The sequence below is a fragment of the Gymnoscopelus microlampas genome (genome assembly GCF_963454915.1).
Source record: "Gymnoscopelus microlampas genome assembly, chromosome: 10".
Classification (NCBI taxonomy): domain Eukaryota; kingdom Metazoa; phylum Chordata; class Actinopteri; order Myctophiformes; family Myctophidae; genus Gymnoscopelus; species Gymnoscopelus microlampas.
In genome coordinates this window covers 18,946,434-19,234,791 of record NC_139947.1, presented here as the reverse complement: position 1 = coordinate 19,234,791, position 288,358 = coordinate 18,946,434, and the positions used below count along the sequence as shown (strand labels likewise).

The window sequence follows — 288,358 nt, the reverse complement described above, 5'->3', positions numbered from 1 at the left end:
ATATCCAGAAACTGCCCACTGGAGGCTTTTAACCCATTCAATGCGGGAACGCATCAACACATACAGTATCTTCTCAATCCTAACAGGTTTCTGAAAAACCTATGTTGCTATATCAGTGGTTCTCAAACTTTTTCATATCAAAATTATATGTATTTGGCCGCTGACCCCCATCTCAAAATATTTTGTTCCAGGGACCCCCAGAAGCAAAGATTTGGGTTACAAATGTTCGCTTTAAAAAATATATATTCAAAGATTTGCACAATGTTCACAAAAAAAAAAAAAAAGCAGATCTAGTACAAGCTCATGCGCTTGTAGATCTGCTATTTTTGAATAGCCAAAGTATAAAAAAATGGTTATAGCTAAAATCTAAAATGACACAGATGCGTTGCCGGATTGAATGGGTTAAAACATTGAGTAAAATAAAATAAAAGACATTTCTGGCAGTGCACTTCATGGTTAAAATGACCGTAACCCTGTGATCATCTGTGGCTACATTTGGAACAAATAGCCTAGTATCTGTGAATAATGACATGTTGAGACCAGAAGTATTATCTTATATTAATCTTTCCAACGTCAGAACACTGAGGTCACAAATGGAATCAAAACAAACTTAATCCATGTAGTGTGTAAAAAAAAAAAAATCTAACAAGAACAAACACATTGATATCTTATGGGGAAATAGTGTCAGATGTTTCACACATGCGTTTTCACCCCCATATCCAAGAGGGATGGGCCCGGCTGGCTGTTTATATCCTATGCGCTGGAGTGATTGTGCTTGGAATTGCTAGTCGGCTGTCTAGTGTCTACAATATTATATAAATGGAGCAGAATATTTACAATATATAGCTAAACAGATACAGGGGGAATATTTGTTGTGGTGTCAGGTGCTGGAGTAAGTTTGGGCATCAAGGAAGTGGGTTGATGTTGATGACAAGTGCCATTGCCAAGGAAACACTAAACAGTCCCTGCTGAGTACCTTGATGTGAACTGTCCATTTTTAGAATGTTGCAAACCACAGTTTTTTGCAAGTGGTTTCAAGTTTCATTTTGTCAAGTCGTAAATATTTGATCTGAACGGTGCTTTAGCCCACGTCACTTTTTTGTCACCCTTTTGTTTGTTTGTTTGTTGTTGTTTTTCTGAAATGACACCTCTGGATAAATGATTCATACAGTATAAGAATAAGAGAGGAAAACCAAAACGAGCTACAGTAGGAAATTGCATTCTTCAGTCTCTTACAAATAGTCACAGTTTTTTGTCCTAAAACCAAAAAGTGAGTCAGCAATGGGTTCCCTCATCCGATTTCCAATGTTTTTTCTACCACAGGGTTGAAGAAAATATGGTCTGTGGTTAACATCAGCTTAAGATAGTCTCATGTTGTGTTCTGCGACATAAGTGACACCCAGGCCGTTAACTATGAATGTTGCAGCTGTTATGCGTGTTTCATTACCTACATGAATTGCTTGCTTGTGTCGTTCAATCGTTAAAAATGTGTTTATTTGTGGAGATTGTGTCCACAGTCTGTTTTCTTAATTTATCCCAAACTTAATGCGCAGATTGCGCACGCACAGTACAATCCTGAGTGTTATTTGATCCATTTCAGAGTGTACAAATATGTGAGAGTGAACAAACGACTGTAACCAAATGAACCCATACATTTGTACATTATCAGCTAAAGTTAATTCAATTAGCTAAATTAACCACTTAAACCGTCTATTCTTAGTGAAACCGACCCAAGTTGAAAAATTCCCCGCCCCCCCCAGAATATGGATGCTGGGGTTCAATTGGTTAATGATCTGTTCGTAGGATCCCATGGTGGAGTGGAGGCAACTTCTGGCTGTCGTCCCTGTAGTAGCCTGTAGGGGGAAGATGGGAGCAGACAGGTGATCCTACTGTGTGAGGGACTGGCAGGGGAGGTGAAAATGACTGCATCCAGTCAGTCACCCTGCCTTGTACAGGAGCTCCCATCCCCGGCTAGATTCACACCCAAATAGTCCAAATGTGCTGCACAGATGTGGCAGTAAGGGGGTGGCTGGAGGGAGTGGAACAACAAAGAGGTCCTTTCAATCCAACGGGGCTATTCTATTTCAGAGTTGTGTTGGCTGCATGAAGTGTTCCATTACAAAGCCAACAAGTTTATTTGGACAGAAACGGGAAGCTCTCTCTCTCTGTCCTTGGTGACAAGGAACTTTGTTGCCACTGGTTTTGAGAGAAGAGCATGAGTTTATACCATATAGCCAATCTGACGTCAAGTAAAATGCAGGGAGCAGACTGCCACACGCAAACATGTGAGATGAAGCTGTACTTTTGGCCAGGGGAATTAACACAATTCAGGATTTTGCTGTGTATTTGTAAGCACACTGGTCCTTCTTGCTGTCCATTGGATACAGTTCTTGAATGACTCAGTTCAACAGGCGGTGAAGTGGTGTTATTGCTTAAATCATAACTGCACCTCTGTTTAAATCATAACTGCACCTCTGTTTAACTTTGTGGCTGCGTTCCTCAACACACCTTTCTGCTTGATGGTGACTCATCCTGATAAGGTTCAGTGAGGACATGCAGTAGCCACTGTCAGAGACTCAGAGTGATGCAGGAATGGGTGGAGGCCAGTGTTTTGATTAACCTATTCAATCCGGGAACGCACCTACAAATGTCTTCTAAATCCTAAATATCAGTGCTGCTCAAAATATTTCATGTCATGCCAAAATGATATGCATTTGGCCGCGGACCCCCCCCCCCCCCCCCCCATCTCAAAATATTTTGTTCCAGGGACCCCCCAGTAGCAATGATTTGAGTTACACATGTTCATTTAAATATAATATTCAAAGATTTGCAAAACATTTCACGATTTTTCAAAAAATAGCAGATATACAAGCTCATAGCACGGCACTCGGTGCCGCTCTATGAGCTTATATATCAGCTATTTTTTAATAGTCAAAGTACAAAATAATGGTTATAGCTAAAATCTAAATTGACACAGATGTGTTCCCGGTCTTAGCGCGGCACTCAGTGCCGCTCTATGAGCTTGTATATCTGCTATTTTTTTATTTCATGACTTAAACAATATATTTGATCAAAGAGAACAACCAGGTCTATACTGTATGTCTTTGTGAAAGCTTTCTGGCATATACAATTACGTGATTGTATTATATTCATATTGATAAAACAAGGCTATACATTGTAACAGGCAAGGAAGGCACACGTTGTTTATGCACTTTTCTGCATAAACGACCCATCTGCAAGCAGATTTACTCAAAGTAGCAAAGAGCTCATTTCAGTGTTGAGATGAACACATTAAGTGTTAATAAGATGATCCGAGTCAAATGAATGATTCATTGTGACTCCACCAAGAGTCACATCTGCTGAATGGAGCCGAATACATGAGGGGTTTGTTCTGTTAGCACAGCGGAGAAGGACTGTTTATACTGCAATCCCACAGTAGCAATACATTTGCTGAATATTTAAACCCCTGAAAAGCTGTTTATGATAATGCTAATGTACAGCTATGCCACTGAGCTATCAGTGCTAGTACAGCGTTGAAAGCATTGTCTCTGCAATGAAAGTTGTCCAAGCAGTGGAATGTATTTTGCAATCAGTATACAAAATGCATGCTCATGTGTTCTAAAGTGCCCTGTTCATTCATGACTGGTATTCGCATTTACCAACCGCACCTAAAATATAAAATGTTTTTGTAATAGGATATATAGCCTGCAATTCAAACAATTACAATTTAAGCAAATAGCACAAACGTGGTCTCATCGCAAGTTCTCATGCAATGTTGTGAGCTTGTAGATCCGCTATTTTTGCTACTTTTGTGTCACACTGTCATAAGTCCAAGTATAAAATAAAATATCTATGGGGAAAAATATGCAAAGATCAAATATGGACATACTGTATAGGACATTATAAAAAAAAAATTTGACAAATACCCCCCCCAAAAAAACAAAATAAAAATAGACTGATTGAATGGGCATGACACTCCTGGGTAGATGGCGAGGATCTTTGGTTTCATCTGTTTGCTGTTCAGTGTTTGTGTCTGGATTTCTCAGGGCCTGTAAGGCGTCATAAAATGTCATTTCTCTTTGTTTTTGCATGTTAAAGAGCAGATGGTATTGGCTGAGTTCTTCTCTGCATGCAAACCGTAACAAAGGAAGAGTGCATCGCCCTATTTGCTGGTGTGTGGCACGCAAACAGGAAGTAGAAACAGAGCAACCAGACGGCACAAAGGCTTCCACTTTTCAGACACCTAAAATCTTTTGAAAAGAATTTACTCCAAGCAGATATGCAGTTGCTGAACTCGGCAGAGGAGAATTCAAGCATGCCGAATGAAGCCCCGTCTCCTAAAGAACACAGCAGACATCTTTCCTGAACAGGACGCATGGCCTTTGTGAAAAAGGACAGTTATTAAACTGAACTTTGCAAAGCTGCCATTCATGAATATCGCAAGAGATTTTGTAAAACATTGGCCACTATAGCATTACCAAAATGTCATAATTTCACTGACAATGCTCTTTAAATTTAAAAGTGTTTGTATAAATGATAATTCTAATATTAATACCACTGTCTTTTATAATTATATCACAGCACATCGACATGGCCAGCAACTGAGCTGAGAGCAGGTTTTGCACTGGCCTGCTTTACTACCACATTCAGAGAGATAGTTTTTCAGTATGACAAACAGCCAGTGCCCCCAAAGATTAAGGCAAGGTCCCAAATGACCGATAGCCAAGATGGGTCAGATGCGGGCGTGGTCCACACTGATTGTTGAGATCTAGTGGAGCGAAGAGGGGCCAGACAGCGAGGTGTGAGGGTGCAGACGACCCATATGTTGGTTGTGGTCTCGGTATTCGCTCCACTGGAGAATTCATAAAAGGCCCGCAAACGTGACATCTGCCTTGTCTGCTTGAAACCAACCTGACTTCAGCTGGTCACCAAGATTAACTCCTTGATAATTCAATTAAGATATTTAGTCTAACACAGCAAAAATAACAACTTCATATCCAGTAAATAAATAGTATCAAATAGCAAAAATAGGTGATTCACAATGCAACATGATGCAAAGCGTTCAAGCGTTTTTTTTAGGGGAGAGGGGTGGGGGGGCGGGGGGGGGGGGGGGGTATCAAAAGCAGATATGGATTTCCTCTCCACTGTTCAACAGAACGTCTCATTTCACACAGTTGTCACATTCGTGGTTGTTGTAAGCTTGTAGGTCAGAACGGCAAAGTATAAAATAGGGCTTAAGTATTTACCGGTAAGTTGAACGTCCTCAGATAATAGCAGCAGCGGTTGCAGAGGTACATTTAAATGTAAAGCTGAATGTATACTCCATCACACAACAGTGTCCCTTGCCTAAACGCACTGACCTTCAAGCTAACAACACGCCGCCATCGTTGTTCAACAGATTATACATTAGTCTTAGCTCCTGTGCTCCATGAGCGAGGAATAGCATACTAGTGGTCTCTTCTATTTTCTGGTGAATTAGAAATATCACACTTTTAGCACTTGATGATCAAATCTGCTCACATCTCCCCTCTCTCTGTCCTCTGTTTCCTATGTGTGTCTACACTCTCCCATCTAAATAAAGCAAAAATAAATAAATACAAATCCCACAGAAATCAATCACCAATATCAGTGTAATCTTAGTAACAATCATTACTGATGATTAGTTTACCAGAAAAAAGAGCTTAAAAAAAAAAAAAGTGAAATGATCCCCGCCCCACCCGCAGATATTGACAGAATGTGCTTTGATCACATTTCAGACCACAAACACTATGGCCATTTCTCAGATAAGCAATATCTACTTCTGTTATGGCCTACCTGTACAACCAAAGGGTCTTCCAAAGTTAAACATCACTTTAATGTATCGTATGTGTATGTATATATGTATATACTGTGCACCAACATTCATCACCTTTCAGTCATCAGTTCTTCACCTGAAAACCCTGCTCTTATCATTATCACAACTTTAACATGTTCAAGAACCTCTAATTCTGCTGCCTGGGCATGAAGCGGCAATGCACTTGAAGCTGCATGTGTTACAAAAAAAGGGGCAAATGCAAGCATTTGAGGCAATGTAATGGCTCGCTTTTGCACAGTGTTTCTGGACTGCTGACAGATCCTCAAGCAGTATTAGGTCTCCTTTTTATGGGGTCACGAAAACGAACAAACGGTCACGAACGCATCTGTGTCAGTCTAAGATTTCTTTGGCTATTCAAAAATAGCAGAGATACAAGCTCGTAGCGCGGCACCCGCTACGAGCTTTTAGAAAAATTGTGAAAATGTGTGCAAATCTTTACAAATGTCTTCTAAATCCTAACAGTTTTCTGAAAAACGTATGTTACTAATGCAATATCAGTGGTTCTCAAACTTTTTCATGTCAAGGACCACCCAAAATTATATATAATTTGGCCGCCGACCCCATCAAAATATGTTGTTCCAGGGACCCCCCAGGAGCAAAGATTTGAGTTAAAAATGTTGTTATAATAAAAATATATGTATTCAAAGATTTGCACAAATGTTCAAGATTTTTCATATAAGCAGATCTACAAGCTACAAGCTCGTAGCGCGGCACTCGCTATGAGCTTGTAGATCTGCTATTTTTGAAAAGCCAAAAGTATAAAATAATGGTAGTAGCTCAAATCTAAAATGACACAGATGTGTTCCCCGGATTGAATGAGCTAAAGCTCAGAGCCAAGGGGAAAAAGCAGAAGTCACACTAGAGGATGCACAGAGTGGTGACAGCCTCAGATGACAGCGTGACAGGATGGAGTGAATGGGGGGATGGTACGGCTGTTTCTGTTCTTCTGACTGTACTTAGGGAAGCTGCTAGTGTTGATAGTTTGAACTTGAAGCTCTAACCCAGTGATTCTCAATCTTTTCTGGATCGGGGCCCACTTGAAAATCTCGCAAGTGTCCGCGGCCGAATCCATCTGACCACTTAACACGGCAGCCAAACAGTTGGCTGCTGTGTTAAGTGGTCAGATGGGTGTGCCACCTGCATTTTCAGGTCATGTTTATTTTAATGATCAATCAATCGATTATGTTCCGGCTGTGTTATGGAACTAACTTGAGTTCCTATTTATCGGTATCACAATGAAAACATTTTTTTCAAAATTGTGAAGAAAAATAAAATACCATGACATCTTAACATATATATTTTTTAAATGTATTTTATATTATCATTCAAATGTTTGTGTTTAGACAATTAGTTGGGGGCCCATGTTGAGCATCACTGCTCTAACCTACTTCTATTCTATTGTACTTGTTATCATTCATCAGTGTGACTGTCAGCAAAATAAATCCATGTTGGGACTCTTGGGAGTGGTCACCAGGATGTTAAAAACATAGGACTTTTGGATCAAAAGGTCAAGGGCACAATCTTGGTCAAGGTAAAAATGTCAATCTGTTGTATCACAGGAACAGAATGATGGGATCTGATGCGTTGGGAGTTCTCATAGGAAATCTGTTGCCATCCATGAGTGGGTCAATGCATGGTAGTACATGGTAATGCATGTTAGTGCATGTTGGTGCATCTTAATGCATGTTAATGTTAATGCATGTTAGTACATGGTAGTGCATCGTATAAAGCATGACTGTAACTGTTAAGCCCTTCAATCCGGGAACGCATCTCTGTCGTTCTAGATTTTAGATTTTGGCTATTCAAAAATAGCAGATATACAAGCTCATATGTAGATCTGCTATTTCTGAAAAATTGTGAAAATGTGTGCAAATCTTTGAATATATATATTTTTAAAGCGAACATTTGTAAATCAAATCTTTGCTTCTGGAGGTCCCTGGAACAAAATATTTTACAAATGTTCACTTCAAAGATTTGCACACATTTTCCACCATTTAAAATAAATTGCAGATCTACAGTACAAGCTCTTAGCACGCCAAAGAAATCTTAAAACGACACAGATGCGTTCCCGGTCTTAAAATGAGTTTAAACACAAAGTCAAGCCACAGCAACTCTTCCAGGTAGAACCAGAAGAAAGGAGAATGGAGCATTAGCAAGAACATGAGCAAGACCATGGAGGTGTGTTGTTGGGGGGCAGGTACCTGACACCCCCCCACACAGAGCCGGAAATTTACGGCATGGACTGGAGTCTATGACTGTTTGTAACTATTTCAAGTTTACATGAACCACGTGACCGGGGCTGTTTCTGCGCCCTCATTGGTGGAACTCTCTAATACGAGGCTCTGCCCCCACACCCTCTCTCTGGACCGCTCAGGCTGAAGGGGCAGGACCGAGACCACTGGACCTGGGCACTGAGATTGACCACCTGTCCTTCATACTACATGCATACCGGGATTCTGCAATTTAGAAATACTTTAATCATCTCTTATTTGAACATTTCAATTGTGTAAGTTGCCAACTGAGCTAAAACTGTGGAGCGCCCACGGTCTCCCAGCAGTTCGTGTGTAACGTGTGTGTGTGTGTGTGTGGGGGTGTGTGTGTGTCTGTGTGTGTGGTGTTATAGAGAGTGCAGCTACATCAGCATTCAGCAGCTTGCTAGCACCACCTCACACAAGAGACCCCTGCGTATCAATAACACCACGGACAATTGCAAAGGTTCTTCCACCAGTCCCTTAGAGAGTCCCCTTTTCAATTCGCTTGAAATTCCCACACTTACTGAGTGGGGGGGTGGGGGGGGAGAATCACAGATTCAAGACTTTTTATGCAGGGTTCTCACCCCCTCAAGAGAAAACAACAAGCCAGCTAAAAGCAGAGTGTCCATTAAAAGGCCTTTTTCCTTTTTAAGAGTGGGAGGGGGGGGCAGTAAGAGTAGGAGGGGGGGGGCAGTGAGCCACTAAGGGGGACAGGGCAGTTAAGAGCAGACGTAGGCCATTTTGGGCTCGGCATGCCATGAAACTTGATGAATAAATGAAGATCTCCCCTCTCTTTGTGGCTGTGGTCCAGTAGAGTGGGGAGAAAAAAAGGCTTGTGGCGTCGCTCCAGTGAACAGGAACCCAGCATCCCTAATTCAATGAGGCTCTGGAGGTGACCTCATGAGAAATAAATCCAGTGCAGCAACAACTACTTGATATGACATAAATGTCGTAATAATAACGTGCGCAGATGCAACACCAGAAAGTGATCCCCAAGTTAAAAAAAAAGAAAGAAGACAGACGGACAATTGTGTACGTTTGTAAAAATAACTCGGCAGGTATGCAATTCAATTTCCAAACTGATTCACAAAGGCTGTACCTCTCCTTTCAGAGGATGCTGTATAATTGGGTTTCTCCCGAAAACTGACAGTGAATATGGGCAGTCCCATTGAGCTGTGACATGTGGTGCGCTGGAGATAGCACCATGGTCCAGATTGGTCAGACCATCTGGAGTCTTGGACTTCAGCGGCTGTTGAGTGGCCTTGAGTGATGCATCACAGACTATGGAAACTTGCAGAATACTTGTAGAATACAGGTCAGTTGACTGCAGGCCAAGGCTTTGGGTTTGCTCTGTCACTACGAATAAAGATATAACAGGTGTGGTCACTGGACAGATTAGCTGTTGCAAAAGCTACAATGAAATTAAAGTAGTCACCCCCAGCAAGTTGTAGTTCCTATTTTTTTACCCCTGATTTCCTCAACAAACCGTGTATGGGATTACAGTCGAAACCATGCAGCCCATAAACTATTTTGTAAAACAGAATAGATTGTATAATTCAAGAGCAAAACTCTAGAATTCAGTTAGTCAAAAGACACTTTTTCGTCATGGGTCTTTTCTGTTTAGGGAACCAGAGACAAGATAAAACAAGCATGTCATCTGCCATAAGCTACGACCAGCTCTGAATTTTGGCTTGAACATTTTGGACAGACAGACAGACCAACCAACCAACAAAGTGGAGTACTGTATATACTGCTATATAAATCCGAAAAATCACCTATGGCAATTAATCATGTCAAGAAAGACAACACAGAAATAGGTTCCACAAGTTACAATTGCATGTAGTGGCCACCACATTATTGAAACAAGAGAGTATGCCGTATGAATAGACCTCTTGTCCTAGCTGTTTTCATGTTGTAATGATGTTGACAGAGGGCTCGTCAGTGAACGGCAGCTTATGACCAGAGATTGTTATGTTAATAGTAAGTATGTATGACCAGAGATTGAGGTTGATTAATAAGAAATATCTAATAATAAGAAAAGGTCAGTTATAAGGATAAACTGCATAGACTGAGAAACGACATCCCATAGCTTGGAGGGATGGGCGGCCAGTAATCATTTTGTAACCAGTTGTCTTTTTGGGAGCGCAAATCTTCGTTATATCATAAGGTTTTTCCAGAACTGTTAATTTCACAATGTAACATATTGCTTTTTTCAAACGACACATGGAATTCTTCACCCGTTCCATCTGGCCATTTTCTATGTTACTAAGGAGGTATCTACACACACACACAACATGTTCTATTAATATTCTTAAAGCAGAAATGTTGCCAATTTCCAACCTAAATCTCATTGTTCTGTTGTGAGAAGATCAATAATATATAGTGTGGCAAAACATTTCTCAATGAAAAGTTGACGTCACTAATATAAATGATGACATCAAACCTGCTGGTTCAAAATCGGCAATGTAACTTAACACAAATGATACATCATTAGATGTATCCCTTTCCATCACTTCTGTCACAACATGCACCCCCCCCCCCCCCACCCACCCACCCACCCACCCCCCATGTCTTCTATGGCCAGCTGGTGAAGGTTACAATTAAGACTCAAGGGAGCTGGGTACTTTGAACCCAGGACTTTCTGGCTATGAGGCAACAGCTCTAACCACTGAGACACGGTGCCAACCTGGCGTGTTGACATTCTGCTCTGGCAGAGTTGGCGTTGTGTTGTGTTGTGTGTTGTGTTGTGTTGTTAATTTAGCTCATCGTGGTCACTGTCCAAGGTCCTGAATTGTCAAAACAGCTTTTCGGTTTTGTTTCTTTCTCTGGCTGCAGATATTATTTGTGGATAATCGCTAGGGCCGTCAAATAAATAAGCCTCTAATAATCGTCAACCTTGGGGCAGGAAATGTACAATCGGCTGCAAAAATATATATATTCCATTAGTAGGCATGGCTACCACTCAATGTTTTAGAACGTCGATTTCATTCAGATCAGTGCGTGCTGATGGTCTTTGATACACCACTGCGTAGTCTACATTGACTCTGAAACACTTCTACCTGACAAATCCTTGTATATTTATCCTAGCCTTTTCAACCAGCCTCGAGTGTTCAGTACATCCATGCTCAAGCGTGCTGTCACTACAGGCTGGATTTATGACGCTCAAGGCCTCACGCTCATTTGGGGACCCCCCCAGGGGGTAATTGGGGGGGGTCCCCAGATGATTAGCTTAATGTGCAACATTGTTTTCTCACTCAACAGCAAACAAACCAACATACAGCACAAGTGTACAGTATATCTGCACATTTCTAAAGTTACAATTTAATGACTTTTAAGAAATTTGTAATACCAAATTGGCCAAATATTATGCAAGAAAGCAAACATTGTGAAAAGAGAGAGAGAGAGAGAGAGACAGAGAGAGACAGAGAGAGAGAGAGATTCTTGATTTTAGTGTCATCTGAGCACTGAGGGAGAGAGAAATGTTTACTGAGAATTCAGTAAACATCTCGACATGCTCGTGTGCATTTCCCTCCTGGTTTACCTGCACATTAATATTCTGCTAATGTTCAGGAGAGAGCAGAGCTACGGTTCCATCTACGAGTTGGTGTATGTAAAAGCCATATCCCATTAATAATAGACTATGAGACACCAAACAGCCTGTAAGGCTCGTACTATAATAATAATCTCTATAGAAAACATAACATGATAGCTGAGATCTAGTTTACCATCAGGGTTTGCGGTCTGGGTGAGTTCCGTAATGCTCGCAACAGTCCATTAGTCACAGGGCATATTGGATGTAATATGAAAAAATGCACCGTATGAGACTGAGACTTTGAACATGATTGGCTGGTGTCCAGAATGTTAATGTTCATGTAAATTACCCCTTCAATGTATACATTCCATTTCCCCAGGATTCTTTTTGGAAACCAAACAGCCAGTTCACAACTGTGCCTATGGATACTGAAACACAAAGTAAAAACGGTCTGCCTCTCCTCTCCTGTATGCAACACCTGTCCCCATTTGCAGTGTACCTGCTTATATTGCAGTAGTTCAAACTGGAACACCCCACTTCTAACTCAAAAACTAAATAAATAGTAACTGAATACAAATATTTAAGTAAAATAAAGAACTACAAGGCTGGCACAAAATGTAAGGCTGTAAAGGGCCGTCCACAGCGAGCACTAGAACTATCAACTAGAACGATGATTATATGAGCATCCACACTGATGATCTTATTATGGTTGTGGTGTGGACTCTGACATCCACTGAGTTAGGACTTAAATATATTGTTTTGGGATTAAAACTATATGTATACTATAGTTATAGTTATAAAAGGTACATTCTGAATGGCAAACTACCTTAGTTTACATAATATATTTGCAAGAATAATTTGCAATGAGCTTACTCTGATCAAGGAGAATTAGCTCCAAAGCGGATCAGTTTCCTGCCATTATATTAGATCCATTAAGGGAATTAGCCATCCAGAAGCTGTCTATTTTTAACAATTTAAGTAAGTCAAGAACATGAACAGTAAATCGACTTAAATTCACAATTGCTCCAACAGTGTGTACAGGACAAAAGCCAAGATTGTCTCATCATAAGTCGATCCACACACAAATGGAATTCCACAACAAATTCAGGTTTGCATTGACTTAAACCTTCCACATACCATACTACATACTTCTAAATATACTATATCATTTAATGCTCCCTATTCTTATTTAGTGCTGTAGTGCTGTAGGCCACCAGCGTGTCTTTGAACTGTTGGCATTTGAAAACTCAGCTGATGGGATCGGGTGGGGGGGTGGGGGGGTTGGGGGGTGCCTCTGGGTGTTACATTGGTTTAGGCCTGTTCTCTGGAATTCCTAAAATTCCTGGTACTGTCTGAAAATGGCTTATAAATGCACATGACTCCCAAACTTGCATAGATTATATTTGTACACGTGACATTTATATCAGTTTTTATGTGCCCTGGCAGTGAAACTGCTACGCTAGCTCATACAGTAGTTTCACTATAAGACCATAGTTTCACAGTAAGGTCCTAGTTTCACAATAAGGTCCTTCAACTCAAAGCATTCAACTTCTCAAGAAATATCAACAATGTACTTCATAGTTCCCATTGATGTGTACAATCGGTCCTGGCCAACTGCCAAGTTGATATTGAGGATCAATTATTGGGAAGAGAGAAGATGGAATGATTGTTTGAATCCCAACAACCAAGCCAGCAAAACAAAATCCTGAAATATTTAAACTGCATGAATATTATGCATACAATTATAATACCGTACATTATTGGACTTTTTTGACAACATGGGTATCACCAATTATGCAGCCGATTTGTATCGATTTTTAAAAGAAATAAAAATAATAGCACATCTACAAGCTTGTAGGCTATTTTTCTAAATGTGTGAATAGGGGGCTTAAAAGCATATTTCAACATGTTCAGGGTCATTTTATCATCTACTCAGGCTTTTGTGTGCTCCCCAGACAAGTTTGTATGTTGCTTGATTCAGTATTTAGATATTTGATATAAATGTTATCAGACACGCCCCCTTCCTATACAAACCCATTGTAACTTCAAACTCCATTTTAACCTTGTTAGATTCATTGAAATGAAAAAAGTTATTGAAAAAACACGGCCCCTCACGTATAAGGACAATAGCAGTCACCAGAACCAAGGACTTGTGTTTTCAATTAATCTAACAAGGTTGAAATGGAGTTTGAAGTTCCAGTGGGAATAGGAGGGGGGCGTCACCGTTTCTGATAAAATTAATGTTAAATGTCTAAATACTGAATGATCAACTTCAAAACTGTCTGGGGTGCTAACAAAAGCCCAAGTAGATGATAAAATGACCCAAACATGTTTGAAAGTGAAATATCCCTTTAAGTGAATAAATACAATGAAGTTCTGTTTTTATTAGGGCTGGGACTCGATTAAAACAATGAATCTAATTAATTAGAGGCTTTGTAATGAATTAATCTAAATTAATCGCATGTTTAATCACACATCAATATTTGACCTGAGAAGCATTTTGGTATATGAGTGAATCAATGAGTGAATACATAAGTTTAAGCAACAAAAAATAGTTCTGCACACAACCGTGTTTTTATCCACGCTTCCATCAGAGAGTTTTTTAAATCTAAATTTCCCATCCACTGGGCCAAGCAAAGCAGTCTGATCGGCTTCTTGTCCCATTGCGTGCACTGGGGTGTGTTGGCTATTGGTTGGTGCACTGGTATGATCGGTACACCTGAAACTCGTCCAGTGAGAAGGTTCTGTGGTGCATAAACTAAGCGCGATTAAAATGCGATTAATTTTTTTAATCGTGTTGATTTTCTGTAATTAATTAATCTAAATTAATCAGTTGAAGTCCCAGCCCTAGTTTTTATATTACATATTATTATATTACTTTGTGTTTCATTATATGATTAAAGTTAAATTAATGAAACAATGAAATAAAGAAGTGAATACATGATCAATCTTGTTGGGCTCTAGTTAGAAGTCATCTTGCACTGACACATCAGCTGTAGTGGGAAGTAAGGGAATGGGGGGGAAGGTTTTACAGGTGACATGTTGTTGCAATAAATCTGACATTCATGACGTTCATGGAGGGGAGCTCACAGTCCGTTCCGACTCTGAACACAATTTAGAAAGCTATTGGCCAGTGTGTAGCATAATGTCAATGTCTCTCAATTCAACCTTCATGGAGCACAATGTTCTTTTCAGGCCTTGTGACTATCAAAATATTTCACAATGCAACTTTAAAGTAGATGATGAGGGGTTTCTGTCAGCTTGCCATAGTAACTAACTGCTCCACCCAGTTGAAAGTGTGTGTTAGTGTGTGTGTGTGTGTGTGTGTGTGTGTGTGTGTGTGTGTGTGTGTGTGTGTGTGTGTGTGTGTGTGTGTGTGTGTGTGTGTGTGTGTGTGTGTGTGTGTGTGTGTGTGTGTGGTCACTTGAATCCTACAGTGTTGTGGTTAGGATGAGAGTCAGAAACTGGAGCTATTTATACCCTAAGCCCAAGGAAATCTGATGCTTGGTCTTTCCCACTGACTAAGGGAGAGCTAGAGAGATGGGAGAGAGTGTGAGAGAGGGAGAGAGTGTGTGTGAGAGAGAGGGAGAGAGAGTAAAGTGCAGACAGAGAGGGCACTTTAGAAAGGAAGCTTGCGGATGGCTTCCTGCATATCAATCCTCCAGTGTGTGTTCCTGATTGCTTAAAGCTACGATCCAATGGATCCATAGGCTTTATGTCTCTGCCGTTCCGACAGAGAGATAAATGCAACAGTCTGCTTCAAATATTGACATAGTCGACCAGTAGGTGTCCTACCTAACCCCAGGGACCCCCAGAAGCAAAGTTTTCAGTTACAAATGTTCTCTCTAAAATATATATAATATATATTCAAAGATGATATATCGTTTTTTTATCACCGGTCTTAATGGGTTAACAAGATAGGCTATGTTACATGTTATGACATTTTCAAAAATAGTGCAAACAGCAGATCTACAAGCTCACCATGCATCATGATGTAACGCATTGTTTGCTTTTTTTGCATGAGACTATTGTACAATGATAAAATAAGGCTTAAGTGGTTAGTGTGCTTTCTTCATTGGCGTTGCCACCCTGAGCCCACATAAAAGTAAACACCACATGGCCTGAAGAGGAGTTGTGAGGATAGCATAAATATCTTCAATCTTCAATAGTCTTTATGTACAGTATTTACACTTACAAACACTGACATCACAGAGAAGCCCATTTTCTTATTTTCCTATTAGCCCAGAATAAAGATACAAGTATTTCCATGTTTTTATCACGATAAACACACACACACACACACACACACACACACACACACACACACACACACACACACACACACACACACACACACACACACACACACACACACACACACACACACACACACACACACACACACACACACACACACACACACACACACACGTCATAGCCTGACATTTCCAGGTAGAGTATTGCTGCCAAATTTGAGAGACAGAAATAACAATGAATTTCCATTCCCCACTCTTAAAGGTATGACAAGTAGGAATTGTTGCCATTTGTAAACACAACATTCTAAGTTAGCCCTTCCATCCCGGTTCAACAACACCAAGAATCGCACACCCAAACTCCCCAAAGGTTGACGCCCACAAACGTCCTGAAAAAAGTAAAACAAAAATATACAGGCGGAGGGAAGGGTCAGATACTGACATGGTCACACAATTCTCGTGCCGTAGTTCTCAAACTTGTACATGTAAAGGAGGACCCCCATAACTCTGAGTCTGAGAGAGAACCAAATGGACCTGTAAGGCTATTTGGTTCCTTTTGTACACTCTCAGAGTCGCAGACCTGTAAGGCTCCATTTGGAACCCCCTCAAGGAACCTTTGAGGGTCCATGGACCTCACTTTGAAAACCACTGTAACTGTTACTGTGTGAGTCTATACATTGTTTTCGTTACATCTTCAACATCTGGACTTCTGTTTGAGCCGCCAAGACCTTCCTTTCTCAGAACCACAAGGCTCAGTAAACGTTTATCCTGTTATTAAACCAAGCCAAAGCAGGACTTCACTTCACCCCCTGCCTGAAAATAAGTTCCATCTCCAGGGGCACCCTGGGAGGTCTGTGATGCCTAGACTAGAGAGTTGGTATGGTTCCCACCAAGCCCCTTCCCAACATGATGTCACCTTCGATCTCTTGATGCAAGCCACCCTGACCAGTGTGAGAGGAATGATACAGAACACCAGCAATTCCCAACCAGTGAGCCGTGAGGATATTGCAAGTGGGCCCCCACAGAATTGGCAAAACTTTAAGGTTTTATTGATAATATAAGAGTAATATTAAAAAATGTATGTAAACAAATGTATTGGTAAAATTAGTTTTTTATTGTGATACTGAAATAGGAACTCAAAGTATACCATGTTAGTTCCAGTGATCCAAGCCGGACCACAATCATTTGATTGTTCATTAAAATAAACAATCATGCTCTGTAAGTGCACAAGGCCCATTCATCTGACCACTTAAACACGACAACCTATAGGCCGTGTTAAGCAGTCAGATGGATGGGCCACGAACGCTTTCAACATTTTCAAGCGGGCCCCGATCCAGAAAGGGTTGGGAACCACTGCTGTACACAGTCATATTGTGCAGAAATCCTGTGGTCGACCCATTGGCTGGTGCTATTTTGATGGTGATTTGTAATGTCAAAGTTTCAGTCCGGTGGCCTGGGCCGCAGCGTGGCGGTCCAGGCACCCTAGGCTGCAATGCCAGCCTGACAGCGTGTCGCAGGTTCGACTCCCGATCCCGACGACCTTTGCTGCGTGTCACCCCCCCATCTCTCTCCCCATTTCCTGTCAGTCTACTGTCATCTATCAATAAAGGCAAAAAGCCCCAAAAATATCTTAAAAAAAAAAAAAAAAAGTTTCAGTCCGGTTTCTGTCTTTTTGCCTTTTCTCTTTACTACCGCTGCTATTCTTTACTATTCTTTGTCATTGTTTATTATTACTGCTACACTTTATTATATGATTTATTTGTTGTTGTTGTTTTATCATTCTTATGTAATTGTACACAAGATGTAACAATGACACAATCTTGAATTTTGAGTATGAATGAGTCGATTGCTGTAGCTCTTTAACTCTGTACTTTTGTTCTCATGGTTGAGTGCATCCACAGTACATACTGTATACGTCACACAGGGTATTCAACTCCAACAACATGGCATCAGACAGTTTGGCATGCTCACAGTTTAGGACAGTGGTTATCAAAGTGGGGTCCAGGGACCTCCAGGAGTCCTCGGGGGGTTCCAGGGGGTTCTCAGCTAAATGATTGATAGTTGGGAAGCCTTGCATGATTGTAACTCAAATGGACTATTGCGTGTCTGTCAAGAGTTAAATCAGCACTGAGATAGATTAGCTTGGGGTCCCAGAGATTCGTGGCCTGATGTGTATCAAATTGAGGGTCCTTGAAATGAAAGCGTGTGAGAAACACTGGTTTAGGAGTCTACAAACACTTCTACAAACCCCCCCACCCCCAGTCCATGCATCTGCCATAATACTAATCCTCCCCTTCCAGCCCAGCTAACCCTTTCCCCTGTAGGGAGCCATGGTTTTGTCATCCCACACAGCTGGGGTTGATAAGGAAAGCCTGGCTTTAGAGCATTCAGTGCTGGGGGAATAACTAGACCCTCAGTCATTCATGGGGAAAGATGGAGTGATGAATTAATGGGGAATCAAGTGTGTGATTGATTGCATATGATGTTTACATTCACATTGAGTGTTTAAGAGAAAATAACAAAGTGGTGCGTGGGGTCTCAAGTAGTGGATTTATAAAGTTGTTTACCCCCAGCATCACTGAGTGTATTCACAAAGAAACCACTAATATTTGGTGTCTTAATGGCCCGGCTGAAGACCAAACTACCTGCATACAGAGCGCCAGAAGATGATAAGGTACGGAGGAGAGGAACAGAGACAGCTAGGGGTGACGAATTGAATTAACACCTGCAGGTCTCCAGCAGCGTAAAAGCCTCCATGTTCATTTAACTCAGTGAGTGTACAAACAGTATTTGGCTCTATTAGTACACAATCTGGATTGAATTAACACTGATGATTTCACTGTGTGCTGTTCTTGTGACTGAAAGACCCTGAGGGATGAGCCAGCCTGCCTTGGTGGCAGTGCGAAATGTCACAATGAAGAGATATGAGTCCTCACCGCCAGCTCTTTAAGCCGATGATCAATGTCTGTTCAACTGCAATATGACTGCAAAACGGATTGTTCTGTAAAGCTTACAACTTGAAAGGGTGTATCAGAGCTTGAACATAAATTGAGAGAGAAGCTTATAAACAGCTAAAAGACATGCACATCCCAGACCTACTAGGCAGGGTGCTGGATCAAAACAAGTTAAAACAGTGTATAAGAAATTAAGAATGAACCTCTGCCCTTGAACATAAGTTCCACATGATCACAATCTACCTATAAGCAGGCTGCAATGACCACTTAAACCCTACTTCCTTGTACATCAAACTTTGACACTTTTCTACAAGCTCACGACGTGAGTCAGTGTGACCTTGTAGATCTGTTTTTTTCCTCCAAATGTTCATCCACTGTTGCCAAATGTTCGCCTATATACTATGACATGCCCGGAATAGGGATGCTAGAGTTCAAGTCCTGTGGAAAGGCACACATGTAGTAGGCTTTACACACAGCCAGTGTCTTAATGTATTCCTTTGTAACTCTGAGAGTGAGTGTACACATATGTACAGTAACAGTATCCAAATGTACCAGAGTTGGATTTCACGGTGTAGTAAGTTAGATTGTCATTTCCTTTCTGCACAGTGATGACTCATAGATAGATAGATAGATAGATAGATAGATCAGTGGTTCTCAACCGTTTACATTTCATGGACCCCCCTTAACTCTGACAGTGTACATATGGAACCAAATGGACCTGTTAGTATACTGTCAGAGTTATAGACTTGTAAGGGTCTTTTTAGAACCCCCTCAAGGCACCCTGAGAGTCCCTGGACCCCACTTTGAGAACCATTGAGAGAGAGAGAGAGAGAGAGAGAGAGAGAGAGAGAGAGAGAGAGAGAGAGAGAGAGAGAGAGAGAGAGAGACTCTGATAGAGATAGATAAATAAAGAGAGATAGAGAGATAGAGAGAGATAGAGATCAAGAGATAGATCGATAGCATCATTTCTGCAGAGTATTAAAGCATGGACTCTGCAGCCAGCTTTGGGGAGACACCACCAGGAAGACGCTGACACAACATAGTGAGTCACTGTATCATTTAAATGGACCGAAGGTGAGACTCACCTCCTGCAGGAACAGCAGGGTTCTACTTCTGACATAAGAGAGATAGAGAGATATATGTACAGAGATAGATATATAACTCACCTCCTGCAGGAACAGTAAGGTTCTGACATAATCCCTCTCCGTGTTCAGAACCTCGTTCAGAACACAGAGCCGGAGTCTCTGCTGTCGGTCCGAGTCTTTGCTGCCGTGATGGACGCCGTTCTCATGAGGTCTGTCCTCTTGATCCATTCTGATTAATAATATTAAACAATAAATCACAAAAAAAAGATAAGACTCGTGCAGTAAATGATGATCAAGCCCGATCGCCTTGCACTTCTGTCCGCTTTTCAAACAGGGGATCCAGGCTTTAGGGGTCGCTTTTAATTCAGTCCATTTCTGCACATTAAGGAGCGAGTTTTCGAACCCCGGGCCAGCGTTGATCCGTTCTGCCTCATCCACGCCAAATCAACCCGACGAAAAAAACAAATGTATCCAAAACGTATTCAAAACAATGTATCCAAAATAGCGGAAAACTACGCGCGTGAATCGCGTCGCAACTCGCAACAGATCCTATCAGTTTGAAGTCAAAATGATCGAGCGCTTCGCTGCTGATCTAGGATCCGTTCCTCTTCAGAAAGGAGAAGTGTGATCTGCACACTCTGACCAGACGAGGCATTATCATTGTCAAACAAACACAACAAAACACAGAGTGTTAAGACATGTTGTCTGCATGCACAGTGGAAGCAAACCCGCTGCCACACAGACAGACGACCTCAGAGTAGCAGTAGGACACCCAACGTGCGCAAAGACTTCTGACTCTACACTGTAAAACACAGAGTGTGGATTGAACTCTGAGCGTGTAATGGTACCAAATGGCACCCCTCTGTCAGAATTACATACACAGACAGTGGTGGGGGGGAAAAGTGTCAATACTGCAATGTAGAAATACTCTCTCTGTTACAAGTAAAAGTCCGGAATTCAAAATTGACTTGAGTAAAAGTACAAAAGTATTAGTATCGAAATGTACTTAAAGTACTAAAAGTAGAAAGCACTCATTATGCAAAATGCCCCATTTTCAAATGTATAACAATCTTTAGAAAATAGTAGATCTGCAATTAAGCTCACAATTCTTCCTGATGCTAAGCATGAGCTTTTATTTTCAAATGGCCGATATGTATACAGAGTGGTTAATGTGTAATGTTTTGTAATACAAATCAAAATCTACAAAGTAACTAGTAGCTAAAGTTTTCAAATAATTGTAGTGGAGTAAAAGTACTGAAAACTGGAAATACACCAGTAAAGTAAAAATAACTCAAACTTGTACTTAAGTAAATGTACTTAGATACTTTACACCACTGCCTGTAATGGTCCACTTAACAATAATTTAGCCGACGACCCCCCTCAGAGTTAAATGAACACTCAGGATTTCATTTTACAGTGACAGTGTACATTTTCAGACCTCAGAAGTCAGTGGGTGACGGTGGTGGGTGTGTTTGGTTATTGGACCTAATCCACTATTCAATTAAAACAAACCTACTTAAACTCCCTCCATCCCACATCTAATGAGCATGTTATGGTACACGACATTAAACTCAACGGCATATCATGGCTAAATGCGATCAAAATGGCAAATTCCGTGCAAAAATGAAGGCTCCCCGACCTCGTCACCGTGTGCGAAGATTTATTTGAGTCAATAAAAGTGTCAGTGAATGAAGTCACAGGAAGCATAAAAACCCGTTGCTTTGATAGCAAGGGTAAAGGCGCACTCTGGTGGTCAAAATGAGTACTGAAGCACAGATAGATTAGAATCTAATCATTAGACAGATTTATAGATAGAATAATCCTGACACTGCAATAGTCATTAAAAGTGGAATATTTTGTGTTGAATTTGGAGAAACTCATAGTATTAGTTGTATTGAGCTGTTCAAATAGATCTTGTATGATTTGTTTATTTCATACAGATGACAGTTTGTGAATTTTGCCAATAAACCAGCTTTGCAGTGGGGTTTGAACAAGAGTCTTGCTCCCGTGCACTAACATCCTCAACACATCGCTGGGGCTGGGAATCAAATGCTCTGACCTGAGCTAACATGTACTCCTTTACTCCGTAGTATGACAGTGTCCCTTGTCAAATAGTCTTTTCGGCAAGCGACACCATCGTACATAGCTTTACATGTGAAGACTCCCAAGTTGTCAGCCTTGCCAGAGGTTTCTGCACAAGAAGGCTGCTGTAAACAATGGTGTCAACTGTGAGACCCATTTTATTTGGAGATTAATGTATAGATTGAAAATGTGATAATTTGGTCAATTGCACTCTCTCAATAAAAGTCACTGCACCTTGTCATTTGCTCCTTGGATATTCTGTCAACAATAAGGAAAAATTAAATAAAAATGGTCATATGAAGATTTAAAGGTCATTAAGAGTTTAATGCATGTTACATTCAATACCCACTGTGATTCTCCCACACATTAACTGCATACATACAGATTCTCTGCCCTTTAAAATGAGGAAGGAAGCAGACCATTTTTTTAATGTCTGATCACTATCATATATTTACATATCATCCTCCCTTTCTGTACATTGCAAATCCTTAAATATGACCATACATCAAATGAGTAATTTTAGGATAAGAAGTATGATTGATTATATGCAATTTCTTTGAAGCATGTCTACTTTTCCTTCAAAAAAGGCATGTGCACAAAGCACAATCCAAGTGTGAGACACACGACAGGTTAAAAACTCACTAAGCATTCTCTTCAATGTTTCAGAAGAAAAAAACTCCTTCAGCAAAAATACATACAAGTATAAAAAGACATGTTAGATAACCAACAGAAGCAGAAAATAAAGGGCGGGCCCAGTGCATTAAGACTTTTCAATTGTTCTATTCTGTTGCTGTGATACATAAATTCACATTAATACAGGCAGAGAGCTTCCAAACCAAACAAACTGCTATGCATCAAGTAAAAAAGAGGGAAAAAAAGTGTTGCAGAAATGATACACATTTCCGTTCAAAATTAATCATAGGCTATTGACAGATTAATATCGTTTGGGACTCGAAATCAAGGGTTTTATTAGCAAAATGTGAGATGTGTGTAGCATTAATACAGGTGCATGAAAGTACAGGTGTATCATGTATTATTACGTACTCCTGTACTTTTGAGAGCGTTGCTCTTTAGTTCGATCACTGTAGATTTGTTTGAAGGCGAACCGGTCAACTTTTTATTGGGAATTCGTAATGGTTCCAAGTACTATACGTATTACTGTAGTGCGTTTTATAATGTATTTTCTGAGGAGTGTCTGAAGCTGTGTGATGGCATAAAGAACAGAATCCTGGTGTCAAATTCCCATTCACATATCGTCCCTGTTGTGCAGAAACCTTGCAACTCCAAATTCCATCTTTTGTTTTTCCATAAATTGACAGTGTCACATACAAGTAATAATACCTGAAATACCTGAAATTATTATATAGTGCTTAGAACTCAAAGTCGCTTAGCCAATCTTCAAGCTCACATCCTGTTGTGTTGTGAGCTTGTAGATCTGCTAATTTCACGATGACGACATGCCCAAAATAGCGAGGCCAGTGTGGAAGAGATTTTATAAATCTTTAACCAATGAAAACTACTAACAAGAGATGTGGCTGCTTGTGAGTAAATAATAACTACATAGATCATTGGAACTTAAGTTATTTGTCCCATTTCCTGAAAAGTAACGTTTTTAGACATTTTTTAGACAGGTTTCCACTCTTCAGCGATGATTTGCACTGTGCACAATAGGCTAGGAGTCTGACAAATTAACTGGAAAAATAAGAGAACAGTTTGAGTTTACAGTATCGTGTGCTCAGTTGGTTGTCACAATGGTCCAGTCTTTTTGTCCTCACAACCGAGACCTCGGGGACTGCTGTCCTGGGTGCCAGCCTGTTGAAAAAATGTTGTAATTTCTTCACCCTGTGGAATTGATGCGATCTCAAGCGATAGCCAGAACAGTGCATCATGTAAAATTGTAGCATTTAACATACAGAGCTCCCCCCCTGCGCGTGGTTCATATCAACTGAAAACAAATGTTTCCAACTATGCTGGATGTTTTTTTTTCTAGGATGAGCCCGGCTGCATTACCATAGCGTCATTATTACAGTTTGTTGAGTGTTTTTTTAAAGGCCAACAGGTCAACTTTGAAGAAAAGCAGAATGTCTTTGACACAGAAAGTCTCTGTTGAAGTTCACCTTCCCAAAGCTTATAGAACCCAGTGACTCAGATGTATACAAATCATAACGTTTCCCACGCTTTGCTCTACTAGTCAACGGCAGACAGTGTTACTATAATGTGTTGATATAAATAACAAAATAGTGCAGTATAAATATAGAGATTCTGTGTGCACACACCCATGCTTGTGCACTTGTATATGCCCGCCCCCCCTAGTGAGAGAGTGTGTGTGTGTGTGTGTGTGTGTGTGTGTGTGTGTGTGTGTGTTTGAGTGTGCGCAGTGCTTCTCAGGGTTTCTACAGGGTCTGTAACTCTGAGAGTGTACGAATGGAACCATTTGTACACTTTCAGAGTTATGAGTCCTTGAAATTTAAAAAGTTTGAGAACCACTGGGTGTGTGTGTGTGTGTGTGTGTGTGTGTGTGTGTTCCCGTGTGCGCTTGTGAGTCAGTGTTGAGGACACAGTAGAACCCTTACGGGTCCTTTCTTCACACTTTCAGAGTTGAATGAACACTCTGTGTTTTTTTGACTGTGCAGGGTCAGAGGTGAGGCCGTCCCTCGCCCACCTCGTGGAAGAGCGAGGTGTAGAACTCGGGTTCCAGCTGCTTGTTGCGGTAACGCTGCACGATCTCCGTGATCTTCTGCTTCCTGCGCACGTGGGGCGGGTTGTACAAGTCACTCTCCAGACGCTTGCGGCGACAGACGTTGATGACGGTCTGACGGACAAGGAAACCTAGAAAGAATGTTTAAAATATTACACTTGTTTGCATACAGGTATTTCCTTGCTCTTATTCTTGTCTTTCTTTTATTATTGTTGCCACAATGTTGAGGAACCGGAACCAAAGAATTTTAAAGAGAGATAAAGATGGCCGTTACCTAGCGCCCTGCGGCTAACCACCATGCCATCCACCAGTGGGATGACCATGCTGAACTTGCCCACGGCTCCATGAAGTCTCACTCTGAACAGGCCCGTCTTCAGGGGGTGGATGAAGATCAGAGGAATATCCTTCTCCAGTAACCCTGACCTGGAACAACCAGACCAATCCAATTCATTTTGATCAACTATTTGCCTTGATCAATGAGTACAACGGTACTCTTCACCCAGAGCTAATCTCGCAAATCACTGTATTGATCATCGCCATATTATCTCTTGTGCACGTTGCTAGTAGGCCAACTCATTACCGCCATACTTTGTTTTATATATTTTTGATGCATTTCATTTTTATAATGGAAGTCAATGGGTCTCGGCACAGCCTGAAAAAAAAGACGTCATTGGCACTCTGGGCTTATGGAAAACGTGACGTCGGCGACGTCAATGGCACTGAATGAGTTAAGTTTAGATTAGAGTCACATTAGAGCCACACCATTCCCATGTGGATCCTGAGATCCACATCATTCCATATAAACAAAACTCTTTTATCTGATTACCAAAGCGAAGTTTAAATGCCCATAAAAGAGCTTTTAAGAAGGCTTGTGAATGCCATTTTCTAGTCTGACACTATGGTTGGCCTTTGGTTGCCTCCTGTTAGTCTGTCTGTCACTGTACCTGTAGGTGGAGCTGTTGCTCATGCTGGCCTCCAAGCCCGTGTTGGTTTCCGCCAACAGGTCAGAGAGTGGGAAGTTTTCTGGAAACACAAATAAAATCAATATTATTAGAAAGCAATTAAGCGTATGAGTTAATTGTTAAAAAGTTAAAGCTCTATATTCCAATCAATGCATCAATGAGTAATCAAATAGTGTTTGGTCTCCGTCTCTCCAGCTCGAACTTCATTTATCAGCTTGTGTTCCAGTTCAGTCTAAAAACTAAAACTAAACTTAACTGTCTGCTCATTTATTAGTTTCATCACATCCATTGTTTATCCTGTATCCTGTATGAGGTCTCTCTCCCAAGTGTATAAAATTAATTGAAAATACATTTTCTGTTTACTTAAGAGCTGAAGAGACTCATTACTGAACAAACATTCTATAGCAATGATTGCTATTGGAATATGTAGTAATTTAACACAAATTTGAACATGAAATAAATCACTTACACCGCCTTTAATCAAACTAAGTCATCATAGTCTGATTGTTATCCAAATTACAGTAGTTGTTAGTTGCAGTACTGACACACACACACACACACACACACACACAGTCTATTTACCGATGTCATCAAATCGTTCCACCCAGACCACAAACACCTTGGTCTCAGGACCCAATGGGGGGAAGGACTTTCCTGTGGAAGACCTCTTGGCCTTCACCAGAGGACTCAACTAAAACATCAAGGCAGAGTAGATGGAAAAGTTTAAAGAAATATGCAATCACGTTATGAAATCCATAAGTGTTTCTAGACTTTTTACTGTAGAACAGGGGTCTTAAACAGGGGGTTACTTTGTTTTTTACATTAACCACTTTAACCCTAGCATCCCTATTCTGAGGGGAACATTAGCCGAGAATAGCAGATCTACAAGCTCACAACGCCTCGCGCTACCAACGGTCAACTTTACCAAATATTGAGGGTTTAAGTGGTTAAATGTCTGAAAATATGCATTGATGTGAATCCAACATATTAATAGAAAACAATGTGTAAACAAACATTACTTTACTCAACACTGATGGTGACAGTGCTGTCAAACAAGTCTATGAAGCAATCTATGAAAATCTGCAACAATTTTATATAATATGTAGTGCCTGCTTCATCTCTCTCTCAGCTAAGGGGTCCTTGGCCTGAAAAACGTTGATGACCCCTGCTGTATAACAATACCTTTTTGGAAGACTCCAGGTTGTCCGAGTGGTTGGGGAACAGCTCCAGTGTGAGATTGGGTTGTTTCAACAAACTGGGCATGAGATCCGTGTTCATATTATCCACCTCCACCGTCGAATCGCTGTGTACCGAAGACTCTTCTAGAAAAAAGCACCAGAAGGCGGTGAACTCTAGTCCAGTGGTTCTAAAACTGTGGTCCCAAATGATTTTGGGGGAGGGGGGGGGACGGGGACGGGTCCCCAGATGATTTGCTTAAGTGCAACATTGTTTTCTCACTCAATAGTAAACAACCCAACTTACAGTATAAGTGTATGCAGGGTATCTACACATTTCTAAAGTGACAATTTAAGGACGTTTAAGACCTTTTATTACCTCTAAAATAAGACAATTACTGCGTCAAAAGTAATCAACAAACTATGCTATAAAAATGTACAAATATTGGCCAAATTGTCAATTACCCAGAGGCAAACATTTTGAAAATAGGCTAATTTACAAGCTCACAACGCCTCGCATAGCGAGGCGTTGTGAGCTTGTAGATGACCTATTTTCATAATTATCTGTGCAAACGAAATTTAATGCCTCAAGTCCTACAATTCAAACTGCTTATCAGGGTGGGGTCCCCAGTTCATATGATTATTTTTGGGGGGTCGCAGCCTGAAAAGTTCGATAAGCCCTGCTCTGGTACACCATGTTTTCACAATACTTCAATAAATTGTACTTGACATATGCAACTCAAACACTGACCAGAATTTTCAGTCAACGATGGAACGACAAAGGCGATCTCAGTCAGAGCGTCAGCGTAGTAGAGAACCTTCTTTTCTCCATTAAACACTGAACCTCCGGTGTCCTCTGGAGTTGTTGCTTCCTCTGTGGAAGTCAAGTTCATTCAAACAAAGTCAACGTTTATTTGAGATTTCAGAGCTAATGCTTGATGTCACGCACTGAAAATGGCAGATCTACAAGATTGGCAATTATTTGTCAAGTATAACTCAACCAATAATGTGCTGCCATTTGCTTCAAGGCTTACCTTTTTGTTGTACATCATTGTCCGAGCACGAGTTGAGGGACCAACTGGTGTCCAGATGTCCAGTCCAGCCAGGGTGGCGTCCCACATCAACAGGCCAGCCCAGGGACAGCAGGAACTCCAGGAAGTGCGGCTGAACACTGGATGACGACTCCACATTCCTCAGAATCTGACCAGAACCAAGACAGATGTGATACTCATCTTAAACTCGTTCAAACATTCTGTAGTAACAGTGGCAAGAGGAGGACCATGTACTGTAACTTAACCCGGTGGATTTCAAACCTTTTGTGTTTAGAAACGATTGGACTTGCAATCATAATGAAACAAGAAATGACATAAAGTCATAATATCCCCGCTTGCGGCAGGCTTTTTTTGCCCCAATCTGCAGCACAAAATGTAAAAGTGGTCTTTAAAATGAAATCTCAGCCATTCCAATGCAACCAAAACTCCACAGAGAGGTTCATCGGTTGGCTACCAATACAAAGTAAGTCTGTGTGTGTGTGTTAACTAAAAGTGCAGTAGAACCTTTACCAGACCATAGTGAAGTCTGTGGGTTTCAGATACCACATAGCCTTTATAAAAGTGAAGCTCACAACTTGTCTTTTAATTTCATGCAAGTTTGCCCTTTTCACTACTGGCTTACATGAACAAAATACCCAAATGGGTCCATTTGGTTTCATTAATGTCTTTTCTAATTCAAATATTCAATAAAAAATGAAAAATCACACCCTGTGTGAAGGTAGCGGCGCCTTTGATACATTATGTCATCGATATGTGTTTATAATGTGTTTATAGCCATGTGTCACGTGAAGCTTGACCAATCACTTTGTTGACGGGTCTGACCAATCAGAACGTTGACGGGTCTGATCAATCAGAACGTTGACGGGTCTGATCAATCAGAACGTTGACGGGTCTGACCAATCAGAACGTTGACGGGTCTGACCAATCAGAACGTTGACGGGTCTGACCAATCAGAACGTTGACGGGTCTGACCAATCAGAACGTTGACGGTGAACACGGACAAAGTCAGGTATAGAGCAGGATCCAGGTATAGAGCAGGTATAGAGCGGCTAGCGCCGCTAAAAATAGCTGATATACAAGCACACAAGGAGCTTGTAGATCTGCTATTTTAACACATCCACTGCCAGGCCCGTAGTCCTACGGGCCGTTAAATCCAACCGTTAACTGCCGTTCCCGTAGTCCTACAGGGCGGGTGTTTTCCCATGTTAAATCGTGCAGGTGCAGATTCCGGATTTTTTTTGCACTTCCGGTTTCGAAGGGGGCGGACCGGAAACGAAATAATACTGTTTCCGGTTTTTGTCCCGCCTCCGTTTCCTGTCTAGCGATCAACTTTGGACGCCATTATCTCGGCTTGTTTGTTTTTCTCTCCGCATCCCCCATTGTAGCGTTTTGCTCTCGTTCTCCAAAACGGAGTGTTTTCAGCGTTTTGTTCGGTCGGGTCCCGTGTTTGTGTCGAACCAAATGAACGCGGATTTTAAACGGATTTAGCGGGGCCTATGACGGAATCAAAAAAACAAAAAAGGTAAGAAATAGCTTGGCACTACGATGGACGTTCTGAGATTAGCCGTTGGCAGTGGATGTGTTAATGAAACATGAAACACACTGATTTTAGCGTCAGTTTTGATGCTAAAAGCATCATCAATCTTGGAATGGTTTGCATCATTTTAATCACAAGGCCCGTACCTTTAAAATGCACACACACACACACAGACGCACACACACACACAGTGTTGCCATGTATACTAATTTTAAGCGACCTCGTTTTCTGTAAAGTTGCTTGTAAATATTGGTAGTTGCTTTTTATTTGTTATTATTTTGTTGTGAGCTTGTAGATCGGCTATTTCCAAATAGTCTATTTTCAAATAGCCGATGCATATAGGTTTAAAGTGCTCATGTAGCCTAATAGTCACTTCAATATTTGGGCTTGTTTTCATTGACCTGGTTGCTTATTTCTCTCTCAAAAATCTGGCAACCGTGTCTTTGTTTGAACAACGAAGAAGAAAATGCGGAAGTGATGCTCTTTTCCATGCCCCGTGTAAAAGACAGTATTATGTTGCGAAAATATAAAGACATTACAGCACCATAACATGGTTAATACATTTTATTTTGGGATGTACAATACATGAAAATTACGGGTGTAATAACGCGACTTGTGTCCAGAACTAATGGAGAGCGGACATGACCGCGTTTGGCTAAAAACTGTTAGTTAGTAACAGCAAACAAGCTAACTATTAGCCAAAATCGTCTAGCGCTGGAAGGAATCCACTTCACATTAACTCATTTATATCATATTTACATGCCGAGTTAAGCTCTGACATTTAAGTGATATGTAGCCTGATATTACCAGATTGCTATAGTGGGTTTAGAATATTTTAGACGATTTGTTTCATTTGCTCATTGCTCATTTCAGCTCTTCTGGAAAATCAGCCAGCCCGAGAAGACTGTCTTCATGGGCAGTCAGAGGCGTGTCTAGTCCCATAGCTTGGGAGGACGAGGCCGCCCGTTCAGAGTATGGGAAAAGTATCCCCATTGGCTTAAACGACAGCCAATCACGCAAATCTGTCGAAAACGACAGCCAATCACGCAAATCTGTCGAATCTGTCGAATGCAAATCTGTAATCTGTCGAATGATGATTAGTAGGTCTGCCTCTTCATAGACCCGCAGCTCTGCAAGCGGGTAAAAAAAGTAATTTGTGTGTTATAAAAAACACTAAATCGCTGGCAGTGGGCAAACACAGCCAGAAATAAGTCTGGCAGGGAATGAGTTAACAGACGACGTCACACTGATAAGAACCAGTATGCGTGCAACCAGTATGCGCACAATGAAACCCATTCTATCAGGTCTCGCTAGGACGCGCCTAACCAGCCAACACAGAAGAGGGGGTTGGCGTGTGCTGAAACGCGCACCCAAAAACAACAGGTTGGGAATTGATTGCGTGAAACAATCACCTGTGCATCCAGTCTCAATGTTAGTAAACAAATAATTGGTCTATAGGCTTTCCAAGTCTAAATGGGTTAACCACATCAATTGCTTCATGTGGTTGAGTGAAAACGATAGCATTGAAATGATCATATTTTTTCTAATCAACCCATAGTGGCGCGTTAAGTTAACCATGTCATTCAAACCTCGTGACTGCTCTTCTGCCCAGCCCTGACGTAGAAGATGAAGACGGTGTCAAACGGCCGGCACGGCAGCAGGTCCAGGTAGCTGACATCATCAAAGAAACCTGACATCGATGAGTCCAGGCCAATCAGATGAGGAGGTAGACGACTGTTGTTGGGCTCCTGTGGACGCCATATACAACACAGTTAAAAAAAACAGCAATTTCTACATCAATTCAAATCACCATATTGTCGCTGTCGGGCAGAAACCATATATTTCCATAATACATTTTTGTATGTCTTTTCACCAGTGTCGCATCGCAACATGTTGTGAGCTTCTATTTTTACTTCTTTTGAAAAATGTTGAACGTTTCGACCCATATTGACATGCCCAGACTAGGAATGACAAGTTGAAAGTATCTTGATTTTAATGATCAAGTCCAATGATTTTAAACATGAAATTCACTTTCAAATTGACCTAAATAATATTGGCAACGGTCAAAATGGCTTGTAAATGCGCTCTATGGATCAGATTCTGGCTATAAGAAATACTAGAGGTTCGGTCTGCAACGTGACCCTCACATCTAGAGTAAAAAATACAATGGCAAACCTTCAGTGCTTCTAGAGAGAGGAAGCCAAAATGGGAGAGGAAGAGGCGTGCAGTCTGAAACTCCTGGGAGGGCGCTGGGGGTTTGCAGTCAGTCTGTGGGTCCGGGAAAGGCTTGGACCTCCACAGGTCTTCACTGTGACGCTCCAGGGAGTTCTCATATTCGATCTGCTTTGCCATCATGCTGCAGAGCCGCTCATGCTGCAACTCCAGCTGCAGAGCACAAGTAACACTGAATGGTGAAACCCATACAAACTACAGTATGTCTGCAGCATGCACAAGAAATCTGGCGCTGGTTGGTCCAGCGGTTTGTGAGGTTAGCTCCGAGCACAGACACAGAGAGATAGCCAAGACTCTCTTTCTGGACAGCTTGCTTATGCTATTGCTATAAAAGAACGTGCTAAAAAATGCTGAAGTTATGCTGCTACCAAGGGGCAAGTCTTAGATATTTACGATGAGGCCGACAAAATGGCCAGAGTGGCGCTGTTTTACCCTGCGCGGACCTGCGGTGTCAGAAAGAATTTATTTTAACGCAAGTGAATGGGTTTTTTGACAAACTTTAGACTAGATTTTCTTACTGTAATAAAAATTGTCATAAATTCTATATGCTTCCAGTCGCTAGTTTAAAGTCTCCTTTCAATCATCAGGGTATGCGTTTTGCTAAATTATGGTCCTATTTATTATAAAATTGACGATAAAGTAGGCTATTCTCTTGGAGGGGCGGGATGATTTGATTGACGAGCTACACGACCAATAGCATTCATTCCCCGCCCCCCGCTCTTGATTGACAAGCTACCCAACCAATAATGGTCTGGTCTCATTCTGACACGTATTGAAAGATGGCGGACCTACAGTCTTGCAACAATCGGCTTCATTTTCGGTCTGTAGAAAGCAGCGGAGTGGGTTTGTCCATCTCATTTATACAGTCTATGGCTGCTACATGTATGCTGACGCTGTCTGGAAACAATCTAATTCAGCTGTACTGTACAACCAAAAAACATTTGGTCAATATTTTAGGCAAAAAACAGGCCATGCAGTTGATCAGTATTGATTCATTTCAGATTTACGAAGTCTAGTTAAACATTGTGTTAACAGTATTCAGGAGCTCACATGCCTCATACGATTCTCAGCAGTCTGCAGTGTTTTCACATCAACTTTTGGTATCGCCTTAGCTCGCCAACAGTAACCTCTGTTTTTGCCCAGTGTAAAACTCCAAGAAGCAGTACCCAAAGCGCCATAAAGCCTGATTTATACTTTGTTGTGTACAAGTATAGCACACCAAAAATAGCAGATATATAAGCTCACAACGCATCGCAGGATGACACATTGTGAGTTTGTAAATCGGCTATTTTCAGTGCACGACAGCAACCAATTATAACTCTTAAGAAGTCAGAATGGGAATTAGTGTGCGAGAGGTCCTCTCACCTCCTTATTGACGATGTCGTCCAGGTCTGGGATGCTGACGTCAGCTTTGACCAGGGGGATCTTGTCCACCTCCTCGGGGAAAGGCCTCTGTTTAATGTTGTACTTGATTCCCACCAAGTTATTGGGTGTCGGTCGGCCCTCGGGAACAAACACCTGCTGTGGTGTAAAAGGAAATGTCACACTTTCAAACAACTTGTGTTATTTCCTCTTACAACCATCCATGATGCATTAGTCCATGCTAACGCCAAATCTATATTCCTTCGCATGACTGCGTTGCTTGCCGAGAAGAACAGATCTTCAAGCTAACAAGGCGTCGCAACCTGAGGATCTGTTCTTTTCAGCAAGTGACACTGTCGTGGGAGACGATGTCTTCAGCTATTCAAAAACAGATGTAGACCTGCCATTTTCTACATTTGTGGGGAAAAAAACAATGTCAAAAACATTTGTATTTGTTTTATTTAGGAGACAAAATGAAAACATTTGGGACACCAGTGTTAAAGTGGTCGAGTGAGCTCACCCTCTGGGTGGCCCGAGCCCCTCTGGGTTGATGGAAGAGTTGCATGGTCCAAGCATGTCTCCCTGCCGTCCCTCGGATCAGGACGGTCACCGATGGACTGGGATCTGTGAGGACGGAAAACAGCATGAGGGTCAGGTTCTTAAGAAAGCCAATTAATCCATTGAGCATGCATCTGTGTCATTTTAGATTTCTTTGGCTATTTAAAAATAGCAGATCTACAAGCTAGCTACGAGCTTGTAGATCTGCTATTCTTTTTTAAAATCGTGAAAATTTGTGGAAATCTTTGAATAAATATATCTTTTTAAGCAAACAATTGTAACTCAAAGTTTTGCTTCTGGGGGTCCCTGGAACGAAATATTTTGAGATGGAGGTCCACGGCCAAATACAAATAATTTTAGGGGTCCTTGACATGAAGGAGTTTGAGCACCACTGATATAATAGCATCATCATTTTTTTCAAAAAACTGTTAGGATATAAGATAGCAGATCTACAAGCTCTACAAGCAGATCTAGAGTGCCGCGCTATGAGCTTGTAGATCTGCTATTTTTTGAATAGCCAAAGAAATCATAAAATGACACAGGCGCGTTCCCGGTCTTAAATGGTTAAACAGCGTTTAAAATGCCAAACGGTTGCACCCACTCTGCTCATTGCCCAGCGGCTGCTCCAGCATGGCCAGGATGACCGAGTTGTCCAGGACAAAGTAGCGGAAGTTACTGGCCCCAGTGGCACTGAGCCTGGCGTAGCCGATGAGGGTGTCCTCGTTCAGCAGGCTGCAGGTAGATGATGTCCCGCTGGGGGAAGGGAACGCACCCAGCACCTGCATGATGCTATTAGGGGTGCAACAGTTAAATCAAGCTGATCGATTTATCAATTTAAAAAAAAATAGCAGATGTAAATAGCATCTTTATCCAAAGAGCTTTATGATATGAATTACATTTAACCATTCAGTTATAGTGCATGTATGTGTTTGTCATTATGTCTACATGTATGAGCCTTCTGTCATTTTGTTGTATAAATAGTTTGTTTGTAAATGTTTTGATTGATTTAATACATTATTAGTCCAAAATGTAAACAGCACTACTGTAGGTACAGTCAGGCATTAAGGCTAAATTAGGCTGCACTAGCCTTCCTGATTTCGTGTAAAGAGGGGCGGGTTTAAAATCAGCTTTATTTGGTTACAATTGTACACCGTTTGTCAATGACAGATCCGGGGGCCCACCAGGGGTCTAAATGAACACCTCTGGTTCTGTAACTCAAGAGTATGCAAATGGCACCAAATGGACCCATAATCCATTGACATACTCTCCCAGTTAAGTAAACACGGATGATTTTACAGTGTAGATAAATTATATCAAACTAGAGTCTCGGGGGGCTACGCCCCCCTCGACCCCAGCCGCGCACGGGGCCCAGCGTGGGCGCGTGTATATTGGGGTACCCAAATTGTCGGATTAAAATGTGCAAAAGTTGGCATGCCAGGTTTTAGAAAACCTGGCATGCCAACCTGGCATCCCAATGGCGGCGGCGTGTTGTTTTGCCTCGGTGGTGCGCACGGTAAACGGCACGAAGCTGTTTCCCCTTCCGTTTTGTCCGAAATGTGGTGAGTAGAATTAATTATGTTGCGACGTGGAAACTGTGTCGTGAGCAATGAGAGGTGCCCTACGCCACCCGTAAATTCAGCGCGTCCGCCGTGGCTACTGTGTTGGCGAGATGTGGTGTGTGGGCGTTGTGTTTACTCGATTACAGAGCTGTGGCTATAGCGTCAGCGGCGCGCGGAAGTGACTTACCGATTATATAAGTAGATGGGGTTTGTGGCCTAAAGTATATCAAATTGGGGGTCCTTGAAATTAAAAAGGTAGACAATCACTGCAACTGTGCACTCAGTTAAATGAACCCTCTTGGCCAGGTAAGGATGTGTGGATGGCATCTCACCAGGAGAGCGTAGCCTCAGCGGCGTCCTTCACCCTCATGGAGGCGGGGTTGTGCTCCTTCTCCCCTTTATGACGCACCTCCTGGTCCTGTCGAGATTTGCTACCCGAGATCCCCAGCTCCACGATCTCCAGCACCTCCACCAGACAATCCTGATGACAACACACAAAACAATCACTCCTCATATCCAGGCCCTTATACAACAGCAGTGGTTCACTAAAGTTTTTTCATTTCAAGGACCCCCATAACTCTGAGAGTGTACAAATGGAACCAAATTGGTTCCAAATTGGTACGCTCTCAGACAGAGTTACAGACCAACAAGGGTCCATTTGTAACCCCCACAGGAACCCAGAGGGTCCCTGGACCCCAATTTATAGAGCTACTACAGGTACATCTCCTCTTTTAGTTTAGTTTTTGCCCAGCATTCACACTAATCACTACACATTATCTCTGGAGTCATATGATAAACTTGTATCACATTTATTTTTTATATTCTATTGGCTATAATTGGTTACCAAAGATTGTGGGAGGAGCCTATTTGACAAAAAATGATTATAAAGATAGTGCCAATAATGTTAAAAGTTTAACAGTATATCATAAATATATGATTTCCCCCACAGCATCCTCAGGTCCTGATGGCTAAGCCTACACCAACGACTTAAACAGACCTCGGTAGGCCAAGTACAATTAAAAATCATAAATTCACTGGATAAAATATGTATTACTATTTGTGTATGTATCCACCAGATCATTACCTTCTCGTCCAGCATGTCAGGATGTTCTGTGAGCCAGACACACAGGAACTGGAAGGCAGCTACAATCATTGAGTGGAGGTCTCTAGATTGAAGAGGGGCGGGTCGGTTACACTGGTAAACAATGTAGCCACATATGGAGCTGACTGCACGCTTACGGTCTGCAGAGTCTACCCCTGCCTTCACCTGGGGGACACAGACAGAATCATCATGGGTATCATTTAGCCCTATTAATAGGTGGTGAACATTCTAAAACCTGATTTATACTTTGTCATACGACGGCACTACACAACAAAAATAGTTCTCAAAGTTCACCACATGTCGACGCGTTATGAACTTGAAGATTGCCTATTTTAGTATTTTTGCTATTAAACTTATATGCTATTAAACAATATGTAAAAACAACATTAACCCTGGACGGTTACACACATTTCAAGCAATAAAGTAAATATGAAATACACACAAACTGAACGGAGAAGACAAATTAAAGCTTAGAGCGAGCTCGTAGATCTGCTATATTTGAAAACTTATGAAAATGTTCACCTGTAATGACATGCCCAAAATAGGGAAACCGGGTTGTAAGAGGTAAAAAATCTGGACAAAAAAGACCAAGTAAAGGCCAAACTGATATAATACACAGTAGGTCGGGCTATAATCAACATTGTACTTAGGTAGGCTAGATTAAAGATCAATTCTGACAAGAATTGTTCGTCAAGCTACAGTAACAACATGTAGGCCTTACCTTGGCCAGTCCAGCCAAAAGTTCAAGGGCAGCCAGTGAGATGCTCATGTCCTGCCTCCACTGGGAATTGAGCCTCTGGGTGACAAGGTGGATGCTACGAACCAGCAGGCCTGCCGCTGTGTCTGCAAGAGCTAGAGCATATGACACCCCGAAATACCAACCACCGCAGAGAAGAGTAGAGAGAAAGGCTGGGGGATTAGGACTAGACCCCCTAAACATCGTTTCCATGCTAATAAAGAACATGCATGAGACAAATATTTAAAAGTGGTGTAAGTGATATATAAAGTAAGTGTTAAATAGCTTTATATTCCGACAGTAATCGTTGCTATAGTGTTTGTTCATTAAGCGGCCCCGACTCTCTCAAGCGGTTTAGTGAACAGAACATACATTTTCAGCTCAGGATATCATTTTTATCCAATTAGGAGTGAGAGCTCATAAAAGTGAAATTAGAGGTGATGATGAAAAAGAATGTTCAGACAAAATTGTGACTGGAACACTACAAAATTAAAATTATGTTAAGTCAAGTTAAAGATACATTATCTTTGTGGGGTTCTCTTACCTGATTGGATAAAATTGGTATCCCGACCTGAAAATGCATTTCCTGTTTACTAAGAGCTGGAGAGACAGGGGTCCAGGGGTGCCAAAAATCGCACATCTACACGCGTTGTGAGCTTGTAGATCGGATATTTTTGGTTAAAGTTCCCCCAGAATAGTGATGTTGGGATTCAAGTGGTAGCATAAAGTTATTTTCAATCTGTCCTAATGGAAACTGATATTCTCTCAAGTTCTTTGTGATAGTGTATCTTAGGGGGAAAGATTACGGTATTTACGTACCGCAATATGACATCAATGCAAGGTTTTAAGTAACAATGACATTCAGGGGTGCCGTGGATGAAAAAGGTTATTTACAGGGATGACCTGAAACAAAAAAGTTTGAGAACCACTGCTTTCTAGCAATGATTACTATCGGAAGATAGAAGTTTAAAAAATATTTTAATTCTTCTTTTTACACAAAAACATATCAAAACCTATCACTTGCACCACATTTAACCCATTCAGACCTGGAACCCCATAACATAACTATACCTTTCAAGCCGGGAACCCCTTTTGGGGTTCTTGTTGCTATGTACGGTATATAGCAACATCATTTTTTTAATAAATTGTTTCAGAAAACTTAAGTCAGGATTTAGAAGGCGTTTTTAGAATCGGCCTCAGGTCTAAATGGGTTAAAGACACACACATATGAACCAAAGACTTAAGGCCACTACCACACTAATACATTTTCATTTTAAAAGGAAAACTATCTCTGTCTATACCGTACCAGTGTTTTAACACAGTTTCAGAAATAATGTCCATACTAACACGCCTGTTAAACAAAAATTAGGGTTGTCCGATATTGGCTTTTTTACCGATAACCGATATACCGATATTGTCCAACTCTTAATTACCGATACCGATATCAACCGATACCGATATATGCGGGGATTATTGTGATTAGGGTAAGCTCAAATTTCATATCACACACACCATATACAGTAAGAACTCCTGTAACTTATTTATAAAGCAAAAAAAAAAAAAAAAAAAAAAAAATTCAAAAACCGATACCGATATTTTCCCGATATCAATTTTTATGCTAATATCGGCCGATAATATCGGGAGGCCGATAATATCGGGAGGCCGATAATATCGGACATCCCTAACAAAAATATATTAGTGTGGATATAGTCTTAAAGATTGAAGAATAATAGTAAAGGCATCCAGAAGAGTTGATGTTGTCCTTAATCAGCTACACAAATCAAAGTACAGGAGCAGTTTATCCTAGTTTAATTGACACAGCAACACAGCAAAAAAAAGCACACTGTTATAACCTACAAAGATTTTTTATCCAGCGCTTCTTAACTCTGTACACCACTTTAACCACGTTGGCTATAACAAAACACAGGCGTTCATTTGATTAGTTTTATTTCATACATTTTCTTCACTTACGAAGACATGGTGCAGCTGGCATGATATCATTACATAAAATGTTATCATTTTGTCACGTGTTCATCTGTTTGAGAGATACCTTTTTGAAGATATCAGAAAAGTGAGAAAAGGCAGAAAGGTGCTCAAAGGTTATTGATGGTTACATGAACCATTTGAATGCAGTCACTAACAATTTAGCATTGATAGTGGAATGAAGGGTACCGAGCAGGGGTGTAACTTTTTTACACATTTTGTGTCATCTTTTGAAGAGTAGCAAGCATCAAATTTATGATCGTATTCTGTTGCAGTCCTGTTGCAGAGACTCTGCTCAAGACAGATGAGCATCACAATTACATGTTTTGCTTACTACACCCATGACACTGTTCATTTTCAGGCTTTTATTACATAAGGCATGAGCACCATTCCCACAAACTCCTCGGTGACGGTAAAAGATGCATCAGCGCAAATATAAATACTCCCAGTCCCGATGTAGCTCCATCAGTCATGTTGGTGCTCTCATCAATTGCAATAGAAAAGGCAATAAAGTAGCCCCTAGGTGCTTAGTGAGTAACATTCTGCCACGTTGTTTTACATGTGTTGCCATTGTTTTACACAATGGCAGCGTTGCCTGTGCAGTAGTGGCAACAGATAGATATTTAGCATATTTGTATTTGAATATATAAGTTCTTTATAATATAGTTTTGTCTCAAATCATCCCAAGGGCCAGGAGTCTGACGCCACTGGTAGAAAACATGCAGAAGGGTGCCAATCATGTTGCTTTTCAGTGAAAAGGGTGAGTGTAAAATTAATGCCAATGTTTTAGTTCCATAACGGTGAAAATCAAGCATATAAGTAAGTACGGTATGCGTTATAAGCAGATGTTAATTCCAATCACCAATTAATTAGGAAGATATTGAACATTAGATACATAAACCTCATGCTCCAGGACTTGAACTGTTTAAGGTCACAGGAAGTGCCCTTTGTTTCCTTACCGTAGTCTCGAAGCAGCGCCTGACCAGGTCGCTCCGATTCTGGGCTGGTGGCTTCAGTGCTGCCCCCGCTGGTAAAACTGATGCCACTACTAGTGCGGCTGTGGCTTTGGCTTTTTAAGGTTGTTTGGCCCCCATCTATACTGCCCTGAAACCACAAACAGGCCAAAATATTGACATCAATTTCATTCCAATTTAGGCATTCAGCAGGTGCTGTTATGCTGAGCAACTTGAGCTCAATTTATACTCCATCTCATGACAGTGTCGCTTGCTGTCAAAAACAGATTTTAAAAGGTTTTCAGCTAGTGATAAGAGTATAAATTAGGCATTACAAAGTACCACGCATCGCGCTGCGACACGCTGTGAGCTTGTAGATCGGCTATTTTGGGTGCAGGACACCAGCACGCATCTAACAATAAATCACCCCAAGTATGTTATATGAAGTGACTCCGACAGTAGAAGTAGAAAACAATCATGGTATTTATCTAAATAACATAGTCAGCATCTGCCTACAAGTGGAAAACATACCTGGAAACTAACTAACATGGTACTCATCTAAATAGTCAACAAGCAAGAAGTGCCGAATCTGGTGAATCTGACTCAAATCTGATTTCTAAAGATGTGTCTCAGTCTCGACACTAAAGCCTGAAAATTGCCGAAAATAGACAATCTCCAAGCTCAAAACGTGTCGCATGCGTTGAGAGATTGTAGTAGGTCTTCTATTAACAACACTACGAACAACACTGTAATATCATATATGTATATGAGTATAAGTTATACATGACTTGCGCCTATGTCATTACGTGAGCAACCAATGCAGAAAGGGTGACAATGACTGAATCTGATCACGTGCAAATACAAAAGTGGACAGTCATATTTAAGAAACAAATTGGATTTACAGTCTGAACAAAACCTTAGATGCAGACTATCTATCAATAACACCAGACTTACTGTTTCAGTTTGGGCACCTATGGACTCCAGCAGTGCCGAGTCTTGCACAATATTGAGCATTGCACCTGGCGTGGTAAGAACAAGAAATTAAAAACACAACTAATGGACAGAGGTACAACGAATGAGAGAAAGAATGAGTAAGTAAGCAGATGGCTACCAAGGATGAGCTGGGTGTTGTTGGGGTCTGTTTCAGTTTGCAGAGCTCCGATCAGGACATTGACTAAACGTAGTCTCAGTGACAGAAAGGACACAGGCTGGTCAGGACACCCGTCCTCCTCACTGTACTTGCCCTCCAGCAGAACCTAAAACAAACATCAGAGATACAGTGAATGGCCCTGCAGTTTAGTTAAGGTAAGGATAAGAGCCCAGCCGTATGTTAACACATTGCCTGCCAAGGACTTATGCTTACGTCCTTTTAAATAAAACACTTGCCTGCCAAGGACGTAAACATATTTTTAAAATTCCACAAGAGGGCGCTCTAACACAACTTAGGAATGATCCCTTGACGCTGAGAGAAGGAATGGACGGATGTGACGTCATCCCAAAAAATGTCACCTCCATCCACTCCTATATTAGGATTTGTAGAAAAACGGATCTAAACAGATTTCTATTTTTTTGGGTGAAAACGAGCCTTATTCAACGAGCATAGCAACAGAATGGCCGATCACGGTATTTCAGGTAAAAATGTGCAGTCAATGTGTTTAGAAGTCAAGTCCTACCTCGGATTTGATGTTGCCAAAGTGGTGCGGCAGGGGCAGCATGGCCAGCAGAATGTTGATGGAGGCTCTCCGTAGATCCGTGGGGTTCAAATACATCTTGAACTTCGACAGCTCCCTGGAAAACATTTACAAACCGTAAATAGCACCATCCTCAAACTGTACTTGAGCCCTTGGGAACCACTAAAGCTGAAGCACATGAGCACTAGCGTCACTATTCTGTACATGTCATAATAGGCAAACATATGGAAAAATAGGCAAGCTCATTGCGATGCGGTGTTAGCTTGTATATCGTCTATTTTCACAATTGACGTACAATAAAGTATATAGGGCTTAAGTAGTTTATTTCAATCCATCGCACAACGCTTGCGGACTAGAACTGATCTTGAAGATCGGTTCTTGTCAGCAAGCAACATATTGTAATACAAAGTATAACCACTCCAACTTCGTTGACTGGAGTACCCCAGGGCTCTATACTAGGCCCCCTGCCTAGTTTTTACTACTCTAAATATCTTTGCAGAAAACAGCTGATCTACAGGGTAGCAACTTGACGCGTTGTGAGATTGTAGATCTGCTATTTTCGGATAGCTTATGCTTAATAAAATCTTAATAAAAGTGTTGGGTAAGTTTTGAATTGTACCTGTCTGGTAGAATGGTCTCCAGGGCAGCAATGAAATATGGCACCACTACGTTGATGCCCTTTAAGTCCGAGCAGAATAGGGAAGAAGAGTTGAGGATAATGGACGCCAGCACTGGTCTGCAGATGAAGTCAGAAATCTGGAGACCCTGAATCAGGACCATGTAGAACCTGCACCAAGACACAACCACCTCTTTAGTCGGAACGCAAAAAGTGCACCATTGGGGCCTTGAGTAAAAAGGTACATTGAAAACCTAATGTATACAAATATATCACGTTTTTCAGTTGATGGATCAATTAAAATCAGTTTGATTAATTCAAACAGCCGCCGTATCTACTGTCACACCTATGACCTCCACATGCATAGAAGTTCACGTGCAGTCATGTGCAAGGAGGTTTATTTACAAAACTAGATTTGGCAATGTTTCAAACAACCATGCTCTATAAATAAAGTATTGTTATTATATTAAAGTTACTTTAAGTTATAATTAATTTATTTATCATTTATTTTTATAGACAAACATAAAAGGCTTGACCGCGTTACCTGGACAGGTAGACGGGCAGAATTTCTTCCCCCGTTTTCTTGCTGCAGAAGATGCGGCAGAGCGTCCCGCAGGCTTCTGCTCTTCCTGCCTCATAGCTCTCTGGGAACTCGTTGGCGTCAAATAAGGGGTTGGACGCCATGGAGTCTGTGGACATCTGGGAGCCCTTCCTCCGCAGCTCCAGACCCACCTGAGTAGCTATGGCTGTGGAAAATAGCACCCAAGAGTATAAAACGAGATAACAAGGAACTGAACTGAAATCTGGTCATCCTAAACATGCATGAGTAAAAAATAATAAAATAGGCAAACATCTTAACTCTTATTTTATGCGCACTGCAACCAAAAACACACATTAAAAAACTGAAAGTGAAGTAAATTATAAATAGACCATGAAGCAGACTTAAAAAGTCACACTCAAAACCAGGACGATAAAAAAAAAGAAATTTGATGTCCGAGCACACACACCAATGGCAGGCATACAAAGAAGGGACCTCTGACACAAAGACTTTGTCACAAAAGTGCTAGAGCCATCTCTGACATAATGTGTGAGAAAGTGTTGGTGGAGGAGCTTAACATGGCAACTGTCATTCCAAGCTGTAAAGGACCACAATGCAAACTCCCTGTGTCAGCACCCTTACTGTAGCGATAACGTCACTGTCACTCCAGCTAACGACCATTCACTTCATGCATCGAGGCACCAAACCAATTAAATCCAAACATAAAAAATACGGATTGACAATGCATTATGGAACAACAAAAACAATTCATGTAATCCTCCCACCCCGCACAAACAGAAGACAAAAAAGGAAAACGCTGACATATGGTGATGAAGGTGATATATGGTGGGCGAAGTCAGACTTGGTGACGATCAAAACGGGTGATGAGTCGGTGATATTAAGACTCCATTCCATCACCATTTAAGTGCATTGAGAGAATGCTGGTGAATGCTTGGGTTGCGTACAGGTTAGAAATAATAATTAGAGCCCGACCGATTTTATAGAGTTCTAGATCACCCCTTACTGATATTCTGGCCGATATCAAAAAGTGACAAAACACTGTAATCAATTTGAAAATCTCAGATTTAAGTTTCTATTTGAGAACATTTAACTTATAAGCAAACAAATAAAAGATAAACAAAACTTTGATAGATACATTTTTAATAAAGTATATTATATTAAACTTCCATATATATACAAACTTTTTCTTTTTAGCTATATAAGTAAATAAAATAAACACAAAACTGAACTACTTTATTTACTTTTATTTTACCACTTAAGTCCTATTTGCTTTTATTTATTTTTTAAGTTTCACTTATAATGACATGCCCAAAATAAGGATGCCAGGATGGAAATGGTTAAACATCGGGACACATCGGCAAATAATGGCCGATATATCGACCAGACAGATATAGCGGGTGGGCTCTAATAATAATCATAATAAATTAATAAATAAATAAAATAATGACTGCAATGGTTATGGAGAAAGAAACAAAAAAGCAAGGATTTTGTCAAGAACCGACTGTGAATCAAGTGAGAGTAAAAGCCGCAGTTCCTACTTACAAGATTTATAAGAAAGGAGAATTTGGATAAAAGAGGCTGCAAGATAACAAAAATAGTGGAGAGACACAAAATCAAAGCAGATCAATATTTTGGGGGGCAATTCCTATCAGACATGAATTGTTTTTTTCTTTTATTCTCCTCAATGGATGACCGTTAAAACCACTACAACTGTTGAAAATAATTCAGACATGGTGGACGCATGCAAGACACTACACCAAAAGAGAAACAAAATGAACAGTGATGCCTGATTTATACTTGGTTGCATGCCATGTAGAGCACCAAAAATAGCTGATCTACAAGCTCACAATGCTGTGACTGTGAGCTTGTAGATCATCTATTTTGTGGTGTGCAACACCGGTGTGCAACTAAGTGTGACTCATCCTTGAGACCGTGCTAACTCCAGCAGTGGCATTATTGTCACTTAAAATGTTCAATAAAAATACTCCACTGTAAGGTTATGACATAATCAAAAGCATTCACTTCAGAATCTGGGGATTTTTCTCCCATAGAGAACGTAAACCACACAGTTATAGCCTATTCTATGTATATGCATTATGCAATATACAATCAATTTAAATATTGGACATATGTAAATGAGATTTCTTTACTTAAAAGACTAAAATCTTATATACCAGTCCACTTCTAGCCATGCCCTCCACTCTCACAAATGTCAAAGTGCCAAGCTTCCAGCCAAAAAGGAAGGCATATCCCACGTAACATACAGTTTAAAATAATAATAAATAACACACATACACACACAAACACAAAACAGAAGGTACATAATTCCACAAAAAACACATAATAATGACCAATAACGACAAAAACACCCATCCATGCATGCAACAACAATATCTGTCTAAAAATGCTGTTGCACCGTAGCTATGAAATGCTGACAGAAGCTGACGTGCTTACCAGTCATACTTGGGTCTCGGCTGAGCCCGCTGTGGAGCTTACAGTGCACCAGGGCGGCGTCAAAGAGCCACTGGCCAAACAGGTTGAGGATGCTGTTGACCTTGGGCCTGGACGGAGCTGGGAGCGGTCTGGTCTCCCAGCTGCTCTGGCTGGGGCTAGACAACAGGGTCGGGGAGGACGACGCCTGCTGCTGCTGGTGGGACACTTTGCCCGGCTGTCCACCACTGCCCTGTAGGGGAGGGGGCAGAGATGGTGATCATTACCAGTGTTGGGTAACTTTACTATTACAGACCTGTCAACATTTAGATTTTCTGTTGCGTACCGCTGCAACGTTAAGGGGGATTTTTTTGGGTTGTCCCGAACGCCTTTTTTTGGGGAGGCTTTTAAAAGTAACTTGTTACGTTACAGGTCAGGATTACTGCCATTCAAAAGTTCCCCGTTATGTTACAGGATTACCCTCTGAGAAAAGTAACTTGTTAAGATTACTTTCGCATTACCGGCGATTAAAACCCCTTTGCGCGGAATGATCTCCTTTACACGTTTAGATTAGGTTTGGTTAATCCTGCCGGAGTGACCACCAGTGTTGTGGAGCTGGGCTGGGCTTCACCAAGTCCTACTGGCGCCTACTAGTGGTTGCACAAGGGAGCCGCGGCACCCCCACGTGGGGAGCCAGGCCCCCTATCCCTTGTCACCGTCTTAATGAGTTTGCAGTATTGCTTGTTTCTCTCGCACAAGTGCAAAATTTCGCACGCGCGCAAAGCGCATGCATGGGTCTCTCTTTCGGCCCCGCCACGAATATACAAACCTAGGCGCGCGTGTGGCATTAGACTTATTTGCATTGATGTTCTTACTCATTTCACAAACAAATCCAAAAAGAATGTGAACGTTTCCACGACCGTACTAAAGGATAAACTCTCTGTCTTCTCTCAATCTCTGCCATGTCACACAGGTGCGACAAATTAATGTAAAAACCAAACCAGTAGTACCATCAGCCGTGTGACAACTGTCAGACCGAAAGTGGTGATCTATTGAGTAGAATGATCACGCAATCAACACAGATTGCTGTGCAGTTGGCAAGGCATCGGTCACCATTTGTGTAACATCCGTGCAACTCTCTGTTGACAGACAGATTCATCAGGAAACAGCACAAATGTGTTGGATGGATTTTACATTTCCTTTGTGTCAACAGAAGGATCAGGGAAATATTGGTCTTGAAAGTAACGCCACTGTTTTGGAAAAAGTAACTAAATAATTGAGTTCTCCAATTGCAAAAGTAACGCATTGAGTTACTCCGTTGCTCGAAAAAGCATTCTGATTACAGTAACGGCATCACCTGTAACACGTTACCCCCAACACTGATCATTACACACCTGACATTACAAACATAGCTGCCACAGGTCATTACTTGAACCAACTGTCACCGTGTCGAGCAGAAACTTTTATCTCCATATTTCATCTTTCTATGTTTTTTCGTAAATTAATGGCCTAATTTCATAGTTTGTCGTATGACAGTATCACGCAAAAATAGTGAAAATAGCAGATATGATCTGCTATTTTTGCAGGATATACGCATTTGCAGGCCAATAATTGCATGTCCAAAATAAGGACGCCAGGTTGAAAATGGTTAAGTCTGGCGGAGGGTTTTCCAAATATTTAACCCATGAAAAGTATTGAACTTTGGTGCCCGTCAGACTTACAGTTGAACTCTTGCTGGCTGTTTTGGTGACCACGGTATGTCGCTGCTTCCGGCTGTGAGGAGGCGTGGTGTTGTTGACGGAGGGGGGCGGAGACATGCTCAGTCTGTTGACTGGGGTGGGCGGGGCACTGTCCGCTCTGGGACGTGATATACCTATTCAGAAGAGGAAGAATTAGAGACAGCTACACACTTTCACTTGAAGTAGGGACACTTGGGAATCTGGATGCAACACGAATTGGCCGAGTTGTGACAATCTTGGCAGTTTGTTAACCCATTAACTGCCAGAGGTATTTCTGAATATTTCTAGTGCTGGCCAGTGCCAGAGATTTTTCATTGAAAAAAAAAAAAGTACTCAGGAGCCGAGATAACTATTTTTTAAGTTTTAAGTTAACAAGGAAGTGGATAGGAGTCTATATCTTCGATAAATCATATCTCCTTGGTCTATGGGTCAAATTTTTTTAAATATTTTTTTTTGTTCACGTAGATCTACGCGATTGGCACGTGGCGGCTATAAATAGGTTCGCGTAGATCTACGTGATTGGCATGCAATGTGTATGAAATATTAGAGTTGACACTTTTTAGGTAACTTTTTTAAAACTAATGAAAACACACAGGGACATGACATAAGTTATTACAAATATCTAATCTTCGATGCAAAATAAAGATTTCCTCATCAATTAATATTCACATTTAGATGTTATATTCAAAGGATTTTGTTTTTATTGACATTTGACAAAAAAGCATACATACACATGACCATATATTTGTACATATCTGTCAAAAGTATCTGTGATGACAGATTATCTGTCTGGCTATCCAGCAATTCCAGCCGGCAGATTTGGTGCACTGGGAAGCAAACTGCAGCCGAGAGTTTGGTGGAATACATTGAAGTCAAAGAGAGTCAGGTGGACTAGAACAAACTAACTATTTGTGAATGACTGCAGTATGACCTTAGTATCGTGATCGACCGGTTGGTTACCACTGCTTTAGAAAACGTTTATAATGACGTGCCCAAAATAGTGACACCAGGTTGAAATGGTTTAAAAATCCGTAAACAAAATTGTATTTACTTACTTTATTGAGCATACCGGTATTTAATTGAGACTGATACCATCTGTGTTTTTCAAATGTGGATTACGCATGCAAATACTTACCAAGGAAGGCGTCGACCAAGCAGCTGATGCCCCTCATGGCCCTGAAGAAGATCTGGGGCAGTTGCTTCAGGCAGGGATGAAGCACCACTTCTTGAGGTATGCCACTAGAATTTAGAAACTGCTCCTGGAACTTTGGCGTGGTGCTCACTATCGCTGGGTTGCTCAGGTCCACCGGGTTGCTATGGGAACCACAGAGGGTCAATATGATCGAAGCACATAAGAGCCAATCATAATAATTCATTCATACTCTATGCAGCGGTTCCCAAACTTGTACACTATTTTACTCTGGCTGCGGCCCCCCTACTGTGAAATATCCAACCTACAAGATCACAAAGTGTCATTTTTCAAATTTTTGACATTTTGAAAAGGGTTTGATCCCTAAAATATGAACATCAGTGGTTAAACTGGCACATACATGTTTTTATGTTCTCTTATCCAATTGGCCCCGCTGACGCAACATGGCCATCCTCACTCAAACGGCGATCTAATAGTACAACAGCGTGCCACAAGAACCCGACTTTCAAGCTTGAAAATCAGCCAAAACAGCAGGTGGCGGTCCGTGTTACCTGAGCATGTGGAGGAAGCGGTACCAGGTCTGTGAAACACAGTCGTTGTCCATCTCCACGGGGATCAGACTTGCATCCTCATCCGGGACTTTGAAAGGAGGGAAGGAGGGGCCGTGGGTGAAGCGTAACAGTCTGGATTGACAAACATATGACATTTAGTACATATCGCATTACTTACTGTAGGAAATGTGCTGCTTATCGGTCAGACAGTTTGCTCAATTAGCTCAAGACACACAGACCAACCCTCTAATAGAAGGTTAGCCTCCTGCAGAGCCAGGCTGTAAAAATGCTGTTTTATGTAATAACGACTGCAGGCTATTTATTTACATACTTTGTGTTCAAAAATAATACTTTTTAATTGTTTTAACTGACTCACATGGATCACCTGGAACTACTAGTATCCAACCGTTACACTTTTTACAACAACATCAGATGCATGTCAGCCGATGCTCAAATTAAATGACTCATATTGGTACCTGAGAGTGAATATTCAAGTACTTTTGGTGATGAATTTACCTGGAGGTGAGGGCACATGCCACCCTGCTCCACTGCTCCACCACTGGTGGGTGGTGTCTCCAGTTAGCCAGCATCTCCCGTGCCGTCTTCCAGTAGGGTGGTGTGGGGAAGCAGCGAGCACATGCCAGCAGCCACACCTCAAACAGCACCGCCATCAGTTTTTCTGCCAGTTTCTCAGCCACCCCAACTGAACACACGGGGGGGGGGGGGGGGGAGAATATTACACACTTATTGACATAGCACTGAATAAACCTGAGCGTGGACATACTTTGCATTCACTTGTGCTGCGATACAAATCTTAAAATCTGATTTGAAGAGTGACCCACCCTTCATATCTGATTTTAAGAGGCTTTTTTCATGTACAAAACTGACACACCACCTAGAGCTTTTTTCCTACCAGTTGATGTCGTATTTTCCGCACTATAAGGCGCACCGTCAGTGCGCCTTATAGTGCGGATGCGCCTTATAATCCGATGCGCCTTATATATGTATCAATATTGGTTCCCTTGGTTTCCGCACTATAAGGCGCACCGTCAGTGCGCCTTATAGTGCGGATGCGGCTTATAATGCGGTGCGCCCTATATATGAAAAAAATACATTTATTGAAGGTGCGCCTTATACTCAGATGCGCCTTATAGTGCGGAAAATACGGTACCTTTCTCTGCTTTCAGATGAAAGGTTTTAATTGCGTTTAGCATTATAATAGAGAGACATTTGGGTCCAATGCCAATCCAGATGTTGGAGAGTCGAAGACCACTGAACACCAATGTTTAGACTGATATTTCGTAAAGAAAATACTTGAAATCTTGAAATCAATTTGAAAAACTTGATTCAAGATTTGATTCAAGTTAATATTTGAGGACATAACTTAAATAATCACACGTTATGAGCTTTTAGATCAGCTTTTTTTGCAACAGGCAAGAATCGGGACACATCAGCTACATTAATTGCCGATACCTTTGTCGTCAAAAAAAGTCAAATAAACGTATCATTCTGTGAACTGAAAATAAAAATGTTTTAAAAATTCAAGAGGCACTGGGCTACAGATCAATAAGTAGGGTCGTGGCGAGCTTACCACCAATAGTGGGTGGGGCCAGCAGCGTGTCATTCACACGGAGCAGGAAGAGAAGCAGCACCTCCCAGGTCTCTCTCTCCATGTTGATAGACTCCCGGGCCAGCTTCTGGACCGCAGTCAGAACCTGCTGGCACAGTCTGATGTGGTTTAGACCGTGCTGTTCGGGCCTTGGAGAGTAGAAGATAAGACATTATGAGTTGTAGATCTACGGTGTATAAAAGCTCATTTATATTCATCTTCAACTGAAAAGTATTGACATGAAATGCCTCTGGACTTTTTTCCCACCATTGATGAGAATGTCCAAAAATACAAGAAAAGAAAAACAAAAGACAGAGCGACGAGGTGAGTCTGATCATCATCAGATTAAAACCACTGGCGTCCCTATTTTTGGCATGTGATTATACACAACGATTTTCAAAAACAGCAGATCTACAAGCTTGTAGATTGGCTATTTTCACCACGCAACACCATCATACGATGAAGTAAATAAGGCTTAAGTGGTTAAGACCCTGTTATTAGCAATTAGGATGTTCAAAGAGAATAAGAGAGGACACACCGGTCCTTTGAGATGCCGACCAACGGTAAAGGATTCTGAAAAGATCAAAGTAACCGCACACTTATAGCTTATGTGCCAATATCTTTATTAAGTATGAGAGAGAAAGCAGGGTCCAAAACCAGGGTCTGGAACACCCTGTCGAAACATTGGTTTTGTTTTTTCTTTCCCTCTCATCCTTATTAACGTTTTTTTGGCACGTAAGCTATAATTGCGTGGCTACTTTGATGTTTTCACTAGCAGTTAGGATAACATGTAAGAACAATTTCACATCATCAGTAAAGTTTAAGAGTAAAACAACAACAGATGTATCCAAATATGAGGCACTGGGCTGGGGCTGTGTTTTTCTGGTCAGAAACAATTCAGAACAATAACTTTAGTTAAAAGTTAAAATACAAACTTTTACTGTATTGAGTTGTTCAGGCCTTGAATAGGGACACTAAGGCTAATGTGGTTAATGAAGAATATAGGCAAACCCTTGCAAATGTGTGCCATTATACCTGGGTAGGAAGACATTGTAGAGATGTTTAAGGATGGTCTGGATATACAGATTGGGCTCCCTGACTACAGGCTGAGGCATGGAGTCCCTGGGTGACACCAGGGCCATCATCCAGTCCGTGTAAACATCCACGCACAGTTTGACAGTATCCCCATCTAGGGGAAGGCTTAGACCATAACTCAGCACTTCCATGGTCCACTTTACCTGGGTGGGGGGAGAAAGAAATCACAATGAAGTCGTTTTGAGTAGAGAGGGTATTGTGTTGTTATTTTAGTTGCCCATGTGGCCAAGTTATAGAAGAGTCTGCTGCTTGGATTCCACAACAGAGAGGTCACAAGATTAAATTCCAAACGGAACGGCATTTCAATAGTATCTAACTTGGCTGGCTTATTAGGGTGAAATATGAAGTCACGCAGGACATAGGCTGGACAAGAACTGCTCCTGAAAGTATCTAAGTGGAAGTACAGGAAGTACCGCCCTAAAGCCTGAAAGGAAGCTATGTTAATCCTGTGCAGATCTGTTTACATTCCTAGGTCATGAAAGCCATGTCATGATTGGCCAAAAAAAAAAGACAGCTTCAAGGGGAAGTATATACAAGGGAAGTCCCGCCCCATAGACGCTTTTGGCTGTAGTTCTTTTCCAGGCTCTTTCTCCTGGTGAGATGAGATAAGGGATAAGGCTGAGAACGATGATAGGCAGGACATAATATGGAACGGAATTTCATTTGAATGTTCAAAAGTGGGCATATCATAAACATGGAGAATCACAGATGAGGATTGATTGAATATTATTGGTTGAAATTGGTTGGTTCAAGCCTACACGACCACTGTTGTTTTTAAAGGAAGAATACATGATTATTTTTTATATTTTTTCTTTTTGGGGGGGGGGGGGGGGGGGCATTTTAATAGGTGCACAATATGACCGGGAATGTGATCTAAATATTGAAAGGGCATTTTTCGTTGCACAATAGCCACTTTATAGCAGTTGTCTTACTGAAGTCCATCCATACAGCATCCGTTATTCTGTGTGATGATAATAACATCTGCGGCCTCTCGTTTTAGCCTTAAGTCACAGTACATCAACCAACACCAGTACATACATACATACAGAAACAAACAAACCAGTTTCTCCAATATTTAGCATACTTTGCCAAATAAAAAGGGTGTCACTTGCCTTGTGTTTGAATACAACCCCTTGTATAATGATTTTTTAAATGTTTTTTTGTGTTTAATGATAGGCCAAAATATAATATCACCATAAATCCACCAATTTCTTTCATTTAACTTAAGTAAAAAGCATTACAGTTCTGTTAAGAATTTATTGTTGTCTAGTATCCAAATAACAGAAAAGTATTGCTGGTGGTATTGATAAGGACACAGATCGATAAGGGTATCATTTTCAATGAACATTAACTCAAATTAATCCCCATCTCTAGTGTGCATGTGTCCTCTCTCTTACCTCCTTGTCCGTCTTGAGGATGTTCTCCGTGGCCACTGGACTGACGGCTGTTCCCAGGGGTTTGACCACGGCGTTGGCCACCTCCATGCCCACACCGTCCGGATACGTGTGCAGGACACTGAGGTGGCCCTGGTCACTCTGCACCACCAGGTGCAGTGAGCGCCACTCAGAGTACATGATGATGGTGTGATGATGATGGTCTACTCACACCACCTGCCTCCACCTGCACACACAGATCAATGATGAAGAGCTACTCACACCACCTGCACACAGAGATCAATCTATTCAAGCCCCATCTGTGAGCTCAGCCATCGCTAGGGCTGGGCCATTTCATTATGCACAAAAGTTAAAACCAAACACCTTGATATATCAATATTATTGATATATTATGACGATAAATATCAAATATCTTTTTAATTTTTCAAAAAACAGCCGATCTTCAAGGGTTGTTAGCTTTCCGCGTCATCAGCGCCCATACCCTAGGTGGGGTTGGCGAAAGGGCCCACTCTGTGTGGAGTTTGCATGTTCTCCCCGTGTCTCTCAGGGTAGTTGATACCCTCACAAAAACATGTAGTAATCCTGGTCACTAAACTCCTCCCCCATGACAGCCGGGGCGCCTGATGGAGGGGAAGGGAACTGGTTGGAATAACGTGTTCCTTCCACGCGCCACGTCCAACCAGGGAAACTCCCCCCTGTCAGGTGACAAGAAGGTCAGTTGGCTCTCATGCATTGAAGGAGGCATGAGCTCGGCCCTGGCCTCCCTAGGCTGGTGAGGGGAGTGTAGTGCCCAGGATCACTTAGAAAATTGGCACCGGGTGAAAAATAAGGGTTACAAAATCGTGGGATAAAAATTAAATTAAAGAAAAAAAAGAAAAAAAAGGGTTGTTAGCTTGTAGATCTGCTATTTTCATTAGGTATTTGGACAATTTTGTAAAGTATAAAATATGGCTTCAGTGATTAAAAACAGTAAAAAACAATTATGCCATTTCATATCCAAAATTCCAGATGAATAGTGTCGTATCACGATATTGATATAATATCCATTGCCCAAACCTATCACTTGTCATGATGAGCAACCACTAGCCTTGGATCAAGACTATCATAGATGTAGTCCGACTTTTACTTTCGTAGATACAAAAGTAAGTCAGACTTGATAAAATACATCTATGATAGCATGAAAGCAACAACGATGGGTGAGGTCACAGATGGAGCAAAGATCACAAGAGAGTGCACAATAGACTACACATACAGTGTTTCTATAGCTGCTGCTATTTTAATCTGATTTTATTGCCATTCTTATTTAGCATTTTTAAGTATGTTTAACCATGGACCTACATTTGACATTGCTTTAATTATAATGGAAATATCCAACTTGTTTTCTTTGTTGTTTGTTGGCTTTAACCCTTTTATTCGTTAACTTGTGAGCTGAGAAATTCACCCACTTTTTTTTTTACATCTGTAAACAAACCTGTGATGCAACAATAAAGTTGAATGCTAAGTCAATGCATTATGTCACTTCAGTCAGTGCACTCAATGTCACTTCATGCAGTCATTGCATGCATTATACTATGCAGTGGTGTAAAATAAATAAGTACATTTACCGTATTTAAGTACAATTTGAGCTATTTTTACTTAACATTTCCAATTTTCAGTACTTTTACAGTTTACTTCTACTCCACTAATCTCAGAGGAGAATATTGTACTTTTACTCCACTACAATTATATGAAAACTTGAATTACTAGTTACTTTGTAGATTGTGTATGTATATTATTACAAAACACACTATACCACTTCAGCCCTATATATATATATTTCGGCCATTTCAAAATAGCAGATCTACAAGTTCACAATGCATGGCGATATTTCAAAAGATTTGTTATACATTTTGAACTTGTGAAATGGGACATTCTGCACGAGTACTTTTACTTTTTGTACTTTATTAAAGTAGATTTAGATTTTATTATTTTACTCAAGTATAATTTAAATTCCGGACTTTTACTTGTAACCGAGTATTTCTATATTGCAGTATTGATACTTTCAGCACCACTGATAATATGATCTGGTAAGTTGTTTATGCTCTCCTCTTTAATGTGGTGCAGGAAGCATCCTGCAGCAGCTGATCAACCAGGAAACGTTCATAAAAGTAGCAAAGTAGAACATTAACATTGATCCCATGCACCGTCCGAATGTAGCTTGCGAACGTATAGATAGGCTAAGTTTGATACAGACTGGATGAACCACACAATGAAATAAGTATAATAATAACAATGAGAATTTAACACAAAAAAACCGTCTCATTCCTTCCAGCTGCGTCGCATTTCAGTGTTGCTGCTAGAGGTTAGCTAGCGTTAGCCTCCACTGGTTGTCATTCGTGTTAGCTACGTTAGCAACCAGGCTAGCTGTGTGCGTGATGGTGTAGACAGAGATGTGCTGTTTTCTTTTTACCTGGACGGACTGGAGCTGTTGACATAACAGGTGTGTGATATTCGTTGTGAATGGCTCGCTTGTTGCGCCAGCGTACAAGTTTACATCCAGACTGTGGCCTCCATCTTCTCCAACAAGGAGCAGGACGACTGGCTGACAAGCACCAGTGTTGCCAGGTTTTGTGAGAGAAATAATCAGCCAGGTCTATGAAAACAAGCCCGAAAGAAGCGACATGAGCACTTTAAACCTATATCTATATGAATGCATCAGCTATTTGAAAACACTTTCCCCCCACTTTTCATAGCATTAACCTGTAAGCTGCTTGTATGACGTTCTGTATAGTAGTGTATATATGTCTTTCTCTTATGTCATCATGATTTGTGTGCATGGGGATCTCATCTTAAACAAGCTCTTCCAGTTTAGTAGACCTTGTATTGTGAATTTGTACTTCATGTACTGTTCTCATGTCTTACTAAATAAAGTACATCAATCAATCAAAGCCGATCTACAATGCGACGCGTTGTGAGCTTGTAGATCTGCTATTATAAAAATAGAATTTGAAACATTTTAACAACACAAGTCTTGTATGGGAGAGGGGGGTCCCTGGCATAACATATTTATTAATTTGGGGGTTCTTGACTTGAAAACGTTTGAGAACCACTGGATTGAACAACATTAGGAAACAAGCCCAAATAAGCAACTACAGTTTAGAAACCAGCCCAAAAAACGCAACCCACAACTACCAATATTTACAAGCAACTTCACAGGAAAAACAAGGCCAATGTCGCTTATAATAAGCGGACATGGCAACACTGGCTGTCAAGCACTTCACACATCAGCTACTGATGAAAACACCTCCTCCGGCAGAGCGCTTCAGAGTAAAAGTTTGGTCGCAAAAATGTCAACAAAAAAACAATGACATTAACGACAGTGGTGGGAAAAGTACTCACATTTTTTACTTAAGTAAAAGTATCAATGCTGCAAGTTTCATTCAAGTCTTGAATGAAATCAGGCACACGAATCCCTTCAGGTGTGCAGCAGCCTCTACACCAGAGGTTCTCAAACTTTTGCGTGCCAAGGACCCCCAAATAGACACTTATTAGCCCGCGGACCCCCATTTGAAAAGTTAAGCCAGGGACCCCCATAATAGAAGATTTTTGTGGCTCTCTAGCAGTGATTTTCAACCATTTTAATTTCAAGGACCCTCAGTTTGACATGCATTAGGCTACGGACAGGGTTGAGCTGTAGGGGGTACGGGGGGGTACGGCGTACCCTTAGTTCTGACACTGTGGGAGCTGGGGGCGCGCGTGCACGCACCGTCAGCGGCGGTCTTTAACGCCTTAAAGTTTAAAAACAATAGCCTCTCAAGGTTCGCGCCGTCAGTGGCGAGCCGTTCTCAATAGCGTCTACCTGGCTGCTTTGCATAACATTAGGCTACTCGAGAAAAGACACGGACTTGAATTGAATGTGTTACATTCCTCTCACAATGACAGACAACATCTCTGCACTGCAAGGTGTGAAAGGGATCGCTTAGCAGAGGACCCAGTTCTCTGAGACAAGACAAAGACAAGTTGTCTGATTATTTTAAGTAGGCCTACTTATGTGTGGGTGAGTCTATGTAAAGGGATTTTATATAAAATTAAAAGGAAAATACAATAATTAATTTGAAACAAAAATAAAAACAACAAATTAACAATGCAACAATACAACAAAATAATAATACATATGATTAAATTAATAATCACATGTTGAATACAGTATTTCAACTAGCACTGAGCTGAGTGGCTATGTGCGCGCGCGTGACGTCATAAAATACAGTACCCTTAGTTCAAAAATCCACAGCTCACCACTGGCTACGGACCCCCATTTAATGGCATGTATGTATAGCCCTAGAATGTCTGTATGTCTCTGTAAGTATGTAAGATCACAGACATTCTAGGGCTAGTATGTCTCTGGGACCCCAATTCATATTGTAAAATCAATGTTAATTTGATTGATTGATTGATGTACTTTATTTAGTAAGACATGAGAACAGTACATGACAGTACATAACAGTACATGGAAGTACAAATTCGCAATACAAGGTCTACTAAACTGGATAGCTCAGTTAAGCACGTAGCTTGTTTAAGATGAGATCCCCACGCACACAAATCATGATGACATATAAGAGACAGACAGATATACACACTACTATACAGAATGTCATACAATCAGTTTACAGGTTACTGGTATGAAGAGTGAAAAATATGTACAAAAAAAAAAAAGAAAGAGAGAGGGGGGGGGGGTAGGTTAGGTTAGGACATGGGGTAGGTTAGGACTTGGACAGGGGCCATTTTTGAATTGCAGCCTCCTGAAGGTGTATCTTTAGGGCATTTTTGAAAGTGAGTAGGGTTTTACACTCATTTACTCCTTTTGGTAGGGCATTCCACATTTTAGATGAATAGCATGAGAAAGAGTTCATTCCCTTTGTTGTGCCAAATCTGGGTTGAACATGGTTTGTGGAGCTGCCTCTGGTGTTATGATCATGGACTTGATTAACATTTTGGAAGTATTTTGACAAATACAGGGGGATCCCAATGTTGTGGTGTATCTTGAAGACCAGGCCCATAGCAAGTTGCTGTACTCTGTCCTCAACCCTAAGCCATCCAATCCTAGCAAAATGATCAGGGGTTAGATGGGTTTAACTCTGAGAGTGTACAAATGGAACCAAATGGACCCGTTAGGTTAATAATAATAATAGTAATAATAATTGTTGTTATTATTATTATGTGTAGTAGCATACTTCCCACAAAAATCCATCATGTTTTTGTTGCGGACATTTCTATAGCATCAACAACACTGCTTATTTATTTATAGGCCTATTTTGAAATCCACGGATTGGAAGTCAACTCTTTATTCCCGTCTGACTTGACGCTTCGGTACATTCCATAGACTCCAGGCAGTGACGAAAACGAAACTTTAGTCAAGAGTCAAGTGTTGTTTACAGGGAAGTAACCGCGTTCCGTGAGCAGAAATAGGACATCCGGTTTTCGCGTCCTCGCGTCTGTGAAGTGGTCCAAACACAGCCCGGACCCACCACCACCATCAACTCCTGAAATCACATATTAAACACAGAGTAGCCTAAAAGCCTATCTCTGCTCGGTCCAGTCAGTTCGGTACCCGGGGGTAGAACTGATCACCATGGCACCGTTCTGCCCTCCCGATCCGTTCCTGGACAAAGCTGGCTCTCCTCCCCCGGTACCATGGGAACAGTGGTTCAGTGATTTCAGGTAGGGATGTCACGATTACAAATTTAAGTTACAAGTTTAAGTTGTCTTTTTGGCATTGGACATTGGAACATTAAAGTTAGGGTAGGTGAGATTTTTGGGTATTTTTTTAGTTTGTGTTAAAAAGGTTAAAGTACTATATCTGATAGTAATCATTGCTACAGAGCTAGCCCTGAAACATGACTGTTATGACGAGCGTCATGTGAACCATGGCCACTACAGAGCTTTTGTTCAGTCACAGGGTCTCTCCAGCTGTTAAGTAAACAGAATATAGTACATTTTCAGCTGCTGTAGGTGACAACATTTAAGCCAATCAGGAGAGAGCACTGAAAATGCATGTTATACAAGAGCTGGAGTGGAGAGACATGGGAGACTCCTTTTACAGAACAAACACTCTATAGCATGGGTTTTCAACTGATTATGAACCAGGGACCACCACCGTGACTGAGAACCAACCTGGGGACCACTGTTTTGTTGGGAGGGGGGATATGGGCGTGGTGTGGGGGGAAAAGCTTGAAATTAAATAATGACTGTTAAGGCCTTAATTTAATTTGTTAATTCGAGGTGAATTAAATCAAGCCCTTAACAGTCATTATTTAACTGAGATATGCTAGTGGTCCAGAGCTCAGAAAAGATTGAGAACCACTGATCCATTCCTTTCCCATGGTTGCCCTTATTCTGTTCTCTTAACCTTCCACATTAAACTCATGTTAACTGATTAATTGCAACATATGTATGAGCAAGCACATGCGATTGATATGGGCACATTTCCTGCTAATGATGACTCAACCAGGTAAACCTGTACAGTTTCCCTTGAAATTCTAACTCCCATTTCCCAAGTTCTTGACATCCGACTTCCAAGTAACTGACAACATTGATGCGTCATCATACATCATACTGTTTCTCAACAAGTGGTCGATAAAATAAAATATACAAATCTTCACTTTCCTACATTACTAAATGCATGGTCAGGGACCACATGCAATACCTTCACGGACCACCAGTTGAAAACCCATGCTCTATAGCAATGAGTACTATCAGAATATAGAGCTATTTAACACTTAATTTAACCAAAGTAAATCACTTACCCTACCTTTAAATGTACAAAGTTAATTTCTGTTTGGCCTTTTAGGCTTCGTAATCAAAAATTGCACAGGGCAGATATGACAAATAACTTAAATATACAAATTATTGAATCATTTTATACATGTAAAACATTCAGAAATAGGTTAAAATTAAAAAAAGCTAAATTTCCTTTTTTTAATATTTTAAAATGTGTGAAAATCTTCCAACATGGAAACGATTATGACAATTATGCAAAAATGACTGCGATTATCTCAAATAATTGCGATTAGGTGATATGTAATAATTGTGACAGGCCTATAATTTCAGGCTGTATGTGGACATAGAGCCCTGTCCAGGGGAGGACAAGGCAGCCACACTGCTGCGATACCTGGGCGAGGAGGGACGCAGAATTGTGCGGAGGCTCCTCCAGATCCACAACCGTGGTGGGAGTCGGACTCGAACCAGGACCTGGACGTATGAGGACATGGTGTCCGTTCTCACCGCGCACTACCTTGATGAGATCGATGACACAGAGAAACAGGCAGACGAACAGAGAGACAAACTGAAGAGTGAGAAAGAGAGACAGAAGAAGATAAAAAGTAAGACACATCAGTGGTCACTGGTGGTAAAAGTACTACGTAAAAGTATCAATACTGCTTTGTAGAAATACTCTGAAGTATAAGTCCGGAATTCAAAATATAATATATATGTCTAAGTACAAAGCAGTGGCGTTCCCAGAAATTACATTTAGGGCAGGCGAGGGGGGGGGGGGTAGGTAAAGAAAAAAATCTCGCCTGCCCTAAATGTAATTTCTGTCGGGGGGGAAATCTCGGGGGAGACAAGTTAACAACAACACTACACTGACTACAAAAGTGAAAAACGTTAATAAAAACAATATGCAAGTATAATCAATCAATCAATTATTCAGCGGTGGTCTCTTCATGTTGTAGTTTAATGGCTCAAGCTGCTCTCAGACTCAGAGCCCCTTTTATGCCAGGTGAGTACAGGTGATGGCCCAGACCCCCACACCTGGCACTCCTGGCACCCCATGAAGATAAAGGCATATATTTGCATCACTATAGGCGACGTCGCTCTGCTGAATGGATACGGTAGTGATTGGCTGCCTGCCCGCGTGAATGGACGAGGAGGTCCGACGGCCACTATTCTCTTTGGATTGTTTTCACTGCCTGTTTTTCAGTCTTTTACTTTATTTTCTAGGGGAGGCTAGATTTTAGTTGGGCAGGCGGCCGCCTGCCCTGCCTCTATGTTGGGTACGCCACTGGTACAAAGGTGTTGGTATCAAAATGTACTTAAAGTACCAAAAGTACCAAAGTACTCATTGTGTAGAATGTCCCATTTAAGAAGTTCAACATGTATAACAAATATTTTGCTAATGGCCGATCTACAAGCTCACAATGCATTGTGAGCTTGTAGGTCTGCTATTTTCAAATGGTGGAACTCAAAATATATATAGTTTATACAAAACATTTCAGTGCAGAACTGCAGATGAATTAAAATGCCACCTATATCATTCCATATTTTCATATCAACATTTGCATGTCAATTCTTGTTATCAAAATGTAAATGTTATAATATAAAAAAATCTAGCAAATCTTTGATTTGATATCAAGATTTTGAATTAAAAGTACCGTAGACTATTAGGACTTGAAATGTACATTTAAGACATCCACAGATTTGAGTTCATCGATTCTAATTATATTTTTTCCTTTTACAGGGAATATTCTCATTTCTACAGCAGCAGTGGGGGGAGCTCTCGTCTGTGGAAGTAAGATAAGATATCTTCTATTGTTGATTTTACAGAAAGAGATGTGGTTCTATTCAAGTATGAGCACCTATTGCCTAACTACTGTTCCATACGTGAACACGTATGGAACAGTCAACTATAAGAAACTTGTTGTGTGAAAAGACTGAAACACACGTTTCTTTTTTTTTTCCACTTACATTTTATTGATTTTTCATGAACAAAACACATAAAACAAAAGGCAAACAATAGACATCACATATGCTGCCAAACATCATCTGAAACACACATTTCAACGTCAGAACATGCACTGCCTTTACTTCAGTCTCATGTCTCAGATAATACTTCCTTGTCTCAGCGCGCGCTCTGCGCGTAACATCAGCATCCCATAATAAACACACAGTCACACATAATAAACACACAGTTAAAGGTAACACATAGCAAACCCCATGTATCACAGTGTGACCCATTTTATTAGTACATAACATTTCTCCGACCCCTCAAAAAGAACCAACAACATACTGTGAGTAGGAAACGCACATAATAAGCGGTCATTCCCTGGAGCAAGGCGAACTGTGTGGTGGAGGTCGGTTCTGGGATGCACTATATTGCCTCGACATTTGACGAGAGAGGTGCAATGCCATCGGCTGAGAGGTGGAATCCGATTAAGTCCACAGTCGGCACTGAGAAGAGACATTTGTCGTTGTTCGGATCAGGTGATGTTTGGTGAGAGCCTCAAACACTCTGTGTAAACGGGCATCGTGGGTTGCTTGAAGCAGCTGGAGGCTGAGCTAAGACCAAACGGCATGCGTGTGCACCTGAAGACCCCAGCATGTGTCACAAACGCTGTCAGGTCCCATCTGGCTGGGTGAAGGGGAACTTGCAGGTAGCCCTGGTGCAAATCCAACTCTGAGAACACTGTTGAGCAATGGAAGAGAGTGGTGAGTTCTTCAGCTGTAGGTAGAGGGTATTTGTCTGAGATGACAGCTTTGTTGACCTGTCGCAGATCCACACAGACCCGGAGACCCCCTGACTTTTTCTGTGCGACCACCAGGTTTGAGATCCAAGGTGCTGCATTTATTGGCTCGATGATGCCCTCTTTTAGCAGGGAGGTGAGCTCAGCAGTGACGCCCTTCCGGAAGGTGAGTGGCAGGCGCCTGAGGGGCTGAATAACTGGTGTCACGGCAGGGTCAACCAGGGGTCGATGAGTGAATGCTGTCAAGCAGCCCAGGCCGTTGAACAGCGCCAGCCACTGCTGGTGCATCGTCGGGAGACCTGCATTATAGCCCTTCCACAGTTGTTCATTAGAGAGAAGCCCAGCTCGATGAAGAGATCGAGGCCAAGGAGGTTGGTTCCCCGCTGTGCCACATGAAAGGGTAAGGAGGGAAGGTGCGTCGTACCATAGCGGACAGGCAGGTCAAGGGTGCCACTATCTCAATGGCAGAGTTTGCATACCCCCGCAAGCTTGTGGATGGGGGTCCTAGTGGTATGTGGGAAAATAATTTCCTGTATGTGGCCAGATTGAGGAGATTGAAGAGCAGCCGCGGTATCCAGGATGAGTGGCACGCTAACCTCCCCCAGCTTCACTGTGCACATTTTTAATGATACTCGTGTAGAACGGATATTACAAATATTTGCGTTTCCTGCCCAACTGCTCACACACACAGCAAAGTAACCCATGTATCACAGTGTGACCCATGTTATTAGAACATCACAAAACTGTCACAATTATTACATAATCACGTAATCGCAATTATTTGAGATGATCATAATTATTTTGCATAATCGTCAGAATCGTCTCCATTCTTGTCAGGCCTGGAATTTCATCATTTTATGGCCAAGGCTACTTCGCCTGGTGGTAACCGGAAAGTTCGCCCCCAAAACATGCTACAGTACTTCTGATTTTTTTTAAATGCTCTCTCTGGTCTCTGTAACAGTAGGTGCTGTGGTTGATCTCTCTCTGGTCTCTCTGTTACAGTCGGTGCTGTGCTTGCAGCTCCCGTCGTCTTGGCAGGAGTCGGGTTCACTTCCGCCGGAATTGCCGCCGGCTCATTTGCCGCCGGTATGATGTCATCAGCTGCCGTAGCCGGTGGGGGAGGTGTGGCGGCAGGAAGTCTGGTGGCCGTTCTTCAATCAGCAGGTAGCTGAGGGGATTGAACCTATGACTCAAAGGTTGCATTGTCATCACAAAGTCATTGTTTCACACTAGGGATGGGACAATCTTCAAATTTCATGTCACGATTATTGTGGCCATAATCAAAATACGTTAATCAATTAAGCACCCCGGCATCCATAATCTGGGGGGCACATTGGCCAAACATAGCCGATCTACAAGCTCACAACGTGTCGTAATGCGACTCGTTGTGAGCTTGTAGATCGGCTATTTTTGCTACTTTTGTGTGAGTATGACGAAGTAGGTCTTTAATTTACGAAAAAACATAAAAAGTTGAAACACAGAGATTCAAGGATTCTGTCCGACAGAAACAATATAATGGTATGATATCCACAGTCGTGTTTAATGGAAACACTGGGCCTAATTCACTAACCATGTCGGACATTCCCGCCTTTATTTGGGCGTTCAGGCTTGTGTATATTGCATACGTCAATTCTGAAGTGTGATTCATGAAAGTGCAGTGCCGTGATTTGTGCGGATCACAGGTGTTTTTAATCTTTGTTAGTAAGTCAGAGGCGTGCTCCCGTGGAGATCATTTGCATTGCTCCACGCCCCATTTAAGACCATAAAAGGCAACCGGAACGGTTATCACTCGTCAAAATGACAGATCTACAATCTTACAACGTGTCCCGACACACCCATTTCACAACTTGTAGATCAGCATAATCGAGTCCCTCACGCGATGGATCCGCTGAATGTTAATAAAGTAAATAGCCTACTCTCACGTGTAATGACAATAAGTTAGTTTACCTCACGACCAAAGGCTAATAAAACTAGGAAAGTATATTCTTGTATTTATTCTGAACACTTGGTTACTCACCTTTTCCGAGGTAACAAGTTAATGCTGGAATCCGCCAATATCTGTACATTTTTTATCAGAGCTTATTGATTACTGAGGGGAATCTGTCCTTTGGACGAACATATCCTCCCTTGTCCTACATCGGAATTGGAAATGGAGTTATGGACACAGCTAGATTTCATCCATACTGTATCCTCATCAGATGGTAAGACTGCGTTCATGTGATGTGGTCATTGTTATAAATTAATAGGAGTTGGACATTGGAATTGGCATGAAAGTCCAATAGGCGAAACTGTGGCCACACTTGCAGAAACGGGATCTAATAATTCAGCTCTAAACATGTCAACTGAAAATAAATAAAAATCGGTTGAATTTGCATCATGTCTAGGGAAGGCTATAATATGCATCCAAGCAATAGATCGTTTTTGTTTTCTTTTTTATATGTGTTGACAACAATTGGGCACATACATATTTTATTTGAGGTTTGGCACCATTGTAATTGATTTTTGCATGACTGACAGTATGTTTTAACAGCAGGCGACTCTCGGGCGATCGCCGGGCCACATCGTCCAAAAGATAAAGAAAATCCATCTTTCATCGCCCACTTCGCCCTATCGCCAGTAGTTGCCGGCTCTCATAGACATATAATGCACTTCCGGAAAATACTATCCTGATCGCCCGCTGTTAAAACGCACCGTAAGGCATTCTAATGACATACGCAAGCTTTGGTCCCATTGTAAGTCTGCCTCCGAGCAGACGTGAGAAAGAGTGTACGTCCGTCACAGTCCACGGTCACAGACACTTCTTTTTCTTAACGTGGAAAGGTGTGTAAATGCCGATAAGTACAAAATATGTGCGGAAACGAGCTTAGTACCCACTGTCTCTCTCTCATCTGTCCCACTGTCTGTCTCTCTTCAGGTGCAGTGGGTCTGACTGCGGGGGCGTCGGCCATGGTCGCCGGGGTTGGAGCAGCGGCGGGCGGTGCAGCAGTCGCCGGTGCAGTAGCAGGCGGAGCTGCATTGGCGGACAGAGCTGAGGCGGGCGGAGCCGAGGGGGGCGGGGCAGAAACAAAAAAACAAGTCTAGAAAGGGGGTTATTATTTAACCCACTCGTTCTCGATATCTGTTCCAGGGACCACCAGGGGTCTAAAATGGACGTGTGGGTATTATTTAACCACATGAACCCTAGTGTTCATATACTTGGGTGAACATTCGCCGATGTGAGCTTGTAGATTGGCTATATTTTGCGAGGAGATTTGGTTTAGAGGGAATAAAGGGAAGTGACCAAGTATAGACCCCTGCGGGACACTGGTCAATGAAGTATGTTTCAAGTGAATAAGTAAATAAGTTGTTGATTAATTTAAACTGCTGACTGTTAAACTTCTCAATTAAAACATTGTTGATTGTGAGTAAGTTTCAGTTTGAGTTTCTCAAATGATCCCACATTGTTTCAGGAACTCTTTTCTTTGTAAATAATGACATTTAATTATTGACTTTGCCTTTTAGAGTGAGAGCTCTATAATGTCAGTTTCCAGACATGTGTCTTGTACTTCCAAGCAGCCTCTACTGTACTAATTATGTCAAAATAAATACTTTTGCTTATCAAGAAGGGTTTATTTGTCACTCATTCATACAAGTACAAGCAGTGAAATGTTGGTGGGACATGTTCCACAAGATAGTTAAACAGTTATACACAAGATGATAATAGAACTAATACACTAGGATTTTATTGAAATAACACAGAACCTGTGTTAGTATTATTCATTTATACTTATTATGTAGTCTACTTATTTTTGTCCAAGAATCTACTTGAAAAGCCACACGTGTAGCAGAAACTATAGCAGATGTGTCACCATAGAGTTATATAATAAAGGTAACTTTTAATTTCACAAACGAAAATGAGGAACCATTCGGTAGCGGATACGTTCCTTCCGGATGCTTTTCACCGACACACCACCTCTCCTCAGTGTGTAAAAGATCAGAGCAGAGCATCGCTAACGACGTTTCTTTCATGTTGTTGATAGTACGTTTCATATCGGTATTACATTTCATATAATTGACAGTGGCGCAGTGCTGTGTGAGTGGATGCAGAGAGTTTAATAGCATATTGTCAATTTCATCTAGTTGACGGTGAATCTGTTTAATTTCATATTGTGTTGTAGTTAATAAGCTAGTGCAGCAGTCATGTGTGTGTGGATGCACATGACGCCGTTAGAATGGGCAGAGTATTTACATAAAGAGGTGAAGGTTCGGGCGACGGACAGACAGGACCACCTGGGCTGGATGTTCACTGTGGACCCCGTATCAGCCAGGTAAAACATATCATGTTATTGTTATGGGACATAGAGCCAGTGGTGGAAAAAGTACTCACATTTTTTGCTTAAGTAAAAGTATCAATACTGCAATGTAGAAATACACTGTTACAAGTAATAGTCTGGAATTCAAGTTTTACTTTCACAAGGTAGATATTCTTGTACATTCTAGTTTCTCTATTTGTAAATGTACAAATGGTGAAGATGACGATCAATCATTTAGCAGGGGACTGGAACCCCCTCAAGGACCCCCGGGGACCCCTTTAAACTACCAACAATACTTTTGGTGGAACAATTCCACTTGTCAAAGTTTCTCTGTGAAAGAAGAAAACTAACTACTGGTATGTCTCCTCTCTACAGTGTTGTGCTGGTCAACTTTCAGGAAGGTATGCATGATGGATTTATACTATTATTGTGTGTGTGTGTGTGTGTGTGTGTGTGTGTGTGTGTGTGTCCTGGGCTAATCTTGCAAACACATCAGAGACAAATGTATGTGCATGCTGACATGCTGAAGTGGGACAACTTAAGAAAGTAACTCACATATTCACACATGTTTTGTTGAATATTTAAACTATTATTTTACAAAGAAAGTCAAAGGCGGACGGATCGGGCTGAAACCTGGCCCCAATATAACATCAGAGTGATGTCATCAATGTGAGATATTATCCAGAGTAGCTCAGATGACCCATGGTATTTGGATCTGGCTGAAACATTGCCTAAAAACGGTGATGATAACCCCCCTTCATCAACATGAAATTTGAGATCCACAAGGGTGACCCTTGCCCAAATATGGAGGGGACGTACAGTCGTCATCACCATATTCGGTCAATGTTTCAGTGGATCAGACAGCCATGGGTCAGCCACAGATCATCTCAACGTGGGGTCCAGGGACCACCAGAGGTCCAAATGGACTCTTGCAGGTCTGTAACTCTGAGGGTGTACCAATGGAATCAAATGGACCCTTATGGATCCATTTGCATGGATCTAATGCATATCAAATTGGATGTCCTTGAAGTTATAAAGGTTAAGAAGCACTATTAGATCATATCTGACATTTGACGGACCGTTGCATCACCACGTGTTGTCAGCTTTTAGATCAGTTCTGTTGGGCGAGCAGCACCGTAGTACTACGGAGTAGTAGTTTTAGGCTGTTTTATCAACACATCCCTACATCTGCTTGATTGAATGTTTCCAACAGGAGGAGGCGCTTCGGTTTCAGTGGTGATGGGCCATGCTGTGGAGCAGGTGGAGGTCATTGGCGAGGGAGATGAGGAGGTGCGCGAGCGCCTCCGCTCCGTCTTCCTTGGAGAGGCGACGGGGGAGACGTTGAGCGGCGAGGAGCTCCGCAAGAGGAAGCAGAGCGTACGGGCGTGGCTGGAGAAGAACCGGATCCCTGTGGAGGAGGTGACAGGGGAGCAGGAGGTGCTCAAGGTTGCCAACGTGCTGACGGTGGCGCCGCCCTACAGACCGGAGGACTGCAGCAGCAGCAACGAGATCATCCTGGCCCGAATCCAAAACCTGATGGACAACAACCCTGACAGGACGGGATAGAGCAGTGGTTCTCGAACATTTTAATTTCAAGGACCCCCATAGGACGGGTCCATTTGGTTTCATTTGTATACTCTCAGAGTTACAGACCTGTAAGGGTCCATTTTGAACCCTGAGGGTCCCTGGACTTCACTTTGAGAACCACTGGGATAGAGTGCAGAGACAATTAAATAGATGGTCACACAGCGCCACCTATTGACCAGTGATGGCTTTACAGCTGTTGTTTGCTGGCTTATCAGCAAACTGGGATCTTTACTGCCCAGCAAACCAGATCAGTGACACATTATTACATGTTTCAGTTTGGGGTTGACTGGGTTGTGTTTCCGCCCCAACAGAGACAAACAGCAGGAGCTACCTTGTGTTTTAAATTTACCAGATCATGAATAACAGATTAGTTATTGGAGGGATTACTTTGATTAAATTCTGATTGTTTTTTTGTCTGTATTTTCCCAATAAATGAATGTGTTAATGTATGTGTTTGTGGAGATGCAACTTAACCTGTTTGTACATGGAGCAGGCCTAGAGATAATCCTACCTGGTTTGCATAGAGCAGACCTACATATCTGCTTGTTCTTCATAGAGCAGTCTACAGATAATCCTCGCTGTGACAAAGGACTGTACGATATTAGGAAAACATGCAATAAGCGATAACATTGTTGAATATTGTGATGGTGATATGACTCTCGATAAGAAAACAATTACCGAAGTATACCGTAATGTCTTCCTACCTTAGGTTTGAAGTTAACAGAGCCCAATCCCAGACAATGTATAGCCTACTGCATGGGTTCCCAATACACTGGAAAAAAAAGAATGAATTGGATTATATTTCCATTCCAATAACATGGTTTTACTGAAAACATTGCACCTGACTGCAGCTGCTATTGACAATGAATATATACCACCAACTTAATAATAGTTTCTCACTGCTCTCCTTAAAACATTTTCTTCTAATCTAAACATATTTTATTCCTGGATTGTGGAAATGAATAAAAACGTGAAAACAAGGTAAATCATCTCTTGCAGCCCAGCATAGATTAGCCTACAGATAACCCTATCTGGTCGTACCCTCACCTATTAGGCTAGGGGTGTACCATGTGTCACTGTGTTCACATCCTTCATTTTAGTAGACAATTGGCTAAACTCAGCTACCATGGGCAGCGAGTCCAGCGACTTAGATTCCAGGTGTATTCTTGTTATGTAGCTTCAAATTGATCAGCTTCTCTGTCCATTTTGGTATATAAGTGGAACTGTCATGTCAGGAGGAAAATGAGGCAAACAAGGTCTGATCCAAATTCATGTGTCTGAACTAGTGGGTGATAAACGGATTGCCTGTGTTCAGCTGGTCACTAAGCGTGATAGAAATGAATGTTGATTGGTCGACCAAATAGCTGTGTGAATACTGGGTCAGTAGTACTGTTGTGTTGATAACAGCGTGAAGACAGTTATTCCCTTGTTTCTTTTTGTCACTTTTTTACATAAGCATTGTCAAGCCAGAGAGACATACAATGAGATGCTCAGAGAGACACTAGCACACGCGCGCACACGCACACCCACACCCACACAAAAGTCCCTTTAAATCACTGGCTTTGTACAACATTCAGTATACTGGGCAGTGGGCACACTGCAACACTATCCTCCCTCATTGGTTGAAAAGTGTCATCCAACTCCATCCATCTGACAGGTTTATATCCGGTGTCCAGTGAGAGTTGGTCTACAGTCCAGTGCAATTACAATTTAAATAAATTGGACAATCATGAAGTATGTCCAAGGCACACCAAAGGGCAAGTCAAAGGCTTTGTTCCGGAGGGCCACTACCGCCTTAAGGGCACTACAAGAGTATAGGTAGTAGGGTGAAGGGAGAGTATTGGGAATGGCCCTTAATACATTGGTAAGCAGTATTCAACATGTGCAGTGAAGTGGAACAGGCATTCATACTGTATATCGTTGCTGCCGTGCAGAAACCTTGTCCAAAACCGTTCCTTTTTTATTTTATTTTTTAAATAGTTAAAATAGCTGATCTACAAGCTTGTACATTGGCTATTTTCACCACTTTTGTGCAACGCTTGTATGATGAAGTAGGCCATTAATTTACGGGGAAAAAACATGTAGTTGGAATATGGAAATATGATTGTTCTGCCTGACAGCAATGACATAAAACATCACCATAATAACTGAAGGGATAAATGTGGCAGCCTCTAACTCCTTTGCAAAGAAAAAAACATGAATTATCTCTAAAATGGAAACCCAGCCTCTCCTTTAGCTCCTTAACAACACTTTCAATGTGTGGTTTAAAAGACAAGTTGTCATCAATTAAAACACTAAAGTATTTAAAAGTTCATACAGTCTGAGTTGGGATAGCCTGTGATGTGTGTATGGGGGCACGACTGAGCTTGTTTTTATAATTTATCTGCCCACAAGGGGGTGCCACAAGGTTATCATCTCTAGGACTTTGTCTTTGTTAATTACTCTGTGTATCAATTTAGGCAAAAGTGTTCTTAAACGGATAGTTCACCCACAAAATGACTTTTTTCTATCGATTAATCACCCCACGGAGCCTTGACTTCATGGAGATTTCTTTTGTCTCTGTCCCATTCCTAAGCCAATAAATTGATGACTGGCGGAGACTCGAAGAGTCTCCATTGAGTCTCCTACTGGACTCCACCGGTCATCAAATTATTGGCTTAAAAATGTTGAGGTTTGTTGAGGTTTGAGGGTTCACCACCTTTTGACAGGTAAAGAACATGAGCCTTTTTCCAAATCTACTCCACTACATCTCAGAGACAAATATTTTACTTTTTACTCGACTACGATTATTTTAAAACTTTACTTACTAGTTAGGCTTACTTTGTAGATTTGAATTATTATTACAAAACATACATTAACCACTTCAGTCCTAATTAAACTTTGGCTATTTGAAAATAGCCGATCTACAAGCTCACGATGCAATGCGTGAGCTTGAAGATCAGCTATTTTCAAAAGATTGTAATACATTTTATACGATACCTCGTGAAACGGGACATTCTGCATAATAAGTACCAGGCCTGGAATTTCATCTTTTTAGGGACAAGGCTACTTGGCCTTTGGCCTTGTAAATGTTTTGATGGCATAAGGGCCAAATACAAGGACAGCAAGGCCATCAAATAAAACACTGATATTAACTCACTGCCAATGACTTCTTTTGACGGCTGTAATTGAGTGGCCACACTGCCAGTGCCAATGACGTCTTTTAACGTCTTTTTTAAACGTCTCATCAGGGGATCGATCATGCTGTAGATTAATATTCTGTGACTACTTGAAAAGGTAAGAAAATCAAAAAAACGCTGTCAGTCTGGGCTTTTTGGGCTGAAATAATACATTTAATTTAAGGGGGGTTAAGAAAGAATTTGTATGAATTAAATATGAAGTATAACTATCAGTGAAATAAATAAACGTTTGTGCAAACTGCTGAAAAGGAGTTCAGAAGTTCATACTCAGAGTCACTGGACTGGTTTGAAGATGAGGAAGTGTTAAGAATTCAGAATCTTGACAGTGAAATAGAAACGGTAATTCTGTACTCTGTCTGATGACCTTATGTCCTATAACTGTTGGCCCAAACAGCGTGTGAATTATTAGTGCATGTGAGTTTATGTTCTGTTTGTCACATACTCTGTGTCTCAGAAGTCACGTAGACTGTCTGAGTTTTCTTTGCAGCTGGCAGGGGATCATCCTTTTAGTTACTAGTTAGGCTTACTTTGTAGATTTGAATTATTATTACAAAACATACATTAACCACTTCAGTCCTATTTAAACTTTGGCTATTTGAAAATAGCCGATCTACAAGCTCACGTGTCACGATGCAATGCGTGAGCTTGTAGATCAGCTATTTTCAAAAGATTGTAATACATTTTATACGATACCTCGTGAAACGGGACATTCTGCATAATAAGTACCAGGCCTGGAATTTCATCTTTTCAGGGACAAGGCTACTTGGCCTTTGGTCTTGTAAATGTTTTGATGGCATAAGGGCCAAATACAAGGACAGCAAGGCCATCAAATAAAACACTGATATTAACTCACTGCCAATGACTTCTTTTGACGGCTGTAATTGAGTGGCCACACTGCCAGTGCCAATGACGTCTTTTAACGTCTTTTTTAAACGTCTCATCAGGGGATCGATCATGCTGTAGATTAATATTCTGTGACTACTTGAAAAGGTAAGAAAATCAAAAAAACGCTGTCAGTCTGGGCTTTTTGGGCTGAAATAATACATTTAATTTAAGGGGGGTTAAGAAAGAATTTGTATGAATTAAATATGAAGTATAACTATCAGTGAAATAAATAAACGTTTGTGCAAACTGCTGAAAAGGAGTTCAGAAGTTCATACTCAGAGTCACTGGACTGGTTTGAAGATGAGGAAGTGTTAAGAATTCAGAATCTTGACAGTGAAATAGAAACGGTAATTCTGTACTCTGTCTGATGACCTTATGTCCTATAACTGTTGGCCCAAACAGCGTGTGAATTATTAGTGCATGTGAGTTTATGTTCTGTTTGTCACATACTCTGTGTCTCAGAAGTCACGTAGACTGTCTGAGTTTTCTTTGCAGCTGGCAGGGGATCATCCTTTTTTCTCACCCTTTTGGCAATCTAGGCTCTTGCAAGGGCCTAGTTCAGTTGCATATGTCCTTCTCTGACCACAAACGGTTCATCTCCTGAACGGTTCATGTCTGTGAAGACTTCAGAAAAGAGACAGAGGAGAAAACTGTTAAATCAGCTGGGGGGCAGGCAGTGTGGATGGGCCATCAAGGCCACTGTGGCCTCAGGGCAGATGTGTTTTTGAAGGGCAGAAGGCCAAAATGTGGGGCAACGGCGGCCATGGCCCTCATGGCCTCCCTGAAATTCCTGCCCTGATAAGTACCTTTACTTTTGGTACTTAAAGTATATTTTGATGCCAATACTTTTGTACTTTTACTCAAATAAAGTTAACAGACTTTTAACAGAGTGTTAAAAGTCTCTGTCTGTCTGTCTGTCTGTCTGTCTGTCTGTCTGTCTGTCTGTCTGTCTGCATGTCTGTCTGCCTGGGGCTAAACTCGTAAATTATGGGCGTATCAGCATCAAATGTCTTGTGTTTGCTGCCAGTATATAAACAGTACCTCAGCATATCCCTTTTTTAATGTATGTGTTATATATATTTTTTTACATTGACTGGCTGATCGGTCTGAAACCATGCCCAAATATGCCAGACCTCATAGACTTGCCCAAATATGGAGCTCACTCCCACAAAGTTTCATGAAAATTTGTCAGTCTGCTATTTTGTATACTTAATTACTTAGATAATAATATTTTCCAACAGCCATCAGCTGAATTTGTTGTGTTCCCTGGAGATTCCATGCTGTCAAGTTTATAACGCCAGTTTTTTGTTTTGCTGCTTAAATATCTGAAGATATTTGCTGCAGCATGGTAACATTTACAAATTCCGATAACAGCCTCTCCAATCTTTAAAGAACATTGTTAAAATAAACCCACATCAATACAACACACAATAAAGAATTAATCTGGAAAGCTCATGTGGTGCTCGATTTAGGAAAAGCCTAGACTCTAGGCTTTTGACAGACAATCACTTTTGGGCACAACACCTGTTTCTCTAGGCCCTAGAGGAACAGGTGTTGTGCCCAAAAGTGATTGTCTGTCAAAAACTGATGCTGTTTCATCTCACCCAGTTTAGCTGGTCTACAACTGCTTTTATCTGGGTAAAACAATTATTTATGTGATTATAATTATATAGTAACATGTTGTTTCTTTATGTTTGGTTTGTCTAATAACCAATTGTTTAAAACAAAGTTGTGTACAGTATATAAAGAAACAATCTATTTTGCAATTATCCACAGGACTATGTATTGTTTTACCTGCTCTGCCATATATTATAACCAGTCCTTTTAACCAGCTTAAATATCTTTAAAGTGGCAGTAGGCCTACATCCCATAAAATGCAGTTTTAAGCCGCCACCTGCCAAAGAAATCATGCCAGTTTTTTTTTCCTGTCTCAAAATGACAGAAAGTTATATTTAAAATGTTGCAAGGAGGCAACAATCCAATGCAAAGGCAATAGAGGAGGGAGACCACTGTATACTGTAATGCAAAAAAAAGTTTTAATGCCTTCAAACAGCTATTTTACAATCTTTTGTTAAGGCAAATGAACAAACGACTGGCTCAAAACCTTACAGACTACTCTGCAACACGTTTCAAGTATGATAACTGTTCCTTAGGCAGCAATGGTTAAGCGTGTGAAAAAATTACACATATATAGATAAAGCATCATGATCACTTGAGTTCAGGCAGGTTTATGAAGGGCGTGGTACATTAATCAAGATGACATTTCGTCTCATTGCGTGACAGTTGAGCTCATTGCGTGACAGTTGCAGGGGGGGGGGGGGCAAAGGGGGGGCAAAGGCCGGAAAGGAGATCAAGAAAAAACAAATAACAACTTATCTACATATTTGCACATGGTACCTGAAATAAGATATAAGGAAGTTGATGTTCAGAGATCTGCCTTCACCTCAAATTGTGGTTTGTTTATCAGTGCCAGTTTCCTTCTCGTTTTACAGCTTTTGTGCATTCATAGAGATAGAATAGATAGATGATGAGTGAGCCCATCATTGATAACTATGTCCTGCTGAGTTCTTCCTGGTTTCTAGAGAACCATTTCTTAACCAGTGTCTCAGCACCCAAAAGCAACCAAAGAACTATGTAACTTTTTTTTAATGAATAAAATGTAATTTTAGTATGTAGAGTATGTTAATACAATATAACTTATACAATTGTGGTGGTTGTATTTTGTCTCCCTGCTCTTCTATTGAGACATTTAGATTGTGTCAAAGGTCATTAAAAGGTCAAAGGCATCTGACGCAATTTTTGACCGGATGGTCAAGATTCTATTTATCCCTTGAGCAAGCAGGCTGGCTCTATTAGCTCCATGGTAAAAATCTCAGCACTTGCGCAGGAAACTGGGTTCAAATCCGGGATGGAAGAGGAAAGTTACATAGTGCAGCTTTAATAATATTTGGCCCTGATGTTTGGATCAACACCAAATTTGGGTTTGGTTGAAACCTGTTTAGAATCACTGGTCACAACTAAAAGAAAAACTGACAAATGTATTCCTGCAAATCAATGTTCATCTTCTTACAGTGCCTGTGTGCATGTGTAAGTTGTAGCCTGTCCAACCCAGGAAGGCAAGTAGAGTTTATACATCGTGATTGCTTCCTACTATTGCTTCCGATTGATCAACCTACAAAGACAGCACATTGCACATGCTCATGGAAAAGCAACGAGTGTTTACATTTTCATGGATAAAAAAAATGTATAAAACATTTTCAAAATAATGTCATCAATTATAGCCAAAACCTAAACTAAAGTAGTTAAAATAGCTACAAGCTCACAACGCATTACATCGCATGATTCTTCTCACCATGTGGCATGAATATCCACACATCTGTTTTACATTTTGAATTTGACCTTGACTGTGACCTTTGATGACATAAAAGTAGGTTAAATCATCTCTTCATGGCAGCGTATTGATCACTCTCACAAAGTTTCATGAAAATCTATCAATCTGTTATTTTGTTCACAGGCAAACATGTCCAACACATGGTACAATGCATATTTATTAATTCTTCTTTTTCATCATTATTATTCAATCAGTGATCAGTCATAGCTTTACACATCTGTCATTTACTGTATGGTCACACAATGGACCATTGATATGCATTCAGGCTCATTCCTATGTTAATTCACGCTGGTGTGACACTTTGTTGAGGTGTGAACTCAAGGGTTGTTTTTAATCAATGCATGTGTGTGTGCGTGCGCCTGAAAAAAAACACAATCCTATTTTTAAAGTGGGGGAGTCCGTCTCCTGCACTCCTCCTATAGTACAGCATTCCATTTTATCTTCTTCCTCATTCTTAAACAAATTAAGACATTAGTTGAGACATATAAGAAGATCAGCAAGCACTGCATGCTGTAGTCCTGCCTGTAATTTAACAAGGTAAGTTCATGATTTACCTGCTGTCTGTCAACAATCAAATGGTTGTTGATTATCCTCTCTAACAGCTTGTTTGTTGAGCAAGGTGATTTTTAAGGCTACATTAGATGTACTATATGTTCAAATAGATGAATTAAACTTTTATAGACAGAACGTTTCTATTTAATCTAAGGTTGGAAGCAAAGTGGTATGAGCTATTGTCATTCTTTCCTCCTCCTCAGTCACCATGATCTTTTGGAGTTTCCTGTTCCTCGCCTGCATGGCCGTGCACCATGTGTCAGGTACTGTCAGCAACTCCTGTAACCAAAAGCAAGGCAAGTTTATTTAGCACAGTTCAACAACAAGGCAATTCAAAGTGCTTTACACAAAACATTAAGCATTGAGACATTGATAGAGAGAATTAAGACGATATTCATATATCCCTCATTAAGAATAGGACCTTTGAGTACAATGCTATTCATTTTGTTTGATTGATTGATTGAATATTTTATTAATATTTAGAGAGAGACAGAGAGAGAGAGAGAGAGAGAGAGAGAGAGAGAGAGAGAGAGAGAGAGAGAGAGAGAGAGAGAGAGAGAGAGAGAGAGAGAGAGAGAGGCAGTGTGTGTCTGGGGGACCATGGCACTAGTCACAATTTGATTTTCCCTGTTCAGGAGTGATCCCTGGGGCCCGAAGCTGTAAACAACTGAAAGAGGGACTGAATGTGAATGAAGGTGAGGTGATTCTTTCATTCAGGACACAGCAGCTTCCCTGCTGCCTTTCTATTTGGTGTTTTTTTTCCCACTTTGTGTTGACTTTTATTTGCCTCATGTTTGTTCCTCTTCTACCCTTCAGATGGCATTTACCGCCTTACTACTGCTGATGGTGGGGAATATCAGACTTTCTGTGACATGACAACTGCAGGTGGTGGCTGGACGTTGGTAGCGAGTGTTCATGAGAACAACATGAATGGTAAATGTACAGTGGGTGACCGATGGACCTCAGAGCAGGGCAGCAATGCCAACCTGCCAGGCGGTGATGGCAACTGGGCCAACAGAAACGCATTCGGAACAGCGGAGGGAGCTACCTCTGATGATTTCAAGGTACAGTATGTCGCCTTTTGACTGATGCTCTCAGTATTAATGCCTGATGTGCAGTTGAAAGAAGTGGGAGCATTGCTTTAATTTGACTTCTGTGTCTAGTATAACCCCCAAGGTCCCATGTTACTCATGAAGACACACACAGTACACATAGGCCTATGCAAGCCAGTCTCTAAATGTTTCGCTCAACTAGAGACATTCAAACAGCTTTCTTTGCTAAAACTGGGTGAATGAAAACAATTATAGTAAAATAAAAAAGAAGCTATCCAATATCCTTAAGGCGGTCCTTCATATTAGGATTGTGATAATGATTTGTTGAAGCAGTGGGCGTAGGTTTGTTAGCGGCCGTTCTAACCATTGTAGCAACTACATTGAATTTAGATGTTACAGTATCTTCTGTGTTCTAACATTATAGCCTACATACGTATAATATTTCATTCATTTAATGTATTTGTTCACCCAATTATATTTCTTTGACAGAATCCTGGCTACTATGAAATTGAGGCAGGGGATGTAGCAGTGTGGCACGTTCCCAACATCACTCCAGTGAGCAACTGGAAGACCGCCGCTATCCTACGACACCACACCACCAATCAGTTCTTGAAAGGGTATGGTGGGAACCTCTTCAACCTTTACCAAGTAAGATCAACTGAATGTCACATTGTAATTACATCAGCATGTACAGTAGGCCTACTGTAGCGGAAGTGCTCCTATCAGAATGACGCTTCAAAACCTTTTTTTATAACTATTGATTGTATGATTAAGATAAGAAATGTTATCCTTTGTTGGCAAGGTCAGTATTTATGTTATACATACATAACTAATTATGCTAAAACAGTGTATGACTATTTATCTGATTCTTATTCTACCCCCTTTTCTTCCCATTCTTAAGAAGTACCCAGTAAAATATGCTGCAGGGAATTGCAAAACTGACAATGGACCATCCATCCCTATTACATACGACTTTGGGAATGATGACACCGTAAAAAACTTCTATGGGCCCAATGCAAGACGTAAGTTTTATAGTATGTTAGGACGCAGTATGCGTGTGCGATTGACTGCTGACATGTCTAAGAAAAGACAAGAGCCTGCACATTGGCGCACACTACAAACTTTTCAGTTTCATTATAATTAGAACAACATTTCACTCCTATTTAAATCTTTATCAGACAAAGATCCACATATAAAAACATCCAAGGAGAGACAGAGGGAGATACAAGTAGTAGCCACAAATGATGAAAAAATGACTGGCCAATAATCCCAAATTAGCTACCTATAGAATCAGTGCTGTTATATCAAGTTATTCAAGTAAGTGTGCCACCTGGTTATATCTCACATATCAGAATCAAGAACAATCTTCTACTACTACTAACTACTACTACTACTACTACTACTACTACTAATAATAATAATAATAATAATAATACAAACACATCATGTGTGTAATATATTATTCTATGCAATATATGTATAATACTGTACTATAATATTAATACAAAGTTTTATGTATTTATTGTGTTCTCCTTCAGGTGAGTTAAAACCAGGCTACATCTCCTTCAGAGGTATCAATACAGAACGTGCTGCCTTGGCCTTGTGCTCTGGATCCAAGCCTATTGGCTGCAATATTGAACATGTGAGTATACTCTCTAGCTAAAGGAGGGACAGGAGGTGCTCAGGCACCCTCTTGTTTTTGTACCATTTATTCCTCTTCTTTTACTGAACTCAGTGGTGTGTGTGTGTGTGTGTGTGTGTGTGTGTGTGTGTGTGTGTGTGTGTGTGTGTGCGCGCGCGCGCGCGTGTGCGCGTGCGTGCGTGTGCATTGCATTGCATGCATTTCTACATGTTTATAGTTTTGCATTGGTGGAGGAGGATACTTTCCAGAGGCAGCTCCTAAACAGTGCGGTGACTTCAGTTCCTTCGACTGGGATGGCTATGGGACCAACAGGGGTTGGAGTGCATCCAAGCAAATTACAGAGGCTGCCGTGCTGATCTTCTATCGCTGAGGTTCCTTCATGGTCCTCCGTCCACTGACCTTTGGCTTTAAACTAGTCACAAGATATGTTACTTGCTGGTTACTGGTCTCCTTGCTTTCTGCGACTGATTACTGTGTTCTCTCTCTCTAAAAAAAAAAGAAGTAGAAAGATTTTATGAATTATGACATAGATTTTTCAATTTGATTTCATTTCATTTGATTATTGTAATCATATTGAATTCATAATATCTTCTATGTTATTTACGATCTTTTATCTGATTAATTGCTAAATGCTGTATCGCAAATTAACTTTAATAAATTCTATTCCTGCATTTGAAGTAAAAGTCTAATTTGTATTTAATCCCAGAATGGAGTATGTCCATTATTATTATTATGCAATACAATGCGTTGTGAGCTTGTCGATCTGCTATCCCCCCCACAATAACAGAAAACAGAAAACTCCGGGCAACCATATGAGGTTTAAGTGGTTAAATGGTGGCGGAGAAGAAAAAGAATGAATATTAAAGGACGACTTCACCCATTTTCAACCCATCTTCATATAATTGGTCCTCACTAATGCTCATGATAAAATGGTACATTTTTTGTCAACTCGGTCTGTGTCTCAGAAGAGGGCTGTGAACACTTCAGAAACCCGCCTACCAGTGACATCATCGATGGGCAATCCAAGCTAATAGAAACTGCAGGCTTTCTATTCCTGGAAAGTTAGCTATAATGGAAGCCATTGTTCTCGCATTAATACAAAAATAAAAAAAATGAAATGACTAACGATGATGTCACTGGTAGGCGGGGTTTTGAACTGTCCACAGCCCTCCTCTGAGACACAAACCAAGTAGATTTTTTTCTTTACCATATCATCAGCATGAGTGGGGACCAATTATATGATGGATAGGTTGAAAATGGGTGAAGTCATTCTTTAAGTACTTGATGTTGTCTTTAGGGTTGGCATCATTAACTCCTTAATTAATGAATTACAATTATTCAATGAGATGTATTTGATTTTCCATTTCACATCGCTTTTATTCACCCATGTATGAAAAAGGGCACATAACTATGATTCTAGAGCCTGACTGATACTTCACTGTATGAAAAGAGCACAGAAAATAGTTTATCTACACATTCTTGTAGATCATCTATTTTCAGTGTGTAACATTGTTGTACGATGGAGTATAAATTAAGCATAAGACTTGAATCCACGCAGCTAGAGGTCTTTACACACCAGGGCATGACGAATAAATCGTGGGGGCGAGTAGCATCAAAACTCTTCATAAAATGTATGCCTCATTCATACAGATTGATGCCTTTTATTCGTGTTGAAAATTGGGTGAATTAATCACAAAAGAAAACGTACATGCCTTTGGTGAGTAAGAACCTTATACTTAACTTTAATTCTGGTTTTGCAATTTTGGGCATGTCATTTTAAATAAAATAAAATAAAAGTTTTAACATAGCAGACCTACATGAGCTTGAAGATCAGCTATTTTCTAAGGGAATCAAAACGTATTTTTTTGTGTGGTCAAATGGTTAAATAGCACACACTACATGGGAACGTATTATACTTATGAATCCAACCTTGGGTCAACATCACTGTGAAGCTTGTAAACACAATGGAAACAACCCCACCGAGATCCAAAGAGACCCCTTCGCCCCACCTCGATAAGGCACTGCATTTGTCCTGCATGGAATAAAAAGCTGATCGTTTTCAAGGAAATATCAAAATAAACATCTCACGTGAAGCAAAGCAGACAATGTTGATTAGCTGAGCTGCCATTGAAAAGTAAATTAAACCAGAGGCCAAAATAAACAGTACAAATATTATGTGAACATTTTCAACGGGTTACACATACTGTATGTATACATTTCAAAATAAACCCATGTGCCTATTAAAACCTCTCCAGAAAGCCACCATTTTAAGAAAAAACTATTCTAGGGCTGAATTTGAAGTGGGTGTTCTGAGAAAGGACTATATACAAACTTTCAGGTCAAGCAAGTCATAGACGAGAGACTGGAATAGCCAGATGTACTCCGCTTAATTTATACTTTGTTGCGTGCCAAAAATAGCAAATCAAGAGGCTCACCGCTTGATCTATTTTTAGCACACCTGAAGATTTATACTTTATCAAGTATAAATCTTCAGGGCTTCAAGGATAATGGAAATACTTGATTCTAAGATGAAAATCTATTTCGGTAGGTATGAAATAGGCACAAGGCAAGTTTTTTTTATATAAGTAAGCTAACAAATTATTTTGATATTTTTCAATAACAATTTCATCAAGAAATAAGAGTCATGGCAAAGATTTTCATTTCAAAGACTGCACATACATGATAACTGATACATTTTACACAATTAAAATAATATGAATACCTACAGTAAATGCAGAACAAATCATGAAAAAACAAAACAAAAAACAATAAAACTTTACACCCTTAACCCTTCCATTACTTCTTTATTCCTCCCTAATCTGGTGGGATCTACTGTACGAGGGTCCATATTTATATTCCTTGGTGTGAAATTCCCAACACCCTATTAAATAAATATTAAGTTTAACAATACATTATCTTTCACACACACCAGCAACCCTGGGAATAAAACAAAAAGCTTGAATTTAACAATGAGAGAATTCAGATGGAGACGTTTCAAACTACTTGAAGTTGACATGACAGTAAACTGATGACGTATACATTGTATAATTAATACATGATGCAAAACTACATGTTATTGCTTAAGATGTAAAACTAGAAGCGGGCATTGTTTTCCTAAGAGAAAACAACCACAAACAAGTTGATGTTCTAACATGGAACTTAAACATGAACTGTAAAAACATGATTTATTGTAACTGGCAGGTGGAATAATGTAAGATATTTTAGACACTCAAACTAGTCATGATCATTGATTTAAGGTTATTTAAGGCATTAAGAATTTAACATTAATTTCCACATGAAGGGACATGGATCTGACTCTTTCCCTGTTAAGCCTCATTTATACTTTGTCGTATGAAAATATCCGATCTACAAGCTCATGTAGCATTCACTGAAGTCCTCTCTGCCCTGAATACAAACAAGAAATTCTGTTGTGCTTCTACTGAACCAACACAATACAGTCAAATACTAAGGTTAGCAATGACAGGGTTGTTGTGCCGTCATGGATTCCTCAGCCACATTCCTTAAAACTATGGATAGGAATACAAACAGACATACAAACTAGGGCAGGGGGTTTTCACCTGGGTCAACACATGTAAAAGAGTATTAATATTGTTTCTAGAGCCTGACCCTCTCATTACATTTGTTATCGACTTCCCTGCCTGAAACCCTTACCCACACAAACTCTATATACTGTACTTAGTACGGCCAAATAGCCCATCTGTTATTTTTGCTGAATGTTCGCCTATGAACATGCCCAGAATAGGGACGCTATAGGGTTCATGTGGTCAAGAAACCCAGTGTGGTTGTTTTCTGAGCTAGTACATTCATAATGTATCTACATACCTTCACAATTTCACTTGTGAAAGTTTGTTTGCATCAAAATCAATGATTGAGGACTGTACTCCGACTCCCCTGAGACTATGGCTAAATGCCCAACTAAGAGTTCTTCACCATTAGTTTCACCTGCAGAACAATCCCAGATGTGTAGTATTCCCTGCTTCACTAGACACACTCAAGGGAAACCTGGACACTTTGATTTAATGTCACACCGTTAGTGAACATAAAGTCTACACCTGTACTGAATGCTTTCTTAGCTTTGTCAACATTATGTATTGGGTGTCTGGTGAAAAAGCAAATGTCTTTACCTTGAGCTTAACCTTGAGGTTATTTGAAGAGACCTCAAACAAGTCAGGGTTCTCTTTCCCAAATGCATCTTAGGCCCAACTTGTGTTCATTAGCCAAGTTGTCAAATCACGTGCCCATGTGAGGTGACGTCACATACTGTAGCTGTGATGTAGCTCAACCAACCAGCCACTTAACTGAAAACACAGTGAAGCTTGACAATTACTGCCTGGTTGCTAGCCCAGTTGGGTCTAGGTTTATTTCTAGGTGTTTTATAGGTTGGAGGATTCCAAACGTTTCCATGTCAAGGACCCTAAAACAGTCATAGCCTCTGGCTACAGCCCAAATAAATTGGTGATCTGCAAGCTGACAACGAATCGCAACTTTACACGCTGTCAGCCAATTCAGTGCAAATAAAGTTAGTGGAAAAGTCGATTTTCTCTGTTGTGAGTTCTATGTGAATAGATCATAGACTGCTACTGGTTCATACACCAGCATTGGGACCTATAGGATTTCACATTGTTTGAACATTACATTTTTATCACTTTGTCTATGTAGGAGGGGTCTAGAAGAGGGTGTGTGTGTGTGTTTGTCCGTTAATCTCCCATACTGCTGGACCAAAATTGTGCACAACACATTTTTACATGTTTTATCAGAGAATCAGATAAAACAGAGAATTCTCCTCTATCCAAATAACAGACTAGAATCTGATACAACCAGACCATGCTTGCATACAGTGGAGGGCAGACATGCAAGGGTCTTCCATTGATTGGTCAGAGATCAAAACTCTCCATGCTGCAAAGCACCAATTTGTCATCCTCTCCCTCCCAAAAATATATATCGCTTTGGATATTTTGTATGCTATGTTAATTAATTGAATATACTGTAGGACCACAATGGAAACGAGTCCCCAGGACATCGTTATCCTTTTAGCTTTACTGTCTTACTGTACCACGTGCTGATTTCAACTAATAAAGTATTCAATCAATCCATTCGTCTCTTAATGTAATTAGTGCAGACAAATGTTATAATTGAATGGGGCCTCAGATCAGGCGGAATCGCCCAAATTTGGAGTCATACGTACGTCAGATGTGTCACAGGCTGACCACATGAAGTCAAGAGATCCACACTATTAGACCCTGTCTTGTCAATTGTTACACTGCTGTGTACCTGATCACACCCCTAATACAACTCTAAAATGCATTTGGGAAAGCCAGGCCAAGAAACGTGAGGATGGTTTCATCAACATGAATCAGGTGTAGTTCCTGTAGAAGACCTTGTCACTGGTCTTATGTATGAAACCAGCTTTAAGAGTTGATGTCTTACATTGACGTGTTTACGAAACCAGCTCTACACTGTAGAATGTTCATGTAGAGTGTCAATTTAACTCAGAATTAAATGGACACTTACAAGTCCATTTGGTTCCATTTGTACACTCAAGAGTTAAATTAACACTCTAGTCTGGACTTTAATCCGTAAAAGTCATTACCCGCCACAAACGCCACAAAGCACACGCACAAAATCTCCCTCAGTACAAAATATAAAAACATTATTCATATAAATAAATTAAATAGCTATACTAAAGCTAAACTCTTTTGCTAAAATTTAAAAATGGGCAATGATAAGTGCTAGATCTGTGCTGTACAATTTTGGGGGTTTGAGACTCTTGCGGGAGATGGGTTGTTCTTGCAGTCGTGGAGCAGCGAAAGTGGTGCTTTCAGCCAAGGTGGGCTGAGGGAACATCTCAAAGCATCCTTCCACACCAAGGAGTTTAAAACCCAACATGGTTCTCCTCATGTCAGGTCCAAACTACCTCCATTTCCCACCTTCCCTTGAGACCAGCTGGGAAAATGTGGTGTTGTTTTTTTTAACACTAGTTGGAGGAATCCACCCTCCTTCTCTTGGCCTAAGTCTCCTCCAGAACCTGTGTTAGGTCACCAAAGTCGCAGTCAAACAGTTCGCTGATGCCCTCGTGTTCTTCCAGTCCAAAGTGATAGTCGTGGCTGTGTGGCGGGGACAGGTTAATGAAGCCATCGAACGGGAGTGGGAGACCCTCTCCGTTAAGGAAGTCAGAGGAGGAGAGGGGCGACAGGTCAAAGTCCGGCATCTCTCCAAGGTTAGAGAAAGGGTCACCTCCCAGAAATGATTCTGTTGAGGACAGAGAGGTGTGCGAGAAAGAAAAGCCAGATAAAAGGTTTATCTTTTTAGAATTAGAGTCCTTCATGACTTAAAGGGTTTCAGACACCACTAGCAATACTTAAGATTTGGTAACATAGCATTGGCTAGGTTTAGATTAAAGCCCGACCGATACATACTTGGGCCATTATTTGACAACATCTGTATCGGCAATTATGCAGCTCATGTGTCCCGACTTCTGAACTGGCACCCCTATAATGTGGGCAGTTGAAATACATTTAAAATAAAAAATAGCCAACCTACAAGCTTACAACACGTTGAGCTTGCAGATGGGCTATTTTTTAGTTGAAGTTCAAGTTGAGTTTGTGTTTATTTTTTATCGATCAAAAAGTGATTTGTGTTTGTTTGCTTAAAAGTTCAAATGAATGTTATCATACTTTTTGACAAAATATTGGTCAAAACACGGTGGTTTGGTCTCTAGGAATCGGGATTTGCATTGCACCCAGAAATCTGGCATCGGCCAGGCTCTAGCTTATATTTAAAACTAAACGTGCCAGTTTGAAGACCATCATAAAACCAATCCTATCCATTTTATTTATACACAACAAAATTTACCAACGAAGGTTACGAGTTAAGTGTTGCACAAGAAAAGAAAATGACGGCCCGGACGGTTGCCGTAACCCTCTCTGGGCACCTAGGCTGGTAATCCAGCCTGACAGCGTGTCGCGGGTTGAACTCCCGAGCCCGAAGGACTTTCCTGCATGTCACTCCCCATTTCCTGTCAGCCTACTGTCCTATCAATAAAAGCATAAAAGCCCCCCCAAAAAAATACTAAAAAAGAAAAGAAAATTTCATAAAACCACCAAAAGAAATAAAGACATAATAAAAGAAAGTAATGAAACGCAGAAACAGTCATCAACAACATCTACGCAGAAACCACAACTCAACCTGGATTGAAAGCCAAGGTATAAAAATGAAACTTAAGGTGGGATTTAAAAGTGGGGGGCCAATTTAATATGGAGAGGTAGCTTGTTTCATAATTTAGGGGCCACTGCTGAAAAGGCGCAGCCAACTCTGATTTTCAGACATGTCTTTGGAACGACAAGTTTCAGCTGATCGGTGGATCTCTCAATACCCTTGAAGGGGTGCAAACATGTAAGAGATGAGAGGTACTGAGGCGCAAAACAAACAATAAAATTGATTCTATAATGAATGGATAGTAAAGAAATATAAAAGTACCTGTCTCACCACCTAAGACAAGAGAAGACGAGTCCGGCTGGGAGGCCGCTGTTGCTGTCGACGTCGTCGATGCCGGTGATGATGACCCCACTTCCTGGGCGGATGTGGGGGTTCTGGAATTTACTTGGTCAGTGGATGGAGGGGCCAGCGTGGGGTCAGTATTGGGTTTGGAGGGACTGGTTCCAACCACAGGACTGCAAACATCAGAGCAGTCCTCTGGACACAGGAAGACATCTATGGCACCACGGGAACTCTTCAACGATATCTGGTAACCCTTAAACACACAGACGCACATGTGCAAATTAGGAAATGTCAACGAGTTAGGTTGACAATGTGCTTGCACAAATAACTATACATGCAGTTTTCATCCACTCCAAAGGTTTACAACACATTACAACGCAAAAAGCACATTTGTCTGCACTAATTACAATAAGAGTTGGCAGTATGACTTACGTCATACTGTGTTATCACAATAATGATGCACCAAGCAAGCATCAATGATGCTTTTTGATATCGTCACACGACATCTTCAAATACACAATTAAACAACATACCTCCCAGTTTGATGTCTTTATTCACTACAATCATACTTCTGAATAACGGGTTAGAGAGGAATTAACAAAGATATTATTCTGGTGAAATATGTTCCTCCTAAAAAAAGTTGTGAATATGTCAACAGACTTTTTCATACAATGTACCTTATATGTACCATTTGAAGTGATATGTAGTGCCGTCACGATGATGAACTTTTACTTAATAATTGGGATTAACGATTTAATTGTGTTGACTTTGAACATTGGAACAAAAAAAGACATTTGTTTGGCTTTATAAACAAAAAGTTGCACAGGGTAGATATGACAAATAACTTAAATAGCGTATACAAGAAATTACTGACAATGACTGGTTAGGTACCAATAATCAAAATAAATACTATAGCCAAAATATGCCATATTTAATAATGTTATACTAAAAAAATAATGGAAATAGCCGATGAACAAGCTGAACGCACGCTTGTAGATCTGCCATTTCCACTATTTTTGAAAATGTTGAAAATGTATAACTCTTTTTCAACATGGAAACGATTATGACGAATACGCAAAATAATTGCGATCATCTGAAAATAACTGCGACTACATGTACCTCGCTGGGTTCAGAGACCTGCATCTGGGTCTCTGGTGGAGCTCTGATCACCATGACTAGCTGGTCTGGAGAGTCGAAGGATTTCCTTAAGTCCTGGCAGCGCACGTAGCCCAGCGTGACAACACCACAGGTTAAGGACAAACATAATCATCAGCCATGTTAGAATGCTCCCAGCATTACAAAACACTCACTAACAGACGGCTCACAGTATCATTTAAAGAGGTGGTGCCATGGTTTTGCACTTTTTCTGTTTTTCATGTGTCTATGAGGTTGATAGAACTTCATTAAGCCCTCTGGTGGTGTTCTTATGGTGATTATGTTTTAGGGGGGGGGGGGGGGGGGATCACTGAAAATCACGGCACCCCGTCTTTAAGTCAGATATACCATTTTGGCATTTTACCATACCGTCGCTGTCGGGTGGAAACCTTGTATGTCCAATACTTTTACCTCTACTCCACTACATCTCAAAAGGCAAATATTGTACTTTTTAACTCTTATTTGAAAACGTACTACAAAAACCACTTCAGACCTATATATATACTTTGGCAATTTGAAAATAGTTGATCTACAAGCGCACAACATATCGCAAAGCTACATGTTGTGAGCTTATAGATCTGCTATTTTCAAAGGACTGTTATACATTTGAAAACTTGTGAAATGGGACCTTCTGCATAATGAGTACTTTTTCTTTCAGTACTTTAAGTACATTTTGATGCCAATACCTTTGTACTTTAACTCAAGTAAGTCTTGAATACCAAAATTGTACTTGTAACAGACTATTTCTACAATAGGGTATTGATACTTCTTCCATCACTGCTTAAGACAGTCAACATTTTTATAACTAAAGGAAGAACGTTCCATAGACTGGGAGCAGCTACTGCAAAGGCTCGGTTATCCTTAGTTTTGAGTGTGGTCTTAGAAACAACAAGAAGACCCTTGCCAGAAGACCTGAGAGATCTCACATTTTGAAGTGGATGCAGTAATTCGGAGATGTTAAGTGGGGCCAGTCAAACATTTTCTTAAAACAAAAGCAGACTACCTGCTCTCCTTTGTTTGACAAGTATGATGCTCTTGCACTATTCAGTCTCTCAAGCAGCGCTGTGTTAGAACTCCCCCTGGTGACGGTTAGGTGTCACTGCACCCAAAGTACTTTGAGAACAACTCTCTGAATGACCACACTCTTCATTAACATACAGCTGGGCCAATCACAAATGACCATACTTCATTAACATACAGCTGGCCTATCACGAAATGACCACACTCTTCATTAACATACAGCTGGCCAATCACAAATGGCGATGGGGAAGATCCAAATAGAAACGGGAGGGTGAAATGATGTGTGGCCATTTGATGTTTTCCTTTTTTTAGAGAGAGAGACAGCTATTACAGCAAAACAGACACCGTGGGCTGGGCTTACAGATAGAAATTATGTTATTAACAAATGGATGCATATACCCGTCAATAACAACGTTTCACAATTCCAGTTTAGTTTCCATTTTTGTCAGTAACAATTGAGAAATACGTCCAAAAGTCAGACCTGTCTTCATGGTTTGTTCTTGCATTGTAATCACCAGGTTGATTTATCATTAAAATAAACATGCTCTGGCCCAGCCGTCTGGGCCCCATGGTCTCTAATGCCGCCTGACAGTGTGTCGCCGTTTGACTCCCGATCCCGACGACCTTTGCTGCGTGTCACTCACCATCTCTCTCTCCCCATTTCCTGTCAGTCTACTGTACCTGTAAGGCAGAAAAAGCCCGCAAAAATATCGCAATTTATTTTTAAAGGAAAACAAATAAATGAACATGCTCTGAGAATGCGTGTGGCCCACCCATTTGACCACTTAACACGGCAGCCGCACTGTCACACCCATCTGAACTGGGTGAGCCACGAACTCTTTCAATATTTTCAAGTGGGCCCTGATCCAGGAAAGGTTGGGAACCACTGATGTAGACCATCTCTCTCTAAAAAACGCCTAGAAAACCAAAAGGATATTTCTTGTTCTGGGAGTCTTCAGTGAGCAGTCGCAGCTGGACGTTGCATTTAGTGATGAGCTCGTCCAGCTGGTCCTCGGCGTCCGTCAGGTCACACACCTCTCTCTGCAGTTCTTTATAGCGAGCAGCCGACGCCCCGTCCATACGGTTCCCCCTACAGAGGAACATAGGACCACAATTCAATTATTTGAGTTACATCATTTACTGTCACCACTTGAGGCCTATTAATTGAATGAATCTACAAGCTCACAACGCTTCACAGTGCGACACATTGGCTGCCGTTACATGGACAGTTTCATTAGGAATGAATACACTTCTATTCGGAATGAATGAATGGATGAATTCATTCAGAATAGAAATGCTCATGTAAACACGTCAATTGGAATAGAATATTCCATTCCAGTCTGACCCGAATTAATTTTCATTCGGGTTTGGAGGGGTGGTATAGACCGTTTGAATCGGGACATACCAATCGGAATTGACCATGTAAACACTTTATTCCGAACGCTCCTCTCTGTTTGGAATACATGCATTCTTTTGCGCATGTCCGTGCTTACGGTTGGTGCTGAGAAGCGCTCGCTCCTGCAGGATAAAATGAATGATTCTATAGCGTCATTTAATAAGTCTTTTTCTAAACAGGTATTTAAGTCCTCAGTTTTTAAAAAGAATCCCTGGCCACATGACAAAGTTGTTTTTTTTTCAAATCCCTGTCCACACGTAAACGCAGAAACGCATTGATCAGCTGCAAGTTTCAATTTTAAATTAGATTTTATTTTATTATCTTTATTTATTTTATATATGAGGGGCCAAATACATATACATTTTAATCACATGTTAAGGCCCAATACTGCAATAGCTGCATTATTTTAATAGCATACGTGAACAAAAATAAATGAAAACAACATCATTAGGGCGCAGGTGCAGCGAAAACAGATACGTTTTACTTCATCAATTCATTTCATGGGCAGCCGGAACGGTCGTCCCAAAACATCCCGTCCCACGCACCTTTTGAGCGGGCCATCCACGGCTGCTCCATGATTGCTGGATTTTGACCCGGGGCGATTGTGTTTTAGGGCGACAGACCCCGCATTCAACCCGTGTGCGCTCCGCGGCGCAGAAAGACGGTTTTCGTCACAGTGAATGAGTTACAGCATGTTCCAAAGCTTTTTCATAATAATACAAGAAAAACGTGACACTCAGCATAATGAGTAGCTTATACTTTCTACTTAAGCATATTTTGATGCCAATACTTTTGTACTTTTGCCATAAATGAGCGTGCCTTGTTTCATAGACTGAAGTGCTGCTCTCTCTCTCTCTCTCTCTCTCTCTCTCTCCCCATTTATTATCATAATGACCATGAGGTGTTTATGTATTATTATTTATTATTATAATGACCATGTGCGAATGCGCGATGACGTCATCGTACCTACATGAGAAATGTGACAAATCGTATAGGCTAGCCTACGTTTTACCGTGTCTGGTACCAATATAAAAAAAGAAACTGGTCTGAACTTGTAGATCTGCTACTTTTGCATTAAAACGGCGATAACAAAGGAACACATGCTTGCACCGCATACAACGCTGCCTGGCCAGGAGTCGGTGCGTTGCTTACCGGCCTGCCTAAGACCGACAGACCTCCGCCGCGGAGGCACAAGGCACAATTGCCTCCTCCCATGCCCACCAGGGGAAGCTCTGCTCCAGGTAGTGGCCCCTGGTCCATGCCCGGGCGTAGGCGGGAACCACTTTGCGCATGTCAAAAGTTATATTCCGAATGAATGCTTTGGTCATGTAAACGAGGAATACTTTTATTCGGGTCCCATGTAAACATATGCAGGTGAGTGGAACGGATTCCTCTATTTGGAATGAGTTCATTCTGAATGAATACATGATGTCCATGTAACTGTGGCCAGTGTCAGCTTGTACTTTTTTATTTAGATTTCAGCAGATTTCTTCGCCCATGCCCAAAATAGGGACACCAGAGTTTAAGTGGTTAAACAAACATCATCTGGAGAAAGGTCCTTGTGATAGTTCATAATTAATCATTTCAATGCAGAGGTAAAAAAAAACATGGGAAAAAAAGGAAATAAACAGGTATAACAAGTTCTATATTCTCATTCATAAAGTACCGCCCAATCCCGGTTGCGACACATTGCGAATTTGTACCTCAGTTTTCTTTTGACACTTGCCGTAGGACAGGGCATAAATTAGACATTACTACTTGTTAGCCCTCTTTGTGTGAAATGAGACCTCAGGAACACAGTTTTTAGAGTCCCATCCCTGTTAAGCGCAATCATAATGTCTGTGTCACCATTCTGAAATCTGGTGCTGACCTTACGTGTGTCTGTGTGCTTGCAACTTGCTGGTCAATTGTTTAAGGAGCAAGCAGCAATATCTTTAATCATTTCTGATGTTAAAAAAACAGTGCTGGTGTACCTAAGACATTAGCTGCAACAAATAGCGTTTTACATGCACAGATTAAAGACACATCAAGATGTTCCACATTCGGCCGTTCACATCAGACAAGACATGTGCTATTTTCAGTGACACATTTCGATATTAATATTAAGGTGATGGGAGGTATAGATCCTCAGGTGCATCGTAAGATCCGTCTGTTTCTACACACCCATTAGACAGAGAAGCTTGCAGCTTACTAAAATGAACCAAAAATAACAGACGGGCGGGGCACATTTTATCACCCACCTAGTGAGTCATTTTAGCCTACATCCATTGATGATGTCAACTCCCAAGCAAGCACCTACTGAGCCTTTCCAGACCACAATGACTGAAGGCAATTGTGTGGGCTGGCTTTGAGAGGCTACATTTTTACTCTCAGAATTAAATTTACAAAGTGTGACATGTAAAGAAAAAGCAATCACACATCAGTTGCACACCCTGAGGTATTCACAATGGGCCTCATTCACTAGCAGTGTGTAAGCACAAATCTGTGTTTAACCACTTAAACCCTACATACTTTGTTGTAAGTCAGTCAAATGGCAAAAATATCTGATCCACAATCTAACAATAGATCTGCTATTTTTTGCCAAATGTGTGCCTATCATGACATGCCCTGAATCAGGATGCTAGGGTTCAATTCATGTGGTTAAATCTTGTTCACAATATCATGAAAGCAAGGATTTCTGCTATTTTGTATATTAATTGACAAGACCTATACCAAGATTTTGACATGGAATAGAATATAATGATTCTGCGACTGAGTTTCAGTGCCTTCTACTCACAGCCATTGGATGTTGTTCTTGGACTTCTTGGAGATGAGCTGGATTCCCTCCAGGACATTGGTGATGTCATAGATGCGTCTTTTCTGGACATCCAGGACTTGCGAGGCCCAGTTGAGATCCACAACGCCGTCTGGGGACTGGGACAGCAGGTCCAGGAAGCGCTTGGTAGTCAGGTTGAGCGACGTGTCATATCGAGACTTCTCTGTCGAAGGTCGAGGGACTGGAGAAGACAAGATGAGAAGGGATTATAACATTAATAAACAAGAACACACAATATGAAAAGCAAGTTGACCAATTAGGCGTATTTTCTATTGAGGTTTGTGAGAGATTAAGCTTGATTTATATACTCCATCGCATAAAGGTGTTGCTTGCCAAAAATAACCATCAACAAGCTATGGATGTGGTTAGCTTTTAGAACAGCTTGGCAAGTGACACCGACATGCTACAGAGTATAATAGGATTCACACTGTGTGCAGTACTGTTTACCAATAAGGTGCTATACTGTATTTTCTGTTGAAATGAGTGATCTGTACAATGTGTAGTATTACAGCATGTTTATAGTTTCTGAGAGGTGTCATTGTATGTACTGTAGCTACATTCATTTTTTCCTCCAGTGTTGAGTTAGAATAACTGCTTGTCTCTTGACCAGGATAACTGTTCAACGTCAAAGTTCTTTTTAAATTGTCATTTAATACTGCATTAACCACTTAAACCCAATTTATACTTTGTCATACAATAGGCTTGCACTTCAAAAATAGCTGATCTACAAGATCACAACGCACTGTGAGCTTGTATCGGCTATTTTCAAAAACTGATTTTAAAAAAGGCGAATAATGGCAGATCTCTTTCCACCTTTCTTGAAACTGCAATGATGGACCTTGTTCGACAAAGAATTTCACGATTTTTGGGGGGGTTGTATAATCCTATGATGTGACAATAAAGCAGAGTTGAGTCGATATATCGGCTAAACCAATATATCTTTCGGGCTCTAGAAAAAACGAAACTGCCTCTTGTACTTTGAAGAGGCAGAACAGTGTGGTTGTCGTGTACCTCTGGGCGGGGCAGGTGTAGAGGGCGGTACCCGGCCAAGGGAAGAAGGTCGGGCAGTGCTGACGTACTGGTGGTCGCTGTCCAAATCCAACTTCCTCTTTACCTAGAAGTGGAAGAAAGCAAACTGTCAGCTGTCAAAAGATCATTTGAGTCGAATCCAAATTAAAAAGGGGAGCTAACGCAAGAACAACACAGAGAAGTGAAAAATTAAGAAAAAAAGTGGAAAAAATTAAAAATTAGCAGTGAGGTGGTTTAGAATCAATACCTTACATTTGTATTCTTTGAGACACACATACGGGTAGCTCGGGGCGTGGCCGAATCCGCCATTCCTTCACCGGGTGAAACAACACAGCTTTCACCATTGTAATTGCATTGCGGAACGCACACATTGTTACGTTTCATGGGTTTATTTCGTCATAGCACAACATATGGTGAAGTTGCAGCGCAGGTAATGGCAACAACCACCGATCTTGTGAAAAATGAAAACAGGATCGCCAAATATTCTAAACTTTCCGCGATTCTGCCAATAATCATATTCTTTGAGACATCAGAGTTTTTGCCGGGTCAAACAAGGGAATCATGTGACGCTGATCCCCTTCCCCTATTCGCTCATACTAGGACATGACGTATGTGTAGGCAGAAGAATAAATGCTGCTCTTCTCTTATTGTACAGATTAGAGCCTGACCAAATATACCTGCCTTTATTTGACCTCTTTGACGTCATCTGCAGCCGATGTGTCACACATTTTCAAAACTTGCAGATCTACAAGCTCCACGCTCCACAAAGCACCACATTGCAACCTATGTTGTGAGCTTGTAGGTTGGCTATTTAAGATTTTTTTTTTTTAAATAGAATTTCAAATAAGTTCTGTTTGTGTGTGTATTTCGACTGCTGATTTCGCAAATCGCTACCCTGATCAGTGTTAAACTTGGTATGCACACTGCCAGAGCAGACTACAATAGTACCTCCACAAATGTTTTATACTTTTTGAAATATTTAACTTACATTTTTACTACAGACATCAACAGGGCTCTCATCAATTTTGAGTGGTCATAAAGTAGACTGACATAGATAGATGACTGATGTAACCCGATTCAAATTTTATCTATCAAAAAGTTATTTATTTTGGATACAAGTTTAATGTTCTCAAAAAGAAACTTTAATCAAATGTAAGTTTTTCCAAATTGATTAGAAAATGTTGCACTTGACTTTATCAGTCAAAACACTGGTAATCGGTGGTCTGGGACTCTCCATATCATCTGGCATTGGTAGGGCTCTAAATACAGATACACACTGACGATAGTTTCAGTTTAGAAATGTCAGTGTAACTGTGCAAGAAATAACTTCTTAGATGATTGTTGTTTGGTTCCTTACAGTCCCTCCCTGCCGGATCATACAAATACTAAACTTCCCCTCCACCCCAGATCCTCCCCGCCTCACCGGAGGTCTCCCAAGCGCCGGTCGCCTCTTGTCCTCAAGCCCCACGTCAGCTGGGCCCTGTGGGGTAGCAAACAGCAGGATCTCCCCTGTGCTGGTGGGGGCCACGGTCGGGTGGAGCCCCACATGACCGGCGGGGCTGGAGATGATCACGATCTGGTGGTCCTCATTCAGGTTGATACTTCCAGCATTCAACAGCGTCTCGAAGTCGGCCAGCAGATCCTCAGATGTCTGCCCCGTTATCAGAGTCTCTGACATCGCAGGGTGACACAGGATGGTGTTGACTTTGACCCCTTAACAAGAGACTCTGGTGCCAGTCAGGGGAGGGTCACAAACTGATGTGGCACAGTCTGCTTGTGTATCAACACCTTTTATGTGCATTTGATCTGCTCAGAGAATGTGTGCAACGCCACAAACATTGTAAAGAAAGTTCCCTTGCAGTTCAACATTGTGTGGCTGAATGCATTTTCAAACAGATGCCACCTTGTTCTGTCGCAAACAATAATAATAAACTATGCAAAGGTCCAAATGGAAGTTTATAATGCAATTCTCTTTAAGCACAAATAATCACTATGTTTAAGGAGCCAAGAGCTAAAAACAACTTCAGCCTGATGGTGAAACAGGAACTGCAGCTGACTGCAAACTAAAGCACTGTAAATGTGGCATTGAGGATATCTAGCCACCAACACCCTCCTTCTATCTGGTCCAACAATCAATGAAGAATGCAATGCACAACACCCTGCTAGCCACCCTGTAGGCTAATCTTTTGTTTCCATCATTTCTATCAATACAGTAAAGCGTCAAGGGCCTCCTGCTAAAAAAAAAGGAGCTAAGCTAGCTTGTGCTACTATAAACAAACACTGGTGCAGTTGATCAGACGCTCAAATCAGACAATCCATAGCATGGATCAGCAATCAAGAATATAGATTGTCACAAGTGGGACAGAGTTAAGTTGAATTATCCAAGATCATGACCATTTAAAAAACTTTATCAACAACTACCCGTCAGTAGTATAAAATAACGCGCTGTCCAAACGCCCCAACGGAAACACAGCATTTAAGGAGCGACAACTGACGTTCTTTGCGTTTTACAATGTAAGCAGATCAGGATGTAAACGTTGTGCAACTTAGCATGCATGCTAACGACTAGCCTCGGTCCTTCAACCGCCTCGTTGTGTTGGGAGGAAGCGCTGATCCGCTCCGGTACTAAACTAAACTTAACCAGAAGCCCAACGATCCGCTCCCGTAAGGGGGTCGCCCGGCCCAAGGCTCGGTACCGCAGGTGTCGGATCGATGCCCGTCCTTCGATCGAGCGCCGCGCGGAGCCCAGATTTCCCCTTATTAGTTTGTTATTGTCCCGTCCGATGTAAACACAAGGACTCCCGGGTGTTTTTCGCGCGAAACCCTTTTTGCCGCGAAAGCGACACGTGCCCACATCCGGGCTTCGCCATTGGCCGAGAGCGAGGCCGTGACGTCGTGCTGTTGTTAGTCAGCGCATGGGGTACTTATTTTGACCTGTAATAGTTGTGTTCAGTGGTGGAAAGTAACTAAGTACATTTACTCAAGTACTTAAGTAGAAATTTAGGAAGTGTTACTTAGTTAGCTAAATAACTAAATAAACGTAATGATATATCATTATGTGCAATAACACTGGCATACTCTGAGGTGTCTGTTTTCTAGTTATTTACAGACACATCTGAAGCTAAAAGTGTACAATAATAATAATAATAATAAGAAGAAGAATAATAAGAAGAGGAATAAGAATTGTAATAGTAATAATAGTAATAATATGACTAATCTATATCCAACTCTATATTAACTAGTATTAATTTAATGTATGGCAAAGTGTCTTTATCAATTTTCAAACCAGGGCACAAACTACCCGAAGCATCACCAGCTGTCATTTTCTGAGGCCACATCAATTGATACCAGATACAATGGATGACATATTAAAATGTTCAGAATGTAACAGCTTTTAAGGTGATTGGTTGCAGTTTTCTCATGAAATGTAATATCATTTGGAAATTCAGTGTCTTTGGAAGCAATAAATGCACGATTTCCAATCCATCCGTCACATAATAATAAGAATATGTCCTCAAACTTTTTCATGTCAAAGACCTCCAAATTATTATTATTATTATTATTATTATTATTCATGTCAAAGACCTCCAAATTATATTTTTCATGTCAAAGACCTCCAAATCATTATTATTATTATTATTATTATTCATGTTAAAGACCTCCAAATCATATTTTTCATGTCAAATACCTCCAAATTAAAATGTATTTGGCTGCAGAGTACAGACCCCCATCTGAACATATCTGGTGCCATAGACCCCCATACAAATAGCTGTTGTTAAACTGATTTTCATGATGATGATATACAGTCAGTGAGGTAAAGTACATTTACTCAAGTACTGTACTTAAAAGTCGATTTCTTTTTTACTTTACTGGAGTGTTTGCAATTTTCAGTACTTTCACTTCTACTCCACTACATCTCAGAGGCAATTTTGTACTTTTTTTACTCCACAACAATTATTTGAAAACTTTAGTTACTAGTTACTTTGTAGATTGTGATTATTATTAAAAAACACACATTAACCACTTCATAGCCTACTTAGGCTATTTAAAAAATAGCAGATCTACAAGCTCACAACACGTCGTTTTCATGACAATATGATTGATATGATATAATAACTAATAATCTTGCAGGGGACCCTCTGGGAACCCCTTCACGGACCCCCTGGTCCCTAGAGTCTAGACCACACTTTGAGAACCTCTGACACAAACAAACGCACACACACGCGCGCGCGCGCACACACGCACACACACACACACACACACACACACACACACACACACACACACACACACACACACACACACACACACACACACACACACACACACACACACACACACACACACACACACAACACAGACGAGTTAATCGAGTGCCTATCTATCAGGAGAGGAGCTACAAGATGGCGCAGGCAATCTTCGAAGTGCTTGAAGGTAGATGATCATCTATTTACCTCTCAATCATCATGGAACACTTTTTATTTTTATTTTTTAGAAACGTCTCGAAGGTCCTGATTAGGAGATGCAGACGTGTAAATAATTATAATAAAACATTATAATTAAACAAACAGCTGCTGATCATTCTCTCACATGAAGCATCATCTCCTCCTACTGTAAACAAACAATCAGATTGATCTGTTTGATGATAAATAGATTGTTTGGTATGGATCAAATCAATGTATTTGATCCATACCAAACATTCTATGTATTATCATTATTTCTATTATTTTTTATTACATTTATGATCTGTAAACAAACAGCTGCTGATCATTCTCACATGAGGCACCACCTCCTACTGTAAACAAACAAACCATGATCCATACCAAACAATCTATTTCATCATTATTATTTTTGATTATATTTATAATCTGTGAGATACGTTCAATATGAAAAGTACTAACTTGTAACATCACACCTATATGCATTCAGGCCTGGATGTTATAGAAATAATGTAAGTATTATAGTCATGGAGCTTGGAATGGATTGATTGATTGATTGATTGATTGATTGATTGAATACTGTATTAACAGTTTGCAAGAAAAAGCACAGAAAGTACAGTTCTATACAAAAGTATGCTTAAAGGATTAAACCAAGAAAGCACTATGGCTAGTAATAAAATATATATATATATGTACAAATGTTCTAAGCTTATCTGGTGGTGATAAGCTTAGACTTTTTACAGGGGCCAGTTACAAATTGCAGCCACCTGTAACTGTAAGAGCGGTTTTGAAGGAGAGTAAGGCTATAAGCCTATAGTATTTTAGACATGATGGCTTGGGTGGTATCATTTTTTCACATCTTCTTAACTTCCTGATGGTTCACCGTGGTATTTATATGACAGAAATATTGTGTAGAAAAAGAAAAAGAAAAGACAACTGTCAAAACTGGGCTGCCTGCTGGCAGTGGTGGAAAAAGTACTCACATTTTACACTTAAGTAAAAGTACAAATACCACAATGTAGAAATACTCTGTTAAGTAAAAGTCTGGAATACAAAATTGAAAAAAGAAAGTAAAAGTGCTCATTCATTATACAGAATGTCCCATTTCACAAGTTTCCTAATTTATAAAAATAGCCTAAGTATACATAGCCCCCCCCCCCCCCCCCCCCCCAAAAAAAAATCATGTGGGGACCCCCCTGGTGGTCCTGACCCACAGGTTGAGAACCACTGACTTATACAACAGGAGGATATTGTATCAGCAGCTTTCTCATTCACGCCCATGGTATTCTCTTATCAGGCATGGACAACCAGACCGTCCTGGCAGTCCAGTCTCTACTGGACAGCCAAGGAGGAGTTCCTGACCCAAACAGCCAGAATGTATCTGGAACAGCCACCATCCAGTCAATGGGTATGTAGGCCTGTCACAATTATTGCATAATCGCCTAATTATTTGAGATAGTCGCAATTATTTTTGCATAATCGTTGCCATGTTGAAAAATCTTTCAAGCATTTTCCAAAAGTAGCAGAAATAGATGATCTACAACAGGGTCCTCAACAGGGGGTCCGTGATCCCTAGGGGGTCCTCAGAGTTACTACAGGGGGTCCGCCAAATCTTTGTGTGATGGGAAACATTATAGCCGAAAATAGCAGATCGACAAGCTCACAACGCCTCGATCTGCTATTTTCGGAGAGTTGGTGTAGATGGAAAAAGAGCAGACCAAGTACAGAGCCAATGGTCAAGTTGACTAAAGGCAGGGTAAGTGATATTTTTTGTTTTGTTTTTTGTTAAAAAGGTAAAGTACTATATTCTGATAGTAATCATTGCTACAGAGCGTTTGTTCAGTCACAGGGGTCTCTCCAGCTCTTAAATAAACAGAATATAGTACATTTTCAGGTAGGTGACAAAATGTAAGTCAATAAGGAGAGAGCACTGAAAATGCATTTTCTGTTTAATAAAGAGCTGGAGAGACATGGGAGACTCCGTTTACTGAACAAGCACTCTATAGCAATGAGTACTATCAGAATATAAAGCTATTTAACACTTATTTTAACCAAAGTAAATCACTTACCCTACCTTTAACTATCTGAAAATACACATTAGCATGAATCGAATTAAAAAGTTTAATCTGCAACACAGTTTAATACAATATGTAATGGGGGTCACTGGCTGCTTCATCTGTCGCTCAACTAAGGGGTCCTTGGGCTGAAAAACGTTGAAGACCTCTGATCTACAAGCTTACAACACGTCACTTGTGACGCGTTGTAAGCTTTGTTTGTTGCTTTATTCCCACACGTCATTCACCATCACTTCCCCTTGTCGCCCCCCTCCAGACGATGAGGATGTGTTCTTGTGTGGGAAATGTAAGAAACAGTTCAACTCGTTGCCCGCTTTCATGACACACAAGAGGGAGCAGTGCCAGTCCAACGCCCCCTCCCTGTCCACCGTGTCCCTGGCCTCCAGTAACGCCTACACCCCCGTCCCCTCCATCACCTCGGGACCCCAGACGCCGGCCAGCAGACAGGTGAGGACTAGGGTTGGGATCCGGAAACCGCAGGAACCGGATCCAACATTAAGGAACCGGAATCGGTTTCCATCTTTGGAACCGTTTTCCGGAACCGTTTTTTTATCACTGTCAGAGCTGAGTATGTAGACTTCACGTCTTCTATACAATTACAATGCCGGTGGTTCTTAAACTTTTGAATTTCAAAGACCACCATACCTCTGAGAGTGTACAAATGGAACCAAACAGACCTGTAAAGGCCCGTTTGGTTCCATTTGCATTTCCATTTGTATACTCTCAGAGTTACAGACCTGTAAGAGTGTAGCGAACCCAGGCTGAAATAATGGTGAAGTCCAACTGATGAATTTATAGGATCTTTAATAAATCAACGTGAAAACTGAAACAAAGGGGGGAGGGACAAAAGAAAACATCAGGGTAAATAATCATAAAACACATTATACAAACGACAACACAAGTCTAAGCATACACAGTAGGTCTACACAAATAACCTTAAGTACATGATACATCCAATAAATCATTACTGTGCATAGCTCAAACCTTATCAAAATGCAATACAGTGACAACGGTATCAACCATGACAAATAAAACCCCAACAATAAGACCATATCAAACTCCAGTAATCATCAATACAACAATATAGTTTCATAACATTTAAAGATATTCATTCATACCTACCTACCTTGTTCCCCTTCCAGCTGGGTGCTAAAACCTTAAAGACCATGGCGCAGCATTTTCTTTGGCAACATAACTGAAACAACACATTGCAAGTGTTAAGCCCAGATTCCATACAGATTTCATGACGGTATATTGTTTGGAAAGATCAAACGTCACTCACAATCAGTCACTGAAGAGCTTTCCCGTCCGTCCTTATGTCCTTCCAGTGGCCAAACAACTTTTATCTGTTCCATCCGTCCCAAACAAGGTGAATATTTAACTCAAAGTTGAGCATTGTTTGACCGGGCTGCAGGGTTTGAATGAGGCGCTCTAGTGTCTCTGCTATATAGCCCAAATGCTGGCTTCAGCAACACAGGTGGAATCAATGCCATCAATCGCAGCCCTCTGTGGAGCTGTGTTCTGTGAGCAGCAATAATCAGCTATTGACTCTTGACTTCACATGGATTTTCACAATAAAAGTCTTACATATAAACAAACGGAGGGTCGTTACAAAGGGTCCATTTGGAACCACTGGTTCTGGCTGTTCAACTGAATGAAGTGAAAAATGATTGAAGCATGCAAACAGAGCAAATGGTTCTATTATTGCAATATATAGTACTGTACGTCATGTATGCAAAAAGTTATGAATTATTCTTAAGTTTACAGTACTTTGTGCACACTCATTTCAGGCATGTCATTCTAGGAGAATATCTTTAGATAATTTGTTTTATTTATTATTATGAAATTCCAAAAAGCTCACACATTTAAAAGAAAATGGTAAAAAATAGCCAATCTCAGTGTGTAGATTGGCAATCTTTGCTATGAATTAGGTGTGGTTTTAGGTTTAGAGTTTCCCATATGTGTGCCTTGTGCACAAAATAGTGTGAAAACCTCTGTCTTATAGGGTTTCTTGGTTTATAAAAATAATATAATAAAGATAATGTAGGCCCAGTACGCAGGAAGATAAACAAAAAGAAAACATGTACTGTTCCGTTTACGGTAGCCTTTTATTGGAAACAAATCAAGGATGGACAGCAAGGATGGATCTCCACCAACCTGATGACGGCTGTTGTGTCACCTAGCTGTCGCTTTGAAGTCCACAGTTGTCAACTGACACTTACTGTTTACACCGAACGCCTCTTGGGCGATTGTCACCCAAGTGGCGCTAAGCCTGCCACTTGTTCTTGTCACCATTTGACTAAGAATAAATTCTGGAGTGCCAGCCAGGGTTGTCACCCAACAAATATGCAATGAAGCTGTCAATCAAAAAAAAAAAATCAAATCCCACATACACATAATTGGTGGATGTGAAAGTGCTATGCTGTGCTAATCGTCACAATCTGCATATTTAAACATTCATGGTGGTTTTAATTACAGGTCTGTAAATAATAAAGGAAATATTGTGGGTGGACAGGTGATTGTTGAAAAGAATGTGGATCGACCTACAATAACATAATTGCGCTATCTTTCAGATAAGTAGTGATATAATAATTATCTGTGAAAATGCTAATTGGAAATGCCCTCATGTCTAGAAGACACTCAAACTTGACTATCTAGGTCTAGTTGAAGAGTATAATATAGTATATCTTTCCCCTTTATAAAACCGTAAATGATGGAGCTTACATGAAAAATGATTGATCCTCCTTTTTCCCCCTTTTCCTTTTTTTACACCTGTAAACCTGTGATGTGCCAAAGATTTAAGTTGTATTCTTTTTGTTGTGCACTCCAGCCCCAGGTATCCACGTACATCACCGTGCCCCCCTCCCCCCTCACACACACGTTGGTCCAGGGCAACGTGCTGGTCAGCGATGACGTTCTCATGTCCGCCATCTCTGCCTTCACCTCCATAGAGCAGCCTATGGCCTCCATGCAGACACCCGTACAGGTAAGACAGCTTGGATTCAGTGTGACCGCGCATTATAGAATTACTATAATGTACTACAACGATGAGAATTATAATACACTATGACCTGGCCAAAAAGTCCTGTGAGTGACCTGTAATTATTAAGAGTTATGATACTTGAGGTTAAAAGTCATGAATTTATACAAGGCTTTATAATGTGTTATTATTGCACGATCAATAGTTATAACTGTAATAATATAGTTATAAGCAGATTACAATACATTTATACTTGACCTTATAAGTCATTATAAAATGATTATTGTATAAAGCAGAGTCTAGATCATAGCTATAATTATACATAATTATAAGCAGATTATAATGCAGCGTAAGTATGTTTAGCATGCATTATAGACATGGGATGCATAGGAAGTGATACAGAAAGTATAGCTGCCAGGGACGGATATTTTAACTGTACCTGGATGGCCTTTTTCAGACGGGCATGATGAGAGACACCTATCTTGTGTTGCATTACAATGTCCTAATTCAGTGGTTCTCAAAGTAGGGTCCAGGGACTCTCAGGGTTCCTTGAGGGGGTTCTAAATTGACCCTTACAAGTCTGTAACTCAGACAGTGTACAAATGGAACCAAATGGACCCTAACGGGACCATTTGGTTCCATTTGTACACTGTCAGAGTTAAGGGGGGGGGGGGTCATTGAAATGTAAAAGTTTGAGAACCACTGTCCTAATTCATAAGTTCACGTCCCATTAATCAATGGCTTCTCTCTCTTGTGTTTGTCAGAGTAACCTGAGCATGCACATGGCCGGTGTGTCGTACCTGCAGCACCATCATCACCATCACCACCACCACCACCCTCATCATCAGCAGCAGCAGCAGCAGCAACAGCAGCAGCAGCCGTCACACTCTCTCCCCTCCGGTCAGACCCCGGCCCACCCTCTGCCGCCTGGCCAGCCGCCCCAGCAGTCCCTGTCCTCCCAGGTCCCCGCCAGCCACAGCAACTCCATGGTCCAGGTCTACAGCACGATGCCCCCGATGGCCGGCGGTGGCAACAACGCAGAGATCCACACGCTGGGCCTCCAGTCCTTCCAGCCAGTACAGGTGGAGTAGTGTTAAGGTTTAGTTTAAAAAGAAGAAAAGAGTGTCGCAGACTCTGGCTCCATATGTAGTTCTGTTTAATTTTTTGATGTTAGCTGGCCTTCATCAGAATAAACAAAATAATGTTCCCTTTTGTTTTCATCAGAATAAACAAAATAATGTTCCCTTTTGTTTTCATCAGAATAAACTAAATAATGTTTTTTTCTCATGAAGGCCAGCAGGCCGAAACGTCAGTAAATTAAAAAGAACATAATTTGGAGTCAGAGTGGGTGACACGTTTTTTATAGTTTGTTTTCCAGTAGTCAGCACCTCACCATAGCTACAGTATTGGTGTCTGTTACCATTTCTACTACTATAAGGTTTAGTTTAAACAAGGGTTCTCAAACTTTTCCATGACAAGGATAGCCCTGAATAGCCATAGCCTCTTGATACGGCCCCCCAATTGCGAAATGGCCTAAAAAAAGAAAAGAAAGAAAACAATAGGTGACCTACAACGCCCAGTGAGCTTTTGTATGTCAAAATGTATTAAACATTTTGACTCTATGTAGTTTCTATAAATAATCAAGATACCATTCTAACCATATTGGTTTGTGTATTAAGCTCACTGCTTAATATTGAGGATGTGTTGTAGAATGTATGTTAATAGCATTGTAGGAGAACTAGCTGATATTCTTCCAGTGGATTCTATGATAAAAGTGGTGTACCTGAACCTCTACTGAGCCAGTGTGACTTTCGTAGGTTCCTAGTCAGTGTGTGGAGAGCCAGTCCTTCACAACCCCTCCTGTCTACAGTCCTGGAAAACAAGAATTCAAGACCAAGACCTGTAGCATCACAGCCAGTCTGACAGAGCTGGGTGACTTTGAGAAGGTCATCATCCCCAAACGACCGCGGAACGGCAAGAAAGGCCCCGATGGATCCCCAGGTCTGTTCGAGGTCCACTTGAACACTGTCTAGCACCCCTATTTTGGGTCTTAACATTCGGCTAAAAGCTTGCGTGTCACGTTACGACAGGAGGTGGCCTAGTATAGAGCCCCTGGGAATACGGTCTAGTATTAAGTGGTTATTAAAAAGGTCACATGTCCTGGCTCACTCATTACATTCTGGTCAAAAGTGGGACATTCAGAGCTGTGGGTCCCAAACCTCTAGTACTGCTGGTTTTGCATCCTACCAGGACCTATTGCTGGTTTTCTATCCTACCAGGACCTCTAGTACTGCTGCTTTTCTATCCTACCAGGACCTCTAGTACCGTTGGTTTCCTATCCTACGAAACGGCTAAATGCACTCAATTCAATTCAAAGGGCTTTATTGGCATGAGAAAACTGGCACTCACCTGGTGTCCCAGATCTACAAATGACAGGTGAATGCAATTTAGACCAGTGGTTCCCAAACAGTGTGCCAAAGCCCACTATTGTGCCATGAGACAAGTCCAGTTGTGCCTTGGGCACAAACGCCTTGAAAACCCCTGGAATAGAACACCAGCAGAACTAGGGGTGCTGGTAGAATAGGTAGACCGTACTAGGAATGTCCAGGGATGGAAGCACTGCGTTTAGCAGTGGTTTTCAAACATTGTCATGTCAAGGACCCCCAAATATATACTGTATGTATTTGGCCACAGAACCCCATTTGAAAATATTTTGTGCCAGGGACCCCCATAAGAGAAGATTTGTCAATATTTGTCAACATTATTCAAAAATAGCAGATCTACAAGCTCACAAAGCATCACATCGAAACACGTTGTGACCTTAAATAATTAAGTGGTTTAAACTGTTCCTCATTTAGCTGGGGAACCTCCGGAACTGACTCAAGGACTGCTGGGGGTCCCACGGACCCCACTTTGAGAACCTGTGGTTAGAGTAATGTGGTGTTGTGTTTATTTTCACTCCTCAGTAGAGCAGCTGAAGGGAAAGGGAGCGAAGCTGAAGTGTAATTTCTGTGAGAAGATTTTCTGTAAAAACTTTGACCTGCAGCAGCACATCAGAAGGTGAGGCAACCTTCAACATCCCACATCATTTGTCTTTTGTGGTTTCAGAGAGTTAGAGTCTGTAAAGCTGTAATCCGCAAGTTTATATTTCCTCTTCCGACAGAGTAGAGGTAATTGCGACTGTGACACCTGAGATTTGAACAACATGAATAACATCTTCCGCTCTCACAAGAGGGAATCCCCACTTGGCCAGGGAAGATATTGGGCTTATGAGCTTCAGGCAGTACTACTCGACACAAGTGTCTAAATGTTGCAATGAAAGAGTAGGAAGACCACCTCCAACCACTGCAGATGTGCTAGTTATATTGTACTAACATACTCTACCATACAGATTGGATGAAATAATAATTATTAGATTTTTTTTAAATGAGTCCTGGATTGCAGCTTTAACTAACACTTTTCAACCATATTTATTATTATTAAAATGATATAATTATTATATTTTATACAGCATATACGGTATATATATTTTTACTTAGAGCCATTTCATTATTACCAGTTAATAATGACTATGTTGGTTTCTTTCTCTAGTCACACTGGAGAAAAGCCGTTCCAGTGCATCGTGTGCGGCCGGGCCTTTGCACAGAAGTCCAACGTCAAGAAGCACATGCAGACGCACAAGGTTCTGACCCGTTTCAATCCATGCCTCTCTGCCTCATTTGAATTTTTATGGCTAGTAGGAATTTGTTTTATCCCTCCTTCTGGTCAGACTGAATTAAATACATACATTTCCTTTTGGGAAATGTAGACTGTCTGGTATATTTGACATTCATGTTTGCTAATATCACAATTGAACAATTTAATTTAAAAACGTTAAGTTTGAGTTAAGATAAGTTGAGTTTTTAACATGTTTTTGAAGTATATTGTTGAAAATCCTGGAGGTTTTTGGCACTCTGCTTTTCTTTAAAGCATTAATATGTATTTTTACATGTGTGTGCATGTTCTCCATAAGAAAATACCCCCTCCCCTTTTATTATTATATTATTTGTTTTAAACAAATGGAAACCTAACTGCATCTGAGTGGATGTTGACAACTGTTCTTCTAATGAAGGTGTGGCCTCTGGGCGTCGCCAGCGTAGCATCCCGGCTGCCAATCACCGTCAAGGTGGTTCCTTTGGTATCCAATGAGGAAGAGGCCAGCAGGAAGGAGCTCCAGCCGGGGGAACAGGAAAAGGAGGGGCCACAGCAGCAGCAGAGCAGCCAATCACAGACAGAAGAAGAGGCGGAGCAAACAGGTACCATCTCACAATCAGAAAAACTAGAAGGGCTGTGTCCACAAAAGCATTTTTTCCCCCTCAAAGCTGAAAACACAAGGTGCTTGTCTAAAAATGCTTCCAAACGCCCGAGTTGAAAATATTTCAACTCAAGGAGATAAAAACACCACGCGCAGTGCAAAATAGACTCAACATAGTGTAGTGCTCCCATTGAAAACAATTCAATTTGCGTTGTGAACTTGTAGATAAGCATTATTTTTTCATTGAATGTTCACTACAGAATAGGGACGCTAGGGTTCATGTGGTCAAATTAACCCTGATGATTTTACTGTGTTCTTTTTCAACCCTACCCACCTTCTCGTCTCCTGATTATCCAGTAGAGGCTCTGGGGGAACCAGAGGAGACAGTGATGGAACCTCAGGGCCACCCAGAGAGCACCCAGGGTGAAGACATGCCCAATGGACACCATCACCACCATGACCCCTCAGCTCAACCCAAACATATCCTGCTCATAGACAGCTCCTACCAGTGCCAGTTCTGTGCCAGCAAATTCAGCACCTACTTCCAACTCAAATCCCACATGACCCAGCACAAAGGAGAGCAGGTCAGTGTGCTCGTTTTTTAGACCGATATATCGGTAATTATTTCTCTTTTTTTGACGACATGGATATTGGCAATTATGCTGTCGATGTGTCCCGATTTCTCAACACTTTAAACCTGGCGTCCCTATTTTGCGAATGTCTTTAAAGACAGTTTGCTGGTTGTCTGCGATGCCAGCACGTTCAGAAGTTTGTTTTAATGTATAGACCCCTTAACAGACGACGTCACACTGGTTGCAAGCGCCATACTGCGCAAACGTCAAACCCATTCTGTCAGGTCTCGCTAGGGCGCGCAGCACTAGCCAACACACAAGAGGGGGTTGGGGTGTGCTGAAACCAGCGCACCCCGAATCAACAGGTTGAGAATTGATTGCATGAAACAATCACCTGTGCATCCAGTCTCAATGTTGGTAAACAAATAATTGGTCTATTTGATATACAGTATAATATTCATGACCAATGATAAGTATCTATAGAACATCTGCTCAGTCCGATCTCACGCTGTTGTATAACAGTGGTGTCTCTTGATTAAACGGAAAATACATTTTCAGGTCGGGATAGAAATTTCATCCAATCAAGAGAGAGATACAGGATAAACAGGTGAAATTTAAAGTGACCGAACAAAGAAATGAGCAGACAAAATTGGAATTAGAAATTGGCGACCCACCTGAAAATGTATAAAGAGTTGGAAAGACGGGGAGACCCCTGTTACTGAACAAACACTCTATAGCAATTATTCTATCAGCATATAGAGCTTTAACATTTTAACAACAACAACCTGTCTTGTTTTAACCAAAAAACATCACTTATACTTATCACTTACTTTAAGGCAATTAGTGTTCATCCTCTAAAGAAGAAAACACAGTGATCACAGTGAATTGCATTTAATTGCACTTTGAACATGAGCAAATCATGTTTTTAAAGCACTTATCTTTGTGATTCAATAGTAATTTCTAAATATATATTCCACTCAAATTACAAGGGAAGTGAGGCAGGTCACAGGTGGATAAGTACGTCCAAGTTTTAAAACGAAGAGGGAATGTAATATATTGTCACTGTCAGGTGGAAACCTTGTATGTCCAAAACTATTTAGTCACAAGCTCTTGTAAATTACTTTTCATCGGTTGAATATTATAAAACTCACACACACTTAACCACTTTCACTTCTAAAAGTTTTGAAAGGTAGCTAAATTTACACGCTCACAATGCATCATGATGTGATGCGATGCATTGTGAGCTTGTCGATTGGCTATTTATGCACAATGCTCATATACAGTGTGATGAAGTTAGGGCATTAATTTATGAAGAACAAAAAACATACGTTGACATTTGGATGTACAAGGTTTCTGCCCGACAGCGACGATTATGTGAAACTCTTATTTTTTTCTTATTTTTCCCTCTGGCCAGCAAGATGTGGTCATACAATGCCAAATTTGGGACACACCTGCGCAAATCGGTTTGTGTGTTTGTGTTGTGACGCTCAGACCAGAGCTCCGTCAGCTTATAACAGGTGTTGTGCTGTACATGTCGTACTTCTGCCGGGAAATTGAAAGAAGTTGTCAGAGTAATGATTTCAGAGGACACCAATATGAACATGCTGCATGTGAAAGCTTATCTTCTGGGGATGAACGATTCCACAAGGGAGATTCGGTGCTTCTATGCAGACAGAAGTTACGAGGAACTAAAGGGAAAAGTTATTCAATATTTTCCCACCCTGAAAGATCAGATCTTCAAGATGTTCTACACAGATAAAGATTGGGAATTGGTCGCCTTCTCTACAGATGATGAGCTGACAATGGGACTGAACTGTATGTATGACAAAACCTTCTGGGTGTGCATCAAAGACATACATGTCAAAGCTCATCTTATGGAGAAGGAATTGTCATCTCATGACAATTCCGTAAGGGAGGTCCGGTGCTTTTATGGTGCCAGAAGTTATGAGGAACTTAAAGGAAGAGTTATTGAACATTTCCCCAACCTGAAATCAAGTTGTCAATTGACAATGGCATACAAGGATCTAGAAGATGGAGAGATGGTCTCCTTCTCTACAGACGATGAGCTGACAGTGGGACTGAACTCAATGGGACTGACCAGTACGTCACACAAAGTCTTTAAAGTGTACATCAAAGAGACGTTCGCCAAGGAATACCTGACTTTGTCAGGTATAGAGCGGCTAGCGCCGCTAAAAATTTAAGCTTTTTTGGTAAGAGCTAAGTGATGAATTAAAATGGATTTCAATCGCGGCACTCCGCGATCTGTGAAAAACGGAGCATTTCTAAACGCATCCCGTTCAGAAGTGTTGCTTTCATCTTACTGTCTGTCACTGGGGAAACCCACCCCGGAGTCCCTGTTAGTGACTTCAACAGTGTTGCTCGCCAAAAACAACAGATCCACATCGCAATACGCTGTGAGCCTGATTATCCACATTCGGTGAGCAACACTGCTGGATTCATAAATGAGCATAATGATTAAAGGTAGGGTAAGTGATATCTTCGGGTTAAAACAACAACATGTTTTTTGTTTAAAGGTTGAAGCACTATATCTCTGCTGTCCGGCAGGAACCAGCTAACTCCAAAATGTTCATTTTTCAGGAAATGAAAAAAACAAAACAGAAATGGATATCATTGATAAGAACAGCTGAATGGACCTCCAAGCTCACAATGAGGTTGGAGGTCAAAAGGGGGTGGAGCCTGGAGTCAGCAAAACCAGCTAACTCCACCCCCCTTTGGTGGAGTTAGCTGGTTTAGCAGAAAGTTTGAGGATCCAATGGAGTTAGCTGCTTTTGTCAGAAGCGCTTTTTAATACTTTTCATTGGTTCAATATTTTTTTTTACCAACACACAGACGTAAAGGGTGTTCAAAAGCACTGATCTATGGAAAAAAATGCAAAAGCGTCAGAATGGAGTTAGCTGGTTCCTGCCAGACAGCAACGACTTCTGATAGTAATCATTGCTAAAGTGTTACTTTGTTGTTGTAAAAAGCTAAAAACAACAACCACAAAAAACATTTAAAAAATATTGAAAGCCAGCAGAGTGATATAAGGTTTGTTTTTCGCCTTGACAATAATGAAAGGTAGACAATAATATTGTCATACTTTCTGAATGGGAAAACCTTTTTCTTTTGCTAATGAGTAAAATACATTTGGAGAGAGGGAGAAAAACACACACACACACACACACACACACACACTCACAAAAAGACTAAAACTGTACCAAAATCAAACCGAAACCGTGACCCTGGTTTTGTGAAATTGCTTCTTATAATTTTTACCACTGATTGTTTTGAAAAAAAAAAATCTCTAAGAAGGTAATGGATATAAACTGCACCCCTAATCCTGCTGTGTGTGTGTTGTGTTCCCCCTCAGGTTTATAAGTGTGTGCTGAAGTCCTGCTCCCAGACCTTCCAGAAGCTAGACCAGTTCCTGGAACACATCAGGACCCACCAAGAGCAGCTGACGTACCGCTGCCACCTGTGCAGCAAGGTGTTCCCCTCCCTGTTTGAGCTGGGCGTCCACCAGTACTCCCACTGCTTCTGCCCTCAGCAGAGTGCTACACGCAAGGAGCCCGCTGTGTACAGGTCAGACACATGAAAACATCCCCGATCCTGCGTACCACCTGTTTCTAAATGTCACATAATGCAGGAGGCAGCAGGACGTTGCGTTATTGAAAACGAGCGCTTCCAAACTCTGACACTTAGAAAAATAATCACCTGCACAGAATTTATTGACAGAAAGTAGCTCATAAAATGTTTTTTGGGCGGTACAACCGCCCCTATATGTGAGGTTTGGACATCGATCCAAATTGCACCCCCCCAACCCTGCGCTGTGATTGGCCACCAGTGTACCCCCCTAACCCTGCACCGTGACTGGCCACCATGACTCTATTCAGGACTGTGATTGGCTAGAAACACATGACACATGTGCATAGCCCTATAAATAGGACTATGCACTTAAAAAAACACTTTTATGTTTTTTGAGTGGTGCCAACCACTCCTATATCTGACTTTGTCTGTGTGTCCGTCCGTATGTCCAAAAAACAAACATTGCTGACAACATCAATACGGGGCTCATCAAAGGCACCACTCTCTTCACACAGGGTGTGATTTTTTTTAAGTGAATCACTTCCATCACTGTGATGACCACTGTGACCAGTGACCACACCGCCCACTTCACACTGGGTGTGATTTTGCCACTCAGTAGGCGTTCCCGCATAACTTCTGGGTATGATGATGTCACGTGCATAGCCTCTATTCAATGACAGTGACCCTTTTTCCTTTTTTACAATTAAATCATAAATCGAATAGAGACGTTAAATGTATGGACTTTAACTCTCTCAGTGCCAATAAAATAAAAAAAATATTGCGAACTGTGCCAACATTTTTTTTTTCAAAGTAAAAAAAAAGTGCTTAGGAAGCGAGATACAGCCTTTTTCAGTTATAAGTTAAACAAGGAGTGGATGGAGCTGCAGATAATGATATCTTGGGTTCTGAACACTTTTTTTCAACAAAAAAAATTATATATTTTTTATAAACTCGGGATTTTTCATTCTGGCAGGGAGGGTATTCAGTAAAAACTCGGGATAACTCGGGGTCTGGCACTGAGAGCGTTAACCCATTTTGGGGAACCCCTATTTGTAACTATACCTTTCAGGACGGGAACCCCTTTTTGGGTTCTTGTTGCTATGTACAGTATATAGCAACATACATATTTTGTAATTTTTGAATAAATATTTGAAGTTTTTCAGAAAACAGGATTTAGAAGGCGTTTTTAGAATCGGCCTCAGGTCTAAATGGGTTAAGCTGATTCTGTTAATGCCTCAACACACTCGGTCCCTAACCTCGTGTTCCTTTCCACACTGGTTTTCATTAAGAATTGTATGCAGTTTCCGTATACCGCTCCGGACCCACACCGGATCATCAAAGCAACTTGATCCCAGTCTACTCTGTCCCTCAATCATTAACCACTTGAACCCTAGCATTGCTATAGGGGAAACATTCACAAAAAATAGCCATATACAAGCTCACAACGCATCACAGTGCGATACGTTGTGAACTTGTAGATCGCCTATTTTCGGCAAAGAAATTTGGTGTAGTGGGAAAAAAGCGGTACTGAGCCAATCTCAGTCACCTAAGTATTAGTTTACCAAGTGTAGAGGGTTTAAGTGGTTAAGATAATGTCTTACCCAAAGTCAAAAGACATTACCTAGTCTAGTCCACATTCTACCTGTATTATTATAGAAAGTAGTTAAACTATAAGTTGTCTAAACAGGAGACACCATAGTCGCATGTTGCACACGTGTAAAGTGCAAGCACGATTAAAACAATGATAAAAGCTTGACAACTAACAAAAAATGTCTATAGGGATTTAATTTAAGTATCTCTTTTACTATTGACCTGACTCATATCTCTGTAGTTCACATGGTGCCTAGTACTACACATGCTTTTTCATTAATTTCCTTTGTATGACTTTGCTTTGCAGGTGTATGAAATGTCAAAGCAGGTACTCTACCGAGGAGGCTTTGGAACAGCATCTGCTAACAGCTTCACACAACTTCCCCTGTCCCCACTGTCAAAAGGTACAACGCACGGGCCACTCACGCACGCACGCACTACGTATTGTACATAGAGGCCGTAGTTCATGAACAGCTGATCTATTGTAAACCAAGATAGCACATCAAACTTTTGATATTGTTCAAGAGTTCTATTCATTCATTAAATCAACTATCAACAGAGTATAACTGCATGACATGTACATAACATTTTCACCAAATATTCTTCTAGTTTTGCCTAATGTCCACCTATTATGACATGCCCACCTGCTATAGGGTCGCTTTATCTGGCCATCTAAACTCAGACTAATCTCTCAGGTTGTTTTAATTGTGACTTTCAGGTGTTCCCATGTGAGAGGTACTTCAGACGCCACCTCCCCACACACGGCGTCGGCGGCAGGTTCAAGTGTCAGATCTGCAAGAAGGCCTTCAAGACAGAGCACTATCTGAAGTTACACACTAGGATTCACTCAGGTGAATCACACACTTTACCACCGACATATATGTGTGTGTTTGTGTGTGTGTGTGTGTGTGTGTGTGTGTGTGTGTGTGTGTGTGTGTGTGTGTGTGTGTGTGTGTGTGTGTGTGTAAAGCAACAACTACAAATCATGAAACATAGTAAATATTTGTGAGATTTGAATTGTGAAACTGTCTTTGTTCTGCAGGTGAGAAGCCATATAAATGTTCCCTCTGTGATGCAACATTCAACAGGAAGGATAAAGTGAAAAGACACATGCTCATCCATGAGCCCTTCAAGAAATACAAGTGTCCTTTCAGGTGAGATTTTAGTTAAGAAGTTACATTAATCTGAGCCGAAAATGACTCTGATGAATGTACTGAAATAAAGAATATTTCTTTCTTTCTTTCTTTGCTGTTTGTCATGATCGCTTACAGCACCTTTGAAAAGAAAATTCACCTTAAAGTAGATCCTCGTTCAACACATGTTCCAATTTCATATTTCATGCATCAGAAACAAATTACAAGGAACTGAATGAAGCCTTTGTTTTCTGTGTTGAAAGACATGGAGAGAAGACGGTTCAGCAGATGTAGGGTGCTAGAAATAGTATTTAGAGATAATTTTGAATAGATTAAAATAAAGTATATTTTTCAAATAGCAAAATCATGGTTAATATACTTTGATACAATTTAAAACATTATGTTGTGCTGTCTGAATTGAAACTTTGGTCAAACACGTTCAATAACACAGTCACAGCTACAGTATGAACATTAAACACATGCAAGGCATCCATCTAGTGCATCAGAGAAAGGGTTTGTGTCCATGTGTTAGGACTATAAGCCATTATATACACTGTCTTTACTAAACTTATTAAAATGTAATTCTTTCCTTTGGATTTATTTACTGGTATTTATTTACCCTCTGTGCTCATTTTGTATTTTCTTTCTTTTTCTTCGTCTTTCTTTATTTTATTTCCTTCCTTTATCTGTTTGTTTTTTTTGTGTTCAGGACTCATGTAGGTTGCACTAAAGAATTCAACAGACCAGACAAACTGAAGGCACACATTCTGTCACACTCTGGTGAGTGAACACATGTATTCTTACATAAACAACAGATACTTCCCATTGGAAATACAGTAGATTCTAACAGCATTATGTTGCCATATTGTTTGTCCTTGTAACAGAGAAATTTGTTCTTCAAGTAACAAAAATGTGGGATGAGTGGTCAACCCCATCTAATTTGCATAATTATATAATAATAATATACTATAATAATAATTCTGATGTCATAGACTGGCGTCCGAGTACTTTGTGCCAATTTCACCCGCACAATAACCCGGGCAACGCTGGCTGCTGCTATGAAGAAATGTATGCTACTGAAAAATGCACAACTATAATGACCTTGCCCCCATTGTTGGTCCTTGTCCAGGTATCAAACCCTACAAGTGCTTGTTCTGCCAGAAAGCCTTTAGCCGCCGCGCCCACATGCTGGAGCACCAGCAGTCCCACACCGACAACTACCGCTTCCGCTGCTCCGCCTGCAACAAGGGCTTCACCCGAAACAGCTACTACCGAGATCACAAATGTCCTGCCAGCGCGGCAGGGGGCGGGGCCGGAGAGGAGGACGAGGAGGACGAGGAGGAGGACGAGGACGAGGAGGAGGACGAGGAGGACGAGGAGGAGAGCGGCACGCCACAGGGCGGGGAGGAAGACGGCCAATCGGAGAGGAGGAGGGCGACGAGAAAGCGACGGAAGCGCAGAACGGCAGGAAGCGCCTCGGATGAGGACTACACTTCAAAGATGGAGGACGAAGGGTCAGAGACGGAGCAGGAAGGGGGCGGGGCAAGAGGAGAGGAGGAAGAGGATGACGAGGAGGAGGAGGAAGAGGGGAGTACACGCGAGGAGACCGGGGTGGCGTCGACTACCGTTCCCACCGGCGGGCGGACGAAGGGAGGGGAGGTAGAGGAGGATGAAGGCTTGGATGGCCGGACAGCACAGAGCGTTGACAGAGACTGTATACAGCAGACATGTTTGTAGCTTGAGCTGTTTCCCTGGACACTGAAGACTAATTTACCCTCCGTCGTGCGAAGTTGTCGCTTGTCATGCGATAGATCAGTGGTTCCCAAACGGTGTGCAGAGACACACTGGTGTGCCATGACACATGTTCAGGTGTGCCTTGGGATTTTGTGTCAACCACACATTACACGAACGATGAAAAATAGTGAATATAGCCGGCTATTTTCACTCTGAATACAGGTGTGCCTTGAGATTTTGACTTGCCCATTGGTGTGCCTTAGTCACAAAAAGTTTGAAAACTACTGCGATGGAGTATAAATTCAGATTAATTTATGACATTGATGGTCCAAATCTACAGTATGTCTGGCAAAGCAGACTGTATTTGTTTTAAATTAAAACAACATTGTGAAAACCTGTTACCTCAGTGTCTTCATGGGCTGGAATGTCCGTCGGGTCTGACATGATTTTGGGTCAGAAGAAATGCTGACATGGATTTAGTCGAGATGAAACTGCTTCTCAGTGTGAATGGTACATGGCAAAATCCAGTGTTAATTCATCGCTGCAAGTATAAAATCTGAACCCCTTTGACTGTATATAGATTATAGTACATGCCATGTTTATTTATTCATATTATTTGAATCATGTGAAATGAAAAATGTTTTCTTTTTAAATATATGAATCAGGTGCCAGATCTAATCTTTCTTCCCCCAATGTGACTGCTGGATGTGAGATGATTTCCACATTTGTGATCATGCAGGTCAAGCTGTCATCTGTTTAGTCACACCCTGTATTTGTATTTGGATTTAGTGTTTCTGAAGACATTCAGGCATCTAGTGTAATTACCAGGGTTTGATTTGTAAACGCTTTTCCTAAACCACTGTCATATACGCCATTGTACAACAAATAGTGAACATACCCGATCTACAAGCTCACAACATTGTGAGGAATGTGAGCAGGTCGGGATACCAATTTCATCCAGTCAGGAGAGAGAACTCATGCAGGATAGGATAGACGGGTGAAACTGGAAGTGATGAAACAAATAAATGAGCAGACAAAATTGGAACTTGAACACAAACTGAGAAGTGATGTTTCTCTCCTGATTGAATGAAATTTGAACACATTTGAAAATGTAGAGTCTGTTTACTATAGAGCTAGAGAGAAGGGGGCATTACTGAACACTATCGCAATGATTACTATCAGAATATAAAGCTTTAACTTTTTAACAAACTTTTTGTTTTAACCAAAAGATATCACAGCAACTTTAATTCAGTCTGACCAGAATCAGGGATAACTAGAAAAGTGTGCTCCTTGGAGCACAGGTCTCCGTAAGGTTCAGCAAACTTTGGAAGGCAAGTCATAGTCAATTGGAATGGGATTTGGAAAATCTGATTCATACATCTTGATCAGATGACCAAGATGATTTTGTATTGCACCAGTTTGTTTTCATAGTTTTTTAGTTTTAAACCTAGAACCTCAGCTTACAAACCCCCTGACCTTATTGCTTTTGCCACGCGGGCATAGAAGATGCACGTGAGAGCAAAATACTTAACCTTAGAAGCGTAGAACTTAGAGAGCTGGACATTTTAAAACCATAGGTATCAAACTAAGAAGCTTGTGCATACAAACCACAGACACATTAACTTTGCTAGAGCAGCTTGGAAGATGATGGTAACAAAATACTTGACCAAATAGGATTTGGATGCCGACTAAACATAAAATGAGTGACCCCGAATCCTATCATTACACATCCCTCAAAAACTAAAAGATCAACATAGAATAGAGTCCTCTCAGTCAACTGTTCCTGATGCTCAACAGACTAGCGTTAGACCCTCCTAACACTACTAATAACCAGCTTATTAAACAGTGTTGTGAGCTTGTAGATCTGCTATTTTCGGCTAATGTTCCACTCACAACAGGGTTGTTAGGGTTGAAATGGTTAAGTACATAAAAAAAAAAAAAATTATGTTCCTATCACACAAAATGTGGTGGCCCCCTGTAGTAACTCTGAGGACCCCTGTTAAAGGCCCATGGTCTATGGTTTAATTACAGAGATTAATCAGTATTTATGTGAGTTAACATACCACAGTGGGTAAGAGAAGGTGGAGCCTGTTAGTATATTTATATCAGACAATTATTTTAACTTTGAACACTGTTGTAACTAGTTCCATTTCTCATCCACATAAGTGCACAGATATTTCAATGTAATTTCCTGCAAAAGTCTTGGAAAATGAATGTTGCTTGCTTTCATATTAATTCCACTCTTTCAGCCAAGGCACAAATACCAGTCTTTCAGCCAAGGCACAAACACACCTGTAAGATTTTATTAATTAATTTTCTATATTACACATCCTTCATGTACATCATAAATCAAACAGGGAAAGAAAATATAGTGTTACCACAAACCTCTTATTAATAAAACCTCGCTTTCTTTACAAAAGAAAAATTCATTTGTTATCAACACCATTTACAACTTAGGTTCATATACAGGAGAGGAAAAGCAGTTTTGTCGCAAAGATTCAGGATACCAAAAACCAAGATGAGTGGACATTTTATTTGCCATGTGACATAAATTCACCATTATTTACACGTTTGCTTATCTACCAAGTCCCTGGGATTTCAATTAACGATGCACTCAGAAGACAATATGATGAGAATTAACACTTATCTTACAGGCCCTGATTCGTGGACATTCTTAGGCCAGTGGTTGGGCATTGTTACCCGCAATTATAACAAATATTGGGTAAAGTTTATATCATTCCTTATAGCTCAGTATATCCTGCTATGATATCGTTGCTGTCGGGAAACCTTGTATGTCTCAAACAATTTTTGTATTATTATTTTTAAAGCTCACAACGCGTTGCATCACCACTACTTTTGTGTGACACTCTTGTATGATGAAGTAGGGCATATACAAAAGAAATAAAAGAAAGTTGAAACATGGAGAAACGAAGTTTCTACCGACAGCAATGATATCCACATTATGTTACCTCCTTGCTAAAGGCAATGAAGCCCATCTACAAACAGACTTCATGTATCATCAACTCTTTTAGAGAATCTGAAAATAATCCTCTTAAGATTCATGAACCAGTTTAAAACAAGACACATCAATTCTTTACATTTACTAGACCCAACATAGAAAAATGTGACGATTCAACTCTGAGAGTACACATTTGCCATTGCTACACCATCAGAGTTAAATGAACTGTCTGGATTTAGCCGTGAAACAAGTAGAATCACCTTGTGTTGGAGAGAAACTGGTTGACAAGTAAAACAACTACACAGCAAAATTATCAGTGTTAATTTATCCAATCGTAACTGTACAATTTGTACTTAGTGTACAAATTGGTTCCATTTGTGCAGTCCCAAGAGTTAACACATAGGATTTTACTGTGCAGGCTACTGGAAGTTATTGGACACATAATGAGCTTGGTTAATATGCATTTGGAAATCCAGACGTTAGACTGACAAACACTAGCGCCAGTGGTTCCCAACCTTTTCTGGATTCGGGCCCACACACTTGAAAATCTTGAAAGCGTTCGCGGCCCACTTAACACGGCAGCCTATTTATTGGCTGCCGTGTTAAGTGCTCACATGGGTGGGGCCCTGTGCATTTTAAGAGCATGTTTATCTTAATTATCAATCAATCGACTGTGTTCCGGCTTGGATCAATGGGACCAACGTAGTATACTTTAAGTTCACTATAAAAAGCTAAATGTCAAGGTTTTAAAGAAGAACAAAAAAATACTGTCATTTGCCAATTATTTGGGGGCCCAGTGACTTGCAAACGCCCTCTAACAGCCCACAGGTTGGGAATCAAAGCTTTAGGTTAAACACTGCAGACATGTCAGGATAAAACTCACACAACCCCACATCACCTCTGTTCCACCAGAACTGGTCAGATGTGGTGTATAAATGGTTGGTAGCTGAGCAGACAAGGGGCCCTATCTTGCACGCTTGCCTTACCCCTAAACGTTTGACATTTTTCACTATTTTGAAAAACGTAAAAAAAAAATACTTAGCCAATCTACAAGCTCAAAATGTGTCGATGTAGATTGGTTATTAGTAGAACTATTTTAAAATGTTTTGCAAGATAGGGCCCACGGTTTGAGTGTCAGTGTTTCCTTAATTGAGAGACATCCTGATGATACTAATCCCGTCTCAGAGTTTATTTAACCCATTAAGACCAGAGGCCGTTTCTACAAATGCCTTCTAAATCAGTAGATCTCAAACGTTTTCGTGCTGAAGGACCCACAAATGTATATGCATTTGGCCAAGAACCCCCCCCCCCCCCCCCCATCTGAAAATGTTTTGTGCCAGGGACCCCCTAGAAGGAAGAGTTGTGTAAAAAACACTTTCAAGATTTTTCAAAAATGTTCAAAAAAAATTACAAGCTTGCAGTGCGGCACAAAGTGACGTGCTGTGAGCTTGTATATCTGCTATTTTTGAACAGCCAACGCTAAAATTTTAAATGACACGGACGCTTTCCCGGTTTTAATTTAATAACAACAGCGATTATGTGTCTCCACTTAAAGCTGCAATCCTCAAGTTTTATAACTGCAACTAACACCCGGGATTTCAACCGGAGTCTCCCGCAAGGAAGACCAGATCCTCTACCGCTCAACTAAGAGATATTGGGCTTATGAGCTTGAGCCAGTACTACCCGTCACAGGTAGCACCCGACACCAGTCTAAAATGTCTCAATGGAAGAGTAGGGACCACCTCCAACCACTGCAGATGTACTAGTTTTGTTGTATTAACATAAATATTGGTTAAAATATTTCCAGATTGCAGCTTTAACTGTCACTGTATATTCTATGTCCTACTACAAAGAAATGCCCCAGAAAGTTAAAGAAAAGAAAATCCTATACCTATCCAGTGTTTTGCCATTTGAGTGCATCTTCGCACAGCTGAAGTGTCATGTGTTTTAGCGGACGCACACGCACGCACGCACGCACGCACGCACGCACGCACGCACGCACACACACACACACACACACACACACACACACGTCTAGACTCAGTCAACTGACAACAGTGGCTTATTTTGGGGTGCTGTCATCAGCACCATATCCTTGCATTGGAATCAGCTAAATTATGCCTTTGTGTTTCATAGATACGAGAGCCTGTTTTTCCACGTTAGTGATGACAACAGATCAACAGTGCATTAATGATGGACATCTATTGATGCTTGTGTACCGAAAAGTGACAACCTTTCTGCCAAGGGAAGTTAATATCACTTTAACCCTTTAATTAAACCCTCTATTCTTAGTCAAAACAGACTTGAGTTACTGGGCCGCTTTTTTTCCATCTACACCAAATCTCTTGGTCAAAAATACCATATTTACAAGCTCACAATGCGTCGCATTGCAACGTGTTGTAGATCTGCTATTTTTGGCGAAATGTTCCCCCAAAATACGGATGCTAGGGTACAAGTGGTTAAATTGAACTATAATTAGGTTTATCACACTTTCAACAGCGATCTCGATTCAACATGATCCACCCTTTCCATTGATTTTGTTTGTGGGCCTAAACAGAGCAATAGTCCACTTATTAAAGACATTTCCCATAAATATAAAAACGGACTCACCAGGCCGTAGTTTAAAAACTCTGCCACTCTCAGCATTACATGCTATATGCTACATGTACATACACGCCAGCTACACAGACTTCCTTTTACACACCTGTATTCTAGATGACTGGTTCTCAAACCTTTGAGGCGCCCCAAAATAATCATATTTGAACTGAGGACCCCCCTCCCTGACAAGCACTTGGAATTGAGGCATTTTACATTTTGTTTGACTCAGTTCCGCAGATGGATATTGTAAAAATAGGCGATCTACAAGCTCACAACGCCTTGCGTGTAGATCGCCTATTTTTGCCTCTTTCTTAAATTGGCACTTTAGAAATGTGCAGATACCCTGTATACTATATGGTGGTATGTTTACCGTTGAGTGAGAAAACAATTATGTATGTATTATGTATGTTAAGTTTGAACATTTGGAATAATTTTGAAAAATGTAACATAAATCTCTTATGGGGTCCTCCTGGGCACCAACTATTTTCAGATGGGGGTGTCCTTAGGCAAATACATATCAATTAGGGGGTCCTTGACCTTAAAAGATTTGAGAACCACTGTTCTAGATTACCGGTTTAATGTGGGGTTATGAATATGAACCAACACTTATGGGTCTGTATACAAATGGAACCAGAAACAAGTCCATTGGGTTCAATTTGTACACTCTCAGACAGAGTTAAATGAACACTGAGGATTCTACAGTGTGGACTGGGGTCTCACAGATGATAAATGGTATCAAATGGGGTCTGTCGCCTAATGCATAACTGGAGGACCTTGAAATAAAAATTGTTGAGAGAATCAGTGGTCTAGATGGGAGTCTAGACCAGAGATGCGACACGTGAACTTGTATATCTGCTATTCTCAACAAAAAAAAAAGAAAATCTTTCAATCTTATTAATTTAAATCATCAATTGTTTTTTAATTTAATCTTAATTAAATATATTTTTCATTTTCCTATCCTTACCAATTGGCCCTTTTGGCAGCCCCTGGTAGTTCCCACTTTGAAAACCAGTACTTTACATTAATCCACTCCACATTACAACGACTCTAATGCATAGGATTCTTTATTTCCTCGAGTTACGCCTTTGAGGCAGAACTCATGCAGTTTGCACCATTGTAACGCATCTGCTGCTGCCTCCACATCTTTTTTAAAAGCTCTGTGGATAGCATTTTCTTTTTATTATTATTTTACATTAAAATCTTATCAATGATCTTCAACCAAAACTACATTTTGCTGTTCAACACATATGAAGCATCAGCAAGGGATCAGCAAGGGATGGAAAGTGTGCAGAACATTCAGGAAAATCTACTTTCCAAAAGCCATTTTCCCATCAACTAGCTTCACCATGTCAAAGCTATGACCCTCACCGATTCAAATTATTTTCATAATTTATTCATTTCCGCTTTTCCTCCCGGCCTCCCTCCCACCAACACAACCAATTCTATTCGCTGGAGCGCCTGGACGCACTGCGGAGGATTCAAACCCCTAGTCTCCGTGGTGATGGGCAGGAAGTTTACCCCCACACCACTTACAAACTCCACTTTGGTTGTAAAGTGAAGATACACTGTAAAGCTGTGAATGTTAACTTAACCCCCGAAAGTGTAGAAGTGGACCACCGACCAACTGAAACTATTGTTCAGCGTATGGAGTAAGTGAAATACAGGAAACAGATTAACACAGCAGTTTTTAAAGGATCTGGAACAAGTTGAGACATGGATTGAGTTAAATACTTAACACACAAAATTAATCTGACACATGACAAAGAAACGAATCATGCTGAAACTTAACCTGGCTCTGAAACAGCCCTGCCATAAAGGGGCAGTGTCCCGGTTCCGCACACAACGTGGACGACATTCTGACAGACAGAAGATTCTTCCTGTGTTTTTGGTTTGGATTTGTAAAAAAAAGAAATCCTCATGTAGCCATCAGCCTTAAAATCCTACATTTATACTCTGCAACAGGAAGGTGTTGCTTGCCGAAAAGCATTGATCTACAAGCTAGCAACTTGTAGATCAGTTCCTTTCAGCAAGCGACCCGTTGCACAATGGAGTATAAATGAAGCTTGGCAAGCCTGTCCTTTTCAAACTACATGCACCTTGCAGCCATTTACGCACGCACACGCGCACACACACACACACACACACACACACACACACGCCACACACACACAAATGCACAGTGCCCATGTATTCGTGTTACACACACGCGCCTTTTTCCGAGAGGCTCCCTGATTTGAACACTGCCGTGTTTTGTTGGGTGCTTGTCGTGTGTCTCACTCCTGTCCGAAGCCTTCCGTCTCTTCAATGGCGAACATCAGCTTCTCTTTCAGCTGCTCGTAGCTCTTGTACGGAGGCAGGTCCAGCCTGTTGAAGCTGCGAGACAAAACAATAGATGTAGTGGTCACGGCCATCCTTAACCACTTGAACCCCAACGCCCGCTATTCTGGAGGGAGGGAACATTCGCCAAAAATAGCAGATCTACAAGCTCACAGCGCATCGCAACTCGACGGGTTGTGAGCTTGTAGATCGGTTATTTTTGGTGAAGAGATTTGGTGTAGAGTGAATCAGCGTACCAAGTATGGTTGCAACTCAGGTCCGTTTCACTAAGAATAGAGGGTTTAAGTGGTAACATTATATACTTCAGTTTATCTTTGAAATAAAAAGGGAGGACTTCACCATACTAAGTAATAATTTCTATCGTAAGGGAATTTCCAAAGAAAGGGAATTTTCAAATCTATATGTTTTCTTCACTAACTTTAGGCTGACTGGAAGCCAGTGTAGTTTGAACTGTGTCTACTCACCATGTGTGACTCCTGGGAAGCCAGTTCTCCTTTCCAACTTTCTCAATACAGAATTTCTGTGGACCGTTGCTCCCTATGAAGCAAAGTACATACAACACCTGTCAATATCCCGTCAGCCTTCACATCCAGGTTATCATAGTTTTGCATTTTTCACAATTGTATTATATTCTATTTCCATTCGTCTTTCTCCGTTGTACGACCCTGTCATACAATAGATTTTAAGTGGTTAAATGGCTTTTCTCACCCATCAGGTCAGCGAAGCCTCCTACAGGCAGTCGGCAGGTTCCAGTGACAAACTGCAGCAGTCTCATCCTCTTCTCATTGTCCATCTCCTTAATTAGCTAAGGCACACAAAGACAGTCTGGCTTAAACATGTTCCCAGCACATCACCCCCGTGCTATGAAAGACGTTTCAACAGGTTTTGACACCTCTAGTTTGTCTACCGCCAAAACAATGGATCTGTTTCTTGACACAAGCTTTCTATAATATATGTCAGGGCCTTAACCGATTAAGACCTGAGGCCGATTCTACAAATGTCTTAGTCCTAACAGTTTCTGAAAAAACGTATGTTGTTATATCAGTGACATTTTCATGTCAAAGACTCCCAAAATTATAACCCCAGAAGCAAAGATTTGAGTTAAAAATGTTCGCTTTAAAAAATAGATACTATATTCAAAGATTTGCATGACAATTTGTGACGCACTATGAGGTTGTACTGTATATCTGCTATTTTTGAATAGCCAAAGTATAAAAGAATGCTTTTTAGCTCAAATCTAAAATGACAGATGCTTTCCCGGTTTTAATGGGTTAATGGCATCCAATGAGATTTACACAGCTACATCTGTAAGGCGACAGACCATGCAGACTGTTTCTGTTTTTATTCCCTTAAAAATGCGGGTTTGGAATGACAAATGTAGCCCCAGGAAAGAGACCTCTGTGTGCGTGACAATATGTCCATGATGGAGAATGACATTAAGTCCGCACTGAAGAGACACTTATTTACTCAAGCTTTTGGCAATTCATTTGTTTATTGTGTGTGCTGTAAAGTGTCCTTGGGTTTCTGAAAGGCGCTACAGTATATAAATCCAAGTTATTATTATTATTATTATTAAAGAGAGAAAGCTTAGTCTCAATTGGTCACATTAATTCCACTTGTCTTCCACATTAGGATATATTACAGCAAGTTTTCATTTAAAGAGATGAAGTCTGTGAAGGATTTTGAATTGGATAAGGCCAAATCTTGCACATGAGGTAGAGTATGTAGGTATTCTAGGTAGGAATTTAAAGTCATATCATCTAGCTCTACCCGAGTAGTCAGATCTGTGTACATTCAACTATGAGTGTGTTTTTTTTTTTACTTTCTGAGTTAAATTAACCCATTTGAAAGTGTAGCTTTTAAAGTACTGACCTGCCAGAACCAGACGATCTGCTTGCTGCTGCGTGCATAGTGTCTGTAGATGGTGCTCCTCTGCCAGTCTGCAAGGTCAATCTCCTGCATACCACACAGCATCACCTACAACAGGAGCACATACTCTTTCAGAAATGACCCACAATTGATTCATGCTGGTCTTGAATTAGTTGAGTTTAAATGTATTAATGATAATTTCTCGACAATCAATTGCCGACAGCTGACACCAGCCATGTTATTAATAATTAACTGTTCCATTTTGTGGGAGCTTCGGGGTCCATGATAATATATCAATACTAATATAATATATTTCTCAATAGATGTGAAACCAAAGTTGAGTTGAATATTATATGACATAGTATGATAAAGATAACCACTTTGAATTTTATATCATTGCCGGGCAGAAACCTTGTAACTCCATATTTTCACTTTACATGTTTATTTGTAAATGAATACTTCATCATACAAGAGTGTCACACAAAAGTAGTGAAAATAGCAGATCTACAAGTAAGCTCACGTGAGCTTGTAGATCGGCTATTTAAAAATGTTTTTTAAACAATAATAAAAAAGGGACATTTTGGACATACAGTACAAGGTTTCCACGCGACAGCAACTGTATGTAATTGTTTAAATCGTAAACTTTATCAACAATAAAGTTGAGTTGAATATTATACTGTCACGGTATGATCAATGTAACCACTTTAAACGTCATATCATGTAAATATTTAAACTATGAACTTTGCATAAGTTGCTTGGCAGCAGTATTTAGGAAGAACAAACTAACATGAATAGAACATACAGGCATGTCCAACACAAACCTCCAGCTCTTTGGCATCAAAATACTGCAGATACTGTTGGGGGAGGACCTCGTTGAAGCCTTCCAAGAAAGCCTGCGTCTGCTCTTCCACTCCTCTAGAAAGACGCCACTCTGCTACCAGCCTATGGAAACACATACACACATTATTAAAGCTGATACATCTGTCTTATGTGACATTATATGACTTTTTTGTTACCTCAGTATCAGAAATGTGTCCCAAATTTTAACCACTTTCAACTTGGTGTCCCTGTTTTGGGCACGTCATTATAGGCAATTTTCTTTTACCTCGACACATTTTCGTACCAAGGCCCCACAAATAGCCATAGCCTCTGACTATTGTGAAATTATAACTGAAAATGGCTAAAAAGAAAGTTCACAGCGCACAAAGCTCAAACATTTAACAATGATGACATGCACAAAATAGTGACCCCAGGTTGAAAGTGGTTAAACTGGCACAATAATCTCATGAATTGCAGTTTGAATTGCCAATTGCTTCCCCTGACGCCCGCAGCCGGCCGGCCCCCACTCTGAGACCCTGTGTGCTAGCGCATTGCTACCGACATTGTGACCCACCTAACATACTCCTCCTTGTTCTCCTCAGTGACCAGCAAATCTCCTCCTTCTGGTTTCAGCTCATGGGTGGTGATCTCCCCCAGTATCTCCTTGTCTACAGAGAAGAACATCTCCAGACCACATTCCTCTATGTTGTTATCCCTGCAAAGAGAACATAGTTATTACTACGGCCGTGCCTCACCTTCTAGCATTCACTCAACAACATTCTCTCGGGATTTCTTTAACAAAATGAGATCATCGAAACAAACGTTTGAGAACGATTATTTCAATCATTTCTCAGACAAAAACTAGAAAATGCTGTATTGTTTCTCTCTTATCTTTTCTATATCAAATTACAGAATGGTTCAGGTTATGGTTAAGATAAACTCATAAAACAGTGTCGCGCTAATCGATAAAGCTAAATATTTTTATAATACCCAAAATTGGGAAACACATACCGGTACTTAATTTTAGTATAGCCATTGTATTTGGCAGTGGTTTCCAAATGATATTTCAAATGATTAAGTTAATAATTTGAAAAGCCATCCTAATCTCCTTAATATTTGTCTATGATAATAAACACCTGATCCATATGAGTGAGTTGTAGAACTCAGGGTCTATTGACTCCAGGTCTTTGAGGGCCAGAGGCTTGTTGAGGATGCGCTTGTAGAACGGCAGAGAGAACCCTGTGTCAATGAACTTTCCATGGAACAGTGCCTGTGATCACAAACATACAGAGCATAAGAATAAATATACCAGTGATTTAGACGGGCAGTATAACACAGCATATAGCACAAACAGGGCTTCAGTTTGCATATTGAACATCAGCCACATATTTTCTTAAAATCTAATAACACAATTTACCAAAACAGACACTACATCTTTTACTGATCTCACTTTCCTCATCAGTATGAGAATTTCCTACAGTATATAACATCAATATATATATTATATCGTATTGTAGATGAGAACTAATTCCTACTATTAACTACGGAGAGGTAAACGCAATATAGCAGAATCTGAACACTATCAATTAGTAGTTATTTGAGATCAGGCATGTTCAGCATGACTCCAGTTAGTTACACAGTAAATCTGCATGTGGGTTTTATAAGTATTAACAAGAGCTTTGTGACTACGTAAATAATAACTACATTGGATTCCATTTTTTATCATATTTCCTTTTCCGGAAAGGTTACGGTTTCGGACATAATGTAACAGTGACAATAAAATGCTTAACTCTTCTGTACCTGTACAAAAGCTAAGTTATTACTATATGGTGCTAATATTCTCACTAGCCATGCTGCCAAAAAGTTGAACACAAGCCAAAATGACTGACCATGGCAATGAAGCGTCCAATGAACTTGAAGTACTTCAGGTGGTCGGGGTTGATGTAGGAGGCAGGGTTAATCTGGAGACAGTAGTTGTCTTTCCCGGCATACTCAAACAGACAATACATGGGGTTCAACACCTCATGGGACAGCAGAAAGAACCATTCCCTAAAGCAGACAGAGGAGCCATTAATAAAGGACACATGGATTAAAGCAAAATAAAATCTCACAAATGAAAATGTTGTACAGCCAAGTCCTGATTTGTGATTTGTGAAACACTTACAGTCTGAAAGGAGCCCCCCCCCCCCCTCCACACACACACACACACACACACACACACACACACACACACACACACACACACTAGCGCAACACAATATGTAAAATGATGATGTTTTAGTAACATTGTTCCTTCTGTTATACATGCTGCCAGTGCCTGCCACCCAGGTGAAGAAATCACAGATTACTCTTTGCTTTTATATGAAATATCCGAGACTATTAAGATTTTATGGAACATGCTTCTGAACATTGCTAGTTTGACCACTTCAAATGCTCCAATCTTTAAATAATAGGCTATAGCCTATTTTCACTGTGCAACATGCTTCCATTGAAGACATGCTGGATTCTATGGAATCCAAATGACTGAAATCGGTCGTGGCGACTGAGAACTTTAATCTGTGAGGACAGCAGAACAGTAGATGTACAGGTAAGGCCTGAAACACACTGGAAGTGGATCCGAGGGATCCATCTGAAAACAAATTGATTGTACAGAATATGGTACCAGAGATATAGGACAAAACATGAAGTCGTCAATTATAGCAGTGACCTTTTCAGGTCGTGGCCCCCCAAAAGAATCATATTTGAACAGGGGACCCCCCCAAAATAACACCTTGCGTTGCGAGGGGTTGTGAGCTTGTCGATCGGCTATTTTCACAATGTTTGCCTCTTTCATATAGTATTTGACAATATGGCCAATGTTTGACCAGTTTTCATAGTATAGTTCTTAGTAATGGTCTTTTTTCTTTTCTTCTTTTGGAGGTATTAAAAAGGTCTTTAAAGTCCTTAAATTGTCACTTCACTGTCATTTGGAGACCCCCCCCAAATCATGTGGGGACAGTTTGAGAACCCCTGTGTTATAGTGACCACCATGACGGCAATTTGAAAACTTTGGGGTAGAAGTTCTTCCCTGGTCTATTGGGAGGATGCATGCAAAGTGTCACACCAATCGGTGCAGCAGTCTCACAGACAGACAGAAAACATAAGCCCCACCCCCGGCCGTTCTGGCCTAGCAGCGATAATGAAAAGGCAGTCTAATATATTATAAGGAGTATGTTGAATACAACAAAAAATATGGACTTGCCTGGCCACCCCTCCGTAGTCAAGGCCTTCTTCTCCAGGGAAGATGATCCACAGTCTCCTGCGGAGATCCTGGGAGTTGAAGCTCATGATCTAAAACAGACAAATTCATGTATTCAGTGTTAATGATGAATAAATAAAAATATATTGGGGGGGGGGGGGGGGGGGGTGTATTGCTAATATACAATACCACACAATATCAATTTTGGCAAAAAAAAAAAAAAAGTATAATAGGGGGGCCACAGTGGCTATTTGAGGATACTCGATATGGAAAGGATCGGGAACCCCTGAGGTAGGGTGGTGTTAAAACATTTACCTGTGCAAAGGAATCCTCAAACAGAGTTTTTCTGGTGACTGTGATCTTGATGTGTTGAGGCATTGACAGTTGCTGTGGAATGGGAAGTCACAAGTGATTAACCACTGATAGCCCTCATTTGGGCATGTAATTATAGGCTAAAATGGCCAAGATCTTCAGAAAATAACGACAATAGCATATCTACAAGCTTGTAATGCAACGCGTTGTGAGCTTGTTGATCAGCTATTCCTCATATGACGAAGTATACAGGGGCTATATAATTTATACTCCATCACGAAAGGGTGTAACTTGCCAAAAAGAACAAATCTACAAGCTAACAATGTGTTGCGATGTTTTTTTTGCTTGTAGATCAGCTCTTTGACAAGCAACACTTGACCAATGGGAGTAGGGAGACCACTTCCGCTCCAACCATTAAAATAACCCAGGTAGGATACGTAATTAATTACGCCAAACTTCGGTGCTCTATTGTCTTTTCTCTTTTTTGTTTTTGTTTCATCACTTACAATTTCCCTTATTTATCCTGTATCCTGTACGAGTTCTCTCTCCTGATTGGATGAAATTGGTATCCTGAACATGTATTTTATGTTTACTAAAGAGCTGGATAGATGGGGAGAACCCTGTTACTGAACAAACACCTGATAGCAATGATTACTATGCAAATATAAAGCTATTTAACACAAATACTTACACCCCCTTTAAGGCAAAGCACGTTGACTAAAGTTTAAAATCCTTATATTATTTGTGTTACCTGGCACCAGAATCTGAAGTACTGCACTTTGGCTTTGAAGTCGCGTACATAGGTGATCTGTGGCCCATTTTCACTGGAATGGCGAGAGAGAGAGAGGGGAAATGAGGGGAGAGAAATATTTGGGAGAAAGAGAGAGAGAGATGGAATGATGGGCAGAGAAAGGGGGTATAAACATTATCATTTATATATATTTATATTTCGAATTCTGTATCCTACACAACAAACATTTTCAATCTTTAATAAACTTGTTTCACTGTGTAAATTGCACACTGATTAGCTTGACAAAGAAAGAAAGAAATAAATAAATAAAAAAGGTCCTTTTTACACAGCTTGTATTCTACTAAGTTCTTCTAAGTTTTGTGGTTAGTGGATTTATTTATATAATTTTTCCACAAAAAAATGGCACCAGCACCATTAGCTTTGTTGTTGGTTCCCATACCTACTGCTCTCACCCTGCTAAGTAGTTGTGAGGTGTGGAGTGACATAAAAACATGTATGAGGATGATACTGCCTATGTTGGGCAGAAACTCCATTTTAAAAAAATGTAATCTTGACAAGTGATTAAGTCTGCCCGTGCGTTTTATAAATATTGAACCCATGACAAGTATTAACAAGAGCTTGTGACTAAAAAAGAACTACATTGGACCCATGGGAACACAGGTTTGTATTTCCATTTCTTGAAAAGTAATGGTTTTGTGCATACAAGGTTTCTAGCCCCACAGCGGCAAGTAGTTCTTCTCAGTGGTGACATTTCTAACATCTTAGCGAGTATACGGCGCACTATAGCCAATGTGATTTCAATGGAGCTCTGAGAAGTTTTCCTGCTCAGTATTAAGCCTGTTGACAATGCAGGACATACAGTGATGATTTGCCGGTGCGAGGGTCGATGTAAGTGGTGGTTCTCCTGTTGTGGTCAACGAAGTAGGGAATGCCGTCTACTGTGAACCTCATCTCCCAGCCCTCTGGCAATGGCTTGTCATTCAGCAGCCTGATTGGAGGATAAGAACACAAGTATTAACTAGTTAAACGGGATGAAACCCCTAGGCTGTTGTGTAGTTTGTTTTCCAGTTCTGGTTAAAAAACTACAGCAGGCAAAACAAATTGAACTTTTATGAATTTAATTTAGATTGTTTTGAAACCTGTTGCCTATAATGGCATGCCCAACATAGGGACGGCAGGATGAAAGTGGTTAAATAGAACTACCACACAGTATTTTACACATTCAGTAGGACACTCATACCTGCGTAGAGAAAAACACAAAAATGTGTACACTAACCCCTGTGTGCGCGGGTCCTCCCATTGCGTTGTCCGTGTGGGGTGATGTACATAGTATACTCTGCCGTTGGCGTCAGTTCTCTTCTCTGAAAAACACACTCATTAGTCAGTAACTGAGAACCACTGGTCTACTACAAGCATAGAATGATTGACAGTTTTTTTTCTTCTTGTAGACACATCTTGGACCCCCATAACTCTGAGTGTACAAATGGAACCAAAGGCCAGTCCCCACCACTGCAAAACTTCTTGCAACTCCTTGCAACCATTATCCCCAATGGCAGTTGCAAGGAGTTGCATTGGTGTGGACTGGCATTAAAAACTGTTTTGTTGTAAGGAGTTGCGACTAGTTGCATTGGTTTGGTCTGGCTTTAAGGTTTGGAATGAGTACCCATTCACCCATTCAGTGTAATAAATTGAATGCTATTCTGATGCAAGATGTGTATTACACCTTACATCTTATGTTCAAGTACTTTGGTTTTGCCCCCGATGGCGCAGGTTGGTGTATCGCATGGTGTGGTCTGTGTGTGTGCGTGCGTGCATGCATGTTTGTGTATCTGTGTGCGTGCCTGCATGTTTGTGTATGTGTGTGTGTGCGTGGGTGCATGTTTGTGTATGTAGGCCTAAATGCGTGTGTGAATGGGTGAATTTAATGCACATTGTAAAGTGCTTTGGATAAAAGCAAAATGCAGACAATTTTCTATTAATCAATATGCTGTAAAGATAGTGTATTTGCCAGTCTTTCTGGCATTATAGTGGATTCCCTCTCGTCTTTATATTTAGGACCGTTGCCTGTTTGGGAACCTAAGTTCCTGAAAAATCAAGGTTAAAAAGTCTGGCAGTGAACTTGAAAAGAATCCAACGCACTCCACTCAGCTGTATAGTTAAAAGCATTTATTTCGTAATGGCTTGGCAAAGGTTAAAAGTGAAACGCAGGTTACCGTAACCTGTGCATGCCAAGCCATGACAAAATAAAGGCTTTTTAACTATACAGCTTAACAGAGTGCCTTGGATTCCTTTTAAGTTCACCGCCTGACTTTTTCAACTTGAGTAAATTCTTGACCTACAATTGAACCCGTTCTTATCTCTTAATTGAACATACACTATTGCACTGGAAAATATCCATTGTAAATCTCCTGTCATTAACATTGATTGGTTTCTATGATTTTATTTTTAAATTCCATCACCAATTTCATCGAATTAATTAATGCGAACAACTTAATGAACTCTTACCCCATCCATGTGGCAGGCTTCCCAGAGGATCAAACTCTGGCTTCTGGGCACCAGCAGCAACTTGATCCTGGAACAACAGAGACACAGATACAGTCACTTCAGCCACTATTATTACAGGAAATAGTTTTAGTGACACTGATGCACAGACATACTGACACCGTATAGAGTTTTACAGTACATTCTGACACATGCTGTACATTTAACATTAAGCCCATTAAGCCCTGAGGCCGATTCTACAGATGTCTTCTAAATCCTAACGTGTTGCTATATCAGTGGTGCTCAAACTTTTTAATGTCAAGGACCCACAAAATTATATGTATTTAGCCTCCCCCCAATCTCAAAATATATTGTTCCAGGCATCCCCAGAAGCAAAGATTTGAGTTAAAAATGTGTGCTTTAAAAAAATCAGCTCACCCCAAATATGAACCTCTGGTTGAACTGTTGCATGGCGCCCTGCAGCTGGCTGCGCTGATGCTGCCACTGCTCGTAGTTACGCACTGATTCCACTGTGGGGCGCTGCCACGTGGTGGTGCGTGTGATGTGGTCTACAAAGTAGACACGACCCATAGGGTCCACGCGACGCTCCCAGCTAAAGACAGGGGAAGCAAGAACACAGAGAAATGAAAACAATCAATTTATTAGCAGCATGTTTGACACGCCAAGTACATTCAGCAGTGAGCTTCAGTGTCTAGTGGGTGCGCTAGTTGTTCAGCTACTGCCGTACTAGCCTGAGGATTGCTAACAGCTAAGAGCCCTAGGGCTGATATCACTTGTTATCACCCTCTCTGTCCATTTAACATTCCTCTCACTCAGGGCAAAGCCGGGGTAGGTCACAGACATTTATGACTAATAACTTCAATATTCCATATGTTTTCTCTCAAATCCACTGTGGCAGATGGACTTGGCTGTCAAGCAGAAAGGGTTCATAGACTGCAAAGAAATGAGGCAAACAGCAAGACTTTTTTTTTTTACCCAGCAGGCAGCGGGTCGGGGCGCTCCCACGTCGTTCTCTTCTCCACGTGATCGACAAAATACATCCTGCCATTCTGGTCTACTCTCTGCTCCCACCTAGAAGGCAAACACAACAGTCACTGTAAGATGCGACAGTGTGTTCAACTAGTCATCAGGTATTCAGAGAGAACAAAACAATTGAGACTAGAGGGCCATAAATTGGTGCCCCTCTCTGGCAGCAAACAAACTGTACATTTTATGCCGATAAATAGGCCATGTAGTTGCTCAACCTGGCTCAATTTCTACAACAGCTAGTTTAAAATGTTATCAATATTCAGCACTTCCATAATTATTATGGAGTACAATGTTACAAAGAGAAGTCCAACGCGCTTCAGCCAGTTAAGGGTAGAAGTTCTCGGTGCTCAACAGGGACAATTTGAATAAGAAAGAAGATACCTGGGCACTTCAGCACTCGACTGGGTCCACACTAATTTATCATTTTGCAGTCAGCCCTGCAAAATAATAAATATGTGCAGACCCAGTCGAGTGCTCCAGTATTATATTTGGGTAGTCTCTACTGTAGCGCCCAGGTACTGTATCTTTCTTTCTAATCTTGAGGTATGTTTCTGTTGAACTCAACTGGTATTGAGTGTCACTCACTACAGAGGCGGAATTCGCTTCTAATTTGAATGAACATGCGCCAAACTACTAAACAGAAAATCCTAGAGTGAATGACTTTGTATTGGCCTTTGCCTGTAAACGGTGGTCAGGAATTTGCACTTCTATTTGGGCACCGCTTGCTGACTAGCTGTTCTACTATGCAGGCCCTGGTTCCAAATGTCACTTCCAGGGCAGTGCCCATAAAGAATGCCATCTTTGAGCTATAAAAGCAAACCATGCAAGTAAGCGTTATTACATCCAAGTTTCTATATAGTCAGTGGAACCAACCCAGGAGGCAGGGGTCCTGTGTTCACTGCGGGCACCCTAGGAGCGCCGGGAGGAGCGCCGGGAGGAGCGCCGGCAGGAGCACCCGCAGGAGGACCCACAGGAACGCCCGCAGTGACGCTACTAGCTTGCTGTCTGCCTGCTGCGGTGCCAGATGCTGAGGAGGAAGTGTTCTCTGAGGTTGTGGAGGGGCTGGGCTCCGGGGCCACTGTGGATGCAGGGGCTGGTGTCCGCACCGGTGTATCAGAGCCTGAGTGTCCGTCACTGCCTTCAGCTTGAGCAGAACCATTGGAGGATGCTGCGGGAAAGGTGTCAGACAGTTCAACAGTTAATCAACCTAATTGATTTAATCGATCCAACAGATTTTTGGAATTTATTTATTTGTTACGGTAGCATAAAGTGGACTATGAAGTCCAATAGGTCTATGACAGTTTTTCAACCTGGTAACCCTATTTTGGGCATGTCATTATAGGCAAAAACCTTTCAAAAATAGCAAACAGCCGATCAACACGTTGTGAGCGTGTAGATCGGCTATTTTTGCACCTTTGTATGACAAATTACAAAATACGGTTAAGTATTATACTTCGTTGGCCAGAGTTCCTGGTCCTAATTTCTTCACCAAAAATGTCCAATCTACAAGCTCTTCTATTTTTGCCAAATCTTAGCAGAATGTTAGCCTATTATGATATGCCCAGAATGGGGATGCTAAGGTTCAATTGGTTAAACAGACTAATCAATTGAATATTATAAAAATAAATGTATTTTTTGACATGTATAAAATACATGTATAAATGTATTATATATGTATAATATGCGAGGCGATTCACTGTGTGTGAATGGCGTCATTGTTCCTCCTTCTGACCTGGTGAAGACGTGGGTCTGCGTGGGGTTGGGGGTGGAGGTCTTGAGGGCCTGGGAGGTCGCAGCGGCCGGGAGCCACCCAAAGACACGGATGGAGAGCCTGTGCCGTTCACAGCCCTCCGACTGCCCGGGGATGGATGGACATCTCCGTCTAGCGCTGGCGAGCTGTCTCGACTCCGTCTAGAGACAAGTGCAAGAGAAAAGCAATTCATCATCCATTAACATTTTGAATGCAGGACTTGCTTGTAACTGAGTATTTCTACATTGTGGTATTGCTAAATTTATTGCACGAGTACCTCTTCCACCGCTTCTTTTCAGTACTGCAAAAACCAACATGCAAAGTTGGATTTTTATTTGCATGTTAAAAGGAGTAGTTCACCCCAAAAAAATCCTTATTTTCTATAAATTACACACCCCATGAAGCCTTGAATTCATTTTTTTGTTTTTTTGCATTCCTAAGCCAATCAATCCATTATTGATCAAGATCTTGGACACTAGATCGATGAGCCTATGCCCCCATCTAGTAGATACAGTAGAGATGCGCGGAATGCGGTTTTAGCCGCGGTTGCCGCAGTTAACCGCAGTTTGGGTGGATTTGGGTCAATCAAATATAATTATTAATTAATATTGGATAAACCGCGGGTGAAATAATGCGGGAATTAAATTAATGATATCAATCTATAGGCCTATAATAGGTTTTAAAAAGCACTACATTTCACCGTGTGTGCGTTAACTGCGTTTGTAGTATTTTAATATTACGTCATTTTACACCAGGCACAAAATAGCCGCTCACTACATGTTGCTTTGCAGCCAGGCGGTGTTGCCAGGTTGCGAGAGAAATAATCAGCCAGGTATATGAAAACAAGCCCAAAACAAGTGCCAAACCTTTACAGTCTATGTGCCAAACAAGCCCAAAAGTCGCCTATTAAAAAGCCGACATGGCAACAAAGTGGTTGAAAGCGAAAGTAACTCAATGAAGACGTGCGCTTGTTGTTACCATGGTTGTGGATTGTATACAGTCACTACATCGCGACAGTGGTGAGTGACATTGTTTATAAGAAAACTAACGACAGGAAAATAACAATTATTTGGTGCGGTTGGTGCGGATCTATAAATAGGATGATATAATTACCGCGGGTGGATGGCGGATGGATAATGAATTTGTTAACGCGGATTCGGGTGACAAAAAAACCCATCCGCGCATCTCTAATATATAGGTTGTTACACCTTTCAATCCGGGAAAGCATCTGTGATTATATTGTCACTGTCGGGCAGAAACCTTGTAACTCCAAGTTTCAAATCTGTATGCTTTTTTTTTAAATTAAAGCCCTACTTTGTCATACAAGGGTGTCGCACAAAAGCAGTGAAAATAGCAGATCTACAAGCGTACAACGACGACATATAGCAACATGTTTTCTTTTTAAAAGGAATTGAATCAAAAATAGAAGATTTTCTGAAAAATGTTGGATTAGGTTTAGGTTAGTATAGATGGTGTTTTTAAGAATCGGCCTCAGGTCTTCATGGGTTAAGGTGACTAGACAATGGCTCATTGCTTGGCAAGGAAGATGCTCCACTCCGACCGCAATCGAAGGCTCTAAAGTGGGTGTTAACAGCACAGCACATCAGCAGGACTGAGCTGCCAGCCATGCAGGACCTTTAGACGCAGATGGTAGCAGAGTAATATTGTGTCATGCTGGCTTTCTCAATCACCATCAACAAAGGTCACAGGCAGCATAATGAACGAGTTGACATCTGCATGTCTCTGCCTGTGTTCACTCAAGACCATTTCTACTCATCCTTCTCCAGGAGAAAGAGTATGTAAACAATTTTATTGTGGGCGATGAAGAGGGAATAACTGACTGTATAAACATTGTTTATCGGCCTCAGGTCTGTGTAAACATTGTTTATACAGTAAGGAGTTGCTCTTAATTGTCTGCGAGTGATTCATTCAATCACGTTTGTAATTTTAAAGTTTGTTGTGAAAATAAAATAACATTCTGCATTCATAAGTTCTCAAAACTTTTCAGGGTCCCTCAATGAAAGTCAATTATTCTGAACTGAAAACACAACACATTTCAGTTTTAATTCAGTTATTTTCATTGAATATTGTAACAATATATTATACATTATCTGTGTAAAAAAAGAAACAAGCTTTAAAAAAATAGCAACAACTGCAAAACAACAGCAAACTGCAGGCGGAATTTGGACAAACCTCTATATGAATGGAATCGGTACCGTACCTTATACCATTATCCCCGTTATGTTCTGATTCCCCGTTTGATGTACCTGAGACACAAAATGACAGAATTAATTAATTAAGCAGTAGAGTGAATTCACATCTTAACACATTGGCTGCCAGAATTATTTATTTTCTACAGTAGACTGCCAGACTTTTTCAATGAAAAAATAAAAGTACTCAGGAGCCGAGATACAGAATTTTTAAGTTTTAAGTTAACAAGGAAGTGGATGGGAGTGGATCCTCGAAAAATCATATCTCCTTGGTCTTTGGGTCAAATCTATTTTTTTTTAAATGGACTTACTCTGATGATTGGCCACAGCGGAGGCGAACATGTCCGGGTCAACGGTCATGCCATCCAGGCACACAGACAGGTCTCCTATGATGTCTGCCTGGAACCCGTGGCTTGCAGCTACAGCTGCATTTACAGCTCCACTCAGCTGTAAGGTCTGCACCACCTCTGAGACTGTGTCGACAAGGACCAAGCAATGACAATTAATAATGTTAACAACATTGTCAACTCCTGGAAGCATGGGCGACACAGCAGGCTTGTTTGATATAGATTTTTCCATACCGATGATTTGTCGGTAAAAGAGAAAAAAAGGATTTAATTGTCCAAAGTTTTGCTTTAAGAAAGACAACATACAGCCATTTAAAAAATTGAAGCCAGACCACCTACAGCTACTAAGTGACGGAATTGAGTTACACAACATGTAAATGCGAGTCAAGGCTTTTAATCTGCCACAGTATCATCAATCAATCGAACGCACCGACGATGGAAGGTTGAGATCCAAGATGGGGCCAAGTAGAACTTGTTGGCTGCCAAATGGGAGCATGAGCATTTTTCTTTTCAACAAGCCCCGTCATTTATATTAGCATGTGCAGTGTGCGCAAACAGTATTAACCCATTCAATCCGGGAACGCATCTGTGTCATTCTACATTTCTTTGGCTATTTTCTTTTTTTAATTTTTTGCAAATCTTTGAATATTTATTCTACAAATGTCTTATAAATCCTAACCATTAAAAAAAAAAAAACGTATGTTGCTATAATATAGCAACATAATTTATTTTTTTTAATTCTCAAACTTTTTCATGCAGAAGGACCCCCAAAATGATATGTATTTGGCCGCAGACCCCCATCTCAAAATATTTCGTTCTAGGAGCCCCAGAAGCAAAGATTTTAGTTACAAATGTTCGCTTAAAAATATATATTCAAAGATTTGCACACATTTTCACGTTTTCTTTTCAAAAATAGCAGATCTACAAGCTCATAGCGCGGCACTCGGTGCCGCGCTATGAGCTTGTATATTATCTGCTATTTTTGAATAGCCAAAGAAATCTAAAATGACAGAGATGCATTCACGGATTGAATGGGTTAAGGACATGAGATCCCACAATGCTAAAATGTCTGCACAACGAAGAAATGTCTGCTGCAGTGTGCAGTCTGTGCACACATGTAAAAACAACTCAAACACCACCCTACAAATAGCCCAAATTAGGAACCTCTGGAGTCACAGTACAGTATATTGTCTCTGCCGGGTGGAAACCTCATATGTCCAAAACTGTTACTTTTCAGGATCCACATTCAAAATTAGCATATCTACAAAGATGAAAACGATTTGCGTTTCGAGCTTGCAGATTTGATGCTCTTCTGTGACAACGCTGTAGTATGATCTAGTAGGGCGTAGTAGGGCTGTTTGTGTTTTAAAAACACAAACGGCAATCAAGTTGCTCTCTAGACCATGTACCTGCACAGTATATGGTGAACAGCAATAAGAAGACAACCAAAGGGACAATATGAATAGTGGAGATGGTGATAGATACAGACAGAAAAGAGCAACAGAATCCTTTACAATGGGACCCCCTACTATCAACAAACTTAAATCACAGTGACCTTGGCCCTCGACCAACAAAATCTTATCAGTTCAACCTTGAGTCCATGTGATCATTTGTGCAAAATTTGACATTCCCAAGGCGTTTTTGAGGCATTGTGTTCTAGGGCTTAATATAACCGACTAGTATAACCACTAGTTTTTTTTCTCCATTGTTTTAGTGCCATAGTAATGACCCATTACTATTATTATTATTATTATCCTCCTGCCTTTATTTTTATCAAAAGGGGGTCAAAAGTATGCCCAATAATAGCCTATTATTGGGCAATAACCCCCTTTTGAGGATCCTTGGAGACGCTGCTGTGCGCCCGCCACAGCTATTGCTGAAGGAGGTATAAAAAACATATAGCCCCACATTGCAATGTGGCCTGGGCTTACATAGGCAATAAAAATAATACACTTCATGTTATATTTCATGTTTTCTCTCTCTCTCTCTCTCTCTCTCTCTCTATATATATATATATATAAAATAAATGTATATAGTGTATGTCTATATCCGAGATACATCACACCAAGCATGGAGAAAGCCAGCGTAGGCTTTCATGTAAGCAATGGTGTGCATAATCCAATAAGCAACTGACACACACACACACACACACACACACACACACACACACACACACACACACACACACACACAGTGGGCCTTTGTCCTAGGGACCCAGCTGTTCCGTATTTTCCCTTTATTGAACAACAAACTGGTAATACAGAAAACATGGCATTAATCAGCAGACATGAGATAACCAAGTGCTAAACAACAACAGACTGGTTCAACATGCTGCATTAAAATCACGTGTGTGCTGTATAGGCTTCTATACTCACTTTTCATGTCATTGGACTTCAGAGTGTCGCTGACGTCGAGCGTGGCCACACCCAGCAACACATCTGACTTCAGAGTCTGGTGACTCCACACACGAAACACCAGCTTGCTGAATGGAGTGACGATCCTGTGTGTGTGACGATCCGGTGTGTGTGTGTGTGTGTGTGTGTGTGTGTGTGTGTGTGTGAGATGGACAACAAAAAAAGATTCAGATGTCAAACTTTAGAATGAAGAGTGACTTTGGCTTCAGCAAAGTTCAATTCAACTCTAATGAGTAAATTGTAACCATGTTTTACAACTTTAAAACAGCATTCTGGTTGCCAATTTTCTGAGCAATGTGTAATTAACCACTTTCAACCTGGCGTCCATATTTTGGGCATAAGTTCACATTTATAATTCAATAATAGCACTTCTACAAAGTCACAATGCATCGCATAGCAACACATGATGAGTTTGAAGAGCTCTTAGATGAACTGGCTCAAAGACACAAAATGAAATGGAGGCAATTAACCACTTGAACCCTAGCCAGGGTTTCCGTTTATTATTGACCAATCAATTTGGCTGGAGAATTGGAATCTTGCCGGTCACTGGCAAGATTCCAATTCTCCAGCCAAATTTATTGGTCAATAATGTAATACACATCACATGTTTGCAGATACATGCGTGTGTGATCACTACACCTTGTTACTGTAGCGCAGCGCTTCTTTCCAACACGTCAGTGCGATTACTTTGATAATACTGATTATAAACCAACAAGGCAGGCATGAGCATGTTTTGGGCTTTGCATCTCGTTCAACCTTTGCAGCCAACATAATCAGCTTTAGGAAGTAAACTTGCCTGCAATGTTTCACCAAGTCGATGCGTCACTTTGTTCCAAAAACATTCTCTCCATGAGTGCTCAATTTCTGCTCATTACAATGAATTGATGAGTTAGGTCATTTTGTGACATGTTGTAAACTTTGAGCTGTGATATGAGTACATCTGAAGATGACGTCTTGGTTGGCTTTTGTCCTTCATTGTAGCTACTGCTGCGATGCAGCCTTTGTGTGTTGGCTTTACTGTTTATGGTGCAGAGGATGGCAGTACGCTATTAGGCAGCAGACTCAGAAAAAGGATTTAGTGTAGAGGTAAAAAAAACAAGTGGTCCAAGGATGGAGCCCTTGACCAGTGGTTCACAAACTATGGGTAGCGACCCAAAGTGGGGTCGCGGGAGGGTGCCGTTGGCAAAAAGATCCCTCATAATATGGGGTTGTGGTATCAAAAAGTTTGAGAACCCCTGCCCTAGAGGACCCCGGATCAACAGGGCTTAAATGGTTAAGAAATAATCATCAGCCACAAGAAAAATGCTGGGATATTTAAAGTTTTAGCCAAGCTAACAATGCGTCTCGAGCTTGAACATCCGCTCTCTTCATTAAGCGTCACCTTTGCACGTATTACATCAGACACTTCAGCAGGTAACCAGCCGAGTCAGGATGAATGTGTCTGGTCAACTTTGTGGTGAATGAGCCAGTGTTCCGTGAGCCACCTATAAGCGTTGTTCCTGCTCTATAGTCTGCACTAACAAACCATGCACAATAAAGTTCAAAAGCTATTCAGGGACAAGTGAGCATTCATATCATAACCCTGTGACTGTTGTCTAGCTATCAACCCCAGTGTCTCCAGGAAAAGACACATGGGTCCGTTTACGATCCCATGGTAAACTCTTGTTGTATAATAACTCCACACCCGCCAGGGGGTCAGTGAAATCCGAGATGGACTCTATATTAAGAAGGCACTCTGTGCACACAGGGAGTTTGTGGACAGGTTAAAATAAAAGTGGACATACAGACAGAAGAACATCAAGGTTCATCTAGAGCAGTGGTTCCCAAACGTTTTAGCTCGAGACCCAAAAGAGAAATCTGATCTACAAGCTTTGTTTTTAAATTCATCAAATTTTTACAGTGAGCAGTGGTTCTCAACCTGTGGTACGAGTACCACGGGTGGTACGCGAGGCCCCCTCTGGTGGGACACAGAGAAATCTCCCCAAAAAAGAAAAAAGTGGACAGAAATATAAAATATAAAAGTATATGAAAACATAATAGGCTACTATCTAAATACTTCTATGAATGGAAATAACTTTACCATGATATCATAGAAATGGGATTTTAAAAGTTTGAAAGTTCTGCTTTCCTGTATTATTACGTTAACTTGTCAGTGTTGGCTAAGCGTATCGGTGATGCGTATATAAGTGTGGATCAAGAGGAGAATATTTTGACCAGCAGTGCAGCACTCACTGTAGAAACTGAAGTGGTGGATGTCTTGGACCACAGAACTTGAAGATAGCACAACTAGTTGCTCCAGGAGCGCCAGTGAAATCGCACCCAGCATCTAAATTAGGGTTGTCCGATATTGGCTTTTTTACCGATAACCGATATACCGATATTGTCCAACTCTTAATTACCGATACCGATATCAACCGATACCGATATATGCGGGGATTATTGTGATTAGGGTAAGCTCAAATTTCATATCACACACACCATATACAGTAAGAACTCCTGTAACTTATTTATAAAGCAAAAAAAAAAAAAAAAAAAAAAAAAAATTTTTTTTTTTTTTCAAAAACCGATACCGATATTTTCCCGATATCAATTTTTATGCTAATATCGGCCGATAATATCGGGAGGCCGATAATATCGGACATCCCTAATCTAAATGGTGCCGTTCAAATGGCACAAACCCACCAGTTAATATGACGCGGAATGACGCGGAAGCTGGGATTCAACAGAACAGGAGTGGGGCGGAGGAATAGCCTACAGACAGTGTGGTATGTAATGAATGCATATAATGCATCTCAAACGGCATCTTACAACCAAACACACGTGCTGAAAGAGTTGATTTCTTAATAACGAGACAAACTGAAATAGGCTAAGTCCGCGATTAACCTTACACCTGTGGCCAATTAAAGCCAGCAGTGTGCCTCGCGCATTACAAAGTCGGTAAAATTAAACTTCTCACTTACTAGCTCTCTGTCTGTGTGTGTGTGTGTGTGTGTGTGTGTGTGTGTGTGTGTGTGTGTGTGTGTGTGTGTGTGTGTGTGTGTGTGTGTGTGTGTGTGTGTGTGTGTGTGTGTGTGTGTGTGTGTTGCGTTGTGTGAGAACTGTACGAGTTAAAGTGCCAGTTTTATTATTAGATTTTGTACAGCATGACTTTGGCCGACAACTGTGCAAAATATATATTCTTATATTATACCTCTTGAAATAGCCGATCTACAAGGTCACAACGCCTCACTTGTAGAGATGTTCACCTACTATGACCTACCCAGAATAGGGACACCAGGGTTCATGTGGTTAACTCTGACATAAGTGACTGTCTGGTTGTATTTCTGCATGGATGAACAGCGAACAGGTCACTGTGGACTTACACAGTGAAAGGTTGCTTCCACTTGGGACTGTGCGTGTTGTTGCATTTCTCTGTCTTCTTGGACTGGCCGTCGACTGTCACTTCCACATAGGGGCTGGGACCAAACCAGTTCTTCTTGTTTTCTTTCAGTTTTGCTGATAGCACTAAAAAAACACAATGAAAACAGAGTGAGGAGAAGGTAGGACTGAGCAAGTGAGAGAGAGAGAGTCAAGAATAAACAGGGAGCTGCACTAAGTAAAGCATCTACTGTATGCGACTTCAAAGTGGTACAACAATTAGAGCCTGACCAATATATCAGTTTGGCTTAAATATTGCATTGGTTCTCAAAGTGGGGTCCGGGGAACCCCAGGGGTCCTTGTGGGGGACCAGGGTGTCCCCAGCAAAATGTGCTAATATGGCATCACAATCATTTTTACACTTTGGTTATTAAAAAATATCAGATATACAAGCTCATAGCGTGTCACTGTGCAAATCTTTGAATATATAAAAAAAATGCAAACATTTTACACAAATCTCTGCTTCTAGGGTCCCTGGCACAAACTCTTTTCAGATGGGGGGTCTGCGGCCAAATACATATCAATTTGGGGGTCCTGGACTTGAAAAAGTTTGAGAAGCACCGATACATCGGCCATTATTTTCATTTATTTATACTATGTTTTGATGATTTTTTTAACTACTTCTATTCTGGGCATTGTGACACATGGTAAGCTGGTAGACCAGCTATTCTTGAAAATGTTTGAATAGGGCTTTAGTGGTTTAGTGGTAAACAAAAAAACGTCTATAATAATATTTTTATAGATATAATGTCAGTCGTTGTGCACGTGTAAACTTAAACTTGACAGTGGCAAAACCTGCTGCGTAGCAAACGTTTACTTTAAGTATCAGCTGCAGGGCTAGAAAATGTATCTATTTTTTATTTGGTAGCACTGGTGCTCACTAATTCAGAAAGTTAGGAGCCACAGCTAAAATGTAGGAGCACCCACCAAAATATATGTAATATACTCACTTCTGATGTGAGCATAAATCAATCCATTTGTTGTCATCAACAGACATTTTCAATAGGCTACATATTGAATATTTTAAACCATTTCAATACTCTATTCTGGCTGGCCAATACTATTTGCTACCACTGTTTGGGAAACGGTGTGCTACACTGTCGATACCAGCCGTTCGTTCTGATGCGTCAGTGACACACAGGTGTCACACACACTGTGACACACACTGTGACACGCTCACATGAAGCAGCCCCACCTCTCATTCACAATGCTCGTCTCCGTCTTGTTTCTGAAAATAGGTTCTAAGAATTCAAACTATCTTTATACATACAGACAGAACACCTACTGTCAGCTCACAAGGGCACATACTACTAACGATGAATTTTCGAGAAAAAAAATACAACAAACAAATTTGCACTCACAAATGCTCCAAATTATATTTCGAGATCACACAGATTACATTTAGGGAGCATGTGTGACCAAAATAGTCTCTCTCTCTCTCTCTCCCTCTCCCTTTCATTCTCTTACAAATTGGCTGGGACACGTACTGTAGATCTTTCAAACATGATGAAAGATGAAACAGGACTCAAAAGTAGTGGTATTAATTGTTACGCATTTAGCATATCCCATTTAAATACAGATTTTAGCACATTTATTCTTTACATATAAGCAATAGACTTATTACTAAGGACTAGCAGTCCTTACTAGCAAATAGAATAGAATTAATAGAAATGTCAATGGGGGACTGGTTGCCTGGCACACTGTCAGGATCTTTGAAAACCCCTGCTCTAGATTAATCAATAGACAGTGATTCAATGTTTGTTTTAGCCAACTTTTATGTCACTTTGATTTTGCCAGCATTTCCTGGTTTGAGAGTTAAACCAAAATCCTCAAAGTCAAGCTGCAGACTGCACGGAATACAGATTAATTATTACCAATTGATTGATTGGTTACAAATAGGTAGGAAGGAGCCAATTTAAAGAACTCAACTGGCTTCCAGTAGAAGTTAGGGTTAGTCTGTCCAGCCTGACCATGTTCATTAGATTATTCATGGTATTTCTTTAACACAGTTTTTCACTCATGTCGGGGACACACGCAATCAATATTGTATGTCTTGTTGTTGGTAATGGATCTTTTCCACACAATGGTGCTTCATGGTAGAACAACTTGGATATAGCAAGAAACTTAACTCTCAGTCTGAGAACATTTACAAATCTGGCTGAGTAGAGATAAGCCTCTTCTCTTCTCTTTTATACAATGTTACTTTGCTATGAGCCATGACTGACACACAATCATTGGTTGTTTGTAACCAAATTGTATTTATTGTAGGTACACTCATGTTTTTTGATGCTGATATATATATCAGAGGTCGTGCTAGGATTTTAAACGGCCGGTCGCCGTGTCGGGAATGATTTAAATTTATCGGACATCTGATAAAAATAACGGACGTAATCATTTTAATGCATGAATGACAAGCAGGTGCGTAAACGTAGCCAATAATAACACTTAAAGCATTATATTTGGGACTGAAAACGATTTGAATGTAAAGGAGTAGGATATAGAAAATAATTACAGCTTCATCTTGCATAAGGGGATGAATTATCTAGGCTAGAATCGCGCAGGTTGTGTCCGTGGCGTGCGTATTGATTTCTCAACAAGCCGGTAGGCTCGAAACATCACGTCCAATGGTGGTGTAAAATGGAATGGAACCAATACATTTTTAAGCTTTGGAGCATGACCCAGTGTGCAGACTTTATTCTTTTTGGATTCTGACCTCAGCACCTGGTTTTTAGTGAGTGGATGTGCGTGCTTTATTGTTTGTTTCTTCAACAAGGTGTTGCATCATTAGTTTCATAGTAAAACATGTTCTTCAATGAGCAATAGTCTGAAAGTCGGGTCTAAGCAAATCTTTCATAAGGTTGATTGATTCATCTGGCCAGCAATTAATCAAAAATATAGGCTACTCACGATATATGGTCGTATGGTGACATAATTATATGTTAAATTCAAGTGGTAATGAACACACCACTGGTTGGGACCCTGTGTGCATTCCATCTTCCTGGTTTAACCACGCTAATTAGAGACCTGATGCTGAAATAGACAGCTGTTGTCTCTGCTTCATCTTCAATGAAATGCGTGTGCATTGTTCTTGATTTGAGGTAAGACAACTTTGTGTATTAATTAAAATTCCCGGGGCATGTGTGTGTGTGTGTGTGTGTGTGTGTGTGTGTGTGTGTGTGTGTGTGTGTGTGTGTGTGTGTGTGTGTGTGTGTGTGAGAGAGTGAGTGAGTGAGGCGCAGAGGATTTGAAATGTGTCTGATTTGCAGACATAAATGACCGTGTTTTTTTTTTAATCGGTCAGGATGTCTGAAGGGAATTTTATTTTTCAGTCTTGGCTATAAAAAAACGGTCAAAACTGGCAATTACCGGACTAACGCACCCTCTAAGAGATATATATATATATAAATAATAAAGAAGGAACTGTGACAACTGACAAGCCAAATAACCAGAGGGCTGATATGGCCTTTGCTGACCACTACAAGCTCAAGTGCCCTATGTTGAGCTATGTGAGTGACCTTGCTACTGCTGTGTTGATCAAATGCGATTTTCTCATTGTCTTAATAAGTCTATGGGCATTTGACAAACCTTTTATTTAAAACCATGTTTAGTGTATAAGATTTCTTCATTGGGAGTGGGGAAACTTTGTACAAATACTGCTACAGTATATCCCCAATAATCTGTAGAGACAGATATTTTTCAATGATTGCAAACATTACCCTCATAAATTGTGGGAACCTTAGTAAAATCCAGCACAGTGCATAATCAACCACACTTATCCCCACCCGTTATTTGCAAGACACTCCATTAAATAAATACCAGTATGTATATAACACAAATGTTTCTGGCCACAAATCGTGTCTAACACTAGGTGCAAAAGGCTTAGTGAATAATGGATGGTCCACAGTGACAGTACAAAGAATTTTGGTAGGATTATACACATTGAAGCTTCTTTAGATTGCAATGATAAACTATAAAAGTGTTCTCCTCAGAGCACAGGTCTCCGCCAGGACGGGTGCCTATCCAGGACCCGCAAACTTTGGTCATTTGGGATGGGATCTGAAAAATCTAACTTGTACATCTTGATTACATGACCTCAGAGATAATGTGTACCGTGTGTATGTTTGGATAAAATCTGTAAGAGTAGTAGCAAAAAGCGTGTTTTGAAGAAAACGCACCATGGCAGAAAATGTAATCTGGCACAAAGAATCCAAGGAATCCAGGGAAAAAATATGTTGATTGTACAACCTACAGTTCAAGAGTTATAGGCCAAAATGTGAAGAGGGCTGTTGCAGTGCAACCATGAGGGGATTTCAAAAATATGTGCAAAACATACCCCCACCAACGTTGGAAGCCAATCATAGGCAATCGGAATGGAATATAAGAATGTGACATATACATTACATCTTGAACACAAGACTACAGAGATAATGTATACCAATTTGCGTGCGAGGAGTAGTAACAAAACCGGTAGTAGCAAAGTTTTGCAAAGAAAACACAACATGGCGGGAAACGTTTCAGGAGGAAATGAGCATGGCTTATTTGGAAAGTTCCATAATGATCCATGGAATCCAAGGGAAAATAATTTGATTGTAAGACCTACGGTTCAATCAGCCGGTTATAGTGCCACTGCCACCATGAGGCTGATTTGAAATATGTAGAAATATGTCTTTTTTTGCCTAGTGGGCATTTGCGTGAAAAGTTGCATGGCAATCGGACACGGCGTTCCGTTCATGATTTGAGGCATTTCAAAACGGGCCACTCCTGCAAACTTTTGGAATCAGGATGAAATATGAAAAATTGGACTTGGTCTTGATCACGTGACTATAGAGATAATGTAAATTCAAAATGTGTTTAACAAAATCGTCCTCCTGGTGGCACTATAAAAGGCTGATGTGAAAGATTTGGGCCAGAGGTTCTGCTCTGGCCTCCAGGGAGTGTGCGTGCACAGTTGCACGTTGATCGGGCCGGAGATTAGCTTTACACAGATGGACGGACACACACGCACGGACAGAAATTACCCTGCACAGCATTGACTAAGGCTTCAAACAAATCAAGTGTCTTGCAAGACACTTGATATTTAAAAGCAGCATTCATTCTCCATTTCTCTTGGCCTCATTTTATGGTGAACAAATGGTGAGGACCAGAACATTCCAAACTGTGGTCACATTTTCAGATAATCAGATATACAAATCAATATGAATGTGGTCCAAAACAGAACTTGAATATTTATGATTCCATGTGCTTTTCCCCCATGTTAATAATTTCATAATGCAGATATGATTTGTGCGACGCGAGAGCAAAAAAAAAAAGAGAAAAAACTAAAATCTGAAATGGCTCACTTTTATCAGATTGTCAGAATGACAATAGACTTTCACCTTGGACACACCATGTGTGTTTGAAGTGATAAAAACTTACCAATTATTTGGAGTTGTGCCTTCATTGGGTAGCCATTGGAAGGGCCTGGCTTGGCAACACCGCTGGCCATGACATAGGGCTGTGTTTCTGCAAAACAGGCCAAATGAAATTAATTATTAGTACTTTTACAAATAGACTTGACTGCTTCACTTCAGGGCATAGTCGACTCGTGTGGTCCTTTGGATCAGTGTAGGACATTTACACAATTTTAGGCATGCTTAATATTGCTGAGGGTGCATACTGTAATCCTTTTTTTTGTTAACAGGCGTTGCCCCTGAAAGTATTTTAATCACAAGATATGAAATTAAAGGTGGTACACATGCATTTTCAGAGCATGTTTATTGTACATGTTTATTGTAATGATCAATCAATCGATTGTAATGTGTTCCAGCTTGGACAAGAGGAACTATAGTATACTCCAGCCCACAGGTTGGGAATAACGTCTGAACAATGAATTTTGGTCTCAAAGCTCCTAACGTTGAAAGAACATATTAAGCACAGGCACATGCTTAATCAAGTAGCCCAATCAGTCTTTTACACTGTAACCTGACAAAATATTATACAGACACTCCAATGAGCTGTGCTAACACAGGAGACAGGCAGCAATATAATTTTACTGTGACTGTGGGCAAAGGTCAGTCCTCTAGTGACAGTCTGCACCAGTCACCCTTAGACCTAGTAAAGGTGTGAGCAGGTACCTGGGGCTTTAAAGACGACTGCTGAAAGGGTGGACACTCACTTGACACCCTAAGGACTACAATTGCCATGTCCCCCCCCAAAAAACACCCCCATATTATTATATACTGTAGACTTAAAATCCTACCAAGTGTCTCCCCGAGGAAAAACCTGAGTCTAGGTGGCAAGTAGTAAGTACCGGAGGGGGAGCATGGCACATGTGCGGGAGCACGGCGCACGCACAATACGTGATATGGACAAAATGTCTTTGCTCAATATTTATGCCACATTTCTCAATAGCTATACGATATACAATAGGACTATGGGTTCACACTTGCCATTTGATATTTTAACCACTTAAACCCTATATACTTTATTGACCGTCCTGCTGGGGTCTTTACTTGATCTCCTGTAAATATTTTACCCCTCAATAGCTGATCTACAAGCTCACAAAACATTGCGTTTGCATTGTGAGCTTGTATATCAGCTATTTTAACAGAATGTTTGGCTGTTTTTGCCCAATGTTCACCTATTATGTTATGACAAGCCCAGAATAAGGACGCCAGGGTTCATGTGGGTAAGTGTAGCAACAGTGAAAACTAAGCATTGCGCAGAGGCTAAATTGGTATGCCCTTGCATAGGCACAGTAATAAATTAGGGCAAGGTGAATTTATTTCTATAGAACAATGTTTTACTTAGGGCATAAAAAAGGCATTTATAGATGAAAAGTAAAAACAAGATCCCATAAAAAGAATAACCGTCAGAGTGCAATTACAGTTTTACAGCAGTATCATCTTGTGTAAAAGCATTACATACGTCTTCTGTTCCGTTTCCAAACACTTGCACTTAACCAAAATATGTTTGAGCTCCAACAACAGAGCTTATGTTACGAGAGTCCCTGATACTCCCCTGAACACTTCATACAAACCCTTAACATAGTGGGGTCCAAAAGCCCTTTTCACTTACTCTTTTTGGGCATACCTTTCTTTAGTGGGAACCAACTTATAAGTGGATTTTTTAACAAATAATTTAGCCACTGAAACAAGTCGACACTAGTTCTACACCATCTAGAAAAACACACAGATTAATGGATAACTGTAATTCCAGTTAGGGAGAAACATCATCATCCAGTACACAGCCATTTAGGGGAGAGTTAACTTTGACAAAACAGAAATTGCGTCGTGAGTGACTTGTGTGATCTTTCTTTGCCCTGATGCGTCAGTGAATAATGCATGTTCCTTCTTCCATCTCTTCAAGTATGCAGATGGCAAAGGAAGGAAAGAGTGAGGCGTGCTCCGTGCTGGCTGGGTAAACTTTCACTTTGGCTTCTGCGTCAGTCTTTGTCAATAATTCATCAGTGCTGCTGACTACACAGCCTTGCCAGCGGGCTCACTGGGTTTTGGACACTTTCTCTGACAATTAATTTGTTGGGGCGGAGTAGCAACAGTGTGATGGTGCAGTCGACACACTCAGAGAGAGCGAGTGTGTGTGACAGAGTATGAAGAAGCTAAGAGCCTAATGCCAAAAAGAAATAATAGATCTGCAAGCTAATGGGCTTCAGATCCTCTTTATAGAAACAAGAACGTATCACTATTTCGGAGGGCCAGAACAACGTCTCAGTTTATTGTGTTTTACACACACCGAGCACAGAGCACAGAGCACACTAACCGCCCCCCCCCCCCCCCCCCCTTCTTAATATCCGCAAGCCTGTGCTCTCCTCCAGGCATTGCTAAACGAACCCAGTGCCTACACTTGTGACCTAAATTGAAACCTAAATCCTGATTTTATACTTACTCAAATAGCAGATCCAGAAGCTCACAACAGAGTGCATTAAGCACAACCTGAAGTTTGGGGGGAGATATAGCATCGGTTAGGAAAATGCTGGGGGGGGGGGGGGGCATGGTGATGAGCGAGGGTAGCAGTCCCATGGGTCGCGGAGGTAGCAGTTCTAGCAGAGAACCCCAGACTTCCCTTTCACTGGCCACCATGGAGATATAATCCCCCCACCTGGTCCTGGGTCTGCCCCATGGTCTGTTCCCAGCTGGGTGTGCATGGTTCTCACCCTATCCCTAAGGAAGATGCCAGCCACCCTAGTGAAAAAGCCCTTGTCGGCCACTTGATCTTGTTCTTTCGGTCATGACCCACATTTCAGGACCATAGTTGAGAGAGTAGGAGGAACACCGCTAGAACACCTCCCCCCTCTCCAAAATCAAGCCAAGGGGAACCACTGACGGACTCTCAGTGAGTTACAGACTTTCGTCCATTCTAAATAGTGCATTTAATTGTTTGTTGGTTAACGAGGGTTTGTTAACGTTCATGAAATTAACATCTACATGATGTGTAAATAGGCTTCAAGTCTGACTTATTTAAAAAGAAATGCAATACAATCAACTCTGTGCAAGTGTGCATAACTGTAGTCCCGGTTTCCCTAAGGTGTCATAACTGTTTCCAGTTCAATTTCCCATAGCTTCACCTGATTGGCGCAGCAGCAGATTTTAATTGCTGCATTGTTTAATGGTCAGTCACCCCTATACTTCGTTGAGTATAGGGGACTGGAGTCCTCCAGGACTCTATACTAGGTCTGCACCTTTTTGGACACCAACACCAAACACTTCGCCAGAAATAGGCCACCTACAATCTCATAATGCATCACATTGCAATGTGTTGTGAGCTTGTAGATCTGCCGTTTTGGCTGAATATTACCTCCACAATAGGGGACAATAGGATACAAGTGTTTAAACCAAAAGCAGATCTGCTGCTGCGCCAATCAAATGAAACTACAGGAAAGTGAACCGGAAACTTGATTGTGTTGTACATTAAAGAAATTAAGCCTAAAGGGAAATTAGATGCCAAACCAGCCAGTCAGTCCTGGGAATCCTGATCCATTCATAGAAGTCATGTTTTCAATAGCAGAAGGACCAATTACATTACAAAGCAGACAGGCCTGTCTTGGGGCATTCCTTGGGGTAGTAATAAACAGTTAAGTCAGCAGATGGTTAACCACATGACATCGCTCACAGAAGACAACAGTGACAGAGTAGAAACGTAACACGACCAACCTTGCCAAACTAGCAACTAACTGTGACCATAAACAAACCTTTGTCTGGTTCTCATCCCGGCTATCTGATGGTATTTTCACCAAGTCTACTCAAGCTGACCAAAGTATCCCCCCCCCCCCCTATAGTTGTGTTGGCATTTGTAGGACTGGGGCTGGGGGTACGTTTTATTACGCAATTATTGTGTTTTTATTAAACACAATAATTGTGTAGTTTATCAGTTGCTTTAATTAGTCGCGTTACCGTTATGTCAGCGTGTCAGTAGAATGCAATTACTGGTTGGTTTAGTAATTAGCAGTCATTACGTGTTGAAAGTCAGTAGATAGCAGTATTTACCAGTTGTAAGTTAGTTATTAAATGTTGAATGTCAGTAGGTAGCAGTATTTACCAGTGGATTCATTGTTAGTTATTACATGTTGAATGTCAGTAGATACTAACTAGATAGCAGTATTTATCAGTTGTTAGTTAGTTATGTTGAATGTCAGTAGATAACAGTATTTACCGTTGTAAGTTAGTTATTATATGTTGTTGTTTATTACACAGCTACTTAATAAATAAATACAAAAAGTGATGGTCGCCTTGGAAAACAAGTTAGTGGTGATAAAATGGAATCAATATTCGGTTACAGCATTGTCTATTTATCGCTTCAAATGTTTTCAAAAACATCATTGAGAGAAACGTTTAGTTGTAAATGACATTGTGTGTTTGTTTACATGGCTGTCATGTTGGATGCAGCATAAAGTCAAGCAGCACAGGTTGATATGAGCAGGTGCTCTGAGCCTTCGATTAGACAGCGGTCTGTTATAGAGCTCTGATCGGTCACTCATTATCAAGAAATAACACACAGCTGAATTCAGTGTCCAAACGGAATCAAGCATTCAGGCAAGCCGTGTAATAATGTCAGTAGAAAGCAGTACTTTCCAGTGGTAAGTTAATTATTACATGTTGAATGTCAGTAGATGGCAGTATTTATCAGTGGATTCATTGTTGGGTGTTATTACATATTGAATGTCAGTAGAAAGCAGTATTTACCAGTTGTTAGTTAGTTAGTACATGATGAATGATAGTAGATAACAGTGTCTACCAGATGGTTTAGTTAGTTATCATTGTTTGATTACTTTATTAACAGTTTGCAAATAGTATACAATGACAATTATACAATGGCGCTAAAAGGATAACACACAAAGCCCTGAGGGCTCGTTTCCATTGTGGTCCTAATGTATTCAATTCATCAAGACGGCGTTGAATGTCAACAGATAGCATAGCAGTATTTTACCAGATGGTTCAGCTAGTTGTCATTATTACATGTTGAATGTCAGTACATAGCAGTGTTCACCAGATGCTTGAGTTAATGGTCATTATTACATATTGAATGTCAGTACATAGAAGTGTTTACCAGATGCTTCAGTTAATGGTCATTATTACATGTTGAATGTCAGTACATAGCAGTGTTCACCAGATGCTTCAGTTAATGGTCATTATTACATGTTGAATGTCAGTACATAGAAGTGTTTACCAGATGGTTCAGTTAGTTGTCATTATTACATGTTGAATGTCAGTACATAGCAGTGTTCCCCAGATGCTTCAGTTAGTGGTCATTATTGCATGTTGAATGTCAGCACATAGCAGTGTTCACCAGATGCTTCAGTTAGTGGTCATTATTACATGTTGAATGTCAGCACATAGCAGTGTTTACCAGATGCTTCAGTTAGTTGTTATTACGTGTTGAAGGCTAACGTTAGCCTGTTAGCTGGTGTTATCATCATGGCTGGTAGAGAACTAGACGTAAAACGGGTAAGAAGACGTTCAAACGGCTCGTATGACTGACCTGAATCCGACGGTCGGACGTGAGGTTGTGAGGCCGTGGTGTTTTTTAATTCCTGCTAGTTTGTTGTTTGTTTGTTTGGAGGCTTGTTTTCCTACTTCAGGAACAAACTTCCACCATCTTCCTCACCGTCGCGTCACGTGACCGAAACAAGGTGGGGCGCCGTGAGGAACGCGTCTTCTTCCTGTAGCACTTTGATTGGTCCAGACTCGGAGGCAGGAGGACCAATGAGCGGCTGGAACGACCGGGCTGCGCGAGCCGAGAGGTAGAGGAAAAACCAAGCCCCCAGAACCTCGGAGAATGGTTGAAGTCTCAGAAGTCTGGTGGCTACATCTGGTATTGCTGGACTTTCGCATTTGGGACGCTACTGCGCATGCTTCTACCGTCTGAAACGCTAGTACGCCTGCTCTATTGGCTCCAAAAGTAGAGGTACTTAACTTCTGGGTGCTTCATGCGCTTGTGAGCAACTTTCATTGAAATGAATAGGTGGGGGCGGGGCAGTCCGCCCTCTAGATATATTAACTCGATGGCAGAACGAAACCGTTATAGTTCTCAAACTTTTTCATGTCAAGGACAGTGTTGCCAGATGTTGTAAGAGAAATAAGAAACCAGGTCTAGGAAAACAAGCCAAAAAGAAGCGAGTAGGCCACATGAGCATTTACATTATTGTAATATTTAAAGTCCTGCTTATTATTGTAGTCCTAATATAAGCAGTGTTATGAAGCATTCGCGGGTTGTGATGTATTGTGAGCTGTCAGCTGTTCTAATCAATGATGGACAAAACCTCCTAACTCCACTGAGCTGGATTTGGTAATAATGGTGATAATATAATGACACATGCAAGTATCTGACAATATATAAAGTCACATTCAGTCGGCGTTAATATATTTAGCAGTGATTGTGAACCCCACTGATAATAACAAAACGCAGTTTAGTACTTAATAGGCTCTATGCACAGCAGCCATTTTGGAGAAAAATTGGGCCTCTTCTTACTTCCTTCACAGGTGTTACCAATGATACTAATGAAGGCTCTGTTCCATTCTGGTCATACAGAGTCAGGGTGCTGATATTGTGTTGGCTCACTAGAAACACTAGTGGGTCTCAAAGTGTGGTCCAGGGACCCTCATGGTTCCTTGAGAGGGTGTAACTCTGAGAGTTATGGGGGTCCTTGAAATTAAAAAGTCTGAGAACCACTGTGCTACACTAAATGGAACAGAGCCTTCATTAGTGTCATTGGTGGTAACACCTGTGAAGGAAGCAAGGAAGGGGCCCAATTTCTGTCCAATATGGCTGCTGTGCATAGAGCCGATGACCTCCAGCAGATGGCGGCGTCGGACGTCGAATTCCCACCAGTCCCACTCCAGCTATCAGCAGACTGTGTGAATCAATAATCATTATATCGGGCATTGAATTGAATTCGATCTGAATGGCTGTAATTTAAACTCGGAGGCTACTCTCAAAATGCCTTAAAGTTTGTGCAATTCGCTCACATCTCTACAAAACTGGTTACAATTAGACTATGGGAAGCAGTGGTGTAAAGAAGTAAGTAGGCTACTCAATTTTAAGGTACTTTTACTTTACTAAAGTATTTCCAGTTGTCAGTACTTTTACATCAACTCCACTACATCTCAGAGGCAAATATTGTACTTTTTACTCCACTACAATTATTTGAAAACTTTAGTTACTATAGTTAATTTGTAGGTTTTGATTATTATTACAAAACATGCATTAACACTTCAGCCCTATATATAGGCTACATTTCATCTACAAGCTAACAATGCGTTGACACACACGTATAGCTTGTAGATTATTTTTGGCTATTTTCAAAAGATTTTTAGACATTTTAAACATTTGAAAACTTGTGAAATGGGACATTCTGCATAATGAGTACTTTCTACTTTTGGTACTTCAAGTACACGTTGATACCGACACTTTTGTACTTTTACTCTAGGACATTTTGAATTCCGGACTTTTACTTGTAACAGAGTAGGCTACTTCTACATTGCAGTATTGATACTTTTACTTAAGTAAATAGTTTGAGTACTTTTTCCACCACTGCAACTGTGTTAATATCTAGGCACCGCCTATTATTTCTAGTGGCTGGATGAGGATCAGCGCTGCTGGCTGACTTGGGACAGGATCACCTCTCTGCTTGGATCTACTTGGATCTACTTGGGATAGGAATAGGATCACCAGATCTCTGCTTGGATCATGACATTAAACGGATCATATTTGGAGGAAGAATAACCTGATCACTCATACCTAGGCCTACATACAATCAAACAAACAACAGGTAGGCTAACCACGTCTCCTTGTTCAACAGGTATGCCACTATGCCTTAATGACTGATAATAATAGGCTACAGCACTGTTTCCCAAACAGTGGGTCGGGACCCATTTGTGGGTCACGTATACATTTTTATGGGTGACGAGTAAATATCCCTTATTATTATTTCAAAACATAAAAACAAAAATCCGTAAATTAGAAAACAAATGTTTAAGATGCAGCATTGTGGGCTTGTAGATCTGCTATTTTCACTAGCTTGGGTCCTGGGCAAACATCTAATTGCTCTTTTGGGTCTTGAGCTAAAACGTTTGGGAACCAGTGGGCTACAGTAGGTATAGCCTATATGATTGATCCAATAATTGGCTGGCGACTGGCGTCATAATCGAATCTACTCATATTAATTTAGCTGTTTGTGGTGATCGATGTGCCTGCGTGAGTTTGTAAACCAATTAAATGGAAGACAGGTTTGTTATGCATTATTGATAGAAAGCATACAACAGTGTCAGTGTGTTCTTGGAGAGCAGCATACTATTGGCAAGACCTCTAATAGGTTACACTGTGGGATATGGCACCTGTTACATTTACACCTCATTTAAAATACTAGTAATAGTAGGCTATGGAATGCATAAATCAAGGTGGCAGTAAAATTAGCCTACTATTTAGGGGGGGGGGGGTAAATTGTCATGACACATTATTTTATATAAATAAATTCACCCGTCATTATAAAATAGATTGAACAATGTTATAAATCCTAAATGATGTGTTTCACAATGTCCCTGGTCAACATCAGGGGAAAAAATGGTGAACACTATAGACACCATGCTTTACATTCTACCTTGACTTAATTATGTAGCATAACCTCGACTGTATATTGACTTTACTAAAATCATAGAATTGCTGCCCTTTGTATAGTTTAGTTGTTTACCCCTTTTTCTCCCCAATGTAGTCGTTATGCCAATTAATTCCTGCCCACACACACTGTGGGATTTGTCGCTGCTGTTGTACCCTACTGGCTCACTTGCCAGTGCGGAGCCCCCACTGGGAGGACACAGCACCTCCGTCCCTCTACTCCCATTAGTCCCACACCAACACTCTCTGCTGACAGGTGCCACCCAGCCCGTAGGAGTAGGCCTACATGCACTCGTGCAATGACAAATATCACTCTCCCCGCCAGGCTTCCCTCCCACAAACAAGGGCCAATTGTGTTCGTAGATAGATGCCCGACAAAGCCGGATGCCCCGCTCTTGCTGAGCTTTGTTCCCCTATGACAGTGGTTCTCAAACCTTTTCATGTCAAGGACCCCCAAAATGATATGTATCTGGCTGCGGACCCCCACCCCATCTCAAAAATATTTTGTGCCAGGAATTTTTCTTGGCTATTCCCCCTGGAATAGCCAAATAAAATATGGTTAAAGTGGTTAAAATTATTAATTTTGTCTGGGACCCCCTGGTACCCCCCGCAAGGACCCCTGGGGGTCCCCGGACCCCACTTTGAGAACCAATGCCCTATGAACTACTACCCAAGTCTCACTGGATTTGATGGGTCTTTAACCACTTGAACCTTATTCTTTCTAATACATAATGATTCTGGTGAGTAGTATAGGACATTATTATGGACAGTCCATAGATTGAGCATGTTTGATACAGTGTGTGTGACGGCACGGCTTGGTTTTCTTCAGAATTTGTATGACACTGAGAAACACAACTTCATCACAGGACCCCTTGACCCCCCCCCCCCCCCCCCCCCCCCCCCCACACACACACACACACACACACACACACACACCCCTCGCACAGTTTTTACACAAGTTTTCAATTCTATTCAATTCGATAGACAGTTGATGTCACAGGCTGGCCACATGAAGTCCAAGCTCCACATTGGCGCCACACTGTTCCCATGTGGATCCCCAGATCCCATGTGGATCCAGATTGATTTTCTTGCTTGAAAACAAGTTGTTTACGGCGAATGACGCAGTCATAGGACACAGTAAACATTAGGCCAAGGGTTCCAAAACCTTTCAGGCTGCGATCGCCCAAAATAATCATATTTGAATTGGGGACCCCACCCTGTTGAAGCACTTGGAATTTTAGGCATTAGATTTAGTTTGACTCAGTTTCACAGATAAATATTGTGAAAATAGCTGAACTACAAGCTCGGCTACAATGTTTGCTTCTTTCCTATGTAATATTTGACAATTTGGCCAATTTGGTATTAAAAAGGTCTTAAAAGTAATTCAATTGTAACTTAAGAAATGTGTAGATTCCCTGTAGCCTATACACTTATACTTGGTTTGTTGGTTTGTTTACTGTTGAGTGAGAAAACAATGTTGCACATTAAGCTAATCATCTGGGGACCCCGCAAAATCATTTGGGGACCCCTGGGGGTCCCGAACCCCAGTTTGGGAACCACTGCATTAGGCTTAAATTCCCTTCATAATGAGTTTCCACTTTCCAGGCACCCACGTATTGTTTATGCAACTATTTTAATGAGATGCCATTACCCCTTTCAAAACCACGACGGTACCTACTGTTAATTCAGGCAGATGGAAAAATACCAATCTCCAAGTCCATTACCTATCTGAAAGTAATCATCCTGTTAATTGTGCTCTCTTAAAGGGATATTCCACTTTAAAAAAAACGTTGGGTCATTTCATAGTCTACTCAGGCTTTTGTGAGCCCTTCGGACAGTTTTTAAGTTGCTTGATTCAGCATTTAGATATTTGATATTCATTTTATCAGACATGCCCCCTTCCTATACAAACCCATTGTAACTTCAAACTCCATTTTAACCATGTTAGATTCATCAGAAACACCTGTCCTTGTCCTTCTAATACGTGAGGAGACCGTGTTTTTTCAATAACTTTTTTCATTTATTTTTAATGTTTCTTTTTGGAGAATTAAAACAAATTAATAAAAAAGAAAAAAAAGAAGAAAAAAAAAGAAAAAAGTAATCGAAAGAACACGGCCCCCTCACATATTAGGAGGGCAGGGTGAGTCACCAGAACCAAGGACGGGTGTTTTTAATGAATCTAACTTGTTAAAAATGAAGTTTGAAGTTATAATGGGTTTGTATAGGAAGGGGGTGTGTCTGATAAAATGAATATCAAATATCTAAATACTTAGTCAAGCAACTTATAAACTGTCTGGGAGGCTCACAAAAGCCTGAGTACATGATAAAATGACCCAAAGTTTTTTTGAAAGTGAAATATGCCTTTAATTTCTGTTACTACACCTGAGTGGTTCTCAAACTTTTTAATTTCAAGGGGCCCCCAGTTTGGTATGCATCGATTAGGCCATGGACCCTCCATTTGGTTCCTAACTATGAAACATTTAGCTGGGGACCCCCTGGAACCATCAAGGACCCCCAGGGGTCCCCACGCCCCACTTTGAGAACCACTGCTGTGGAACATTGGTTCTCAAAGTGGGGTCCGGGTTCTAGGGGGTCCCCAGCAAAAGTAGTTAATGTAGCATCAGAATCATTTTAACCACTTTAACCTTATATAGACCTACTTTGGCTATTAAAAAATATAGCAGATATACAAGCTCATAGCGCGGCACCGAGTGCCGCGCTATGAGCTTGTAGATCTGCTATTTTTCAAAAATCTTGAACATTAGTTAACATTTCTAACACAGATCCTTGCTTCTGGGGGTCCCTGGCACAATATAATTTCAGATTGGTGTCCACGGCCAAATATTTATCAGTTTGGGGCTCCTTGCCATGAAAAGGTTTAAGAACCACTGCTGTGAAAGACTGTGGCATTGTTTTTTATCCCTCTTTGTTAACACAGTCAGTGATGTCAGATCTAACATAATGCCCCCTTCCTCCTCCGCTGATCTGACAACTGCCACATGTTGTTTTGTCCTAGTTTGCCCCTGTCTCCTTGATACAGCGTCTCAAATGCATTGCACTCCAGTTCCCTGGATGTCCTACCCATTCAATTCTTGAAAGAGGTTCTGTTAGTCATTAGTACTGGTTTATTCACTATTGTGAGTTTAGTCCCTCACATCTGGCTGTGGCCCGACTGTTTTAAATTAGTCAGTGTACGGCCAGAATCCCGGCCTCGATTCAGCTCTCCCACATTATTACAGACCAATCTCCAAAATACCCTTCAACTCCAGCATTCTTGAAAAAGTCATAATTGCCCTTTCATCATGTAACATTGTTATGAATGAATGAAATCTTTATTTAGATTTTTTATGTTAAAATTAGACAGCAAAGTCAAAAACATTTAAAATAATAAATGCAATATAATAAAAATACAAAACAAATCAAAACAGCCTCTCAGGCAACAACAAAATACTATAATTCTACATGTTCAAAAAGGAGTAAGATTAAGTATAAAACTTATTTAATCCTACCCCTTCGTTCCTCCTACTTCAGCGGCATCGCTTGACGTCTATATTTTTACATTATACCAAAATGGTATAAATATAATTAAATAAACCAAATCTTCACCACAGACAAATTGAACAGATAATTAAATAATGCAATAATGTAATTCATATATACAAACTTACAAGTATATATATATATTCTATAAATATCAGAATCAGAATCAGGTTTATTGTCACATCACAGGTTTACAAGGTAAAAAAGTGGGTGAAATTCGTTTTTGTACAACACTCCCATCGCAACGTTAAATTCCGTAGAAAGAAGAGTGGGGAGAGAGAAAAAGAAGAGGGGTAGGGGGTTAAGTGGGAAGGAGATCAACAGAGAACAATAGAAGGCCAAAAAAAAAAAATCTAAATATCTAAATATGATCAACAATCATACTGTATATATATATGTTCTAACTAATCAAAGATTTATAGAAGCTAAAACGTTTTCACTTTTGACTGATGACACTGAGCCATATACTGTAGCTTTGAAATAGGATGAATTTTGTTCTTACTGGGCTGAAAAGGGATGTTGACGTTTTTGTGACCTTTGACCCTGACCCAAGTACAAAAGTGACACAGGTAACCATTGACCGCACCTTCCTGAGTTTCATGTCATTCCGTTCAGCCGTCTTCCCACACAAAGTTGCTAACAAATAAACATTCCCGATGAAAACATTACCTGTATGATTATAACTCATATACTGTTACTATACTGTAGTTTCTTTTACATATCTGACGTTCTTGTATATTTCACTCTACTCATATCAGGAATATCTGACTTGTTTTCCTTGTTGTTTCTTTCCATTTCTATTCTGTCCCTTTCCTGAAAACTACAAGTGATGGGATCTTGTACGAACAATAATTTCACCCACTTGTTTACACCTCTAAACCAGTTGTTTATGTTGTGTCAGAAATATAAATGCATTTTTTTCCCCCTTTTGACAAAGTTGTGGCTGAAAAACTAGATTTTTTGTTTTGTTTTTGTGAGCTTTATCCAATTAACCCCAACATTTTAATAATCTTGGCTCAAACAGGACTAATGACTAAAACGAGTGGCAAAGCCTAAGATTCTTCTCTGAAGACATTTGTAAAGATGACCCTGTATATCATGGCAATACATGTGTTGCCATATTTGGACCGAATACCTCCTGTTTATTTGCAGTGTTTCACTTCAGAGGTTGTTAGAATACCTGGCTGAACAATTGTGTAAACATATCCATTTGATTCTTCTCTAGGAAAAGGTCCATTGGGACACTCAGAGTTAAAGGAACACTCAGTATTTGACTGTGTACGTTCACAATGAACACTCTACTCTTCTAAGAATTTGCATTGCCGCTGGGTGAGTTTATTCTTGTTTGCTTGTCTGAAAGAATCACTGGGACGTTTTGCAGAGTTGGTGGTATTCCTCCTTCCGTTGATTTGAGTCATCATTTTTCTACAGAGCGCCTGGTCCTGTCAACAGAATCCACTTGCAGCTGTAAACAGCTTTACGTAATAAGTCAGTGGTGGACAGTAACATAAGTACATTCACTTGAGTACTGTACTTTGGTAAATTCTTTGAGTATATGTACTTTACTTGGTTCGTTGTATTTTTGGATACTTATGACTGTCACTCCACTACATTTCGAAGGCAAATAGTGGCAATTCAAATAGTGTACTTTTGACTCCACTGCATATCTAGGAAGGGAAAAAGCAATATGAATTAACCACTTAAGCCCTATTGGAGATATAGTGAAAATAGAACATCTACACTACAAGCTCACAACGCGTCACTTTTTTGGGGGGAAAATGTCTAAATTTCAATACAGCAATGCATTAATAGAAAGAAAATGTACTTTGTAATTTGTACTTTTGAATACTTGAATATTTTTTTAAAGTACTCCAGTACACTACTTTAACTCGAGTACAAAGTTTTGTGAGCAACTTGTCCTTGAGTAATATTTGACCAGGAGTATTTATACTTTGACTGTGCTGTCGTTGAGTACTTTTTTCCACCACTGGTAGTGTTTGCCTACTATTCCGTATTTGTTCTATGGATCCTTGTTAGCTTCTACTGAAGTGGCTGTTTCCTTCTTCCTTAGTCCGTCTGCAAAACACCAGATGAGAAATATAACTATTTAGCGTTGAGAGAAGTGACAGTGGCCCACCTGGACATCACCAGCCATAACTGCATCTAATATAGATCTGCCAGATGTACTGTATGGGTCTGCTGCCGATCCCCATTCTAAGGAGTCCTAGACCACCATTTTACCAATACTGTAGACGATATTTTGTGAAGAATGATAATGCAAAATATTGAAATCAATTTGAAAAACTTTTGGTTTTGATTACTATTTGAGAACATTTAACTTTACTTATTAATTATACAATGAACAACAAATTAGTAAATACAAACTGGAATGAATATGATTTAACATATAATGTGACACTAGTCAGCATGTAGATCTGCTATTTTAGGAAGTAAATAAAAGGTAAAACGATATATTGGTTGGGCTCTAATATAATATAATGGGCCATTTTTTGTTTCATCAGACAGTGTTGTGTTTGTTTATTTTATTATTCACCCTAATTGAATGTTTAAACCCACAGACACACTTTGGGCATGTCATTGTAGGCGAAAATATTCAAAAAGAAAAGGAAACAAAATAGCAGATCCATAAGCACACCCTTTTTTTGTGCAACACTGTCATGAATTTAACAATACATTTCCCACATTTTTCAAAAGCAGATAAAATAGCAGATCTACAAGGCAAACTCACAACACGTCACATTGCGATGTGATGACCCCTGAACCAGCGGATCATTCACAGTGTCACTCTGAATATCAGCCTGGAACAGTCTGGTCTCGCTGGGCAGCTGTCAGCATATTAATAGGTACTTTGCCTTCTACTTTTGCAACACTGCCAAGTGCCAAGCGCACCCCCCCCTTCCCTAAAAATGCTCCCGGTTTATTTTAGGGTCAAGTATGACTGTGTGTGTGTTTATGTGTGTGTGTGGGGGGGGGGGGGGGGTCAAAGGGGTGAGGGGCGTGAAGGGGAAGCTGTCATGTTCCTAATGGCAACGGTAAAGCAAAAATGATTGTCTGGGTGATGCAAGGGAATTACTGTGATCTAAAGGATGCCACCCCTCTTTGTCAATATGCCAAATTATCCAGGCAGTCACCCTGTCCGTGATTTTAGATTTGTCTTCTTAACCAATTCATATAAAATGATAAAAACATTTAGACAATATTCAAATATTTGCTTTTCCTTCAATAGTGGCGTATCACACATACTACATGTAGCCTATTATCTACAGTACTACATATATGTACTGTACATATGCTACAGTATATGCACACATATTCTGTACATCCACACACATATTAAATTATTGTCCAAATTGTACAAAGAGGGGGGTTCTCTCTAGTGCTAGGAAATCAGTATGTGTGCGTGTGTGTGTGTGTGTGTGTGTGTGTGTGTGTGTGTGTGTGTGTGTGTGTGTGTGTGTGTGTGTGTGTGTGTGTGTGTGTGTGTGTGTGTGTGTGTGTGTGTGTGTGTGTGTGTGTGTGTGTGTGTATATTCTGTACTGTCTGTTCTGCTTCCACTGCCCCAGGGGTAAAACAAAAAAAACAAAAAACAGTATGGCCCAGCTCCAAGCTGGACAAACTATTTTTGGATCCAGCGATGGGAAAATAAGCAAGTCTATAATAACTCATACATGGACAGCTAGGGCCTCTGTTAAGACACTGCAAACAAACAAAACACACTCGTGGAGTGACTCTTGCACTGATTTATTGGAGGTAAGTATTTGAGTATGAGCCAAATTCAGCATCAGGCTAGAAACTCTGGATGAAGCTCAGTTTATACACAGTAAAATCCTGTGTTAATCTTTCGAGTTTTTAACTCAAGTACTGTAATTTGGAATATTTCCAATTTTCAATACTTCTACTCTACTACATCTCAGCGTTAAATAGTGTACTTTTGCTCGTCTACAATTATTTGACAACTTTAGTTAGCAGTTACTTTGTAGATTTGTATTATTATTACAAAAACATGCAGTAACTACTTCAGCCCCGATCTACAAGCTCACAACGCGTCGGAAAGCGACGTGTTGTGCTTGTAGATCTGCTATTTTCAAAAGATTTTTATACATTTTATACATTTGAAAACTTGGGAATCATTTTCTAAATAATGCGTACTTTCTACTTTTGGTACTTTAAGTACATTTTGATACCAATGATTTTGTACTTTTACTCAAGTACATTTTGAATTCCGGAGTATATTTCTACATTGCAGTAATGATACTTTTACTTTACCTCTGGTTAAATTGGCACTCACTGTGTACAGTGTAGTGACTGTAGTCCATCTCAAATAACTGATCTACAAGCTAACAAGTGCAACGCGTTGCATCACTGCCCTGCAACAGAGTATACATTATGAGGCAGGTCCAACATAGTCCTTGAAAAAATAAAGAGATAATGATCAGATCTTGAAATATTTAAAGCTGCAATCTGGAACTAAATTTGAATGAATAAAAGTATATTTGAAATTTGTATATTAATACCAATATAACTAGTACATGATCTGCAGTGGTTAGAGTCTCCCTATTCTTCCATTTTAGACATTTCGGAACATTTTGGAATACTGGCAGTGGATTTACGGCTTTCAGTGCAAGTGTGAAAGTGGGCTATAAAACTTTGTCCGTATCATTTCTAATCAAAAGGCCATCATGATGTTAGCCGTGTCCCCTCAGATCTCTGAATGTCCTTCCCTTGTCCCTTTGTGTACGTGTAACAATGGCTTATTTTTAAACTGTGTGTGTGTGTGGGGCTTGGGGGGGGGGGGGTGTAAGGAGAGAGGAGAGGAGGAAGTGGTTGCAGGATAAGCAGAGGAAGAGAGCAGCCTTCGTCCTTCCCCGTTCTTTACTCACACTCATCCCTTGCACGCACACGCACGCGCACGCGCACACGCACACGCACACGCACACGCACACGCACACGCACACGCACACGCACACGCACACACACACACACACACACACACACACACACACACACACACACACACACACACACACACTCATCCCTTCATATAGTATGCTCAATGGACCACTATTGTCCTAAATATAGAATAAAAGAAAACAAATGGCCTTATGTTGTGTAACGGCTGCAGTCTTGGAAACATACTCCCCCAACGTTTTCTTTTAGATCAGTTGGTCCAGCTCAGATCAGTTCTCCAACTTTTTCATGTCAAGGACCACCAAATTGAGTACTGCATTTGGCCAGCGAACCAACTTCTGAAAATGCAACTAAGGATAAACCAGACATAACTTAAACGCTAATCACCGAACCTCTAAATGCCTAATCCTAACCCCAACCTGAATCTTTTCCTCATAATGTCTATATCTCAAATTCTAATCTATACTATACATGCGTACGTGCAGGCGTGTGCGCACCTGACCTGACTTTAAACTCTGCCGTTCTCTGTGTCCCCTGCGGGAGAGAATGTCTCACAGGAAATGTATCTTTATCCAGAGAGGGATGAACATGGAGCTGACTGATTTGTTTGCTGATGCCATGACGATACATTGAGTTCAGACATCACACTCCATATTTGGGCGTAGCTGCATTGGGAACTCCTTGTATGGTTATGGCTGAGTCATGGTGACATGAGCATGACATCAGAGGTCTGCCCGCCATAGGATTGAACCAATGAAAAGTATTATTAAATGATAACTAACTACATTGGATCCATTGGAACACATGGGTTCATTTTTCACATTTCTGAAAAGCAATGTACAAGATTTTTGCCCGACAGTGACAATTTGAAATCTAATGGAACATTTGATGTGCTACGTGGGCATCTAAGTATGAAATATTTGCTCAATAATGGTTGGCTGGTGGCGACTGGTTTTAATGGTGCTATGATTTAATTGTGTGTGGCAGTGAATATTAATTCGACATGTGGGACTGGTTCCGTTTCAATTACACGGTTCTGTCTCATTAAGCAGCCTGCTGTTTCTGATCTCATTTTAATTACCTCAGTATAACCAGCATGCGGGGGGGGGGGGGGGGGGGGGGGGCGTCTGGCTTAATACACATTATCCTGTGTGTGAGAGAGAGAGAGGGAGAGAGACATACCATAGACAGAGAGATAGACAGAGATGGGGTGAGAGTACGAGTAGTCTATTGTAATTTACATTTTCATTTAGTTGTGTTTTTAGCTTTTTATCTATTTATTTTACTTGAATTGTTCCTTCTATGTTGTTTAATCCTAACAATACTCACTATCGTTGGAGCTCTCTGCGTAGTCGTTGTGTTTCACAGATGTCCTATTGTTATTTGTATTGTACTGTATTGTATGTCTGGCAAAGCTGTGCAATGTTTCTGCTTCTTGGTCAGTACACACTTGTAATATAGACTTTGTCTCAATGTGATTATAATACAAGAGAGAGAGAGAGAGAGAGAGAGAGAGAGAGAGAGAGAGAGAGAGAGAGTGTGTGTGTGTGTGTGTGTGTGTGTGTGTGTGTGTTTCTGTGTGTGTATCTGTGTGCGTGCGTGCGTGCGTGCGTGCGTGCGTGCGTGCGTGCGTGCGTGCGTGCGTGCGTGCGTGCGTGCGTGCGTGCGTGAGAGAGAATCACAGAATTTCTACATATCTGTCACCCACATATCTCGCGAACCATCTGACAATTTGACTTCAACAAGGACCCGAGGGAGTGATGAGAAGTCGGTCGGACTAGCGGTTGTCCAGAAACACTGTATTGTATCTGTCCCTCTCAGGCCTGGATCAATGTCTCTCAGGGCCATGGGGCTACACCAAATCAAAGGGCCCACTCAACATTAATCGCACAATATAGGGCGCGTTCGTGCACCCGGCGAATGCATATGCGCAGGACGCAGGAGTACGGCGCACGATTCACCATGAGCACAATTGACGCACCACAGCTGACGCTGCCTTTAAAAAAAAAAAGTTACCTTCAGTCTCTGCGATAACTGTCTCTGTCTCAATTTACAAATGATATTTATTATGAAGGAGTCTGGTCACACAACAGCACAGAGAGCATCAGTATGACGTCATAATACTGACGTCAACAGGGTACAACGGGTATTGCATACCGGAAGGGCATGCATTCCGAATGCATGACATCATAGACTGGCCTCTGGTCCAGGTACTTTGATAATGGTTACTGCACTAAGTGCGGGCAATGCCTACAAGGGTACTGCATAAGCAAGGGGCAAGCCTTCCCAACGGGCATTGGCCTAGTTGTTAAAAAGAACTCACAACGTCCATGCTTGTTGATATCAGGTTAGGGTTAGGTACCCCATGGTTACCCATTATTTCCGATCGTAGTACCTGGGGGCCATGCTGTCTAACACCATGGCCCCTCCATATTTGGGCACAACTGACATGCAACTCCATATTTGGGCACGACTGACATATAACTCCATATTTGGGCACGACTGATGTCCTACTGATGACAAGCGTGGAGGTACCTCAGCTTAAGCAGAGTGAAATACCAAGCAAGTTTCCTAGTCTTAAAGAACGATAATTCATTCTTCATCAGATTGTAAGACAAGCCGAGTCTCATACTAAGTAGGAAAATGTTGATGCCCAAGGAAAACCGCAAAGCAATCTATGAGCTCCTCTTTAAAGACGGGATAATAGTTGCTAAGAAGGATATCCATCTGGCCAAGCATCCCGATCTGGATCACAAGAATATGCCCAACCTTCATGTGATGAAAACAATGCAGTCCTTGAAGTCACGTGGGTATGTCAAGGAGACAGTTGCCTGGCGCCAGTTTAACTGGTACCTCACCGATGAGGGTATCCAGTACCTGAGAGACTTCCTCCACCTCCCCCACGAGAATTGCCCCGAGACCGCAAGGCCCAAGCCCAGGGGTGTGGAGGCAGGAGAGAGACCTTCCCGCTTTATTAACCGTCTTATTTCTTTATAATTCCCATGATGCATTTCGTAGACAAGCACCAGCCTGGCATGTTTATGGTCTATGGCATTCAAATTTTCAGGTCACTATAAGGCTGTAAACCATACGAACAAGGATGATGTCACAACCACCAAGGACAGCGGTTTGAAGACCAGGCAGGTTCAAGACTAATTTACAGAGGTGGGGACTTGGACTCGAGACTCGAGACTCGACTTGACTTGAAGTCCCGATTTTGATGACTTTAGACTTGCTTGACAAAATCAAAAATAGACTTGGACTTGCTTGGGACTTGAATGCCAAAGACTTGAGACTTGACTTGACTTGAACGCTAAAGACTTGAGACTTGACTTGACTTGAGCCCTCTTGACTTTCAAGTCTTTTCAAGTCACTTTCAACTTCAAGTCACTTAAGCAAGCCAAAAATGTTTAAAAAGTGTGCATCAATTATAATGTTATTATTAGTCAGAAATCCCGGCTGTCAGTGACACCTAGTGTAGTGTTGCCAAAGCTGCTTATTTACCCTAACTTTTGGACAAAATTTGGCTTGTTTTTGGCTTGTTTTTGGAAGTCGGTTCGCTTGTTTCTCTCCCGATACTTGGCAACGCTGGCCCTCATGTTGCACGTTACCAAACAAACAACACACCGGCTTCACTCCTGCCATCGCTGCTGGAACTGAAGCCAGGTGGAATAAAATGTCAACTCCAGCAGTTATAGCTGTCGGTTTTAAAGATTACAAGGTGTACGAGAAAAGCAGTATGCAAGGCAAGACCTATACTTCACATTAATATTACTGCGTGCTAAGTGCAAACTATAACCAGTGGTGGAAAGTAACTAAGTACATTTATTCAAGTACTTTACTTAAGTATTTGCAATTTTCAGTACTTTTACTTCTACATTACAGTCATTTAGCAGACGCTTTTATCCAAAGCGACTTACAGTAATTGCATTCAACATAGGTAGGGAACTAAACTACTAATCACCAGAAGTCTTAAGTGCATTTTCTGCAAAAACAAGCAACCAAGAGTATACCTAGCGCTAAGGTAAAAGTGCAATATATCAGCTACCTACTTCTACTCAACTACATATGAGAGGCAGATATTAGCCTACTTTTACTCCACTACAATTATTTGAAAACTTTAGGTACCAATTACTTTGTAGATTTTGGTTATTAATACAAAACATACATTGACCACTTCAGCGCTATATACATTTCCTCTTCTACCCCGGATTTGAACGCGGTTTCCAGTGCAAGTGCTGAAATTTCACCATCGTGATAATAGAGCCTGCCTGCTTGATCAGAGGATACACTGAATTTGTGTCAGATCCTGTGTCTAGGTGAGACATGGCCTTTGACATTATCTAAATGTCTCAATAGAAGAGCAGGGAGACAAAATACAACCACCCTGATTGTATAAGTTATATTGTAGTAACATACTCTACCATACAGATTGTACAAAATGACATTATATTCATTAAAAATGGCCCTTTTAAACCCTGTCCTCAAGGAGGAAATTAAAAGTACAGTATCTGCGTTCTGTTTCCCAGAGGTGGGGACTCTGGTTGCCCCAGGTACGATTCCAGGCCAGGTCAGCAAATGTGTCGATGAAATGAAATTTGTCCCTGAGCAAGACTCTTAACCCCTAATTGCTCACAGGCCCTCATTGGAAACAAGACCGCAAGGACTTTCATGAACTGACCTGTTGGCCTGGAAGAACCCTTGTTTTAAAACAAATGCAAATTGTGAAAAATGCTCATGATTTATGTAAATCTTTACATATCTTGAATTAACATTTTGACTTGTTTGGGACTCGAAACAAAAGGTTAGGACTTGTTTGGGACTCGAAACAAAAGGTTAGGACTTGTGTGGGAGTCGAACCAAAATGCTAAGGACTTGTGTGGGACTCGAAACGAAAAGCTGAGGACTTGGACTTGACTTGGGACTTGGCTGTGTTGACTTGGACTTGACTCGGGACTTGAGAGCAAAGACTTGAGACTCGACTTGGACTTGCAACATAGCGACTTTGTCCCACCTCTGCTAATTTATGATCCTGTGCACGACAGCCTAAAAAAATTGACGCACCACAGCTGACGCTGCCTTTAAAAAAAAAAAAAGTTACCTTCAGTCTCTGCGATAACTGTCTCTGTCTCAATTTACAAATGATATTTATAATGAAGGAGTCTGGTCACACAACAGCACAGAGAGCATCAGTATGACGTCATAATACTGACGTCAACAGGGTACAACGGGTATTGCATACCGGAAGGGCATGCATTCCGAATGCATGACATCATAGACTGGCCTCTGGTCCAGGTACTTTGATAATGGTTACTGCACTAAGTGCGGGCAATGCCTACAAGGGTACTGCATAAGCAAGGGGCAAGCCTTCCCAACGGGCATTGGCCTAGTTGTTAAAAAGAACTCACAACGTCCATGCTTGTTGATTTCAGGTTAGGGTTAGGTACCCCATGGTTACCCATTATTTCCGATCGTAGTACCTGGGGGCCATGCTGTCTAACACCATGGCCCCTCCATATTTGGGCACAACTGACATGCAACTCCATATTTGGGCACGACTGACATATAACTCCATATTTGGGCACGACTGATGTCCTACTGATGACAAGCGTGGAGGTACCTCAGCTTAAGCAGAGTGAAATACCAAGCAAGTTTCCTAGTCTTAAAGAACGATAATTCATTCTTCATCAGATTGTAAGACAAGCCGAGTCTCATACTAAGTAGGAAAATGTTGATGCCCAAGGAAAACCGCAAAGCAATCTATGAGCTCCTCTTTAAAGACGGGATAATAGTTGCTAAGAAGGATATCCATCTGGCCAAGCATCCCGATCTGGATCACAAGAATATGCCCAACCTTCATGTGATGAAAACAATGCAGTCCTTGAAGTCACGTGGGTATGTCAAGGAGACAGTTGCCTGGCGCCAGTTTAACTGGTACCTCACCGATGAGGGTATCCAGTACCTGAGAGACTTCCTCCACCTCCCCCACGAGAATTGCCCCGAGACCGCAAGGCCCAAGCCCAGGGGTGTGGAGGCAGGAGAGAGACCATCCCGCTTATTTCTTTATAATTCCCATGATGCATTTCGTAGACAAGCACCAGCCTGGCATGTTTATGGTCTATGGCATTCAAATTTTCAGGTCACTATAAGGCTGTAAACCATACGAACAAGGATGATGTCACAACCACCAAGGACAGCGGTTTGAAGACCAGGCAGGTTCAAGACTAATTTATGATCCTGTGCACGACAGCCTAAAAAAATAAGGCCCTAACTGGGCCCACTTAGGGCCTAAAATTATGGTAACTTTATGGTAAAAGTATGGTAACTGTTTACTTTATGGTAAAAAAAATATATGGTAAAAATGATGGCCGGCCCGAACAGTTACCACAATTTTAGGCCCCCAAAAAACAAAAAACAAACGGCAGTAGGCGGTGGCTCAAATTATAGACGTCCTTGTTCGTTGATTTCAGGTTCTCATGGTTACCCATTATTTCCGATCGTAGTACCTGGGGGCCATGCAGTCTAACACCATGGGCGATGGGCCTCCATATTTGGGCACAACTGACATCCAACTCCATATTTGGGCACGACTGACATGTAGTAACTCCATATTTGGGCACGACTGATGTCCTACTGATGACACAAGCGTGGCGGTATCTCAGCTTAAAGAGGACCACACAAAGTACAACGGGCAGTATCGAGTGAAATACCAAGCGAGTTTCCTAGTCTTCAAGAACGATAATTCAGTCTTCATCATCAGACATTCAGCATTCGAGCAGAGATTGTAAGACAAACCGAATCTCATACCAAGTAGGAAAATGTTGATGCCCAAGGAGAACCGCAAAGCAATCTATGAGCTCCTCTTTAAAGATGGGGTAATAGTTGCTAAGAAGGATATCCATCTGGCCAAGCATCCCGATCTGGCTGACAAGAATGTGCCCAACCTTCATGTGATGAAAACAATGCAGTCCTTGAAGTCACGTGGGTATATCAAGGAGACATTTGCCTTCCGCCATTTTTACTGGTACCTCAACGATGAGGGTATCCAGTACCTGAGAGACTTCCTCCACCTCCCCCCCGAGATTGTACCCGCCACACTGCGTCGCCAGAATCGCCTCGAGACTGCAAGGCCCAAGCCCAGGGGTGTGGAGGGAGGAGAGAGACCTGCCCGCTTTTTTAACCGTGGAGAGGCTGACAGAGACACATACCGGCGCTCTGCAGCACCCCCTGGTGCTGACAAGAAAGCAGAGGCAGGAGCTGGAGCAGCCGCAGAGTTTCAGTTCAGGGGTGGCTTTGGACGTGGCAGAGGACAGCAGCCTCAGTAAATGCCAGCATTGCTTTCTGTACAATAAATACCAAAACAAACATGTTTTCAGCTGGCAATCTACACATTAACCATTCCTGGATCGTGTAAGGTCCAAAATCATTGGTTCTGTTCTTACTGAACACCTGGCACAAGGACACATCTTTCAGCTCCAACAGACTACACTCGGTCCATGATTCGGTCCGCGTTACAGTTCATGCTGGGCAGCCATAGCTGACTGGGTAGAGAGCCGGGCCGACTGGTAAGAAGGTCCCAGGTTCGATTCCCGGTCCCCAGCAGCCTTGTCCAGAAACAAGGAGAAACAAGACCAAGACCAGCAGCTGACTTAACACAGGAAGGAAAACTCACATCTCCAAACAGTGTCACAGAATTACCTTTCCACTGTAATCAAGCATTAGAAAAATTTAGCATTAGGAAAATGTAGTTAGGTTTTGATTGAACACTTTATTAACAGTTTACAAAAAGTACAGAGGTACAGTTATACAATAATGCTAAAAGATCCTGTGTATTCAATTCATCACACCTGAAGAGACACCAGCTTAGAGTTCTCAACGGGCCTGAAAATTAAGGGCCGGCCCGAACAGTTACCATAATTTTAGGCCAGAAAACCAAAAAAATCTGAAGGAAAACAAAACGGCGGTGGCTCAAATTATAAAGAGGTTGTGGCTTAAATTATAGCAGAGTGAGAGAATTAGCATACATTTTTGGCCCAGCCCGGCTCGAAAACGTCAGGCAGGGTCGGGTTCGGGCAGAATTTGAGAATTCTAACCAACATATCCACACTGGAAAAATACTTTTCCATGTAATCAGTGTGAGTGTGACAAGAGTTTAAGTCAGCTAGAAGGTCTGAAGAGACAACATCTTGTCCACAGTCCACACTGGAGAAAAATCTTTCCACTGTAAACTATGTGACAAGAGTTTCAGTCGGTTAGATGATCTGAAGGAACATCTGCATCTCCACACACCACACAACCTCAGTAAATGACTGGGATCAACTTTTTAGGTTTTTTGATCCGGTCTAGAGCGGATATAACTTTGCATCATCAGACGGCCCGAACCTGCTGCGGAACCAGGAGATACAGATGCACCTCCAAAATAATTCCCTTCTCTCTGTCTGGGGGATTTATCATTTGTTTAGTTTGGTTTAATAATCTGGAATGAGCTGTACCTCTTATTTTGAGCACAAGAATAAATAAATGAGTAAATTATTGAGAAAAAAAGGAAAATAGGCGCTCGGGTGGCGCAGAGTCCCTGCCCACCACCACGGGGGTTGTGGGTTCGAATCCACCGTGGTGCATCCGGCTTTGTCGGGCGTCTATGCGAACACAATTGGCCCATGTTCGGGGATGGGAAGCCGGGCGGGGAGGGTGATATTGATCATTGCACGTACTCCTACGGGCTTGGGCGGCACCTGTCAGCAGGGAGTGTTGGCCGGGAGGAGTAGGACGAAGGCTCTACGTCCTCCCGGTGGGGGCTCCTCACTGGCAGCTGAGTCAGGAGGATACAGCAGCAGTGACAACACAGAAATGTGTGTGGGGAGTGGCACAATGACTAAATTGGGGAGAAAAAGGGGGTAAAAAATAATTGGCTGGCACTAGAAATTACAAAAATGTAAACTAGGAAATGATTTGGATCTGACCAGCCGGTGACATCAGTCATATAATGACGTCAGTCGTCTAATGGCGTCAGTCGTCTATGACCTATCTATAACGTATGGTTCCAAATTTGGGCAATATTTCACCAGTCCAGTGGTTTGCGGGATTAGCTACTCACGAGCACGGATGCGCATGCGCACGCGCGCACACACACACACACACACACACACACACACACACACACACACACACACACACACACACACACACGCACACACACACACACACACACACACACACACACACACACACGATGATAAATTAAATAAGATACCATCTCTTACCCCAGAGGAAAATGTTGTCTTTTCAGAAGTCAAAAGGGTTAAGAGCAATACAGATAGTATTATGTATAAATAAATATCAACACTAGACCATTGGACCACTGGTGGTTTAGTGTTTATTAAAATAAACATTGGTTCTTAAAGTGGTGTCCGGGAAACCCCAAGGGTCCTTGAGGGGGGTCCCCAGAAAAATGAGGAACAGTTTATTTTCACTGTTATTTCACCAATTAGAAGTTAGCCCAATGAGAATGTTTTAGAATACAATAATACGATCTCATTCAGACTTTAGGTTTCATTCTCCACCTACAGTATTAGACAGTGTAGAATTCTGAACTAAATTGATCTATAAACAAAGATTACGGAGGTCCCTGACATAGAATATTTTCAAATGGGGGAGCCCACTGGGGGTCCTTGACATGAAAATGTTTGAGAACCACTGTACTAAACAATTCAACTCCAGAATAAACAGAAAAGAGAAATAAAGATCAAGGGGCTGGCCAGTCTCAGTAAAATAAATTGATTTACTCATACAGTATGTTTCAGTGTATTATTATTTGGTTAATAAGAACTATACCGGGCTGGAGGAGATGTGGTGAGCAGGTCGATGACCATTCACATATCTTTTGGGCATGTCCTAAAGTACGGCAGTTTTGGAATGTAGTATTCAGCGATATTAATAAAGTCTTTGATACTCAATACCACAAGATTTCAAGACGGCTATTCTAGGAATTGTGCCGACGGGTTTCGAAGGCAGGAAGAATATTTACCTCCTTCAGATACTGTTAACAGCAGCCAAAAAATGCATCACAATCAATTGGTTGAGTCTGCTCCCTCCGACCCCCGAGCAATGGTTGAATAAAGTCAAAGAGATTAGAGATATGGAAAGAATCACTTATTTGTTGAGGCTACAAAACGAGCAATTTACCAAAAAGTGGACGCCTTTTGCACGCATTGAGTTATGATAAGATTATAATTTTTATAAAGAGATTTGTATTGTGTGTATTTTGATAGCCTGAATGTGCGGTATGTGTGTGGATATTTATATAATGTGATACAAGTGTAGGTGTGAGGATACGTATTGTACATTCTTCTGTTCTTTGATGTTTGTATATTTCTCTTTTACTCCTGATTTTTATTTTATTTTATTAACTGTATGTCTTTTGTTTTGCTTTACTTTTCTTATTATTTTGTTGTTGCTGTCTATGTATAATTGTGTTGTCTCATGATGATAACAATAAAAACAATAAGTAGCAAAAAAAAAAAAGAACTATACCGGTTAAGGCACATACAACATAGGCTCTAATGCGCGTTGTGGGTTCGATTCCTGAGCCCGACAACCTTTGCTGCGTGTCACTCCCCGTCTTTCTCTCCTTGTTTCCTGTCACTCTATCATTGTACTATCTGAATAAAGGCAGAAAAGCTAAAAAAAAATAACTACAGTATACCTTCTGTGTATTAATGAGTCAGGGCTGGGCATTTTGGACATTGGACAACAATAGGGAGGTTCCATCAGTACAATTGTTTAATTGTATCATTAAACATTGAAGTAATGTGTCTCTAAAGAGCCTAGTTCAAGATTTGCTCAGTCCGCTATAGAAAGTTACAGAGAAAAAATATTTGTTGTGTGTTTACTGTAACTGTCACTCTTTTTTATGTTTGTATTGTCAGCAAGTGCAAATAAATTACCATATTTGTGTACATGATATCTGTCAAAAGGATAAAACAAAAACGATGGAGAGTTTATTTCCATTGAGGTCCTCTGTTACGTTCCCATATTCCGCAGGGATGCCCTTCAAAGTCAGAGTCCCGAGGCCTCAATGGGATCTCAACACATTTTAATCCATGTAGTGTTTAGGAAAACATTACAAGAAAAAAAGCACATTGATATCTTATAAGCTATAGGGAAATACTGTCAGATGTTTCACTTACATAATATCGTTTTTGTTCTCTTTTCGTTCCCATACCCCTGAGGGACAGTTTTGGATGTCCTGAATAGGAATCCATTGCATTTGTCAGCAGACAGACTACAAAACAAAACCTTTATTGATCCCCGTGGGAAGATACAGGTGTCATAGCAGCAACAGTAAGAGTGAAACACAGGAAGACAAAAGGTCAACAACCAAACCACGATAAATAAGAATACAAATAAAATAGACATCTGCACTGGATCTCTGAATGAACGATTTAACATAATGTACAGTCTCTCAATAAATATAAAAAATGTACAGCCTATGAACGGTGGAAAATATGAATGAAAATACATTTATCACCAATTAATATATGAATTAATATACTGTGTGCAGATTTATCAACAGTGAAAACGAGAATGAAAACTATTGAAACTAGCGTTTTATTTATGAATGGACAAAATTGAGAAGGTTTCAGTGAAAATCTCCTAAGCGCTAAAATCCCTTTATCCCTTATAGCTTGTGACAATGAAAGAAGTATTTGTTGGATTTCTAGATTGTCAGTTCAAATATAAATACAGTAGTGAGCTTTGGGCTGACTTAAAAATGGCACAGTAAAAAATCATTGCTGTATGTCATGTGAGAATGTAATTGGGTGGGCGGGGGCAGGGGCGGGGGCATTTATGGTGGCGGAGGGAATCTCCATGAATGCTGTGCCCAGGGGCCTCCTCCTCACCCTTAATCTGTCCCTAAACTCTGTGACTGGGAGATGTGATGTTTCCATTGTATAATTTATCCTGGTGTCAGGGTATCCTTTCTGTGTGAAAGGCAGTCATTTTTTGACATCGACATTGACATTGTTCCTTGTAGGTGTGTGTGTGTGTGTGTGTGTGTGTGTGTGTGTGTGTGTGTGTGTGTGTGTGTGTGTGTGTGTGTGTGTGTGTGTGTGTGTGTGTGTGTGTGTGTGTGTGTGTGTGTGTGTGTGTGTGTGTGTGTGTGTGGGGCCAACCAAGCATTGAAGTTGTCCCGATGTTCCATCCTTGTGACTTAAATATAGCAAATGCGCGTGTCGATTATTACATTGAATAGAAATGTTTTTGTGTGTTGACAAATCATGTTTGAGAGTTACGGTATATGAATTAGTTAGATGAATTACGGTAGATGAATTAGGCTGACATTAGCCTATTGTCCAATGTCAGCCTCAATATCTTTGCTTCTCATGTTCATTCTCTCTGTATACATTATGTTTTTCCTAGCGTTCACATGACCCAGAGTATGCCAATGACTCAGAGACAGATAGGCATTAGTCCATGGACTGTTCCAGATGTAACCACGTGGCAAGTGGTTTCGTAGCCACAGAGCCACTGGCAGTAGGCTGCTAAAAAGCTATACTTCCCTGAGACAACCAGGCGTCTAGAGAGACAACCAGGCGTCTAGAGGCCTCTAGAGTGCCTAGAGATAATAACAAAATGAAGAATTAATGTAACGGAGTGAAAGACAGAAAGAAAAAGAAAGGAGAGAAAAGGAATGGGAGGAAAGAAGGAGAAGGAAGGTGAAAAAGGTTTGTTGGCCTTTTCGTTCTCACTTAGTTGCATTTTCCTTCAGCTTACACTCTTCCTCTGATGTCTAAATATTGTCAAGATTCTCTGAAGTATTGTCCTTTTCAGACTTAAAGCACAGCCTGCAAATATTATCTGGGATTCGAACTTGTTGTGGTTTTGACTGCCAGGCGTAGCAGAGGAAGCCAGTTTTAATAGACAGTAGGATACTGTTGATGACTACAGAGCCAACCAATAATATTGTTGAAACACAAAGGGGCAACTTTCACTTAGTTATATGTTGCGACGTTCTTGCCAAATGCCTCGCTATCACACTGTTCACTACTGTGGCTTTTCACTCCCGAAGAATCTTCATGAAGTGAAAGACTGTAGATTTATCTGAATTTCAATTTCTATTCAGCTTTCTCAATTGGATTTTTAACACGTTTTGCTGTACAAGTGAAGTAATTGATGTTTTGGGGCCGAAAAATACCTGTATTTTTATGATAATTAAATTTGGAGTTTGTTGAATTTTGTCTTTGATGAGAAAGACAAAAAAGAAAAATCAAAGAGGAGAAAGAAGTTGAGAAAATAGTTAAAGGAGAATTTCGGACTAGCCTTTTCTTACCTTTATATGATGTCATTATGTCCTAGGACGAGTGGTATAGTAGAAAATGTTCATAACTCCATCCCGAGTCCACCGCAGCTAAAAACTCGAGCGGAGGGTCTGTGCGCTAGATCGCGTATTTTTATCATGATTTTATATATATATATATTTTTGTTGAGATCTGACGTTCATATTGACAGAAACCTAGCCACAGTGTTTTTGTCCCAAATGGGCCGCCGTAGTGTTTACAAGCTGACTGGGATGACATCACAGGAACCACAAAGGGTTAATCCGGCCCTGCACCGCCCACTGTGATAATGGATGCATGCCTCTGTGTCAGCAGAGGAGTGACTGTGGTGCCATGACCCTCTGTTGAAGGGTGAACTTCCTGTCCTTCTTGAGAAAACACACTGTCACATAAACACACGCATGGACACGCGCACGCACGCACACACGCACGCACGCACGCACGCACGCACGCACGCACGCACGCACGCACGCACGCACGCACGCACGCACGCACGCACGCACGCACGCACACACACACACACACACACACACACACACACTCCATTTAGGTCTTGCATAGAGCAGGCCTACTTACAGTACAACCTATCAGTTACTGCTATAGTTCTACCATGGTATTTTCTACTGCAATTAGGCCTGTCACAATTATCACATAATCACATTTATTTGAGATAATCGCAATTATTTCGCACAATCGACATACAGTAATCGTTTCCATGTTGACATTTTTTATATAGTTTCAAACATTTTCAAGAATAGTGGAAATAGATCTACAAGCTCACAACGCGATGCGATGCCTTGTGAGCTTGTAGATCGGCTATTTCCACTATCAATGTTTTTTTGAAAGTATGAGGTTATTAAATATGTCAGTCATTTCTTCGTATATTTAGATTATTTGTCATTTCTGCCCTGTGCAACTTCAAAGCCTAAAAGCCAAACAGAAATGTATTTTTTTATTCATATGTTGCAGTGTTCAACAACAAAAACACAATTAAATCGTTAATTGCAATCATTTGTGTGACAATTAATCGTCATGTACAATTTCATAATCGTGACAGCCCTATCTGCAAACCTGTTGCAACACGTTTATGAGTTGAAAAGCATTTGTCTGTGAGTGTGTCTGTGGGTGTGTGACTGTCCGAGACTAATCCCGCAAACCAATCCGCTGGACCAATCAGTGCCAAATTTGTTGTGCACGCAGCCAGTAGGCCAAGGAAATACCTCCATATCTTTGCTTCTCATGCTCCTCTCCTCAATGTTATACAGTATGTTTTTTCCCAGCGTTCACATGACTGAGAAGTTATGAAAAGGACTTAGATGGAACCACAAGCAATCAGGCTAATTAATGGACTGCTTAATTTATGAATACAAATAAATAAATAAATCGCATATGTTGCTGCCTACTTACCTACTTACTACAAATACTGTATACCCACTAATTCTCGTTAAGCCCTGGCTGCTCCTGTCACCTTTGACCTCCTGTGACCTTTTCAATGTGTCATCATGGCATCAGGCGCAAACAAATCAGTCAGCTCCATATATGGGCAAAAAAGGGGGCATACCCATATATGGGCATTTACTAATGACATCAGGGATCTCCATATTTGGGCATTAAAGGGGTAGGGCCGACAGATGCAGAGATCTCTACATATGGGCATATTGGTTGGATCGGCGGTGCAATATAGGTGTGAGGGCGCATATCGGCCCCGAACCTCTAGTAGGCCTATAATAAATGCTATATTAGTTTGCACTCTGGGCACAATTCATTAAATGTCAATTAAATGCACCCTTTTATCACTCAACATATGGAGCGAGCAAACAGTAAAGTATTCACCTTTTGTAGCAGGTGTGGTTCCACAGCGGGCTGGTACTCTACTCAGATCTGCATTTCTAAGTCCACTTGGAAACTACGAGCTTTATAACCTGGGTTCCATTTGGGGAACGGGCATTTTCTTTTCCACTTAAGCTTAACCACCCTATACTTTGTCATGTGACAAATAACCAAAATGGTGTGCGCCTGTGTAGATCAGCTATTTTAGCTATTTTGGAATTTAAAAAGTAATAAAATAATAATAAAATAAATTCTTGAAAACCTGCCCAAAATAAACTGTTAAAGTGCGATATTTTGAAACATAAACATCAAACATATCATACCATCTACATTTCCCAAAAATATAATGCATGCATTTAATTCAGTCTGTCCAGAAGCAGGAATAAAGCATATCCGCACTGGCCATATAAATAAATGACTCAGATATCAAAAGGTACGGATATCCTCTCCATCCTACCTAGCAAACCCCCCCCCCCCCCCCCTAGCTTCAGGTCATCCTCCCTCTCTTTCTCTCTCTCCGCCGATCAGGTTCTGTTATCTCTTCTATCTCAACCCGTGTCTGTTGTTACAGTGCGTCTACAGTGCCAGTATTAGACGATGCTAACCAGACATGTTGGTCTTTGTTTCACTTCAGAATCATGTGGACGACCTTCACATCGTCACTCCTGGCTGTACTGCTGCTGGGCACTGAGGTCAGTGAGTACGGTGTGTGTGTGTGTGTGTGTGTGTGTGTGTGTGTGTGTGTGTGTGTGTGTGTGTGTGTGTGTGTGTGTGTGTGTGTGTGTGTGTGTGTGTGTGTGTGTGTGTGTGTGTGTGTGTGTGTGTGTGTGTGTGTGTGTGTGTGTGTGTGTGTGTATTTCCGAGTAATTATCTGTCTCAGCGAATTGTAGTTACTTACCCCTGTAACAACAATAAGGTCAAAGAACGTGCAACTCCATTACCCAGGTTTCCCAGGGAGACGATGTGGGGATCATGATGGACGAATCCAGTGACAACGTGTCCAGTTTTCTGGGGCGTTCCCGAGAACAGATCCTAGCTGCTCAGTTTGAGTGTTACCTAAAGATAATCCACGACCCCCCACGCTCACAAGAAGGTGAGAATAAGCATTTACATACAAGGATATTTCAATAGTATGACCACTTAAGCCCTGAATACTACAGATTTATGTACAGATACAATATTTAGATTTGATACATACAGATCTAGTATGTAATATTCATATACAGATTTAAATGCAATGTTATTTCCATTAGTATGACTTGATTAACTACTTAATAACCACATCATTTAACCACTTAATATGCTTTGTTGTACGACGAATAACGAAAATAGCCGATCTACAAGCTCACACGTCACAGGTGTTGTGAGCTTGTCGGGTATTTTGTGCCATTGTAGATCTACTAAAGATGCACTCTTGGCACATCTTTACTAGTTCAAAAAATGCTTTCTGTGGACGCAGCCACTCAGATCCAGGGAGCTACGTTCTACGTATGTTAACACAATTTACAATTTAAACATTTAGCACAGATGTCATTCCACAGTTTGGGGGCTAGGAGGGAGAAGAGTCTAGGTAACTTGGAGCATGACAGGAAGTGTTGACGTTGCGTTGCATTCAGGGCCGTAGCCACGATTGTAGAGATACTGAGGTCATGATTCCCGGACCCTAAGAGATTACAGTATAAATCTATGCATTTTATTTTAGTTCAATTTAATTTGAAAACAACAATAATCACTTGGGACAGTTATTCCAAACCCCACTCCATTTCTGTGTGTGCTTGCGTGTGGTCTAGAAACAGAAAACGAACAATGTAGTGCTTAATAACCAGCACATAATCACTAGATAGCTTAATGAACTATCTGGCCTATTCCCTTATATGCTCAAAGCAATAAATCTAAACTCTAACATTGATGACTGTTGCATTAATCAAGAAAATAAAAACACATTATTTCATTTATAGTTTTGGTAATTAGCCTAGTATGATAGTCAAACAATATTAAACCAATATTTAGCCCAGTTACTATGGTGACATACGAGTTTAGCAAAGATCCATCACTCCCTCGGTTAAAACTGAAGTATTAATAATTCAGCATGGCTGAATGTTTAATGAAAAGACAAACAAACAGCAACAGGCTGTGATTACAGGAAAGGAATGTTTATGAGGCATGCTTAATGCAAGCTTTAGATGAAAATGTTTGTATTGTTGAGCCTCGCCAGCCAAACGCGCAAGCTTAGGTCTCCCTCATACTTACAACAACGGTTAAAGATTCATGGGAAGTGTAGGCAAAATAGGAGGAACTGTGACTCAAGTCAAAATCCTGAGAAAACAATACTAAGGACATGACCTCTCAATGGGAACTATGGGCAGAGGCATCATTTCAGGGAAAAAGCTCAATGCTTTAAAAAAAAAGTGACTACTTAAACAGTTATTCCCATATCTGATTTCAGTACATAAAATACATATAAAGTACATGGAAATACATTGTTTAATTGTGCCATTAAGGAAGTGTAGAGAAGAAATTACACAATGGCTTATTAATGTTTGACCCATAAAAATGGTGATAACATTTGAATGGCCCAGCTCTCCGTCCCAGACTGAAAACTCTTCATCAGTCTCCTGGGACTTGAAACTAATCCTATTATAATTCTAGTAAGCTCACGGTGGTGGTGGTGGTTGGTGGTAGGGTGGACTCTTGATCAAACTGCGCATGCGTCGTTGTGTGCCAGGTTTCGCGAGAGAAACAAGCAGCGAGGTCTATGAAAACGAGGCCAAACCAAACGAACCCTATAACACCAACATTGGCCCTAAAGCGCTTACAATCGGCGGACATGGCAACACCGACGCCGACGCTACACCATAGACCCCGCCCACTCTCTGCTGTGGAAAGTAAACACTCCAGATTTGTTTCCCCACACACGATGCACATTAGCTCCATAAAGAACGGTTCTATGTCGTTCTCTTCCAGGATCGGGCGAACGTCCGCCAAGGCTCCGCTGTTTACCCTTTTGTATACATCGTATCCCAAAACTAATGGTAGATTCTAAACCGCACGGATGTTTAAGGTTTGGTCGCCTGCATAATATTTTAGGTCGCCAGCGAAACTACCCGTTTAAATCGCTTATTTAGTCAGCCTGTGGCCATGTTTCCCATTGTAGCCAAACCGGGAGCAGTAGTGGCAGCGGACGTAGGGTTTTTTTCCGGGTTGAATGGGAAACATGGCCACAGGCTGACTACATACATAGCCTGATAATAATGTCCAAAGCATGTCTGTGTATGTTTACATCCATTACTGTGTTGGCGTTAGTTGGGATTAATGTTTATTAGCCAAACCAACTTAATATGAGCCGTTAGCGTGATGCTAAGCTAACGGACGTTTGGCGCTAGCATGCGGCTAATGCTAACGTCGTCATCGTGACTTAATCAACAATGTAAACATTTCATCAACAAACTTTATGAACCTTACTGTGGTTAATATTATCAGTGCTACCCAAGTAGTCCATTGAAAAGTATTATTTTGGTGTATTTTGTGTATTGTAACTTGGACACTGTAACTTAATGGTAGCTGGGGCGACGCGTTGTTGGCTCATGGTTCAGAATGCCTCATGGGTATTGTAGTCATTTTCAGCTATTTCGGTTCTACTGTGATAGACTGTGCTACATTACCTGCTGTTTAATTGTGAATCATATATGCTATGAATATATGGTAATACAATGTTTATTTTCCTGTATTTCCAGGTTTATGACCTGTGTCATCTATGACCTGTGTGTCATCTGTGTGTCCAGTACTTTGTACTGTGTTGGTTAAAAATAAAACTACAAAAAGACAAAACACGAGTTGTGACAAAGACGTGTGATTCTCTGATTAATGTTGTTAGTGGTGTAAAATGCCATCAAAAAATATACTCAAGCCTGCTGCAGGGCAACAGAAAATAGCACGCCTATTTTGCTATTTTATATATATATATATATATATATATATATATATATATAGAACTATAACAACATAGTATTTATATATCCGTTTTTATATTTATATTTTGCTATATTAAAATAGCAAGCCTATATTGGTGCTATTTAATGTACTTATATACTGTTCTATGTTTGCATATCATTTGCAAATATTAAAGATTTGGAATTGTGTAGATTTCTTTCAGAGACATGTATGGACTGTTATATCTTGAACATTTATTCATTTCCACTTACCAGACACTGTTTTTATGGTAAAAATGAGCATAAAAAGCAAAATACAGAATTCAGAAATATTAAAATGGAAAAAACAGAATTTGGGAAAAAAATAAAACGGATTTCATATGGCTCTTGCCGCGACGGGAGCGACCGGGGGGGGGGGGGGGGGGGGGAAACCGCGCGACAGGACGTGCATTAACCCAACGTTTGCAACGACTTTCGTCTGCGCCCTTCACCGGGTATGGTCTAGTTTAAGTTAATTTATACTCCCAACGCTTGCTGAAGAACAGATCTACAAGATCTGCAATGCTTTGCTAGCTTGTAGATTTGTTCTTTCTGGCAAGCGACGTACACCCTCATACTGCAGAGTACAATTCCATGCAGGCTATTTCTGTCCCCTCTGCCATCAGGGAATACAAATCACGACCGGATGTTGTTTTTCTTCACGTCCAATCCATAAATGATGTACAGTAGGTCCCGTTCACTAGAGCAATGGTTCCCAAACTGGCACATTAAGCAAATCATCTGGGGACCCCCCAGGGTGGGTCCCCAGATGATTTGCTTAATGTGCAACATTGTTTTCTCACTCAACACAAACCAACATACAGTATAAGTGTATACACAGGGTATCTGCACATCTCTAAAGTGTCAATTTAAGGACTTTTAAGACATTTTCTAAAATGAAAAAACAAAAAACAAATAATAAGACTTTGCTACGTCAAAAGTAACAAACTATACTATAGAAATGGTCAAACATTGGCCAAATTGTCAAATATTACCTAAGCTCACAGTGCCTTGCATTGAGAGGCGTATAAACCTGACATGTCATTATACCTTTTTATTTTTCTAAGAATTTCAAAAATGGAAATAAAAAAATAAAAAAATAGCAGATCTCCAGGCTCAAAACTAGACAAAGTACTGTACATAGGGCTTCTGTTTCTGTCTGTCTATCTCTATCTCTCATTATTCTCTTTGTCTCTCCTCTCTGTCTGTCTGTCTGTCTGTCTGTCTGTCTGTCTGTCTGTCTGTCTGTTTCTCTCTCTTTCATACACACTCACAGACAATAGTATGCCAAATATGTATTTGCACAGAGAGCAGGCAGACCTGAATGCAAAAGTGGGAGTAACATTTGCCATATGAATATATAACACACAAATAGAACCTTCAGGTACATACAGTATACAATGCATCATACTCATTCAGAGAGATGAAGACAGAGGCAGAGAGAGAGAGAGAGAGAGAGAGAGAGAGAGAGAGAGAGAGAGAGAGAGAGAGAGAGAGAGACACACACACACAGGAAGTGAGTTTTTCTCTGCTCTGAAAGAAGGGAAGCATGTTCTTTGTCTCGTTTCTGCTGCTCAGTAAATAACTGCCTTTGAAATGTTATTTTGTGCTCTATTTCCCAACATGCCACAGCACAACGTGCCACTGCCAGGTTTCCGAGTATTGTTGACATGCTTTGTTTGAATTCAAGCTGGACAGCTGTGTTAAAGCAGGACAGTTGTTAACTATGCCATATTTTCAATGGATAATTCTTATGATTCTCAAATGTAGCCTACTGTATAATATGTGATGGACCCAAAAGGCAAAAGCAATACTGCTTGACCACTTAAACCCCATATACTTCAGTTGACCGGGGCTCCCCAGGGATCTATACAGTCCCCTCCTTTCCCCCCTCTACATTAAATCTCTTTTCTGAAATTGGCAGATAAATCAAAAAACTATGCAGGTAAAATGACAAAAGTAGCTCTAAAGTAGCAGACTAGTTTCTTTCCTCCCTTGACCCGAGGAGAGCCAGCTATGAATGACTCTCCTCAATTTCTAGTCAAATGCAGGTACAGTAGGCCTGCGTTTTAAACTAGTCTGCTGTAAACCTTTCAGCCTGTTGGTATGCCTGTGCTATGCATTATAAAGAGTCTTTGACCATATAAAAATTGTCAGTAATTGACACGTTCTAACTCTAGTAATTGAGAGTCAAGTGACTGGCTCAAGTGCAAATTAATACCTATACTGGTGGGATATGAGTATACATGAATTCTGACTCAATATTTTGTGCTTAGCACCGACAGGCAAAGTCTGAGATTCAGCTGCTTATGCAGTATTTCGTACCACTTAAACCCGAGTTGCAACTGTATTAGGTACACTCTTTTTTCACTCTATGTGAGCCTGTAGATCTGCTATTTTTGCCGAATGTTCCCCCCATAATAGGGACACTGGGGTTCAAGTGTTTAGCTAGAAAAAAGTCCCATTTGTACGCTTGCCCCCCCGCCCCCCCCCCCCCCCCCCGCACTACATACCCTCATCTTTCAAGCAGTTCCTACCTGAAAGGCCTCCCATACCCCCTTTTCTGCAGGTCTGTTTCTCTCCATCTCTCTCTGTCTTTCTCCAGTGTCTTAAGTGTAATAATGTGATTCCCTGATTACTGGGTGTACTGCTGCCCCCTGCAGGAACATTCTGCAACCGTACATGGGATGGTTGGCTGTGCTGGGGGGACGCTGCTCCAGGAACTGTCATGCAAATGTGTCCTGGATACTTTCAAGATTTTGACCCCGAAGGTGAAGTCATTACGCACGCGCACGCACACACGCGCACACGCATGCATGCACGCACACACACACACAAGCACGCGCAACTAAGAACATTATAAGGTTTTAAGTGGTTAAGTGGAAGTTGAAAAGTGTCCCCATCTTCTCCACAGAAAAGGTGACAAAAGTGTGCAATCCTGATGGTCAGTGGTTCCACCACCCAGAGAGCAACAGAGTGTGGTCCAACTACACCCAGTGTGAGGCCTACACCAAAGAAAAACGTAAGGTAAACCTGAATCACAATCAGTTTATTGGTAGGATGCTCCATGTTCACATAATGATATATTCAACTAAATAAAACATTGGATGACACCGAGTTATACTGTACAGTATGTGCATTGTCTCTATAAGGGTGGGGGGTTAGATGCGCAAAACACTTCTGCAATGGCCACATTTATAAAATGCATATACTGTAGCACTGATTGATGTGTACTGGTTTATTGTGAAATTTTGTTCTCATTTGACCACAAATTCTTCTTTGGTGTATTTTATGCTGATGATGCAGATGTCTGTTTGTCAGTTGTCCCTATCGTCTCTGTGTGTCTCTGCAGTTTGCCTACAGTCTGTACTATCTGGCCATGGTGGGACAAGCTCTGTCCATCGTGTCCCTCATCATCTCTCTACTCATCTTCTCCTACTTCAAGTGAGTTGGAGGCTTTTGTTCAGCCATTATATTGCTTCTTAAGAACCAAACATGTTGGCCTGGGCTGTAGCGTGATGATCCAGGCACCCTAGGCTGCAATGCCAGCCTGACAGCATGTCGCGAGTTCGACTCGGGTCCGACGACCTTTGCTGCGTGTCACCCCCCCATCTCTCTCCCCATTTCCTGTCAGACTACTTTCCCTATCCCTCTCTAAAATAAAGGCATAAAAAGCCCCCCCCCCCAAATGTATTGATTAAATAATTTAAACTGCCGTTTGTGTCATGACTCACGAGTACAGCCACTGGGCACCCGAATATTACGCGGCGATAAAACGTGATTTATTGAGGTAGATGTTTCACTGTGAATAAAAGCATCAACCTGTTTAAATCAGGCATCACCAAATTCATTGTTTGGTGTGAAATTTTCATGGATGCATTTTCTGATAATTTATTTGTCACCTGGTAAGGACTTTTAATGAGTTATATTAAAGAAATAAAGGTCCCGTACCTGCATCAGTCATTCTTTAAACTGTAATTAAATTTGCAATATTTTATATAACCCAAAACTAACAAATTCATCATTCAATTCAAATAATTAATCAGTCAGTGTATTGACTTTACAAATAAAAAGAAACATATCAAACCCTGATCTTTGTTCCTTTAAAGTTCCTTGAATGATTCCAATGAAAATATATATATTCCAATGTAATCCAGTAATATCCAACACAATCTTCTGTCTATCCACACATTTGTGTGCCACTGTCACAACTAGAGGTGAGCCACTCATGTGGGTGGTGTAGAGGTACACCACAGACCACACATCTGTGTGGTGTAGATGTAAGCCACTCATGTGGGTGGTGTAGAGGTACACCACAGACCACACATCTGTGTGGTGTAGATGTAAGCCACTTAGCCACTCACCCTCCAAGGAAGGAACACAACCACCGGGTTCAAAGCTGGCAGGGTAGGGATTGTGTCCTTGTCACAAATCAGAGATAACGTGAACCTCTGGACATTTGCGATGTGACATGTGTTTTGAGCTTGTAGATCAGCTATTTTCAAAGTATGAAAATGATAGTATGAAATAGGGTGGTTACATGTTTTATTTGGTATTAGAAATAATCATTCACAGAGTGATAAGAGTTATTTTGATATGTTGACTTGGCCATTGGTGTGCCTTGGGCATAAAACGTATATACGGTAGATAGATAGATAGATAGATAGTGTTTCTGTGTGGTCTCACTTCTTCCCCCCCCCCCCCCCCCCCCTCTCTCTCTCTCTCTCTCAGGAGTCTTAGCTGCCAGAGGATCTCCATCCATAAGAACATGTTCCTCTCCTTCATCTTAAGTTCTGTCTTTACTGTCATATGGCTCTCTGCTGTGGCCAGTAACCAGCAAATGTTGGTCAGCAATCCTGTGAGTCTTAGCGACTAACATTCAGCTGCAAAACACCTAACAAAGGTGATCATGACTAGAGCCCGACCGATATATCGGCCATTATTTGACATTTTTAACAACATCGGTATCAGCACTTCTGCAGCCGATGTGTCCCAATTTATAACTACTTTCAACCTGGCGTCCCTATTATGGGCATGTCATTATAGGCGACAAGCACAGGCATCATTTCAGAAAAACTAGTAGGTGGCAAGAAAAGTGATGACCCCAAATGATGACCCTGTCTATAAAGCTCACAACACATTGTGATGCGTTGCGATGTGAGCTGCTTCATGTCCACCGTCCTGGACATAACCTGCGCTGAAGCACGCTAGGCTTGCCACTTACATTACGTTATACCACCTTTGGGAGACCGAAAATCCAGGGTTATATAAACCTTTGCTCACAGTGCAATAAACCCTGCTTTGTGAGACAGATCTCTGGTGTGTTATACTGTCTTGTATCTGCCATTGTCCTCTACTGTACTTTTAAAGTGCTTTGCTCCAAACCTGTTTTGATAGAAGAGTTTCATAACCCCCCCCCCCTTCATGGGGTGTGTAATGGATAGAAAATAAGTAATTATTTGGGTGAACTACTCCTTTAACCCCTTTTCGAACGTCTTATCCTTCATCTAAATACATGTGTCTACTCTCTGTCCCCAGATCAGTTGTAAGGTCCTCTATGTGATCAACCAGTATACAGTTGCTTCCAACTACTTCTGGATGCTGTGTGAAGGCATTTATCTCCATACTCTCATTATCGTGGCCGTCTTTGTAGGCGAACAACAGCTCTTCTGGTACTATGTCTTGGGATGGGGTGAGTCTCAAGAACAAAAACTCCTGTGTTATAACATAACTTCAGTTATAACTCAGTTCAAATACAATTTTAAATGTGATCATAGCCACTGTTTAGCTATGGTAAGCTGTCTGCATCACCAACTAATAACATTTGACCTTTTTGTGATGTCTGTTCTCCAAGGTGTTTCATTAATACAGTCACAGATGTAGTTAATGTACGTCTATACTTCATAGGACATTTGGGAAAACCACAAACTACCTGCAGACCATCCTAAACCATCTCCAGACTATCACCAAACTATGTCATTTCATCCCCAAACCATTCGCCAAACATCTCAAACCCAAAACCCTCTCCAGAACATCCCCAGCCACCCCAAAGTTAACCATTCCCCAACTCAGTGATTCTCAAAGTGGGGTTGTTTGTAAAAAAAAAAGACAGATTGAATAAAGTTTAAAATTCTCTCTCTCTGAGCCAGACTTGGATTAATTCTGAGTTGGAGACACAGAATAAATCAAAGTCAATGAATCTCATCACGAATGAGGCTCTGTTCGCATGTGACTAAATAGCAACTACTTTGGATCAATTGCAACATTTATTTTTTCCATTTCCTGAGATGTTTTTGGACAGTTTTTGGACATAGACTACAAGGTTTCCACCCGACAGCAACAATATCATAATTCAGTGCAATTTCTTCCCCTCCAGGTTTTCCTGTTGTTCCTGCTATCACATACGCTGTGGGACGAGAGCTGTTCTTTAACGACAAGTAAGAATACACTACCACATATTGACCTCTGGTGGATGCTAAAACAATGCACTCGGCCCCTTACTGCCCAGCATAGTGTTGTCTCTGAGCTATAGTACACAGGCGCTACAGTAATATCATCTCCCGACAGCGCTGAGAATCCAGTATTGTGAGTCAGAATCGTTGCCATGGTGTTGTTGTGTCAACAATATTCAGTTAATGTGCAAGTTTAAAGGTGCTGTAAGTGATTGTTTTTGTTAAATTAAGAATTAAATAGGTCTATTTTACCATAGTAATCATAGTGTTATATGGAGTATAACTAACAGGGGCCTCCAGCTCTTTAGTGAACAGAAAACTGTGTGTGTGTGTGTGTGTGTGTGTGTGTGTGTGTGTGTGTGTGTGCGTGCGTGCGTGCGTGCGTGCGTGCGTGCGTGCGTGCGTGCGTGCGTGCGTGCGTGCGTGTGATACATTCCAGGTGTTGGATCCGCTCAGACACACACCTGCTCTACATCATTCATGGGCCCATTCAGGCTGCCCTGCTTGTGAGTAATTTGTCTTTAAATAAGTCACAGCTCAGTTAGTTATGTCAGGCCAGGGTCACAAGATCCTCATATTGTGGGCCTTACAGGTCTAGTGGCCACAAGAGGCTCATCTATATGTTCTGCTTTATTGTCACATCACAGGTTTACAGAAGTAAAAAAGTGGCTGAAATTCATTTTCGTGCATAGTTCCCATCGTATCGTTATTTTCATAGAAAATAAATCTACATGTTTACACATGATACATGAGATAAGATATAAAGGTGTGTGAGAATAGCAGCAGATGTATACTGTGCATGATATATTAATGGATGTTAGTTAAGGTGCTAGAACAACACACACAAAAAAGACAAAAGTCAGCGCGTTGTACATGGGATTAAGGTGCAAAATGTCAGTGCGTGTCGATCGCATAATCCACATAAGGTAGACTGACATTGGTATTATCCGCAAGTAGGTCCATGAGGACGAGCAAAGTAAAAAAAAGTCTCGCAGACACACAAAAACTTGTGAGACGTTATATATTATATAACCATATGCCAATATAAACTACTACAAGTCACACTGTTTCAGCTGGAAGTCAGATTCCCCATTCTAGTGAGTGAGGCAGCCTAGAGGGTGGGCCAAAGAGTACACCTTCCGTATGTCACTGATCACATAGACTGCCCTAGCGTGTCTGATATCTGGCATAGAGGGGCGGGTTTAACATCTCCGGAGAGAGAATGCGTGTGATCCCATTGGTTCACCTTTCTGTCCGTCAGCCCCCGCCCCATCAACACAACATTTGGAGCGACGGCCACTGCACTCTGGTTGGTTGGGGAAATGAAACACTTCCTATGCCCGGAACACCGACTCGCTCGTCCAGGCTTTTATTTTTGAGCAAAAATGAAAAATAAAAGCCTGGAGATCGAGGCTACTGATCACACGACCCCAACAATCAAAGTTACGTTTATGACATACTGTAATTCAATGTTGAAAATGAGTGGTATTCCCCTTTACACCTGATTTATACTTGGTTGTGTGCACCGAAAATAGCAGAGCTTGTAGATCTGCTATTGTCGGTGCACGACACGGTGCACAACCAAGTATAAATCAGGCATTATACATCTTTACACATCTATTATCCATAGATTGATCCATCTCTCCTACTGTCTTCCCAGGTGAATTTCTTCTTCCTGTTGAACATAGTTCGAGTATTGATCACCAAGCTGAAGGTGACGCACCGTGCTGAGTCCAATGCCTACATGAAGGCAGTGCGTGCCACCCTCATCCTGATGCCCCTGCTGGGGGCCCAGTTCATCCTGGTCCCCTGGAGGCCCGAGGGACGCATGGCCAAGGCCGTCTATGAACTTGTCATGAACATCTTTGCCCACTTCCAGGTACATGTCAAGGCTCATGCGTTTCGGCCTCCGCCTTCCTTTTCATTCTTCACATTCTTTCACTAATCAGTGAAAAAAAGGAAATGTGTGAAGAAATTAAACCATTTATTGAGGGTGCAACGGGGGTGCTGTGGCCTTCTTAGGGTGGGTGCTCAAGCACCTCAAGCCCCCCTCTAGCACCCGTGCCTCTGCTCTCTCCCTATCCATCTCACCCTCTCTCTGTTTCTCTTGCACTGAGCAGCTCTGGTCTGACGTCAGACACAACCTCCCTCTCTCCCGCCATCCCTCTCCCCCCACTCTCTCTCTCCCCCTTTTTAATTAATATAATCGCACAACATCCCCAGAGCAATAGAGACCATAATAACTAAAGTTTTTCTATTTATCGATTAGTTTTATTAGGCCAAGACAGGACCATTATCCAAGACTTGTTATCAATTACAGGACCCTTTTTCTCTTCACAGGGACTTCTGGTGGCAATTATATTCTGTTTCTGCAATGCTGAGGTAAGTCAACATTTGTATTTTGGAGATGTCTCGACACATTATCAACCAATATATCTCAACTAGTACTAGCTGATGGAATTCAGCTTTTACGTATAAAGTATGTATACTTTAGTAGCATCTTAGATGTATCAACAGAAAAGCGTTATGAGTAATGTAGCTTTGGTGCTTTTGCAAAGCCTTTTTTGCAAACCTCAAGGTTGATATTTACTGTGATAGGATTAAGTCGCTGACATAGGTATTCATATTTTATCTTATTTAATTTTTTATCCTCAGAGTACAATAATTTCACTGCCTGCAATGTTGCTACCAGCTATTATTGTTTGTGCAATGTGAACCTTGAAGATAGATAGTTTTGCTAAATGACAGTAAATTAACACTTCCTGTAGAGAGTGAGGTCTTGACTGAGACAGCTATTAAAATTAAAGTAGCAGGAGAGTAGGCTAGGCAAAGTAAAGGATGGATTTACTGATTTGTGAACGGTATCATGTGCACATGTACAAACTAGCACAACCACATCAATGCAGTCCAGAATCCTACTTGTGACAGGACAAAGTGCATGTGTTCCCCTCTGTCAGCACCTCCTGATAAGGACGCCAGATGATTTACATCAACTGTTTCATTTCGAATCACACAGCATAGGCTCTACTCTCTATAAAGGAAATAAGTGTAAATTACTATTCTGATCATCACATGTTGATATTGAGATACTTTTATGTGAGGTTGCCGGATCTGTCTGATCTTTTTATGGGTGTGTTTGTGCATATTCCTACTCAGTAAAATCCTGTGTTCATTTAACTCTGACAGGGTACAAATGTCAAGTCCATTTGGTTGCATTTGTATACCTTGAATTTTATGAAAATGGAGGATTTTTGAGTCTATTACACCAGTTCTCAACGTTGTGTCCGGGGACCACCAAGGGTCCAAAAAAAACCTTACAGGTCTGTAACTCTGAGAGCGTTCAAATGGAACAAATGTTTCCATTTGTACACTCTAGGTTCAATTAAAATCTCTGGGGTTCCAGAGATGAAAATGGCTTCAAAACATCCAAATGGACCATTGGTGGTTAGTTGAGAAACAGTGGTCTCATAATGTGTGTTCCATCTTAACTAGGCACAGACAGCATTGCGCAGGAAGTGGTCTCAGTGGAAAGTGGCGTGGGGCAAAACGGGCTGGGGAGAAACGGCCATGACCAACAACTCTGCCAACTACCACACCAACTCTGTGACGGAGACGAGCCGTGCCACGATCAACCTGGAGCCTCCCGCCGTCACGCCCCATTACCCCCTCAGCAACCACCTGTCCAGGGCCACAGAGGGGCCTGCCCATTGGGGACAGGAGCAACCCAACGGCCAGCAAAGCTACCGGAAGAGGTACACCAACGGAGAGGCAGACACATCCAAAATACTGGAGACCACCGACATCTGATTTGGTTTGAAGTTTGTCCACAGACAGACAGACTGACAGACAAAGACACACAAAACTGAAAATGATGGGTTTTTATTTTTTGTATTTTTCAACTGACAAGTATTTCAAGTTTGATTCACAAGTGACTCCTTCATGTTCAAATGTATGAGACTTCTGAACAGTACTGTATGTATGTGTATGAAAAATCAGTATGTACGTATGTATGAGTCATCTTAACAGAGTATGTACGTATGTATGAAATATCAGAACAGTATGTGTGTACTGTGTAGGCCCTAAGTCTGAGATATCAGAACAATATCTACTTATGTATGAAATATCAGTACACACGAGCATATGATTGTTCCAAATAAGCACACATACAGACAGTTGGACACATACACACTTAACATTACATATTTGTCACTGTATCATATTGTAATTGAAGTGCTAAAGTGAATTTTAGCACTTAATGTAAAAAAGATTGAGTGTGGCTATATCAGTCTTCATAATATTGTATTAGTATAGAGGAAAGTGTAGCAACCTGTCATTTTGATACAGAGCCATATTTAAATATTTGATGTACTTTACGGCATCCATCGAAGCCTGCTCACTGTTAATGCTGAATTTCTAATCCCTTTGGTCTGCAGATACTGTATATAGCGCCTTCTTTGAGCCTGCACTGTAAGGTTCTCATTGCTTCGGTGTCCATCACATCTACAGATCAGGAACACTGAGAAAACCTTTCCTGAGCAGCACATACATTTTAGATATGTGATTTTGTCCTGTGTTCAGTGCGGTTAAAGGTTTTTCACATAATGGAGACAATACATGTTGAATAAAAGAACACAATCCAGACGGGGGGTACAAGCGTTTTATAGCATAGCAATGTAATTAGAAAAGAAAATCACATTTTGAACCTGAACTTCCATGTGTGTTTTAATTGTTTTCATGTGTTTTTAGGGCCACTAGTGGCGGGGCTCTATGTCCATCTGAGTCCACCACTTTGGTATTAAACAGCATATCTCGAAAACTATAGCCTGGAGTGCCATGAAATATGCCGTGCACCTTCATGCAGATGATAGTGCCGCCATTAGGCCGGATTGCCATGAGACTGACTGTATTCATGCTCCCAGACATGCTGCTGGCGGGGCTACAAACACACATTGGTAGGTTGATCTCCATGCTCACACTAAACATAACTGAAGAAATAGAAATAAAAGAACGAATAAAGGAAAATAAAAAAAACTCCCACACTCCACAAAGCACTGAACCCACAGGGTCTGTGATTACATGCTCATTATTTGCAAACAGCCTGATCATTTAAAGCAAATGGACCACATGGAAAGACTTGGTGGCATGGGACAGCCACCCAACTAGCCATGAATAAATCTAAAACTTTAAAGTGATTTAGTTTTGAAGACCCAATGTGAATTTTTGCATTGATATAGTTTTGTTAGTTTGTGTAGAAATATAGTTATGACTTGATGTACATAACGCCAGATGCACATGAGTAATTCCAAAGTCACACTAAACCCTATGCTCGGTTGAGCTCAGGGCTCTCTCTATACTAGTGAATTTTCTGTTTACGCTCTACATTAAAATGTATTCGCTGAAAATAGCCGATCTGCAAGCTCACAAGCTCTACAATGTGTCGCAACACGACGCATTGTGAGTTTGCAGATATGCTGTTTTCTGAGAAGGTTTTCCCTTGAATAGGGATGCTGGGGTTTAAATTGTTAGTTAAGCCCGATAACATTCTAAAGTACACACTGAAAAGTATTTTGTATATGAATAACCAACTTTGGTAGAATTTCTATTTGATACCTGACAATATGATCTTATTGGAGCAGAGGGAACCATAGGAAGATAATTCTCAGTGCAGAGAGAGTAGTGCTGTGTGTGTAATCCAACAAGCAAAAATAAAGTGTATTTTGCTGGCCACCTTTTGCAGTTTGCAATGCTTTTGTGTTATTTTTTCTTCTTCTGTTGTACAAGTAACTTGAATTTGCACTGGGGCAATGGTATGATTGAACCATTGTGTGTGATGGGGAAAAAGTGGTTCCCAAACTTTTTAGCTCGAGACCCAATAGAGAAATTTGATGTCTTCCCGGGACCCAAACTAGTGAAAATAGCCGATCTACAAGCTCACAACACGTCACAATGCCACGTGTTGTGAGCTTGTAGATCTGCTATTTTCACTACTTAATAAAAGTATTCCCCCCCCCCCTAATTAATGGATTGCCCCCCTTTTTTAAATGGAATTCTTTTGAAAAAAAGTTTGAATTAGTTTTTAACTTTTATCTTTTGAAAAAAATATTTTAAACAAAATCTAGGAAACAAAAAATAAAGGGGTATTTACTCACGGCCCATAAACATTGGTCAGCACTGTGCTCTAGCCCATATATTGAATCTAGATGTCACCAGCTGTATCCGTAGTAGTCGATGTTTGATCATCTGGCTACACAAGACCAGATATTCCCCTGTCCAAGTTGCTCTTTGTCTGTGTTGTCTGTGACCCTATACTGCATGTCCCAGATCTACTTCAGACTCACATCTCCAGTGCATAAATGTTTCTCATATCGTAGAGATCATATTTCCCAAGATATTCATAAGAAACATTCCATTAATCTGTCAAAGGAAATGCCTACTTTGTATACGTTTTCTTTTAATGATCACCGCCTGTTATTATTCAAATACACACTGAACAGAATCAGAAACAAACTATTTTCTCTTGTCTTTATTTGCACTATTTTGGGTTTGATTTATTTCACAATATGCAGGAATGAAGACTAAGATTCTTCCACAGTTTATCTTATAGACAACCTTTACAAGAATACAAGTCTTTGGTTACTAATTACTGGTTTACTTTAGGAAAACATATTTTAAGTTTTCTTCAAAAGACACGTTTTGCTACTCCTACAGATGTTTCCCAAAAACTCACACAAGTCGTACCCATTATCTCTTGCATAATGTGATCAAGATGTATCAGTCAGTTTTTTCATATTCCATTCTGATTTACTACAGTTCACTTCCAAAGTTTGAGGGAGAGGCTCGTTTTGCCAAAAAGGCCACCAATCATGAACGCAGTGTCCAATCTACCCCAAAGTTGAATCACCCATTGAGGGGGCTCTAAATAACGCAGAGCAAAAAGTTAACTGTCAAACAGGGTTTTGATACGCCACACCGTTTGCCTGTAAATATCTTCACAAATTTGTGGCTGGGCCTATTTTTTACAAAAAAAAGATCATATGCAGTATATCATGGCGCTCAGGTGGCACAGTGGTAAAGTGCCTGCCCATCACCGCAGAGGTTGTGGGTTTGAATCCACCGGCTTTGTCGAGCATCTACACGAACACAATTGGCCCGTGTTTGGGGAGGGAAGCCGGGTGGGGAGGGTGATAATTATCACTGCACGTAATCCTACGGGCTGGGGCAGCACCTGTCATCAGGGAGTGTTGGGCAGGAGGAGTAGGGCGAAGGCTCTACGTCCTCCTGGTGGGGAATCTTCACTGGCAGGTGAGTCAGTAGGATACAACAGCAGTGACATCACAGCAATGTGTATGGGGAGGAATCAATTGGCATAACGACTAAATTCTCTTAAAGAGAGCTATAATCTTTTAAATTACATTATGACAAAGCAGAGGCTACCTTGTTGATTTTCCTTTAAAGACAGATGAAAAGCCATAAAACAGCAACACAACCATTGATAGGCCTAGTATTTTTTATTGTCTTTATTTTACCAGGTAGTCACTTGTCTCCTTTGAGTAAATATTCAAGACACAATAAGATAAAAACATAGAAGCTTTGAGAAATTATTTAACTTGGCTATGATAATATAAAAGCAAATTGTTTCTATTGAGAAAATGATAAAAAATGGACAGAAATTAACTATTTGTTTAGATTTATTCTGTTTAGACATTGTATTACCTCAGATGGCGTATTAGAATAATGCATCTGTTACCATTCAACTAAAAACATTCTCCTATGATTGCTAATAAAAAAAACAATAATTTAATTTTAAATCTAAACATATTACATTACAATCAATATAACATTGAAATTATTAAATGAGTATGGTTGATACAGTACAACCCATTACTGTAGCACACTACCCCTTATTACATTAAACAATAAAACAAATTGTCAGACACATATTATCCAGTATACATTTACTATCCATTACCCTAGCTCACTGAATGACTAAGGTTTTATTTGTCCCTGTATACCTACTTGTATCTTTTCAGGTCACTTATTTTACTAAATCCTTTGCCATTAACTGTACAACTATTTCCCTGATGAGCCATCACGTGACTTCTCAGATAACTGTACACTTACAGTATTTTGTGTATGAGTCCCCATGTGACTTTTTAGATGATACATTTGAGAAAAGCGTTTTTCACAAACTTAACAATTAAAGGTTTCACCTGTATGAGTCCTCATGTGCGCCTTCAATCGACAACTTTGTATAAAGCTTTTTTCACAAACTGTACAACTGAATGGTTTTTCACCTGTATGAGTTCTCATGTGAAATGTCAGATCGCTCATTGCCCAAAAGCCTTTGGCACAAACTGTACAACTAAAGGGTTTTACCCCTGTATGCGTCCTCATGTGTCTATTTAGACTACCCATTTGAGAATAGCCTTTTTCACATACTGTACAATTAAAGGTTTCCCCTGTATGAGTCCTCATATGGAGATTCAGATTTTTCATAATACTAAATCTTTTACCACATACAGTACAAGTAAAGGGTTTATCCCCTGTATGAGTCCTCTTATGACTCTTAAGATTGGAACAATTTTTGAAGCTTTTGTCACAAACTGTACAACTAAAAGGTTTTTCTGCTGTATGAGTCCTCATGTGACTCTTAAGATTGGAACTATTTTTGAATCTTTTGCCACATACAGTACAAGTAAAGGGGGTTTCCCCTGTATGAGTCCTCATATGACTCTTAAGATTGGAACTATTTTTGAAGCTTTTATCACATACTGTACAACTAAACGGTTTTTCCCCTGTATGAGTCCTCATATGTCTCTTAAGAGTGGACCTCTCTTTGACACTTTTCTTACATACTGTACAACTAAAATGTTTTATTCCACAAACAGTACGAGCAACAGCTTTACCCCCAGTGTCACGAACTGCTGTATGAATCCTAATGTGTTGTTTCAGGCTCCCTCTTGCACCAAAGCCTTTGCCACAAATTATACAACTAAAGGGTTTTTCACCTGTATGAATCCTTGTGTGTGACTTTAAATAAGACATACGTGCAAATGTTTTGTCACAGAATGTGCAACTAAAAGGTTTTTCTCCTGTATGACTCATCCTGTGATATTGCAGATGACCAGCATTAGAAAAGCCTTTGCCACAAACATTACAACTATGTGCTTTTTTCCCTGTATGAGTCCTCATGTGATCAGTCAGATAATTATTACCAGTAAAGCTTTTACCACAAACTTCACAAAGAAAGGGTTTCCCCCCCGTATGAGTCATCATGTGCGTTTTCAGATAATACTTACTGCATTTCTTGTCACAAACTGTACAACTAACGGATGACCCTCTATGAGTCCTCTTGTGTTTTGTCAGATTAGCATTACAAATAAAGCGTTTGCCACAATCTGTACAACTAAAGGGGTTTTCCCCTGTATGAGTCCTCATGTGTATCTTGAGAGCACAATTCGAACTATACTTTTTTTCACAAACTGTACAACTAAAGGGTTTATACTCCTTATGAATCCTCATATGCATGTTAAGAACTGTCTTACAATCAAAGTTTTTGTCGCAGACTGTACAAAGAAATGGTCTCCCCCCTGTATGAGTCCTCCTGTGTCTCTTCAGACTGCCCTCATAATTATACCTTTTACCACAATCTGTACAACCAAGTTTTTTCTTCCATGAGTGAATCATGGATGGAGTTTGTTTTGATGATTTCAGGTCATGGGGCAGTTTGTTGCTCAAAGACAATGTTTGTCTCTCCACATTTTGTGTCTTACATGATTTAATTGTGTTTAACACCGACTGATCTTCCCTGGTCTCCTCCCACTCATCACTGTCTTCAGTGTCAGATTCAGAACAGTGTGAAATGAGGAACTGGTCATCACTAGTTGTTTGTGATGCACCACAGTCCTCCACATCAGCTTGTGTTTTCATGTGCTCAGTTGAGGTGCTGGGTAGATGCTCTGTCCCTCTGTTTTCATAATCATTTTCACTTTTCACTGATAGTAATGTCAACGTTGACCCATTAGCCTCCATTCGCCCTCGAAGTAGCTCCTGCTGATACTCTTTAAACTGTGGAGGCTCTTGTTCTTCCAGGACCAGACTGGGGCTTCTCTCCTGCTGTTCAGTGTGAAATCACATCTTTAGCCACAGGGAGGTACACGAAGTCTAGGTAAAAGATGAAATGCGGGGGGAAAATGTATTAAATGTTTGAACTTTACATCATTCCATTTATTGTTTCCTTTGTTTTGTAGCTTTGGCAGCTAGAGGAACTTCTGCTGTTGGTTCCACATTTGTTCTTTGTTTCACTCAAGGTTTTGGTTCTAGATGTGAAACCAATGCTATTCAAATCATCCAAAATACAGAAAATGCCCATTTTTGGCATTGATGGAACTTTACTACTTTATCTGCTCAGTTTTGTACTGTAATGGATTGACTATAACAGGATGTCTTCAGATTTATGCCAGTACGATTTAATACTAACTAAATGCCACTTTAAATCAAATTTAAGACCAATTTGTCCCGTATTGAACTGATACGGGACACATTTGAGGTCGGGGAATCAATATGAATGACAGCAGGGCGATTTATTTGAGAAATTACGATAATTCTGCTTTCCTGCTCCCCCTCTCGTAGCCGTGTGACTGTCAGTGAGCGAGCCTGGTGTCTGAAAATGCGCTCAGCTCATTGCCTCATTTGCTCATGACACAACCAATGAGAGCTAAGCTGCGATAGGCTCTAGTGTGTTTCCCCCCGACACCCTCCCTCCATTCAAACCACAACAAACCTGCAAGCATGACAGTGCTACAGTAGCCTACTACCCGGCTCAGAACAGTTGAATGTCAGGTAGTGTCCTCAGTGCATTGCTACTGATTGATTGAATACTTTAACAGTTTGCAAAAAAGGTACAGTGGTACGATCATACAAATGGTGCTAAAAGGAAAACACAAAAAGTCCTGAGGCCTTATTTCCATTGTGGTCCTGTGCATTCAATTCATCGAGACATTATTCGACAAACACTATACAGCTCCAGGTTCAGATTGGAGCTACTTTACTATTAGTAATAAGAAAAATATAAATATGTACAGTAAACAGTTGGGGGGTGGGGGTCTGGGGATCTTAGTATAATTAGATTTTCAATTGGAATGGACCCTTCGCTAAACCCCACCCCAAAAGCGATTGTCCAATGCCAGCTTAGAAACCGTTGTTAGCCTGGCATAGGTCTGTCTGGCAAGCTTTCGTCACCTGCCATAGCTGTCAATGTTATTTCGCCCGCACACACACACAATCATTTGCAACATAATAGCAAGAATAGGAATACCACGATAACGCAATGGTGACTATGAACCACGTACCCAAGCCTTGTTGACTAGATTTAGAAGAGATTTTGAAGCTCTTGCTCCTGAAATGATCGATTATTTTTAAGGGGAAAAGCCATCATTTAATTAACATGCAAGTCAATGGGTGAGAAGCAGAGCTTGCCAGGCGCTGCCAGACCTGGGTGTGACTAACTTCGCACCACCAGTCACTGAGTGGAGTGGGTGGGGCTTAGCGAAGGGTCCATTGACTTTTTTTTAAAGGCATTTCTGATTTTCCTTTCAGAACAAAAATCATGAAAATGCTCCATTTTGTCATTTTTTGATTTGGGACTGACAAAGGTAAAAGGTCTTCTTTTTTCATTTTTATCCCAGAACAAAAATCTAAAAATGGGGTAATTTTCAAGGTGTTAAGCTTAGACTTTTTACAAGGACCAGTTACAAATTGCAGATCGGTGCTCTTTTAACTGACCAACGACATGTAGGCTAGTAGCTATCAACATTCTACCATACAGATTGGTTAAAATAATGTTTTATTCATTAAACTTTTTAAAAAAGTTACAGATTTCAGCTTAATGGAAATCTTTCACTGTGATTCTTTGTTCCTCACCTTCACCGTCGGCTAGGTCCTTTGGGAATGCAGCTGCTTTGTCAGTCAGATGATCATGTTATTAAATCTCCATCCTCATAATCCGTTAGGATGTATTAAACGATCCCAAATCTCTCTCCACCAGTAACCGAGTCTCTGGTTGATCGTCTGATCGAGGACTTCAGTGTTTGTTAGTAGTGAAGTAGTAGTAAAGTAGAATTCAAAGTGGAGCGCGCTCTCTCAGAAATCCCATTGCAATGAGCTTCCGGGTTGACGTTTATTGTTGTTGTACTAACTGATCCTGGTGGTAATTTTATGTTTAACGCCCCTTGCTGGTGGAGGTGTATACTGCCTATTGACGCTTGATCTAATCCAAGATATACAATTTATATATCAATTGCCGCTTAAAATACATGCATATGATCATTACCTTATATAAGGTAATGATCATATGCATGGATTGTAAGCAGCAATTGGCAAACCGTGGCAATCTCCATCTCTGAGCCACATTAACCAAATAAAGATAGTATCAGGATCTTATTACCAAATGTTTTATTAGAAAACATTTTACAAGTAAACGCAAAGCAAATAAAGCAGACAAGAGAGAAACAAGCTTGGGTCGACCGTTTGGTAATCATCCTGCAGTTTTCGTCCATGTACACATACAACACTCAAACACCACTTGTAAAATTATAGGTATTTTAAACCAGTGTTCTAGAATTCCATTTTAGCTCTATGGCCACTACTGCCAAGTTTCATATGTTCATTTCAGGTGCAGAAGAGACGGATACAGTCTGGTTCTTTCTGGAATGCATTAGTTTCAGGGATAACTAAGATGTCAGTGACACATTGTTGAAGGCAATGGTAGTCCACTGGCAGTCAAGTCTTTTAATAAAACAATCAATCCCATTGTTCTGATGTGAGGAGATCGTGTAAAATATGAGGTCTCTGTAGCCTACAACATACTGTACAGACTTACATGGTGTAGCACAAATACCCTATGTATTATGTGTATTTCTGTGCTAAATGCGGAAATGCCTGCACAATGACGTCAAACTCGTCATTTACCATAATGCTATCAAATGCTGCTGAACATACAGGAGGATTAGCTTCGTAGAATGGATCTATCTATGGCAAACTTTAAGTCTTCTTATCGTTTGTCATGCAGCATAATGTCCAGCAGGGACAAAGGCAGAAACAAACCACTCATCACAGTTTTCACATGTTGGTGGACAGCCATGTTTTCATCTACCAAATCCAGGGCTGCATTACAATGAACTGGTTCAGATGATGGTGAGTATTGATTATATTTTTGAAATACACAGAATAGCCTACATAGGTTTTTTTTTCCTCATTCAAAGCAAATTAGTTTAGGTCAAAATCGGTATGAAATCAAAAATAAGTATGAGCTCATGTCTCACCAGCACTGTGTGAGTTAAAGGTGCTGTAAGTGATATTTTTTGGCTAAAACAAAAAGTTTTTGTAAAACGGTTAAAACTCTATATTCTGATAGTAATCATTGCTGTAGTGTTTGTTCTGTAATCTGTAACAGGGGTCCCACACGGGTCATCTCCATGAGATGGACATTGGTCAAAATTTGTGCCACGGACATACAGTACAAAATAAGGTCAATAATATTAGCAGAAACACATAGACCTAACCCTGAATGTATATTAGTGGACTCCTAATGTGCCATAGTGTCTATATACCAATGCGCTACACATTTCAAAACAATGGTATTTCTGCACTAATGAAATCAGTGTCCTACCTACTGCATTCTGAATAATTCAGTAGGTAGTTCCAATTTTATCTGCTCATTTCTTTGTTTCATCACTTCCAATTGCACGTGATTATCCTGTAGATTGTATGAGTTCTCCCTCATGATTGGATAAAATTGGTTTCCCGACCTGAAAATGTATTTTATGTTTACTAAGGAGCTGGAGAGACACCTATTACTGAATACACTCTCTATAGCAATGATTACTATGGGAATACAGAACTATGTAACACTTTTTTAAACGAAGAAAATATCACATACACCTCCTTTAAATAATGTATAGTCATTCTACTAGCCGAAAAGAATCTTATCCAAGTCTGGGTATTCTCAGTTAACAGTATGTTCACACCAAGGATTGGGTATTTTTAGTTAGCAGTATGTTCACACCAAAGGAAATGTACCAGGCAATACTGCCAGGTTGTATGGTAACTGCTGGTCAATTCTAAAAAAGAAAAATGTGTTTGCGTGAGAAATAGAAAAAGAAATGCTAGAAGTTGTCTGCCAGGTCCATGATTCTCTTCTGTTCAGCCTCTTTGACCTCTTGGGCTTTCCCATCTCCGATGCTCTCAGCGTACTCTGCAAAACACAACAGGTGACAGTTGATTAGCTCACCACTGGCCATGTTGGGTTTCAATCCAGAGGACTGGAGAGAGGTCGAGACGTCAAAGGTGGTTTATTCTGTTTATGTAAAAATAAAGGAGCTTTCTCATGTTGAATGCAGGCACACACTCCATTATCTTTCTTAACATAAGCTACACAAATATCTGCATGAATAAGCACGTGTTTGTGTATCTGTATCGGTCCCCCACATATCTTGAGAACCGGCTGAACGATAGACTTCAAACTCAGCGTGTGTGTATCTGAGGGAGTGTGGTGCCCGGTGTGAATGAAGTTGGTCAGATTGGTGTTGTCCAGAACCACTGATCCGACCAATATGTATATGCACATACATGGGCATATACCCATATATATGTGTGTGTGTGTGTGTGTGTGTGTGTGTGTGTGGGGGGGGGGGGGGGGGGGGGTCTATGGCATTTTGAATAGGACAAAAACTTCAAGACCAAGGTGGTGTGGTTTTTGGTACTCTATTAGTGAAAGAAAGAGACGGATGAGAGTGAAGGGGACAGAGGGAGAAAGAGGGAGGGACGGATCATGGGGGTACGGAGGGAGGGAGGACTCGATCAGTGAAGGGGGGGTTATTTCACCCACACATTAACCCGGCCAATGCTAGGTAATAAAACCTGAACATAATTATAGTGGTAGGTGCCTGTGTGTAGGGTGTGTTTAGTATTCTAGTAACATTACCTCTCATGATGTGCCGTACCACTTTGACAGAGCCTCCTCTCAGATTCAAAATCTGGTGAACCCTCTGTTGCAGCTACACAAAGACACAAAAAAACATAGTAGGATTTGATATGTGCCATCAGTATCAACTCAGAGGTACAGTATCCAGTTGGGGGATTTCTGCAGGGCAAAAATTGTATACGGTCTGACTTGGTTTATATACTGTCCAGTACAAGTGATGCACACAAAGTGAGTCTATGGTTTCCAATTTGAAAAACAAAATAAACAACTGGAAGAGAATAATGATTATAATAATAATTACCCAGCACTAGACTAAGCACCAGTATGTATATGGGTATGTGTTTAATCAGTATGTACTATGTACCAATATTTACCAAAACTGTGGTGCCCGGTGTGAAGTCTGTACCATTGTTTTGAAATGTGTGTGTGTGTGTGTGCGCGCGTACCTGTGTTATCCCCGAGTTGCTGATCTCTACCATAATGTAGCAGAGCAGCTGCAGGACAAACAGGCCAGCGTCCAAACGACGAAGGTAAAAGTCATCCTCCAGCTGGTCATCTAAGATCTCTCCACGACGCACCATGTCCTACACACACACACACACACACACGAAAAGTTATCTGTCAGTATACCAAGAACACCCACTAACACACACACACACACACACACACACTTACATGTTTTTCTCCTTCTATTCTCTTGTCAGCCTGTTGAACAGCCTCTAGGTACTTAAAATGCAACTCCATCAGCCGATCAACCTGGGGATGGAGAGAAGGGAGACAGAGATTTATGGCTTATTAACCATTTAAGCTTATTTTTCTATAGTGAAAATGTACAATCTTACAATGCGTCGTGATGTAACACATTGTGAGCGTGTAGACCGGCTATTTGCAATGTTTTTTGAAAAAAATAAGAAGTCTAAAACAGGGACACCAGGGTTATTGTGGTCAATAATTATTTGTATAATTGATACAATAATTAATAAATAAGCAGAACAAACAATATTATGTAAAGATTCTGAACGAGAGAAAAGATAATTCTAAGGGGTAATAAAAAATATATCATGTTGGGTTGTTTGAATTTTGAATGCAGACTAACTTGTAAATTGAATTAATTCTAAAAGTGAAAACAAAACACTTGCAGCATGAGATACAGTAGGCCTGTAGTTTCAGGGCTGTGCCCATTAACCCCCTGAACTCCAGCATCCCTATTCTGGGGGAACGTTTGCCAAAAATAGCTGATCTACAAGCTCACAAGTTAAGATCCATTCAAAATCTGCCATGAACCCAAGGGTTTCAACTTTGATGTTCATCGTTGAAAACACTTTATATAGTTGTTATATAGCGGTTACTACTCAAAAACGTAAAACCACAAACGCCCATGCATACACACACACACACACACACACACACACACACACGCATACACACACACACACACACACACACACACACACACACACACACACACACACACACACACACACAACTTGAAGTCATGAAGCAGATACAACAGAGAAACTGACCTTTTCACAGTCGTTCTCAGTAAACTTGTTGAGAAGTCGAGTTCTCTGCTGAGACTTGAGGTTTCTCAGCATGGAGGCAATGATGGAGCAGACATGTTCTAGACACAACATAGAAGAAATTGACAAACTGTGGCCATCCTCATCAATATCACCAGATCAGACCTGAACTGTTTCTCAAATATTGAACATAAATGGTTCAGTTTAAAGTGCAACGACACCTTAGTAGAGGTTTGGATTGTGTATTAACCTTGACGTGAGGTCACTCCAAATATTGGCAAGATATCTTACTCCGTTGCTCCGTTGGTTAGAAATTGATCGTGAAAGATTGTCTCAATGACCAAATTGCTCTCAAAGTCACTATTTTAGCAAGTACACAAACGCAAATAAAGCATTGGCATTCTGCCAATATATAGTATAACATCATTGTTGTTTATAAAGAAAGTCTGGATCCACATTTTCAAACAGGAAAATCATCAGGAAGTTGACAAATTTCTATAATAAATGCCGTACAGGGTGGGTTTGGAGTCTGATATACATTGATATCATGGCAAGGGAACTACACAACCGAAACTTCTACCAAAGTGTTATTGCGCTTTAAAGATAAGCTCAAAGACATGGGTTCATTCCAAACAAGCAATCACAAAATACTGACAGACTGGAATGTTGAACGTAGTTGATGCACCAAAAGACAAAAGGACAATATCCTGACAACGTCGTGTCTCTGCTTTATGGGTAAAGTGTATTGAGAAAACATGTTGTGATTCAGCACTATAATAAAATTGAATTGAACTATTGCACCACGTACCCCTTTGATTCAACTAATTACACTATTAGTCAAAGTATATGTAAACTATGTGTCTTTGCAACTTTGACCTTCAATGTGTCTATTAGCTTCATATCTTTGCACTAGCAAATAATCCTTGTATATGCTGCTGACTAACCTTCGTGCTCCTTGTCGGACATGCCGGCCTTTTTCATCTTCTTCGGTGTCTTCATGAAGAGGGGAAAGATGGTTCTGAGGCCAAGGATGTCTACAAATTTATGGCAGTTATCAGCCCCCTCTGCTCCAATCATCCCATGGTCCAGGACCTTCAGAGCGCTAGTCCGAGAGATTTTCTTTTCACTGCGAAATGAGGAAATATCAGAGATGGACAATTTTAACCACATGACCCCGGTCCCCTAGTGTCCTTATACTGGGCCTATTTTGTTGTAGCCCACAAAACAACTTCTATATCCTCTTACCGGAGCATGAGATTCATGAGCTGAAGACCCTCTCCCCTGAGAAAGCGGTCTCTATTGGCAGCGAGCATGAGGCAGGAACAAAGAGCGTCAAACAAATTCTCCATACTCTCCTGCTCCTCGGCTGTGGCTGGGTTGTGACGCTTAAACACCTGAGGAAGGGGAATACAAGGTATCATGGAAAACATTTCGTGTTTCGCTTTTTTCGTGTGTATGGCGATGAAACGTGCGCAACAATCCTGTTCTTCAAAGCGACTGTTGGCAGTCCTCAGACTGGTTTTTAACAAAATCTATAACATTAACTCCTAAACAAGCGGAAGATTAACGTTATGTTTAACATGGAACTTAAATCCAATTTAGTGTATTCTATATAATATAACTCCAGTTCTATAACTCCACTTAAGTTTCCCTTTTGTTTTTAATGGCTTGGCTTTTAAAATAAACTAAAGGCTTTGCTCTGAAACCGTGGCTGATGAAGTGTCAACTAGGAAACTCGGTTCACTGAGTAACATAAGTGAGTGTCTCACTATGGAAAAACGTAACCACTGCGTGAATACAGTTTTTAGAAGAAACAATTTTATATATGTGTATATTTATAAGTGTTCTTTTTTTATTGCTAAGTAATAATGTAAAACACTGTCACAGTCAATTCATTGTAAAACTTACAGAGAGTTGCTGCAGTAACACATCAATGCCATCCATCTCTCCTAAAAGTTCTCTGGTGCCTGAGAGGGAGAAAGACACAGGGAGACGGAGTGAGAGAGAGTACAACAGAAAGGGAGGAAAAGTGAGAAAGAAGAATGCAAAGAAACCGGAGCAAGATTAGATGTAGACAGAGAAAATATGAAAAGACAGCAGATCTTGGAGGGGAAAGAAAAACGTATATCGGAGAGAATGCAATAGAGGAAAATGAGAGGGGGGAGAAAGAGAGAGAGATGAACAGATAGAGCCTGACCAATATATCAGCCATTATCTGACTTTTTTGACGATGTCAGTAATGGTTATTATTATGCAACCTTTGTGTCCCAATTTGTATACCTATTCTATCCCTATTTTGGGCATATCATTGCAACTGAATTCTTTTGAACAATTGTGAAGATGTTTAATAAATTATTTGAAAATAGCTGATCTGCAACTTGCAGATCAGCTATTTGCGGAAAGATATTTTTTTCCTTTTTTTAAAAACATTTTTCTTTTTTATGTGTGTTTAAAGTGTGTATTAGGTTTCTGTGCGAGTATTATTATTACGAGTGAAGGAGGAAAAGGAGGAATGCAGAAGAGAGAAAGGAACAGGATGATGTAAGAGAAAACAGAGGGAGTCAATGTATGTATATGTAACATAAAAACAATCTGTAGAACACTCACTGTCATTGTTTTGCAGCAAGATTGCCAATATTTCACTACAGTACAACTTGTTAGCATCAAATGGCATCTTTGCCTGAGTGAGAGAAAGAAAGGGAGAGGGAGATTCAATCATTTTAATTACAGCTCATGCATACAACATACTTATTTATTTCATTAGAGATTGGGTGTGTCATGTAGTTCTAGTGGTATACAGCATCTTCACTGATTAGACTATATACAGTAGAACTCATCTGGAAATTCAGCAATGAATTAATATAAAAGTAGCTTGTGGTTGGGCAGTTTTATAAAAAACTAAAAAGGTTCATGAATACAGAACCAACTTATATGAAATAGGACAGAAGCTTATATTGTGAGGCCCAAAAATACAAGACTAATTAGTGTGGTTAACCACACAAACTGAGGAATTTCTGTGACTGTGAGAAGCTCTCACATTTATGTGATTTTCATAAACACAGAGATAACATTATTAACATAAATAATTCACCTTGATTCTCTTAAGCAGCCACTGCATGAGTCCCTGTTGAGCTGCCTCTGTACACAGGCCTGGTCTGAACTCTGCCATGTTCTCTATGATGGCTGATGGGGTAGAAAGAAACAACACAGTTACCCAATGGAAGTAAATTCAGAGATTGTATAGAATATCTAAACAGAGTGTGGTGAGCAGGAGAACACCACAATCCTATTACACAGTCATGAAAAATGCCCACTTCTAACAGACCAACAAAGACTTGCTCTATTCAATTAAGTGCCGTTCCATTTGCTTAATTTCCTGTAAGGGTAAACATTAAGACTAGAAAAGTTGCACGCTCATTGTAAGTGTATGAAATAAGGTTAAAAATGAAATATGGTTGCAATTGGCCACATGGCAGCTGCATGTCCTTACCCAGCGTGTTGTAAACTCCGTCTGCCTCCTCCTTAACCTGCTCATCTAAGCGCTCCATGTTCTGGACCAGTAGCGCCACCACCTGACCCTCCAACTACAAGAGAGATGTCCAAACATAAACCATTAAAGCTGCACTATGTCTGCCTTAATTGATAGTTTTTCAGTGAAGATGGACCGGAAAGAGGGAGAGGGAGAGAGAAACACGCAGCAAAGGTTGTCGGGAACGGGACACTAACCCACGATGCACTGTCAGGCTACATTAGAGCCTAAGTGCCCGGACCGCTAGGCCAACGATCCGGGCCATCGTTTGACTTTTCGGTATCGGCAATTATGCGTGACACAGTGCCATGCTATGAAACTGTTGGGTTTGTCCTGAATGCATATCTATTTCTGTTAAATAAAAATCTCTTGAGATACGATCTGGACTGCAAGCTTTCTTTTTCCCTGACAGGGATAAATGCAGAGGACAAAATGCAAGTATGTGCAAATACACATTGACAAAGAAATACCCCAAAGCAAACAACACAAAAACAGCATTAACAATACCACTCATAAATGAAAGTGCAACACTCACCAGTGTGTCTATGAGTACCTCCGCCCCCTCCTCGCTTTCATTGAGCGTATCAATATCTGTCAGCTCCTGGAGCAGGTCCACCACTGCTATGGCAATATGTAAGACCAGCTATTAAGGACAATGACTAGTTGCTGTACTTCCCCTTCCTAGAAATTAGTATTAAAGTATTTCTGTCCTCTACATATCATAAGTAGTAGTATAATATAAATACATGGAATTATTTGTATAAAAGACATTCGTTCATTATTGAGGATATCAGAGTTCTCGTGGCTGAGGAGGCCCAGTAACGAATGGACAGCATTGAGTTCCACCAGTAGATGGTAGAGGTCTGGCATGGTGGCGATCACATGCATCTCCTGGAGGATGTCATTCAGGTCCAGCTCCGTTTCCATGAACCTAGAGCATAGAACAAGGGACACACACACCAGATTCATGAACAAATAAAACACTTTGTAGATTATTATTAAATAATAACTATTTGAATATGCACGTTTTATTTCCGTTGTCTTCCTCTCCCTGAGGGAGAGGTAATTGCAATAGTGTCCAATCCGGTGCACTGTCGGCTTCAAAAACGTAATTGTCATCGTCAACCAGTAGGTGTCCTACCGAAACCAGGGTCTAAATAAATGTCTCAATGGAAGAGCAGGGAGACCAGCTTGAACCACTGCATATTATGTAATAGTTAAATTGTATTAACATACTACCATACAGATTGGTTATAACATTTTATTCATTAAAACTAGTCCCAGATTGTAGCTTTAATTAAAGTTGATTGCTACTCGACGAATTACTGTTGTTAAAGTGTCAGCATTAACATTGATTGTGCACACGTTTAGAGTGAAGTAGCGTTTCTTCCTCAATGGCATGCTTGACAAAGCTGAAGAATCTATGTATAGAGAGGTGCTTCACATGTACATTTAGAAAGACAAAAGACTTATAATTCTCAATAGTCAACTCACTTCTCTGGGTTGTCTGGAAACTTAATCCTCAATTCTTGATTTTTGTACGACCTTTTCTCAAAGGTCAGGATCATTTTCTTCACTGAACTCTCGTCGACTGGCTCCGTCTGATTATTTCATAGGACAAGTGGAGAAAGAGGAAAAGACATGGAGGAGAAAAATAATCGAACATAATACTTCCTAAGGTTAATATGAGCATCAAATCAATATTTTAAATTATGTTTCTTTTGCACATGCATTCCATAGGGCTAGACCACACATGGACAAATGACATCATCAACTTGCGACGGGCATTGTCCCTATTGAGTGAAAGATATTTCTAAAATAAATAAAATATTTAAGTTGTTTTTAATTATTATTAGCTCATTAGCCAGGGATCCTTTTAAAGAATATTTAAAAAACAACAAAAAAACACGAACAATTGGATCATTGGGTGAAAAAATATCACATCCGGACTTGGCAGATATATATAAAATATAAAAATATGTATAAATAAGATTTATTTTTCCATTAAAAAAACAAATAAAATGATTTTGTTTTAAAATTTGATTAATCTGATTAGTAAATTAGATTAACTGTTGTACCTCTAAATAACACAAAAACACTTTGCAGTTCGCTTCACACCTCACTCAAATCATCACCCACCTCAGGTTCATCTTCATCATGATCCATCAGCTTGTCCAGGATCCTCCTCTTGTCTCCATTCAGCTCTTCTGTGTCGTCAGTGTCTCCTCCTGTCCCCTCCCCACTGAACCTGCCATGCTCCCTGCCAGCCAGTCCCTTCTTCCCTCCTCTGGTCTCCTCCTCTCCTCCATCCTCGTCCCTGGGACGCTTTGCTCCTCTATCAGGCTGCAGAGGTGAAAGGAATGGATAAAAACAAGTTGAATACAGCTGATCAGATGTCCCGTTTTGCGTCCCGAGTCTTGACAAATCTCTGTAAACCACAATTAAATAATGAATTGCTTCTTTTTTTTTTTGCCATTGCATTTCGATTGCGACGCATTGTGAGCTTGTAGATCAGCTATTTCTGTTTTTTTTTAATAGGGCTTAAGAGGTTAAGGGTCCCGGTTTGGGTGTTAATACAGGTGTGATTTACAATTACCCCCACCAACTGCAAAACACACCTGTCCATTTGTGTGTCCCTGATGGTTGAAGGAAGTTTGCAAGCAGGCATGCAAACAGCCCCGAGGTGAAAAGGGTGACAACATGTTGTTTTTTTTCGGGTCAGGTGTCACACTATTGCCCTATTTGGATTCAAAACGGCTATTGTAGCTGAAAAGCTACAAGTTTGCATGTCTGGCAAGTGTTTAGTGCTGCTGTGTGTGAATATCATCCCATTACATACAGAGAACGTGGTCTGAGTCAATCTTGTGGAAAAATTGGATATTTTACTGAATACACAATATTACACATTTTCTGTCGCAACTATGATACTATATGACAAGAGCTGACCCCATGTCACAGCAATTCATTATTGATTGATTGGTGTACTTTATTTAGTAAGACATGAGAACATCAGTACATGGAAGTACAAATTTACAATACAAGCTCTACTAAACTCAACTGGCAGGCTCATAAAGCACTAAGCTTGTTTAAAATGAGGGCCCACACACACAAATCATGAAGACATAAGAGACAGACAGATATACACACTACTATACAGAGCATCATACAATCAGCTTACAATTGCAATAGCTTATTGCAATTTGCATGGCAAATTAGAATGCCAATGAGATTAGTCCCTCCATGAAAATGTATTGAGTGTTCTATGGCTGTATATGGATAATGGAATACAATTTGTATGTATGGAATATCAGCCATTTTATAGCTAGAGTCAGTAACTTGTTATGATTAGAATAAACGTTTAACATTTCATAAATAGTAAATAATGTAAAAGGTGTGTAAGAGTTTTTTTGTTTTGTTAAATAGCTCCATAATAGGATAGTAATCTTTGCTATGGAGTGTAACTGCAATACATTGCACAAATAGTCAGGACACCTATAGTTAACATTTGGGGCAAGCGTTTCAGGGCTAGGGCAAGCGGTAAAGCACCTTATATTTTTGAAACAGTCTATGTGTGTGAGCCAACATGTAACCACATTAATTCACACGAGGATGAAGTAGACTTGTATAGTAGTTTGTAGATAGTTAGACTATATTTATAGTTAATATAAATGAATGCATTGCCATGCTGCCTCGCTGCTAGTAGCCTTAGAATGGCTGTGATATTACATAGCTGTGTATTTGGAATACATGAATGTGTGTAATAATATCACAGCCATTAGGGCTACCTCGCTATAGTTGCTATTCATTGTCATCATAATAAAAACACTGAAAACACGTTCACCTGATAGTTCAGGAGTTCACCAACGTCCATCTTTTTGCTTGTTTATCTAGTTTAAATCCTGAAATTGAAAACTAGTTTGATGGACACATTAAATTAGATGAATTGAACTGTGCAGATCAACATTAAACAAACAAACAACCACCGGGGAGCTTTTTCTTACGGCTTCTTCCCGTTCAAAAAACGTTTGCCGTAAAGAGTGTCTTTACCAGTGTTGCCAGATTCTGCGAGAGAAATAAGCAACCAGGTCTAACCAAGCCCAAAAGAAGCAAATCTACAAGCTCACAACGTGTCGTGATGTGACCCTATGGATAAGCCGACATGGCAACACTGGTCGTGACACTGTCGTACTTCTTCTTCTAACTGCTTCTATTGGGGTTTAACGGTAGGACCGGGGCGCGGTTCGTGCATCGTTGCCTTGCTCTGGCTGGTTTAAGTATTACACCTCTATCAACTCCATTCTACCAGCCCGTAACTCCAGATTTTCCTTTCTTCACACGACACACACACACACACACACACACACACACACACACACACACACACACACACACACACACACACACACACACACACACACACACACACACACACACACACACACACACACACACACACACACACACACACACACACACACACACACACACACACACACACACACCACCATATCAGAGGATGCCCTGTGCACTGTGCATGCAAAGTGAATAGAGGCTACAACAGGGGTCTTCAACGTTTTCAGGCCAAGGACCCCCTAGCTGAGAGAGAGATGAAGCAGGGACCCCCTAGCCAATCAAATGGAAATGCGATTTCCGGAGGGAGGGTTTACCAGGCTAGGGACCCCCTCTATATTGTATAGAATTGTGTTTCACATAAGCTTTTGTTGCTTTTTTTTCCCCTCTACACCTATAACTCTTTGCCAAAAATAGCAGATCTACAAGCTCACAACGCCTCGCGCTGCGAGGCGTTGTGAGCTTGCAGATCTGCTATTTTTGGCTAAAGTTCTCCTCAGAAAAGGGATGTTAGGTTTCAAGTGGTTCAGGTAAAAAAAAAATCATATCACACAAAGATTTGGCGGACCCCTTGTAGTAACTCTGAGGACCCCCTGTTGAAGACCCCTGCACTAGGATGACGGTCAGGTGCAACCAGAACTGGAGAACACAGAGGAGAAGACAACCGACAAGAACATTATCATGGATAAGAGACCATTTTTAGCATTTATTGCTATGGTTATCAAAGTAGGTTATCAAAATGCGGGAATAAATATAAAAATTCGTTATACTCCCGACCTGTGGGAGGCAGCAATGTGCCGCAAGGCATCCAGTCTGCCGGAAACTAAAGGTAGACAAAGAAGAAGACGAAGAAGAGGGCGGCGACTCATTTAACATGGCTGCCGCCGCGGGGCTGAAGTTGGAACCGACGACAACACCGAGGAAACTTTGCAATGTTAATGTTTGTAGAGTCTGTGGGGACGATTTAAAGTTTGGACAAAAAGGAAAAGTATTTAATTTATTGTTAAATCAGGAACTGAAGGTTGCTTTGGAAGCCATAACCCTGCTGCCTGTTGTTGTGGAGGATGCTCTCCTGTCTGTTTGCTTATGTTGCAAACAGTTACTGGAGAAGTATGATCGCGCCAGAGTCAACCTGGAAAACATCGTAAATGTGGTCAGAGAACTATGTGACCAAAATAATGCGAGACAGAAACGTTGTAGGACACCCTCACCCCCAACATCTCCATCACATGACAGAAAAAGAAGGGTAAGTAAAGTGCTGGCCTTGATACGAGACTGTCATATATTATATGAAAGTCTTGGATGATCTTCAAAATAGTGTTTGCACTTTCTCCCTTTTTGGTCCGTACATCTACATAAATGTTCAGATTTCAAATATAAAGTGCTTATGCCATGGCCACGGATGTTACAATTATGTACGGGCCCTCAGAAGTACCCGTATGGTCCGTATATTGTTTAATAAAAAGCATTTTAATCCGATCGGTGGCCATTAACCCCGTATGCTTGCAACTACGTAACCCTATCGGTTGGAAGGTGTATTGCACTCTGATGCATTATAACTCTATGAGAAAATGGCCAACGATCAGAATTAAAATGCTTTTATTGAAAATACGGAAGATACGGGTACTTCTGAGGGCCCGTACATAATGTTAACATCCATGAAAATGGGGTAAGCACTTTATATTTGAAATCTGAACGTTTATGTAGATGTACTGACCATAAAGGGAGACAGTGCAAACACTATTTTGAAGATTATCCAAGACGGGCATGAGTCATCATGACAGATGTTGATCCAATTGTTGGATCAACAGATTGTGATCCAATAGGTAAGTGCTATCTAATATATTATGGCTATATTATGGCAATTTTTTAAAGCAACTTCAGAACAGCCCATTCAATAATACATATACAAAGGACTTAAAACGAAATGCAATGTATTCTGTAGTACAAATAAAAAGTAGGAATAAAAGCGTTGGTTTAGTGTTGTGCCGCAAGGCACAACACTAAAAAAGAGAGGAGAAACATTAAAGCAAACCATGGGTATGGGTGGTGGTTTGTGTTTTTTTTTGTAATGTTAAATAACATGCAGTCAACACAATACAGTCAGTCAATACATATCAAATTAACGTTTTGGTAGAAATAGTTATTTATTTATTTGACTCAATGGCCAAATCAGCAATCATGACTTTGGGGTGTAAACAGAACCGATGTACACTAGTGCAATAATATCACGTCAATCCATTTGTTGGGCCAGCTGAATTAATTGCAGTCATTTAGCAGACGCTTTTATCCAAAGCGATTTACAATAAGTGTATTCAACATAGGTAGGGAACGAAAACTACTAATAGTGATTAGTGATAGTGATTGACAGAAGTGCATTTTCTGCAAAAACAAGCAACCAAGAGTATGCCTAGCGCTATGGTAAAAGTGCAATATATCAGCTAGCTACCTATTTCCTTAAACAGATGAGACAAAAATAGCAAAATCAAATGAGCAGGAGCTAAAACAAATAAGTGTATCGACTAAACAAGATCCAATAAACAATACAACAATAAAACAAGCGTTCGTACAACAAGTAGGCCAGGCAGAGAGGAATCACTTAATATAAAGAGAGAGAAGCTATATGTAATTGTATAACATTGTGTTGCATATTAAACTTATTTGATTTCATAGAATCTTTTGACAGCACTATCATCAGTGTAGTGTAAATTAATATTTTTGTGAATGTATTTTATTTCAGACATTTAACGACTTAAACTCTCAATACTTTTGGTTTCATGACATCAAATTTCTATTTTTTTTTTCTTTTTCAGGGTGATTTCTTTTAGGGTTTCTGACCTCAATTACACCCAAAAAATAAACTTTCTGTGGTCTGGGGTTTTCTGAATAATTATGCTCAGAAAAGTGCCAGTCGTCACAGTCCATTAATCCCGCCCCCTCTCCTCCCCGCCCCTCCCCTCTCCTTCGCCCCCCTGGGGGGGGCGGAGCAGACGCGATGATTGACAGGCAAAATCCCTCAACAGCAACACCCGCAGGCAAATTAAAACCTAACCTAACCTTTGGCTCAGTACTTGGTCTGCTCTTTTTTCCCCTCCACAATAAATCTCGCCGTCGAAAATGGGTGATCTACAAGCTCACAACGCATAGCGCTGAGACGCATTGTGAGCTTGTAGATCGGCAGTTGTTTTGCCAGATGTCATACGACATGCATAAGTACATAGGACATAAGTGGTTAAACTGTCTTTTCTAGCCTTATCATGGTTAAATGTTAATTCCAATGGCATGTTATTTTCAGATTAAAGAAGAACCAGTCTTTTCATTGGTGTCTCAGCCAGCATCCCAGAAACAGACTGGAAAGCCTATAGCTATTGTACCCTTTTCTCCTGACACTGTAAAGGTTAGTCTGTATTCAAAATGTGACATTCATATGTTATATTGTACAATATACCTACCCCAAATGTTAATTTGTCACTTTTGTTTGGACTTTGATTTATTAATAAAAAAAGAAATATCAACATACTGTAGAGGTTGAGAGGTTTTTATGGGGGGAAATATTGTATATCGTTGCTGTCGGGCAGAAACCAGCTAACTCCATTTTTCCCTTTACGTCTGTGTGTTGATTAAGAAAATATTGAACCAATAAAGTATTAAAAAAGTGCTTCTGACAAAACCAGCTAACTCCATTGGATCCTCAAACTTTATGCTAAACCAGCTAACTCCACCAAAGGGGGGTGGAGTTAGCTGGTTTAGCTATCTCCAGGCTCCACCCCCTTTTGACCTCCAACCTCATTGTGAGCTAGGAGGTCCATTCAGCTGTTCTTATCAATGATGAACAAAACCTCCTAACTTCCACTTTTTGTTTTTTGTCATTTCTAGAAAAAGGAACATTTTGGTGTTAGCTGGTTTCTGCCCGACAGCAGAGATACAGCATATAATACTTTATTAGGTTATCACTGCCTTAAAGTAATTCTTTCACCAGCAGGGGTCTCTAACGTTTTCCAGGCCAAGGACCCCGTAGCTGAGAGAGAGACATGAAGCTGATATCTATGAAGCTGCATGTAATTGTATAACATTGTGTTGCATATTAAACTTCTTCTTTGATTTCATAGACTCTTTTGACAGCACTAGCATCAGCGTTGTGTAAATAGATATTTTTGTTAATGTATATTGTATTTCAAACATTTAACCACTTAAACTCTCAATACTTAAACCTAACCCTTAGCTCAGTACTTGGTCTGCTCTTTTTCCCTCCACAACAAATCTCCCAGTCAAAAATGGGTGATCTACAAGCTCACAGCGCAAAGCAATGAGACGCATTGTGAGCTTGTAGATCGGCAGTTTTTTTGCCAGTACATAGGACATAAGTGGTTAAACTGTCTTTTCTAGCCTTATCATGGTTCAATGTTAATTCCAATGGCATGTTTTTTTCAGATTAAAGAAGAACCAGTTTTTTCATTGGTGTCTCAGCCAGCATCCCAGAAACGGACTGGAAAGCCTATAGCTATTGTACCCTTTTCTCCTGACACTGTAAAGGTTAGTCTGTATTCAAAGTGTGACATTCATATGTTCCATTGTACAATATGCCTACCCCAAATGTTAATTTGTTACTTTTGTTTGGTCTTTGATTTATTACATTACATTACAGTCATTTAGCAGACGCTTTTATCCAAAGCAACTGTATTTATTAATACAAAGAAATGTCTGTAGAGGTTGAGAGGTCATTATGGGGTGAAATATTGTATACATTAGTTTATTAGGTTATCTCTGCCTTTTAAAGGGATAGTTCACCCCCAAAATTACTTTCTTTTCTATTGATTAGTCACCCCATGGAGACTTGAATGACCGGCAGCGGTTTCCAGTAGGAGACACAAAGAGTCTCCTTTGTGTCACCTACCGGAACCGCTGCCTACTGGTCCACTGGTCATCAAATTATTGGCGTAGGAATAGGAATGTAATGAATTCATGGATATCTTTTTGTTTTTGTCACATTCCTAATTCAAGTCCATGGGGTGACTAATTGATAGAACATTTTTTTTATAAATATTTTTTGGGGTGAACTATCCCCTTTTTTCCCCCATGTTTACACAACAGGCCAACACATTTGACTTCCTCAAGAATACCAGAGTGGACAAAAGAACATCTGTATGAATTGATTACTTACTTAACAATTTACTTTTCTTAGTCTGCTGTACAAAGACTCGCCATAGAGCGCCAAGAGCCTCGCAAATCCACACAACCCATTCCAACACCAGCTGTGCTGCCAGTGACTGTCCAAAACATTGTTAAACCCATCCCAACACCTGCTGCTGTCCCACAGCCCATCCAAAGCACCTCCACACAAAACATGTCACCCTCTATACTGAGACCATCAAGGATGCAGCGAAAACAACGACTTATCGAAAGAAAAATACTAAAGGTACTTGTTTTCTAAATGAATATTAAATGTGCAATAGTCTACTCACTTAAACCCTATAAACGTGATAGACTGTGGTCCCCCAGGGGTGTATAGTATAGTCATTGATGCCCTCTTTGTTTTCCCTCTATGACAAATCCCCACACACAAATACAAAAAAGATTGTAGTTGCAGCCGTAAATAATTCTACGACTGCTGATAATAATTGATATGTCACTGTCCACAGGTTCAAAAGATTACTCGAAAGAATACTATAACAACCCGCATCCTACGTGGGCCTTTGGAAAAGCTTGGAGAACTTCTTATTAGAGGGAAATATGAAAGCCTCCCAAAGTCAGTGATGGCGGTATGTGGGGTGGATGTAGTGGTGGATAAAGTTCTTCAACTTTTGAAGAAAGAGTGTAAGACACTGTGTAGTTCATCGTTCAACTCTGTTTTAAGGCAAACAAATCCACAAGCTCTGAACGACTTCAAGTGGGACAATTTGATAGCCGAATGGAGGGCAAACGCACCCATTTTTTTAAAGTTCTTGGAATGTGCTGGCACCGTCTATGATGAAACACTAAATGTACAGGGGCTCACATCACGACAAAAACGCAGAAGGACAACACAATCCAGCACAATGGCTATGGCTGGTGCAACACTCTTAAGATCACGTGAAATTTCCATGAGTGCCCCAATGTACCGCAACACACTTGTACTGAGACATGGAGGAGCCACGAAATGGTGCATTCATCAACTTTCCGGAATTGGAGTATGCATGTCCCCCCGTTCGTCTTTGTCTAAATGGAAGGATATGGGCAAATCATTGGACAGGAAGCTTTTCCAGTGGAAAGACAGAAAGAGTGGATGCCAGACTGACACAGCTGCACAGTGCCCCCCCATTGAGGAAACTTTGACAGATGAAAGCATTGGCCAGCAAGTTTGTAAACAAAGAAACGTTAAAATGTTGAATTAAATTGGAAGGGGGGGGGGGTCCTCTCTCTCTCTATACATACATAGTGTTGTAGCTCTGTAACTAATACATGGGATCTTCTATTGTTATACAGGCAGGTGGTGATGCCAGTCAAATTGGTGTGTCGGAGATGTCTTGGGAAGTGTCTTGGGAGATGACAGACTCAGAAACTGGAGAAGAGAGTCCATGTCAAAGTGATCAACAGGTAACTTATATTTTACAAACGTTTTTCTATTCAGTGTAGCAGCAAGATGACTCAAACATAGTCCTTTTTTTCCTTTTTTTTTCAAAGGAAGTCTCAAGTTCCAGCAGTGAACAAAGTGCAATGTCCGATATCCAGCCGTTATCAGAATCTGAGCTGACCTCCCTGGATGATGCACAGGTAGGCAATGATGCTGCGGATTTCATAATGCATACCCTGTGCAATTTATCTATATTTTTTAATTGGGGACTGATGCATACAAACAGTTTGATAATCTCTGATTTGCACAATTACCACGAAAAAAATACCAATGTCTAGAAAGCCATAGTTTATTTAGCTGCTGTGGTATAGTTCACATTGAAATGGATTTACAGCTCAGTGGATCTAATTGAATAGTTGGGCACCGCGTGCACAAAAGTTGTGAGTGTGCAGGTCTAGTGTATTTTACTCAACCTTCTTCTGTTGATTTGAAGTCATTAAAAAAACACACATATATATGTGTGTGTGTGTGTGTGTGTGTGTGTGTGTGTGTGTGTGTGTGTGTGTGTGTGTGTGTGTGTGTGTGTGTGTGTGTGTGTGTGTGTGTGTGTGTGTGTGTGTGTGTGTGTGTGTGTGTGTGTGTGTATATGTATGTTAATACATTATATAATGTATATGATGTCGAACTAAGTTTTTTAATATCATTCTATCTCTGCTGAACGGAATCTGTCTTGAGAGATAACTTGTAATCTAACAAGTCGTGACACGTTTTACTTTCTAAATCCTAATTTTGTAGTGGGAAATCAGCTCCCTCGGCGAGACGGCCGACGGAGCCCAGGAGCTCCGCAGCAGCTGGGATTCTTGACCCCCCCCCCCCATGACTAGGGGCCTCCAGAGCAACCGCTACACCTCTGAGCCTGCCTCGTACAGGACCACAATGGCTGCTGTGGGGGCAAACATACTGAGAACTCTGAGAACATTCTAATGCCCCCTTTCACCTCTTTTCGTGGGCTGTCGGGCAATGCTCCAGTTGAGATGCATGGCAGATACTGTGGATGAAGGCAGAAGTGAGAGACTTGATTGATTGACATTTTTATTAGGCAAAAGAATGTAAAACAACACAGTTACATTTATAATGCTTTTGTCTAAAAGGTCCGGCCAAAAAAGTCCTTGCGGACTTGTTTCCGTTGGGGTCCTTCAATTAATTTCATAGACAATGCCTCCTCTGTTGATGCCTACTTTTGGGAGCACCCAACAGACACTTAGCAGTACTCCTATACTGTTCACAGTCAGTAGACACGGAGACATCCGCTGTCCCTACACTGACTGCAGAGGTTACATACTGATTTATGACACAAAATTGATTAAACATTGACTGAGTAACAGGACTTTGTTGTAGGCGTGCAACGGTTATTCGAACGGTAACCGGAAGAGTGGGCACCTCAGTGTTATTTTGGCAAAATGTAAAAATGTTAAGAATTTGGAAAATAGTCTGAAGTAATGTAAAGTATACATGATCTGAACATGCTTTAACATTTGACATTTAAGGCCTAATAATACTTCTACACTTGCAACAAATTGTTACAAAACCTGTGACCAGGCATAAACGAGTAGTTGAAGGGTAAATTTGGTTCTGCTAATGATTTACCATGCATTTTCAAATCATGCATTCTTTCTCATGTAAAGCCTCTTTGACGCTTTGTTCAGTATGGAGAGGCGTTGGTGGTATCCATATCAATAACAGTCACCAGGTGTCCCAGCAAAGTAGGTGGTTGTGAAAATGCAAGTACGTTGCTTTTGTACTTGCTTATAACCGACTGCAGTTGTTCCCAAACTGGGGGTCCCCAAATTATTTTGGGGGGTCCCCACATAATTAGCTTAATGTGCAACATTGTTTTCTCACTCAACAGTAAACAAACCAACATAGGCCTACAGTATAAGTGCATACAGGGTATCGGCACATTTCTAAAGTTACAATTTAAAGACTTTTAAGACCCTTATAATACCAAATTGTAAAATATTACTTAAGAAAGAGACAAACATTGTGAAAATAGCCGATCTACAAGCTCACATATTTTCACTATGTATCTGTGGAACTGAGTCAAACTAAATGTAATGTCTACAATTCCAAGTGCTTGCAGGGTGGGGGCTCCCCAGTTCAAATTTCTTATGTTTATAGGTGTAAATAAAATTAAGATAAATACCCAAAAATGTTTTATTGCATACACCCACATACGCATACACAGTTTAACCAACTTGTTTTTGACCGCTTGTCACTGCATAAGCGATTTAGAAAAAACATTAAGATATACTGATATATCCAGGTAAAAGTAAACCTCAAATAATAGAAGATCACAGAGGCATGAAGCCTTGTCTATTTGGAGGTGTCAACATTTTGCACAAAATCATAACTTCATTTCATCCACTGTATGTTCTCAAGGTGATATCAGTCCATGACATTTTTCAGAAAGTTTCAAAAATAGTGAAAATAGCAGTTCTACAAGCTCATAATGCATCACGATGAAACGCGCTGTGAGCTAGATCAGCTGCTTTTGCTATTCCTTAATTTGATTACAAGGCAAGTAAAAGTCCCGTATTCAAAATTTACTTGAGTAAAAGTACAAAAGTACAAATGTGTAAATTATATACAAATCTTTTGAAAATAGCAGATCTACAAGCATGCAACGCATTGTGAATTTGTAGATTGGCTATTTTGAAATGGCTGAAATGTATATGGGCTGAAGTGGTTAATGTATGTTTTGTAATAATAATCAAAATCTACAAAGTAACTAAAGTTTTCAAATAATTGTAGTGGAGTAAAAAGTACAATATTAGCCTCTGAGATGTAGTGGAGTAGAAGTAAAAGTATGGGAAAATGCCTCACTTGAGTAAATGTACTTAGTTACTTTATACCACTCGATGTAACAAAAGGCTCCAAGGAAAAAAATATTAGGAACCACTGGCCTATTGATGCCAGGGTTGAAGTGATCAAACAGGAAACAGGAGAAAACCACTGAAGGAGCTGTAGTCGTATCTACTGTCGATGCGGATCCATGTGTTGACCCACAGGCGCATGTAGATCACATCCCCCACTTCCAGCAGCAGTGTGACTCCATTAGAGATGACGTCACTCGTGTCACCGCTGGATTTATAATCGTACGCCGACATCATCCGCTCGTTTCCTTTGAATATGCTCAGGCCTATATCGTGCTTGGCAAAACCATATCCTGTAAATCTGAAATAGTACACTCCCTTCACAGGTGATGTGAAGACTCCTGTGTGTGTGTGTGTGTGTGTGTGTGTGTGTGTGTTGGAGAGAGAGAGAGAGAAATTGAAAGACATTGTACATTTTCATAAAGTTTTATAAAATTGCATTGTAAATGTGCACAGTATCTTACCTGTAACTGGATTATAGGCGTTGCCTACGTTGGTTAGCACTTTACCAAAAGTCAGGTTTGTTTCAGTGTTGATGAGGCCATAATCTTTATTCTCACTGGACAATAGGGCAGCTGAAAAGGCCACCTTTGGACGCTCTGTAGAACAAATACCTTTGTCATTCTGACAGGTTTAAGCCTTGTGCTTATTATGTCCTTAATGGTTAGTGCTTCTCAAACGTTTTTATGTCAAGGACGTGTTTGACCATGGATACCCATCTGAAAATATTTTGTGCCAGGGACCTGTTGTGCCAGAGTTTTGTTAAAATGTTTCCAAAATATTCAATTTGTCAAAAAAAAAATCAAGATAGCAAATAACAGATCTACAAGCTCTCAACACATCACATTGTGACTAGTTCGGAGCTTGTAGATTGGCCATTTTCAAATAGCCAATGTATAGGGGGTTAAAGTGGTTAAACTGATTTTGTTGCTATAGTATAAAACTAGTTTTGCTGGGGACCCCCTCAAGGACCCCTGGGGGTCCCCGGACCCCACTTTGAGAACCACAGCCTAATAACGCTATAGTGGAAAGTGTGGTTAAGGACCACAATGGAATTAAGCTCTCAGTCTCAAGTAACACTGGTGTTAACAAAACCGGTTACAGATTTAACAACTTAACCCCTATACTATACTTCCTCATACCACACACAATTAGCAGAAATAGCCGATCTACAAGCTCGAAACGTGTCGCAATGCGACAATGCAGTTTTGCAGTGTTTGTTGTCTTATAAATATTCAGAAACACCAATATGAAAGGTTCTTCCCATCAACAAACACTACAGCAAGCTATTATCTGATACGAAGCACAAGATTTCCTAAATTGATTAGCGATTATGAAAATTACAAACAGTGTGTGTGTGTATATACACACACACACACACACACACACACACACACACACACACACACAGTGTATACATTAATAAATACATATATAAATACATATATAAACTAGCTTTTTGATTACATGCAAAAGTAATCAATGGAATAATAATAAAAGCAATCGATAATCTGTAAGGACATTATGGAAGTATCGTACTGCACCTGTATTCTCTCTCTTGAGCTCAGCCACAGCTGTGCTCTGCTTTTGTAGTTGTTCCTGTGTGATGCTGAGTTTAGTGCTCAACTCTACCACCAGTGTTCGCAGGTCCCTCAGCTCTGTGTACACGTTCACCTCCGACCCACAGGGGCAGGCCGTGCATGTGGACGCCGGCTCGGCACCATTCTGAGCACGGGTCACACACACCAGGCCAAGCAGGGCCATGCCGAGCACAGGTATCATTGTGGTATAGTGGAATTAAACAGAGTCCTGCGCGCAAAGTTGATGTGAGCCTCTATGAACTGAGAGGCCGGACTTGTCTTAAAAGGGGGAAGGCACTGGAGTTTGTCTATGGTTACACTTTAACTAGGCCTCTCTCTATCAGTTGACTCATGGGACTGTTTCATATTTCAACAACAAGGCTTTTCCACAGATGATGTTGTTGTTGGGGTTTTTCCCGCACCAAGTTCATGTACCCATATTTGACATAAAACACCTTGTTTGCCAAAATCAGCCTTACACCCTAAACCAGGGGTCATCATCACCATGCCAGCTAAACTTTAGGTGTATTGCTGTAAAATGGTATAGAGTAAATTGAATAAGTAGTTTAGTCCAGTGGTTCACAGTGGCCATGAGACAAGTCCAGGTGTGCCTTGGGATTCTGTGACACATGTTATAACTTATTATTGCAATATGCAGTACAAAACTATACAAAGAATGAACTAAGATTTTTTTTAAATTAACCATATGAATACTTTTGCGCATTCATTTCATTTAACCACTTTCAACCTGGGAATGTAAAAAACAATTATAATTATAATAATGATAATGATAATAATTATTATATTCTTTCAAAATCTCTCAAAATGTTTTCATTTAACCACTTCAGCCCTATCCTATCCTATATTAAAATTGGCTTAAGAGAGGACCGGGCGGCAGAGGGACCTCTGATGCTCATGTCACCATGACTCAGCCATAACCATGTAAGGAGTTCCCAATGCAGCTACGCCCAAATATGGAGGGTGTTGTCTTATCAGTCAGCTATGGGCACAAACAAAAGGGCAATTATGGGCATATCCCATTCCCAATGACATCAGGGATCTCCATACAGTATGGGCATTGGGCATGAAAGGGACAAGGACTGACAGACACATATTTCCATTTATGGGCATATACTGATGACATCAGGGATCTCCATGTATGGGCATAAAAGGGCAAGGACTGACAGATACACAGATTTCCATATATGGGCATATACTGATGACATCAGGGATCTCCATATATGGGCATAAAAGGGACAAGGACTGAGATACAGAGATCTCCATATATGGGCATATCAGTCGGATCGGCTGTGCGGCGTATGTGAGTGAGGCATAGCGCCCCGAACTCTAGATGCGAGGGCCGCGTAGTGGCCTGAACCTCTAGTCTATATTAAAATTGTATAAAGGGTGGGTGGATGGTGGACCAGTGGTGGATGGACAGTGGAAGGTGGACGTCACAAATGTAACATGCCTATATGGAGTATGCGAAGTGGACAAAAAACCTTTGTATCACAAACATAACATACGCATAAATGGAGACTATTCTGCCGCACGGTTTGATGCAAAGTCAGAGTGGAAAGTCATTCGGATCAGCGAATCTACAAAAACCTTGATAACTCCGCAAATACCCATATATGAAGTACCATGATGTCATCTATGTCATATGACGTCATAGACTGGCATGGACTCCATATTTGGGCACTGAGGTCATACTGATGATGCAAGCGTCTAGTCAACTCTGCTTAAAAGCGGACCACACAGAGTGCAAGGGGCAGTATCAAGAGATATACAGACGGAACCTTTTCTAGCCTTGACAACTTACTTGAGCTGAGCAGTACAGGCCTACAATCGCCCATGTCTAGCAGCTTAGACAATCAACCCCCACTCCAGGAAGGAGTGAGATCCCAATCTCCCCAGACTTCCCAGGTCTCATCCTGTTCTGAATGTCCGTACGGCTTCACGTCTCAGATCTTCCTCCATAAACACATGAAGAGGAGCCACAATAACGTCTACCACCAAATGCTGAGGAATGGACAGATCCCCTCAGCAGCCTGTCAGCAAAGCACCAGCCCTGTAACCAGCCAGAAACAAGACAGAGACACAGATGAACCACAATCTTATGGCGATGAGCAGGCTACCACGCCTTTAACTCAGCCAGAATGGAAAGTAGCAGTAACACATCAGCTGAGAACAGGAAAGAAAACTCACATCTGTAAACAGTGTGACAAGAGTTTCAATCGATTAAGTCACCTGAAGACCCACCAGCGTATCCACACCGGAGAAAGACCTTTCCACTGTGAACAACAGTGTGACAAGAGTTTCAATCGGTTAAGCCACCTGAAGACACACCAACGTGTCCACACTGGGGAAAGACCTTTCCTCTGTAAACAGTGTGAAAAGACTTTTGATCGGTTAGATAGTCTAAAGAAACACCAGCGTATCCACACTGGAGAAAAACCATTCCTCTGTAAACAGTGTGAGAAGACTTTCAATCGGTTAGATAGTCTGAAGCAGCACCAGCGTGTCCACACTGGAGAAAAACCTTTCCAGTGTAAACAGTGTGACATGAGTTTCAGTCAGTCAGGTCACATGAAGGCACACCAGCATCTCCACACCAGAGAAAAACCTTTCCACTGTAATCAGTGTGCCAAGAGTTTCACTCGTTTAGACAGTATGAAGAAACATGAGCATCTACACTCCACAATTCTGTCTACCAGAGTAGAGAGAGCTCTGAAAACGTTGCCAATGTCCGAGTCTGTCGGATAGGCGGTTGTTCAGAAGCCCAATCCGACCGATATGCCCATATACTGTATATGGAGATCTGGTTGTCCTGAACCGCCAATCAAACCACTATAGGCCATATATAGGATTTGCTGGTAACATCAGTGAACTCCATATTTGAGTATAAAATGGACAGAGGCGCAGTCATACAGAGATCTCCATATATGGGCTTAAAAGGTACAAACACAGACAGACGGTTACAAATAATATAGATAAATCCACAAATCCCCATGTATGGAATTAGCCTGGAATCCAGACTGATTGCTACATTAGGCGTTTTTTTTCTCACTTTGCCCATCAGCAAGCCTCCTATTTCCAAGGGGCAGGACAAACGGGAGAAAACGGCCCGTGGCTTCTGATTGGTTTGTGGGGAGGGGGGGGGGTGTTCCAATGTAAAACTCGAGTACATAATTGGTGACGTTTGAAAATACGAGTCAGACTGAGTAGGGAAGTGAGAAAAAACAAACGTAGCGAATCAGTCTGGATTCCGACAAGTATGGAATACCCCAATCTGGGAACCCATCTGCAAATAAAACAAGACTGCAATCTGTCAATTGCCAACTTGCGCCTTGAGAAAAACAATTGAAAAAAAGATTGTAAACAAACCAATGTTATTTTTAAAATATAGTCAAAACTTCAATTCAATTTTCAAGAATGTCTTATTAAGGACCAGATTAATGGACGAGATTAATGTGAATTAATATGTCTATATATATACATTTCTAAACCCAAAACCCCCCAAAAAACCCTGCCACTGTGTGGGACTAAACACAAAAACAACATATCAATGTCACTAACAAGACACGCCACAACGTGCAGAATTACTACGCGCAGTCTGTAGGCCACTTCATACTGCTCAGCACACATCTGCCCCCTCGCAGCATAATTAATTGCGGCCAACACAAACTCACAACATTACAGTCGGCCATGTTGTTCCTTAGCGTCATCGCCGACCACCGCCCAACGAGACCCAAGTGAGGTCAGACAACACACTCCATATTTGGGCATAGCTCCATTGGGAACATCTCCTATTATGGCTTTATATATAACCGCCCAACGAGACCCAAGTGAGGTCAGACAACACACTCCATATTTGGGCATAGCTCCATTGGGAACATCTCCTATTATGGCTTTATATATAACCGCCCAACGAGACCCAAGTGAGGTCAGACAACACACTCCATATTTGGGCATAGCTCCATTGGGAACATCTCCTATTATGGCTTTATATATTATAGAGACCAACAAACACAAAGCACCGCGCAGCGGCTAGGGGGGAGGGGCGCGCAGCGCCCCGACCCTCTAGTATTATATATAATAATTATACATATGTATATATATATATATACATATGTACATATATACATATGTACATATGTATATACATATATATATGTATATACATATATATATATATATATATATATATATATATATATATATATATATATATATATATATATATATATATATATATATATATATATACATATGTACATATATACATATGTACATATATATATGTATATACATACATATATATATGTATATATATATACATATATATATATCTATATACATATATATATATATGTATATAGATATATATGTATATATATACATATGTATATACATATATACTGTATGTATATATACATATATATATCTATATACATATATATATATGTATATATATACATATATACCTATATACATATATATATACATATATATATATATGTATATATATACATATATATATCTATATACATATATATATGTATATATATACATATATCTATATACATATATATATCTATATAGTATGTTGTGTACTCCTTTCGACATGACGGCCCTGAATACAGTACTTGCGTTGCTTCACTGGCGCAATAACAAGTAATTAAAAAATGGGATCTCCTGTTGTCCAGAACCTTCGATCCAACCAGTATGCCCATATATGGGCATTCCAATATATGGGCATATACTGATGACATCAGGGATCTCCATATATGGGAATACAAAGGACAAGGACTGACAGATACAGAGATCTCCATATATGGGCATTAAAGGGACACGGGTAGACAGACAGAAACATATATCTCCATATATTTGCACAAAAGGGACACAGGCATTTGGATACAACGGGTACTCTGACAAAGGCCCCAACATATGATTCAGACATATTGGTCGGATCGGCTCTGCGACATACTGTAGGTGTGTGGGCCCCATACCGGCCCAAACTCTAGATGTGAGGGCCGCGTAGCTGGTAAACTGTTATTGCGCAAAAGGAGGAAGACACGTTACAGTATTTTGCAACATTTTAAGTCACCAGGGCGATGCCCCTTAGGAAGGCAAGCCCGCTTATACAATACCCATTGTACCCATTGTAAGAGTAGCCTACTTAGTGCAGTATCCATTATCAGGCCAGTCTATGATATCATATCATATTGATGACAACCGACTTTCCACTTGGCACTGCACTTTCCCGGGTTCATAAAAGGGACACAGACAAACCAACACACAGACAGATTAATGGATTCATTTTTTGCGAGACGTTGAATCTGATTGACTTACCACTTGGCACTGCACACAGTTTGAAGTCGATTGGTTGAACAGTTCTCGAGATGCGCAAAGGACAGATTTGCACACATCCATGCATGCATGTAGAGATTCCACGCATTTATAGTAGGATTACATTTGTCGGGCTTGAAAGTGCAACATTATCTTCAGAATTAAATTAGTGTAGGTCCACATAAATGTAGTGACACTTGTATATAAGTCCCTTTAAATTGAAATACCCCCCAAAAAGTAGTGTACTTAAATAAAGTAAGTCTGTACTTAATTAAGGATAACATTAAGACTTCCAAGCAAGGACTGAGTGATGCAAACACATTTGATTTCCATTTGAGGTCTGAAAGACAACACCAGGATGAACACCATTTTACTGAGGTGCATTGACTACACTGAGAAATTGTGTCAATGTTTGCCAAAATTCAAATTTAAATTGTGAATTTATATAGTGCCTTTATCCAAAGTCCCTGCGACATACTGGCGTCATGTCCAGGGGGTGTATTTGTACATCATGGCTGCCTGGGGGATGTACTTGTTTGTACATGAAGTCTCTTCACTATACAGACACAGGTGATAGGCTCCTGTCCTATGGGCCACATGGCTCGGCAAGGCTTACTTACTTTATCCAAAGCACTTTACAATGTGAATTACATTCACCGTCCTAACCCATCCACACACCAATAGTGGGGCAACCATGCATGCACCTCCTGCTCATCAGCAGCAGTTAGGGGTCAAGTGTCTTGCTCTAGGACACTTAGACACTTAAGCCAGGAGGAGCCGGGGATGGAACCCGGGAACCTTTTCACATCATTTCCCAAGATTTTATTAAACTTTCAGATTCAGAAATATGAATAACAAGGCTATTTTATAAATTACAGCATACAAAAACAAGCACAACTTTTAACTAGGTTATAGTATGATTCTACATAGAATCAATTGTTTAGGAATTAAATTTTATGATTGGATTTATCCGTCAAATTATTCCTTTTGATGTAAGAGGACACTGGCCCACCAGCCTTTTAACCTATACTGCCTGTAAATATTTAAATGAGAAGAACACTCACTATTAGAAAAATAAATGTCTGATTATGCAACTGTTGTTTACCTTTACTTGAACCTTTACTTGAGGCCCATTTATACTTCCACAAAATTTCAGAGGTAGAGACAGACAGCCACACCCACCGCCTGTCTCCCCCTCCGACCTTTGAGGGAGCATAAATGGGGCTTTACCTGAACCTAAGACATCTTTACATGAACGACAAGATAATGATGATTTTTATAATAATAATGAATTTTATTTGTATTTCACTTTTCATTTACAAGGAATCTCAGAGTGCTACATGAAATCAACCACAAAAGTTTAAAACAGGGTTAAAACATTGTGTCAAGCTCAATTTCTAACAGTAGCTGCACAAAATGTAACTGGAAAAGGCCTACCTACTGTAAATAGAAAGGTATGTAAAGAGTTCAGGGTCGGCAGTGCCCTTGATACATTTACTTATGACATCTTTAACTTACAGTAAGATACCGTCAGCTGAGACACTTTTAGACACTTTTCCTGAACTTACAATAAGATACATTTAGGCCCATTTATCTGACCTTATACCTGAACTTTGACCAGACACATTTACCTGAACTTTAGACACATATACCTGACTTTAGGACGCTACTAACTGAACATTGACAAGACACTGGTGAGGTTTTCATATGTAAATTAAGGTTATAGAAGCGTTTCTGTGACCATTGGTGAATAGTTACTACAGCTTGGTCACGTTCTGTTTGCGATCTTGTTTGCCATTAGTTTTGCTACAAATACAGTGTTGTTGTTGTCTACTTTTCCTCAAGATAATAAATTGGCATTCATCTTGGCATTCATCTATAGATGAACTTTTCTTTTATCAGACTCCTTTTCTGGTGGGGTGGTCCAGCGTAGTTTGAAGTCAGTCGCCTGTTTCGCTAGAGCTGTATGCAACTGTGAGAGATTAGAATAAATGTAATACTGTACATTACCAGCTTATATTTAAAAAAAAATAGTTTTAGATAGATAGATAGATAGATAGATAGATAGATCTATCTAATATACAAAAACAAAACAAGATAACATCATACATCAGTGCCATACCTGCTGAAGAAGTAGGGCTTGTATAGTTGGATCTGTCAAGTCAGTCTCACTCTGTATCTGCATCCTCAGCACAGTCTGTTTTGGGCCTTTGCATGCACACAAACACATGTACACAAAGGGGAACATTTGGGTACATGCGGACACACGCACGCGGACACACGCACGCGGACACACGCACGCGCGCACACACACACGCACACACACACACACACACACACACACACACACACACACACACACACACACACACACACACACACACACACACACACACACACACACACACACACACACACACACACACACACACACACACACAGTGAATATGAAGATGATGGTGGATGTCATTCTCTTACAGGCAAAGATAACAATACAAATTTTCTTCACCTTCATTGCAGATGAAAGGCAGTTTCTTGTCACAATTCTGTGTTTGCCATTTTTTTGTGGAGAGATCCATTGCCACACAGTTTCTCAGGTTTCCGGGCTGTCCATCTGCCCAGTTACGGACTCTGTACCACTCGGTCCAAGGCCAAGGCCATTCCCAAGAATATCGTCTCAAGCCAATCCATGATCTTTCTTTCAAGAGCTTCCTGACAGCTTCATTCTCACTTGGAGTCTGTATTGAAGCTATATCTGTGTGCTCCTTTCTACAGTAATTCCTGGCATGGAAGTATGTACTTTTGTCTGTCACAAAATGGTATGTTTTGTCGTTCGTTTCTAGTAGGGGAAGATGAGATTATACTTGTAAATAAGAGGGTATTATAAAAAAAAAAGGAGGACACATTTTATGTTTACAGTGGTTCAAATACTCACGAGTGAAGCAAACAAATGGAAGCTTTTTTGCATTCGCGGCGGTAGTCCAACATCCATCGGTTTCCATTGTTCCAAAATATTCATTACCATTTGTATTAGCTGGTTGACCGTCCATCCAGTTGTAAAACTGGGGGAACAGTCTTTTTTCTCCTACCCACCACCAATTAGACATATTCGTATTCAGTCCTATCCAGGCCAACATAGTTTTGGATGGTGTTTTCGTCTTCAATATGGAAAGGTGGGTTTCATCCTCTACTGTGGCCAAGTTAGTGTGCTTATCTCTGCAGTAGCTCAGTGCCTCAAGCCAGGTCTTTTTGTGGTCCACAAAATTATAGTTACGGTATGAATGAGAAGGGACGAGGCCTAACCCTGAGTTAAAAGAAAAACAACAATATCAAAACTGTCAAAAGTCTAGCCAGAAATAGTCCATGGAGAAAAGATTGATTTATTTAAAAAAAGTCCATGACTTCACAGTGACATAAATATCAGCCAAAAAAAATGAACTTGAAGGTGGATTTATCACCTGAAAGTATGAAATAAATAAATTACCTACAATCTTATCAGAAAGTATACAATGAGTTAGTCAATGGACTAACCACCATATGGTCCTTAAAAGTATCAGAAGTAAACCTCACCTGAGACCAGAAGGATCAGCAGAATCATCTTCACCTCACTTCTCTGGACATTCACAAGAAACTCTGAATATAGACAAAACATACAAGAGATTTTGTTAAAACCTATTTGATTGACTGCCCCATCCAAGTGTTTGTACCCTTTGTACCCTTAGTAAAGCCAATCCCAAAACACCATGAAGAGATAAAACCATCAAGACCCAGTATTATCATTTTTTTAATGAAAGAGGCAAGACTGTGATCTTAATTATTTACATTAATTATTAGATATTTTAAATACAATGAATGGCTTTTCATAATTCAGACATTCAGAGTGTAAAAGACAGCTCATCACTTGTGTTTTCATACAATAAAATAAAATGCCAAGTTATGTTTGATTTTTTAATATCAAACATATATTATAATATCTTATTTAATTTGGTTAAAAACAAGCAGATTATTCCCATACTGGATTTACCAAAGTTGAAATGATACAGAGAAGTATAGAGATCGATAACGTTTCCTCTTTCATCATGGTGTAAAGATGCTGTGAGCTCAGTAAGTAGTCTTCCTTCTGATAGAGAGATCAGATGCAGTGTCCCCTCGTGAGTGCATTTCTCAAACTTCAGTTATAAGCTTTTATCCCATGTGAATTTGTATATTTTTGTATAGCACCTTGGTCCACGCCTATTGTTTGTGCTTTATGTAAATAACATTTACTTACTTACTTAGTAGAATCTACCATGCACACTGAGACATTTGCAATTGTGGTTAGGGAAATTTTGAACATCAATGTTCCCTGTTACCAACCTTGATATTGATGAATTGATGAGGATTGCAAATGTTTTGGGCTTTCCTGCCTTTACTTTGGAGTACAGTGAAGATATGACATTTTTTTCCAGGGGGCCATACTGAAGTGAGGGAAGGGCCACACATTGGACTATTGAATTGAAACTTGAAACACATACTGTAGTGCTGACATGTTAAAATTGCATGAATTTGCCCTGTGGCTTCTGTTAGTTCCGCCGTGGGGTGGCGATGCCCTGTCCCACAGTATTGGGCATAAGACTTGTGCCCGGTGGTGTGGGCCGAGGTTTTTGGCATCTCCAGTCCGTGGCGGGGGGCTGCAGGGGGGTGGGGCCCTTCTCGCTTTACAGTGTTGTCCTCCTCTCATCGGGGTGGTGAGATCCGAGCTAGGGGTTTTGCTGCATGGGTCCCCCCCTCCCCCATTTCTGAAGCTTTTACCACTTGAATATTATGTATTTATTTTGTATTAGTATAAATGTGTCTGATTATGTGTATGATTATGATAACATAATGTGTATGTAGTCTACATTGTCTTGTATGTAGGTCGGAGTCTATTGTAGTCTAAATGTTCCTTTGAAAAATCTCAAAATAAATGATAAAAGAAATAACTGCATGAATTTGATTTTTTTTTTTTTACAGCTCTATATGTATCTCTGACATTATTAAACATATTCCCTACTTTACGCGGCAATTTATGCCTAATCTTATTAGGCTTTTTATTTTTATTTAAATAGCATAAATAGACGATCTACAAGCTCACAAAGCGTCGCAGTAGGTCGGCTATTTTCACAATTTTTAAATGTTTTTAAAAATAATAGAAATTGCATAATAAAATGTGTCATAAGGCATAGGACGCCGCGCAAAACATGTTATAAATATGGATCCATGGCAGACTGTTTAACTGTTACATTTTATATTGTATCAATTTGTTTTTCTTTGAGGACTTCTTTGAGGGCCAGATTGAAATGGTCGATACGCAACATACACCCTTACTGTGTGACTGTCTTTTGGTGTTAATTTTTTCCATTCTTGTTTCAGAATTGGATATTGATTCAATTGTTGTCTTTGTTATTTTTGTTGTATTAGTTGTATAATTCCAGGAAGACTAGATGTGACTGTAGTTGACAGCTAATAGGGATGCAGTGAACAATAAATAATCGTGTCTTAAGCTACTATGGAAAACATCACTTAAATAATAGATGAAATATATGATAAGTTCACTTTGAATAAGATCATTCCACATAGGCCAAGGGAATAAGGAAACAAATTAGTCGACTGGACTGGTCATTTCTTATTCAAAACATTTGAATTAAGCAGGAATAGTAGTGCTACTTCTACTCCCAAATTTGTTTTTTGTTATAACAGCAAATCCTTGACTGCAGCTGAGCCCAGTATCACTGATAGTCTATGGTAATTCTGTCCCCAGTACCTACCAGTATAAATGATGGTCTATGGAAATTCTCTGTCTAGACCCATCTTTGAATATAAATGATGCATCCTTGCATGTGTGCGTATGGCCGCATCCACACTAAGATTGTTCTTCATTTCAAATAATAAATAATTGAAGAAACTTCCCATGTTATAATTTTATATATACATTTTAGAACTCGTTTATTGAACAGCTAAATCTGCCCCACCCCCACATTTCCTATACTCAAGGCTGTGAGGTCAGGAGTGGAAGAAGTCCACTCTGGTAAACTCACCCAAACTACAATAATACTTATATCAATGTTTACTTATATCAATATACATTTAATTTTACAGTTAACAGTGGAGCGGCTTTGACAAAGTTCAAAAGTACAGTCAATACAGTATGTACAACTAGCAACTTCCTCCACTTGTGATGTCATTACTGTACAATTCCAATCTGCTACCTGTACAGGTAACCTTTTTCATTTTAGTTTCCAAATATTTATATAAGAAAAGCAACTGATATTGTCTAGATGTGTCAAAGTGTGTAAAACTCTGAAGTTGTCCTTTACCTACCTGCTGCTCTACCTTTAAAGCTGCAATCCATACGTTCAGATCCTACCCAGGATTCGAACCCAGGCTCCCTGCAGGAGCACCAAAATGACTACTGTTGAGCTGTAAGAGCATTTGGACTTTGATGCAATACCTCTTCTCAACAGTAGTGTTACCCGACCACAGGATGTACATTTCTCAATAGAAGAGCAGGGAGACCAAATACAACCGTAGTTATGTTAGTTACAGTGTATTAACATACCCCACCATACAGATTTGTAAAAAATAATGTTTTATTCAAAAACAAATTATAATGATGGATTGCAGCGTTAATATATATACACATAGATAGATATATTGGCTGACTGGCATTGGTAGGTTAAGCACTTATTCATTCATTCATTGCATCTTTAATTATGTCTATATCTAAGGAGGTGGACTGACTGACAGGTAAGCTAAACTCTTCCCGCAGTAGTTTCAGCAGATTGTCCGTGTACTCGTCCCGCGGCTGACCCATTCCGTTCAGGTGTATAGGTGGAAGGCCGGGGTGGGGTGGGTCATAGGAGAATGGACATTGCAACTCGCTGAGTGTGAACCAGATAGCATCTGGATCCACTTGGATTAAATGCTGGAAAACACTGATGACAGAAGACAAAGAGAGCAGGTTTAGGGCTGCATCATTAGGGCTGCAGCAGTTAATCGAAATCATTTATTGTATCGATTATTTAAAAAAAGAATCTATAATTGATCATGAATAAAATCATTAATAATTGATCTCTATTTTGGGCATGTAAGGCTGAAAGTAAAAAAAAAAGGTTGAAAAGTAGAGCAGCTTTTAGATCGTCTATTTTCACTATTTGTGCACGACACCATTTTGCAACAAGTATAAAATAATAAAGTATAAAAAAGTATAATAATAAAGTGGTTAATCGACTCATTGATATGATTAACATAAAATAAACATGTGCTTCTCGATTAATTGATGAATCGAAAGAGTAATCAATAGAATAATAGCTATGGGAATAATCGCTCTAAACACCATGGCTCAAACAGAACAGCCCTCTGGCCCCGTTGTGTGGCAGGCGCTCTGGTGTGTTACAATTTCCTGTAGCAAAGTGGTGAGTTTTTTCTTGCCACATGACATGTGTTTGGTATTTTGGCGCATGTGTCTATTGCGCTATTTCCATCTCTTTCGTTGGCGGAGGCACACCCAGAGCACACCCTAGAAACCACACCAATCCACTTTATCTAAGCTACACTTGTCTGTTACCGTTTCACATGCCTACTGGAAAAAACATTTTAATGTTTAACACATACAGTATTGCAACAGTTATTTGGTATGGTCATTTGATTGGTCATGAGTCATGACTTCTACAAAATTGACAGTAGTGCACAAAAGTAACAAAAATAGCTGACTACAAGCAAAGTGGTTAATGCAACCTGGTACCAGAGCAGACAGGTTGTAACTTAATGATATTGCGATGGAAAAAATAAAATGAAACGAAAAAAAAAAGGGACAAGGAGACAGTTTAATGGCCTTCATTTCAGGGTCTGATCCTTCTCAGCTAAGAGAATGGACCACACTGCAAGGAGCAATGCAAGTCATCTTCATATGTGTTGCCTGTGACACCATTGATTCTGTGTTTATGTACTTACCTCAAACAGGCCTCTTGCAGTCTGATGGGCTGTCTACAGCTCAGGTAGGGCAGGCAGGCCTCACACACGGAGTCTAGGTCTGTCTCACCTGAGTAGAATTAAAATACAGCTGTATCACTAACAGCTCTCTTTTACAAAAGTAGTGTGTGTGTGTACAGTGTTTGTGTGCTCTCCTACCTAAGTTAAGTGACATACACAGGGAGCCGAGGCCCTGCAGTACAGCGAGCTGTAGTTTGTAGGCCAGGGTGTGTGTGTAGACAGGAGTGGCCCTGGCACTGACCGCAGCCTGCCTGGTCAGAGAGGACGTCAGCTTGGGCAGAACCTCTTTGGAGACTCTCTTGCGCAAGAAGTCCCCGCAGGTCTCACCCAGCACAAACAGCACCTAGCCGGGATATTCCAGTACACTCACTTACAAATTTAACAGATGACTTGAAGGCCCCAAACTGCTTTCCCTCAATCATTTATGAAGATTTTTATTTTTTACATTTTATAGTTTTATTTACATAGGAGAATTTAGTGACTAGAAACCAAGCGGAGAGAAAGGAGATATGTGAAACAAAACAGAGTCTGATTTGAACTCGCAACTCACAAGGGGCATAATAGTCAGTGCACCAATTAGCTGAGCCACCAGGCACCCCAACACACAACCATTTATACACTTTTATTCCTGAACTTAATAATTAAAATCTGGAAACTAACGCACACATTTGAAAAATCCTTTATATGACATATTTTCCATACAGCCAATTGCCAATATACTGTACATCAGCCATCTACCAATAAAAACAAGTTGACAGCTAGCTCACTGCATTATGTTTTGACCTGGCCTGAGTGAGTTTTGAACATTAAAGCCAAATAAATAAAATAAATACAAAATAGATAAGTGGCCATAAAACAAGACCGAAATATGAGAAATCTGTCAGGATGAGAAATAATGTTTTGTGCTGGTGACGGAGGTACTTGAGGAAGAAATTATATGGCTGCTTATATCTAACCTTTATGTTACCATCACTTATAATACTTCTACAATACATTATGATATTTGACAGCTTGCAAGAATCTAAATGCCTAATAGCTATTGTTTTGGTACAACCTATCTTGTTATGGTTCAGTTTGGCCTTCAGGCAGCTACAGCATAACTATGATCTCTGCCCTGTGCTCGAGGCAGAACTACAGTACCCCTGACATGAGTTTTACTTCTGACCATGATATTATGTACATAAAGCATAACCACCACCACCTAGAATATTGTCTCGACTCCTATGTGCCTTATCGATTGCTGATTGATCCAGAATTCCACGACATACTCAACTGAAAACATATGGTAGCAGCCAGGGTGTGGGTATGTACACTCTCTGAGTTAAATTAACACCAGGATTACAGTTTACATATTACATACAGTACGTACCCTAAAGGCTCTGAGGACAGCTAGTGGGTCATCCGCGGTCAGTCTCTGTAGGAGTGCAGGCCAGCAGCGATGGGCCATGGGAAGCAGTTCGTTTTCCCTCTCGGTCAGTACATGAACACACAGCTCCAACACATCCAATACCTTAACACAGAGACAGATACAAAGTAGTCAACTTCACACACGATATTGTCGTTGTTGGGTGGAAACCTTTTATGTCCAAAGAACCTGTATTCCAATGGATCTAATGTAGTTATTATTTAGTCACAAGCTCTAGCTAATACTTTTCTTTGGTTAAATATTTCTAAAATCCACAGACCGAGTTAACAACTATGTTTTTGAGTGGTGCCAACCAATCCTACATTTGACCGTGTGTGTGTGTCTGTCCGTCCGTCCATATGTTTGAGCACGGCCTCAACAGCTGCAGCTGAACACAAGGATGCAACCAGTTACACTAATTCAAAGGCACCACTCTCTTCACACTGGGTGTGTTTTTTTAAATTTAATTTAAAATCAAATTTTGCACAAAAAGTTGTAGATCATGTGAGGTTGTAGATCAGCTATTTTCGGTGCATGACACTGGCGCACAATTGAGCCTAAATCAGGCTTTGGGGTCTGTAGAACTGAGCAGAAGTTGATGCTACTATTTTACCCTGCAATCTTTTTTGTCTGTTTTTCTGTTTTTTTGTCTGTACTGTTGAAATCATAGAATCTGGGGCAGACTCAGTTCCAGCTCATACCTTCTGGTATAAGATTCAGCGTTCCCCAGACCAGGCTGAAACATTAACATTCATTGCTGCCTACTGTATGTGTACTAAGATTCTCAACATTATGTAGGTTGTTGGCCATGGGTATTTATTGTGCAATGTTGCCATTGTCACAAGGGTCAGTCAGAAGTAATGTATGTATAGACTATGTGCAAATTGTTCATGTGTTGTTGAGATGATGTATGACCTTTATCTTCGGTTTTCTTTTCATGCTTTGCCATCAACAACCGACACACACAGACACACACACACACACACACACACACACACACGCCCCCGTCTAGAGTACTGTACCTTTAGTCTGAGTGGTTGGCTGGGGTGTGACAGCAGGTGTATGCAGCGCTCCATAATGTCCTTGGTGATTTGAAGGTGGGAGGGGAGTTCTTCTTTCACATCTGGACCGTCCTCTTCCTCCTCAACCTGGGGGGCGGGGGGTATCACTGGAACCACAAAAACTGGACAGTGAACTGCCTGTCTGTGTTTGGTTAGATATTAGCTAAGCTAATAGTTACTCTTCATAAATACTAACTGAGCTACACTAAAATCTATCTTTCAAAATAAGTAGATAGCTACACTACAAGTTATTTATGAAGTATCTAGCAACATTGAAGCAAATTGTATCGCCAACATTACATTTTACATTTGATACTCAAGATTTGATAATCTTTAATTTATTATTTTGATGTTAAACTAGAATAAGAAAAGTGAAGTTGAATGGTTGTGTGACTGTCACTCTGATGTCCTGATTGTGGTTCCTACGCTCTCATTCATATTATAATATTACATTATTATATTATTATTAAATTCCTGAGACAAGTGCGACACCAAGTGGATAACTTCGGTATTATTGTATTATTATCTCGTCCTTAACATAGTTTAATTTATTTTTTCATATCTGTCTTAGGGTTGCTTGTTAAGCAGCTGTATTCTGTGTATGAAAAGGTGCTAAACACATTATTATTATTATTATATACAATGTCATACTGTACAAATGAAACCACATTACCTGGATATTCAGTGTCGTCCTCCTCTGCTCCGATACCCTCTGCCAGCTCCTTCTGTTTGCAGTAGTCCAGCAGGAACTGACGGACATTCAGCGCTTCTGGAGAAGTCGTTTTGTTGCTGTTATATTCACTTTTACTACCATGGCTAGACGGGAACCAACTCACTGTAGAGAAACAAAATAATCGCCGGATATCAGGTTACACCTACTGTACATTTGGTTAGAGATGCAGTAGGGCTGAGCAAATGATTTCACCAATAAGGTTTAAATCAACAAGCATAACAATTATTTATCGAGATGTCAAAAACAAACAAATTATTTATATGATTAAAGCTACATTCTATGAATTATTTGAATGAATACATTTTTATTTGAACCAGTCTGTATGGTAGCGTTTGTTTGTTAACAAAATATAACTAGTAAATCTGCAGTGGTTGGAGGAGGTCTCCCTCCTCTTCCACTGAGAAATTCAGACCCTGGTGTCGGGTAGGACACCTACTGGTTGACGTCAATAAAGGTTTGCAGATTTATTCATAAGAATAAAAATGTACAATGGTGATGATGACTACCACCTCAATAAATCTGTATGAAAACTAGAGTAAATGAAATATGTTAAAGCTCACCCAAGGCCTTCATGACAGAGAGCAGTATGGAGCAGAAGAGTGGAGCTCTGTGGTTGTAGCTGAGATCCAGCGCAAGAAGAACATCCTGGATCACATCCCCAACTAGTGGCAGCAGGCTGGGGTTCGAATGGGCCAACATGACTGTTAACACCCGAGGAGCCTGAGGAGCGGAGGGTAGCGGAGGTGAGAGGAGAGCAGAGGGTAGGGGAGGTGAGGGGAGAGGATATATTATATTATATTTTATGAAAAAAAAATGTTCATCACGACCTCCCGTTCGCTTTTATACGCCTTTGAAAATAACATGTCTCGGCTAAAAAAAAAAAAACAATACAAAAAAGATATATATTTTTAAGTAATAATATACACTGACCCCCATACACTCTGAGTTATGGGGGTCCGTGACTAAACTGGGGGGGGGAGGGGGGGGGGGGGGGGGGGGTTAAAAAGTTTGAGAACCACCCAACTAAAAAGCCATGATGGTGACAGCCCTACCTGCGGATGCAGGCTGAGTCTCTGCAGGTTCAGGGACACGTGGCTGAGCAGGTAGTCAGCGTTGTGGTTGATCAGCTCCCTCAGCGAGCCGTAGCCGCACGCATCGCCGATCTCCCACATGGAGTCCAGCGCTGCCTGGCTGACCAGCAGGGTCTCGTCCCCGGCCTTCTCCAGCACGTGGTACAGAGACGTCATCAGCAGCGGACGGAAGTCGTGCCCCAAGGCTCGGGCGAAGCAGGCGACGCCCTCCAGCTGGATGCACAGCTGCCAAATGTTGCTGTTGAGATGGTGGATGGTGGATTGTGTGGGCGAGGTGGAGAGGGACGAGGGGATGAGCTCACTGTTGGATACGGACGGAAGTAGGAATGGACAGTGAGTCTGTAGAAGGAGAGCGGGAGAGAGAGAGAGAGAGAGAGAGAGAGAAAATGAACAGAGAAGTTAGCATATTCAAAATGTCTTATTGTTACGTCTTACATACATACAAGTATATAAGAGTAAACATTATTTCGTTTTGGTTACTCGCACATTTTTGTAGCAATAATAAACAAAGTAATAAAGATAAAGCATGAAAGAATTATAATAGAAAAATAGCAGCAATTGTATGACATGTCAAGTTTGTCAACAATGTCAAAGTTTGCACAGTATGTTGGTCCTACCACACACACACAAATTCATATAATATGCATTCATTCAGTAAAATTATGCTAATATTGTACTATATTAAAGCTACAATCTGGGACTTATTTTTGTGCATAAAAGTTAGAGGAGGTTTCCCTACACTAACTTTGAGACTTTTAGACTGCACACAAGATTGATTGGACACTTGAAGTACCGGCATCTTTACTGTAGTTCAGACATCATTGAAATTAGCTCTCTGTCGGGAGAGACAAAACTTATGGATTGTTGCTTTAAGTTAAAATATGTGTGTAGGTTAAACACTCTCAACATGGCATCCCTATTTTGGGCATGACATCAGGTGAAAACGTTCAAAAGAATGGCAAAAATGCAACTTAAATGTAAACTGGATAGGGAGATGGGTTGTACAATGTTCTGGTTATTAACGCTTATATACTGGTGAGGAGACTGTTGATCAAATCATTAGTTTGAATTAAGCGCCAAGTTTCATGATTGTGATGATGAAATTGTGAAACATTATGTATTCATTGTGCAGCCCTAGTTAACCACACAGACCCTAGTGTCTCTATTCTCTATGTCATAATAGGTAAACATTTGGTGTGGTGGCTAAAGAGGAGGGGACCAAGTATAGATCCCTGGGGAACCCCAGTCAACAAGGTATATAGCAGGGGTCTTCAACAGGGGGTCCGGGACACCCTAGGGGGTCCTCAGAGATATTGCAGGGGGGCCGCCAAATCTTTGTATGATAGGGACTTTTTATTTTATTCTTACATTATTAACCACTTGTCTTGAAGCCTCGCATCCCTATTCTGGGGGGAACATTAGCCGAAAATAGCCGATCTACAAGCTCACAACGCGTCACAGACTAATGTATTTTTGGTGAAGAGGTTTGGTGTACAGGGAAAAAAAGAGCAGACCAAGTACCGAGCCTAAGGTCAAGTTTACAAAGTATTGAGGGTTTAAGTGGTGAAATGTCTGAAAACAGACACTTAACATGAATCCAATATGTAGTGGGGGTCCCTGCTTCAACTGTCTCTCAGCTAAGGGGTCCTTGGCCTGAAAAACGTTGAAGACCCCTGGTATATAGGGTTCAAGAGGTTAATACCCTCCATTACCTCCTGGTCCTTTGCGCCTCTGTCATCGTCCTCTATGACAGTACACAGGTTCCAGTTATTCAGACTGGTGTATTCTTCTAGGACAGACACCACTGCTGCCTCCAGCTCCTCCAGGTTGCGAGGAGGACACTGCTCTGTCCCCTGACCCCCTGCGGGCCCCGCGGCGCCGCTGGCAGCACCCGTGACGATCTGGTTCAGCACCATGGCCGCCTGCTTCCTGTACACCGAAGACTCGCGGTACAGATCCAGGAAGTGATCGGTCAACAGGTAAATGTCGCCGTAGCAACCTGGGAGTAGATGGACGGAAGCAATGAACATTCAGGATAAGGGAGAGTTCTAAACCACCGATTACAGATGTCTTGAAAAAAATAAAAATAAAAATAATAAAAACCAAAAAAAAGGTGCAAAATCTTAAAATTAATTTGATTAACTTTTTAATAAATAAAAATAAACACAAATAACTGATTGATAAATAAATATTAAGTGTACATTAAACTTCAATATACTAAAATAACATTTAACTTTAATTATACAATGAACGGCAAACTAAAATGCACATAAACTGAACTTATCACGTCATTATCACGCCTATAATGACGCCAGGTAAGTTGATAGCGGTTAAACATTGACACCTTGGCTGCATAAATGCAGACACCAATGTCATCAAAAAAGCCAAATAGTGACCGATATATGGGTCGGGTTCTACTCAAGTAGTCTATTGACTCATACCTAAGGTTCGACAGAGCTCCATGAGTGCAGAGAAGATCTTTTCATCTGTGAAGTACAGAAAATTCTTCTTCTGGCTGTATGCAGTGGAGGGATGTTGGGACCTTGAGGAACTGTCTATAGAAACAGCAGAACTCCTCTCCTCCACGATGCGGACATTCATAACATCAAGCTCTAGCACCTGGAGTAGAACAACACAGTGTTTTAATACCGATTCTAAAACGGATAGTTCCATTGCTTGATGTAGATTTTTTTATCCTCTAAAATGTTTAACACAAAGAATATCAAGTTAACGTAATGCCATGGCTACTGTTACCTGCATTAAGGCTTTGGAAACCCTCTGGAGATGTGCGGCTGAGTTCAGCACCACACTGACCATGGGACCCAGGACTTTTAAATAACCCAGAAACACATTGAGGACAAACAGCTTCTTATGATCGTCTGATGTCCTCATCAGTCTGGGCAGAGAGGAGGCTAAAACGTGCAGGTTCTCTGACAAAACATCAGTAAACATCCCATCACCACCACCAGCACCAGACCTCTGGATCCTCTCTGACACCGACCTCAGAACACTAGAACACCTGTAGGTGAGGTGACGCCACAGGAGAAGGGGAAGAGTGGAGAGGAGAGGAGGAGAGGAGGAGAGGTGTGTTAGTGATGTTTTTGTCAAAATAAGTGTTAAATAGCTCTACAGTCTGATAGTAATCATTACTATAGAATGATTGATCGGTAAGAGGCGTGTCCCCGTTGTTCCAGCTCTTTAGTAAAGACTAAACAGAGAATATATTTGGCTAGAAGTTAGCTCTATGAAAGAATAAAACATTTAAAATGACTTCAGATCATATGATTCACTAGCTTCACTTATAGTATAGACAGCTGTAGAATTATGTACTAAAACATAAAAAGAATCTTCTCTTATGGGGGTTCCTGGTACCAAATATTTTCAAATGTCCACTGCCTAATACGTATCAATTTGGGGGTCCTTTTGACATGTTTGAAAACAACTGGTCTAGGACAAAATCGGTATCTGACCGAGAAATCTGGCATCGGTTCGGGCTTTACTCTCATATCCATCAGATAAATGACTCGCCTCTCTCTGATCCTGGTGTCCTCGTCATTCACGGACCCCACCAGAACCTCCAGCAGTGGTCCGACACACTCCCCCAGTGACTGGCTGCAGCGGGCCAGCACATGGTCTGCTAGTTCCACGAGCTCCAGTCGCACTCTCCAGTGCTGGTGGGCCGACACACAGGATATGAAGTTCTTCAACTGTCCAGTCAGTCTGTGGGAGGTGCTCTTCACCCAGTCCTGGGTCCGCTGAACCAACAGCTTACTGATCTTTCCCAGCCCAGGAGACAGCGTTCCCACTGCATCACACTTCTCAAGCTGACAATCTTCCATGACAAGTCCCACTGCTCTGGACCACATCTACAAAAAATTAAGAATTTGATTTTTAAATTTGTATTATTTATTATACATTTCACCATTGCACTTCAAAATCACACATCTTATTTTAATGACTAAACCGTTATTTTAACCAAACTGTATGGTAGAGTATGTTAGAGTATGTTATTTTGGAACCCCCTCATGGAACACTGAGGGTCCCTGAACGCCCACTTTGAGAACTACTGCCCTAGACTCCGCAGTGCAGGTACTTTACCCCTGCGCCATCGAGCACCCTGGATTGCAACTTTAACCATAGACCTTACGTCCTGCATAAATCAAAAAACCCTGTGGTAGAAAAGCATTAGAAATCTGGTGAGGGAACCTAACTCCCACCTGGGCTTTTTAGGACTACAAAATGTACCAGTCTATTAAATTAAATGTACTAGTCCATATCCGGTCGACACATCCGTGGGGGGATATGTGCACATGATCTGGCAACCCGTAACCATGGCGACATTCTTTGACACAAAAATGCTAATAAACAGCTGAGATTTGGTGAAATCAAAAGCTTCGCTGTTAGGTGCACATGGTAATGGTCAATGGCTGTGTGCAAATTCAGATCAATTGCTCCAGCCACTGAGGAGAACCGGGCAGAGCAATTTTGGCCTCACCACCATGACACCATGACAGAGGTTTGTCAAATCATAGGAGGATGTACCTTGAGGGCCCCGACTGTGACTGCGTGGCCCTGCTTCAAATCTCCTGTGATGATCCTGCTCAGAGTTATGGTGATGCCAGGCAGGAATGAAGCCATGGTGCTGCCCAGAGCGCGCCGCTCCTCCGTGGAGGGGACCACGTGGTCCTGAGAGCAGTCGCACTGCAGAGTCAGTGCCTGGAGGCACTTCAAGGCAGCCGCCTGGATGCTCCTCGACTTGTCCTGCTCCGCCAGAGCGAGGAGCAGAGACACCGCGGCTCCAAGACCTGGCAGTAAGGATGCAACAGTTAATCAAACGAATAGATCTAATCGATTTTAATACATCGATTTGCAAAAATAATGGCAGAATGGAAATAGTGGCAAAATAGTGGCAACAATTGTGGAAATAGAAGAAGATTTTTGCTATTTTGTGCAACACAGTTGTATGACTTAAGTGGTTAATCAGACTAAGTGGATTAGTTGATTGTAAAAACATAAATTACGATTATTTCACATTGATTCATTGATGATGGATGATGATCCAATTATCCAAAATGAATGGATAGAATAATTGCTAAGAAGCCAATGGATAGTCGCAGGCAGCCCTACCTGGCAGCATGACAGGCTCAAAGAGCCTGAACGTTATATCACCGTACGCCGCGTGAAGCAGGGCGTCCAGGCAACGCAGCGCGGCCGACTTCAGCTCCTCTGACACGGCGGCGGGTTTCCCCGGGTCGGTGGGACAGCAGACGCAGAGGCAGAGCTCAGACAGGACGTCGCGGAGCGTCTCCCAGCTCCGGACGCACGTGTTCTCCAGAACGTAGCTCATGGTCTCGGCCACAGCCACCACCAGAGCCTCCCTCTTGGGCCCGGGGACCTTGAGGACGAAGCGCAGGGGAAACAGGACGTAGTCCTGCAGCTGCTGCAGCGTGGCATCGTCTACGTCTCTCAGCTGGGCTCCCAGTGTCTGCACGTTGGTCAGCGTGGGCTCGCGGGTCAGGAGGACGCAGGCCGGACGCAGGTAGGCGAAGGCGATCTTTGGGTCGTTTATCTGGGCCATGGCTGATGGTGACATTGCAGGACACTGGGAGAGGACAGAAAGACGGAGACATGCAAAGGGGTAAAGCAGGAAGGACTATGTTTATCATTCCACACAGGTCTGGTCTGTATAATGACTTTCAATATTATATGTATAATAAGTCTTTCAATCCGGGAACGCATCTGCGTCATTTTAGATTTCTTTGACTTACTTTCAACTAAGTAAACGTCCTGCATACAACTTAATGAAGTCAAAGTACAAAAGTCAGTTAGCATCAAAATGTAGTAAAATATTGAAAACAGATGATGATGACGATGATGAATGTATGTATTCATCACTTTAATGTAGTTGGTCAAGTGGAGCTCATTTTAATAACTTTAGAGTTTGACCTATACAAATATATCAATTATTACTTAACAACTAATTTGTACTAATAATGTAAATCTGCAAAGTAACTAACTAAAGCTGTCAAATAAATGCAGTGGAGTAAAAAAGGTACAATACATCCCTCTGAAATCAAACGTAAAGAAGTATGTCATGCTACTTTACTTATGCTAAAAGTAAAGTAGCATGAAATAGAAATGCTCAAATAGAGCACACATACCTCTAAATTGCACTTAAGTACAGTACTTGTACTGTTATATTTCACCAGTTTGATCAATCAGTGATGACAACAAGCCTGTGCAGAGGCACATCAAAGAAGCAGAATAAACTAACATGTATGCTACTTTACACAGAGTATAACTACTTTGTATTTACGTAACGTAAATGTAAAACATATAAAGTCATCAATCCAACACAAAACGACCAGTTTAGTATGTAGTTACCTTTACATGGTCATCAACACAGCAACAAAACAATGCTGCTGCACATACATTGCTGCTTTACAGTTACGTCATAAGTATGCGCCGTGTGCGTGCCTCTTTACTTTGTCATAACCTCGCGTCCGTCACCAGACTTGCTTTGGTTTCTTGGGTTCCTATTCCGAAATTGTAGTGAAAATCCGGTTTAGAGCCCGCCTATTCCTTAGGTTCCGTTTCCTGTTTGTGCCGCAGTGTTCGGGGGAGAAGACAACCGTGCCTACTTAGGAGACCATTTGTAGGATTTGTGTACCACTTCGCCTCTAGTGGATCCAATGGAGAATGCGTATCTTCTATATTAACAATCTTTGGTTGTATACTACAGCTAACATAGTGGCACAAACCGGATCTGCAACCTGCTCAGTCAGCAGCAGCAGCTCCTAGGCTGAACTGAACTGTCCTCTTGAAAAACGCTTGAGTTTCCTGCCATGGACAGACGGGTCGGGAGGACGGGTGGAAATCATAGAATGATCAGAGGTTGGTTTTATTAATATGGTTATGTTTAGTTAATGACAACGGCCATGAAGCCCAATGTGTGCTTAGTACGACGGTGTCGCTTGCTGAAAAGAACAGATCCATAAATGTGTTCCAAGCGACAGAGTAGCCCTTCTTTAGAACGTCAACATCAACAGTTACAGCATCCACCTTGTGTCACTGTAACAATGTGTTCAATTAACTGAGGTTATTTAACCTAATTATATGTTATGTTGCTAACTTATATTGGTGTGGAAGAAATAGAGGTTTTACTTAAGTAAAAGTACTAAAGTATTGGAATCAGACAATACCAAACGTAAAACTATGCTAATTTCACAAAGTGCATTCATGTATTCATCAGTTTAATGTTGAAGCTGATAAAGGTGGGGCTGATTTAAATGCATGTGCTGCTTTTCTGGGTTGACTAGTTTATGTGTTTAGTAATTTGTATTAATAAGCTAAACGTGTAAGTAACTAGTAACTAAAGGAAATGCAGTGGTGTGTACATGCTGTACACTATTTGGCTCTGAGATGTAGTGGGGAGAGAAAGTAAAGATGAGCACAGGCTCGAAACGTCACTTTGGATGAGCCAATACATGCACACAAGGTAGAGTGCAGATTCCATTTGTATGTTCTGTGGAGTAGAAGTAGACCTATAAAATTATCACAAATGGAAATAATCAAGTAAAGTTTGACTATGTATGTGAAAGACATTTCCATTTATTCCAAAACCATTATGATTATAGGCAACTGAATTGCTCTTAAATGTCGGCATTAAATTCAAAAAAAAAAATTTGTGTTAGATACATTCCCAGTCATACTGGGTATCTAATTATGCCAAATAAATAAATACATTTACATTTCTTTGTATTATTTTATGAAAATGTTTTCTTCCTGTAAAAACATGTGCGTACATAGGCTTGCTTTGAACGAACCAATTTCAACCTTCAATATCATGACATCCACCCATCAAATCAATCTTCAACTGTGATTCTCCATGTTGTTTCAAGTGGACTTCAAACATCGTTGTGTGTCATGTTTTTTCTGGGTTCCAGGTACTCAACATTAACAAAGCAGTCCAGGGGCCGGGTGACGTCATGGATGAAGCAACACTGGAGGCGGCCATTGCCGCCTACAGTGCCCAGCTGCAGCAGGTGGAGATGGTCCTCTCTGCAGGCACAGACCCTTCTCAACAGTCAGACCTGCTCCAACTGAAGGAGGACCTTTGTCAGCTCATAGGGCTCACCGAAGCCTCCTTGGTGTCTGTCAAAAAGAGTCAACTTCTAGCCAGTCTTGAGAGCGGCGGACTTCTTGAAGCAGGGGCATCGGCTGGCACAGGCACGATGCCTACGGGCGGCTTGGACCCAGAGTACAGTGCCTTCTACTCAGAGCTTGGGGATGTTTCCGGGAACGGTTCAGATGCTACAGGGAGTGGGAGGGAGGGAGGGGATGTGAACGGGGAGGAGGAGGAGGAGGAGGAGGAGGAGGAGGAGGAGGACAGTATGAGTGGTACCAAAGTGAGGGCGCCCTACCGGACACCGTGGGGTATACTGGAGTATCACAATGCCATGGTGGTGGGGACAGAGCCCCCGGACGGGGACGAGGCACAAGTGAGGGTGCTGTACATCTACCCCACCCAGAAATCAATGAAACCATGTCCATACTTTCTAGAGGACAAATGCCGTTTTCTGGATAATTGCAGGTGCAGTATTTGTTCTTTGTTTTTGTTTTCAAATGGCTGTCAAATGCATCTTTGAAAGATAGGTGCACAGCCACAGTTAAAGAATTGTTTGCCAGACTACTTTGCCAAATCTTATCCATTCTTCACCACTTAAACCCTATTTAGTTTACTGGGGCCCACCAGGGCTCTATACTACCATAGGGACGCTTTTCTTTTACCTCAACACCAATTATCTCCCCCAAACAATCTAGAAGCTCACTCTGCGCAAGCTGCACGATGCGCCGTGAGCTTGTAGATCTGCTGTTCTATTCTGCCATATCTTCGCCCCAGAAAAGGGATGCTAGGGTTCATGTGGTGGTTCATTCTGAAGTTTAGATGTGTTTTTTTATGATTATCATAATTATTAATTTTTGTGTGTCTCCCATTTTGTTGTAGATCACAATCATAGTGTTTTCATGTTTTGTAGGTTCTCGCACGGCGAGGTGGTCCCTGTGTTAGAACTAAGAGACTTCCTGGAGTTGGACCTAACTAACTTACAAGATGGCTCAGCCTGCTTGGCCCGTCATGAGGATGGCATCTGGTACCCAGCCAAAATAACAGGTTATTCCACTGATAATCAACTCCACAGTGATTTGATGGACAGATTGTAGGGCTGCTGCAACTATCAATTTATGTCCATAGCAATTATTCTGTCTTACTTTTTTGATTAACTGAATGATCGAGAAGCTTGGCGATATGGACAAAACAATGTATTGGGTGTATTCACCCAATACATTGATATCAATAATGTGACAAATATTGTCATGTTATATCAATGACCTTTTGAAAGCACCAATGGTGCTTTCAATAGATATTTACCTACAAGATCATTACTAATGTGGATATAATGACCAAACAGGAAGAAGCATGCTTTGTTCTTTCAGCTACAACGGCCTAATAAGTTCAGAACATTCACACTTTACAACATTAATCAGAAAATAATTTGCATTGGTTCATTACTCTAATATGCTCACAATATTATGATTTCCCAGATTATATATAGCCTCGTATCACTCTATATGTTAACAACAACTATATTAATATTATAATATAATAAGTTTCACTAACAATGTTACTGCTTAACACCTCATCAACACGCCAGCCGTTCATTTTCTAGTCCTTGTTATGCAGTGGAAACTGGATTGCTGTTCTGCAACTGTATTTAAATAATTCAAATGCTTCCTGCTTCATTCACATGTAGAGATTGACAGTGGTTTCTACACGGTGAAGTTTGATTCAGCCCTGCTGAAAAATGCTGTGCTTGAGGCTGATGGGATTATACCTCCTCTGAGAGAAAACGACCCCATCTCCTCCTCTGACTCTGATGACTCTGCAGACGGAGATGTAGCTTATGCCAAAGGTAGGTGTAACTGTTTTATCAGCCGCAGCAACCTTTAACACCCTATGACTACCATACACTAGACACACTCTCACATCTACCATACACTAGAAGACTTTGAAACAACTTTGTCTTTGAAAATACTCTTGTGTCATACCTGCAAGTCACAGTTTTTAATCCCAGACTATAAGATTTTGCATAGAAGCTGATGATGTAAAATGTTCTTGGGAGGAAATAATAAATGCAGTTACATCTGGCACTGGCCATGAGAAGTGTTTCTTAGTATTAAGCCCAGCGCAAAATGTATATTTGCCAAATAAAAAAGAAATGACTGCTGTATGGACCTTTATTGTATGCTATAATATATGTATGTACATTTTACAAACATTTATTTATGACACAAACCATTCACTAATATATTCAGCCCTCTTACCCAACAGTTTTTGACTCTACTGCTGAAGAATCCAGTGCAACTTTAAGCAGTTCTAATTTCGGTGGCTGGGAGGCACATACCAGAGGCATCGGCTCCAAACTTATGCTCAAAATGGGCTATGAGTATGGTAAAGGTAAGTACGAGCAAGAACATGTACATTTTCAGTTAGACTGATCCAAGAGATGTTGTATTCTTACATTTCCGATGGCTGTTCAGACTGCCACCATGTGGCAAATTGTGGTGACTCCATCAAGGATGCTAGATGGTTTGAGGTGGGCTCATGCAAATTAATACATCCAGCATTTGCTGTTGAGCCAAATGATGCTGATAATGTGTGCAGGTTCTGGTCATGTTTTACACTGCACTTATGTGCGTAGGAATCACTTCAAGGTTTATCCCCGTTTTAACAAAGCTTTTATGGATAGTTGTTCTGCTGATAAAAATTAATGTTTTATAAATAATGTTGTTAGTATAGTGTGGCCAAGCCCTTCATAACAAAAGCTTAACTTAAATGGGGTTTACATAGAATTTAAAGCCCCCTTTCATATTTGAAGCCAGCAGAATTATGGCTCTGAATGTAGGAGCTTCAGTTGAGGGTCCTTCGTGGTGCACATAGGTATTATCATCTTAGGTGGTCTCATTCATAACTGTATAACCAAGTGTGAAATAAGTTGTGTATCTTTGCACCAGTTTAACCAAGACAAAGTCCTACATATTAATTCCACTTAACTATCCAAGTGACTCTGGTTGGAGCCTCATTCATAAACAAACTTGTTCCTTTTTGTTTTCTCAGGTTTGGGGAAGACGCAAGAGGGTCGCTTAGAACCGGTGACAGCCATGGTCTTGCCCAAAGGCCAGTCTCTGGACATGTGTAGTGAGCTCACCCAGAGACGGACTCGGAGCAGGGCAGCCAAAGACGGTGATACAGTGGGCCACAAAGCAAGAAAGAGAAAGCCGAGACCCCGCAACAAAGGGGGGCGCAGTAGTGTCTTTGACTTCCTCAACCAAAAACTTGGAGACGGGGGGACTAATCCTGGGTCGGCTGCCAGCGGAGGCCCCTGTCCTGCCTCGTCACGGGCCGGGGTGGATGCCTACCAGGGAGGAAAGGGCATCAAGCGGAGCTTAAATGTTAAACTGTTCAAGGCAGCTGAAAAGGTCACTCAGACAGAGAAAGAGATCAAGGGGCTGATGGAGGCGCTGAGTAGACGAACAGGGAGGTCAGTACTGTTTTAATTTACTGTATTTTTAAAGTGAAAGTGGTTAAATCTGTCTGTGGGTTTTATAAATATTTAACCTATGAAAAGTATGACCAAGAGCTTGTGACTAAACTACATTGGATCTATTGACGCACAGATTTTTTTTTTCCATTTCCTGAAAAGTAACTGTTTTGAACTTAAAGGGTTAGTTCAGATTTTTTGAGTATTTTCTGTAGGAAATACTTACCATTAATGTAGTGGTTGCAAAGGTATTAATTGATTGCCCGAGTCCCGTGGTCAGAGTTATGGTCCGTTTCTGATAAATATGAAGTAGTTCCGGTAGATTAGTAGATTTGGTGGGGGCCGCTCATTAAAAAAAAAAAAAAAAAAAAAACTAACGTCATTTGTATTGTTGACCCATTTCTACCATATAGAGCAGGTTTCGTTCAATTTCGACCCCTCTGTCACATGGTACTAATGTTTGTGTCCAGAATCACTGCGCCGCGGCAGCCTACTCACGCACAAAATATATGACACAAAAAATAGTACCATGTGACAGAGGGGTCGAAATTGAACGAAACCTGCTCTATATGGTAGAAATGGGTCAACAATACAAATGACGCTAGTTTTTTAAATTTATTTATTTTTAATGAGCGGCCCCCATCAAATCTACTAATCTACCGGAACTACATTCATATTTATCAGAAACGGACCATAACTCTGACCACGGGACTCGGGCAATCAATTAATACCTTTGCAACCACTACATTAATGGTAAGTATTTCCTACAGAAAATACTCAAAAAATCTGAACTAACCCTTTAAGGTTTCCAGTTTTCACCCAACAGTGACGATATTCAATAACATCTCAACAAGGCATTTACTCACACTTGTTTCTCTTGAGTTTCTCATCCCTCTGTGTGGTTTCTACACAGGGATGCATCTATGGTCACTCGTCTGGAGGAGAAGCTGTGTGCAGCCCGTGGTTTACTAGCACAGCAAAAAGCCCATGAGTCTTCCATCCAGAATGAGCACAAGAAGTCCGACACACACAAGAAAATGACCTTTTGACTATACTGTTCTCAAGCACAAACTCTGCAATCAACTTATCTTGTGTCTATTGTTTGATTGTTGTTTTGTATATTTTTTATTATTAACATCACTCGCAATAATGTGTACCTTCAGTATGATTTCAGAGACTGGACCGGCACTATTTCTTGCAAGCTGAATCCTTTGTAAAGGGTGGTGTAAATTATATGTAAAAAAAATAAGAAAAAGTATTTTGTTAAAATGTTAAAGCTCTATATTCTGCATAATCATTGCTATAGGGTGTATTGTTTATCCAGATCTTTAGTAAACAGAAAATGCATTTTAAGATCACACACATAAAACTTTGATCAGTTACTTAGCGTTCCAAAACACGCAAAAAAAGGTCATGCCCATCATCGTGGGACTGGGGAGACCGATCAACAGATACTCAATACCCTGTCAGAGCTGCTTAAGGGGTACCAAGGAGTGTTCCAATTTTGTCTGCTCTTTTTTTTTTGTTTCAATACTTACAATTTCAGTTTATCCTGTATGCTGTATGAGTTTTCTCTCCTGACTGGATAGAAAAAAAAATGTTCTGTTTACTTAAGATGAAGTTGGAAGCTGAAGCTTGAGGGGGGGGGGGGGGGCTGACTGTTACTGAACAAAGACGCTATAGCAATGATTTCTATCGGAAAATGGCGCAATTGAACACTTATTTTAAAAGATTACACTACACCACCTTTTAATGATTTATTCTTTTTTTTTGTGAAAATTTGCTTTGTGTAGAGAGACTCAAGGAGCATGTGGTCTGTGCACTAACTGTCACCCCTACACTTAAATGTTTTTAATAAATGTTCAAGGAAATGTTTGTGAACTGTTTTAAACATTGACACATGTCAGTAACTTCACTATTTGTGTACACGTACATTTCTCAATAGTGTTTTAGCATAATTTTCCCTTTGATTTCTAAACAATATATCATTGCTGTGGGTGGAAAAAGAGTTCCAATGTACTTATTTAGTCCCAAGCTCTTGTTTTTCATAGGTTAAATATTTATTTTAAACATCGCTATTTTGAGTATACTGTATGAAATTATAGGTGAAAAGTTTCAGTTGTTTTTTGTTTTTTTTCCACAATATATAAAAGCACGTTTTCTTAAACACGTTTAAGGATTTAAGAAAAAGCTGCAATATGGACATACAATGTTTTTTCCGACTGTGATATGTTTTGAGGTAATGTCCTTACCTTCACAGTCACACACACACCTGCCAGTTCATACCTTGTGTCTTTAAAAACTTAAACCCTATATGGTTCCCCAGGGCTCTATCCTTGGCCTGCTCATTTTCTCCCTCTAGGCCTACACTAAATGTCTTTGCCGAAAATAGCCCATCTACAACCACAGGTGGTTAAAGCCACAGTGTCTGCAGAATTTGTCCATTTGTCTGCGCATAGGCGAATTTGTGGCATCGGTATGCCATAGCACATACAACACAGCGTAAACTATATGAATTAAGCACAGTAGACGGTCCGTATAAATAAGTACATAATAGGCCAGCACTGCCCCCTCCCTCATGTAATGCTGCATTTATTATAATGAATATATATGCAGCATTCAGGGCACCAAACTTAAACTTTTCTTGATTTAACCATAGACAGTACAAGGTATGGACAACATTATATGCCCATAGACTATACAGATCGTAAATGAAGCCTATTTTTCAACTATTTCAAATCTGCCATCTTTCTATATCCTATGCACTCGGAAATGAATGCTATAGGGCATCGCAGTTCTGCCCACTTCCTGGTGCCGGAAGTAAATACTCAATGCATTTTTCCCATTGACTTTTCCAAAAATATTTATATCAATTAATTTAAGCCTAGAATCAAGCCATCCAGGATCCTGGTGAATCATGACCATAAAACCTTTTTTTCTGTGATTTTTTTACATTTTATATTTAATGATATGATATACTATATTTAATAAATACCCTTTGTTTTGCCGTTTTCAAAAAAGTTTTTTTCACAGAATCAAACGTTTTATGGTCATGATTCACCAGGATCCTGGATAGCTTGATTCTAGGCTTAAATTAATTGATATAAATATTTTTGGAAAAGTCAATGGGAAAAATGCATTGAGTATTTACTTCCGGCACCAGGAAGTGGGCGGGAACTGCCATGCCCTATTGGTTGGGACCATAGCAGGGGTGGGGAATGAATGCTATTGGTTGTGTAGCTTGTCAATCAAATCATCACAAGGTAGCCATGCCCCTCCTGCAACATACCCTACTTTATCATCAATTTAGAAATAAATGGGACCATAATTTACCAAAACGCATATCATGGTGATTTAAAAAAGACTTTAAACTAGCGACTGGAAGCATATAGTATTAGTGACAATGTTTTATGTAATAAATCAAGTGTAAAGTTTGGCAAAAACCCATCCGCTTGAATGGAGCTCAATTACTTTTGACACCAGCAGCGGTGAAACAGCGAGACTACAGGCCATTCATATGAACTGACTGTCTCTTCCTATATAGCCTCAATTTACAACTCGGAAGCTGGCCCCTTGGATTTAACACACTAACTCCATTTGAATTGGCAATCGTCTGAGTCGAGTCATCACTGGAAGTTCTACCAAGCTCAATGGGTCGCACAGCGGCATTGCGACACGTTATGAGATTGTAGATCAGCTGTTCTTGGGGAGCGTCACGACACTGTTTTTCGACAGAGTATACCAGCTCATTTGTGTACCGCAGTGCCTTTAGCAACGTTCATGTTAATCTACAGTTGGTCGAACCCAAGATAATTAAGCTAATTCAAGTGAATCCCAAAAACTAAACTGGAACTTATTTATGGACTGATGGAATTCTAAAATGCATTATTTGAGATGTCTAATAATGATTTTGAGTTTAAACTTTTACACCATTCACTAGCAACAGAAAACATGCTTTGTAGGTGATTTTCTGATCAATTATACTGGCAGATTGCCTGGGTTATTGCATTGGTGAAATAGGCACAAATATCTTTTGTGTAGGCTACATGTTGAAACAGTGTGGCCAGTGCATGACATCAGTCATCTATGAGGTTAGTAAGCCTACTATGACTACTATCAGTCATTTACAAGGTCAGTACCAAACATCAGCCATCTCCATATTTGGGCAAAGTTTACTTTTAACCCTAGATTAGATAACTTGAATGGGATGAGGAGAGTGTGGTAATCTGACATGGGAAGCGGCTGTCAGCAGTTGTATTGTGCTGTTGTGCTGTAAGGCAACGTTACAAAGCACTGCATATGCCCATGTCATCTGTTGGCATGTTTCCAATCTAGCACGTCTATTACTACATTGTTATTACACTTATTAAGAGCTGTGGCCTCATCATCTCACGTTGAACATTTTAAAAGGACGAGGTCCTACCGAGATTTGAACTCGGATCGCTGGATTCAAAGTCCAGAGTGCTAACCATTACACCATAGAACCGGACGGTACCGTGGGCGAGGTATGTTTAGTTTTAATATTGACAATGTAATGTATTTTGTATGAGCAAACTACGCGTATGGCTGGATATAAATTGTGTTGCAGTAAAATGTGCCGTGTTGTTACTGTTAGTCTACAATGCACCATTTAAATTGAGTAGCTGGTTCAAATTAGCGTTTGCTAATGTAGGCTACACTAGAAATCCCCAACGGGTTTGCAATGGTCCATGCGTGGCATGGCATGCAGACGACATTATTTTTTAAGTTTTAGCTGCAAAATGGGGGGCTGAATGCGTGTCTTTTGTTACAACACAAATATGCGACGTCTGTTATCCAATAAGTAAACAGTAATGATCATTTTATTTGGACCTTCTCTGAACAGAACACAACGCAACGCCTAGTGGCCGGTGTGTTAACAGAGAACCACCACGTGGGGGCATCAAAGTCACAGCTGTATGATGATGTTGTGTAGACTCTACTACATCGTCACACAGTTGCTTTGACCAGTGTTGCCAGATATTGTGAGAGAAATAAGCAACCTGGTCTAGGAAAACAAGCCCAAAGGAAGCACTAGGCCATTATGAGCACCTTTTAAACCTATACTGGTTACTGGTTTGGGACAAATACATTAATTTGGGGGTCCATGACATGTACATATTTGAGAACTACTGGTTGAAAAAAAAATATATATATTGTGAAGCAAGCCCAAATAAGCAACTACACTTTAGAAAAAAGCCCCAAGACGACCAATATTTACAAGCAACTTTAAGAAAACAAGCCCAAAGTCGCTTATGATAAGCGGACATGGCAACACTAGTTTTGCCTCTGGCACATTTTGTAACAAGGCAGTGCTGATTGGATAACTCATAGTCATAGTGATGCTAAAGTTCCTCATCACCTTCAGGTTGTTTACATCACTGGTTCCCAAATAGTGGGTTGGGACCCAATTGTGGGTCACCAACACACTGTTATGGGTCACGAGTAAATTACAAAAAATACAAAAATCAACATTTTTCATGAATTAAAAACAAATTCAATGATTTTTCAAAAGAATTTCATGAAAAAGAAAAAAGTTTAATAAGTAGTGAAAATAGCAGATCTACAAGCTCACAAGCGGCTTTTGCGCCGCGTTGTGAGCTTGTAGATCTGCTATTTTCACTACTTCGGGTACAGGGCCCACAGTTTATTTGTATCTAATTGTTTTGTTTTCCTGTAATAAAACCGAGGAAGAAGTGGAGGCGGACACATTTTATTTCATGTAATTAAAAAAAAAAACTTTCAGCTGATAAATAAACCCACCCATCTTTTCTCTAGGGACTATTTTCAGCCGGACTTGTCAAACCAATCTGCACGCTCATTAAAATACAACATTAAAATGCTACCATAACATAACTGACAGAAAAATGGAGGTGACATGAAGTTCACTGTGTTGAATTACCCATCTCAAGCAGGTTTTCAAGTCTCTGCAGGTTGATTTGCATACCGTACTGAAATGAAACCAATGACTTCCTGGAGGGTATGAAAAATCCTTTCAAAACATGTGTTTGGAAATGGTTGTTTTACATTTTATACACAGCAGCAGTTAAGAGGTTATACACGATGTACACCTGTGGCTTTTTTGTACAGAACATAGAGTATTTGATCAGTATCAGATAGTCAAATGATTTGTTTCTAATTAGGCCTATGTTTACTTAAAACCTTGAACCGAGCTCGTTTGAATGTAATTGCTCTACTATCACACTTTAGAGTGGACTATATGAGAGTGAAATCTCTTGAAATTTCAATGCACTTACTTCTGTAATCTTTACAACATATGAATGATTTGCTTTGATTTAATAACACGTTCTATGTATTTTGATGCATGTTTAATTACTGCACTATTCTTATTGTTTTGTGATATTTTGTGAAGCTATCCACAAGTTTCCTAGGGCGTTGTGGGCATCACTTCCTGTCGATTTGATCCCTGATACCTGATCAAATCGACAGGAAGTGATGCCCACAACGCCCTAGGAAACGTGTGGATAGGGTTAAATGCTGTAAATGGAGTCAGACGATCTGATTTAGATATAAACTTGATTTTCAGCCTTTTTGGAGGTGAAGACTGCAGCTGTAAACTTCCCTATACTGTAAAAGACTGTTAATCAGTTTCAGCCTCCCTGACGTCCCTATTTTAGGCATGTGGACATTATAGGTGAAAGCCTTTTTGTGTTACCTGTTTAGCAGAGCTTTGTAAGGTATTTCTGTACTGTTTGCAAACAATCAATAAAAAGCTATTACCCTCGTATGTTAAACAACAGGGTCTAGCTGGATTAACCCTACTAGCGTCCCTATTCTGGGCATGGCATAATAGGCGAACATTCTGTGGAAATAGCCAGACTATGTATAAAAGTACATACATAGAGTTTAAGCGGTTAAGTGGTTAATTTATCCAGGTCCATTTAAATGAACATTCAGGATTTTACTGTTTACATGCTGTATATGTGGCTCTATGCCAGCTCCAACCATCCATAGCTTAAGTAGGAGGTAACTCTGCTGTCTCACAGCTTAGGCTATACCAACAGCTTATCTCTCTCTCTCTCTCTCTCTCTCTCTCTCACACACACACACACACACACACACACACACACACACACACACACACACACACACACACACCCCCACACACACACACACAGCCTTGTCATCACAATCCTCCCAACACGTGAGCGCACCACTCCCACTTGACCCGTTGCATTGCCTCCTTAGTATCCAGGACCACACACACACACACACACACACACACACACACACACACACACACACACACACACACACACACACACACACACACACACACACACACACACACACACACACACACACACACACACACAATTAGGCACACGCATATGCGCATGCACATGCTGACCAGCTGATGCCTTAATTATATTTGGTTGTGTACAGATCTGCAAGCTCACAATACGTTGCAGCGTGACCTAAGGATGGGTGGTGAATCAATATATGTGTCTTAAAGACTCAGTAGAAATGCAGGAACGTGACCATCTCATGGGATGTAAGCTTGTCTTCTTAAGCCATGCTGCTTCAGTCTATATGGTCACTGCAACATGCATGCATGCTGCATGTTGCAGTGACCATATATTATAGACTGAAGCAGCACAGCTTAAGCAGACAAGCTTACATCCCATCAGATCCTGCATTTCTACTGAGTCTTTAAGATACATAGTGTAGGTCAAACCAACAAACACTTTAATCCCGTTGTTGGGGAATAGGGAATAAGCATTTTGACTCAATGAGCCCATCATTTCCCTTGAGTCAAACAAAAGAGACGTTAAGACCACTTTCAACCTGGTGTCCCTATTTTGGGGCATGTTTAAAACATTTTGCCTGAATGATAGGCAATGTTTTAAAACATATTTTCAATAAAATAAATTATAGAGAAAATAAGCAGCTTGCACAGTGTTGTTGGGGTCATTGTAATGACAATGTGTCGCTCAACGCGCCAATCAACATGTCCAGGTTCCGGTACCCAATAGTCGGGTTATTGCATCGGGGAAATCGGTTCTCTGTCTCCCTCTCTCTGTCTCCCATTCCCTCCCTCTCTCCCTATCGCTCTCTCCCTCTCTGTTACAATCTCCCTCCCTCCCTCCCTCCCCACCCACTCTCCCCTTCCCTCTCTCTCTCCCTCTCTGTTGCAATCTCCCTCACATGCTCCCTCCCTCTACCTCACCCTTTCTCCCCCCCTCTCCCTCCCCCCCCCCCCCGCCCCTCTCTCTCAGAGGGAGCTCTGGTCTGCTTTCACAACAGAAACCGTTACCTAACAACACCGACATCAGGGACCTCCATATTGGTCATATATGGGCTGTACTGTGGTGTCAGGCATGTCCATACAGACAGACAAACAGACAGACAAACAGACAGACAGACAGACAGACAGACAGACAGACTCACAGAGACAGACAACTTGAACATTATAGATTAGCAGAACTACAAGCTGTAGATCCGTTATTTTCTCCATCGTACGATGAAGGATAATTCAGGCTTAAATGGTTAAAATATTAATTCCTCTGAACCATGTCAACACCACGCTGGCAGCATATGAATCATTCATATCATTTGTGAGCATGGGTATTAGCTCACTATCAGGCCTCTGCATGGTACATACAGACAGACAGACGGTCAGACACTAGCCACGTATCAGGGGTCAGGGGGTCCAGGACCCTTAGGGGGTCCTCAGAGTTACTAGAGGGGGGCCGACAAATCTTTGTCTGATATTTTTGTAACTTTTTTACGTTAATCACTTGAACCCTAGCATCCCTATTCTGAGGGGAATATTAGCCGAAAATAGCAGATCTACAAGCTCACAACGCCTCACGCTGCGAGGAGTTGGATACATTAACATGAATCCAGCCCTGATGACGGTGCTGTCAAACAAGTCCATGAAGCTGTATCTATTAAATCTATATTCAAAAAAACTTTAATCTGCGTCACAATTTTATGCAACATGTAGTGGGGGTCCCTGCTTCATCTCTTTCTCAGCTAAGGGGTCCTTGGGCTGAAAAACATTGAAGACCCCTGCCCTATATACTTAGCTGACCAGGATCCCCCAGGGCTCTATACTGGGTCTGCTAGTATTTCCCTCCACATCAAATCTCTTCACCGAAAATAGAAGATCTACAAGCTCACAGCGCGCCATGTTGCGGCGCGTTGTGAGCTTGTAGATCTGCTACTTATGGCAAATGTTCGCCCCCCAGAATAGGGACGCTATAGGGTTCAAGTGGGTTAAGCCTGCAAGCATGGTACAGAGATGCATGGTATGCGGTACATACTAACAATAGGGACAATAGGAGCTCAGATTTAGTGTGAAGTGGACAGTGCAAGACCTGTAACAAATAACGGACTATAAATGTCAGTCTATACGTTGAGTGGCATTCTTCCAGCGAGCAAACAACAGACAAAGTCGTGCCACTGACACATTGGCTCGCCTAACGAATACGACTCATGGCAGCCAAGCAGCAGAATGTCACCGTGAAAGAACAACGTTGAACACGCAGTGAAAGTTCAACCAAGCAGCTAGAACCACTGATAATACTGTATGTGAAGGACTTGATCTGTTGAGTGTTACACTATGACTATCAAAAGCTCGACCGCTTTCAACCTGGCATTTACTTTAGTTTACTTTAGTTTAGTTTATTAGCACACTGTATATATAAAATAAAAGGAAACATACATATCAAAATGAAACAAGTTATTGTGCAAGAAAAGGAAGAAGCCAATAGGCTTATTTGGAATCCTTTCGTTGATGGAAGAGATCGTTAAAAAACACACATAATAAAAATATGTGTCCCTATTTTGGGCATGTCATAATCAAAATTTTACAAGATTTGTAAATCTTGTAAAATCTTTGCACACACACACAGACACACACACACACACACACACACACACACACACACACACACACACACACACACACACACACACACACACACACACACACACACACACACACACACACACACACACACACACACACACACACAGTAGATTCCCCAGTAGAACCTACAAGGCTGTGTGTGTGTGGCTCTTCCTGGGTACAGTTTGTGGGTTGTGTCAGAGGCGTCCCACCTGGAGGCAGGCTGGGTGCAAACACGACTTCAGACAGATTTAGAGCCCTTTCTGCTCCACAGGAATGAAAGAGGAGTATTTGTGTTGCGTGGCTCGTTCAATAGAGCTCTTGTCAGAGGAAGCCTTCCATTCCTGAGCGGGGCTCCCAGAGTGTGAGGATGCATAACCACACTGTTAAAAAGCCAAAAGTCCATTTTTATTCAAGATTCTTTTTTTTCCAATCTTGTTTACTTGGTGTGGGTGGGAGTCAATTGCCAAGAAATTGACAATGTTACTAAGGATTTTTTAAATTGCAAATTTGACAAATGATTGAATTATTTCATGGATCTTGACTGACTTATTGTTTGTGCGAATGTCTACACAAACATTCTTTCATCATTTTATAATGGGCCCTGGCATGGTGCTTTGCAACAGAAATAACGGCACTTGGAAATGTGGGCTGTGGTTTTCAATGAACAAGTAAGAAAAAAAGACCACTTGAAGTTAGAGTTGGCTATGTGTTTAACAGCTGTCTGTGTTGAAATACACTAAAATATCACAACTCACAAACAGGGCTCAAGCTGAAGGACCTCCCGTCTTCCCAGGCTGATAAAATTAGATTTTGGGAGGATGTAAATTAATTGTGGGATGAATTTGGGACGTGGGTTGAAAAAAAAAGAAACCTGCTAACTAATGAGTGGCGCCGGTGGACACACACACACACACACACACACACACACACACACACACACACACACACACACACACACACACACACACACACACACACACACACACACAAGCAAACTAGAAAAGGGCCGCTGTGTGGGGCAAATACCTCCACCAGGCTGGGTTGCCTAGCCAGGGCTGTGTCAGTCATTGGATGCAGCCATCAGGACCAGAGCTGGTCAGGTTTCATTAAAGGTAGGGTAAGTGATATTTTTTGGTTAAAACACAAAGCTTTTTTGTTAAAAGGTTACAGCACTATATTCTGATAGTAATCATTGCTTAAAAGGGTTTATTCAGTAGCAGGGGTCTCCCAGTCTCTCCAGCTCTTTAATAAACAGAAACAACAATTTCAGGTTGGTGACAACATTTCAGCCAATCAGGAAAGAATACCCATTTATCAGTTTAATTTTTATAGTGTTCCATTTTATCTGCTAATTTCTTTGTGTCATCACTTCCAATTTCATTTGTTTAATCTGTACGTTCTCTATCCTGATGAAACAGAAAATGCATTTTCTGTTAAAGACCTGGAGAGACTTGGAGACTCCTGTGTTGAACAAACACTCTACAGCAATGAGTACTCACAATATAGAGCTATTTAACACTTATTTTTACCAAAGAAAATCACTTACCCTGCCTTTAACTAACAGGTCGTCTCTAAAACAGGTGTATTGAAAACTGTGATTGTTCATTCTGAACCATTATTATTGTACACTATTGACCCCCCAATTAGGTTTCTTCTGAAGGTAACATTATGTACCTAAATTAATTGAGTTTTGCCAAAATAAAACGGTTAAATACTTTGCAAACCTCATATTCCTATATTTTTCTTTATAAACTTAATTTAATAATATTTTGTGGTGTAAAACTCATTACTAGTAATTCATTAAAGGTAATATTGTTGTAAATTAAAATATAAAGGCCAAAAGAAAATTATTAGTGTATGAATTATTATCCAGTGAAATTAGTGATTTATCAGGGGCATTGAAGACTTTTGCAAGGCACTGTATGCATGTCACATTCTCATTAGGGGCTGAATCCCCCTAAAGGTCTGATCCACAAATCACCCCTGCCCCTGAGCATGTATGCCCAATTTGGTGAAGAATGGCATTGTGAGATTGTAGATCGGCAATTTACGATGAATATATTTGGTGTAGACTAGGGAAATACTACTAGACTCGAGGATCTGGTATAGACCCCAGTTAAGTGGACAGATTAACACTGCTGAGTTTAACTTTACAGTGTACTGACAGGCAGCTCAAGATCTGAGTGTCTTGCACATGGGCAGTGTAATCAGTACAGCTGGCACTAAAATTGTGGGATTTGATTTGATTGATAATTGACTTGTTCAATTAACAGTGCTATCCATTCAGGTTCTCTAAATAAATTGGAAGAGGAATATTTGTTTAGTGGTTCGATATGGCTTTGACTGTCACTAATTTATTAGTCAAACTGGGACACATAATTAGCGACACTAAGGAAGCCTCATATAATCCATTGTAAATGTGATTATAATGCATTAGACCAGACCTTTAAGTAAAGTGCACAGTATACAATGTGAACATGTACAGTATAATGTCTGTACAGTGTGGGGACCAGACCAGCTGTGTATTCTAGATCGTTCTAATTGTTGGCCAGGAGGTAGACGTTATCAAACCTTTCTAAATGAAAAGATTAGAAACTGAAATAAGTACTTTAATTTAATGCAAAAATAATTAACAGTTATTATGAAAGTCTTTAAGCACCTAAATAAAATGTCCTACTCCGTTCTTAACTCCCAACCCCCAAACCCCCAAAACATAATGCCTCCAGGCGTGGCGGAGGCATTATGTTTTGTGGTTGTCCATAAGTACGTACAGTACATCCCACAATTGTGAACAAAATATCCCAGGAATGCCTTGAGGGATTTTCATGACATTTGGCACAAATGTCCACTTGGACTCAAGGATGAACTGATTAGAAGTAGGTACTCAGTCAAAGGTCAAAGTTCAATGTCACTGTGACCTCCCAAATCATGTTCCTTACATCCCTTTAAAGTCTTCAATCACTACAAATCAATGTCTGCCCGGAGTCTGGACACAGATGTAAAGGGTAACTGGTTGGTGGAGGAATTACATCTCGATATGTGTAGTTTTCATCATCATTTCAAATCATCATTCAAAAAAGAGAGAAGCTGTGATCTCCACTCTGATGGACAATTTTCTCTTCTGTTTGTTTGTCAACAATGATCCAAATGGGACGTTTTCAGTAACCTAGAATCATGATAGTTTGACATTGTTAATTATTTGACATTGTTTGAGCACGTTTTTGCTGCGCAACACACACAAATTCCCTCATTGAAGTTAATTGTGTTCACCTGTTGTGCTGCTGTGTGCAACAGGCGCAGATCCCCGCCAGGACAGGTTGTCGACCCAGTCCCATGACTGACTGATGTCAGTGGAAACCTTGTATGTCCCAAACTGCTCCTTTAAAAAAAAATGATTTAAAAGACATATGATTTAAAAAAAACTTGGCCGAGCTACAAGCTTACAACTCATTGGAAAGGTTTTTCTCCAGTGTGGATACGCTGGTGTTTTCTTAGTGTACCTAACTGAGTGAAACTCTTGTTACACTGTTTACAGTGGAAAGGTTTTTCTCCAGTGTGGATACGCAGGTGCGTCTCGAAGTTACCGGACCGACTGAAACTCTTGTTACACTGTTTACAATAGAATGGTTTCTCGCCAGTGTGCATACGCAGGTGCATCTTCAATTGGCCGGACTGATTGAAAATCTTGTTACACTGTTTACAGTGGAAAGGTTTTTCTCCAGTGTGGATACGCTGGTGTTTTCGTAGTGTACGTAACTCAGTGAAACTCTTTTCACACTGTTGACAGTGGAAAGGCTTTTCTCCAGTGTGGATACGCTGGTGTTCCTTCAGAGTACCTGACTGACTGAAACTCTTGAGACACTGTTTGCAGTGGAATGGTTTTTCCCCAAGGTGACTGAAACTCTTGCTACACTGTTTGCAGTGGAAAGGTTTTTCTCCAGTGTGGATACGCTGGTGTTCCCTTAATGTACCTAACTGAGTGAAACTCTTGTCACACTGTTGACAGTGGAAAGGTTTTTCTCCTGTGTGCATACGTTGATGTATTTTCAGATGACTTGACTGACTGAACGTCTTGTTACACTGTTTACAATGGAAAGGCTTTTCTCCAGTGTGGATATGCTGGTGCATCTTCAATGGTGTGTCTTTAGATTACCTGGCAGACTGAAACTCTTGTCACACTGTTTACAGATGTAGGTTTTCTCTCCAGTGTGACTCAGCCGATGTGTCTTTACGTCTCCCGCCTGAGCAAAACTCTTGGTAAACTGTTGATGACTGTTAGATTTTGGTTCATCTGTCCCTCCTTTTTTTTCTGGCTGGCTACAGAGCAGTTTATTTTCTGACAGGCTGCTGGGGTGAGCTGTCCATTTCTGTCCAGCATTTGGCAGTAGGGGTTGTTGGGGCTCCTCTTCATTGTGTTCATGGAGGAAGGTGAAGGCGCAGGCATATCTATGGACACTCAGAACTCACTCCTTCCTTCGATCATTAAATCTACTTCTATAAATAGACTGCGATGGGAATGAAGTGTAGGTATTTTGGGGATCGGTGAGGTGGAGAGCTACCTTTAGTCAGATCATCCTCCTACCTGTCTGGAGAGCTCTGCATAGTTTTCTCCTCCCTTTTAAAAACGAAAGCACTGTACCATAACATACATTACTAGCAAAAGCAGAGTCACTTGAGTATCAACAGACAATGTAAAGTATGGAAATCAACATTCCATAGAGCCATGTCAGTCATCACTCAATTCATTGAAGCCAAGTAGTCAAGTTTCTAGATAATGACCCGCCTGCAGCAATGCGTGGCAGAGTATCGTAATCTCTCCTTTGTGTGTGTTGGGTTTTTCTATTTAGTAGAGAAGAGAAGAGATGATGAAGCCCAGCATCCCAATTCTGGGCATGTCTTAATAGACCAACATTCTGCAAAAATAACTGATGTAAGAAGCTCACAATATGCTTTGCAACGCAATGCCTTGTGAGCTTTTTACATCAGCTATTTCCGCTAGTTGATGTACAGTACAACAAAGTATTCAGGGTAAGAATGGGAGTTCTGCCGCGCCTTAGCCAGGCGAAGGCAGGGCCGGTGCGTCACAGGAGCGGGACACAACAGCATCAGAAGCATAAGCCTCTTTATTAAAGTGCTAAGTATAAAACAAGATTGAAAGTATTCTGGGTGTAAGTGTTCAGGGTATAACTTGAGAATTGAGGGCTGGATACATTTTCATGGATCTTGGTGGGAATGATCAGGAGAGATGACTCACTTTTTGGGGTGAAATGTTCAAATGTCAAGGGTACAATCAAGAGGCGCAGAACACAATTATCTGCATTTGTGTAGCGCTGTTACAATTGGTGTTGGTGTTGGCAGCTATACAAGACACCAACCTGCTCATCATGGGAAGCACTCAGGGTTTCTGTGTCTTGCTCACGGACATTTGGACACAAAGCCAGGAGATGCCAGCGATCGAACGTGGGGCACTATACCTCCTGAGCCACTGCTCAACCTTGCTGTTTGTGGAGTGAATATTATCCATTTGGATCCTCCACGCTTTAAGTTTATTCATATTATGTAATTTATGTCATATTTTTGTATTTATATGGTATATGAAGGTTTTTGAGGTGTTTTTTTTTCAGGGGCTTTAGAGGAAGACCAACCAGCATGGTGTATAGTGGAGAAAGTGTGAGAAATGTGTGAAGGATCATAGGATGCCAAGGCCGTACAGACAACGCTTCAAGGGTCATGGCTTTTTTATAGCACAGTTGGCTGAGGCTGTGAGCCAGCTGGATACAGAAAGGTTGCTACTGTCAAAAGCAGGCAATGTTGGTTTATGGACAGGTAGATCCGAAATTTGCTAAGTTTTTGCTATTTGTTGTAAAGCGAAGTATATACGGTAGGGCTTAATTGATTACAAATCGAACCCTGCATACTTATGTACGTCTGTAACAGTTGGCCGATGGCTAAGACTTCAAAGACTTTAGTTCCCGTGCAGGATTTATACAGTGCAAGCCGGGCAAAAATAATATAATAAATATTATGAAATAAATAATAAGACTGGCCAAAAATAAAGTTCTGAAAATAGGAAATACAAAAACAACTAACCAAGAACTCAAGAACTGTAACACCCTTTATCCCCAAGGCCCTGGCAGCTCTCCCCTAAACTTAACACAACACTTCCAACCTCCATTATATAGCAGGTGGACCATACTAAAACACAATTAGTAGGCCTAATTGGTAGTTCAATTAACTCAAAATACGGCTAACACAATTACCCTGTTTAACAAAACAAATTCCAAATACCTATTTCAGGTGCCAAATTACTGTTAATGTTAATTATTAAAATTTGATTGATCCTAATTGCCAGCACTGCGGAGGAGAGACAGGTGACCCACAATAAATTCAACCTCCTCACACAGTGTAAATAAATGAACATGTTTAAAATTCATTGCAGTTCTTTGTGTTGTCACATAAAAGGTTTGTCAGATGTAGGCTACACAATATATATATATATATATTAATCAAAGATGCAACACACACACACACACACACGCACACGCACACACACACACACACACACACACACACACACACACACACACACACACACACACACACACACACACACACACACACACACACACTTCCCGACCGGCTTGATGGTGATTGCTATTGGAAGTGCTATTGGAAGCAGCTGTCGAGTGTGTGTGCATGCAAAGTTCCGACTGTCTAGAGCAGTGGTTCCCAAACTTTTTAGCTCGAGACCCAAAAGAGAAATTAGACGTTTGCCCAGGATCCGAACTGGTGAAAATAGCAGATCTACAAACTCACAACGCGTCGCTTGTAGATCTGCTATTTTCACTAGGCCTACTTCTTAAACATTTTTATGTTTTTATTAATGGAAATTATTTGATTTTCTGATTTTATTTATGAAATACTTTAGAAACGTGTATTAATTTATTCATCTTAATTGATGAAAAGTTTTATTGTTTAAACTTTAAAAACATATTTTGAAATAGTGTGGACGTAATTGATGTTTGTGGGTCAGACAGACCACAAAGCTGTGGTTTTTAATGCCCCACTTCCCTGTTCTGTCCTTGAGCACTCTGCTTCAATAGATCCTGTGTTTTTAACAATGAGTACTCCTGCTTTTTGTGATGTCTTTGAATCCTCGTTCAATTCATATCCCTCTGAGCAGTATGATGACGTTGATGACATGATCAACAATTTGTACAGAAACTGCCTCTATCTATCCTGGACTCCATCACAGCTTTCAAAACAAGAATGCCAAAAAATAACGCACAGGCATGGCTCAATGAACACACCTGATCTACTGGGAGAGATTGCAGAAAAGAGAGAAGGCAAATATACCCTCATTTGTTTATAGCAAATTGAGGGAACAATCAGCAGGCTTTAAAAAAATGAGGGGAAAAAAAAGAAAAAGCCAAATCCAATTACTACTCTGACATCATCACAAATAACAGTAACAACCCCAGCCAGGACCCTGTTTAAAGTAATTAATTCCGCTGTTTCACCCCCAGCTACTCTCCATGTTAGAACCATCATCTGGAAAATGTGAAGGATTTCTACAATATTTCATCAACAGAGCAGAGAACATCCAGCTCCAGATCACAGCAATCAACCTTGGCATTTCAATTTCACTGAACAACCCAAATTCACTGAATCAGGTTGAACCCATTACCCTTTCAGCTTTCACCAAAACCAAGTCTCAAATGAAATCCTCATCCTGCCAATTTGACACAAAGCCCTATAATACGTTATACGACAAATAGCAAAAATAGCTGATCTACAAGCTCACAACATGACACGCTGTGAGCTTGTAGATCTGCTATTTTAGTTTAATTTTGTTGCACAAAATAGGGGTGCCAGGGTTAATATTTATTTTTATTAAATTGTTAAATTGTGATATTATCAAACATAAATACCAAACATATCAGAGTGGCTATTTTGCACTCTTCATTTTCTTTTCTTCTTTATTTTATTATTATTTTATTTTATAAAGAATTATCATTACTGGGGCCTCAGCTAGAGGCTATGGCTATTGGGGGGTCCTTTGGCATGGAAAAGTTTGGGAGCCCCTGGTCTAACTGATATTAAATTGGAAAGCTGCTTATTTTTATTGAGTCCCATCACAGACAATTCCATTTTAATTCAATTCATTCCAATTCAATTTGGTCTTTATTTCAGACTCACAGTCCATATCAGATAAACACAGAAACAATACAAAAATAAACAAACAATAAAAATATAAAAACAAAATGTTTAAAGGCCATAGAGGCTGCCAATGCCTCCACATCATTGATGAGAAGCGTTATAGCTCTTTACAGAGTTAGTTAACACCACAATGACACATTAATCCGACTCTTCTAGTCCAAGGGTTCCCAGACTTTTCATGCCACGACCCCCAAACACCCCCGACCCTGACAAGCACTTGGAATTAAGTTTGACTCGGTTCCACAGCATATCGTGAAAATAGCAGATCTACAAGCTCACAACACCTTGCACTGCGAGACGCTGTGAGCTTGTAGAGCTTGTCGATCTTTCTTACATAATATTTGACAATTTGGTATTAAAAAGGTCTCAAAAGTCCTTAAATTGTCACTTTAGAAATGTGCAGATACCCTGTATACAGTTATACAGTATGTTGGTTTGTTCACTGTTGAGTGAGAAAACAATGTTGCACATCAAGTTAATCATCTGGGGACCCCCCAAAATCTTTTTTCCCCCAGTTTGTCGACTAGAACAGTGGTTCCCAAACTGGACCCCCAGTTTGGGGACCACTGTTCTAGTCGACATGATTTCTTAAAAGAGCTTGACAGGTAGGCACGCCTTCCTGTTGACAGACAGCTGGCTGGCACTGTGCCATAATCAACAACAGCAAGCGCATAGCATCATCACGTGCCACCTTAAGTTGCTGTGTCCTGCTAATCATGGACTCCAATGCTCGAAACAGTGAGACCTTAACATCTGTAGAGCACTTACGCAATACGTCTGTGCTAATAGACAGACACACAGACCGTCTTCTAGATAACTTGCCCCATGGGAGCCACGCTACATACTGTACATCTGTAGGCTACATGTTTTTCCCTGGAAGAATATTCACTGGAATGTCATTATGTTGATGTCTTGTATTACACCAAAATAATATCCATAGATATCTTTAATAACCTTCCTTCAAAGTCTTCAGTACATAGGGATATGGGTTTGGACAGACAAATTACAGAAAACTGTAACTGGTGGGTAGAGGCATACAGTGGCGTGTTATTTCTAGTTTGCTTTTGTACAACTTTATTGTGTGTGTGCGTCATGGTGTGCGTGTGTGTCTGTGCGTGAGTGTGTGCGTGTGTGCGTGCATGTGTGGTCAGCCACGTCACTACACTGTGATTGGACAATGGTCATAAACAGGAACAGACAGGCGGAGGCTGGCGCTGGGGGCTTGTTAGGCATCAACCAATCACTTTGCAGTGGGCTCGACTTACACCCCACCTCTCTCTCTCTCTCTCTCTCTCTCTCTCTCTCTCTCTATTTCTGTCTGTCTCTCTCAATCTCCATCACTCTCTCACTTTCTCCATCCCTCTCTTTCTGCATCTCTCTCTCTCTCTCTCTCTCTCTCCCTCTCTGTCCATCTCTCGCTCTCCATCAGTCTATTTCTCTCTCCCTCGCTCCATCTATCTCTCCATCTCTCTACCTCTCTTTCTCACTCTCTCTCCACCTCCCCCTCTCTCTCGCTGTCATTGTCCTTGTTTCCCTCTATATCTCTGTCTCTCTGTGTGCCCCCCACCACCCGCTGTCAATCATAATGGTCACATGGTGTGTGTCCTGTGCTTAACCCCTGCTTTAGTGTGTCTACTGCAGGTCACATGTGGTGGGAGGGGGGCGGCAAAGCTGCCACTGCGGCACAATGAATGACTAAAAGTAGAGGAGAAACCTCTGGTATTTTAACCACATGAACCCTAGTGTCCCTCTTCTGGGGCAAACATTCTTCTTTTTATGACTCATATTTTATTGAAAATTGTCTTTACATACACAAAGGATGAACAGCATTGCCATGATACAAATGGTTAAAACAAAAATATATCTGTGCTGATCAACAAGACAAATTTTACCACAGTGATCAACAAATGTATGTTACTGTAGATACAAAAGAGAGAAAAAAACAACAACACACACCATAAACACCCAACACACACTTTCCACAAGACAACTAAGGCGAACATTCCTGTAGATTGAAATTTGCTCGTACTGTACATCGATAATAGCTTATCTACAAGCTCAGATCATGACACGTTGTTAGCTTCTAGATCTGTTATTTTCTCCAAGTAGATTTGGTGTAGAGGTTAAAAAAGGAGGGGGCCTAGCATCTATAGTGTTTAAGTGGTTGACAAAGAAAGAGACTCAACTTTTAACTATGCTTTAAGTACAAGTGACAAGGACAAACAAACATTGTCCAAAGATAGTACCTACTTATTTATTTTCCTTTCCTGTCAAGGGTTTTTATTGAGAGCTTTTCCAAGGACAGGGTCTACACATCAAAATACTCAGTGTTAATTTAACTCCGGGAGTGTACCAATGGAACCACATGGACCCATAAGGGCCTTTTCCGGACATAATTGCAGTATACACCGCTTTCTCCTGACTGAAGCTACACTTTAAATGAGAGGTGTCATTTCAGCAAAGGATTACTGTTCAGTATGTATGACAAGGTGTCAGGACTTGAAAAGGGAAAACAATAAAAACAAAAAGTAACTAACATAAACAATGTTGTGAAAGATAAGTGATAAGGGCTTCAGGGCCTCATCAGGGTAATGCTCGAATCAGATTTATGTGTCACATCACAGGTTTACAGGTGTAAATCAGTGAGTGAAATTCATTTTCGTGCAAGCTCCATCATTTTCCAGGAAAGACAGAAAAAACGGGGTGGGGAGAGAGAGCAAAATCTAAGATATCTACATACTGTCTATGTACCACAGCATAATAAGCGGCAAGTATGTACATGAGGTCAGACATAAGGTGCAAAAGGTAGCAGTGGTGGAAAGTAACTAAGTACTTTTACTAAAGTACTGTACTTAAGTTAAAAAAAAGAAGGTATTTTTACTTTGCTGTAGTACTTCCAATTTTCAATCATCTTCGCCACTACATCTTAAAGACAAATATTGTACTTTTACTTGTTACCTTTAATACACAACACGTCGCTTTGCGACGTGTTGTGAGCTTGCTGTGAGCTTGTGAGCTGAAAACTTGTGAAATGGGACCTTCGGCATAACGAATACTTTTACTTTTGGCACTTTAGGTATATTTTGATGCCATGCCATACTTTTACTCAAGTAAAACATGTGAGTAGCCTACTTCTTTCATCACTGAAAGGTAGCAGCACAACAGCAAGTCCATATATAAGAAGGTAGCCACATGAGGCAGAAATAAGCAGCGTAAGGGAAACACAGATAACAATCCACATGGTAGATTCACAAAGGAAAGGCCGTTCTCACCGGGGAACAATCCACACGAAGGAGGCATAGCCTCATTTTTTTGTCATGAGCTGACCTGTCATGAGCCGACCTGTCATGAGCTGACCTACAAGCTCACAACACCATACGTTGTGAGCTTGTAGGTCAGCTATTTTCCACATAAAACACTGGCAAATGACACCGTATAACTAGGGCTTTATAGGATCACATGGGAAAAAGAGATGCTGAGGACGTTCTGGAACAGGTGCATAGCCATGTGGGCTGATGCTGCTGAAGCCTCTGAAAACAGCAAAACCAACACTTTGTCACTGTACTGTGAGTTTGAGCTTTGTGAAATCCAACACAACCATAGATAATGTTAGTATAATAAGTTTTAGTGTATATATATATATGTATATCTTATGATAACAGACCTGTGCATCAGTCCATAAGAGGGCAACCAAAGGGGATGTTGTTAGCTTGTAGAACAGTTATTTCTGGCACGTGACACCCTTGTGCTATGGTGTATACATTAGGCTTAAGTTTCAAAACACATTCAAAGCTGTTCTTCAACTTCTCCTCCCCCTCATCCCTTATCTTGACTGATCCTCACTAGAGCAAAGGTCGGGAGAGAGAGAGAGAGAGAGAGAGAGAGAGAGAGCGCAAGGTTGGAAACAAGAAGGACAACTTGAAGATTGGTAGCAGAGAGGTAATGAAAGAGACAAATTGTGTGCCTTGCGTCTGGCTGGCGTGTTGTGCAACAGCTTGACGTTGACGGGGGAATGTTAAACCTTGACCCTTCCATCGCTCTGTCTGACCCTGCAGCCTGATTTATTCTTTGTGATGTGAAGGTGTCTCATGCCGAAAATCAGATGTACAAGCTCACCATGCATGGCGGTGCGTTGTGAGCTTGTAGATCTGCATTTTGGGCATGGGTCACCGGCACTTTTCTGCCCTCACTGTTTGTCCTGTTGTCATTCAACATCCATGTCTTTGTAGCTGGGTGTGGATTGCACCCTGTCTGTTTGTTGCCTTTTGTACAGCTTGGATGTGTGGATGTCTGACGTCATGTTTGTTTTGAGGTTTGTATATGTCAGAGTGGTTGGGGACATGGGGGCGGCGAGATTAGCCACGGACAGACAGACAGACAGACAGACAGACAGACAGACGCACGCACACACGCACGCACGCACGCACGCACACACGCACGCACGCACGCACGCACGCACGCACGCACGCACGCACACACACACACACACACACACACACACACATACACACACACGCACACACACACAGACCCTTGTCTTGATGGCTTGCCACGCTATGGGACATATTAAAATTGGCCGGCCAGCTGACTCAGCCATAATGGAGTTCCCAAATGCATCTACGCCCAAATATAGAGTGTGATCTCTAAACTCAATGTGTTGACAAGGCATCAGGCACAAACAAATCAGTCAGCTCCATATATTGTCTCAAAAGGGGGCATGCGCATGTATGTGTATATACTGATGACATCAGAGATTTCCATATATGGGCATAAAAGGGACAAGGACAGATACAGAGCTCTCCATATATGGGCATTTCGGTTGGATCGGCGGTGCAGCGTAGGTGTGAGGGCCCAAAACTCTAGTTAAAAAGAATACAGAGTGCCAATGTATCTATGACTGTAAAAATGAACTGTAAAGGTCAACATTGACACTCTCCTTGTTAAATAACTGTTAAAACCCTCAAACCAAATCAATAGTCCACTAGTGTCCAGGGCTTATTAAACCACATAAAAGGGTTCAGTTCAGTTTTGTTGAGTTCATTTAAAGGCATTAAAGTACTTCATCATGTTAAAATTGAAAGTAAATGGACAGTCTGTCACAACAACAAATGCATTTGTACCCTGGTACCGAAACTCCTTCCAGATGACTTGTTGCACAACACAAAGTATGTGCATGTGCCACAACGTTTATGAGGCAAATAGGGGGCATATGGCTTTATTATTCGATGTTTAGACACAGCTGATAATGCCTAGCAACAGTAGCCTCTCCATAGCAGTTTCCGGTTTAGTGTTACTCTATCTATCTGTATTCTGTAGTATCTAACTTGTATCATATTGTATATAGATAGGAACATGCTTCCCCACGTTTAGTTCTGATTCTGGGGAAGAAAGCAGACCTGTCCCAGACGACCTGAGAGGATGCTTCATGATATAGCACAAATGTATATTGCACAAAATACTTGAAGGAAATGTATTTTGGCTTTAAACTGTAGTATTTTGAAATCAATTCTTTGACAGACAGGGAGTCAGAGTAAAGATCTAAGAACTGGAGCGATATGATCCACTTTCTTGGTGTTATGGACTCGAGCTGCAGCGTTCTGAATCAACTGCATCCATGTGATCGATTTTTTTTTGTAAGGCTATACCTTCTGAAATATGAGCCCATTTTGTCTTTCTCCTCTCCTCCCATCATAAATGCATACACATGCAGTTCATTCACTTTTATATCAGGGCTGTCCAGTGGTCCAATGATTAATCTTTTCAAATGCAATTGATGTCAAAATGTCTGTAATTAATAGAGGCTCATCCACAAATACAGATTTGTGGGGCTTTTCTGCAGCATCCATCTCCATCACAACAGAATATCAAACTTAAATCTTTCACGACAGGCACCTTGAAACGGAACATTCCTGAACGTACTCATGCCGCTGGCGTACCTTTCAAAATACACCAAGTAAATCTGTTTCACAGAGACCTTGTGACCTGTATTACACAGTACTGGCCAAGAGCAGGAATTCATTACATATTCTTTTGTTACCAACCTTTCTCTCCCTAAAAACAAAACAAAACTAAGGATGCTCTCTCACATTCAAAAGTTAAGGTATCCTATCTTATTGGCAGTGGTGGAAAAAGTACTCAAATTATTTACTTGAGTAAAAGTACCAACACTGCAAAATAGGAATACTCCGTTACAATTAAATGCAGAATTCAAATTCGAGTAAAAGTACAAAAGTATTGGCATCAAAATGTACTTTAAGTACCAAAAGTAAAAGTACTAAAATCTATGTACTACAAAATAGACTTTCTTGTACATTCTCTAGTTGTATTAATTATCAGGGACCCCCTGGAACGTCTGTCTTTGATTCTCAAGGAACCCTGGAGGCCCAAAGACCCCATGTTGAGAACCACTGCCCTACCTCACTTGAATGGTAATGATGAATCCATGTAAGCCTGCTAACAGTAAAGGCTTTGAGGGTAAAATGAAGGCAACAGTAACATTTATGATTCAGGGATGATGGGATGATTTTAAAAGAAAGGTAACATCAAGCCGATGTCTATAATGCATTATAAACGTACTTATGCTATAATTCAATTCAATTCAATGGGGCTTTATTGGTATGAGAAAATATACGTTTACAGTGCCAAAGCAAGTGTCAAGTGATTCAATTGTAATTAGCTTATAACACTATAGTCATAAGAACTCATAAATACTCATAATGCTTTATAACGGAACATATTATAAAGCATTTTATAATTACTTGAACGTCAAGTAAAAATGCAATGCAAACTGCTTATAAAGTACTCAATCATATATATACAGTACAATACATAATGCAATCATAACATAGACTGGCTCCAGACCATAGACCCCGCCCACTGACTGAGTGGATTGCCTCTCTTGTCTGATCATCAGGCTAATCATAACACATTCTAAAGTGTTTTTATAATGACTTATAAGGTCAAGGTCATATACGTCAGGATTGCTGGACACTCACAGACCATTTTATTTATTTTATTATTATTTATTATATTTTATTTTATTTTATTTGGCCAGGATCATAGTGTATTATAATTCTCATAGTTGTAATACATTATAATAATTGTGTGATTATAAATCACTATAAGAGGTGATTGAGGGCTTTAAATAAAGTGGGAGAATATAGCATTAAATCTATGCAAGAACTGCCTACACCTTCAGGAATGTTATTATTTTACTTAAAGCACTCAATGACCACCTAGTGACATAAAGTTACTCTATAATGCATTGTAACAGTGATTATAATACATTATAACATTATTATATGTAGGTAAAGTAGGACAACTATGAGAATTACAATACACTATGATTCTATGACACATGACATATGTCTGTAAGTGTCCGGTAATTATGAACTATTATGAAACTTGACCTTATAAGTTGTACAATTCTTTATAATGTGTTAGATTATTGTTATAAAGCATACACAAGCATTTATAACTATAATTATACTATATTATAATGATTACAATGATTATAACTATGATTAAAATGCATTATAGACATGATGGGCTTCACATAAGTGTTACTGTAATAGTTTACTGTACTGGGTGTTATCTAGTAACATGCAGTATAATGTTGAAGACATATCGGTTGTCATTGTGGGAAGTGTTAATGATTGAGGACTGCCTGGAAATTAGCGTGGTAAATGAGCTATTAGCAGGTGTAGATGTGTTTAGTCAAAGTCCACTAACAATACATAAACAGCATATTAACAGGTATAAATATAGTCCAAGTGTAAATAGACAGTCTAACCCCAGTAGTGTGAGTAGAACAGCGTGTCAACAACGTGTGGCATTGTTAGCTTGTAGATCTGCTATTTTCTTGGCATAACACCATCGCCATCGTACATCTAAGTATAAATCAGGCTTAAGCCTTAGCCGAGGCCCATGGCCACTTATTTTCTGAGCCCGAAGCCCTCCTCTAAGCCAAGGGACATGACCACCCTTCAGAAAAGGATGTGATTGTCCTCTGCCATTCTGTTAATGACCTCCTCCTCCTCTTCTTCTTCTTCTTCCTCCTCCTCTTCATCTTCCTCCTCCATGTCTCCCTCCTCCCCGTTTTACTCTTCTCACAGCTTGAGCATTCATGTTCTTGCACATGGATATCAGACCCTTTTTAATATTCTTACCTCAGGGTGAAATCAGCAGTGGTGGAAAAAGTACTCAAATTCTTTACTTAAGTAAAAGTACCAATACTGCAATGTACTTAAAGTACCAAAAGCACAAGTACTAATATATTTGAAAATAGCCTGTGTATAAAATAGGGCTAAAGTGGCTATTGTATGTTTTATAATAATAATAATAAATAATAATTTATATCTGAAAAGTAACTAGTAACTAAAGTTTTCAAATAATTGTAGTGGAGTAAAAGTCCAATATTTGCCTCTGAGATGTAGTGGAGTAGAAGTAAAAGTATTGGAAATTGGAAATACTCAAGTAAAGTACAATTACCTCAAAATTGTACTTAAGTACAGTACTTTAATAACTGTACTTAGTTACTTTCCACCACTGATTATCAGTAACAGGTTGTCATTGTTAAAGAAGCCAATAAAACGGCCTGCATGCTTCTAAACATCTAAACATGTCATTTTCCATTAGGAGTATAGTTGTCAACTCAATGATTCCTCTTTCCAAGCGTTTTGACGAAAAATTTAACATTTCATTATCCGTTGTGAAGATTGTATCCATTGTCTCTAAAGATGACCTCAAGCTTCTGAAGATAGTATCAAAGTGACTGTGAAAAACACTTGGAACAATGGAATTTTGTTTGAAAGGGTTTTAAAAGGAAATCGTCCATTAAACAATTTAATTTTTTTCTCCAACAGGATACCATTTCCCCCATCTTACTCTGCTGTGATAATTTATCTCTGAGAGTGTACACAGTTATGTTGCACAGTTGAATTATAGTGTATTAACTTTATTGTCCCCATGTGGAAATTTGGTAGCACATTTCTAAAAGAGGACATAAGCTACACTTGGAAATTTGGTAGCACATTTCTAAAAGAGGACATAAGCTACACTTTGACAGCTCAAAACAGAGAAAAACTATACCTACAATACACAGTAAAGACTGTAAGGTTCATTTAGACTAATGTAAGCATTGACCCATAAAAATCCCTTGTGTGTCCATTTCTTAGTTTCTATACTCTCAGCCTAAGCCCCAGAAGGGGTAATAGGCGTAAGTAAGTGAGTATACTCTCAGAGTTACACCAACACTCATAATTTTACTGTGAATATCTAATGTATTTAATTTAAAAACGTTTGATTTGATGGAACAGATTGAACTGGCATTCACTAGAGGTTAGATGATTTATGATAATAATTATGGAGATATTGTGCTGTGGAGTGTTAACACAGGGTGTGTATCCTTTCTCAACCTACCCGTGGCTCCTGAAACATGTCCTGAAGAACTGCAATGGCTGGAAATAATCCATCAAATATTTCCCCCTGGGTTAAGTGGCTAAACAACACTTGAGTTTCCATCTTATTTCTTATCAGCAATAGAGGAAACCTCCAAGCCACGCACAAACATCATCGAGGGAGCAACTTCTTCCAGACAACATATATAAACCTTCTCTTTAACATCTCAGCTACAAGTGGCTTTCTACTCAATAAAACGGCAGTGATTTTAATCATTTGTGCCCTATATACTAAGTTATACAACACTTGCAGTGTGTTGTGAGATTTTAGCTATTTTTAACTATTTTGAATTTCTTTTGATAATTTCTGAAAAATGTTGACAAACAAATTAACATTTTTGAAAATATTTGAGGTCTACATTGACCCAGTCATCATGACTGGATGAATGTAGTCTTCACACATTCATCCAATCATGTAGGATTACATTCATTCATCCAGTCATCATGACTGGATGAATGTATTCTTCACACATTCATCCAATCCTGTAGGATTACATTCATCCAGTCACGTTTGTGGACTACATTCATCCAGTCATGTTTGTGGACTACATTCATCCAGTCATGTTTGTGGACTACATTCATCCAGTCATGTTTGAGGACTATATTCATCCAGTCATGTTTTAGGACTATATTCATCCAGTCATTTTTGAGGACTACACTCATCCAGTCATGTGTGTGGACTACATTCATCCAGTCATGTTTGAGGACTACATTCATCCAGTCATGTTTGAGGACTACATTCACCCAGTCATGTTTGTGGACTACATTCATCCAGTCATGTTTGTGGACTACATTCATCCAGTCCTGTTTTAGGACTATATTCATCCAGTCATTTTTGAGAACTACATTCATCCAGCCATGTTTGAGGACTACATTCATCCAGTCATTTTTGAGGACTACATTCATCCAGTCATGTTTGTGGACTACATTAATCCAGTCATGTTTGAGGACTACATTCATCCAGTCATGTTTGTGGACTACATTAATCTAGTCATGTTTGTGGACTACATTCATCCAGTCATGTTTGAGGACTACATTCATCCAGTCATGTTTGTGGACTACATTAATCCAGTATTTTTTTAGGACTACATTCATCCAGTCATGTTTGTGGACTACATTCATCCAGTCATGTTTGTGGACTACGTTCATCCAGTCATGTTTGAGGACAACATTCATCCAGTCATGTATGTGGACTACATTCATCTAGTCATGTTTGTGGACTACATTCATCCAGTCATGTTTGTGGACTACATTCATCCAGTCATGTTTGAGGACTACATTCATCCAGTCATGTTTGTGAACTACATTCATCCAGTCATGTTTGTGGACTACATTCATCCAGTCATGTTTGTGGACTACATTCATCCAGTCCACTGGGCCATGGTTTGGCCTCACTGTTTGCTTTTCCAGCTGTTCCCAGTCTCACAGTATGAGAGAGAGGCATTGCATCTCTGTCTATTTACACAGTGGACACACCCCTAAACCACATGCGCGCGCACACACACACACACACACACACACACACACACACACACACACACACACACACACACACACACACACACACACACACACACACGTGCACGCACGCACACATACGTACATTAATCTTCCTAATGCATGCACACAATACATGCACATACATGCATGTACTGTACACGTGGCCACATACATAATTATGTAAAAACATACTGTAAATCTGAAATCCATGCACACACACACACACACACACACACACACACACACACACACACACACACACACACACACACACACACACACACACACACACACACACACACACACACACACACACACACACACACACACACACACACACACACACACACACACACAGGCCCATTACTGCCTGATCCCCACACAGACACAAAGACATACTGATGGCCTAGATTCCAACACGTGCGTGCACACACAGGCAGGCAGCTAGGAAAACGCAAGCACACACACACACACACACACACACACACACACACACACACACACACACACACACACACACACACACACACACACACACACACACACACACACACACACACACACACACACACACACACACACACACACACACACACACACACACACACACAGGCCCATTACTGCCTGATCCCCACACAGACACAAAGACATACTGATGGCCTAGATTCCAACACGTGCGTGCACACACAGGCAGGCAGCTAGGAAAACGCAAGCACACACACACACACACACACACACACACACACACACACACACACACACACACACACACACACACACACACACACACACACACACACACACACACACACACACACACACACACACACACACACACACGTACTGTACAGTGTACATTATGAACATGGAATGTTTGGCATCTGGTAATGTGACAACTCGACAAAAATACATTAAAGCGGCTATCCGGAGCCTATTTGAATGAATATAGTAGAGTTTGTTAATACTATCACTACATCTGCAGTGGTTGGAGGTGGTCTCCTTTCTGTTCCATTGAGACATTTAGACCCTGGCATAGGGTAGGATACCTACTGGTTGACATGTAGCACTGCCTGAAGGCTGAAGCTCATAAGCCCAATATCTCCTCTGGCTAATTTGGGATTGCCTCTTGACTGAGCGGTAGATGCTTGGGATCCCAGGAGACTCGGGTGTGAATCCCTATAGGATATTACATTTACGGATTGCAGCTTTAACATCTGATGCAACACTACTTCCATGTACACAACAAGCATCGAAGTGCTGGAGTAAAATCCTGAGTGTTCATTTGACTCTGGGAGGGTACAAATTTGATCACTCTCAGATTTACAAATGGATAAATTAACACTGAAAGGATTTTACTGAGTGATTTACTTATTTTTTATGTTTGCACATAATGGAGAATTGTGTCTCATTGAGGGTTGGTGGGTCGCACTTTATAATGACATCATTATGAAATTCTCAGAAATAGACATAAAAAGAAAAAAATAAAGAATACAAACTATACACAACATGGAGGCTAATGTGGGCAATACAGATAAACGCGGAGATTATGTTTTCACCCCTGTTTGTGTGTTTGTGTATCTGTGTGCTTGTGGCTAATCTCACAAACCGCTGGACCAATCAATGCAAAACATTTTGTGTACGCTGCCAGCATGCCAATGAAGACACTCCCTAATATGTTTCCAATCTGTGAATGACATTATC

The 288,358-nt window shown here is 40.7% G+C and overlaps 16 protein-coding genes and 2 long non-coding RNA genes across 34 annotated transcripts in view; 9 read left to right on the top strand and 9 right to left on the bottom strand.

The window, feature by feature from the left end:
* prex1 (phosphatidylinositol-3,4,5-trisphosphate-dependent Rac exchange factor 1) overlaps positions 1 to 20,699 on the bottom strand; it is a 112,950-nt gene extending 92,251 nt beyond the window's left edge. Inside the window, exon 1 of the mRNA XM_084070293.1 lies at positions 20,012 to 20,699. Within this exon, the coding sequence (XP_083926419.1) occupies positions 20,012 to 20,158 (147 nt within the window). The 5' untranslated portion in view covers positions 20,159 to 20,699. The remainder of the gene's footprint in view (positions 1 to 20,011) is intronic.
* A 1,597-nt stretch (positions 20,700 to 22,296) lies between these two features.
* ralgapb (Ral GTPase activating protein non-catalytic subunit beta) lies at positions 22,297 to 55,342 on the bottom strand. Of its 5 annotated transcripts, none has more exons than XM_084069772.1 (30): positions 55,205 to 55,342; positions 52,759 to 52,981; positions 51,302 to 51,504; positions 50,249 to 50,415; positions 49,174 to 49,360; positions 48,658 to 48,789; positions 48,092 to 48,270; positions 46,939 to 47,090; positions 45,242 to 45,470; positions 42,773 to 42,974; positions 42,232 to 42,399; positions 41,595 to 41,709; positions 41,033 to 41,177; positions 40,876 to 40,940; positions 39,928 to 40,072; positions 36,971 to 37,101; positions 36,232 to 36,414; positions 35,480 to 35,628; positions 34,190 to 34,377; positions 33,551 to 33,654; positions 33,034 to 33,189; positions 31,612 to 31,821; positions 31,026 to 31,184; positions 27,882 to 28,047; positions 27,599 to 27,721; positions 26,855 to 26,994; positions 26,255 to 26,363; positions 25,655 to 25,733; positions 24,985 to 25,133; positions 22,297 to 24,841 (listed from the first exon to the last, which is right to left on the bottom strand). In XM_084069772.1, exons 2-30 carry the CDS (start codon positions 52,933 to 52,935, stop codon positions 24,648 to 24,650), a joined length of 4,506 nt encoding a protein of 1,501 aa, XP_083925898.1. In that variant the 5' UTR covers positions 52,936 to 52,981; positions 55,205 to 55,342; the 3' UTR covers positions 22,297 to 24,647. The 5 variants fall into 5 exon arrangements, with proteins under 5 accessions (XP_083925898.1, XP_083925899.1, XP_083925900.1 ...); XM_084069773.1 differs by having other exon boundaries at positions 26,855 to 26,991; XM_084069774.1 differs by having other exon boundaries at positions 33,034 to 33,186.
* Positions 55,343 to 58,168: 2,826 nt separating this feature from the next.
* LOC311053334 (uncharacterized protein) lies at positions 58,169 to 65,850 on the top strand. The gene is made up of 5 exons (XM_084068801.1): positions 58,169 to 58,452; positions 59,842 to 60,113; positions 61,250 to 61,300; positions 63,255 to 63,416; positions 65,167 to 65,850. Exons 1-5 carry the CDS (start codon positions 58,364 to 58,366, stop codon positions 65,331 to 65,333), a joined length of 741 nt encoding a protein of 246 aa, XP_083924927.1. The 5' UTR covers positions 58,169 to 58,363; the 3' UTR covers positions 65,334 to 65,850.
* Positions 65,851 to 66,225: 375 nt separating this feature from the next.
* gemin6 (gem (nuclear organelle) associated protein 6) lies at positions 66,226 to 68,962 on the top strand. The gene is made up of 3 exons (XM_084068623.1): positions 66,226 to 66,559; positions 66,920 to 66,945; positions 67,758 to 68,962. The coding sequence occupies exons 1-3, from the start codon at positions 66,432 to 66,434 to the stop codon at positions 68,108 to 68,110; spliced, it is 507 nt and encodes a 168-aa protein (XP_083924749.1). The 5' UTR covers positions 66,226 to 66,431; the 3' UTR covers positions 68,111 to 68,962.
* A 7,127-nt stretch (positions 68,963 to 76,089) lies between these two features.
* LOC311054021 (intelectin-like) lies at positions 76,090 to 79,679 on the top strand. Its single transcript, XM_084069887.1, has 8 exons — positions 76,090 to 76,123; positions 76,342 to 76,401; positions 76,774 to 76,833; positions 76,955 to 77,202; positions 77,680 to 77,838; positions 78,092 to 78,212; positions 78,729 to 78,832; positions 79,050 to 79,679. The coding sequence occupies exons 2-8, from the start codon at positions 76,347 to 76,349 to the stop codon at positions 79,200 to 79,202; spliced, it is 900 nt and encodes a 299-aa protein (XP_083926013.1). The 5' UTR covers positions 76,090 to 76,123; positions 76,342 to 76,346; the 3' UTR covers positions 79,203 to 79,679.
* Positions 79,680 to 81,468: 1,789 nt separating this feature from the next.
* e2f1 (E2F transcription factor 1) lies at positions 81,469 to 96,571 on the bottom strand. Of its 4 annotated transcripts, none has more exons than XM_084069883.1 (7): positions 95,189 to 96,571; positions 93,748 to 93,850; positions 92,698 to 92,917; positions 89,463 to 89,615; positions 87,470 to 87,584; positions 86,330 to 86,603; positions 81,469 to 85,102 (listed from the first exon to the last, which is right to left on the bottom strand). In XM_084069883.1, the coding sequence occupies exons 1-7, from the start codon at positions 95,441 to 95,443 to the stop codon at positions 84,861 to 84,863; spliced, it is 1,362 nt and encodes a 453-aa protein (XP_083926009.1). In that variant the 5' UTR covers positions 95,444 to 96,571; the 3' UTR covers positions 81,469 to 84,860. The 4 variants fall into 4 exon arrangements, with proteins under 4 accessions (XP_083926009.1, XP_083926010.1, XP_083926011.1 ...); XM_084069884.1 differs by having other exon boundaries at positions 86,339 to 86,603; XM_084069885.1 differs by having other exon boundaries at positions 86,342 to 86,603.
* A 1,592-nt stretch (positions 96,572 to 98,163) lies between these two features.
* Positions 98,164 to 116,557, top strand: znf341 (zinc finger protein 341). 3 transcript variants are annotated; one of them, XM_084070418.1, is made up of 16 exons: positions 98,164 to 98,199; positions 99,502 to 99,612; positions 100,536 to 100,726; positions 103,110 to 103,265; positions 104,024 to 104,341; positions 105,077 to 105,260; positions 106,229 to 106,319; positions 106,851 to 106,941; positions 107,371 to 107,554; positions 107,911 to 108,137; positions 111,496 to 111,707; positions 113,608 to 113,704; positions 114,019 to 114,151; positions 114,343 to 114,454; positions 115,143 to 115,213; positions 115,563 to 116,557. In XM_084070418.1, the coding sequence occupies exons 1-16, from the start codon at positions 98,169 to 98,171 to the stop codon at positions 116,168 to 116,170; spliced, it is 2,817 nt and encodes a 938-aa protein (XP_083926544.1). In that variant the 5' UTR covers positions 98,164 to 98,168; the 3' UTR covers positions 116,171 to 116,557. The 3 variants fall into 3 exon arrangements, with proteins under 3 accessions (XP_083926544.1, XP_083926543.1, XP_083926542.1); XM_084070417.1 differs by having other exon boundaries at positions 106,226 to 106,319; positions 107,914 to 108,137; XM_084070416.1 differs by having other exon boundaries at positions 106,226 to 106,319.
* A 1,891-nt stretch (positions 116,558 to 118,448) lies between these two features.
* On the bottom strand, positions 118,449 to 155,831 carry itchb (itchy E3 ubiquitin protein ligase b). Of its 2 annotated transcripts, XM_084070419.1 has the most exons (24): positions 155,694 to 155,831; positions 150,135 to 150,221; positions 144,665 to 144,806; positions 141,264 to 141,388; positions 138,853 to 139,014; positions 138,553 to 138,598; positions 136,314 to 136,492; positions 135,455 to 135,749; positions 134,528 to 134,623; positions 133,970 to 134,144; positions 133,556 to 133,622; positions 132,327 to 132,411; positions 131,910 to 132,038; positions 131,051 to 131,123; positions 130,303 to 130,374; positions 129,991 to 130,079; positions 128,639 to 128,798; positions 127,886 to 128,019; positions 127,324 to 127,464; positions 126,752 to 126,872; positions 125,934 to 126,038; positions 124,770 to 124,866; positions 124,526 to 124,598; positions 118,449 to 124,097 (listed from the first exon to the last, which is right to left on the bottom strand). In XM_084070419.1, the coding sequence occupies exons 2-24, from the start codon at positions 150,202 to 150,204 to the stop codon at positions 123,998 to 124,000; spliced, it is 2,736 nt and encodes a 911-aa protein (XP_083926545.1). In that variant the 5' UTR covers positions 150,205 to 150,221; positions 155,694 to 155,831; the 3' UTR covers positions 118,449 to 123,997. The 2 variants fall into 2 exon arrangements, with proteins under 2 accessions (XP_083926545.1, XP_083926546.1); XM_084070420.1 differs by lacking the exons at positions 150,135 to 150,221; positions 155,694 to 155,831 and adding an exon at positions 145,670 to 145,816.
* Positions 155,832 to 157,852: 2,021 nt separating this feature from the next.
* LOC311054451 (calcitonin gene-related peptide type 1 receptor-like) lies at positions 157,853 to 198,573 on the top strand. 2 transcript variants are annotated; one of them, XM_084070426.1, is made up of 14 exons: positions 157,853 to 157,983; positions 163,591 to 163,694; positions 183,099 to 183,156; positions 183,410 to 183,557; positions 189,096 to 189,203; positions 189,347 to 189,459; positions 189,785 to 189,876; positions 191,164 to 191,290; positions 191,971 to 192,124; positions 192,809 to 192,869; positions 193,324 to 193,390; positions 194,545 to 194,763; positions 195,225 to 195,266; positions 196,377 to 198,573. In XM_084070426.1, the coding sequence occupies exons 3-14, from the start codon at positions 183,103 to 183,105 to the stop codon at positions 196,689 to 196,691; spliced, it is 1,500 nt and encodes a 499-aa protein (XP_083926552.1). In that variant the 5' UTR covers positions 157,853 to 157,983; positions 163,591 to 163,694; positions 183,099 to 183,102; the 3' UTR covers positions 196,692 to 198,573. The 2 variants fall into 2 exon arrangements, with proteins under 2 accessions (XP_083926552.1, XP_083926551.1); XM_084070425.1 differs by lacking the exon at positions 163,591 to 163,694.
* Positions 169,938 to 170,291, top strand: LOC311054120 (small ribosomal subunit protein eS10-like; the record flags this gene model as incomplete). The annotated part of the gene is made up of 1 exon (XM_084070000.1): positions 169,938 to 170,291. The coding sequence occupies one exon, from the start codon at positions 169,938 to 169,940 to the stop codon at positions 170,289 to 170,291; it is 354 nt and encodes a 117-aa protein (XP_083926126.1).
* LOC311054456 (small ribosomal subunit protein eS10-like) lies at positions 174,113 to 174,619 on the top strand (the record flags this gene model as incomplete). The annotated part of the gene is made up of 1 exon (XM_084070436.1): positions 174,113 to 174,619. One exon carries the CDS (start codon positions 174,113 to 174,115, stop codon positions 174,617 to 174,619), a length of 507 nt encoding a protein of 168 aa, XP_083926562.1.
* A 1,860-nt stretch (positions 198,574 to 200,433) lies between the features above and the next one.
* Positions 200,434 to 205,025, bottom strand: LOC311054447 (uncharacterized protein). Its single transcript, XM_084070421.1, has 2 exons — positions 204,807 to 205,025; positions 200,434 to 203,048 (listed from the first exon to the last, which is right to left on the bottom strand). The coding sequence occupies exon 2, from the start codon at positions 202,914 to 202,916 to the stop codon at positions 201,075 to 201,077; it is 1,842 nt and encodes a 613-aa protein (XP_083926547.1). The 5' UTR covers positions 202,917 to 203,048; positions 204,807 to 205,025; the 3' UTR covers positions 200,434 to 201,074.
* Positions 205,026 to 205,320: 295 nt separating this feature from the next.
* Positions 205,321 to 216,945, bottom strand: ctnnbl1 (catenin, beta like 1). Its single transcript, XM_084070423.1, has 16 exons — positions 216,758 to 216,945; positions 215,056 to 215,259; positions 214,411 to 214,517; positions 213,708 to 213,847; positions 213,452 to 213,549; positions 212,878 to 212,971; positions 212,479 to 212,570; positions 211,995 to 212,067; positions 211,296 to 211,354; positions 210,633 to 210,781; positions 210,332 to 210,513; positions 209,391 to 209,488; positions 208,543 to 208,623; positions 208,314 to 208,451; positions 207,868 to 207,940; positions 205,321 to 207,138 (listed from the first exon to the last, which is right to left on the bottom strand). Exons 1-16 carry the CDS (start codon positions 216,785 to 216,787, stop codon positions 207,050 to 207,052), a joined length of 1,707 nt encoding a protein of 568 aa, XP_083926549.1. The 5' UTR covers positions 216,788 to 216,945; the 3' UTR covers positions 205,321 to 207,049.
* Positions 216,946 to 218,141: 1,196 nt separating this feature from the next.
* LOC311054452 (uncharacterized protein) lies at positions 218,142 to 225,203 on the top strand. 6 transcript variants are annotated; one of them, XR_014601726.1, is made up of 8 exons: positions 218,142 to 218,512; positions 220,562 to 220,663; positions 221,698 to 221,799; positions 222,449 to 222,682; positions 222,906 to 223,601; positions 223,733 to 223,839; positions 223,927 to 224,016; positions 224,612 to 225,203. XR_014601726.1 is itself a non-coding variant. In XM_084070431.1 (8 exons), exons 5-8 carry the CDS (start codon positions 223,582 to 223,584, stop codon positions 224,678 to 224,680), a joined length of 294 nt encoding a protein of 97 aa, XP_083926557.1. In that variant the 5' UTR covers positions 218,142 to 218,512; positions 220,562 to 220,663; positions 221,698 to 221,799; positions 222,449 to 222,682; positions 222,906 to 223,581; the 3' UTR covers positions 224,681 to 225,203. The 6 variants fall into 6 exon arrangements, 5 of the variants coding, with proteins under 5 accessions (XP_083926557.1, XP_083926554.1, XP_083926555.1 ...); XM_084070431.1 differs by having other exon boundaries at positions 222,906 to 223,605; positions 223,729 to 223,839; XM_084070428.1 differs by having other exon boundaries at positions 221,249 to 221,799; positions 223,729 to 223,839.
* A 1,242-nt stretch (positions 225,204 to 226,445) lies between these two features.
* LOC311054458 lies at positions 226,446 to 228,589 on the bottom strand. Its single transcript, XR_014601727.1, has 3 exons — positions 228,294 to 228,589; positions 227,214 to 227,348; positions 226,446 to 227,090 (listed from the first exon to the last, which is right to left on the bottom strand). It is a non-coding gene; the product is annotated as an uncharacterized lncRNA (long non-coding RNA).
* A 6,867-nt stretch (positions 228,590 to 235,456) lies between these two features.
* LOC311054459 lies at positions 235,457 to 236,301 on the bottom strand. The gene is made up of 3 exons (XR_014601728.1): positions 236,191 to 236,301; positions 235,804 to 235,889; positions 235,457 to 235,653 (listed from the first exon to the last, which is right to left on the bottom strand). It is a non-coding gene; the product is annotated as an uncharacterized lncRNA (long non-coding RNA).
* A 3,970-nt stretch (positions 236,302 to 240,271) lies between these two features.
* On the bottom strand, positions 240,272 to 252,420 carry tti1 (TELO2 interacting protein 1). The gene is made up of 15 exons (XM_084070437.1): positions 252,366 to 252,420; positions 251,109 to 251,583; positions 250,524 to 250,786; positions 249,510 to 249,847; positions 248,736 to 249,000; positions 248,423 to 248,600; positions 247,694 to 247,980; positions 245,943 to 246,320; positions 245,451 to 245,610; positions 244,831 to 244,992; positions 244,119 to 244,264; positions 243,061 to 243,201; positions 241,830 to 242,034; positions 241,653 to 241,740; positions 240,272 to 240,634 (listed from the first exon to the last, which is right to left on the bottom strand). Exons 2-15 carry the CDS (start codon positions 251,572 to 251,574, stop codon positions 240,388 to 240,390), a joined length of 3,324 nt encoding a protein of 1,107 aa, XP_083926563.1. The 5' UTR covers positions 251,575 to 251,583; positions 252,366 to 252,420; the 3' UTR covers positions 240,272 to 240,387.
* A 366-nt stretch (positions 252,421 to 252,786) lies between these two features.
* On the top strand, positions 252,787 to 259,452 carry zgpat (zinc finger, CCCH-type with G patch domain). The gene is made up of 7 exons (XM_084070424.1): positions 252,787 to 252,875; positions 253,928 to 254,574; positions 255,020 to 255,153; positions 255,794 to 255,952; positions 256,372 to 256,497; positions 257,158 to 257,581; positions 258,495 to 259,452. Exons 2-7 carry the CDS (start codon positions 253,970 to 253,972, stop codon positions 258,628 to 258,630), a joined length of 1,584 nt encoding a protein of 527 aa, XP_083926550.1. The 5' UTR covers positions 252,787 to 252,875; positions 253,928 to 253,969; the 3' UTR covers positions 258,631 to 259,452.
* The last annotated feature ends 28,906 nt before the right edge of the window (positions 259,453 to 288,358 follow it).

What these genes read in the sequence shown, in the direction of transcription:
- itchb (XM_084070419.1), bottom strand. Translation starts at nt 150,204, where the DNA reads ATGGCCAGCGGTGTTGCCAAGCCAGGCCCTTCCAATGGCTACCCAATG. An exon ending in AAGCCTGCCACATGGATGGG is followed by an intron (nt 132,412 to 133,555) that starts GTAAGAGTTCAT and finishes TGTGTTTTTCAG; the next exon opens with AGAAGAGAACTGACGCCAAC. An exon ending in ACTTCAGATTCTGGTGCCAG is followed by an intron (nt 130,375 to 131,050) that starts GTAACACAAATA and finishes CCCATTCCACAG; the next exon opens with CAACTGTCAATGCCTCAACA.
- gemin6 (XM_084068623.1), top strand. Translation starts at nt 66,432, where the DNA reads ATGTGTGTGTGGATGCACATGACGCCGTTAGAATGGGCAGAGTATTTA. An exon ending in GTGGACCCCGTATCAGCCAG is followed by an intron (nt 66,560 to 66,919) that starts GTAAAACATATC and finishes TCCTCTCTACAG; the next exon opens with TGTTGTGCTGGTCAACTTTC. An exon ending in GCTGGTCAACTTTCAGGAAG is followed by an intron (nt 66,946 to 67,757) that starts GTATGCATGATG and finishes TGTTTCCAACAG; the next exon opens with GAGGAGGCGCTTCGGTTTCA.
- LOC311054021 (XM_084069887.1), top strand. Translation starts at nt 76,347, where the DNA reads ATGATCTTTTGGAGTTTCCTGTTCCTCGCCTGCATGGCCGTGCACCAT. An exon ending in GGGACTGAATGTGAATGAAG is followed by an intron (nt 76,834 to 76,954) that starts GTGAGGTGATTC and finishes TCTACCCTTCAG; the next exon opens with ATGGCATTTACCGCCTTACT. An exon ending in CTATGGGCCCAATGCAAGAC is followed by an intron (nt 78,213 to 78,728) that starts GTAAGTTTTATA and finishes GTTCTCCTTCAG; the next exon opens with GTGAGTTAAAACCAGGCTAC.
- LOC311054451 (XM_084070425.1), top strand. Translation starts at nt 183,103, where the DNA reads ATGTGGACGACCTTCACATCGTCACTCCTGGCTGTACTGCTGCTGGGC. An exon ending in CTCATCTTCTCCTACTTCAA is followed by an intron (nt 189,877 to 191,163) that starts GTGAGTTGGAGG and finishes TCTCTCTCTCAG; the next exon opens with GAGTCTTAGCTGCCAGAGGA. An exon ending in ACATCTTTGCCCACTTCCAG is followed by an intron (nt 194,764 to 195,224) that starts GTACATGTCAAG and finishes TTCTCTTCACAG; the next exon opens with GGACTTCTGGTGGCAATTAT.
- zgpat (XM_084070424.1), top strand. Translation starts at nt 253,970, where the DNA reads ATGGATGAAGCAACACTGGAGGCGGCCATTGCCGCCTACAGTGCCCAG. An exon ending in CGTTTTCTGGATAATTGCAG is followed by an intron (nt 254,575 to 255,019) that starts GTGCAGTATTTG and finishes CATGTTTTGTAG; the next exon opens with GTTCTCGCACGGCGAGGTGG. An exon ending in GTACCCAGCCAAAATAACAG is followed by an intron (nt 255,154 to 255,793) that starts GTTATTCCACTG and finishes ATTCACATGTAG; the next exon opens with AGATTGACAGTGGTTTCTAC.
- znf341 (XM_084070416.1), top strand. Translation starts at nt 98,169, where the DNA reads ATGGCGCAGGCAATCTTCGAAGTGCTTGAAG. An exon ending in CTGCAGCAGCACATCAGAAG is followed by an intron (nt 106,320 to 106,850) that starts GTGAGGCAACCT and finishes TTCTTTCTCTAG; the next exon opens with TCACACTGGAGAAAAGCCGT. An exon ending in AGAAGAGGCGGAGCAAACAG is followed by an intron (nt 107,555 to 107,910) that starts GTACCATCTCAC and finishes CTGATTATCCAG; the next exon opens with TAGAGGCTCTGGGGGAACCA.
- ctnnbl1 (XM_084070423.1), bottom strand. Translation starts at nt 216,787, where the DNA reads ATGGACGTTGGTGAACTCCTGAACTATCAG. An exon ending in TGTTACTGCAGCAACTCTCT is followed by an intron (nt 210,782 to 211,295) that starts GTAAGTTTTACA and finishes CCCCTTCCTCAG; the next exon opens with GTGTTTAAGCGTCACAACCC. An exon ending in CTGAGAACGACTGTGAAAAG is followed by an intron (nt 208,624 to 209,390) that starts GTCAGTTTCTCT and finishes CTCCATCCCCAG; the next exon opens with GTTGATCGGCTGATGGAGTT.
- e2f1 (XM_084069883.1), bottom strand. Translation starts at nt 95,443, where the DNA reads ATGTCAGAGACTCTGATAACGGGGCAGACATCTGAGGATCTGCTGGCC. An exon ending in TACACCTGCCCCGCCCAGAG is followed by an intron (nt 92,918 to 93,747) that starts GTACACGACAAC and finishes TGTCTTCTCCAG; the next exon opens with TCCCTCGACCTTCGACAGAG. An exon ending in AGGTCTCTGAACCCAGCGAG is followed by an intron (nt 86,604 to 87,469) that starts GTACATGTAGTC and finishes TGTGTGTTTAAG; the next exon opens with GGTTACCAGATATCGTTGAA.
- ralgapb (XM_084069772.1), bottom strand. Translation starts at nt 52,935, where the DNA reads ATGTACTCTGAGTGGCGCTCACTGCACCTGGTGGTGCAGAGTGACCAG. An exon ending in GGCAGAAGAGCAGTCACGAG is followed by an intron (nt 28,048 to 31,025) that starts GTTTGAATGACA and finishes GGTTCTGGTCAG; the next exon opens with ATTCTGAGGAATGTGGAGTC. An exon ending in CAATGATGTACAACAAAAAG is followed by an intron (nt 27,722 to 27,881) that starts GTAAGCCTTGAA and finishes TGACTTCCACAG; the next exon opens with AGGAAGCAACAACTCCAGAG.
- LOC311054447 (XM_084070421.1), bottom strand. Translation starts at nt 202,916, where the DNA reads ATGGAGGCTAATGGGTCAACGTTGACATTACTATCAGTGAAAAGTGAA.
- LOC311054452 (XM_084070427.1), top strand. Translation starts at nt 220,532, where the DNA reads ATGTTAATTCCAATGGCATGTTATTTTCAGATTAAAGAAGAACCAGTC. An exon ending in TTTCTCCTGACACTGTAAAG is followed by an intron (nt 220,664 to 221,697) that starts GTTAGTCTGTAT and finishes TGTTTTTTTCAG; the next exon opens with ATTAAAGAAGAACCAGTTTT. An exon ending in TTTCTCCTGACACTGTAAAG is followed by an intron (nt 221,800 to 222,448) that starts GTTAGTCTGTAT and finishes TACTTTTCTTAG; the next exon opens with TCTGCTGTACAAAGACTCGC.
- tti1 (XM_084070437.1), bottom strand. Translation starts at nt 251,574, where the DNA reads ATGTCACCATCAGCCATGGCCCAGATAAACGACCCAAAGATCGCCTTC. An exon ending in TGAGCCTGTCATGCTGCCAG is followed by an intron (nt 250,787 to 251,108) that starts GTAGGGCTGCCT and finishes CCTTACTGCCAG; the next exon opens with GTCTTGGAGCCGCGGTGTCT. An exon ending in TTTCCAAAGCCTTAATGCAG is followed by an intron (nt 248,601 to 248,735) that starts GTAACAGTAGCC and finishes GTTCTACTCCAG; the next exon opens with GTGCTAGAGCTTGATGTTAT.
- LOC311053334 (XM_084068801.1), top strand. Translation starts at nt 58,364, where the DNA reads ATGGCACCGTTCTGCCCTCCCGATCCGTTCCTGGACAAAGCTGGCTCT. An exon ending in CAGTGGTTCAGTGATTTCAG is followed by an intron (nt 58,453 to 59,841) that starts GTAGGGATGTCA and finishes CTATAATTTCAG; the next exon opens with GCTGTATGTGGACATAGAGC. An exon ending in GGGAGCTCTCGTCTGTGGAA is followed by an intron (nt 61,301 to 63,254) that starts GTAAGATAAGAT and finishes TCTCTGTTACAG; the next exon opens with TCGGTGCTGTGCTTGCAGCT.